The 251,099-nt window shown below is 42.0% G+C and overlaps 2 protein-coding genes across 4 annotated transcripts; one reads left to right on the top strand and one right to left on the bottom strand.

Annotated features, from left to right (window-relative positions):
• Window positions 1–107,617: 107,617 nt before the first annotated feature.
• Window positions 107,618–250,030, bottom strand: AKAP7 (A-kinase anchoring protein 7). 3 transcript variants are annotated; one of them, XM_060239409.1, is made up of 8 exons: window positions 249,166–250,030; window positions 236,311–236,448; window positions 230,196–230,335; window positions 223,677–223,813; window positions 202,189–202,349; window positions 184,327–184,439; window positions 172,099–172,246; window positions 107,618–109,877 (listed from the first exon to the last, which is right to left on the bottom strand). In XM_060239409.1, exons 1-8 carry the CDS (start codon window positions 249,413–249,415, stop codon window positions 109,672–109,674), a joined length of 1,293 nt encoding a protein of 430 aa, XP_060095392.1. In that variant the 5' UTR covers window positions 249,416–250,030; the 3' UTR covers window positions 107,618–109,671. The 3 variants fall into 3 exon arrangements, with proteins under 3 accessions (XP_060095392.1, XP_060095400.1, XP_060095410.1); XM_060239417.1 differs by having other exon boundaries at window positions 107,618–108,935; XM_060239427.1 differs by lacking the exon at window positions 236,311–236,448.
• Window positions 178,413–180,860, top strand: MSH5 (mutS homolog 5). The gene has a single exon (XM_060256897.1). It carries the CDS (start codon window positions 178,413–178,415, stop codon window positions 180,858–180,860), a length of 2,448 nt encoding a protein of 815 aa, XP_060112880.1.
• Window positions 250,031–251,099: the final 1,069 nt, after the last annotated feature.

The raw sequence follows: 251,099 nt of genomic DNA, 5'->3' as shown, positions 1-251,099 counted from the left end.
TGGACCTCTGCTCCATATGCTTATCCATTCCCCTCTTGAAGCTGTCTGTTTCTAGCTGCCACCACCTCCTGTGGCAGTGAATTCTACATGTTAATTACCCTTTGGGTGAAGAAGTACTTACTTTTATCAGTTCTAACCCAACTGCTCATCAATTTCATTGAATGCCCATGAGTTCTCGTATTGTGAGAAAGGGAGAAAAGTACTTCTTTCTCTACCTTCTCTATCCCATGCATAATCTTATAAACCTCTATCATGTAACCCCTTTGTCAACGTTTCTCCAAGCTAAAGAGCCCTAAGCATTTTAACCTTTCTTCATAGGAAAAGTGTTCCAACCCTTTAATCATTCTAGTTGCCCTTTTCTGCACCTTTCCCAGTGCTATAATATCTTTTTTAAGGTTCAGTGACCAGAAGGCAAACATTATAACAGTTCAATAAAAAATAACTGAAAACAGGGAGGAAGGCTGGTAACAGTTACCGAAGGTATGTCAATAAAAAAAAATGCCTTCATCCATTGGCAGAAAACAACAATAGAGGGAGACAGGTGAATCTCCCTGGGGAGGGAGTTCCAATATTTTGGAACCATGATCAAGAAAGTCCTTTCTCAGGTTGTGACCTGACTAGCTTCAGATGGAGGGGGCATCTAAACCAGGGCCTCCAAGGAGAATGGGTAGGTTCATACAGGAGAAGATGAACCTTAAGATATGCTGCCCCTAAGCCATATATGACTTTAAATGTTAATGCCACTGTAGATGGAATAAGAGTGGAGTGGAGTGATATGGTCCCTACAACTCACTCCAAAACTGGCTACAGCATTTTGTTCCAACTGTGGCTTTTAGACACTCTTTTAGAGCAGCCCCACATAGAGAGCACTGCAGTTATCTAATCTAGATGTTACTAGGGCATGCACCACAGATACAAATCTTTCCTGTCCAGGAAGAGGATTGTAGTACCACATCACACTACTGACTCATGTTCAGTGTATGGTCCACTAGGACCTCTAGATCCTTTTTGCACATGGTACTGCCAAGACAAGTCTCAGTCCTATAACTATGCGTTTGAGTTTTCCAATCTCTTGTAGGGACCGGATGATTTATTGTTGTTGTTATGCAGAACTTTACATTTATCCCTGTTAAAATCCATTTTATTTGTTATAGCCCAGTTTTCCAGCCCATCAAGATCATTCTGTATACTTTATCTTCTACTGTATTTGCAAGCCCTCCCAATTTAGTATCATCTGCAAATTGAATAAGCATTCGCTCTATTCCTTCATCTAAATCATTTATAAAGATCTTAAAACAGGTCCCAGGACAGATCCTTGAGGCATTCCATTTGTCATTGTTTTCCAAGAGGATGAGGAACCATTCACAAGCACTCTTTGGGTGCAATCCATCAACCAGTCACAGATCCACCTAACAGTAATAGTATTCAAACCACATTTTACCAACTTGTCAACAGGAATATTATGTGGAATAACTAGCCTCATAACAAGAGTACAGCAAGACATATACTGACATCAAAACAAGAATGAAACCATTCTATATAAAGACAGATGAATGGTCACTGCATGAGACCACTCTTGGCACAGCAATCCCGAAAACACCCTGCCCAATACACTGTAGCCTACCAAGTCTTGCAAAGCAAGATTCAAAACAAAGACCCAGCTGTGCACAGATAAATGAGCCTGCTGAATTGTAGCCATTTTCTGCTTCTTGCTAATAAATTTCTTTCCAGTGACAATTTACAGCAATCAAATAGGGAAATATTTAAATGTTCCTGAAAACTGATTCATAACATTGCCCTTTGGAAATAAGAAATAATTTGATGAGGAAATCCTGTGACAGGGCAACATATTAGGTCTGTGAGAAGGATTTTGTGTTGGTTGAGTTGCCATTATTTTCCAGGCAAGGTATTTAGCAATTGCATGTCCTGCATGTAGAAATGTTTTTAGTCTTTCAAGAAGATCCTAAGTAACAGTTATTAATATTGCAACATTCTCTCATGGACAGCAGAACCCTAATGCAATTGGGTACATTAAATTCCCCTGAATGGAATATAAATGTGGGGTATAAACAAATGAAAGTATATTGAGCTGATAAATTGGCTTCTTTTCATCCTTGTTTCTCAAACACCCGTCCCCCCCCCCCCTTTAGTCTTCTTACAATGTAGTTCTATGCCAAGTTACTCTGTTCTAATGACACTAATTTCAAAGGTTTTAGATTAGGGTAACTCTACATAAGTTTGAATTGCTTAACACCCAGCTGTCCAACTATAGAAAGGAACTCAGTATACTTTCCTTTGAAGTCTAACATTCAGTTCTCCTCACAGTCAAAACTTCCAAGAAGAAAACAGCTCTTTTTAGAACAGATATCAGTCTGAGCTATTAACTGGGCTGCTCAATTGGTTGGTGTAATGTCTAATTAAAAACCCAACACTTCCTATATAAATTTTTTAAGATTAAAATTTCTGCCCAATTGACCTAAAATACAAGTGACCAGGTGTATGAGAGAGACACACATCTGATTTAAATATGACAGCAATGCAAAGAACTCAGTGCCTCTCTTGAACTGTGCTGCAATCTGTGCAAACTAGCTCGTTAGTCCTTACCTGGCCTTCTGCAATTTGCTTCAGTTTATTAATTCAACAGGCAGAGTGGGAAGCTACCCACCCACCAAACTCTGTCACCTGTAATGGCTTCTAGTAGAGGAAAGAACCCGTTTCAGCTGCCAATTTACCTCAGCCTCTGCAAGTGTGGGTTTTTCTATTACTGCTTCAGAGCTCTAGAGTGCCCTGCTCATTGACTTATTTAGCTCCCTGTTCAATCAAAAAGTAGCCTCTGCCCTCTGTTTCTAGCATTACAAATATTTCTGGTCACATAAACCAGAAAATATGTATTTTTGTTTGAGAGAGACCATAAAATAACGTATGCATTAATTAGTACTTTGTTCTGAATCCTGAATTGGTTGGTCTTAAAGGCGCAACTTGACTCCTGCTTTGCTCAGCTGCTTCAGACCAATGCGGCTGCCCACTTGGATCTATAACCTACACAGATCAAGAGCACTTTGTAATGAATGTGTAATTCACCAGCAGTGTTCCCTCTAAGCTGAGTTAGTGTGATCTGTCTCACAGTTTTTTTAGCCTCTGGCTCACACGTTTTTGTCTTAGCTCAGGAAGAATGGTCAAGAGCAAACTAATTTATGCAGCAGCCAAATCCCTTGTTCACAACTTTAATGCCTTTAGTTCACAAAGTAGAATTTTTGCTCACAAGACTTGACAGCTTAGAGGGAGCATTGTTCCCCAGTAGTTATTACTTTCTTGATGTTCTAGTTCCTACTTTGGCACTTTCTGCTTTAATCTTAATTAGTAGTCATTTCAAGTCTTCGCTATTTTATGTCAGTGGTGTCATCTGCATATTTCGTATTGTTAATGTTCCTTCCACCAATTTTCACTCCACTTTCATCTAAATCTAATCCAATTTTCTTTAATGATATGTTCTACATATAGATTGAATTGATCGGGAGATTAAATACTTCCTTGTCTGACACCTTAGCCAACTGAAAACCATTCTGTTTCTCCATATTCTGTTTTAACAGAACTTTTCCAGAATACAGGTCATGCATCAAAGCAATCAGATGCTGTGGCACATGTGTACATTCATATACCCAGCCTTTTAAAAGAAAGTTGAACAATCCTTATTCAAGATATTGAGAGCTGACTCCTTTGGCCAGCCCAATGATTAAATAAAGAGCATGTTACCACCAGTTCCAAACAAGGCTTGTTGGTTTGTTTATACTACTTATTGTCTGCATTTCTTGCTGAGATTCAAAAGGAAATTACACGTTTTACACCAATGTCAAAATAACAACATGCAACCAACAGTGGCTAAAGCAGGGTTACAAATTAGAGAGCCATGCGCTAAGAACTATATAGTATCTACCAGGGGTGACCAAAATGCAGCTCAGGAGTCACATGGGGCTCTTTCATACATATTCTGTGGCTCTTGAAGCCCTCCACTCCACCCCATTGGCTGGCTTGAAGAAAGCATTTATCTCTTTAACTCACCTGTCCAAGCCACTATACAATTAAAATTAAAGTTGCTTTCCTTCAACCTCTCCCTCCTCCCTCCCTCCAAACATCTGACATTAATGTCTTGTGGCTCTCAGACATCTGAAATTTATTCAATGCAGCTCTTACATTAAGCAAATTTGGAAACCCCTGCTCTAGTCTCTCACATGGCCAACAAAAATGATGGCCAAAAAAATGTCTATTTCTCCCACCTACCCACCCCACACTTATTGATATGTTAAGGGCTATAAATCCCTGGGAGAGGGAACATTTCCTTGCCAAGCCTGTGCTGGAAAATACCTGGAGACTTTGGGGGTGGATCCAGGAGAGGGCGGAGTTTGGAGAGGGGAGGGTCCTCAGCATGATGCAATGCCTTAGAGCCCATCCTTCAAAGCAGCCATTTTCTCCAAGGGAACTGATCTCTGCCAGCTGGAGATCAGTTGTCAAAGTGGGAGATCTCCAGGCCCCTCGTGGAGGTTGGTGGCATCCCTAGCCAATATGGTCATTTCCCATAAATAAATTTAATTATAAAACTGGAAGCTGCTCTGTGTGTGTTTGTGTGCGTGGCCCGCGTGAATAAAACTTTCTTGGTCTTAAATCTGACACTTGACAGATACTTTCTAATTCAGGCAGCACAAAGTCCAAGTTGACCTCAGTCCATATGGGCCAGGGGTCCAGATGGGGACCGCTTTCTTCTGGGAGCTGTTGTTATGTGTACAATACAGGACTGACCCAGGTGGACAAAAATGTGCAGCCTTTGAGCCATCATCCGGCAGGCTTCTATTTAAGCAAACACAAGGGAAACACACACTGAGAGCAGTATTAGCAGTATTTGCAGATTTAGACCCTGGCATGATAACTTGTGTTCACAAAGGAGGAGGAAAACGATTTCAGCCCAGCCAGTTTAGGAGTGCCAAGGAAGATGCTTCTCTTTGTTTCCTAAGCCGACCTTTCCCGGAATCCCCACTGAGATTCATGCTCCACTCTCATAGGTGTAAACTACGAGGGGGCTCGGGGGCTTAAGCACCCCCCCCCCCGGATTTTCCCAGTGGGGCAACCAACACAGGACTTGGGGCTTCAAAGGCATGAATGGGGTGATAAAGGCTATGTGTGATTTTGCCTCGGAGCTGCAAAGTCCGTGTAATGACTTTACAACTTCAGCTTCTTAGAAATGCTAATTGAGCTAAAACAGACACAAATGAATTAGAGGGATGGTGTCAATATGCATATTAACCAGTGTTTGTAAACTCTAATTGGGTAAATCAATACACTGGCAGACCTGAGTCAAGGGGGTGAGGAGATCTGGTAACTTTCTTTCCTGGCATAGCTCTCGCAGCACACATGAGATACAGAGCTCTCTGAGATCTAGAAAAGTGACTTTTTTTTCATCCATCCAGACAATCTAGAGTGTTGAAGGACTTTTGATATCGTAAGGAAATTGAGATCCTCAAAAGTTTTCAATTGTATCTTTGGATTCTCTGGATTAATTACTAAAGTATTGATATCCAGCACATATCAATCCTTATAAATTTGGTGTCTGTTGGAAAAGAAAGCCTGGCTGGCTACACCCACTTTTAATGCACCAACAGTCAAACTCCAGGCTCTCTTTGGTGGATTCAACAAACTTGCTTGGTTCCAATTTACATTTGGGGGGAAAGTGATATTGAGTGTGGGTGGACATGAAGATCAGAGGCTTTTAAAAATTTCCTAATGGATTCAGGTGGAGTAGCTATGTTGGTCTGAAACAGCAGAACAAAATTTGAGGCCAGTGGCACCTTTAAGAATCAACCAAGTTTTATTCTGGGCATCAGCTTTTGTGTGCATGCACACTGTTTCATTTGGATTGCACACACACTTATTTTATCTGACATGAGCCTTTTTTTTTTGCTATTAATTATCTTATTTATTGTTTTGCTGCTGTTGGTTTTATGATGTGAGCCATCCTGAGCCCATTTTGTGGGTAGGGCAGGATATATTGAATACATGAAATTAAAGTTTGATTTCTGAGTATAAGTGAAAAATGAATGATTTAGGTATCCGTAACTGTAAACTGTAGCATATACTGAACCCAACATGTAGTTGGTGTCAGCCAGTTTGGTGCAGTAGTTAAGTGCGCGGACTCTTATGTGGGAAAACTGGGTTTGATTCCCCACTCCTCCACTTGCACCAGCTGGAATGGCCTTGGGTCAATCATCTCTTTTGTAGGAGTTGTCCTTGAAATGGCAGCTGCTGTAAGAGCTCTTTTAGCTCAACCTACCTCACAGGGTGTCTGTTGGGGGTGGGGAGGTAAAGGAGATTGTGAGCCATTCTGATTCAGAGTATAGGGCGGGATATAAATCCAATAATAATATCCCCCTCTTCATTCTCCTCCTTCTTCCTCCTCATCTCAATTTATATCCCATCCTACCCCCTAGCAAAAAAACCCCTTGCCACATGTCAGAGAAATATTTGTGTGTGTGTAACCCCAGAAACTCTAGTGTCTGAAAAAATATCAAAAAGTAAGAAGGTACTGTGAAGGGGGCTATAGACACCACTTCGTTAGGCTCCAACTCAGTTCTCACATTTGTCGACTGCTTTATTATCTGTAAGAGCCCTGTGACGCAGAGTGGTAAAGCTGCAGTACTGCAGTCTGAGTTCGATCCTGGCGGAAGCTGGGTTCAGGTAGCCAGCTCCAGGTTGACTCAGCCTTCCATCCTTCCGAGGTTGGTAAAATGAGTAGCCAGCTTGCTGGAGGGGGGAAGTGTAGATGACTGAGGAAGGCAATGGCAAACCACCCCGTAAAAACGTTGTGAAAGCAAAGTCACCTCAGAGTCGGAAATGACTGGTGCTTGCACAGGGGACTACCTTTACCTACCCTTACCTTATTATCTGTATACCAATTTACTGTGATTTACACATCTTACCCAATGTGTTATTTCAATCTCCTTTCTTACCTATATGTAATACTTACTTTATTCAACTAGTTAATGATTAGAGAAGAAATTGGGGGGGGGGGGAGAATAACACTGTATTGCTATGTTGCATACATATTGCTATAGTATTTGGGGTTTCTTTTGGCAGATAGGTATTTTGTGTCTTCTTCAAGCCTGTGATTCTTATATTCATTTAAGTGGATGCTGAACCAGATCCTTTTGAAAATTAATGGCCCCAGCAAGCCTATTTTTTTTTTCAAAATGACTACATTCTTAAAGACTTGGTCAAGCAGGTGTGTATTGACAATTGTTCACTACCTAGGCATAGGGTTGCCAATCCCCCAGTTTGGAGGGCCTCCCCGTGTTTCAGGGTCATCAGAAAACAAAGGGGGAAAGGGAAAATATTCCCCTAAAGCTTTTCTGCATTGCCTTTTACTGTCAAATTTGTGACCATTTGTTTGTCCTATGCACATGTTATGTATATTTTCAGATCTTAAAGTGACTATTCTAAAAGTGAATTTCAAAAACAGGACACAGCAAGAGACCTCTGAGATACCACTATAAGCACTGGCCAACTCCCACCTTTTTCTGGGTTTGGCCTGGCCCATGGGCATTGTTGGGGGGGGTGCTCCCTAAATTTATGGGAGGGAGCTTCTCCATAAATTCATAGGTAGTGATAATGGAGGCCCTCCCTGTAATGTCACTGGCTCTCTCCTATGATGTCACTGGATCAAATGTCTCTGACTGGGCCCCAGCCCCCCCTCCGGGAAACTGAAAAGTCTACACCCCTGAGTGCAACTTCTCACCTATACCCACCCACTTCTGCTGTTTCTGGAAGATGCTAGGAACAGTGTTTCAGAAAGCATTTGGGGTTTCAATTGGGGGAGACATGACATCCTGGGATGAGATTACACATCACAAACAGTGCCCGCTTCATATCACACTCCCAAACCTATTTATCTATTTTCTCTTAGTTTTAAATGAGAAGTGAGTGTCCATATGAATACAACAGACCACCAGGAGGCACCAGAACAGCAAAAAACATGTGTATATTTGTCCTATGGTAGAAAATGAGCAAATGCAAAACTTGAACGTACTTTTTTTATGAGACAAGACCACATTCCTTCATGATTTCCACATTTTGTATATTCCCTATAATGAATACCTAAATACTACAGTAGATTCTAGAAGCATCTATAATTCCTGTAGTGCTTGGTAGAGTGGAGTTCTGCTATACCCATTTGAATGCCTCATGTGCCATATTAATTCTTTGATAAGACAATATTCACAGCCAACTCCTCTGATTAATACTCCTGGTAGTCTGTCTAGTATTCATCAGGGTCCCCTTGTCTGGAAACATACAAGGCAGAAAACTATTATGAATGCTACTAGGGTTTTTTCCCTATTGCTCTACATATGTTATTTCTTCTCTAAGGCCATTGGGAAGTCTCCACACAGGATATGGTTAGGGTTGCCAAGTCCAATTTAAGAAATATCTGGAGACTTTGGGGGTGGAGCCAGGAGACTTTGGGGGTGGAGCCAGGAGACATTAGGGGTGGAGCCAAGATTAAGGCTGTGACAAGCATAATTGAACTCCAAAGGGAGTTCCGGCCATCACATTTAAAGTGACCACACACCTTTTCAATGTCTTCCTTCCTTCCATAGGAAATAATGAAGGATAGGGGCACCTTCTTTTGGGGCTCATAGAATTGGACCCCCTGGTCCAATCATTTTGAAACTTGGGGGATATTTTGGGGAGAGGCACTAGATGCTGTACTGAAAATTTGGTGCCTCTACCTCAAAAAACAGGCCCCCCCCCAGAGCCCCAGATACCCACGGATCAATTCTCCATTATTTTCCATGGGAATAAATCTCCATAGGGAAAAATAGTTCCCAGCAGACATTTCCCTCCCCTCCCCCCGCTTTCTGATGACCCTGAAGCAGGAAGAGGGCCTCCAAACTGGGGAAGTTGGATTTGTGCCATCACGAATGAAAGCGAAAGTGAATGATTGTAAAATGACTGGGGAAAAGATGAGGGCGGAACGCGTGATACTCGGGATGGGGGGAGGTCTGAACCAAACCTCAGTCAACACACAGTCTTCACAAAGTGCTTGTCACTGGTGCAATGAATGCCTTGAAATTATGAGGAAGGACCTTCTTCGTATCCTCAGCCAGCAACCATACCAGCTACCATTTCAGAAACTAATGTTTCTTATCTCCATCTGGAAATAATATTCCTGGAGGGATGCATTGCGTGCGCGCTCTCTCTCTCTTTCTCACACACACACAAGGAGCACAAGGTCAGTTCAGAGTGCAGGAAGACAAGAGGGGAGGAGTGAGCGAAGCTGCATGCAACTCCCTGATCTGGTGAAAGAGCCTTACCGTGCAAACAAGCTCCATGGGATGGGGTTGGTCACAAGAAGGGTTAACTTTTTAGGGGTATTCTAAAAGCGAATGTGTGCAACATACACCTGTTTGGAAACAAGCAGAAGTCCAGGTACAGCCGTGCATGTTTGCTATCCATTCACCGCCCTGAAAAACTGGCGGCTTCTGTGAGTGAATGAGACCCAACAGGCAGCACGCCAGCACTCCTTCACACTATGTTCTTTACAAGTTCACACGTTAGCTTGCAGGTGTTCATGTGCAGACAGTACACTATATTAAGGGGTAAAGGAATGATACTGCACGTGCATCTGTGAACCACAGCGCCACGATTAGAGGCATCGCCGTGTTTCTTCTCTGCATTTCTTTGCCCCGAGTTCCTACCCGTAGAGCTATTTGCTGAACACTTACAGGTACGACTAAGTTTACAACTAAATTAGATTTCCTGGAATATCCCCCTCCCCCCATGACGTGAACTTGTTCACTCTTCTCCTCCGGACTCCTGGCCTCGCTTCCAAGGGTTCCAGTCGTTTGAAACCCGCAGTGCTGTGTTTCAAGTGGTTCTTTTATGTTCCCAGGCAGCGGAGATTTTTCCCAGCGACACTAGCTCGTCGGAAGCCAAGTCTCCATTCACCCTGCAGGACTCCATGTTCCCCCCAGTCCCCCTCCAGATCTCTGGTGGGGGCCTTCCCTGCTCCCTCCCTCCCTCCCCAGCACCCTCCAAGGGAGAGGGAAGGTCAGAGGAGGCTGCACTGCTGGGAGAGGAGAGGCTCCCGGAGGCGCCAGGAAACAAAGGTCGGGCAGCCCAGGCAGGTGTCTGGCAAGCGCCCCCTCCTCTCCCCTTCCCGCTTCTCTCCTCGCGCGTCAGCAGCGCTGCCGCCTCCTCCCGCCTGGCCGCTCGGTGGTGGGCTTCCGAGTGGGGGGGGGAATGAGGCTCTGCGCTGCTCCCGCCACTGCGGGTTGGGGTTGGTGCGCTGCTCCCGCCGCTGCGGGTTGTAGCTCGGGCCGCAGCGGCAGCGATGGCGGCGGCGGGCAGTGGCTGCTGCCTGTGCCCGGGCCGGTGGCGCTGGTGGTGGTGGCGCTGGTGTTGCTGTGGCGGCGGCCGGGCGCTGTGAGGGGGAAGCGCCGCCCCTCCCCCCGCTTCCAGATTTTTGGAGAGCGGGGGAGGAGGCTGCAAATTCGGGGGTCCCCCACCAGGGTGGGGGGGGTTGGGAAGCCTAGATATGGTTGCTAGCTCCAGGTTGGGAAATACCTGGAGATTTTAGGGGGTGGAGCCTGGGGAGGATTTGGTTTAGGAAGGAGAGGGACCTCAGTCAGGGTATAATGCCATAGAGTCTGCCCTCCAAAGCAGCCATTTTCTCCAGGTAAAACTGATCAATGTTGCCTGGAGATCAACTGTAATAGTGGGACATCTCCCTGGCAATTCTAACACAGGGGAATGCTGACCATTTAACTTACAGGGAAATTCCCTAGTAGGCTACTGCCCTAGCGGCACCCTTGGTGGATAGAAGCAAAGCTAAACTCCTGCAATTCTGTCAGTGCCTTAGGGGTCACTTGGCTTGGACCTTTCATTGGCAATGGTAGTACCTCAGAGATAACTCAGCTTTATTTATTCCAGGGTTGTTTTCACTTCCCAGTCTACTCGTGAGTCCACACCTCATCAACAAAGAAATCGCAACAATAAAACAAGATTTCAAGTAGCTGTCATGATGCCTCCACCTGTTATCCCTGAACTGTGTGATAAATAGTCTTGTATGTGGCAACAAAAGTTGCTCCAGGATTCTTTCCACCAATGTTTCCCATACTTTCTCCTCTAAATTTCACAGGACACAAATATGGAGACCAGGTTAGTTTATTGCAAGGACAGATGGATAGAAAGATAGAATCTACCTTAGGCTGCTGGTCAGTTAGGCCCAGTGTGTTCTACTCTAACCAGCAGCAGTTCTTCAAGCCCTTGGGCAGACTTCTTCTCATCCTTGTTCTTCAGAGATCTTTTACATGATTATGTAGATAGACAGCTCATATGGCACTGAGAAAACTAAGTTAGGGTGCCTATATGGTTCAAATAACATTAAGTCACCCCTTGGAGGAACTTCATTCCCACTTGGGAGATCCCACATCTTTTTTTTTTTTAACATGGGCAGAAGTACCTTGAAACATGTATGCCAGTTCTTAATCATTCTTACTGTGCCACATATTTATGGGATGATTACTATTCCCTGTTTTAGAGAAAGGAGAAGGATTGCAAGAGGGGTTGGCATCCTTGTCCCTGTGATAAGTTCCCTGGTCTTGTGCCTAGCCTTTCATCCATTACACCATACAGGTTTCAGGCCCCCTCACAAAATAAGCTGTCCAGAGCCAAGGCCTGTACAGGTTCTGAGCACCCACTGAGCTTTCCCAAAGGCTTGTTTGTTCACGGCAGATAAATCTGAAACACTTTGTTCAGAATGTATTCTCAGTGAAGCTTGTGTTTAGTAGCTGGACAGAAAAAGAGGAAGTTGAAATTATTTGCTCATGCTGTGTTTCCTGGATACATAATTATTTTGACCTTGGTACATTGCAACTCAGTCCCATGTGACATAAAGGAACCAAAAAATACTTAAGTAACCATCGGAGCTGTGGCCTTTTCATACTACAATGGCTTAAAGACACTGAGGAATTAAAGTGCCTGAAAATGCAAGCCATCATAATATGGAAACAACAGTACACAAGGCTGTTTTGGACAGCAGGCTCAAGAATGACAGAGCTGCTTATGAAATGTTGCCATTCACAACTCTAGCTAGTTGCCAGTACTGCCATTTTCCCACAACATTCAGGGCAGTAATTCCAGAAGGGTCAATCTGTTGCAGAAAAAAACAAACAAGAGATTTTGTGGCACCTTAAGGGTTAACAATATTTAATTTCAGCATAAGCTTTTGTGGACCAGAGCTTGCTAGACATCAAGCTCTAGTGGGCACTCCCCCATCGCCACTCGGCTGGCCAGTGGAGGGGAGAGAATGATGGCTATTAACCAGTGTGTGTATATATATATATATATATATATATATATATATATATAAATTTGGCCACTGTGTGACACAGAGTGTTGGACTGGATGGGCCATTGGCCTGAAACAACATGGCTTCTCTTATGTTCTTATGATATGTTCTTATGATCATTGTTCACTGAATTCTGTCTGAATAAAGAGTCATTGGTTTTTATCATTTTAGGACTCTTGTTTATAAATGAATATGAAAAGTACAGCAAAATGCTGCTGATATCCTTCTGTGTGGATTAGATGGTAAAGTATATGACTCTTTCAAAACTTGCAGATAATTAATTGAATTGACAAGGTGAACTGGAATGAAGAGGGTGAAGACAGAAGTCATACAAAAAAACCCCAACAGAAATGAAAGTGTGTCTCTCAGAAGCCTTTTTCACATGTTACAGTATATTCACGTGCACACATACAAGCAGGATGTACATTTATTTGTAAGAAAAAGCCAATGTAGGTTCACTTTACCAATAAAATTATAAAGTATCAGTACCTAGATAAATGTGGGGTTTGTATCATGTTTCAGCTATACCTGCATTGACTGTAATGTGAGAATTACTTAATGCATGTACAAAGAACAATCAAATGAACATATATGAACATATGAAGTTGCCTTATACTGAATCAGACCCTCGGTCCATCAAAGTCAGTACTGTCCACTCAGACTGGCAGCGACTCTCCAGGGTCTCAAGCTGAGGTTTTTCACACCTCTTTGCCTGGACCCTTTTTTGGAGATGCCAGGGATTGAACCTGATACCCTCTGCTTCCCAAGCAGATGCTCTACCACTGAGCCACCGTCCCTCCCTATATGAACATATGAAGCTGCCTTATTTCAATGTATACTGTTGAATGATTGTACATGTGTCTATTGTAACTTGTGAACAAAGATAGAGTGAGATGGGTTTAGGACTGCCAGACCAGACAGGTTTGGGAGACAGAGACATGGTGAGCGCCAGTGTTGCATGTGCTGTGAAGTTACTTCCAGGAAAAAAATAGAAGTTACATAGGCATCACTCTAGGGGTTCCCAGTAACTTCTACAGTGAAGTGACATCACCTCTATGTTTCATCTGAAAGTGACATCATGCTGTAAGCAACACCAGATGTTTGGGTTTTGTTTTGTTTTTACTTTGCCCACAACCACATGAAGCAGTTGAGGGCAATGAAGGCTGCCAGCAGGAGGTTTCCTGCTCACAGAGTTCTGAAATGACAGGTGAACATACTCCTGGATGTTAGCTCAATTGAAAATCTTCCTACTATTCCAATCCAGTTCCCACCACTCAGGTGGAATGTCTGCCTTGTTGTTAAATTTTAAAATTTAAAGCAAACATAATATGGAAACCCGATTTAAAGGCACTAATTTTATCTGCTTTTCTGTTCATTCACCACATAATTATTTTTGTAAATGCATTTTTGAGTGCAAAACTGCTTTGAGGAAGATGAGTTTGTTTACCCAAAGTCACAGTGTTGGAAATTGATTGCAGCAAAATGTCAAGAATTATAGATCATTATGGATAGCACTAGAAAATGCTGTCTATACCTGAGAAAACAATCTTCCTGTAAAATTATAGCAAAACAAATAAATACATGAAAGCAAAATAGATGCTGAAGGTTGTTCTCTCATTACTTAAACTGCATGCATTTGGAAGCAAGTCTTTCTTTGCTAGCTCCTCTATAATCTCCCTTCTGCTTTGCCTTCTAGTCATGCAAATCCCTGTTCTTCTTTGCATCTCTCCTTACCAGCTGCCCACTCCCACATACGCAAAGCAATTTACAACCCTTATCTCATTCGCCACATAAAAGGAAAATCTTGTTCAAGTCAGTTCACCGATCGGACCTTGTTTTTATTATTTCTATAGTACCCTCAGTATGCTTTGCAGCCTTTTAAAAAACAAAATATTTAGTCTCTTTAAAAACAGACAGACTAGCAACTAAGAATTTTTTAAAATACCTTATTGTATTGCCTTATCTTACAACATTGCAGGCTACTGATAAATATAAGCCCTGGCAGCATAAGGCATCTTTGTAGCAAGGGCTGTTCCTCCTGTTAAGAAAACATTTTTAATAGAACAACATGGTGTTCAAAAGCTTTGATATACATTTTTATAAGTTTCTCTTGGGAATTAAATATATAGGTTGTCATAGCAATGGAAGAGTGGAATGTTGGGCCCAAAGTCCATTGTGAAGTAAAAGAGAATACATAGTATCACAGGGGAAAAGAAGGACTCCGTTCTGTCAGTAAGATTGTGGGAGGCCCTTTCCAGGCCAATTTTGGCCTTTGAGGGAGAGCTCATTGGGGCCAGTCCTGACTAGAGTTGCCAGCTCCAGGTTGGGAATTCCTGGAGATTTTATGCTGGAGTCTATGGAAGCCAGATGTTGAGGTGGGGAGAGGCCCCAGCTGAATATAATGCCATAGAGTCCACCCTCTAAAGCACTTATTTTCTCCAGGGGGAAAGAGCTGTTTCTAGAGTTCAGTTGTGATACCAGGAGATCTTCAGCCTCCACCTCGAGATTTTTTACCCCAGGCCTGGCAGCACCCTCTGGATGACTTGATGCCACCTGACTTAACTAGGCCTGGCTGCTTGCTCATGTTCAGCAGCAGCCTCCTTATGACAGCCACTGTGACATGGCAGTCAAGTATTTTAGAGTATTTCTGACACTCATGCAAGTCCAGTTCGTCCGTGGAACATTACTGTTGTGCAGTACACATTTTCAAGGAGTTGTGGGGAGTGGAAAATTGCATTTTTCCAATGAGAAATGACTGCTGGTAGAATACTCAACTTAGTGAGATTTCTCATTTCTCTGAAACAAGAGGTACCTTGATAAATGTCATCAGAATACTGCAAATTTGTTTGCTGTCCCCAGTCTCCTTTAAAACAAACAAACCTGGCTTTGGAAGCCATTGCTAAAGAAAAGTATTTCATTTAATGGGCAAGGGAAATGCTCTGCCAGCAAGCAGACCAAACATATTTTTTTGTGAATAGGTACTTCTATAAAGAAAAAAAAGTGACCTCATTATAATATACAGTGTTACAACCAGTTTAACACCTCTACTACAAGTAATGTAAACATGCAAGCTTGCTTAAAATTCAGTGTCAAAGGCCCACCCAAAAGAAAGTTAGGGCTGCACATGACTTTAATTGCCCTGGACAGTTCATGCTACATTCTGGTGAAAGCAGGCATTTGAATCTAGTCCAAGATACAGATGCACATGAGAGGGGAGGAGAGGGAGAGGTAACTAGGGGGTGAAGGGCATTCTATAAAAACCTCAATAAACCAGCATTTTGAAGAATATCTGGCATATTCACAAACAGTTACTTTCAGGAACATGGATCTTTCCTGAAAGATTCTTAATCTGTTGAAACTAGCTTCAGGTCAAAAACAGGGTAATGATAATTACAAGATGCTTTGACTAAACATATTGAGAAGTAGCAGTGTACAATATTGCACTTCTAAGTCATATGCTTTGGAACCCATCTCTGAGTCACACATTGGTTCATTCCCATCTCCTAATATCAAAAGAAAGCTTGATCCCTTTACTAGAGATTCAAGAATACACATTGCACTACAGAAATTGCCAAGTTCCTCCTCCGCTCTCCAGAATCACATGAGTCATACACAAAACTCCTTGCAATGGCTAACATAAAATCTTAAATATTTATCCTTTTTTGTATTTTTATGCGCATGTGTATGTGCGTGTGAGTTAGTGAGTGAGTGCACCTGGAAGTCATGGCACCCTCTGGTAACTGACCCCTACTGGGGGCCTGGAGGATATTCAGAGAGGTGGCTGAATAAAGCCTGCCTCTGCCCTCCTAACTTCTTGTGTTCTAAAAAGGTCTTCCATCCAAGTACTTGCCAGAGTTGGCCCTGCTTAGTTTCCAAGATCTGATGAGAATGAGCTTGCCTGAGCTATCCAGATCAGAGCAAATCTTAAATATTTTTAAAGGAGAAAAACAACAATTTGACCCAAAACTATGCCTTTGAGGATGCAAGTACACAGAGTGCACAGAGTCAGACTTGGATGCTGAGCCAGGGCTATTTTTGTAGCAGGAACTCCTTGGCATGAGGCCACACACTCCTGATGTAGCCAATCCTCCAAGAGCTTACAGAGCTCCTAGTACAGACCCTTCTGTAAGCTCCAGGAGGATTGGCTACATCAGGGGCGTGTGGCCTAATATGCAAAGGAGTTCCTGCTACAAAAAAAGCCCTGATGCTGACCTTAACTGTGATCAGTTTTAACTGCTGACCTTAATTGTGAGCAACTGTGAACAATTAAGCCTTTCAAAATGAAGACAGCAATCCCAGTAGTGCTCAGAAACAAATAAGCAGCCAGTGATTATTTTTTAGCACTGAATAGATATGTTCTCAATAAATTGTGCCAGTTATTTTGTACTGACTGAAGCTTCTGTATTTTGTACTGACTGAAGCTTCTGAACATGTCAAGAGGGCTGAAATAGTTCAGTCTGGAATGCAGACACAAAGTGGGATACCAGGCTGTGGCCAAATCCATGTTGTGCAAGGAAAGTACATAACTCAAAGTCAACATATCTGCAAACACAACTGTAGTACAAACTGAGAGCCAGTTTGGTGTGCAGGGGTGGCCAACGGTAGCTCTCCAGATGTTTTTTGCCTACAACCCCATGGCCAATGGCTGGGGCTGATGGGAGTTGTAGGCAAAAAACATCTGGAGAGATACCGTTGGCCACCCCTGGAGTGGTTAAATGTGTGGACTCTTATGTGGGAGAACTGGGTTTGATTCCCCTCTCTTTCACATGCACCTGCTGATGTGACCTTGAGTCAGTCACAACTTCTCACAGAGCTGTTCTGTTCAAGAGCAGTTCTGGGAGAGCTCTCTCAGCTCCACCTACATCATAGGGTGTCTGTTGTGGGAAGGGCTTCAAAAGGAGATTGTAAGCCACTCTGAGACTCCTTTGGGTATAAAGTGTGGGGCATAAATCCAATCTCTTCTATTCGCCCTGCATGCCTTTGATGTTTCAAAAGCTGGGAACAATTGTTTTTCCCAATAGAACTGCATCTTTTTTATTGTTTCATGCAACTCACTTCTTGAACCACTGGGGATATCCAGAAACAGCCTTTGCAAGATCAGTCTCCTTGTGAGGAAAGTGTACAATTGTACAAACCCTGTGAGTTTGTCTTTCAAGTAACCTCGGCCTGACTTTGCAACCTCCCTCCCCAAGCTGTTTTTTGTCAGCCACTTGCAAAAAAACCGCTTTGCTTTTGCTGGACAACCTTAACTGTTCCCACTGGTAGCATACATATCCCAGGAAGAACAATTATTTCAGCTGCTACCTTGGCATACAGCTGTGAGCATTTCACCATTCCACTTGGTGATGCCACAAGTAAGTGTGTGTGTTCTGCCACACTGTATACCACTCAAGGATACTAGCAACTTCACAGAAGGGGTTTTCCCACAGCAATAGTTAATGCAATGACTAAGAAAGGTGAGTATGTTGGTGAAGAATAACTCATAAGAAGCCCAGCTGCAGCTAAGCCAAAGTCTAAAAGCAAAACAGACCATGATATGGAAGGGAAGGATTCTGATGCAGCTGTATTTGCTGTACCTATCAATTATAGACCTTCTGTGTGGCATTTTCAAATATGCATATTGGCACTAGTAACTGCCACTTACAGAAAGCAGTGAAACAGTGTAGGCATTTGCCTTCTTCTAAGACCCATCATCAGAAGGTGGTAATTTTCTTTGTGCTGTAGGAAAATTGCTCACTTTATTGAACAGTTCCTAGAAATGAGGCAGGGAACAGCAGTGAGAGGCTTTCAGCACCTGCCCAGATTGTGTAAACATAGAGCTCCTTAACTACCATATAAAAACAGTAAAAACAGTAAAAACAACAGCAGAAATCATGTTAAGATGATTCCACCACTCTTGATGGGCAGTCATACAAAATCTGTGCACTCTGGTTTTCTGCTTTTCTGCCATGATTTTTGTTTTTTTAGAGACCAGCTCATCTAATACAGGGATGATCAGCTTCTGTATTTCAGGGGGGCACACTGTTTTCCAGTGTTCTGGAAGACAAGACAGAAGATAGATGTGTGTTTTTCTGCTCAAATTTGACCTCTTCACCAGCAGTCTGGTTCCATAATTAAACTGTAAGTATGTAACCGTAAGAACTTCACATTTAGGAACACCCATAGTAGTAATAATAATAATAATAATAATAATAATAATAATAATAATAATATTTTTTATTTGTATCCCGCCCTCCCCACCAGGGCAGGCTCAGGCGTATTACAAACAAGTACACGTTACATGCAAATTTCACATATATTTCCAAATAGATATAACATTAAAGTGTGGAAAATTTACTAGACCACAATTAAGACTTAGCCAGATGACCAAGGGGTAGGTAAAAAATTTTCATGGACAGATTTCAGCTTGCAAACCAACAACTGATTATCCGTGACCTTGTGGAATTGGTGATGCCAGATTTACATCACTCTTGATCATATGTCCTAAGTCTCCCATGATTCTCAGGATTGTTATAGGATTGCTGCCACTATGGAAGTATTATATAGATAAAGAAATGTTCAGAAAACCTGGATATTAATAAGAGTTTGCAAGCTTATTAAATGCTCTTGGTCTTGACCTGACATCTACCCGCCATAGCTCTGGTTATCTGTAACAGGGTTTTTGCATCCATTCATCATTATAGTACCTATGAAACGTGGGTGGAGATTCTATGACTGTGCCAACCATGAACATACATACATCTGAAAATTCAAGAAAACAAACATCAATGATATGAAACCAAATGCTGGTGGGCAGTTATATTCCATGCATGGCAGTGTGTTTTTTAAACAAATAATTAGGAATATGATTATCAGATCTTTCTGTTGTTTGTTTAGGCTATCTAAAGGGCTGTATAAAGAAAACTTACCAGGAATCAAAGCACCATGCAGGAAACTTCCACATGTGCATTGTGGCTTTTGAAGTTTCCCTTCCTGACAGACCTTCTGTGTGACCTCCTCTTCTTGATATCTCACAGCTATCTTCTACTCAGATTTCTTTTTCTAGCAGGTTTCATCTTGGGACACAGTATGAAATCAGAATAAAGCTTCTTTAAATCCAAAATGTCTGCAAAGCAGGTTTTTAAAATGACCATCAAGTACTGTGTTCCATGAATAAGCCTTTACGGCACCTAATTCAGGGAAAGACTGGGTGAAAAATGCTTTGAACTATTACAGAATACTCACTGAAAATCAGAGGCCCTACATCTTGTCTGCAATGAAATGTTAACAGAAATAATTGCCGGGTTTTCTGCAGATTATATATTGCATGGCTACTTGTTATTTTAGCAAGACTATTGTTCAGACTGTCTCATGAAATCTAGGATTGTTCACAGCATAGAACTCTATAACTCTTAAGTAGAACCCTCTAATCTCAAGAATATCATATCTAACTATATAACACAGAATATGGAGTTAGTTTTCTTGTTAGATGCCACTGTGATACTTAGTCTTCTGTATAAAACATCTGGATACACTGTCTGGAGGGTGTCTGAGAGAAGCACCATGATTTTCTTGTCCTCTCATTCCAAAGCAGGGGCTTTCTCCCCTCCCCCCGCCCCCGAGTAAGAACAATGCACAGAGTGAATAAATAATACATTTACGTTTGACCTAGAAACTGCTTTAATTTATTCTTCCAGACTTCTGGTACTGCTAAGGTTACACTCATCAAGCTCCAAAGTCTTGTATCTGTCTGTCTTCTAATTTAGATAATGCAGATGCAGTTGCTAAATGGAGAAGTGGGGTGGAGGCCTTTGTCATACAGTAAACGTTTTACTTTCCATCTACATACACACTATACATATTAATATAATATAATTATAATATAATATAATATAATATCTTTTCATTCCTTGTTTGTAGTTAATGCGTTGTCATTTTTTAAAAAGAACTGATCAAGTTGCTGGAGGGCATTTGTTTTACTCTTACCAGAACAGGCAACTTTTTCAATGCCAAGTGTATAATGGATGTCAGCACATTAGAAGTCAAGAGATCCAAAGGTCTGATGAAAGAAAAAGTCTTGCTGGTCTCTGGACTCAAATCTAGTTGAAAAATTAGAGGGTTGGTTGCCACATTTTCCTATTTTCTTGATCTATTTTACTGAAACATTGTAAGAGTGTCACTGACATAATTCCCACTTTGTTCTTAAAGAAAAGGGTTTAGGAAAAAGTATAAAACCCACAGGTAGATAATCACAAGAGACATTTTCACATACGTAATTTAGTTGCTGTGGCCATTTGTGGCTTCCTGCCAATGGGCTGGATCCAAAGCTTCCCTTATGCTACTGGTAGAGGCTTGTTCCAAAGAAAGAGCATTTGTCCGGTGGAAGGAGCCATCTGCCAGGGCTAGGGTTGCCAGCCTCCAGGTGGCACCTGGAGATCTCCTGCTATTACAATTGATCTCCAGATGACCAAGATCAGTTCCCCTGGAGAAAATGGATGCTTTGGAAGGTGGGCTGTATGGTATTATATTCTGCTGAGGTCCCTCCCCTCCCCAAAACCCACCCTTCCAGATCTTCAGGTATTTTCCAACCTAGAGCTGGCATTGCTAAGGGGAACACACCTCTTCCCACCAAACCAGACTCTTCATTCCAGTGGAAATATTTTTACATCATCCATCCTGAACAGAACAGAGTCCTTGAACCCAATGGCATGTTTACATACAATCAAATACACAGGCATGCAATTATCACAAATTATCAATTTTCACATTTTGACCTTTGTGAAAGGATTTTCAGAATAGAACATAAAAATATACAAAGTAGTCTGGAAAAGAATTACACATTGCAAATCAGCTCTTATATTGTAAATTTTTATTTTAAATAGTAGAGGGTGGGAGGTTAATTTGGAAGTACCGCACTCAAAGGCATTGCAGAAAATGTTCTAAGTGAAACCTGCTACAGTGTTTTATGGCAGGTCCATAAAGTGGCTTCCGCTCTGATGCTTCCTTCTCCATTTATCTATTTTTGGTGCATCTGCACAGATCAATCAAACTGCAGTGAATATTGCATATTGAGGGATTTATAACAGATGGCAGAATTTTAGTCAATGTGGACTTATATTCAGTGCAAGTTTAGGAACTACAGCTTAAAATGAAATTAGCATCAATTATATACAGATCCGAAGCTTGTGCTAGAAGAGTGCTTCAGGGGTCTATGAAAATGATTTTTTTAAAAATCTAACGGAAATCCATAGGAACAAAAAGGAGACATTCCATTCAACATTCTATTCTAAAATTATACTTAAATTAGATAGAAATGGCAAATAATAATAATAATAGACAAGGAATTCTGTGCTGCAGAAAAAGAGGTCAAGTTGAATAGCTGCTTCCTAGATTTTCATTACAAGTTATTATCTAGTAACATTCTTTGATAATGAATTTCCTCCTTTGGCTCTGGGTTTATATTTAAACCATGCCTTTGCTAGGTTAATTGAGCAGATAAAATTCTCAGCTGCACATAACTAAGAAGTCATAGCTGCAAAAAAACAACAACACCCCTTGAGAGGTGAGTCTATACATTTATATACCATAGGAGAATATGAGAACCTTCAGAACTGAAGTGTCACCACTCACTTTTTATTAAGGCAGGTATTTGGTAAGAGGTTGTAAGTAATTTTAAATTATTAATACATTGTTTCAAAATGCTTTGTTCTCTGAATGTTGGAGTGTGCCTTCTCTAAGCTAATTGCACAGTTAAAGAAATCAAAGGAAGTACCTGGAAATAAAAGTAACAATAGTTAATTAAAAATGTAATTAAAACAGATAATTAAAACAATTAAGCCAGAACCCATTTAAGTTGCCTCATGATTTTTTTTAAAAATCATTCTGTCTCACTGGAAGGCTCCAGTGGTAGGTGCCTGCCTTACCCCTTCTGGGAGGTAGTTCCCTAAGTCAGTCAGCAACAGACATGGCTCAAAACATATCCTTGAAAAGGATGGGATAGGGACCATTAGGAGACTTAGATGTGATTGAGAGAAGCAGCAGCTTACAAAACATACACAATAATTCAATTTAAACAGACAAATTGACCCCAAAATGCAATGCCCCAATAATCTGATTGGTGCACACACACCTGAGCTGGTCCTGGTTCTCATGGCCCAATTCATTCAGTCTGGCATCTCTGGCCAGTTACAAGACCTGTGACCTGTCATAATCTCCCCTGTTCAGTACAACAATCCATGAATCTCAAGCTTTCCTTATAGCAAAATGTAGCATTGTCTTCTGAGCTGGTGTGAAAGACAATGCATTTCTCTTTGCTTTGCATCTGATGTGGTGCTCTGTTGTTTGTACCAACTGCATTTGCTAACAGAAAAGGGATTTTAAGAGCTGTGGCTGGTCTTTGTCAAAGAACAGGGCAAACTATCTTTGAACCATATAAAAACTGGCAGAATATCACTAGTGGAAACAAAGAAACTCCAGAGTCAAAGACATCATATTCTAGAAATGTGTTTCCTTGTCAAAACAAAGCTCACAAATGTGCATTACCATTCTCAAACTCCAGAATGTTGTCATAATACAAACGTAGATTCATGTTGATTTAACATTTTTATTTTTTAAGAAGGTATTTGGAATCATTACAGATGAATGTATACTTGTGGCCTTTTACTCTATACAGATGTTTAGTTTATAAATTATGCAACCTACTTGGGAAAATGGTTTTCAGAACTGCAGTTTCAAACCATCCCCAGTTTAAAATAGAACAAAGGACCTTTAAAATAAATTTGGTACGTTAGGAAAGAAACTTGAATATGTGAAAAATATGTTCCTTTATCAGTATTGTGGTTCTAGACAGTTACTTACAGGAGGTGATAGGAGGGGTGCTGGGAATAATTACCACCAGCACCACAAAAAAAACCCCACGGTTTTATATGCTTTCTGAATTGAGCACACAACTCAAACACTCCCAGTTGCTAAAAGTGAGAAGTGCCATTCTCTTGTGGCACAGAAATCCATCTTTGTTGGAGCAGGACTAATGTCTTTTTGAAATGTGGTATATTAGCTTTAGGATTGCCATGTGTCCACTGGGGGCAGGAGATCTTCCATCTTCAGTAGGCCTTGCCTGCCAAGACTCCAGCAGCAGGATATTTTTAAATTGCTGTTGGCAATAACGTGATGTCACTTCCTGTGAAATCCAGAAGTGATGTCAGACCTCTCTAGGAAATCCTGGAAATGCTATGATTTTACATTGCTGATGGCTGCCCCATAGGGTTGCCAGTCTCCAGGTAGGGCCTGTTGATATTGCACTTTTCAAACTGATCTCCAGCTGGCAGAGATCAGCTCCCCAGGAGAAAATAACTGCTTTAAAGGACTGTATGGCATTGTAACATGCAGAGGCCCTTTCTCTTCCCAAACCCCACCCTCTCCTGGCTCCACCCCCAAAATCTCCAGGTATTTGTAGGGCCTGTAAAACAGAATTGTTCAAACTGGCTTTTAATTCCTAACGAGGAAGTGACCATTACAGCACCATCCCACAGCACTGATATCTGAACCCATCCCAGTATAAATATAGAGTGCCAAATAATATTTAACATCGCTAATACATGTAGCACTAAATACGAATCAATAATTCTGATGCCGACTTGGTTTTTAGTGATTGCAACTGTAAATGTAAGTGTAACTGCAAGTGTTTGAAACGACTTTTAATCATTTTATTGTATTTCTACTTTTAACTTTATTTTAACTGTTGTTAGCCACCCTGAGCCCATTAGGGGAGGGTGAGATATAAATATAATACATAAATAAATAAATACATTTTCCAACACAAACCTGGCTGTCCTACAGCCCCACCCCCATGATTGCATTGTTAGATATGACTATATTGCTGTGGAAAACAAAGACATGGATTCCTGAATGCATTTTTATGGACCTATACTTCAAACCTGTGTGCTTCAAGCTTGTATTTCAGCCCAGACTTGATTTCAGCAAGAAATAGAAAATTTCCACTGCTCCAGATCGTGGTGAACTTTGTTGCAATGTATACATAGCAGAATCAACACAGAAGGCTAAAGTAAATATGCAAAATTATTGCTCTGTCATGGGACTTGATGCCAAAACACTTTGGAAACTCGTCTAATAAAGACAAGAGAGAGGGAATGCTTAATAATGAGGATTAATTAGTTTTAAGTTTTAATTAGATACCCTGATAATGCTGTTAGATGAGAAGGGGTAAGAAAAGGAATAGACGAAGTTTAAACCCTTTAATTTGAATATATTGGGGAAGAAAGGGGGGGGAGGCATTGAGCCAAATGTCTTCTGGAAGGATCAATAATAGCAGTTATGATACCAGCCTTTCTCTTTCCAAAAGGGAGGGGGTTGTTCACAAAGCTGTCTGGAGGGCAAAGGTCACACCATGACTCATATTGAAACACACAGAGACCGCTTATTGAAACACACATACACAGGATTCATTACAAAAGTATATTTAACCATATAAAATTAAAGTTGGTTTAATCATACAAGGATGATTATTATCAAAATAAGGGGATTGTAGAGTGGTCTTTGAAACTGGGGATTGATCAGAAGTGATTAAAATGATTGGGAATAATGCCAGGTATTAAGAATGGGATTTTAAAGAGGGAATTTTTGGATTTAATACATGTCAATGATAGATTTTTAGGTATTAGCAAAGCATATATATTGTAACTGTGATCTCTTAGCTTAGCCAAACTGTCTCCATGTTGTAACTCAGGATATTGATAGCGGTCATTGACCCAAGCCTCTTTGCTATGCTAAATATTTAGGGCGGTAAGACAGGCGGCAGAAAGTCTCTGCTTAACATCCACAGGTGCTCTTTGAAGCCGGGCCGTTTGGCCTTCACAATAGGGGGGCATCCCTCTTAGCTGATAACGAAGGCTGGGAAAGAAACAACCGCTCGAAACCGTGTGAATCACTGTGACTTATTGTTTTATTATGCTTTGCTGTGGGCATAAAATGTAACCAACTGCCCAGAATCGCCATTACTGTTATTTCGTTTCTATAGTACTGAAGTTCTTCCAATAAAGATTCCTAGCTTGCTACAAGTATTGGACTCTGTTGAAGTTCATCCAAGTTCTGACATTTATATATATATATATATATATATATATATATATATCTACACACACACTTATAACATTGATTCACTATTTTCTGGTACTTAATCATGTTTTCTATCTCACATTGTTTGTTTAAGTCAGGAGAGGGATCTTAAGCTTCCAGCAGTATACGAGTGGCTCACTCATTAATGTAAAGTTGTATTTTTGGTAGATGAATGCGTTCTAGGCTTAGAAAGGGATAAGAGTGGTCATGTTCAAGATAGATTCCTTGATAGAAAATGCAGTCTTTTGACAATGGGTAGAGATGCCAAGAGGGAGATGGAGAAAGAGTTTGGAAATACCCTAGAAGTCAGGATGACATTTGCCATCTAGTTTTGACATGGAAGGGACTTTTGGCACAATGAGTAATGGATTCCAGAGCCAAAGAGTTGACCCCTCATTCCTGATTGGCTGAATGGGGTGAGAGGTGGATAAAAGGAAAGGATAGAAGACCAATAAATCAGGACAAGCCTGACCAGGTCTTGATTTTTCCACCTCATCCTTTGAAGGCATACATCAGGAGGCAGGTGAGATATCGGATGCTACCATGCTTTGCAATAAATAAAATAAATAAACCTTTGCTTAAGCTTTGATTTGCTAAAGACAATAGGCTAGACACTATGGGACATTAGACTTATAACCATGTATTCCTTGAAACTGTTTCATGAAAATTCCTGAATTGTAATTGGATTCTGATCTTAGAACTATGTATTAGCAAATACTTCTGAATAAATAGCCATGTATTTGAAGACTTCTGAGTCTGTTGTTTCTCTATCTCTAAGAGTGTTCCCAAAGGCTCAGTTAACGATTCCCTTCTTGCAAATTTGGGCTAAACTCTTAACCACAGAGGTTAACACCATGCCACATGGTCTCCTACTGGTTGCCTGGCTGGTTTTGGGAACCTTAATCAGATTGATTGAGAGGTGTGTACTGGTGCTGGACACTGGTGCTGGACCCAGGACAATGGCTTTGGAACAACTTGGAGATACATTAGGGAAACAAAGAATCAAAAGTAAAGCTGTAGGTTCTAGGAACTCCATTATTGTTCAAGCACTTAAGGACAGGAGTAGGCCTGGTGGCTACCCAAATCCTGCTTTTCAACTGTGAGCTGAAAGAGTAAAGGACCACACTCCTGATTTGGCACCTTGGACTCCAGCACCTATGAATAATTTCTGGTAGGCCTTTAGCCATCTTAGGTGTGTTCTTACAAGGAAACTTACAGTTCTATGTCTCTAGAGTATTGTCAAGGATGAAGATTCAGGCTCCTTGCTTTAAAGCTGCAAGCTGCTAGACTTAGGGTAATATTAGATATTAACAGCTCTATTGGAAAAGACAAAGACACACTCTCACAACAGTCTTCCTGGCTGCTCAGCTCACAATCATAGGGTTCTGTCTTTTCAGAAGGACACCAGTGCAAAAAAAAATAAATAAATCCAAGCAGAGATCTTTGGTGATTCAAATAACACTTGGTAGGGTTTATTCAAAGGAAATTAAAAATATATTGTTGAGAAAGACAACGCACATTATTCCATGTCTTTAGCATGAGTTTATATCCTAGTTTGAAATGCATAAATGATGTTTCAGTGAAATAATACATTTAGGTATACGAGTTTGTAAGGAACAATGGTCAATACAGAAGAGTCATATTAACCACCATGACATTATCATGGTTAAAGTGATGATGTAGGATCTGAGAGCTCCAGGTTCAAATCCCCACTCTACTATGAGAGCTTGCTTGGTGAACTTGGGTCAGTTACTCTCTCTCAGCCTTACCTATTTCAGAGGGTTGTTGTTAGGATAGAAGAATGGTAGAAAAAAGGAGGCTCCCTGAGTTTAACCAGAACTATAACAGTTGAAATGTCAGGGTGAAACTATACTATCAAAACATTTATTACAAGAAAAAAAATGGGTGATAGGAAAAACCTAGTGGACTCTACTTCTAAGTAAACTCTATTTCTAAACAATCTATGATGAAAAATATAAGTGTGCACACAGGCACTTTAGTATTCCAAAGTCTCTACCTTTTCATAGACTGCAATAAAAAAAAAAATAGTGCATGCAGGCACTTTAACATAACCTCTTTTTCCAAACAGTCTGCATAAAAATAAATCAAAGTGCACCCAGGCACTTTTAAAAGGTTAAGATTCTGCATGTGACTCATAAACCAAAATCATGAGCTGCAGGGTGGCAGTAGCAGCAGGCAGGGTCAGGGCCACCAGGCTGGCTATCGCTGGGCCTTGCTGCACGCTGAAGCACACAGTGGACACTAGGAGCCATCCTCTCAGGGCAGTTAGAGGGCTGGGTAGGCTGGGATGTTGCCACGGACTTCGTGTTGACTGACGGTGGCTCCAAAATCAAGGCGGCTGTCCAGCATCAGGGCCTAAAACACCTTCCTTGCATGGCCCACCTTCTCCACCTCGTGGTTAAGGACGCATTGGGCCAGACAAAAAGCCAGGATCGTCGGTATCTAGCCGCGACCCATGACTACCAACTTCTGCTCCAGAAGCGTTGGCACATCACGGGTCACTTCTCACGCAGCAATATGGACTCGTATCTGCTGCGTGAGAAACAGACACTGACAGGCGTGCCAGGGCATCACGTGATCAGTGACATCAGCACACGCTGGAACTCCACCTGTGTCATGCTGGAGCGCATGGTGGAGCAGAGAGCAGCTGGTTGTTAGACTGCAGGAAGGGCTGGTTGTTAGACTGCAGGAAGGGCTTGAGGTCCACTTTCAGACCTTCACCCAGGATAAGGTCTACATGATGGCGACCATGTTAGACCCGTGCCTTAAGGGCATGATAACTGAGCGGGCCAACGAGCTCGATCGCTGGCGAGACAAGCCCCTGAGAGCGGAGATGGGTGCTACGATGGTGAGGGACTATCTTTTGGAGCCCAACGATGGATGAGGGGTGTGAGGGTGCACTGCCAATCAATTTGTGAGTGAGTTTTTGGGCTGTCTTTGGACTCTAGTCTATGTTTATTGGGAGAGTGTTTTACAACCACCTTCCAAGCGGGCCAAGAGAGGATGCAGGCACAAGTAGGTGCTCACCTCATTCACTCTCAAAGTCTACATTCGGGGAGCCAAACAGAGGCAAGTTGACCTTCAGGAAGATCAACTGCTCAACTGTCAAGGGTTGCAGGTGACTGCGATGTGGGAAGACAATGTTGCCCATATGTGAAAAGACATGCTTGCTCTGCACACTCGTCGGTGGGCATGAAAGGAATGCCTTGGCCACGGAGGAGAGGGCCAGCCAGACCCCCCTCCTTCGTGACCCAGCATTGGTGGCAATGGGCCTTTTGGAGAGCCCAAAGACAGGGACCCCCTGGCCCAATCTTTTTGGGACTTGGGGGTTTTGTAGGAAAGAGTCCCCTGCAGGTTCCATGCACTTTTGGGGGTCTCCCTCAAACCCCCTGCCTCCCAGTAGCCTTTGATTATGCTCTATGTTGCCATTGATTTCAATGGCCCATAGGGTATAATGGTGGGATAGGAATGGGAACCCCTGGAATGGGAACCCCTGGACCAATCTTTTAGGGACTTGGGGGGGTTCGTAGGGGAGAGTCCCCTGCAGGTCCCCTGCAAATTTGGGGGCTTTCCCTCAAACTCCCTCCCCTCCAGGAGTCTTCCAATATATCCTATTTTGCCATTGATTTCAATGGCCCATAGGGTATAATGGGGCTGTATATTCGGAAATAGCCATATATCTCAAGTATATATGGCTATTCCAAATACCGGTATTCAGAAATATATGGTATTCTGAATATTTTGGCCCCACATATTTCCAAATCCGATTAATTCCGAATTTTTTTTCTTGCACACCCCTATTGTCAAACATGCTGTTCAGGGGCCGAATCAGGCCCCCGGAGGGTTCCAGTCAGGCCCCTGAGCAACTGGCTGTCATCTGCTTCCTTCTCCTTCTCTCTTGCCTCCTTCTGCATCACAGCTTGCTTTGCAAGGCTTGCTCAATCGCACAGCAAAGCTACTGAACCAAGCCTCTCTTCCTTCTATTGTCTGAGACTCTCCCCACCCCCCCAGACCCTGGGGAAGGAAGGAAAGAGCCAGAGCTTCCTTTGCCCAGTTCCCTGGATCCCATGGGAGAAATACAAAGAAAGCACCTTTAAGACCAACGTGCTAATGTTTTAAGCATGTTTAAAAAAAAAACAAAACCCATATTTGTGTTTGTGCTGTTTATAAAATTTATCTCTTTGCTACCTAATCTTAAATAGGTACACACATGGCCTGGCCTGACATGGCTTGGCCCAACCCGACATGGCCCAGCCCCTCAAGGTCTCATTTGTGTCAGATCTGGCCCTCATAACAAATGAGTCTGACACCCCTGCTCTAGTCCAACCCCTTGCAGGAAATTCACAAATACTTCCCGCACACACATGACAAGTGACCCCGATCCGTGCCCAGTCTTGCAAACAAAACAGCTCTGCAATAACATGGGATGGTAAGATAGTATGTATAGTGGGGTAAAGATTTTGTGTAAGAAAGACCAAAAAGTAGTTTTTGGCCACTGTGTGACACAGAGTGTTGGACTGGATGGGCTTCTCTTATGTTCTTAGGGGTGAGCATACTCTGCAGGCTCTCAGGTGCACTGCAAACTACTATAGTCAATTTTGAGGACTCGGTTTTTGATCAGAGAAAGTGCTTTGGTTTTGCCCATCTCAAAAATATCATCAATGGGCGTTCTTACTTTCATCAGTTTCTCATCTAGGGCTTTCATCCAAGTTGATCTGTAGTTATCCCAATTTAAAGCAGCTAACAAATCATCTTCAACAAAGAGCTGTTTTAATCTCAGTTTGAAGGCAAAAAGGCATGCTTTTGCTTTCAAGGATATCTGTCCAAATTCTGCCTATAATACAATGTTTGACAAACAGCATGGAATATTCAAAATTTTCCTTAAGAATTGGGCTAGTGGTTGGTTGATAACTAATCAAAGATAACTTTAATCCAAATAGCTGAACCATAAAGAATGAGGAGAACCACTTTCAAATTAAAGGCTTACAGCACTCCAGGAAGGTACTCCCTCCCATCAGGACTTCTGCCTCCATGACCGATTCTGCAGTAGCAGTCATTCCACCCTTGGGCTTCTGCTTTCCCCAGTTCAACTAATTGATTCACAACCACTTGCTGCACGGCTGCATTTTGACCCATGTCTCCCTCCAATGTCCTCCATGTCTTCCCGATCTTGTTTTTTAGAGATCAGGCAGAGGAAACTGGAGGGAGACGCGGGTCAAAATGTGGCCGCACAGCAACTGGTGGGGAATCAATCAGCTGAGCTGGGGAAAGCAGAAGCCTGAAGGCGGAGCAACTACTACTGAGGAATCAGTTCATGTTTCTGATGTGAGGCATAATGTAATGAACACTGATGAAAAGATCAAAGCTGAATCCATTTTGTGCCACTATCTGATTAAAGGCCTTTGGCTGAGGTGGGCGGGCGTCCTTATCTAGCTATACCATCTAACTGGCCTTCCAACTCTGACTGACTACCATCTGGACTGGAGGAAATTGGGTCGATATAGTTCGCATCTTTCGGACACCTAAATTAAGTATCTACTTTACCCACGCTGCCTTAACGTAAGTTAAATCTGAGCTATTGGCTCAACTGTCCTAAATTTTTAATGTTTTAATTGCTTAACTGTTTTACTGTTTATCTGTTGATGGTTTTGAACTGTTTAATATGCTGGAATCCACCCTGAGCCCTTAGGGGAAAGGGTGGAATAAAACTTCACATAAATAAATAAATAAATAAATAAATAAATAAATAAATAAATAAATAAATAAATAAATAAATAAATAAATAAATAAATAAATAAATAAATCTGTGATTTCTTTGACTCATTTGATATAGTAGCATCCTGCATAGTAATTCATGTTAACCCAGAATAAACTGAACAAGCTCCATCAGGAGGACTATAAAGAAGTCTGTCTGGTTCTGGCACTGAGCTGCAGCTTTAGCATGGCCCTGGACACCAGCCATGGACTTCCTGAGGCTTGACCAAACAGCACAGAACCTGCCCACCCTCAACTGCCACCAAGATCATGGTATGATGGGGAGGCAAGCAGGACTCACTTGGAGAAGTTGATGCTACTGGGAAATGGTGCAGAACCAGCCAGGCCCTGAGCATCGAGCAATAACTGGCTGGAGCAGTGCTAACTACAAATAGGACTAAAGACCCCTACTAGCCCAGGACTACACAGACCAGGGCTGGAGGCCAGTGGCTACCCCTCCTGGGTTGGCAGATACAGGTCAGGAAACTTTGGAGGATGGATTCTATGGCACTGTACACCCTAGGGTCCATCCCCCAAAGCATCCATTTTCTCCGGGAAGCTGTAATTCTGGGGGATACCCAAGTCCCATGTGGAGGCTGGCATCTCTAGCCCTCCCCATATAGTGATGACATACTGAATTGCTGGCTCAGGTGGGGACTGAACACCAGCATGCTGACATTGGCATGGAAGGGTGGGCATCCCACCATGCCCAAGGGGGGGGATGGCAACTGGATGGAGGGCATGGGGAGATGGACTGCCATGCTACACTCAGGAAGAGTGGGGAAAGAAGGGCCAGAGTTGATTGGAGGGCTTCCTGAAAAGAGATGAGATGAGGGACGGTGGCTCAGTGGTAGAGCATCTGCTTGGGAAGCAGAAGGTCCCAGGTTCAATCCCCGGCATCTCCAAAAAAGGGTCCAGGCAAATAGGTGTGAAAAACCTCAGCTTGAGATCCTGGAGAGCCGCTGCCAGTCTGAGAAGACAATACTGACTTTGATGGACCAAAGGTCTGATTCAGTATAAGGCAGCTTCATATATTCATATGTTCATATGTTTTAAAAGGGAGGCTCCAGGAACAGGCTGGGGAGGAAAGGCCACCCCAGGTGAAGTGCTGAGGGCTGAGCACAACCAGGAGGAGAGGAACAATGACATAACCTTCTTCCCTCTTGTAATGTACTGAGTTCCGAGACGATCAGCAGTCAACATTCTTTATTAGCGAGTACATCACAAAGACAACATGGTGGGGCCGGTTCCCCGATTATATACATTCACCCGGAAAAACCCACTTCCCCGTCCAGTCCAATCCTGACCGTTTAAAGTTCACGCCATAGATCTTCATAGGCAGTCAGGTAAGGCCATCCCTAGTCAGGTAATTCGTGGTTTTCCACAGTTCCCCTGATAGCGCTAGGTATGCTGTGTTGTAAATTCAGTTCCCTAAATGCAATACAAAACACTCCTCCCCCCGAGTCCAGCACACACAATCCCATAGGTATTCCGGTGGCCACTGATCCCGTTGAGACCATCGCGGCTCGGCTGGAGGTACCAGAACTTGCGAACTCATGCAGGGTGCCACCGGTTCCTCACGGGGCAGTGACGAAGGGGAATCCTCTCACAGTGAGCTTGGAGAGATTGGAGCCCCTTTGCTTCCCCCCATTGGGGAGGCCAAATCAGCTTCCATGAGAGGTTCAGGGATCGGAAGGTCTGAAGGGAGAGTAGCGGCAGTCCAAGGTGTCCCCACAACCTCCCCATCCCCCACATCCTCAATCTCTTCCGGTTCTTCTGGCAAGGTCTGGCAGCGCAACTGGTCTAAGTTTCTATGGAGGAGTTGGCCCCCCTTCATCAACACTTCATACGATCAAGAACCAGTGACCTGCGTCACTTGGCCTGGCAGCCACTCGGGGCCACTGGAGAAGTTCTTAGTGAAGACCGGATCTCCCAGAAAGAACCCCCTAGTGGCTTCCCAGGTCTCTGGGGAGTTACAGAGGTCCAGAGTCCAGTTGGGATGCAATCTGTCTAGCTGGGTGATTAGTCGCCAGCCCATAAGCAATTCCACTGGGCTGTGGCCGGTGATGGGGTTCGGGGTAGTCTGGTTCCTGAAAAGGAAGGCAGCCAGGCAGTGGTCCCAATCCCCGTGAACTATGTGACCCAGGGCCTCCTTGGTAGTGCAGACCATACACTCCACTTGGCCATTGCTGGCCGGGTGAAAGGGAGCAGACTGTATGTGCCAGATGAGGTACCTATTCAGGAACTCCTGGAAGGTAAACGCAGTATTGTTGTCCGTCACTACAGTCTCTGGGATCCTGTGTGTACAAAAGGTCCTCCGGAGGGCTCTAACTGTAGCCAGGGCGGAGGTGGAGGCTACGGGAATCACCTCCAGCCACTTTGTGTAGGCATCAACCAGGATGAAAAATATCTGACCCTGGTATGGCCCTGTGAAGTCTAAATGTAGCAAGGACCATGGTGTGTACTGAATCCTGAAAGTAAAATTTAACTGTTAGTCATATGTTCTGTCTAAGGAACCATTTTGCAAGTACTATTAAATATTCATTTTGGCACAGTTGCATGCTAGACACAAAGACTCAATGAATAGCTACACAGTAAAGGTGTTTTTCAAAAAGCAATGAAATGATTCCAGAGTATGTGTGATACCCAGTCCAGTGCTACTAAGATTTTTGGACCTTGCTCTCATTTCAGCATATTATCAATGCTTATTTTGAACTTGTAAGTCAAGCAAAATGGTAGCACAGATTTTTTAAAATTAGGTTTTTCTACTCCACTTTTCTCCCCAATGGAAACTCAAGATAGTTTACAACATTGGATTAATGTAACTCACTCTTCGTGGGCCTACCCTTGAAGCTGACCTGGAAACTCCAACTGGAACAGAATGCAACAGTGTGGGTCTTTACCTGGACACGGCATATAGTACATATCCATCCTGTGCTGCATAAGTTACATTTGCTTCCATATCAGATTCGAGTTCTTGGTATTGTCTTTTAAGGCCCTTAACGGTCAGGGACCTATATACCTTCAGGACCTTCCCTTGACCAGAGCCAGGTGGAACTCACTGTCAAACAACATCCGTGCCCTGCAGGATATTCTGCAGGGTGTGCAAGGCAGAGATGTTCTACTGAGCAAGTGGTTGAGGATAGCGATAGTCCTGTCTTGGCATTCACCTCCTGCCCTTCCCCCCCCCCCATGGAATAGTGGCACTGCTGGGGGTTTAGCACCATCTATTTGATGTTTTTATGGAATTATGTTATATACTACCTTGAGCCCGGTTCCACTGGGAAGGGTGGTTGATAAATGCAATAAATAAACATAACTCTCCAATTTGTAGCTAATACATTCTTTGTCACTATTAATAAAGTCAATATGAGGTCTCTAGTATCCCCAGGAACTGAATTTCCCCCCCATAGATTTAACAAAATAAGTGCTGGATCCCCAGGTACAGTATAACCAGTTATCATTTTAATTTGAGATAATATTTCCTTCCAAAATATCTTCATCTTTACACAAGTTCACTAACTGTGTAAGTTAGAGCTCCAATTTCCACATTGTTTCCAACATGCAGGAGATATGTACAAGTTTAACTGGTGTAAAATACCACCTGTATAGTATTTTTGTGGATTGTTACCGTATAGGGATGGATTTTGATATATGAACAGGTGATTCCATATTTTGTCCCATTGCAGGGCAGAAAGTTGCTTACCAAGGTCCTTGTGCCTGGCAATTTGGTATGAAGTTAAAGAAGGTTCTGTTTTAAATAGCAGTGCTTTATATAGCGTTGATATTAAGCCCTTATTTTTTTTTTTTTTAGAATTGAGACAGCATTCAAAGGTTGTAAGTGGTCTATTGAGTCCCTTCTTGACTTTAGGATTATTGATAAGATGTAATACTTGTAAATATACATACCATAGAAAACAAAAATCTTGTCACTTTGTCCTTCATACATCCATTTGTTGACACATCTATAAACCATGTTGTTAAGTTTAGAGCATGCCAGAGAGGAAAAGCTGAAGAAGAATTGTCTGGTAAAAAGAAACTTTGACTCTAGAAGCTCTGTAATGGTGAGGTTGGGGGAGCAATATGATCTCACTCGCTATTCCATATCCTAAAGGTGGCTTTGTGTTTGTCTGTGCCCTTTATAAAGTTTATCTCTCCACTAACTGACAGTACATTTTATGACACACATGGCCCGGCCGGACAAGGTCTCATTTATGTCAGATCAGGCCCTCAAGTGGGTTTGACATCCCTGGAATAAAAGATGGCTCTGTAATCCAAATCACCTATTGTGGCTGTAGGAAGGGAATAAAAGAAAGGAGAGGAAGTATGCAATACAGCTAGCAAATACACAGATTTCCATTACTCAAATATGCTGCTATTAGTTTTCATTTCTTCTTTTAAGGGTTCTGTGATATGAAGCTGTGATAAGCCACAAAAGTGTTCCTAGATAATGCACTTTCAGATAATACATTTTAGAAAATCAGTTGGTTCTAGATGTGTCTGGCAGAGAGTGTGAATAGTGATTCATTTTATTGTGTGCTCTTCAACCATATAACGAGACTCATAGTACAATGGGTTTAAACAGAATAAAGTTAAGAGCCCTGTGCCATCTCTAACACCAACAAAGGTTTAAACAGTTATGCTATTGCAAGTTTCATGGATAAATCATTTCTTTTGAGGGAGCCAAAAAGGTAAGATCGACAGTTGCCTGTGCCCAAGCACTCTCTGGCTTGACTCCAGCCTGGTGGAAAAGCCAGCCTGCCTATTGTTCTGCAGTACATATAAAATGGAATTCTTTTAAAGGCCAGTTTTATAAAGTGAATAAGCCCATAGCTAATGTCTGTAGAATTTAAGGCACAATGCAATTTCTAACTTACAATATGATTTCTGACATAAAATACTGTATATTTTATGCTGTGCATATTGCATTCTTCACTAACTTTGTAATCCAGCTTTATTGCACTTGATTGTATCTAATACAATGTTTCATTCTGTTTATAGCACAATGTCCTCTACTTTCGTGGGCCGATTGTATTATATTGTTGTTAATGTATTTTTTTAGTTGTAATCCACCATGTGTCTCAATGAGAAAGGCATACTATACATGGTAAATAAATACAATGGAAGTGTGAGATGAATCTCTTACAAAAGGTGCTCAAAAGAGATTGAAATCTATCTCATCCAAGCAAGCCTGGCTCCAGAGAGAGCTTTATCCAAGAAGGGAAACGTGGCTGCCACCTTCAAGGCAGTTAACACCTCATCTTTCCTTAATTAAGCATTACCCCCTAGATGCAGCTGGGAAACCTCCTCTGGCAAGATGTAGTAAACAAGGGAGGGCAGGTATAAATGTAGTAATCCATACCTTTCCCACATCCAAACATTCAAGTCTGGCATCTGATAATATTCTGATAACATTGTCCTGCATAAATAGTGACTTTCAAGTCACAGTGAATGTGAGCCATTTATCTGTGAAATGACCTTCAAAGAAATCAGGGCTGACATCAGAATTATTTGTGGGCCAAAAGATATTATACGATTTCCAATGTGTTGATATTTTATGTAGTTTGGCCCTTAGTTAACTAATAAAGGATGCTTCACAGCCACTATTGCCACAGTATAGGCACTAATGCTGCAGGGGTCCCCAATATGGTGCCCACTGACACATATGTGGTGCCCAGCAAGTGTTTTTAGGAAGTGGGTGGGGCTTGGTAGGGGTTCCCAATATGGTGCCCAGCAAGGCTTCTGATTGACTACTGGAGATTTGATTGGCTGTGTAGACTTTTTAAAATGTTGCTTTGGCAGTAGCTGCCACCACAGCACAAGGATCTTTACTGTGTTACTGGAGTTAAGCAGTGGCAATCATTTTGTGGCTGGCTCCAACATGCCATGTCAGAATTCCAAATGTGCCCACAGGCTCAAAAAGGTTGAGCCCCCTGCTCTAATCTGTTTTGATCATGCTTGTTCAAAGTTTCTCCCACCAATTTCATTTTCTACTGTATTTTCATTAACTCTACAGCAACTAAAAAGCAGGATAGGCTTTACTATCTGGGGGGGGGAGCCTAAAGTAGGGTGGCCATAATGTCTGAAGGCCAGCCAGGGACACCTTGGGGGGGGGAAGGTAGGGGTGTGTGCGCGCGAAGCGCGTGCGCCACCGGAAACAGGAAGTGACGTCACTTCCGGTGACATCACTTCCGCTGATGTCATGCCACCGCTGGAAACAGGAAGTGACATCACTTCCTGTGACATCATTTTTCCCCGCGCCACCTGCCGGAAACAGGAAGTTACATCACTTCCTGTGACATCATCCCCCCCCCTCGCCACCTGCCGGAAACAGGAAGTGACTTCACAGCACTTCCTGTGATGTCCCCAAAAATCCCCCAAATATCACCGCCGGAAAGAGTGTCACTAATAACACAGGTCGAGATGCAGGACAGGAACGCGGAAGTGACCGACAGGCTGCTTCAGCGTGCCGCTGTGCCAGCCCCCTGGGCCCCACAACGATGGGACTGATGCCACAGGGATGGGCTCGAAACACTCTATAACCCCTCAAAAGAACAGCAGTCTAGCTCGCTTCCCCCGAGCCCTGCCGCCATAAGCCTCAAGGGGCTCATTTTGCGGCATCTCCCGGCGGGAGGGTGGCACCCGCACGGGACACATATCAAATGAAAGAGGGGGCGCAGGGCTATCAGAAACAGCCGGCGGAGGGAGTCGGGAGACCACCCCACTGGGGGATCCACACCCCGAAAGTGATGAAGGTGGCGCAGATAGAGCCAACAGAGCCAACAGGACAAAATAAATAGGCTGCATTATGCAGCACAGTTGAGAAAGTGCCTTATCCCATATACTGATGAAGTAAATACAGGATCTGAGAACAAAATTGCGCCAGAAGACACAAACACAAAGCTCCCTTACACTGAATCAGTGCTTGGGTCCACCAAAGTCAGTATTGTCTAGTCCAGTCACAAACACAAAGCTCCCTTACACTGAATCAGTGCTTGGGTCCACCAAAATCAGCATTGTCTAGTCCAGTCACAAACACAAAGCTCCCTTACACTGAATCAGTGCTTGGGTCCACCAAAGTCAGTATTGTCTACTCCAGTCACAAACACAAAGCTCCCTTACACTGAATCAGTGCTTGGGTCCACCAAAGTCAGTATTGTCTACTCCAGGGGTGGCCAGAGGGAGGGAGGGAAGGAAGGAAGGAAGGAGGAAGGGAGGAAGGTGGGAGGGAGGGAAGGAGGGAAAGAAGGAAGGAAGGAAGAAAGGAAGGAAGGAGGGAGGAAGGAGGGAGGGAAGGAAGGGAGGAGGGAAGGAGGGAAGGAAGGAAGGAAGGAAGGAGGGAGGGAGGGAGGGAAGGAAGGAGGGAAGGAAGGGAGGAAGGGAGGGAGGGAAGGAAGGAAGAAAGGAAGGAAGGGAGGAGGGAGGGAGGGAAGGAAGGAAGGAAGGAAGGAGGGAAGGAAGGAAGGAAGGAAGGAAGGAAGGAAGGAAGGAAGGAAGGAAGGAAGGAAGGAAGGAAGGAAGGAAGGAAGGAAGGAAGGAAGGAAGGAAGGAAGGAGGGAGGGAGGGAGGGAAGGAAGGAAGGAAGGGAGGAGGGAGGGAAGGAAGGAAGGGAGGAGGGAGGGAGGGAGGGAAGGAAGGAAGGAAGGAAGGAAGGAAGGAAGGAAGGAAGGAAGGAAGGAAGGAAGGAAGGAAGGAAAGAGGGAGGAAGGAGGGAGGGAAGGAAGGAAGGAAGGCCGCCCCCTCCCGCCAGCCGCCCCTCCCCCGCTTTCGGCCCCCCCTGCTTACCTTGTTCCAGGGCGGGTGGCGGCCTCTCCTCCGGGCGGCTGGTGCTGCTGGCGGGGTTGGCGGCGGCTGCGGAGGCCGGGGAGGCGGCGGAGAGGCCGGCGCTGGTCTCTGGAGGCCCTCCAGGGACCAGCGCCGGCCTCTCCGCGGCCTCCGCTGGCCTCTGGAGGGCCTCCAGGGACCAGCGCCGGCCTCTCCACGGCCTTCGCTGGCCTCTGGAGGCCCTCCAGGGACCAGCGGCGGCCTCTCCGCGGCCTCCGCGGGCCTCTGGAGGCCCTCCAGGGACCAGCGGCGGCCTCTCCGCGGCCTCCGCGGGCCTCTGGAGGCCCTCCAGGGACCAGCGGCAGCCTCTCCGCGGCCTCCCCGGCCTCCGCCACCGCCGGCGGGCCCCACGCGTGGGCGGGGAAGGCGGCGAATGAGGGAGCCAGCGCAGGGACGCTGGCTCCCTCACTCCCCGCTTTCCCCACCCGCGCGCGGGGCCCGCCGGCTCCCCGCTGGCTATACCGGGACTTCCAATGGTCCCGGTATAGCCAGCCCGGGAGCCGGGAATTGGGGGCCAGAACCGGGAAAGTCCCGGGAGACCGGGACGGTCTGGCCACCCTAGCCTAAAGTGATTGCGTCAGCCACCACAGTCATCCCCAAATGCCTCAGAGGTGTCAACAGAGGTGCCCATATGACAGCTCCTCAATGACTGCCAGGAATTCATCCAAATCCATCAGCTTCCAGGTGCAGACAGCAAGAATTCCAAAGGAAAATGCAAAGAGAAAAGACAATTGACAGATTATTCTGCCATCAAGTTGCAACCAATTTATAGCAATCCCATAGGCCCGCTGAAGCAGCCTGTCACTAATAACACAGGTCGAGATGCAGGACAGGAACCCGGAAGTGACCGACAGGCTGCTTCGGTGGGCCGCTGCATTATGCAGCACAGTTGAGAAAGTGCCTTATCCCATATACTGATGAAGTATATACAGGATTTGAGAACAAAATTGTTTCCGGCGGTGATATCTGGGGGATTTTTGGGGACGTCACAGGAAGTGTTGTGAAGTCACTTCCTGTTTCCGGCAGTGGCATTTGGGGAAATGATATCACAGGAAGTGATGTCACTTCCCGTTTCCGGCAGGTGGCGTGGGGAAAATGATGTCACCGGAAGTGATGTCACTTCCTGTTTCCAGAGGCGCACACGCTTCGCGCGCACACACCCCTACCTTCCCCCCAAAAGGTGTTCCTGGCTGGCCTTCAGACATTATGGCCACCCTGCACAGACACCTTTCAATCACCACTTACTTCTATAGATCTGGGGTGGGACCCTGAAGAATGACATGCTAGCAACAAGCACCAAAAATAATTAGTATGGAAACCCTCCCTCCCACCAAAGCCAAAAATATGGACAAAATGAGGACAGTGATCTATCAAGGAGAAGGAATGAAAATGGGGAATTATCCTTGGTAAATAGGAACAGCTGGATTATATATCCTTTTCCTATTAGGAAAAGTAAGGTTTGTCAGTCCCTAGGTCCCAGTGGGAGATCCCCTGGTTTTGCAGGCTCCTTTCTGCTGCCAGCCAGCTGGCTGGTGGGGGAAAGCCCCGCCCCAACAGCCACCATGTGCCTTTAAACCTCAGCAGGCTTAGAAGATGCTTGCAACTGTTTGTGTTTTGGAATGTGTGTGTGCCTTTAAATTTCAGCAGCAGGAAAGCAGGTGGCAGGGTGAGCAAACAGAGTGTAAAGTTGTGAGAAGGGCAGAGAGCAGAGTGAAGTTGTGAGAAAGGCAGAGAGCAGAGTCCCTCTGTTTTGCATTCACTTCAGAAGTCATTTCTATACTAGAATGGATAGGAAAGAGCTAGAACCTGATTATGGGATGGAGGAAAACTCCACCCCCTAGGCTGCTCTCCTTTCCTGTTCCTGTCTGAAGAAACTGTTTGAAATACAGCAGATGGTTACATTCAGCAACTCCCATGAGCAAATTGCCCCAGTGGGATCACAAAAGTATGGGCTTACAAATTCTGTTTATTTTGGTTGCTTTGTGAGTGTGTGTGTGACCCTTAAAAAGCCATGCTTGGAAATGTTTCCAAAAATCTGACAAGGGAACTTGTAGGGGTATGACAAATTTCCCTTTCATTTAGTGGAAGTGGAGCTGCCAGGATAAACAAAAAAAGATGATGAGGAAATGAAGACTGTGTTAAGGGCAACTGCATAGCTGTATTTTTATTTATCTAAGGGATGGGAAAGTCTTCTGGCCAAGGCCAGTCTGCCACTAAGCAAAGTAGGCAATTGCCTAGGGCACCAGCCTTCTAGGGGCACCAAATTGGGTGCCCCCATATGACTTGGTGATGTTATCAGTACCGGGGGGGAGGGGCACCAGAAGTTAGCCTTGCCTAGAGTGGCACACAGTCTAGGGCCAGCCCTGCTCCTGGCTCTACCCCAAAGTCCCCAGATATTTCCTGAGTTGGACCTGGCAACGCTAGGAAAAACTTAAGAAGCTGTTGTTTTTCAGTTTGGATAACTAACCCTAAAGGAGAATTCTCTCTTAAAGGTTTGAGAAGGATGATCATCCTTACTTCCCACTTTCCCCTTTTAGCTGACACTCAGCTGCTTTTCCCATTCTATCCCTTCCTCTTATTTATTTTGGTTAAATTACAGTGTCCATACCCAGAAAGTGCCTTCTCTACGGGGGGAACTAACCACTTTACTATAAGATAAAGTAACAATAAGTTTTGGGAACCAGTCTGTCTTTGGTAATCAGTGTTGGACCTCATGATTAATACACATTACCATGCATATATCAAAACACAAAGAAGAAGAAAAAATGCTTTCTGGTAATGTTTTAGTCATCTACTGCTAGCCCAATCCATGTATGAACCAGTGACTTAGAACTAAAAGGCTTTGCAATCCATTAGTAATCCCATGAGCCATGTGGCTCTCTGGAGTGGTTCTGCTCAGAAAAGGCAGCAAAAGGTTTTTCAAGTTTTAATTCATAAAACATTAAAGAAACACATGAATTATTTACTTTTGTATATTTTTCATTTTTTTAAAAAAAGCTTTACAAGCAATGGTCTGGTTTTTGTTGCCACACCCATATTAAAATTGCTTGTGTCCAGGCAAATCCTGATCTCTCATTAAACTATACTTTAATGAGGAAATAACATGTTATCACAATAATCTATTTTACACTACTAGATCAGAGACAACAAGTCGAAGAGGCATTATTAAAAAAGTAAGTAACAGAAGAACCCCAATATCATGAATGGGGTGGTTTCAATTATTCTAAGAATGGATGGAAAAAACATATGGAAAATGTATGTCATCTACAATAAAGATTGCAGCATTGGCTTACACACAAAAAATGAAGTTATACTTTATACTTTAGATTTTCATCAAATTGAATAGATGGGAATCATCCAGATCACTGGGATATTCAACTAATGCAGCAGTGCCCCATATATTTATATGGAGGCAGAGGGTACAGATTTCAGCTGCCAGATTATTACTTTCAGATCACAGGGTTGTTGGTCAATGACACAGCTGTTCAAGGACTGGGGAGTCAATGGAAAACATTTCTCTCTATTCTAAAGGTTCATAGTTTGGGGGTGTGGCTGGATGCTGGCCTATGGTTGGAGGTTCAGGTCTTCCTTTTATCAGTTTGACTGATATGCCAGTTATGGCCATTCCTCAAAAAACATGATTAAGCCACAGTGATCCATGCTGTGATCTCATGTACGTTAGATTACTGTAATGTGCTTTATTCCTTTGAAAACTGTTCATAAACTTCAGGAAACTAGGAGGAATATACATGTGGTGCCTTCACAGGTGCATCCACAACCTTGATTTTATGACTATATGTATCACATACATACACACAACTTGGACCAATATTAAGAAAGTGGAGGAGATCATAAAGTCATTAAAATCAGTGTTATTGACTATAAAAAGCATGAAAAAGAGGCAAATTCAGAGAAAGCAACTTATAGTATGAGCAGTAGTCATATCCAGGGCTTTTTTTTTTTAGCAGGAACGCACAGGAACACAGTTCCGGCTGTCTTGGTGCCAGGGGGTTTGGCCTAATATGTAAATGAGTTCCCATTGGGGTTTTCTGAAAAAAGCCCTGGTGTGAAACAATGGTGACATCAAGGGGTGTGGCCTAATATGCAAATGAGTTCCTGCTGGGATTTTTCTATTTAAAAAGCCTGGGTCATATCCAACTATGATCTACCCATGGTTAGTACAATAGAGGCCAACCATGTAAGTCCATATGTTAAAGCACCCAAGGCAGAAGGGAAAGAGGAACAGAGAGAAAATGAGCTTGGAAGAGGATGTCTGATCAGAAGGAGGGCAAAAGGGGAACAGGGTTTCATGTTTAAAGCAGAAAAATTTTGGTTAATAGGAAGGAGGAGGAGGAAGATGGCTTCATCAAGGATGTGTGGTTGGGACAATAGGAGAGGAACCAGTGACACAGCAAGTTTACATGTACTTAGAAAACTTGGGAAGGATGTCTTGAGGGAAGGAAGCTTTTTGGAGTAGGGGACTGAGAGGAGACAAGAAGAGAGAAGGTCAAGGGCCAAAGCCCTATGGAAGGTAAACAGAGACCAAGAACAAGGAAGAAAGAAGAGGAGGAACTTAAATCATGCACACTCTGCCTAATTTGGCATTAGTGTTGCCAAGCTACAGAGGTGTCCTGGTGGAGAGCAGTACTGGGGTAATCCTAAGCAGTCATCCTAAGCAGGTCCAGTCAGAAGTAAGCCCCATAGTATTCAATAAAGTTTTTTTCCCCCCTGAGAAAACAGTTTTAGGATTGCAACCATAGGCTGTCAATTTGAAAACTTCTCTCTTTAACTCCTAAATGTACATTATTCATAGCTATGTAATGCTACAAGAAAAGTCAGAATGATCCCCTAGAGAGAGGTATGTTTATATGGGAGAAAAGTAGACCAAAGGAACTAATCATACACCATTTATTATGACCATTAGAATTCATTCATTAATATCATATAGATTACAACTACACTTGTACTGTTACCATAAAGTAATCAATATGCCAATTAAATCACAGAAGGGGTTTACTTATAATAATTGTACATCATACAATATTAGAATGTTCCAATATTCCTTGTAAATCTCAATGTTGTCCAAAAAATCTCAAAATTCAGATGAAGATCCTGGAATATATTATGTTTCAATAATAATATTCTGCCAATGGACTATATATATATCAATAACCACAGTTAAAATTAATTATTATTAATCTATAAATTCATATTTATCTTTACAGCATATTCAGCATTTAAAAAGACTGATCTGCATACAACTCTTATTGATTAGAAAATAGTTCAATTTGAGGGATGCCATATGAAGCACTATTATTATTTCAATATTTCTGTTTCTCTAAATAAAGTTATTGCCAAATATGAACTTATGAAGCTGCCTTATACTGAATCAGACCTTTGGTCAAATGCGCCTCATACTGCCATTTTAAATTCTTCTTCTTCTTCTTCTTCTTCTTCTTCTTCTTCTTCTTCTTCTTCTTCTTCATCATCATCATCATCATCATCAATCCACTCACCATATCACAATCTTCTACAGTTTGGTGTAGTGGTTAAGTACGTGGACTCTTATCTGGGAGAACCGGGTTTAATTCCCCACTCCTCCACTTGCACCTGCTGGAATGGTCTTGGGTTAGCCATAGCTCTGGCAGAGGTTGTCCTTGAAAGGGCAGCTGCTGTGAGAGCCCTCTCAGCTCCGTCCACCTCACAGGGTAAATGTTGTGGGGGGAGAAGATATAGGAGATTGTAAACTGCTCTGAGTCTCTGATTCAGAGAGAAGGGCGGGATATAAATCTGCAATTCTTCTTCTCACTGATCTGGAATCAATCTTAATGAAAACTAAGGACTTGGCATCTTAGCGTCCTACATCACTACAGACTTTTAACAATCTCTCTAAGCAGTCCCAGTTGTAGAGTCCGATGCTATTTAAAATAACAGTAGTGCTAATATCCTGAAGTATTTTACATCAAAAGAAACCTGGAGGAAAAATTTAGGCTACTAGGCAGGAGTCTCAAAGCCAGGACCTCCAAGGTAGCCTTCTCAGAAGTGCTACCTGTTCTACACACAGGGCAGAAGAGACAGGCACAAATTAGGAATCTCAATGCGTGGATGAGACAACAGTGTAGGAAGGAAGGGTTTAAGTTCGTTAGGCACTGGGATGCTTTTTGGAACAAGCAGAAGCTGTACAAAAGAAAGGGTCTCCACTTGGCCCAAGAGGGAACCAGACTACTGGCACTTAAAATCAAAAAGATGGCAGAACAGTTTTTAAACTGAATCTTGGGGGAAAGCAGACAGCCGATGAAATGTCTCTGGTTCGGGATGACTCATCTCAAAGAGATGACGGGTTAGCTGCTACTTTTCTACTGGGCAATGGAACAGGGTTGTCCACTGAGATGGTGACAAACAGTATCGACTGCCTGCCAAAGTCTCGAGGAAGCAGGAGGAAGGTTGCAGGTCTAACTTGCCTGGGAAATTATAGATGTTTATATACAAATGCTAGAAGTGTCCAAGGGAAAATCAGGGAGTTGGAATGCTTACTGTTGAGGGGAAATATAGACATTGTGGGTATTTCAGAAACTTGGTGGAATGAGGAAAATCAGTGGGACATGGTGATTCATGGATATAAATTATATTGGTAGGATAGGGAGGGAAGAGTTGGAAGTAAGGTGGCTCTGTATGTCAGAGAGGGTATACAGTCCAGTAAGATTAAGAAGATCAAAGAATTAGATTCGCTTTTAGAAATGCTTTGAGTTGAAATAGTGGGCCCAAAAGGAAGCTTAACTCTGAGAGTTTGTTATCGCCCACCGGACCAAAAGACAGAGAATGATTATAAAATGATGAAAGAATCATAGATAGCAGCTAGACGTAAAAACTGTGTCATAATAGGTGATTTTAACTATCCACGCATTGATTGGGTCAATATGTGTTCAGCTCGGGAGAAAGAGATTCAGTTTCTATGCACTCTCAATAACTGTGCTATGGAGCAGATAGCCATGGAACCTACCAGGGGAGAAGCAATCCTGGACTTGGTTCTAAGTAATGCCCTGGCCTGGTGAGAGAGGTAAAAGTGATTGTACCGCTTGGGAGCAGTGACCATAACGTTATTGATGTCACCATTTGTATAAATAGAGAGTTGCCCTAAAAGACCAACACAACCACTTTTAACCTTAAAAGGGGTAACTTCTCTGAGATGAGGAGGCATGTGAGGAGGAAACTGAAAGGAAAGGTAAATAGGGTCAAAACCCTTGGGGAACTTTGGAGGCTATTTAAAACTACGATCCTAGAAGGTCAGATAAAATATATACCGCAAGTCAATCATTATGCTTGGGATAGAGAAGGTAGAGAAATAAATACTTTTCTCCCTTTCTCACAATACGAGAACTCATGGACATTCAATGAAATTGCTGAGCAGTCAGGTTAGAACCGATAAAACAAAGTACTTTTTTACCCAAAGGGTGATTAACACATGGAATTCACTGCCACAGAAGGTGGTGGCAGCTACAGGCATAGCCTGTTTTAAGAGGGGATTGGATAAACATATGGAGCAGAGGTCCATTAGTGGCTATTAGCCATAGCGTAATGTTGGAACTCTGGGGCAAGTGATGCTCTGTATTCTTGGTGCTTGGTGGGGAGGGGCAACAGTGTGAGGACTTCTAGTCTCCTGGCCCACTGATGGACCTTCTGATGGCACCTGGGTTTTTTGGCCACTGTGTGACATAGGGTGTTTTCCCCACAGAGCTTACCGTGGAGCGAAGTCCCTCTTCACCGCGCAGCGTCTGCGCGGATTTCCCACCAACTGCTTCGCAGAACCAGGAAGTGCCGGACCTTTTGCGTCGCAAATGTAAACCGCTAAAAACCAGTTTACGTTAGCGACGCAAAAGCCACGGCTCTTCCTGGTTATGTGGAGCAGTTGGTGGGAAATCCGTGCAGACGCTGTGCGGTGAAGAGGGACGTCGCTCCGCTGTAAGCTCTGTGGGAAAACGCCCATAGAGTGTTGGACTGGATGGGCCATTGGCTTGATTCAAAATGGCTTCTCTTATGTTCATATATTCATCAAAATATATTCATAAAAATGAGAGGTCTAATGTCTGATTTAATCCTGCAAGACAATGTCCGCCAGGTCTAATAAAAATGAGTAGGAGGGCTAAGTGATGGCTGTTTGTCTAATATTTCCTGAAGAATTTTTTATGAAGTGACATCATTGGGCTGGGCCCATTACACATTTCTAGTGCATCTGTCACACAATGTGCCTGATTTGATGACATCATCCAGAAGTGACATCATCATGCCGGGTACATAGGACAGAGCTCTTTGGGGGTGGGGATCCCCCTGGTCGCTAGCTCTGCACCAGTGGGTTGTTAGTCCCAAAACCAGGGGAACCCCTGCCCCCAATGGGAGGCTGGGAAGCCTACCCTACTGTTCCTTTTTATCCCCACAAATCTCTATAAATCAGGTTGAGAGAAAATGACTGGCCCAGGATCACCCAGAGCATTCAGAGTTTGGTGGGGATTTGTCTGCCCTAATCTGGCACTAACTATTACAACACACTTTCTACCAGGATTAAAGTAGCTCCTCTTTCCACGCCTTTCTATGTTCATCTCCTGTACCCTCACCAGCCACTAAGATGGTATCATTCACACACAGGGTTGCAAACATGCTTGCAGATTTTCAAAGTCCACCCCAAAATCACTGAAAAGGATGGATGCTTTTTGCAGAGGACAAAAAATATTCACAAAACGCAATGCAAATCCATTTTGTTTCAGCCCCATCTTGACTAAAATTAATTGCCTGAAAATATGCATCTTTAAAGCAGCCATATTCTTGCTGAGTTTCAAAATTCTTGTTGAATAGCTATCTATTTTTGTACCAAGAGAAGTGTTATCTCCTTCAGCTGAAAGGAACTAATTCAATTTTTCTAGACAGCCATGAAATGCTTCAGCAGCTTTTATTATGAATAAGAAAAACCTGTGGGGAAAGGCTCTTTTTAAAGGGTGGGGGATGAACTTTAAAGAGGAGTAAAATCTGACAGCTTTTAAAGTTTAATTTCTAGCCATATAACCAGTGGAGTACAGAAAAAATATCTGTGCATATTTGTCTGCTTGCTTTCCTGCAAATGCATAGAGCCAACATTAAGAAGGCACCAACTTTTTTCCCCTCACATAAAGGAGGGGAAAGAAGAACTGATATGTATTGGATTCCATAACAGAAAAGAACACATGATGTGTCTAGGACCATGAGGAAACTGCCATGAGGAAAAGATAAACCTGGTTTTTGTATCAAATTTCTAGCCATATAACCAGTGGAGTACAGAAAAAATATCTGTGCATATTTGTCTGCTTGCTTTCCTGCAAATGCATAGAGCCAACATTAAGAAGGCACCAACTTTTTTCCCCTCACATAAAGGAGGGGAAAGAAGAACTGATATGTATTGGATTCCATAACAGAAAAGAACACATGATGTGTCTAGGACCATGAGGAAACTGCCATGAGGAAAAGATAAACCTGGTTTTTGTATCAAATTTTGCTGCATTAAGAGCAGAACTACATTCTCTGCTTCTTCTTTGTAGCATGCAAAAAGATCAGTGATGCTGTATTTTTGTTACATCATCTCATTTTGTATTTCCTTGCCTCTAGTTTTCAACATCAACAGCTAGCATCACAGGGGTAAACATTCAATTTGTTGTGCTGAAGACATAGAGTAAGTCACCCTTCCTTTTATGGAGAAGAACCTGACATAAAGCACCTCGTCATAAAACACCTTCACAGCTAAATGTTCACTCTTCTTCTCAGCCTATTGGTGGGGACCAGAAGAAAGCAAAAAGGGAGGATGCTCAGCTTCACCCCTTTGCCTCCTCTGTTCTTCTAAAAAAAGGACGGAGGTACACCAGCCATCAGTTCACCTTAAAAAAACCAAACCCAGGAGTCCACAGCATGCCTTAAGATCATAATGGCAATATTCCTATGGAAGCACAAACTGCAAAAAACTAGAAAGCATACAGATATTAGTGTGAACAGGAAGTGACATAAAAAGAATCTAATTGAAGAGTTACCATTGAAGGGGTTTTGCTTTTAGAGAAAAACCTTCTGTTCTGATCCTGGGACAGTATGGCAGACACCCAACTTGGATATACTGCTTCAGGTGACCAGCATGCTAATTTGGAGCACCATTCACCCATAAAGTCATTCAGCTGGATCCAAAGGTCATTTTTCACTGATGGTATAGGCATTTGTAGTAACAGAACAGAACTTTCTCACCTCCCATGGAAGCTCAGTGAGCTCCAGAAATGCAGCTCCTGAAGGAGAAAGGTGACTTTGGAATAGCATGGAGTAAAGTGGAAAATATGCCATGGAAAGTGAATTTGGTACCCCTGTCCCTCGACTGCTGACAAAAATGATTGTGAGGATTCATCCCCAGAAAATTTAATTATAATATGATGAGTGAGATGCATAATTGCCTTGGCTCAAGTCAGTTGGTCTGATTTACAACAGTCTCTGCATTAATGGCACTGTGATTCTTTTGGAGTGTTTGGTGTTATTGCTAGTGCTATTGAACATTTTCATACCACCCTACAACTATTGTCTCTCCAGACATACAAACACTTCAAAGTACCTTCAGTGTTTCACTGTGTTGTATAATCTTGTTTATATATCTTTCTCTCATTGCAGACAGCAAAGACTGTTGTTGAAGGACTCTTCGAGTACTAGGTAAGAATTAAGGTGAATCATCAACATGATGATCAAAGTAGGCTGGAAGACAATATGAATCAGAACGCGGCTAGCTAATGACAGTGTAATTCTTCACATTAACTGAAGCTGCTGCCTGAATAAGTGCCCTTTCAGGATGCACTATGGAGTTTGTTTATGCAGACTTCTAGCCGGATTAGAATATACAGTATGTCACAGAAGTGAGTACACCCCCTCACATTTTGTAAATATTTAAGTATATCTTTTCATGTGACAACACTGAAGAAATGACACTTGGCTACAATGTAAAGTAGTGAGTCTACAGCTTGTATAACAGTGTAAATGTGCTGTCCCCTCAGAATTACGCAACACACAGCCATTAATGTCTAAACTGCTGGCAACAAAAGTGAGTACACCCCTAAGTGATAATGTCCAAATGGGGCCCAAGTAGCCGTTTTCCTTTCCTGGTGTCATGTGACTCGTTAGTGGTACAAGGAATCAGGTGTGACGGGAGAGCAGCTTATCGCTCTCACTCCCTCATACTGGTCACTGGAAGTTCCACATGGCACCTCATGGCAATGAACTCTCTGAGGATCTGAAAAAACGAATTGTTGCTCTACATAAAGATGGCCTAGGCTATAAGAAGATTGCCAAGACCCTGAAACTGAGCTACAGCACGGTGGCCAAGACCATACAGCAGTTTAAAAGGACAGGTTCCACTCCGAACAGGCCTCACCATGGTCGACCAAAGAAGTTGAGTGCCCGTGCTCAGCATCATATCCAGAGGTTGGCTTTGGGAAACAGATGTATGAGTGCTGCCAGCATTGCTACAGAGGTTGAAGGGGTGGGGGGTCAGCCTGTCAGTGCTCAGACCATACGCCGCACGCTGCATCAAAATGGTCTGCAGGGCTGTCATCCCAGAAGGAAGCCTCTTCCAAAGATGCTGCACAAGAAAGCCCGCAAACTGTTTGCTGCAGACAAGCAGACTAAGGACATAGATTTCTGGAACCATGTCTTGTGGCCCAATGAGACCAAGATAAACTTATTTGGTTCAGATAGTGTCAAGCGTGTGTGACGGCAACCAGGTGAGGAGTACAAAGACAAGTGTGGCTTGCCTACAGTCAAGCATGGTGGTGGGAATGTCATGGTCTGGGGCTGCATGAGTGCTGCCGGCACTGGGGAGCTACAGTTCATTGAGGGAACCATGAATGCCAACATGTACTGTGACATACTGAAGCAGAGCGTGATCCCCTCCCTTCAGAGAAGAGGCTGCAAGGCAGTATTCCAACATGATAACGACCCCAAACACACCTCCAAAACGACCACTGCCTTGCTAAAGAAGCTGAGGGTAAAGGTGATGGACTGGCCAAGCATGTCTCCAGACCTAAACCCTATTGAGCATCTGTGGGGCATCCTGAAACGGAAGGTGGAGGTGCACAAGGTCTCTAACATCCACCAGCTATGTGACGTCGTCGTGGAGTAGTGGAAGAAGACTCCAGTGGCAACCTGTAAAGCTCTGGTGAACTCTATGCCCAAGAGTTTTATGGCAGTGCTGGAAAATAATGGTGGCCACACAAAATATTGACACTGGGCCCCATTTGGACATTATCACTTAGGGGTGTACTCACTTTTGTTGCCAGCAGTTTAGACATTAATGGGTGTGTGTTGGGTAATTTTGAGAGGAAAGCACATTTACACTGTTATACAAGCTGTAGACTCACTACTTTACATTGTAGCCAAGTGTCATTTCTTCAGTGTTGTCACATGAAAAGATACTTAAATATATGAGGGGGTGTACTTCTGTGACATACTGTATGTATATGGTGAAATAAAACTGAAATATTTGTAGTGTCTGGATACACTCCAGTGGGAGCTATTTCTGATAGTACAAAATTGTAAAATAAGAACATAAGAAGCCATGTTGGATCAGGCCAATGGCCCATCCAGTCCAAAACTCTGTGTCACACAGTGGCAAAAAAAAAAAAATGTTTATACACACACACACACACACACACACTGTGGCTAATAGCCACTGCTGGACCTCTGCTCCATATTTTTATCTAACCCCCTCTTGAAGCTGGCTATGCTTGTAGCTGCCACCACCTCCTGTGGCAGTGAATTCCACATGTTAATCACCCTTTGTTTGAAGAAGTACTTCCTTTTATTCATTTTAACCTGACTGCTCATAATGAAACAGTTTCTCAGAACTGATTTCACTATTGTGCCTTGACATATAAGAAATAGACAGAGCACCGTGTGAAGCAAACTGCCTCTGAAAGAGTAATGTCAGGGGCTCTAAAGTTTTATCTTAGATCTGGAAGTATGCATTACAGTTAACAGCAACTATATTCAGATCATTTGACATGGCATGCAGCTTGCAAATGACAGATGGTCAGAAGTGTACAAAGACAGATTCCCCTGTAATTCTTACCTACAAGAACTTTTCTTCAGAATTTTTGCATAAGCCAGTAAACACATAGTTTAAAAAAAAAAAACCTAAATCCATTAGCAGTAGGATTTTTTACATTCAGAATAATTGAATGTAATCAGGCTTAATTACATTCAGAATAATTGTCTAAATGCTGCACCCTATGCTATTCCAAAGTGAGTCATTAACAATTTCATCTGAGATTAATTTTTTTCTCTTCTGTTTGAAAACATTTTTTAAAAAACGCTTAACATCCAACAGGCATCCCATTTGTCCTCTGTCGACATCTATTTCCTGGCACACACTTCAATAATAGATAGGAAAGAGATTATCTCAGTTTAAAGCTCACTCTCAGCTGTCGAGTAACTGTACCTGATTGACCTTGCTGAAGGTGGATAACAATGCAAGATTATTCTTACAATTATATTGGATAATTGTGAGCTACATGTGACAAGGGGCTAGAGAGAAAACATTCTCCTTCTTTTATAACTCAAGGCGACCCAGTAAAGATAACTTGAGGTAAATTCCTGGCAGACAAAAGGACGTTCTTCCTTACACTGTGGATAATTAACTTATGGAATCTTCTGTCATAAGGTGTGATGTCCACTAATTTGGATGGCAATATGCAGCAACTCACACTTCGGCAGTGTTCACATTGCTCAACTGGAATGCTCACATGGGGATGGTCAACATGATTGGTACAATTCTTTTTCAGTAAACTACCTATAATCAAGCAAATTGCAATGGTAATATGAGCAACCGCCATATGGAGATGCTGTTTCTCATAAATGGTACCTTCATAAGAATTCTCCTGGGATATGAACCCTGCAGATCCCATGCACTCCTAAGGTGTTTGTCTGAACCAATCCATATCCATAGAGTGGAGCTTCAGAGGCAGTAAATATCTGACTACAAAGAGTTGGGGGCAAAGGAAGGTGAACATGTCCTTCATGGCTTCTTGTGAATTTCCAGAGACATCTGCCACTGTGGGAAACAGAATGCTGGATTACAATGGACCTTGGTCTGATTCAGCAAAGCAGGTAAGATAAACAGATGTCAAGCTTGGTATAGTGGTCAGAGTGTCAGACTAGGTTTCTGCTCTCAAGGTTATAATCTCCATTCCACCATGGAAGCTTTCTGGAAGACCTTAAATCCTCCCCCCGGCCTTGTTGTTTGGACTGTGAGGATAAAATGGAGGAGGGGAGAGTGATGAACACAGCTTTGTGGTGACCCAAAATGCCTATACTTGTATATACCTATAACTATGCTTAGCTGTGTGCTTTGCTGACATCAGTGCTGGAGCTGCATGAAGCAATTCCTAGCAACTTGTTTGTGTAACCCTAATAACCTTGAAATCATCAGAATACCCTGTGGCATTTCATATACTCATATACAACTCATGTGAGTCAATGCTGGGAAAAAACAACATGTCAGCACATGTCTTTGGAGATCTTGTATCACGCACGCACATATCCATCACAGGCTGTTCCCTTTTGCACTCCCTAAATCATGCACTGTCAGCATGTATTATAAATGCCAGCGTTATTCTGAAGCATAATGCTGTAGCAGTGGTGGGCCTTTTAAATGTCTTCTTGTATTAGAAAGATGCCACAAACTCTGTTCTTTTAGCAGACAGCTGCAAAGCTCGTTACTGGTGACTACATTTCACAATCCCCCTCCCACTAAGGTGGCCTTATTTCTATTTCTGGCATATTGGGTGAATTGAGAAATAGTGATCTCAGAAGGTAGCGGGAGTTGTAGCAGGAGTTGCCTAATGTGCCATATCCTTAGCAGGAAAAGGCAGGAAATCAATAACTGTCTTTTGATGCCCACCAATGTGTTTGACTGCTGTCACAGAAAATGGCCTGCCTGTATACTGCTCTGTCTCACACAGAGGGCTAGCAGCATCAAGTGTTGGCAAATATGTGTGAATGAATCATGTAACACCTTTCAACAGTATATTGACATATTGTGCTCAGGTTTACTGTTTTAGTCACTTGCCACAACAATGTTCAAAAGTGCAGAAGTGGGCTACACACTAACCAATCTATTCAAAACTAAAGCACATGAAATCTCCATTGCTCCATTTATAACAACCTGGCAGTGAACACTCAACATGCAGTTTTTCTAATGTAGGAGAAAATAAAGTCCTTGTGTGAATTATGTAAATGTTACTATGAGAGGAATTTAAGAACATCTCTCTCTCTCTTTTTGAAAGGTAGGCCAATGTTTGCTATTGGTGGCAGGGAGCATAAAGAGCCTTGTGACACATCAAAGCCCCACCCAATGGTGCTTCACCTTGTTCAGATAACTGTCCCAACCTGCTGCCCATCTCTATGTCCATACGTTTTTAAATGTTTATGGTTTTAATCAGGTTGCAAGATCTATGCAAACTCTGTAAAAAATATGTAGCTATAGAAAATAACATGAATAGATAGTCCTAGAAGATCTGTCTTCAGCTCTTGATTTATAATTTATGTCACTCCATTTATGCATCAGGGAGTTGATGTCTGTTGAGGAACTTCCCTTTCTTGTAACTGCCAACGAAACAGTGAGTTCTGCCAGCTCTATTGCTTAGCTAAAAGGCCATAAACAAACAGCTCTTCCTGTGACCCAGAAGGTAATGTTCCTTCTAAAGTTGTAAGAGGGAAAATTCCTTGTTTTTCTTCCTCCTATACTACATTAAGCTAAACATTTACCCCCCCCCCCATCCCCAGTCCATAGTTTTTTCCTCCTTAATAAAGAAAGTGATCTTGAGAGAACTCAGCAGCACAGCATGAGAAAGACTAACAGAGCAGAGCTGTTTCCCCATGAAGAGATGTTTCCCTGGGTGGAACACAGCATGCCCTCACTTTACTAGGGAGCCAACATGCCATCATGCTCTTTCTGAGCATGGCTTATGGGACTCCTATGTTTTTGTTCTAAGTTGGAATGAAGACAAACTTCCTTGCTCCATGTTAAAGGGAAAATGGCACTGGCTGCAGGCAAAGCCTCCATGTGAAAGCTCTAACTGCAGCTAATTCATAAAGGGGGCACAGCTTACCGCCACCATCAAAGTGGTGGTAATAAGTTCTGATATTCCTCCCCTTTTATGCCTTTTATAGAGTCTTTTGTCTCCATTGTTGGAGAGAGGGGAGATGGCTGGACTGCCTAGAAGATTTTAATCAGATCAGCACTTATGCAGCAATGAAATGAATAGGGAGGGAGGGGTGACACCACCATGAGTGGTGCAGAGACAGGGCAAGTGGATGCCACCCCCATGTGCCTCCATCCTGTTCACTGCTGCTGGCACAGCTAGGGCAGTTTTTCCTGTCACCTTGTGGAACCAGCCCAGCACAACATGTTTTGTGTGCACTGAGGCTTTTTCCATTATTCTATTAATAAACTATAACAACGTAAGTCATTCATAAAAGAAGTACCATGGTCTGAAGCCAAGCTTATCATGCCTAATGTAAAAATAAATAACAGATTCATGTGGTGACACCAGGATTGCCAGGTCTCTTGCTGGCAGCCCTCTCTTCCTGCTGCCACTCAGAGTGGCAGTGGGAGAAAAATAAGCAAAAACAATCCCTGTCGCTTCCAGGGGGAGAGGAGGAAATTTTTACCATAGAGTTTCTGACAATTCCTAGAGAAGTTTGATGTCCATCCATGTCCCTGTCCCGCCAAGTCTCCTGCTTGTTGCCAGGCTGAGCCCGGCAACACTATGTGAGGTGCTCATTCATGCACAAGTTCATAAGTTGAGACCCCAAACAGGGCTCTTTTATGGTCTAGGAAGATCTCTCCCCATATAGGGAGTACTTCCATACAAGGGAAAAATCCATTAAACAAGGGAGTTTCCAACAATGACTTGTGGATATGCCCAAATTCAGCTCCAACTTAAAAAAAATGAAAACAATTCCAATAATAATAAGAAAATGTTGAGTAATTCAATTTCTTACCAATTTGGAAGAAGCTACACCTGCTAAAATTCACTCTTCTATACTATTATTTAAATGCAAGATCCTTGTCCACATTTTTCTGCTCAATGCCTTGAAAAACTGAAAGTAGTTCTAAAACCATTCAGGTGACTCACAGGGTTCTCGCTAGGCTGCAGGCTTCTGCAGAGATGTCATTTTCTGTTGTTTGTGGGAAGCACTTCCTGCATACAGTGGAAGAGTACAGTCCCTCCCACCTCTCATTCACGTATCCTGAAAAGACCAGCAGGACAGCAAAGCAAGGCCACTCAGTGGTGGAGAGAATTACTCCAAAAGGCTGACTCATGACTTGTTCTTCACTATGATATACCTGCTGATGGTTGGCTTGTGTTTCCCATCCCTAGCTTTTTGGGCCTGCTGCCCACAATCTTGGCCTTGACATCAGTGAGGTCATAACTCTTCCATCTGGTCTTCCTGTCATATGACTTCCTGTCACATGTTTATGGGTCCATAGGTCCCCAATCTAGATTAGCCAATACTTAGTTTATGAGCAATGGTGTGACTCAGTTTTACATCTGTATTCATCTGAGAGATATCCCTGAATGTAAGACACAACTTTTAAAATGTTATATATAAAAAGAGTTTTCAAAATATTGATACTTCTCATTTGTGCCTGTCTCTTGAGCCCTGTATGTGGAACAGGTAGCACTTCTGAGAAGGCTACCTTGGAGGTCCTGGCCTTAAGTCTCCTGCCTAGCAGCCTAAATTTTTCCTCCAGGATCTCACAACTGCATTTCCCCACATCGTTGGTGCCAACATGCACCACGACCACTGGCTCCTCCCTAGCACTGGGCAATGGGGCTGCCATGTTCAGAGTGGGGCTCATCTAATACGTCCCCGAGAGTCTTCTCCGAGTGCCTAACTGACTGTCTCTGCTTCTCCAGGTCAGTCACCTCAGCCTCAAGGGTACGAATTCGTTCCCTTGGATCGAGCACACACCATTCATTATCTTTTTTGGTTATGGAGCAAGGAGTCATATATTAAAGAGATGCATTTTTTCCCATTCCCCAAAGCCACAACTCCATTCAAAGTAAGTTTATTAATATGCCAGATTTCTTGGAAATAGAAGCATGAGGCTGTCAAAGTAAAACTCCAGAATGCACATCATAAAAGAATGCAAGTAGCAGTACAAGAATTCTCTGATTATTTGAGTTGGCAGATCTATGGTTTTGATCAAACTGTGGCTGTATAATCTGCCAAAATCATTTTGTTGTTAACACAGTTGCTGAAGTCCCACTTTAGGACGGTCTTTGTAGTTAACACTAAAAATATGCTGCAGCCTTAGGCTACTGTTACTTCAGTTTGCATGTGGACAGCGTTGTAGAATACAAGAACTCCAGGCTTTCCCATTGCTGTATCTGAATACCTATTTAATTGGAGGGGTGCACATAGCAGCATAGCATTTCTCCTGGAGGAAATATTCCACCATCAGGCCTGCATGGTTAGGACATCAGTCAGAGTCCATGTGGCAACTTTGTTCGGCACAGCAGCACCTGTTGGTTGGCCTACACTTGCGTGCTGGCTTTCAGTGTAGCAATGCAGCCCTGAGGAACAGCCTTCCAGAAGAATTTGACCAATTCCGCAGTTGCTGTTGCTCCATCCTCGGGCTTCTGCATTCATCACATCAAGCGATTGATTCTCCACCAGTTGCTGCACAGCCTCATTTTGACCTGTGGCTCCCCCACAATTTTCCTTGCATCTATTTGATCTTGGTTTTTTGTGATGAAGTAGATGCAAGGGAAATTGGAAGAGCCACAGATCACAATGTGGCCATGAAGCAATTTGTGGGAATCGATCACTTGATCCAACAGAAACAGAAGTCCAAAAGTGGAGCAACTGTGATTGTGGAATCGGTCAATGTCTCTTTCATAAGAGCTGTGAGTAACTCCTCTGGCTTCCACATTCTGTTTGCTGTTAGGAGCAGGGGGTCTCTTATGGATACTATTTATAAGATTTCTGTTAGCTGTCATAATAGTTTGCCATTTTATATGGATTTTAGTCTGTTGCTCACTTTGGGTCCCAATTGCCTAGTTAGTGGCCCTCTACTGACTGAAGTCCCTAGTACTGACTGTTTATGTCTTGCCTTTTGTTGCCCAGTGGATGGTGGGTTGGTGGAAGAAATAAGCAGGAAGAGGGCCAGTAGCAACAGCCACTGCTATCCCGTGGCAGGGATAGACCTAGGGTTGCCAACTCTGTATTGGGAAATACCTGGATATTTGGGGGATGGAGCCTGAAGAGGGTAGGGTTTGGGGTGGGAAGGGACTTCAATAGGTATTGTTAGCCCTGGATCCCCTCTCCAACCATTATGGACTAAAATTCTCTGGCCTTTATGCCAGATTCACTATGGACCAGGGCTTTTTTTGTAGAAAAAGCCCAGCAGGAACTCATATACATATTTGGCCACACTCCCTGATGCCAAGCCAGATGGAACTGTGTTCCTGTGCGTTCCTGCTCAAAAACAGTCCTGCTATGGACATACAGTTTCAATTGACTATAATCATTAGGCTCCTATGCCAGACTCACTGTGGACATTCAGTTTTATGGACTACTAGGAATAAGGCCCATTTTGAAGAAAAATACAACGGGCTCTAGAAGGAGGCTCTGGGTGAGTGCCCCCCTTGCCGTCTTCCCACCCACCCAATTGAAGGCATTCACTCCCCCCATCTCAAGGGGTCCTGATCTCTGCCATCTGGAGAGTAACTGTAATTCTGAATGATCTCCAGCTGCCCCCTGGAGATTGGCAACAGTGATTACCCAGGGGGAAATGGCATTGTACCTGTCTGAGGTCCCACCCTTCCTCAAACCCCATCATCTCCAGGCCCCTTAAATCTCCAGGAATTTCCTAACTGGGAGTTGGAAACCCTATCTCCTTCCCTTTATCTGCCCCTCTGACTTCAGCTTTGCACTGCCTTCCCACTCCCTGCAGCCTCTACAGAAGCTGTCTTTCTCCACAGTTGGTGGAGGGGGAGGGACCAAGGCAGCTTACATCATTCTCCTCTCACAACCCCATGAGGCAGGTTAGGCTGGAAGTCTGTGACTGGTTCAAAATCACCCAGTCAGCTCCCACAGCAAGAACCTGGGTCTGGCAGGCCCCACTCTGAAGCCCGGACTCCTCTGCCCTCCTCAGACTCCATCACAGAACCTGGAACTGGCAGCCATAGTCAGGATTGGCCCCAATGAGTTCTGGCTCAAAGGCCTGTAGTGAGACCTTTCAGACCAACAGTCTCTTTGGTCAGTTGGCATAGGACACCATTTTCCCCCTTTCCAAAAGAGTTCTCAGCCAATCAAAAGAAGCCTTTCTCTGAGTTGTCTCCCGCCTTCTCCCTTCCCCAGTCATTCTAGGTTGGGGTTTCTTTCTGTGCTCTGTGAATCAGTGCGACAGGTGGCTCAGCCAATGGGAGAGCAAGGAGAGCCAATAACTACCAGAACTAAGGTTGGTCGCATTTCACTGAGAGAATCAGCTTTGCTGGCTAGCAATAGCCACTTAGGTGGGAGAGAGAGCAGGCTGAACCATTGGCATGCAAGTACTCTTGATTGATAGTTTGACAGGCCAAAGACTGATGCAGTGCAGTCCCACCCAGTCCCAATCAAAGAGGAAACTGGGATTTCCCGACATGAAACTGGCTTTATGTCTATAGATAAGCATTTAGCTCCTGTGCCAGCCTCACTACGGACATTTAATCTCTATGGATTGTACAGCAATTCTTCAAGCCAGGCTTCAGCAAGCTTCCTGCCTGTGCCTGTTATTGTATGAACTGCCTATGTCTGCTGCACTAGAGGACTCCAGACTGTTCTTCACAGACAAGCTGCTCAGCCCTGAAGAACAGCAACTGCATCCTTGTCAACAAGAAGACAGTACCAGAAGCAGCCCTGAGAGAAGCTATGTTCCTGGAATGTCCCCAAAAGATAACACTTTCTCTTGCAGACCGCCATGCAGAGGAGATGTCTCCACCACATATCACATTCCAGAGACCAGCCAATGCTTTGGAAATGTGGGTGTAAAGGCAAACAGTCAACAATAAGCTGCTGCAACATCTCTTCACCAAACAAAAGAATCCTTCCTGTCACCCATCAAGACAAGTTTCCTACACAATAGAGCAGGAGTGGCCAAACTATGGCTTGGGAGCCACATTTGGCTCTTTCACACATATTGTGTGGCTCTTGAAGCCCCCACCACAGCATTGGCTGGCTTTTATATTTATTTATACTTTGTATCAAGATATTGCCAAGGAGACATGATGAACTAAAACAAATAATAATCAACAGATTTCTTTAAGCATATTGTGCCCTACCCTTGCGAGTTTTTTTGTTTAAGACGAGTCTTTTACCAAGATAAGAACTACTTTTAATATTGGTTAATACTTGTAGTAATTTGTTGTGAACTTTAAATTAAAGAGAGAACAATGATCAACATTAGCATGTTTCATTTTAACACTTCTATAAGCTGTCATGCCGTGCTAGTCATGGCCAGGGACCTGCATATCTTAGGGACTGCCTTTCCCCACATGTTACCTGGAGAGCACTTTGGTCTGGGTCAAAAAACCTGCTATCAATCCCCAGCCCTAAAGAGGCCAGGCTCATGACAACTAGAGCTAGGGCCTTTTCTGTAGCAGCCCCACACTGGTGGAATGAGCTCCCGGAGGAGGTCAGGACCCTGTGGGTGTTTTCGCACTCACCTTCAGCCGGCGCCGCGACCCTCTTGACGACGGAGGATCTGTGCTGATTTCCCACACGAAGCGCTGGAGCAACCAGAAGAGCCGCCAATTTCCGGCGCGAAGCCCGCTCAAGCGTTTTCCTGCTTCCTGGCGATTTGCGTTTGAGCGGGCTTCGCGCCGGAAATTGGCGGCTCTTCTGGTTGCTCCAGCGCTTCGTGTGGGAAATCAGCACAGATCCTCCGTCGTCAAGAGGGTCGCGGCGCCGGCTGAAGGTGAGTGCGAAAACACCCTGTGAGAGCTCGTACACTTCTGCAGGGCCTGTAAGATGACACTCTTCCACCAGGCATTTGCAAGTTAGATCATTGGCTACTACAGTCTCCAAAAAATATCTGGATCACCTCTTGCAATCTGCTCCATATAGAACATCTGGACCATTAAGATCTGCTTTACGGAGAACACCTAGCTGGAATAGCAAGACAACACACTTAAGATCATAGCACCTGAAATGAAATCATATTGTGGGTTTTAATATTAGTTAACTATTAGATTAATTGGCAGGGATAGATTGGAGTAGAAGGGCGATTTTTGGTTTAGCAAGGGTGGAGAGGGTTAGTGAGCTAGGCAGCTGCGGGGGGGGGGGGCGGGGGGATGGTGAGCTGTGTTTTTTACAACTGGTCTGAGGCTGTGGCAGAGACCAGTAGGGGATGACCGGCCTGGGGATTCCAGTATTCCTGGGGAGGGGAAGATATGATGGTGGGAACAGACATAGATATAAGGGAAGGAGGCCGAGACATGGAGGCGCTCGGTCCCCTTCCAGTCTGTGTCTCTTCCCAACAGTGGCAGGTAGTGAGGCCAGGTTGAATTACTCGCCTCCATCATTGGTGTTATGCAATGCCAGGTCCATAAATAACAAGACCTCAGTCCTTTGGGATTTCCTGCTTGAGCAGGAAGTGGACCTGGCTTGCATGACTGAGACCTGGGTGTGAGACGGGGAGACTGTAGCTCTCTCCCAAATGGCTCCCCCAGGATACTCAGTCTTTCACCAATCACGGACAAGCGGGTGAGGGGGAGGGGTGGATCTATTCATACGAGAGGCTTACTCCTTCCAGGCTCTCTCGGCTCCACAAATCAACGGCATTGAATGTGCTGGTCTGGCGTGGAACGTTGAGGAAGGTTTGGCAATATGGCTGGTGTACCATCTGCCTAACACACCAGCTGGCGCCTTACCATCCCTGATGGAGGCCATAACAGACTGGACATTAAAGTACCCAAAGCTTTTGATCCTGGGTGACTTCAATGTCCATGCCAATGACACGACCTCCAGTCAGGCGACAAACCTAGTGTCATCCATGGCAACACTGGAACTCCCGATTTGTTGCAACGCCCACTCACCAGGCGGGGCACATGCTAGATTTGATTTTCGTGGCGGGAGTCTTAGTGGACCGTATTACTGCCACAGCAGTGCCATGGTTGGACCACTATGCCCTGAAGGCTCATGTGAATGTCTCACCCCAAGATGGTTTAGGCGGTGAGCATATTTTGGTTCACCCGCAGAATCTGATGGACCCTGAACGGTTCCAAATGGCTCTATGGGATCCCTGGCCCCCTGGCGACTCTCTGGATGACCTGGTTGGGTCATGGCATGGCCGGCTCTTCAGAGCCATCGATGAGATCGCACCTCGGCGTCCTTTGCACCCTCGCTCTAAGCTAGCACCGTGGTACATCCCAGAACTGCGGCAGATGAAACGAGGGCTCAGACGGTTTGAGAGGCAACGGCAACGTACTCGAGACAAAGCAACTAGAACATAGAGAGTTTATGAGGTCCTATGAGATTGCAATCGAAACCACAAAGAAAACTTACTTTGCGGCCAAGATTGCATCTGCAACTTCGTGCCCGGCTCAATTGTTTAGCACAATTTGGGCCCTTACAACACTGCCGCAACGCAGGCCAAATCTTAGGGAATTGGAGATTGGCTGTGAGGTTTTTGCAAACTTTTTTGCAGATAAGATCTCGTCGCTCCGCCACGACCTCCTCGCCACATTGGAAACCATATGTGAACTCGAGGCCCTGTGCCTGTCTTCTGGACCAGCTTTAGATCGCTTTGAAACACTCAGCCTGGAGGAAGTTGACAGAATCCTATCCACAGTGCGCCCAACAACCTGCAATCTGGACCCTTGCCCCTCCTGGCTACTTAAAGCTTGCCAGAGGGAGCTTAGATATCATAAATAGATCCCTCTCTGAAAGGCTTTTTCCAACACCTCTTAAAGAGGCTGTGGTCTGCCCTCTCTTGAAAAAACCTGCATTAGACCCGGCCGAACTGGCACACTACCGGCTGGTCTCGAATTTACCCTTTTTGGGTAAAATTATTGAGAGGGCCGTAGCACTACAGCGACAGAGTTTTCTGGATGACGCTTCCATCCTAGACCCCCACCAGTCCAGCTTCCGCCCAGGCCATGGGATGGAGACAGTACTGGTCGCCCTGGTGGATGACCTCAAGCAGCATCTGGACTGAGGCAGCACTGATGCTGTTAGACCTATCAGCTGCATTCGATACATTCGACCATCAGTTGCTGACCCACTGCCTTGCTGACACAGAGATTCAGGGGTTGGCCTTGCAATGGTTTTCCTCTTTCCTAGATGGACGGGGACAAAGGGTGGCGATTGGGGAAGAGTCGTCCTGGAGGCATGCACTTAATTGTAGGGTGCCTCAAGGGGCGGTGCTCTCCCCGATGTTGTTCAACATCTACATGTGCCCCCTTGCTCAGATTGCCCGGAGGTATGGGTTGGGCTGCCATCAGTACGCTGATGAACCCAGCTCTATCTGCTGATGGACGGACGGCCTGATTCTGTCCCAGAAAATCTGGACTTGGTGTTGCAAGCCGTGGCAGGATGGCTTAAGCTGAGTCGATTGAAGCTGAATCCAACAGAGACAGAGGTCCTTTGCCTGAGTTGCGGCGATCTGGGCATGGAAATCCCCTTACCAGCATTTGACGGCGCACAAGGTCAGAAGTTTGGGGGTACTGCTGGAGCCTCCTTGATAATGGAGGCCCAGATAGCAGCCACTTCTAAATCCGCATTTTTCCATCTTAGGCAGGTGACGCAGTTGGTCCCCTTCCTTGAGCGCAGCGACTTGGCAACGGTGACCCATGCAACGGTCACCTCGAGATTGGACTACTGTAATGCCCTCTACTTGGGGCTGCCCCTGTCTGGAATCCAGAAACTACAGCTAGTGCAGAACGCGGTGGCCAGGCTGCCATTGGGGCTTCCCAGGTGGGAGCACATACAGACAGAACTGCGGGAACTGCACTGGCTGCCAATAGTATACTCCAGTGGTTCCCAACCTTTTTGACACCAGGGACCGGCAGGGTGGGGGAAACGCAGAATGGGGGGAAATGCAGAATTTGTCCTCCCCCCCACGCCGTGCAGCCTCACTGCCCCCCCCCGCCTCGCCTCCTCTTCCTCCTCCTGCATCGCCTCCTTCTCCCTCCATGTTTATTATGTTAAGCCAGGGAAAGCGTCTTCCAGCTCTTTAAAATCTCTCACACACACACCCCGGCAGCAGCGGTGAGCGAGCTGCTAAACAAGCTGCATTGTCTTTGCCTCTGAAGGCAAAGGCAGCGCAGCTTGTTCAGCGGTCGCTCGGCGTTGCTGCCGGTTTCCCCTGCGAATCAGCTGCTGCCGCGGGGGAGGGAGGTGAACTTTTAAAGAGCCAGGAAGGCGCTTTCCCCGGCTTAACCTAATAAACACGGAGGGAAGAGGAGGCAATGTGGGAGGGGGAGGAGGTGGCACCAGGGGGGCTGGGATGCTGTGGGGCACCATGGGGACAGGCAGCTTGGCTGGCGGCCCAGTTGCTGATGGGCCACGGACCGGTACCGGTCCAGGGCCTGGTGGTTGGGGACCGCTGGTATACCGGATTCGCTACAAGGTGCTGGTTATCACCTTTAAAGCCCTATATGGATTTCAAAATCTATTAGCAATCCCTGGGCCGAGGGAAGCCAAACTAAAGACCACTAGAGAGAGAGCCTTCTCGATAGCAGCCCCCTACTGGTGTAACCTACTGCCAGAGGAGGTGAGGGCCATGCGGGACCTTGCCTAGTTCCGCAGGGCCTGCAAGACCACTCTCTTCCGGTTGGCTTTTAACTGATGCTGAGCCTGTACTGTAGGGAAATTGAAGAAATCCTGTCACCATTGAAATTATACAACATCAAAGAGGCTAGCACCAAATCATTTTTTGACTGTTTTAATTACTGAATGTGATATTTTATAATACTGTATGGATTTTAATTGTTTGTTGTGGTTTTATGCTGTGAGTCGCCTTGAGCCTGCCTCAGCAGGGAGGGCAGGATATAAATCAAATAAAGTATAAGTATAAATTTTAATTTTTATGTTTTCAATTGTTTATACTGTTTTAATGTTTTATTGTGTATTTATATTCATGCATATGCATGACTATGTGAGCCGCCCTGAGCCTGCCTCAGTGGGGAGGGCGAGATACAAATTGAATTAAATAAATAAATAAATAAAATTTCACTTCTCCAAGTTAAGTCAGCTGGCAGCTGGGATAATGCATTTAAAGTTGCTTTCTTTCCACCTCTGCCTCATTCCCCACCTATTTCCTTCCTTCCTTCGTCCCTCCCTCCCTTGTCTTGCAGCTCTCAAACATCTGACATTCCTATGAGGCTCTTACGTTAAGCAAGTTTGGCCACCCCTGCAATAGAGCATTGTTGAAGATGATTATCTGTCAACAGCCACATCCTGCCACATATCCCCCTTCCATTTTTTTGTCCAAGGTGTTACAATAGGAAACAATTTGGCTCTAGATTGACCACTCTGGTTTCTTTGTTTAGAATACGGTTTGCACTCCACAAACCATAATCACACATCAAATTCTTTTGTTTTCTCTCCTGGGAACCATCGCCGGGTAGGTCTTAACCATCACATGATCTTGCCTTGGGATATGAAATTGGCTATAAGAAGGCCAGCTTTTTGGCTAGCCAGATGTGTCTCTGATGGTACCCCTACATTGCTATTGGAGTCACCCCTAATTCCTGATCAGTATTGGGCCCATTATTGTGAGTGATGTCGGTTGTCTCTTGCTTTCTCCCTTCCCTTCCGTCTTCGTTGGTGGATCGTCCTACTTCCGTCATTGAGAGATAACAAATAACCCTGTTTGTCTTCCCTTATATGTCCCTATCAATTTCCCTTATTTTCCTACATTTGTGAGATTGCTGATAATTGTGTCTCTTGTATGCTTAAGTGATTTTTCTAATAAGAACCTATTTTTAGTATACAATTTTCATTATTTAAAAGGGCTCCATTGGAGGACTGACTCCTATATATACAGCTTATCTACCCCATCTTTGTCCACCTAATTCCCCTATACCTCTTCTGAGGGCAATTTGGCTAACAGTATAACAGAAGAGTCCACCTTTGACAGTGGCCATTTTCTCTACATGAACTGATCTCTGTCTCCTGGAGATCAGTTGTAATCACAGTAGATCTCCAGCCATCACCTGGAGGTTGCCAACCTTAGACTCCAGAGGGAAAAGGCTGGTATTGCTTCTTTTCCTTACCACGATCACCAGCACACCACTTGTTCACTTGACCAGTTGTGGCAGTTTGTAGAGTTCTTGGTACTTTTCATTAAATAGCCGATTGGCCTGTCTGTCCACTGTCTCTGCTCCCCCAGCCATGGTTAAGATGAGAAGCTCTGCTGTCCCACCTGCTAAAGAGGACCACTGATGCTATTTTGCCCCAAGTTTTTATAAACTTGGAATGAACACCCAAGCGCACCTAAACACTGTTGATTGGCTGAAAATTCCATAGATCAAATTTACTGTGTTACTGATTTCTGCTTCAGGTCAATGACCTCTTGGCAGAGCAATGACTGTGCCAGACTCATTTCTTGGTTTGCTGATGAATCTTATCTACATTATTACTTTCTATTCTTCTATTTTGCTGATTTCCACCTTCCTAAACTTCATCTTTGTCTCTTCTCCTCTCTCTCTGGTACCCTGCCATGATTTATCCCACTACCTCTATCATAATACAAAAACTTCTGTTACAGATAGATGAATACTAACAGTTACAAATAGATGAATCACTTGATACAAACCTAAAGGCTTCTGGCTTAGGGCTGAAAATGTCAATTCACAGAGAAAAATCCACATCATTCAGACTTTCCTGGCCATGGCGCTTGGTTTTAAATGAACGCTGACTGCACCCGCCTTCATGCTGTCTTCTGTTATTTGATGAACAGTAGACAACCAGTACAGTCATATATTCTTCTAAAGCTTAATAGGCACCCAATGGTCCCCCTGCGTCACAAAACAGAATGAAGTGCAATTGAATGGTTGGCAGTATGGTGCAAAAAGAAGGAGGAGGAGGGAGAATGGAAATAATGACTAAGTGCATTGGTTGAAGGGATGGAGGATCTGGGATCAGAGATGAAGTGAGGATTGTGAGGGCAGGGAATGTTTATGGATCAATGTGAGCACAAGCCTTTCTCCACAGGTTTTCTAGCCATTGTGGCTGATTTCCTTCCTTGCACCTTGGTCTCTGACCACACTCTTTGCATCACCTATGTAGCTTGTTATATTTCTAGTATGCAGGACTTGTAGGGCAAATAAGTTACAGACAGTTTGGTGCAGTGGTTAAGAGCAGCAGACTCTGATCTGGAGAATCAGGTTTGACTCCCCCAGTCCTCCACATGCAGCCAGCTAAGTAACCTTGAGTCAGTCACAGTTCTCTCAGAGCTCTCTCAGTCCCACCTACCTCACAGGGTGTCTGTGTGGGGAGAGGAAGGGAAGAAGATTGTAAACTGCTCTGAGACTCCAAGGGGGGGTATAAATCTAATCTCTTCCTCTACTTCTGTCCAAGTAAAATAAAAGATACTTTAAAAATATGACAACTGAAATAAGGAACATCCATTACTCACTATGGTAACTTTTAAAAAGCAAGGATATTCAAGAATAAGGAATATCTGCAACACTTCTGGCTTGGTATTTGGACTGTACAATAACCCAAGGGGGTATCATCACCTTTTGCATGCATACTTCCTTGGTCCCGGTCATGTTCCAACAAAAAGCTGAGTGCCATCTTGATCTTGAAACTGAGGAATTGCCAAAGAGGAAATGGGGAAGAAAAGGAAATCCATAAATTCCCATTTTGTTTTCACATTATCCTCTTAATTACAATTTAATATAGCTGGAATAAATACCTCTCAATTGCTTTTCTTACGCAAACTGATATGTGTTGAATGATATATTCTGAAGGTTAGAAGTTCTTATTGGTATTTAAAACACGATTTCAGTGCATTTGTATGGGATGCTGAGCATACATTCAAATCAGCATTCCATGTTTCAAAAGGTTTGGAAAATTTGATGAGGCAAAGTCTCATTTGATTGATCTCTTTATCATAGATATCATGTGTGGAAAGGAAGAAAAATCCCGTACTAAAGGGGTAGGGACTGAATGGTGCCTACAAGGTTCTGACTAAATAGAGGTGGGAAAGAGCATAGGCATTCCTGTCCATCGATACACTGTGTGTATTTGCTCCTAATAATTGTGCAGATCAAGTTCACACATTGAACTGTATATATGTAATTCTTGTTACAACATTACAACATAAGAACATAAGAACATAAGAGAAGCCATGTTGGATCAGGCCAACGGCCCATCCAGTCCAACACTCTGTGTCACACAGTGGCCCAAAAAAATTATATACACACATACACTGTGGCTAATAGCCACTGATGGACCTGTGCTCCATATTTTTATCTAAACCCCTCTTGAAGGTGGCTATACTTGTGGCCGCCACCACCTCCTGTGGCAGTGAATTCCACATGTTAATCACCCTTTGGGTGAAAAAGTACTTCCTTTTATCCGTTTTAACCTGTCTGCTCAGCAATTTCATCGAATGCCCACAAGTTCTTGTATTGTGAGAAAGGGAGAAAAGTACTTCTTTCTCTACTTTCTCCATCCCATGCATTATCTTGTAAACCTCTATCATATCACCCCGCAGTCAATGTTTCTCCAAGCTAAAGAGTCGCAAGCGTTTCAACCTTTCTTCATAGGGAAAGTGCTCCAGCCCTTTAATCATTCTAGTTGCCCTTCTCTGGACTTTCTCCAATGCTATAATATCCTTTTTGAGGTGCAGCGACCAGAACTGCACACAGTACTCCAAATGAGACCACACCATCAATTTATACAGGGTCAATATGATACTGGCTGATTTGTTTTCAATTCCCTTCCTAATAATTCCCAGCATGGCATTGGCCTTTTTTATTGCAAACGCACACAGTCTTGACATTTGCAGTGAGTTATCTACCACGACCCCAAGATCTCTCTCTTGGTCAGTCTCTGCCAGTTCACACCCCATCAACTTGTATTTGTAGCTGGGATTCTTGGCCCCAATGTGCATTACTTTGCACTTGGCCACATTGAACCGCATCTGCCACGTTGACACCCACTCACCCAGCCTCAATGGATCCCTTTGGAGTTCCTCACAATCCTCTCTGGTTCTCACCACCCTGAACAATTTAGTGTCATCCGCAAACTTAGCCACTTCACTGCTCACTCCCAACTCTAAATCATTTATGAACAAGTTAAAGAGCACGGGACCCAGTACCGAGCCCTGCGGAACCCCACTGCTTACCGTCCTCCACTGCGAAGACTGCCCATTTATACCACTCTCTGCTTCCTATTACTCAGCCAGTTTTTGATCCACAAGAGGACCTGTCCTTTTACTCCATGACTCTCAAGCTTTCTTAGGAGCCTTTGATGAGGAACTTTATCAAAAGCTTTCTGGAAGTCAAGGTAAACAACATCTATCGGGTCTCCTTTGTCCACATGTTTGTTCACCCCCTCAAAGAAATGTAACAGGTTAGTGAGGCAAGATCTTCCCTTGCAGAACCCATGCTGAGTCTTCCTCAATAACCCGTGTTCATCAATGTGCCTACTCATTCTGTCCTTGATAATGGTTTCTACCAACTTTCCCGGTATTGAAGTCAGACTGACTGGCCTGTAATTTCCCGGATCTCCTCTGGAACCTTTTTTAAAGATGGGGGTGACATTTGCTACCTTCCAGTCCTCAGGAACAGAGGCAGATTTCAATGAAAGATTACAGATTTTTGTTAGAAGATCCACAAGTTCAACTTTGAGTTCTTTCAGAACTCTCGGATGTATGCCATCTGGACCCGGTGACTTATTAGTTTTTAATTTTTCTATCAGTTGTAGGACCTCCTCTTTTGTCACCTCAATCTGACTCAGGTCTTTCAACACCCCTTCCAAAATTAGTGGTTCTGGGGCGGGCAAAAAGTTCTCATCTTCCACAGTGAAGATGGAGGCAAAAAATTCATTTAGCTTTTCAGCCATTTCCCTATCCTCCTTCAGTAATCCTTTTACCCCATGGTCATCCATGGGCCCCACTGCCTCCCTGGGTAGTTTCCTACTTCTAATATATTTGAAGAAAGTTTTATTGTTGGTCTTTATGTTTTTTGCAATATGCTCCTCATAGTCCCTTTTTGCCTGCCTGATCACAGTCTTGCATTTGATTTGCCACAGCCTGTGTTCCCTTTTACTAATCTCACTTGGACTGGTCTTCCACCGCTTAAAGGAGTCCTTCTTACCTTTTACAGCTTCCATTACTTTGTTTGTTAACCACGCAGGCCTTTTCTTATGCCTGTTTGTGCCTTTCCTAACTTGTGGTATGTATTTTATCTGAGCTTCTAGGATTATAGTTTTAAATAGCATCCCAGCTTCCCCAAGGGTTTTGACCGTATGTACCTTTCCTTTCAGTTTCCTCCTCACATGCCTCCTCATCTCAGTGTATTTACCCCTTTTAAAGTTAAACGTGGTTGTGGCGGTCTTTTTGGACAACTCCCTATTTATACAAACGGTGAAATCAATAACATTATGGCCACTGCTTCCAAGTGGCGCGATCACTTTTACATCTCTCACCAAGTCTTGGGCATTACTTAGGACCAAATCCAGGATCGCACCACCCCTGGTAGGTTCTGAGACCATCTGCTCCATAGCACAGTCATTGAGAGCATCAAGAAACTCAATCTCTTTCTCTCGACCAGAATACATATTGACCCAATCAATCTGCGGGTAGTTAAAATCACCTATTACGACAGTTTTTATGTTTAGCTGCTATCTTTAAGCCTTCCATCATATTATAATCGTCCTTTCTCTTTTGATTTGGTGGGCGATAACAAACTCCCATAGTTAAATTTCCTTTTGGGCCCTCTATTTCAACCCAAAGCATTTCTAAAAGTGAATCTAATTCTCTGACCTCAGTCTTACTGGACCGTATATCCTCTCTGACATACAGAGCCACCCCACCTCCAACCCTTCCCTCCCTATCCTTCCGATATAGCTTATATCCAGGAATCACCGTGTCCCACTGATTCTCCTCATTCCACCAAGTTTCTGAAATTCCCACGTCTATGTTTTCTCCCAACACTAAACATTCCAATTCACCAATTTTACTTCGAACACTTCTAGCATTTGCTTACAAACATCTATCATTTCCCAGGTGAGCTAGGCCCACCACCTTCCTCCTGCCGCCTCGAGACACTGGCAGACAGTCCATATTGTTTGTCACCTTCACAGTGGACAACTCTGGTCCGTTACCCGGTAGAAAAATAGCAGCTAACCCTTCATCTCTTTGAGACGAGTCCTCCCAAACCAGAGACATTTCATCTCCTGTCGGCTTTCCCCCAAGATTTAGTTTAAGAACTGCTCTGCCACCTTTTTGATTTTAAGCGCCAGCAGCCTGGTTCCATCCGGGGACAAGTGGAGACCGTCTCTTTTGTACAGCTCCCACTTGTTCCAGAAAGCATCCCAGTGCCTAACAAACTTAAACCCTTCCTCCTTACACCATCGTCTCATCCACACATTGAGACTTCTAATTTGTGCCTGTCTCTCCTGCCCTGCACGTGGAACAGGTAGCACTTCTGAGAAGGCTACCTTGGAGGTTCTGGCCTTAAGTCTCCAGCTTAGCAGCCTAAATTTTTCCTCCAGGACCTCACGACTGCATTTCCCCACATCGTTGGTGCCAACATGCACCACGACCACAGGCTCCTCCCCAGCACTGTCTATCAGTCTATCTACTACACGCGTAATGTCCGCTACCTTCGCACCAGGCAGGCAAGTCACCATACAGTCAGTACGCGGTTTCGCCACCCAGCTGTCTACTTGCCTAAGGATCGAATCACCAACTACCAAACTCCCCTTCTCCCCCTGCTCAGGGATGGTTCCTTGGCTCGAAAGGATTCCCGCTCACCAACCGAAGAAGAGGTCCCTTCTGAGGGTGCATTCCCCTTGTCCTCAGCACGGTGCCCTGTTCCCTCTCGACCCTCACGCTCTCTGACAGCAACGGGGCTGCTACGTTCAGAGCAGGGCTCATCTAATACGCCCCCGAGAGTCTTCCCCAGGTGCCTAACTGACCGTCTCTGCTTCTCCAGGGCAGTCACCTCGGCCTCAAGGGTACGAACTCGTTCCCTGAGGACCAGGAGCTCCTTGCATCGAGCACACACCCAAGACTTCTGTCCTTTGTGCAGATAGTCATACATGTGACACTCAGTGTAAAACACTGGAAAGCCCCCAACCCCCTGCTGGCATTCTATCTTCTATATATATATATATATATATATATATATATATATATATATTTTAAAATATACAGTCCTCTTTAAATGCTGTTTGTTTAAGTGGCTCCCCTTCTGGAGGGTCAACTTACCTTACCTTAACTTACCTTATTGGGAACTTACCTTATTTGGAGAACAAGGAAATCAGGGATCTGGGTTCCTGGTCCTTAGAGAGCCCCGAGCCGAAGAGGCACAGGCCAAGAGCCCTTTAGCTCTCGCCCTTCGGCTCACGCCAAAGGCTCGTGCCTTTGGCAAGGCGCAGCTTAAAATGCAAAGAGGGTGGAGCAGAGGCACTCCTCAGCAATCAGCAGCAATCACTCTCAATCTCTTTCACCCTTAGCCCAGTCAACCAAACAAAGAGCAGTCAACCAAACAAAGAGCAGTTTCCCAGCTATCACACCTCAGAATTTTAGGCAGCCCCACAAACCTCAGAATGAAGTCCTTCAAAACTCAGAAATTCTCAGCAATTTCTCCAGCTGTCTCAGCTATCAGAGCTGCTCTGATAGACAACATTGTCTAATGTGTGGTGAATTCCAAAGAAGGACAGACATGCCCTGTGACTGGGGTGGGCAGGCACAATTCCACTACTACCATACATGCAGGCTATCCATACAGTTTATCTCAATTATCCTTAAATAACCTTGAGGCTTTGTACCCTGGGAATTAAAAACAAAGCAAAATGGAAATGCGGTTCTATTTCCTCCTTAATGTATTTGCAATAACCTTTCTTCTTAATAATGCTTATGCTTTAGTGTAAAGTTAAGTCCTCAAAAAGAGCCCCTTGGTGCAGAGTGTTAAAGCTGCAGTACTGCAGTCCTAAACTCTGCTCATGACCTGAGTTTGATCCCTGATGGAAGCTGGGTTTTCAGGTAGTCAGCTCAAGGTTGACTCAGCCTTCCATCCTTCCAAGGTCGGTAAAATGAGTACCCAGCTTGCTGAGGGGAAAGTGTAGATGACTGGGGAAGGCAATAGCAAACCACCTCATAAAAAGTCTGTCATGAAAACGTTGTGAAAGCAATGTCACCCCAGAGTTGGAAACGACTGGTGCTTGCACAGGGGACCTTTCCTTTCCTTTCCCAAGCCCTCAATCTCAATCATAAATTATACAGATAATCAGAAACATTGACGTGAATGTATGGAATCGATTTTACTGTATATTTGTTTTTTAATATTCAATGTGGTTTTTAACTGTTGTTAGCTGCCCTGAGCCCGCTGGGGGAGGGCAGGATATAAATTTGATAAAATAAATAAATAAAGTTAGGGGGAGTAGAATGAAATAAATTTACACCTCACTCCTAAGACTTTTTACTGAGAATAACCCCAATTGATTTCATTTGAACTTGTTTGCAAGTAGATGTGTATAAGACTGCAACCCCAGTGTTGAGGCATTGTGGGATACGTTTGCAGTAAACACTGATTGTGAAGTCTCCACAGGTTGCCCTTCTTTATCTTTTATATTCCTTCCAAACAAGAGTTCTAATTTTCTGATCTCTAGCTCCTCTGATCTTCAAGAGCAGCCTGAATTCTATTTGCTGGCTTTATTATTATTCAATCTCTAGGCAACATGCTGTTTCCCCAGGAATTGAATATGGTGCAATTATCTACATATTTCCATCTCATTCTAGTTGATTATAGCAAGAGGGAAATTAGGTGCTTTTGTGTAGGAGGTTCATGGAAAAAATATTTTTGTACCACATAAAATTGGCTGCCTTGACCTAGGCCAATATAAGGAGATTGATTTCATGCTTCCTGCATTCGTATAACAGTACATCTGTATGTGGGTATCCAGGGTAACCTAATGGGGGTGGAGTGTCAAGTAGGAAATGGGAGCTGGAATGGGCCCTTTCCTACCCAGCCACTTCATATACTACAGGGCAAGGTTTATGGATGCACAATATTCTCATGTTGATGGAGAACAATCTGGCAGTGGAGGACACTGCATGTGGGTGTGGCTGGGAACGTGAGAAGATGAAGAAAAGCAAGTAGTGCTAAATGAGAGAATTGGCCTTGAATGATTAGTACTTGCATATTGGATTATTAGTACCTGCATCCAGGCAACCCCTAGTAAATTTTTAGTCACCAGAATGGCATGGGTAGAAGGGATGAAAGACTGAAGCCTCTCCTTCTGCCATGCTGGACTGCAGAACAAAATGGAAGCAGTAAGTCATTTCAAAGCTGAGTCCTTGGTCACACATCTGTTATAATTTTAATGATCACATCAGATGTCTCATGTAATGAGACACTAAGAGATGGAAATGTGGGGGGGGAGAGAAAGTAGATAGTAAGAACTTTCAAACCCATAATACTAGAACTCAGGGTCATCCAGTGATGGTGATGGGCAATGGGACAAACAAAATAAGTGCTTATTTACTTAATGAATAATTGCATTGTGGAATTCACAGCCAAATGAGGTAGTGATGGCCATGAGCACAGATGGCTTTAAGAGGGAATTAGAAAGGTTCAAGAAGGACAAGTACATTAATGACTACTAGTCTTGGTGACTTCACATTCAGAGGCATAAATACCAATGCAAAGTGGCAATATCAGGGCCCTCTGTGCTCTGTTTGCTGTTCCTTCAGAGCAACTGATTGGCCACTGTGTAAAATACAGTACTAGATATGAGAAACCATGGGTTCCTCTAGCAGATTATATTGCCTGGCTGCAGAATGGTTATAGTCCTTGCATTATTATTAGATACAATTTGTGCAGTATACAACAAAGAACTGAAATTCCCATCTGTAGTTGCCAGAATTAATTACGTCATTGTTTCTGAGTCAAATGTAATCAGAATTTTTTTAGTATTTCAGATAGGCCAATTGGAGTTAAGAGAAAAATAAATGATTTTCAAGAAATACTGAAAGGCCTGACGCCTTGTGAAACAAGAGCAAGCAAATGCTTTAACAATTAGGCCAGCAAGTACCATCTAGATGAAGCCTCTTTCCCTGGTGAATCATGATGTCTTGTAGTGCTTAATGAAAGAAGGGGCCATCAGCTAAGCTCTTGATCCCCATACTTAAAAATGTAGATACCTCAGAGGGATGTAAAGCATTTCTTTACTGAGATACTGGAACAGGACAACAATGACAAAAATAAAGCCAAAGAGATGGATCCAAAGATTGTTTTCTGCTGACTGACAGCACTTCCTCCAGTGGAAAAGAACTTTCCCACATCTTCCTTTCCACTGTAACCCACTGAGTCTTGAAATGCTGCTTCTGGGAAAGCATGGGAAAGGAAGAACTGGCAAAAACCACCATCCCCATTCCACTGAAGGGAGAACAGCATTTGGATTCAAACTGAATACTCTAGTTTTGTGAAACTCATTGAAGAATTCTATTAGGATAGATTTGCTTGACAGAATGAACAAAGTCAGGAAGGCATCTACCTTCCTGGCTTTCCACAAACTATGCAAACCTGAATTATTTAAGAGGGGTTTTTGCACATGAAATAGAGCTATACTATAATAAAATGTTTCAGAAAGCAGCTTTGGATTGTAGACCAGGGCTTTTCTTTTCTGGAAAAAGAGTGCTGGAATTATCAAGAGGGAAATGAAGGAGAATATAGTATAGTGGGTTCTTAGGCATTGAAGAGGCGAGGTAGTTGTGATAACAAGCTCTTTATCGAGTACAGCATGGTGGGTGGCTGCACTAATTGAACAGGGGAATGGGGCCCACAGGGCCAACTATATACAATACTGGGTTCCCGCGCTAGCACATTATTGGGTCCTATGACTGGAGCAGGGCAGTTGGGATTTGGATCCTCCTGCCCATTGTTCCTAAGACCCCAAGCTCAGTCTGTCAGGCTCCAATGAGCCAGGCAAGAACACCATTTGGTACACAGAGATTCATATACACAACAGAGAAACACTCTGGGCGTGTTTAAATTTTTAAACTTTTAAATTTTTTTTGAGAATTTTGTTCCCCCAAAGAGGTTCCAGAATGCCGTTTCACCGTGTTCCCCCAGGGGGGAAAATAACTATACCCCTGTGTATAGGTTATACCACCAGCTGCTGTAAGTTGGTTCCTACTGTGTAATCTTTGCACAGTTCAATGTGTCATGTTAATACTTATTCTTTACCCTGTTCTGCTTCACCTGTCTCAGATATTTGGTTGGTTCCAGATTTCTGCTGGTCAAATCCTATCTCATTGTCTACTGGATTCCCATCCACTTGATTGTATTGACTTACTGTGTAGTCTGCTTTGAGTTCCAGCAAGAAAGGCAGACTGTGTGTGTGTGGGGGGTGTGTGTCTTCTTTACTGAGCTTTATTCATGTCTTAATGTTACAATGCTGTGTACTGCCCTTCCTCCCTACCCACTCCAGCCAACAATGTGAAGCGAGGCTAGGGAAAACAGACAACATTTTGAGAATACCTCCCAGCCTTAGACAATGATGAAAACTGATTTAAAACAATCCTCAATAGAGTTACATCTTGCAAAGTCCATTGAGGCTTAGAAGGGTGTAATTGTTTAGGAAGCACAGTAACCTACAGAAAATTGCCCCCAGTTCTAACCTCATGCATGTCTCTCAAGATTTCTTTTATACCTTTCTTGTTCTGAAAAAAATTAACTACACACAGAATGTTATATCAGACATGAGACTGCCACTGGTATCTTAGTCACCTATAAAGTCATCCTTTATTTTCCAGTGAATGTGGGTGAGATCATATGTGTGTTTACAGGAACAGTCCCAGGGCTGGCTTGAGTATGCATATTGATTGCAACAGAAAAGTCCAAGCCTATGCTGCCAATCTATGCACAGGGAGCAATGTTGGACTTACCTCCCTCCCTCCCCCCTCTGGGTACTTAACCACTGTATACATCATTCTCAAGCCAGGATCTCCTGAGACTTACATTACGGGTATGCTAATGCTGTGTGCAGTGTTCATTGCTTTCCTATATGTGGCTCATCAACAGGGAAGAGCTTTGGGGTAACAGTGGCAGGCCAATGATGACTACATATGAACCAGACCTTAGATGGACTTTCTTTTTGGAATCCATTATCCCAAAGGCCTTGAGATGTGGATGTATAAATGAATTAATTTTGTTTTAGCAGGCTGAATAAAGTCACTGCATCATAAATTGGTCTCTTCCCCTTTCTTGTAATTCATTACATATAACTAAGAAACATGCTGAAGTCATGAAGACGGAAATCTCCAGCTTGCATTAGGGAGTGGATAGATAGGGACAAATCTATTTGAGACATTACTCACTGTATTCTTCAAAATGTGCTATAGTATTCTATCATGTACTTTGAGGGGCTGTAATCCCTGCCACATTTATTTATTTACTTCATTTATATTTATAAGTAACTCCTCCTGGGTTCTCAGTCCTTCTCCAATCACAGACATGCAGGCAGGGGGGAGGGGTGGCTCATAAGGGAGGCTTACTCCTTCCAGGCTCTCCCGTCTCCAGAGATCTCCGGCACTGAGTGTGTTGGCTTGAAGTGGGATGTTGGGAAGGGGTTGGCTACCTGGCTGGTGTACTGTCCACCTAATGCACTGACCAGTGCCTTACCATTCTTGATGGAGGCCCTAGCAGGCTGGGCACTGGAACACCCAAGGTTTTTGGTCCTGGATGATTTCAGTGTCCATGCTGATGATGCGAATTCCATTCAGGCAGCAGACCTAGCATTATTCATGGTGGCAGTAGGACTCTCCCAATATGTAACAACACCCACTCATCAGGCTGGACATATACTGGACTTGATCTTTTTGGTGGGGGTTTCAGTGGAATGGATTACTGCTGAGGCAGTGCAGTGGTCAGACCACTATGCTTTAAAGGCCTGTATGATGTTCCACTTCAACCCTGTTTAAGTGGTGAGCATATTTTAGCTCGCTTGCAGAGTCAAATGGACTTTATGTGGTTCCAGATGGTTCTGCGGGATCCATGGCCCCCTGGCCGCTCATTAGATGAGCTAGTGGAGTCTTGGTATGGTTGGCTCTCCACTGCCATTGATGAGATCGCTCCCTGGTGTCCTCTATGCCCCCATTCAAGGCTTGCACCATGGTATAATCCGGAGTTACAGCTGATGAAATGGATGACTAGAGAGGCAGTGGTGGTGTACTTGCGATAAAGCGACTAGAACATCCTATAGGTTGTTTATGAAGGCCTATGAGATGGCAGTCAAAACCGCAAAGAAGTTGTAAAAAAAAAAAACCCCTTCCTTCTCTTCTTAGGCTCATTTAGGCCATTTACATTCACTGAAATAATCTGCAGTCCTGTTTTGTTATTCATCCTATCAACGTTCTACTATTTTCTGTAGTTCTTTGATCTCTTTTAGTGTATTGTCTTGTTCTAACTCCTTCTCTTTTAGGCTTTGGAGTAGTTTCTTCATCTCTTCCAGGCCGGTCTGCTTCCTCCTCTCGATCTTCTCCTGTATCTGAACCCTGATTACTTGATGTTACGAAACTATCCCAAAAGTCTTCCATTTTTTCTAACGTCGTGATATTGTATCTTTTAGCCTGATAAGTAAAAAAAAATTCCCTCTGGGACCAACCACTTAAATTGTATTGAATGTTTTAATAACCAATTAGTCAACCTCTTGTATCCTAGCCTTCTTTGACGAATTGTCCAAGGTACGTCTTTCAAAACTTTAACGGTGTTACCTTCCCAAACCAGGCCTTCTTCTCTTGCTTTTTTTTTAATCCTCTCACAAGTCGCAACTCTGGCAAACTTTACTAAGATTTCTCTCGGAAGATTATGTCTTTTAGAGTAGGAGGAAGATATTCTTTTAACCCAATCAATCTCACTCTTTTCTCCCTCCAACAATTTCTCCTCCTCTGTATTTAATATTTCCAAGATTTTGTTCTCTAGATTCTCTCCCCTTGCTTCAGGGACATTCTGAAACCGTAGTACGTATGCCGCTTTTTCCATCTCCAGCCTTGCTACTTTATCTTCCAACTCTGCCAAACCAGTTTTATTTTCTCGTACCGTCACTATAGTGGTTTTGTTCTGGTCTTCTAATCTTTCAACTTTTGCTACAAGGCCATGCACTTGCTGCGTGTTCGCCAAAAGTTGCTTTTGGAAATCTTCCATTTTATCATTAGTTTTTTTTAATTTCTCCCATTAGTTCCATCTTCATCTCCGCCAGAGCTTCCTGGTTTTGCTTAAAACCTGCCACCATTATCGCCTGGAGTGTCATGGGTGCTGGGGACCCTGTAGAGGAAGTTGAGCCTGCAGCAGAAACTGTGCCCCTGCCACCTGCACCAGTGCCCCTGCCTCCTGCTGGAGAAGATCCCAGCCCCCCTGCCTCGCCCTCTCGGGTGGCGCGTGTGCGTGACCGCCTCCGTCAGGACCTCAGGGATCGGAGGAGGGCGGCACGCTCACAAGCAAGACGCTCCCTGAGCCCTGAGTTTTGAGAGGATTCTGGCCCTTCTAAGAGCAAGGATGCTTGAGTTGCAACAGGATCCTGGCTGCCTCTCTGAGCCAGCAATTAGCCCAAATGGGCAACAGCCAGCAGAGGGCTGTATAGCTGTAGGCTTTGGGAGGAGGCTTTGTGGAAGCAACTAGTCATCTACCTGACGTCCTAGCATCCACTTCGGCTTTTGACTTTGGACCTCCTGACCTTGGCTTGACTTCTGGACCCCCTGACTACGGCTTCTGAACCTCTGACCTACGATACCTGGACAACGATTTGGCTTTGGCACCTTGGACACTCTTGCTCACCGGTTACAGACCTTGGACTGCCCCTGGACTTCGCCTGGCCTGGCCCCAGCTCGTGACATGGAGTTTCTCTAAAGCGTCCTGGTTATCGATTGGTGGCATAGGTTTGGGACCTCCCGGTGAGGTGCCCTGGCTTAATTTTTTAATTTTAGTCTCCATCTGCCTCTCTTTTCTCTCTTTATCTCCCATACTTTTGGTAACTCTTATTACCACTTCAATATGGATTAGGCCCCCAAAGTTCCTATATTGTTTCTGCTTATCTCACTGGCTCCAGTCTAGCCCAGTTGATTCACAATATCAGTTATACTTCCAAACCTTGGTGACCCACACTGATGTCAATGTCTATACTTCAACTTTAAATACTGTTTCATTAAATCTTATCTTCCCACAAAGGTTTACCTTTTATACTTTATATTCTCTGGGATCCTTAAGGTATCAGTAAAGCAACCAATCAAAGGGAAAAAAAATCAATCAATCAATCAATTCCACATTAGCTCAGCAACATTAATTCAGCAACAATCAATACATCAATATTTCATCACATTAATATTTCATCATCTCATCATCTCAACATTCATTTACCATCATTAAGCTTGCCCTAAATTCATTATGTTTGATACAATCCATACAAATAGTACCAAGTACCGATTTTAAGCTCAAGCTCAGTTAATTAACTTCCCTTTCCTTTCTTCTTCTGCCTTCTGCCTTCTTTCTTCTGTCTTCTTTCTTCTACTTCCTTTCTTCTTTCTTCTTCTTCCCCTTCTTTTCCTCTCTTATTTAACAATTTACAGTCCGTACCAGTGAGGTCTCTACATATGGTCTCTGTCTCTTGTATCTCTTAAGTTCCCCTTTCTTCAAGAGAGAGCCAGCCGCAGAGTCCGCTGCTAAGAACCGTCTCTCTCTCTCTTGAATTAACTCTGTCCGCTTCCCAAGCCTCGAAATTTATAATCCAAAGAAAAAGAAGGAGGTCACAGTTTAACTTGCCAGCTTTAATTACTCACTCTTTCCGTCTTTGTCTGCACCACCATTCCGCTCCTTCCTCACTTCACTTCCGCATTCCAACTTTACCCCCTCTTTTCTCCCTTCTCTCTTCTCTTCTTCTCTTCTCTCTCACTACTTTCGTTTTCCTTCCACTTCTCCTCTCTTTTTATCAAACTATCAATTCTATTCAACAACTCTTCAACCACTTTCAAATAGCTTCCTGGTCACAAGTCCTTTTTGTTTAAAGCGCTCGCTCACCGCCATTTTCTACCATTCTGCTCCCCTCTCCGCCGGGCATCAGCCAGGTTTTCCCCGACCTCTCCCCTCAAGTCGTCCAGTGTCCCTGTTACTGTCCTCTCACCGTCGCCGCCACCGCCGCCCGCACGACTTAGCTCTGCCTCATCTCACCGCCGGCTCGTCTCGTAGCCTCTTTCTGCTCCCCGTCTCGGCCGCCGCCACCAGCCCCCGGGGCCTCAGATGCCTGGGACTCGGGTACCTGTCAGTCTGCTGCTCCGGCGCTGTCCAGTCGCTGCCACAACTAATCGATCCCGCTGTCCAGCCGCTGTCCAGCCGCCCGGGCAAATCGCTTCCCAGCCGTCCTCTCCGCCACTCCGTCGCCACGCCGCGCGCCGTTTCTTGCCTGTCCTTCGCGGCTCTCAGCTCGAGACGGAGGTTTCGGTATGTCAAGCTGTTTCTTTCCTTTTAATTTTTTTTTTGCTTCAGCTTCAATTTGGGCCAAAACATTGAAGTTTCTGTTTCCCCGCTGCCTCCTGCTCCGGAGGCCTAGTTAAGGTGCCGAAGCGTTGGAGAGCTCCAGGCGAGGGAAAGGTAGAGGTAGAAGGGTCGCCTTCGCTTCCCCCCTAGACCCTCAACCAGCTCCCCCAAGCTTCGAGGCGCCTATACAGACGCTTCTTAAGAGGCCCCTACAAAGAGGGACCTCTCTGGAGCTCTCGAATGCACAGTGCACGCCGGAGCTCGGCAATGCTCTGTGTGTCACCACGCCATCTTTCCGGAAGAGTTCATCCAGCCTGAAAAGCCTATAGCCTGAAATGACATTGGAATGAATTTAAACATGCTGCAAAACCTGACGTATGTTTGCATTCATGACATAACTGTGGCCATTGATTGCTTTGACACTGACAAATAAGAAAAAGGCACACACATACAGAAGACTGACTGTGGCTTTGATCCTGTGAACACTGAACGGAGGAGTTCATGGAACAGTCCTATTCCTCGTCTTCTTTCCTCCTATTGCCCCCCGCCCCCAGCTGCTCCTAAGGACTGACAGATCCTGGGGACAGAGCTGCATGCAGTGGATGGGAAAAGATTACTCTTGAGGGAGAAATTGCAGAAATTATCATCTACAAGTGTTCACAAGTGGAACAAGAGCTCTTACAATAATGGGCAGGGCAATTCCCACTAAGCCTTCCTTCTCTTTTCATTTTCCTGCACTGTATCCCACTGTTCCCCAGGATCTCCTGTCTCTCAAAAGCCTTATCTTTCAGGAGGGTTGAAAAGGAGAGAGAACTACCCCTTATGCCCCTTTCATCTAGGATTTCCAGGATCTCTATGCAAATATTTAACACTGACTTAATTAAATGTGAAAACTCAGTGGGAATTGAATTATGGCATGAAATAAATGATCCAAGAGTCACAGGTGTAGATGAGATTAAGCTCTCTACCAAAGGCCTCACCTTGAGGTTGGTAACCCTAAACAGTGCTGTTTATCCACCAACAAGTTAAGAGGTTGGGAACGATCTTAGACTTGGGTCAAATAGATCAGCACTATTTAGGGATATCAACCTCAAGGTGGAGCCTGGAGTTCTCGCATTATTATAACCAATCTCTAGACCACAGATGTCAGTTGCCCCCAAGGAAATAGCTAAACTCCCCCCTAAAATTCTTCCCTCCTCAGGCGACTCCCCCAAATCTCCAGGAATTTCCCAAGAGAGGGGTGGCAAGCAATCCTAACATAACTACACACTTGTATTCATCTGGACATTAATGGGAAAGTCAGCTGTTCATATCAAAGCTCCCCTCTATTGTGCCTAAATCCAGCAAAGAGACCTCTGCCATTTGACTTCCGTCTGCTCCCATTTATGGATCCATCAGAGGAGGTGTAGAACCTGTCATTTCTTCACCATGCCTAGATTCAGTTTAGAATCCCTAGAGAAATTTTGTACTTAATTTATACTACTGTGAGATGCTTTGGAAACTAGCTTTGTCTGAAAAGTGAAATAAAATATAGTGAATAAATAAAATGAAGGCATTAAGAGAAAAATATGGGGAAGAATGGTTTGTTCTAGATCTTTTGCTGGATTTGTGTATTTGCTTTAAAATCTGTATTTTATCATAAATAATGTGACCTCAATTTACATATTTGCCTTGTTTGAATATTTCAGATTTTATACATTTTTTTCCTTCTGGAATTATGTCATTTTGGGCCAGTTTGTAAGCACAGGTTCAATAAAGAATGTCTGGAAATATATGCCTTGTAAAGGGGAGTTGTATAGTGTCTGGTTCCAAAGGCTGTTGGGAAACATCTACTAAAAAATGCAACACTGAGTTTGAAAAAAAAGATTGAGCTTCTTTGTAGACAATAAAGTGAAGTACTTGAATCCTGAACTCAAGTTCCATGAGCTAATTATATTAGTTCAGCCTGCCCGAATGAAGTACTGCAACATTTTAACAGTAAGAACAAATGGTCAGGATCCTGTCCCCAGTGAATTACTGGAATGCTCTAAAAACAGTACAACAGTAATAGGAGCACCCTTTGCTCAAATTAGATGAGCTAAAAAGTGTGCAGATCTAACCCACCTGCTTGCATCAGGGTACCACATGGTAAAAATGAAATAGCTCAAGTCAGCTGGAAAAATAGCAGCATCCTTCTGATGTGCCAACTCTTCCATTGTGTAACTGGGCCCCATGGAAGCCACAATTTTGGCAACGCTGCTTGATTCTTGCTGGCAAGGCTCTCTCTTTCTGTGTTGCCAAGAAAACAGTTGATTTATGCCTACTGGATATTTTAATCTTGTTGCATCTCTATCTTCTATCTGTAATTTTCATGCTCATTTAAACTTTCAGCACATACTGCTAGAGTTTCTCAGTACCTGATGATAAATGCAGTAACAGTCAGAGTACTGGATGAGTATCTACCAGATATAGAACTTGTAAACATGCACCAAATTCCCTGTTCAGCTGTGAGTTCCAGCTGCTGCTGCTCTGGAAAGTGACAGCACATCTGTGGCCTGTGCCAACCCCAGGAGGACAGAGTGCTGAGGTCCACTGGTTGCCCATTAGTTTCTGGACCAAATCAACCCTAAAGATAATTTCACTCTTTTAAGTCTGTTGTCTTCAATTTTGCTTAGGGCTGTTCTGTAAATTACCCGACTCTGAGAAATACCTTCTTTTCCCATGTACCTCGCCCTTCAAGAGTTCAGGGAATCAAGTGTTATCAGGAACAAGATGTGTTTGTCATTGTTTTAGAATTTCTGTTCACAAGTAATTCACTAGGTGTGTACTTCCAAAATCATTAAAAGATCATTGGAAGCATTTTGTTTCAGTCAGACATTTGAGGACCCGGTTTGAGAAGTGGTAGCAGTCCTTCAGTGGATATTTTGTTTTATCAGGGTTGTTATTTTAAATTAGTTTTGACTTCATTTTGTTTTGGATGGTTGGGAGCCACTGTGATGGCTTGAGAAGTGGGAATGTGGGGTTTAAATGTTTTGGGAAATATTAATGTCCTAGGAAAAAAACCCTCACACTCCACAGGGCTGGCGTGTGGGAGTAGGCACATGGGAGTCGCCACAGGGGCAGGGGGGGACCCCCTCCCTGTCCCCACTCACGCTGACCCTTATGCTCCGAGTTGTCCTGCTCGGAGTGAAGAAAGGACGAAGCAGTGCCTGCCCGGCTTCCTCTGAAGCAGGAGAGGGCAGGGCAAGAGGCAGGCCAAGCTGTGCATTCTCGAAGAAAGAATGCACTGCTTGGCCCGTCCCTTGAAGAAATAATGTGTGGCTCGGCATGTCCCATGCCCAGCCCTCTCCCCCTTCAAAGGGAGCCGGGAAGAGGTCACCTCCTTCTTTCTTGCAAAGAAAGAAGGAGGCGGCCTCTTCCCAGCTCCCTTTGAAGGGGGAGAGGGCTGGGCATGGGGTGGGCTGAGCATTCATGCTTTGTGCATGCCCAGATGACATCACTTCCAGTGACGTCCTCAGGCTGCGCGCACATCATGCCTTGGATCAATCATAGCTCTCTCAGAGCTGTTCTGCTTAAGAGCAGTTTCTGTCAGAGCTCTCTCAACTCCACCTACTTCACTGGGTGTCTGTTGTGGGGAGGGGAAGGGAAAGGAAATTGTAAACTGCTCTATGACTCCTTTGGGTAGTGAAGGGTGGTGTATAAATCCAATCTTTTCTCTTCTCTTCTTCCTATCCATCACACCTTCATGTAATCTTTAAAACATACTTTGCTAGATTTCTGTATCCTATGTGCAGCAGGGATGAAGTCCTCAGTATGAAGATCACATGCATCTTTATTAGGCATACTGTTGTCCTCTTGGTGTCAACAGAGCCTGATGGAGTGTCAGGCCAGGGGTTACGGGTTCTGGTGCCCCAGGCACAACCCCGCACCCCCGCCTCCCCCAAGGAGTCTACTCATGCACACGAATCATGCGTGGCCTGATGATGTCACCAGAAGTGATGTCTCGGGGCATGCACAAAGTGTGAATGCTCAGCCCACCCCTTGCCCAGCCCTCTCCTGCTTCAGAGGGAGCCAGGAAGAGGACGCCTTCTTCTTTCTTCGCAGAGCTGACTGAGTACCAAGCTTGTTAGTGATAGAGTAAGGATGTAGTCTATAGTGTTATTATTTTTATCCCAGTGTCCCTATCCCTTTAGAAATAATATATATATATTTCAATACTAAAGATCTCTCAATTTCTTTTGTGATCCAGTAGTCCATTGAACTGTCTGAAAAAGTTTAAACAATTTTCCTCACAAAATTTCCCAACAAGTGGTAGCAGAGGATATTTTTCTATATTTTTAAAAATAGTTTTAAAGGGTTCTGGATCAAAAGAGAGGGCTCTAGAAGACAAGGGACATAGTAGCAATGAGAAGCCGCTAGTCAGAGCTTGAGTTTAAAACAACCAATTTTTTTCCTCTTTGAAAGTTTTGATTTTTTGTGAGTTTACTGCTCCTCTATGAGCTGGGAATCCAGAGTCTATTAAGTTCTGGAAACCCTGCTACTGGGTGCTGGTATCCAAGGAAACTGTCATGATTTTTGAAGTTTTTTGCCTATTTTTTTGTGGATTACATCGGAACCTGTTCTGCCACGTGCACACACCACTTCCTTTTTCTTTTCTTCTTTAGGCTGGAAAGGATTTTAATCTCATCTGTGCCTGTTTACAACCATGGATGACAGGGAAGAAGCAGCAGCTGCAAGCTCATCTGTAAATCCTGGTATCATGAGTAATATTGGGAACCCTACTGCAACAGTGGCACTTAGTATTCTGAATTATACCTATTGGTATTCATTTCTAAGTAAAAAACTTCAGATTTATGGGGTTGACGACAGATTAACAGAAGATTACCCAGCCCAAGTCCCTCAGAAATCTTTTTTTTAAGAAACTGAATGGCCTAGCAAAAGCATTAATAATAGAGTCAGTTACCCCATACAAAGTTCCAGATCTACACACATTTAAAACAGCCAAAGAGATGATTAATTGCTTGAAACAAAAGTATGAAAAAGTCCCACAAGTACAATTTATGCTCTAAAAGGTCAAATATTTGCATTTGAAATGAAAGAGTGTGAGCCTATGCTAGGGCAATTGAAAATGCTTCTGAAGCCAGTTAAAGGAACTTTTTAAAAGAAAGATGTGATACTTGTCTCAAAGCAAGGGGAACTGCTCCTAGCTATACTGGGAGGTCCGAGACACATAAATTTTTGGAAACTAGTTACAGTGATCTAGTAGGTCATCTTTTGCTCTCAAATGGACAAAATAGATACTTTGTAACCTTTACAGAAAACGTCAATGTACAACATTGTTTACATGCTTAAGAATAAGGATGAGACTCTTGATATATTCAAGTGCTATGTAGCTTAAGTTAAAAACAAATTTGGGTGTGCAGTGTGCACCAGAAAGTTTGTTAACTGATGGAGGCAATGAATATTGCAATGCTGAATTTAAAAGGTTTTTAGAAGCTGAACATAAAGTGACTGTTCCACACAGAACAGGTGTTCAGAGAGACTTAATCGTGTTTTGCAGGAAATGACCAGAGCTATGCTAATGTATTCTGAACTCCCTATGGACTGAAGATGTGAATACAGCAGTGTACCTGCACAATAGAATACCTTCAAAATCAACAGGTGTCATTCCATTTCAAGCTTGGTTTGGCAAGAGGCCTGGGTTTATTATCCTGTCAGTTTGGTGTAGTGGTTATGTGTGTGGACTCTTATCTGAGAGAACCGGGTTTGATTCCCCACTCCTTCACTTACAGCTGCTGGAATGGTCTTGGGTTAACCATAGCTATCACGGGAGTTGTCCTTGAAAGAGCAGCTGCTGTGAGAGCCCTCTCAGCCCCACCCACCTCACAGGTAATCTGTTGTGGGGGGGGGAAGATATAGGGGATTGTAAGCTGCTCTGAGTCTCTGATTTAGAGAGAAGGGCGGGGTATAAATCTGCAGTCTGTAGTCTTCTTCTTCCTATAGTGACCACCGGGAAACTAGCAGGTCTACTTTCTGAAGACACTACTAAGCCAGAAGGGGAAGCAGGAACCATACCTGAGGAGGCAGCAAAATCCACAGCAGAATCCTCACCCACTCTCAGACTTTCAGAAAGGAGCACTAAAGGGCAACTACCACAGAAATATGTATACTGTGAAACTGTGCAATCTGTAAAAGAACCTAAAACCTGGCAACAAGTGTGCAAGCTACCCACTGAAGAGAAACAGAAATGGCTTGAAGCAATGGAACAGGAAGTGCTATCTATTTATGAGAAAGGAGTATGGACTCTTACAAAGTCACCTGCAGACAGAAAACCTGTTGGATGCAAATGGGTATTCAAGATAAAGTACAAAGATGATGGGACTATAGAACTATACAAAGCAAGGCTGGTGGCCAAAGGATATTCACAAGGATTTGGAACTGAGTACTCGGAGACTTTTGCACCTGTTATCAATAATGCAACATTTAGAACAGTACTGAGTGTTGCGGCATCAAGAAATATGCTTGTAGAGAATCTGGATGTAAAGACAGTGTTCCTCAGTGGAAAACTGTCAGAAGAAATTTACATGGAACAACTTGAAGGTTTTCAAGTTCAAGGCAAGGAGAATTTTAGGTTCAACAGAGGACTATATGGCCTGAAACTGGCAGCAAAGGCCTGGTATGACAAAATTATTGGTCTCTTGGAGGAACAAGGATTTGAGCAAAGGAAGGCTGAACCTTGTTTGTATGCTAGACTTAAAGATGGACAATATTAATATGTATTGGTTTATGCTGACGATCTGATTGTGAGTTGTAGTAACAGAGAGGATATTAAAGACATCGTTGACAAACTAAACAAAGAAGTGGAAGTCAAGAGACTTGGCAATATCACACACTACCTAGTTGAAAGACTTGAGGATGAAACTTTTCATCTGTGCTAAAAGCGAAAGATGATGGACTTTGTGGAATCTGTTGGCATGAAGAACTGCAAAAAATCTATGATACCTCTTGAACCGGCATATCTAAAAACCAAATATGGTCAACCGCTCAAAGACACTGGAGAGTACAGAGAGGCAATAGGAAAACTCCTGTACCTGAGCAAAACTACTAGACCTGACATTACAGCTGCAGTCGGACTGTTGATCAGGAAAGTGAGCTCACCAAATCACCACAATTGGAGTGCTGTGAAGAAACTTGTCAGATACTTGAACAATGGAACTGAGACTAAGAATTGAACCATCTGAGAAACCAAAACCAATTGGATATATGGATGCTAACTATGGAGAACAGTCAAGTAAATTTAGATTAACCAGAGAATATCTGCTCTTTTATGGAAATTGACTAATAGACTGGACCTGTAGAAAACAGACTATAGTGGCACAATCTAAAGCAGAAGCTGAATGTGTTTCAGCAGCTAGTGCCTGCAGTGAACTAGAGTGGATTTTTCACATGTTGAAGGATTTTAAGATAAAAGAACCTATACCTGTTGTTATGTTTGAAGACAATCAAACATGTATTACTTTATGTAAAGGAGAGAACACAACAGCTAGAAGTTGATCTATTGGCATTAAATGTGAACTAGTGAGAGATCTACACCAGAAGGGGCTGATTGAAATAGAATACTATCATACAGAAGAAATGGTGGCTGATATTCTCACCAAGCCATTATTTCTTACAGGATTTAAATGTTTACGTGAAATGTTAAATTTGGTTAATGTAACTGAAACAGTGAACAATGAATAGTAATAATTGCTGAATGTATAATCAGACCTTAGTGAAATATACGGTATAGTTTTAATGTTAAGATTTTATGGTTTTTAAATGCTTTGACTTTTTAATTGTAATAATTTTGCACTTTGTTTATTGTTTTATCATTTGTTGTGAGCCGCCCTGAGCCATTTTATGGGAAGGGCGGGATATAAGTCATAGAATAATAAATAAATAAATAAATGCTTTGCACGTTAGACTTTGAGAAGGGGCAGTGGTGGGATTCAAATAAATTAACAACAGGTTCTATGTCCTAATGACCATTTTAACTATACCAAAAGATATACTGAAAGGTAGTTTAATAATTCACGCATTAAATACTGCAATAAGAACAGTAAAAGAGGTAAAGACAACTAAGCTGTTGTTAATTTATTTGAATCCCACCACTGGGCAGTATCCAAGGGTGCACCTTTCTGGGGATGATAGTTGGGCTTTTAATTTTTTTAAAAAATGTTTAACTTTAACAACAAGACAGTTATGCTTCTTGACAGTCTATGAAGACAACCAAGCTACCCCAGTGTGATTTTTTTTTATTTCTCACTGAGGAAAGTTGAGCACTGGAGTATAGGAAGCTGCCTGGTATTAAGACACTGAGCTCATCTGTCTAGCTCATTATGTGCATGTACAAATTGATATAAATCAAATAAAGTTGTGAGCAAAAATTCTACTTTGAGTTACTGGCATTAAAACTGTGAGCTACTGCACAAATTAGTTTGCTGTGGGGCCATCCTTCCTGAGCTAAGACAAAAATGTGTGAGCTGGAGGCTAAAAATTTGTGAGCTAACTCAGCTTAGAGGGAACACTGGTCCCAGCCCTTTGCTGCTTGATAGCAGGATTTTCAGTTCCAGAAGGGATGCTGTGAACACTGCACTTCTATGGAGAGTCACTCCAGCCTTATTAACTGTTCTGTTTCATGTCAGGCTGCAATCACACACACTAAATAATGCACTTTCAATTCACTCTCAATGCACTTTCCAACTGGATGTTTCCAGTTCACACAGTAATATCCCAGCTTCAAAGTGCATTGAAAGTGTGTTATTTAGTGTCCTGTGATCTCAGCCTCAGAGTGGTATTTGATTAAGTTTCTCTATCTCTTCACAATGGAAGCTGCTGTTATTCTTAGGGGCTTCTTTATACAAGATCAAAGCCACCTGATGCCATCTGTTTCCCAGCACTTCCTAAGGTGAAATGACTGTTCCAATAGGAGCAGGTTAATAACATTAAGATCACAGCCTGAAGTTAACTTTTCCCCTCCCATCTCCCGTTTTGGTAACAACATTCCAGTCTGACGAAGAGCTCTTAAGAGCATAAGTGTGCACAGTTTTGTGCCATACTGGTTGCACATAATAAAATTATATCATACGGCTTTTAAACATGCTCCCCCCCCCCCCCGCCCGTTGGACCAACACAGCTGATCTGGAACATATGCCTGAGATTGCACTGCTTCATTTCCTACTGTGTGTCCCCAAGCCCAGGACAGGGCTTGGGTCTAGGAAAAGAAGCATATTTTTTTTTGGCTCATTATTCTTGAACGGCTATCCTAGAGCCCTAGTGAGAAAGATGGACTAGAAATAACATTTTAAAAATCCCCATTCCTTTTGCTAAAAAAAGGGGGGGGGGGTGGAGGAAGCCTTGAAAGCCACCTTGAAGATCATTAGCTTGAAAAGGTGAAGTAAATAAATGCATTTTTGTGGATAGAGATAGCTGGTAGGTATAGAAGATAGATAGATGTTTGACAGATAAGAAAAAGTTAGAGAGTATCCCTGCCTGGGCAGATTTTTTTTTTTTTAATTTAAAAACTTTTGTCCTCTAGAGATCCTTTTTTTAACAAAAGTGGTAACTCGGAATTATGGAAATGATATACTATGGGAATGCGTGTGTCTGTGCACACACAAAAAAACCACAGGAAGGAAAAAGACAAAAATATTAACGTTGCTAACACCTCCCCCGACCAGCCCTCGCTGTCGCTGAACCAAAAACCGAGGCAGAGAAGCCCGCCAATTTCTTTCTCCCTCTCCCCTCACGCCAAACTGAGTGGCCATGGCGTATGCACAGATTCCAGAGGCGGGGAGCGTGTAGGTAGCGTGAGGCAGAGGCGGGATCAAGGGCTGCTTCCCCCCTCCCTTCCCTTTGGCTGCCTCTCAAACCAGGCGGCGCTTGCCGTTGGTGGGAGGGGAAGTGCTCTCTCTCACACACACACACACACACAAACTCTCCCTTCTATGTTTCTCAGGCGGGCAGGCGGGCGCGCGCCGTTGGGCCGAGTGCGCACGCAGGTGCATTCCCATTCCCTGCTCCTCTCTCTCTTCACTCCCTCCCTTTCTCTTCCCCTCTCCTGGCGAGGATTGGTCGCCCGCCCGGGTCTCTTTTGTCTTATCCGGGGCGAGCCATGCAGCGCGCCCGCCCACCTCGTTTTTTCCTTCTTTCCCCCCTCTTTTTCCTCTCACAGAACCTCGCGTGGGTCCATCCAGAGGGGGGCGGGGAAGGGACCCAGGAAGGCTGCGGTTCGCCCCGGGAGGGGACCATTAGCCTGGGAGGGGACCATTAGCCTAACAGACGCCCTACAGTCACCTCCCAAAATAGAAATTCAAGCTTGTCCTTTGCTGCTAAAATTATTTTGTTTGGTTCTACTCTATCGTAGTTTTTTCTGTACATTTCCAGGCCACACTCTGGCTTACTCCTAAACCAGACATGGCTGGCACTTGTACACTGAGAGATTCGGGAGTAAAAGATTATAAGGGATGTCTTCTACCCACTGTGTCATTTACAGGGTCACATAGGGTCCCTGATAATTCTTTCAATTCTTTCAGTGTTTGGGGATATAGAAAAACTTCAAATTTATATGACTGGCAACACCAACATAACTCTGACTTTGCTTTAAGATCAGTCCTTTTACCCTGACGCCTGGTTCTCACTTGAGTGGTAAATTTATTCATTTAGAACATTTGTTATCCACCTTTCTCCCTTGAGGCACTCAAGGTGGCTTGCAGTATAAATAAAACATTATAAAACATTATAAATAAAACGTAATAAAAACAACAATTATAAAACCCATAAACACACACGTGAAAAACTCCAGTTAGGACTTCCAATAACAGAAGCCAAATCAATCAAAATGCAGTCCTAAATAAATTTTTCTTCAACTACCTCCTGTCCTTGAGGGGACTAGGCTCATCTTCTGCTGGGAGGTTGTTCCAGAATTGTGGGGCTGCCATGGAAAGGCCCTCTCCCATGTATCCACCAAACAAGTGTCATTAATTGGTGGAACAGTCTTGAGGATGTCTCCCTGTGATCTTAATTCCCAGGTCGGAACATATGGGCATTCTTCAGATACCTCAGTCTCAAGTCATATAAGGTTTTAAAGGACAAAACCAACCAAAATCTTTTATCTGGATTCCATTACATTTGGTGTAATTTATTTTTTCACACACACAAAACCAAGAAGTTATATAATATTCCTTGTGACATTTAAAGAAATGTTTGGAAGGAATTGTTTTCTTGTGGATTGTCCAATTAAATTAACCATTACTGATAAACTGAAGTGGTAGACAGGTGAGGTTTTCCACCATGGTGAAAATCAGAGCAGTCAGAACCTAAGGGCTAGCAAAAAGTTCATGTCTTACTTATATTTTAAAAGTACTTTAATGTAGTAAACAGTGATCTACTTCTACCTATATTATCCTACTTGGGTCTTGAAGTGGATGGTGGGTTCTTCCTGTGGGAAGTGAGACATGTGGCTGCTTTTTGATTTGTTTGGGATGGTTTAATCAATATATTTAATTATTTTATATAGGTTTTTTATATTTAACTGGGCAAAGGGAAACGATATTAATAAACTAAACTTGACTTTAGTTACTTTGTGATCATTTGGGATGATCCTATCACTGCACAATTACAGTTGAACATGATCTTCAGGTAAATATTTTGCCCTCCAACCCAGCAGGTGAGGGAGTGGTGTGGAATGAGTATTTTTCTTCTGTACTGTTCATAAGACATACACTTTCCTCTCCATGGCAACCATCTTGTCATTAGACACAGACACCATCCCACACAAGTATTTACTAGAAATCAGAATGCCTTCATGAAAATTACTTTGGTAGCTAAGAACTGGTAGGAGGATATCAGTGAGCTTTCCTTCCTTCCTTCCTTCCTTCCTTCCTTCCTTCCTTCCTTCCTTCCTTCCTTCCTTCCTTCCTTCCTTCCTTCCTTCCTTCCTTCCTTCCTTCCTTCCTTCCTTCCTTCCTTCAAATCTCTTCTCTTCTTGGAGACTTCGTGCAGCAGAAAACAAAAGCCAATAGGGACCACAGCTATGTCAGGGGCTTGGTCTAGGAATCTCATTGCTATTGGGACATCTTGGAGCTCTATGCTGGTCGGAATGGAATAGGTATATTCATGCCAGCCTTGGGAATTAGCAAGTGACAGGAAGCCTCTGGGATGGCCAAACCACTTTAAAAGCATCTAGCCCAGGATTTTACGCCTTTGTCTAGTAGTCAGTGATCAGCTGGCCCAGATCTAGCCCTTACAGTCTCTAAAAGTTATTTGGGTAATGATGTACTCATACAGTATTGGTCTCTGCAGCCTTCATGGATCACTTGCTTGTCAATGTCTTAGGCCTGCTTCTCAAACATAAGAGAATGAGATGGTATTAAAGTGGCAGACCCGAAAATGGTGGAATGGACTGAGCTACTTCAGCCTGGAGGAAATGATTTCCAGTTTTGAATGTTAATTTGCATTAAAAGTGCTTAATAAAAACAGAAAATTTGCAAAGCCAGAGGAAAGATTTTTGTCTGCTGCTGATTTTACATTTGCAGGGAGTTTTTCAAATCTGAGAGCGTTTCACACCATGAACAACTGCACTCTGAGGTGTGCAGTTTGGGTTACCAGTCTCCAGGAGGGGCTGGAGTTCTCCCAGAATCACAGTTACTCTCCAGACTACTGTCATGAGCCCTGATGAGGAGGAGCTGGAAGGGTTAACAGACCTGGAAGAATTGCCAGCCAGTTCCTCAGCTGAACAAACAGCAGCTGGCCCATCAATCACTCTCCAGGCACCAGTGTCAGCTGTTGATGATCAATCTCCTCCAAGCTCCCCCCTCCCATCTCAAGAGTTCGAAGCAGGCTCCGGAAAGAACTTTCAGAGTGAAGACATGAAGCACGCTGATGCTTCAGCTCTCTCAGCCCTGAGTTCTAACAGAGTCACTGCCATCCAGGGAGCAGGCTGATTGAGGCTGCCATAAAGCTCCCACCCAGGACCTGGTAACCTTGTGGAAGCAACAACTCTATTCTCTGACTTGCATCCACGCTCATTCCTGAGCCTGACCTGCTTGATTTCCTTGGCGCCTTGACCTTTTGGCTTTTGGACATTGATTTCTGATTCTGGTTTGTGATTCTGCATTGGTGACTTGGCTCCTGCTTGACTTCCTGGACTTTGACCTTGGACTCGCTTTGGACTCCTGCCTGCCTGCACTCTGAGAACATGACAGATTGCTTCCACCCACACACTCACTCCACAAGATGGATAAGGAGGCAAGTGGAGGCTCCAGGCACCTAGCAGCCTTGCACACTTAGGTACAGCACCTCACTCAAATGGTGGCTCACCTGTAACAGCAGCCACTGTCATGCCCCACCCAAGTGCCCGGTGCTTCCCCCAGAGAAGTTTGCTGGGAAAGTGGAGGAGTTTCCTGCATTCCTGGCACAGTGCAAACTGTATACTGAATTACGTGCCAGAGACTTCCTCAATGACAAGACCAAGGTATGCTTCATTGTCAGCCTCTTAAAGGGGGAGGCAGCTAAATGGGCTACCTCCTTACTTATAGCCCCATCACCCCTGCTGACTGACCACCAGGGCTTCCTGGATCATATGGCAGTAGCTTTTGCTAACCCCCAACAAGCAGCCACCGCCAATTGGAAGATCTGGACCCTGAAGCAGTGTAGAAATTCGGTTTCCCAGTACTCCACTGAGTTCAAGCTTCTGGCCCAAGACCTGGCTTGGAATGAGGCTGCCCTCATGGACCAGTATACGGAGGAGCTTGATGACGAAGTCCTTGATGAGCTGGCACGAGTAGACCGACCGGCCACACTGCAAGGCCTAATCACGCTGTGTCTCGCATAGATGGCCGCATGGAAAGCCGCTGCCAAGCACACAGCAGCGTCCATCCCTCTCAGCTGCCTCGCCGCCCAGCGATGGTGCCAACCCTGATGCACACCAGCCCCAGGACTGACGACCCGAGTCTATGCAACTTGGGGTTGCACAGCTGCGGTTCACCTCTTAGGGAAAAGCATGATGTCGCTCACAGAATCTCTGCCTGTACTGTGGAAGGGTGAGGCACTTTTCCTTTGGCTGTCCCACCAAGCGTACCCAGCCCAGTACCGTGCCACTGCCGCCAGTAAAAGACCAGCCCCAAGTCTGAGTGGACCCCCTGACTTGGGGTACCTAGCCGGGTTCCCTGAACCCTACATTACTGACCAGGGCCTGTTTCTTGTACTGGTCACACTCGGCTTGCCAGACAGGCACTGGCTTGTTCGTCTACGCCATGGTCAACTCCAGGGCTGCTACTGCTTTGTCAACGTGGCCTTTGTGAAACATCAGATCCCGGTGCAGGACAAAGACACCCCAACCCTGGTCAAAGCCATTGATGGGTGCCTCCTCTGCTCCAGTCCGGTGACTCAGGAGACCCACCTGGTCATGCTCCAGATCCAACACCATCATGAGCAAGTACAATTTGATGTTGCTCATATGCCCTGCTTTCCCCTCATTCTGGGACTCTCCTGGCTTGTAAAGCACAACCGCCTCGTGGACTGGGCACAGGGAAAGCTGAGCTTCAAGGACCCTTGTCCTCACCAGGCCCGGTTGGCCACACTGGCCGCCGCCGCCCTGGCGGCTGGTCTTCTATTTCCCCCTGCCTACACAGACTTTGCCAATATCTTTGAGGAAAGGGGGGCCAACCAGCTCCCCCCGCACTGGCCTTATGACTGCACCATCAATTTGGTACCAAGGACATCCCTACCCATAGGGTGGCTCGACCCCATGTCCGACCCCATGTTCTCTTTGTCAAGAAGAAAGGCAGCAAGCTCCGGCTCTGCAATGACTACCGGGCCCTGAACAAAATCACCATCTGGGATTGCTAGCCTTTGCCACTGATCCCAGAACTACTGGATCGCCTTAAGGGGGCCCAGGTCTATACCAAACTGGACCTCTGGAGCATGTACAACTTGGTGTGGATCTGCACAGGGGACAAATGGAAGATGGCGTTCGGGTCCCGCTATGGCCAGTACGAGTATCTTATGATGCCTTTCAGCCTGACCAATGCCCCAGCTGCCTTTCAAAGGCTGATGAATGACATCTTCCGCTTGACCAATTTGTAATCATTTATTTAGATGACATTTTGATTTATTCCCAAAGCCCTGCCCAGCATGCAGGGCACGTCTGCCAGGTCCTGCAACGCCTGCATGAGCATGATCTCTATGCCAAGCTAGAGAAGTGTGCCTTCAACCTAACAGTGGTCGAGTTCCTTGGCTACATTGTCTCACCCCATGGGACTCGGATGGACCTGAACAAAGTCAAGGTGGTCCTGACCTGGCAGATGCTGCGGAACCGCAAGGATGTACAGCAGTTCCTTGGCTTTTCCAGTTATTACCGCCAGTTCATCCCTGCTGATGCCGACATAACCATGCCTCTGACCCAGTTCCTCCGGCCCAAAGAGCCATTTCACTGGACTCCAGAGGCAGACCATGCCTTCACCACCCTGAAAACCTGCTTCACCACCGAGCCGCTCCTGCGTTGCCCAGACCCGCAACTGCCGTTCACAGTAGAGACCGACGCCTCCAGCAAGGCCCTCGGTGTAGTGCTATCCCAGCAGGAGGACCCCTCCCAGCCACTACAACTCTGCGCATACTACTCGCGGCAGCTGATGCCCGCAGAGTGCAACTACACCATCTGGGAGTGGGAACTCCTGGCCATCAAGACCACCTTCAAGGTTTAGAGGCATCACCTTGAAGGGGCCTGCCACCCCATCCAGGTCCTGACTGACCACCAGAACCTGACCAACAGACTGCTCGACGCCTCACCCAGCGTCAGATCTGGTGGCCCCTCTTCTTTTCCTGGTTTGACTTCCGGATCACCTACACCCCACAGAACCAGAACCAGAAAGCGGACGTCCTCTCCCGAAAACCGAAGTACTCTGTGCCTCTCATGGAGGAGACCCCAACTGGGCTCATCATTGCAACCTCGGTCTTTGTTGCCACCGCAACTTGCCCAACCTTGGCTGCAGACATCCAGGCCAGCCAGGCCCAAGACCCCTGGAAGTGCAAAACTGACCCGCCAAGTTCTCCTCCATGGGCGCCTATACATGCCTCCAGGACCCCTCTGGGCTGACGTGCTCCTCTTGACCCATGACTCCCCTCCTGTGGGGCACTTCGGCCAACACAAGACCTTGCACCTGCTCACACAGAAGTTCTGGTGGCCTTGTGTCCATGTCGACGTTGCCCGCTATGTCGGTTCCTGTGAGGTCTGCCAGCAGGCCAAGGATGTACTGGCCAACCCTCCAGGGCTTTTGCATCCCCTACCCATGCCTGCAGGACCCTGGGACACTGTCTCCCTGAACTTTATCACTGAGCTCCCCAGGTCCAAGGGGCACACTTGCATCCTGGTGATGATGGACCTCTTCACCAAGATGGCTCACTTTGTTCCATGTCCCAAGCCACCCACGGCTCCTGAAACAGCCCAGCTCTACCTCCAGCACGTCTTTTGCCTGCATGGGCTCCCGGCACACTTGATCTCAGACCGAGGCCCCCAGTTCACCTCCTGATTCTGGCAAGCCCTGCAATCCAGTTTAGGCACCCAGGTACATTTGTCCTCAGTGTACCATCCCCAAATGGATGGGCAGACCGAACGCACCAATGCCACGCTGGAACAATACCTGTGTTGTTACACAAGCTACCAGCAGGATGACTGGGCCGCCATGGTACCCCTGGCTGAGTTTGCCTGTACATGCGTCCACGCAACAGACCCCATTTACAGCCACCTATGGGTACCACCCTTGCTTCTTCCCCGCAGTCCTGCCCCCCAGCAGTCCCTGCTGCTGATGCGGACCTGCAGGATCTCCGAGCTCTCCAGGACTTCCTCTGAGAGCAGCTCCAACAGGCTAAAGAGGCCTACAAGACCGCCGCCATCTGAAAGTGACAGGTGGGGCCCCCACTGAAGCCCAGGGACCATGTCTGTCTCTCCACCCGTTACCTGCGTTGGCCTGGCCGGTCTCGCAAGCTGGACCCTTGCTTCACGGGGCCTTACCTGATCACGGACCAAATCAACCCCGTTGCTTTCCGGCTACAGCTTCCGGCCACCCTCCGCATCCACCCGGTCTTCCACCGGTCCCTCCTTGTTCCTACTACACCACCGGATCCCATCTAACCACCGCCTCCAGCACTGCCTCCGCCTGTCCTAGTCGATGACGAGGAAGAACACGAGGTCCACCAGCTTCTGGACTCCCAAATCCACCACGGGGACCTCCAGTACCTTGTGGACCAGGAAGGCTATGGCCCCGAGGACCGTTCATGGAACCCACGGACAACCTACATGCCCGACCTCGTGCAGCAGTTCCACATGGCCTACTCTGACCGGCCTGGCCCGTCTGTGTGTGGGGGGGGGTCCTGTGGGGGGGATAGTGTCATGAGCCCTGACGAGGAGGAGCTGGAAAAGTTAACAGACCTGGAAGAATTGCCAGTCAGTTCCTCAGCTGAACAAACAGCAGCTGGCCCATCAGTCACTCTCCAGGCACCAGTGTCAGCTGTTGATGATCAATCTCCTCCAAGCTCCCTCCTCCCACCTCAAGAGTTCGAAGCAGGCTCCGGAAAGAACTTTCAGAGCGAAGACATGAGGCACGCCGAGGCTTCAGATCTCTCAGCCCTGAGTTCTAGCAGAGTCACTGCCACCCAGGGAGCAGGCTGACTGAGGCCCCCATATAGCTCCTACCCAGGATCTGGTAACCTTGTGGAAGCAACAAGTCTATTCTCTGGCTTCCATCCACACTCCTTCCTGATCCTGACCTGCTTGATTTCCTTGGCACCCAGACCTTTTGGCTTTTGGACATTGACTTCTGATTCTCATTTGTGATTCTGCATTGGTGACTTGGCTCCTGCTTGACTTCCTGGACTTTGAACTTGGAGTGGCTTTGGACTCCTGCCTGCCTGCACTCTGAGAAAGTGACAACTACAGAGATAAGTTGCCTTGGAGTAAAAAATGGCAATGTTGCATGGCATTACATTCATGCCAAACTCCCTCTGTCCCCCTTACTCCAGAGAGCCAGTTTGGTTTAGTGGGTAAGTGCACAGACTCCTATCTGGAAGAATTCGGTTTGATTCCCCACTCCACTTGCAGCTGCTGTGTGACCCTGGACCAGTAATAACTCTCTCAGAGCTGTTCCTCTCAAGAGTAGTTCTCTCTCAGCCCCACCTCCTTCACAGAGTGCTGTGGGGAAAGAAAGGGAAGGAGATTGTAAGCCACTCTGGGACTCCAAGTGAATGGCGGGGTATAAATCCAATCTCTTTTTTTTCTACTCCATCCTGATTTTAGTAGCTTGGCATTTTAAAACATGGAGGAGGTACCTGCCTGTTCCATGGAACATCTGTTTTGTTCTTTTGGTGGAACAGCACAGAACAGCCTAATGTAATTTGTGTGGCATTCAGATTAAATTATACTCCAAAAATTGACCAAGCATTGGGTATTCTGAGTTGGACATTCAGGGACAAGAGACATGAAATCCACTTAAAACAAGTAGAATATGCGACCCCTTGCCCAGATTGCCTGGAGGTTTGGGCTTGGGTGCCATCAATATGCTGATGACACCCAGCTCTATCTACTAATGGATGGCCAGCCTGACTCCGTCCCAGAAAACCTGGACCTAGCACTGCAAGCCGTGGCAGGTTGGCTCAGACTGAGCGGGCTGAAGTTGAATCCAACAAAGACAGAGGTCCTTTGCTTGGGTCGCGGTGCTCTGGGAAGGGAAATCCCCTTGCCGGTCTTTGACGGTGTGCTGCTGAAAGCAGCCTATAAGGTCAAGAGCTTGGGGGTTCTTCTGGAGCCTTCATTATCAATGGAGGCACAGATAGCGGCCGCTGCCAAGTCCGCGTTCTTTCATCTTCGACGGGCAAAGCAGTTGGCCCCCTTCCTGGAGCGCCGTGACCTAGCAATGGTGATCCATGCTACGGTCACCTCGAGACTGGATTACTGCAACGCCCTCTACATGGGGCTGCCCTTGTGCAAAACTCGGCAGCTGCAGCTGGTGCAGAATGCGGCGGCTAGGCTGTTGTTGGGGCTCCCAAGGTGGGAGCACATACAGCCGGGGCTGCGTGGGCTGCACTGGCTGCCAGTGGCATACCGAGTTCGCTACAAAGTGCTGGTTATCACCTTTAAAGCCCTATATGGCCGAGGACCTACCTACCTGAGGGACCGTCTCTCCCCATATGAGCCCCAGAGAGCGCTGAGGTCAGCTGGAAAAAACCAACTGAATGTCCCTGGGCCAAGGGAGGCCAGATTGAAGGCCACCAGGGATCGGGCCTTCTCTGTCGCAGCTCCACTGCTGTGGAATCAACTCCCTGAGGAGGTGCGGGCCCTACGATGCTTAGATCAATTCCGTAGGGCCTGTAAGACCCACCTTTTCAAGATGGCCTTCAACTAATGACAAAGCTAGGAAATGCTGCTGAAAATGCTTTTAGTTACTGAATTCCACTGAAGATCTAATGTTTATAACGCCACATTGTTAAATGTTAATTTTAATAATCTATAATTTTGTTTTAACCATGTTTTTATAAGTATAATTGATGTACAGTGTATTTTATGTTGTGAGCTGCCCTGAGCCTGCTTCGGCGGGGAGGGCAGGATAGAAATAAAAAATTATTATTATTATTATTATTCTAGAAAGGAGGATCAGTAAGGGAAAACCAAATGAAACAAGAAACTATATGTTGGGTGAAGTGGTCCATTCTGAGAAGGACCAGTTCATGGATTCTGCATATTGGAATGAATTTGTGCACATGGGTGCCACACAATGGCTTGAAATTGACAGCTGGAGGTATGAAAGATTGTGAATGGGTTCATTTTGCTTTGCGATTTCATTTGCCTATGATAAAATAGGACAGACAAATCTCCCTCCAGAGGGAATTCCAGATATGTAAAAAGCTTTTCGTTTGAAAAAGTAGATGTCTGGTATGATATGTGTATTTGCAAATAATGTATAGCTAGTTTCCCCTCAAACTTGGAATTAAGCAACACATGTGTTTCTTGTCTTGCAATGACCAGGGAAATAGTAATTTTTTAAAAGAATGCTGATAAGTCTAATCGGTTGTTATCTCTCCTTGCTGAGCTCACTGTCAGACAAAAGATGTGACCCACCTCCTTCCTTTCTTCTCTCTCATCAAGAGACCCTACAGGTCAGGTTTATAGCATGCTGAGTATTGAAATGAGTAAATATTAATTACAGTATGCCAATCTGGCCAGACAGGAAATTACAGCTAGCAACAGGTTTCTGAAGGTATCTGCATTTATGTTCCTTGATAGCTGGGACAGTTTTTCTATACAGGACAAATTTGTATAATGTCATAACTGAATTGCAGTGTAAGCACTCTCTCTCACACACACACAGGTTTAGAAGGAAAAAACATAAAAGTTCTGGACTGTATCACTCAGACTTTAAAAAATACTCTCTTAACTTAAATGCTAAAATGCCAGCGAAGTATTTCTCTGATTAGATAGCTTTCCATATACATGGATTTTTAAATGGGGCAGAAATTCCAGTATGCAATTTTCATCCACCAAAGGAAATTGTGCTGTCTGGGAAGAACCAATTCATGATTCTGCATATTTGAATGAGCTTGTGCACATGCTCAATCACTCACATTCTGACTCTAGAGGTACCACACAATGGCCTGAGATTGACAGCTGAAGCATGAGAGGTTGTGAATGGATTCATTTTGCGTTGTGATTTCATTTGTCTATTTTTTGTTCCTCTTGAACAGATTCAAGGAATGTGTGATAGTATTTTTCTAGCACTGAAGTAGTGTATGCATCAGTATGATTTTTTTTTAAATCCAAACCTTTATATTAAAAATGTTTAATAGCTGCTACCAACAATAAAATATTTTAGTCAGGAAAACAGATGGCAGAGACTTTGGTCACAAGAAGAGATGAAAGAATACTATGAGAACAATATTGTGGTTCATTATTTTGTAACATTTTTTCATGTCTCCAGCTTCCTTTTAGTGTCCCCCCCCCCTCCACAGAGTACTAATTATTGTTTGGATGTGAATGCACTTTTTAACCTCTCCAGGATTAGTTTCCGTTCAGTACAAATGTTCTCATTAAGAAGACATATAACATGAGGAGAATATAAATGAGGAAATTTGTGCAAGTTACTTTTTTCCTCTATCGATCAAACAGTGAAGAAAAATCTGCTACTATGTTTATCCTTGATTGTCTCTAGAGTTTAAAGCCTTAGCTTTTACTGCAAGCAGTGGATGACTTAAGGGTGTTTTTTGTGAGAAGCCTAGTCCAAAAGGAGAATATTATAATATTTCATGAAATGTTAGCATCTGTATGTTAGCAATGCTTGTTGGTAAGCAAAGGACAGTCTGTTGTGAAGTGGACGTCATTAAAGGATCCAGTATCACTGAAGTACAGAAATATACCTCTTTAAAAAGTAGATAACCCATCACCTTAGCTAGTATTGTTGTAACTGCTGCCTCTGTTCCTGGCACTCATATATGTGTAGTTATGTGTGTTAAGATGTGCCAACCTGCATCCAACTTATGGCGACCCTATAAATTAATGGCCTCCAGAATCTCCTATCATTAACAGCCTTATTTGGGACTTGCAAATTGAGGGCTGTGGCTTTCTTTACTGAATCAATCCATCTCATGTTGTCTTCCTCTTTTCATGCTGCATTATAGCATTATTAGGGATGGACACACACGAATGTTTATGATTATTTTGGTGAGTTTGTGGTTCACAAACTGATGTTTGTGGCAGATCAACCAGCATGAACGTTCAAGCAGTTTGTGGAGGTTAGTGAATGGATACATTCCCAGATTGTCTCAGCTCAAACAAAATGTTTACTAAACTTCAAAACAACAGGGGAGAGTGGAATTCTCCAGCTCTGGAAACACTCTTGTCAGATTCAAACTAGTCCTGTCAATTTCAAGAGGTCCCCATCACTTTGCCTGCATTCCTTTGTGTTATCTTTCTATTTTCTTGCACAGAGTTTGTAAAACCTCCTACTTCGGATTTGTTGTGACTCTGTGCTTTGAGACCAGTCCTTTTAAGCTTGCAGTGCCAGTGACACTAGATTCTACTGGGCATTGTAACTTGCACATAGTACTTGTTGTGACAGCCTTGCAAAATACTGCCCCGCCCACACACACTTGAATTTCTTGTGACATTATGCTTTGAGATAAATCCTTTCAAACTTGCAGTGCCATTCTGGGCACTCTGTACACTGAAATAGTTGTGTTGGGCTTGAAAAAATGCCCCCTCTTCAGTTTGTACTGCAGGAATTCTCTGGTTCGACATTAGTCCTCCTTTACTTGCATTGCCACAGTGGCACTGGGTTCTTGTGGGCATTCTGTACACTGAAATGATTGTTCAGGGATTGCAGCCCCTCTTGATTAGATCATGATTTTGTAGTTCACTTCAGTCCTGTTGAGTTGGCATTGCCACAATGGCACTGGGTTCTGCTGGGCCCTACTACATTGCACTGGTTTTGCTGGGCTTGCATCCCCTTGCCTGTAGAATGATTCTGTGCTTCACATTAGTCCTGCTGAATTGGCATGGCCACAATGGCACTGGGTTCTGCTGGGCATTAGTGCAGTGCACTGGTTCTACTGGGTTTACAAACCCCTTCCTTACTTGGAGTGTGTGTCACGGGCCAGCCAGCTGTCACCTCCTCCTCCTTGGAGGAATCTGAATAATTGGACTCCACATAGACATAATCCCCACCTGAGCAGATGTATCCAGTAGCAGCTTTAACAGGGAAGCAGCAGGATGCCCAGACCCCTGTATCCTGCACTGCTCCCAATCCTTGGAAGTGGACCCCTGGACTCTTGACCCTCCTACCTGGCCCTTGGACTGGACCTTTGGATATCCGACTCTGGACCAGTTTGTAGACTTTGCTCTTGTGTATTTCTCTACTTGTTGTCATTGTATTTGTATATCCTGGAAATCCTGGGTTGAGCAGTAGTGCCAATCTTTGCTCTGAATGCAACAATGTGATTCTGTGCTGGACAGCAGTCCTGTTGAACTGGCATTGCCACAACAGCACTAGATTCTGCTAGGCACTCTTGGATTGCACTGGCACTCTGTGTACATGGTGCTGGTTCTGCTGGGCTTGTAAAAATGCCCACCACCATCTTCAGTTTCTACTGGATTGATTCTCAGGCTTCACCTTAGTCCTCTTGAGTTTGCACTATCACATGTGAGTTCCTCCGCAGCACCACCCTCTGTTGCGTCCCATTGATCAGAGTAGCACCGTGATGAGGATCAGCCCGATCAGCTTCAAGATGGCCAGCATCTGAACATTCTTTGAAGAGAGTGCTGAAGGAAGTTTCTCCCCTCTCCTTTCCGGCGTGCTCCTCGGATCGTGCGGGGGGCAAGCAGAGCATGACGGAAGAGAAGGGAGGGGGTGGCGGCAGTGGTGGTGGGGAGAGGCAAATTTAGGCATTTGTCTTGGGCACTGGGGGGGAAGCCCAATTCCCCCCCTTCCCAGCACCCTAGGCAACTGCCTAGTTTGACTAATGGGCAAGCTGGCCCTGGGTGTATGCCATCAGGGAATTGTATCCAGTAGCAGCTTTAACAGGGAAGCAGCAGGATGCCCAGACCCCTGTATCCTGCACTGCTCCCAATCCTTGGAAGTGGACCCCTGGACTCTTGACCCTCCTACCTGGCCCTTGTTGAGTTTAGCAATTCCTATATACTTTTGTAATCCAAAGACCTCACTGCTTCTCCAGATGGTTCCCTGCTCTGGATCTGTTTTTTTAAAAATGTTCGTCTTGATGCTTCTAACAATCCACTCTTAAAAATATTATTTTGCATATCTAATTATTTACTTTTTTTGCTAGAGCGGTCCCTCCTGTTCAATTCACTGAGGCAGATCTTCTTCTTTTAAAAATAAACCTTTACTTTTTATAGCTTTCTTAACCTTCATTAGTAACCATACATTCTTTTTAGACTTGGCAGTGCCTTTCCTAACCTGTGGAATGCATTCTGTTTGGGCTTCAATTAGAATACTTTTAAATAGCTTCCAAGCATCCTGTAGAAATTTGACTTTCTTGTGTTTCCTCTTCAGCTTTCTTTTTACTGTTCCCCTCATTTTTGTAAAGCTCCCTTTTTTTGAAATGCAGTATTGCACTGGGACTTTCCATTGATCCCAATGCTGAACTTAATAGCATTTGAGTCACTGTTCCCAATTGGCATAAACAACCTCTACAAATCCTTGGAATATACTGTCTATAGAAAGAAGTTACCTGTTTTTATCTTTTGCATTTTTAGTATATGTAGAATATAAACACTATAACTGCCATGTCATAGAACATTGCTGTATTATGATCCACTATGGGAAAATGGGGGCACCAAGGTTGGGGATGGGGGGGCGGGGAGAGGGATTATAGTTAGGTCTGTAGCTAGCATGAGAAAGCTGGTATTTGTTCTGGTGTATAGTGGTTTCTCAAGGCCACATAGCTGGAAATAAAGAGTTCATTATTTGTGCCTGTGTTTAGATTTGGTTATGCTTGTCACTTAGAAAACCAGTACAATCAAAGTATGCTTTACTTTGGCAACCAGTCTCTTTGTCTTGGCACCTCACTTTGGTGTTATGCCAAACTGTAAGTAGCAAAGTTGCCAATTCTTGCATAGATTTTGGGATTCCAATCGCTATTTTTTCTTCAGCTCCTAGCTGTTGAATATTACTAGGTATTGAATATTGGTGCATAATGGAAAAAAAGAAATATAGTGGTCATTTGTGTGTCAATAGGTACTGTGGGTGAAGGGGAATCATTCCTTCTGCTTTAAGATGCAGGGATTTTCCCTTCCTGAGATGACTTTGCATAATTACATTTTTCCGTAGATCCTACTCTAATATGGTTGCCATTTGTTATGCTTGAGGTTGGCTGCAGCTGCACCCTGACAGATTCTCATTTGCTTCTGTCTGTAGTCACTCTTAAAGGCAGACTTGTGAGTACAAAGAAGTTAGTCTTAGCATTAGCATTTTAGTACAATATCTGAAGTAGAATATTATGAACACAGAAATCCTGGAAAGTACCAGAGATGACCACAAACCGGTGTCAAAGTGGATTAGGGCTAAAGAGATATGGAACATTTTGTCTTGGGTAGTGTATTCTTGTTACCCTGGCATTGAGCAATGGTGACTTCCCAATGCAGGCTAAGACTTGCTCACGATTTGACCCATGGCACATCTCAGTGACGTCACTGGAGTGAATAGATATCAGAACTCCCACAAAGTTTAAGTCACAGGGAAGGCAATGGCAAACCACCCCGTAAAAAATCTGCTGTGAAAACATAAAAGCAACGTCACCCCAGATTCGGAAATGACTGGCGCTTGCACAGGGGACTACCTTTACCTTTTTTATGGTCTGTGTATGCAGAGTTTTTGGGCCTCAACATGTGATGTCCAAATGTAGGTAAATCCATATTTTAATGGTATCCATTAGTTCCAAAAGGGGGGGGGGGCAGCATCTTGAAAATACTTCTTTTCTCTACAGTTTCTTCTATGCAGACTAGTATATATGTCTACCTTTGTTAGATCTGGGATTTCTCAAACGTCCTGAAATGATGGATTGATGCTGCAGTATTGTATGCCTCTAGAAAACTTCAGATGACTGATAGGTATGGACAAGTTAGACATCAATAACTTTTTGGGGGGGAAATCAAGCTTGCTCCTCTAAGAAATGATCAGGTAAGGTTCATTCTGTTTTGTGATTTCACAAGAACCACTGAGAAATTAGAAACATTCTAGTTTGCATGTAAACAGCAGCAGAAATAATATTTTAGCATCTGTACATACAATTTTAACTTCTGGTTAAAAAAAGAAAACATTGCCAAATCAAAACCACAGCTTATATACAGTGTAATACAAAACATTGGCTGTACAGTTTAACATTAATTCACAGGTTAATCTTCCTGAAATTGTCACTTTGCAGCTATTGAAGCGGTTTGTTAAAGAATCAGGAATTCAAACCAAAAGACATGTAGACACAGGAGGCATGATCCAACCACAGTTAAGAACTCTAAAATCTTACTGATTTCAGTACAAAAGTCATGAAAGAGAACTCACATACCTCTTGGAATCTGTGGGGCTTGTTCAACATGAATATCTGCATGTTTACTCAAAGTAAGACCCTTGAGTTCAGTGAGGCTTATTTCTAGGGACTGGGGCCTGACAATGATTTTATTGGGCTTAGATTGGAGTATGCATAGCAGTGCACAGAACTGCTTAACTCTGACAGGATTTTACTACTTTATTCAGGCCTCTGAGGTGCTGATTAAGAGGATCTGATATCTGCAAACTGCACATTATCAATAAACAACCTGAATATTCTTCCTAGAGGATTATATGATAAACTGAGGTGTGGTGGTATGGGAAGGAATTCCAGGGTTAACTCAGGAAGACCGGTCCATCCAAAATAAGAGAATACTCAATTCTGTTCCAAAAGTAGCACTTCCTGCAATTCTTAGATTGCACTGAAGTACTGAATCAGAAGGTTTCTCTACAGATGTGTCCTTAGACTTCCTCTGACAGCAGTAAGCATATGAGATAGCATTTAACTATGCAATGCTGAGTAATTATACTGGATTTCCATACGAATTGCACAATTTTTTAAAACTAGAGAGCCATTTCTATACATGGTTACTGAATGCTTAAAAACTGAGTTCCCCTCTTGTTGCAAACACATCAAATTATTATTATTAAATTCTGTGAAATGGATGCATTTTGGAAGCATGTATTTGTATGTCCTGTAATGGTCCCCCCCCCCTTTCAAATAGTTTCACATAGACCTCTCCCCAAGTAAACAAGACATATTTGAAAAAGAAATGTTCTTTGTCTAAAAATGAATTTATCAGGTTCCACATTCCAACACTTTTAGTTAAGAGACAAGAGATGCAACTCCAGTGTTTTTCACAGGTGCTGGCATTGTAAGTCCTTTTACAAGCAGTTCCTTGTATATTTTCATCCGTATCTCTGGGCTCGACAAAAGCGCCTTTATCTGATTCAGTTTGGATAACAGAGCCAACAGTTCTTTGTGCAAAGCTTCCTTTACTACATCAGCTTCATGGCTTTTTCCTAAAAGAAAAAGGTGGTATAATTTTGCATACAATTAATTGTTGTCTCAAATATTAATGGAATCAAAGTATCAAAAAGATGCCATCTTTTGAGAAACACATAGTTTTGTCCATATGTGCTTCTTATATAAAATATGTTTAGTCAAAAATATATAATTTGCGTATGCAAGTTATTTAAACATGAAACATAATGATAGGGTATCATGAACATTTCCCATTTTGTAATAGTAGCAATGACTGATATTAGTAACCACACTTCTGTGCAGTGTTTCTTTTTCCAGTGTAACAAAAATGTCTTCATTTCCAATACACTTCAAGTAAACAGTTATATTCTGCAATTCTGTGCAACAAAATAAATGGCATCATTTTCAGTTTGGCTAGCCCATCTTCTTTGGAGATTTGTTTTCATCACACAAGCTCTGTTCTCTTCAAATGCAATGAAGAGATTTTCTGCAGCTGAGACTGACTGAAGTGGGCCTCTTTGTTGATCAGGCCTGTTCATCCCTCCCTCCCTCTCTGTCATGTCTTTCTTTCCAGGATTCAGTAGTGTTTTTATTCTTAGCAGCATTGATATCCAAGTCATGAAGCTCTGCAAGATAGAATCTCCGATTCAGAAGAGGTGTCTAGTACCAGACAATAACAAACTCAAGTTCGCCATGGCAGTTCAGCAGAGCTGACCTACAGGGCAAAGACATGGATATTTGTGGTAGAATTCTGCCTCTTGGCTCCCAAAGTACTCATTCACTATTGTCGTTCTCACTTTCCTTGCTATTGCCAATGGCTGCCTCCTCAGTTTTCACTGGGATTTCGCAATCAGTCTGCCTATTTTTGTTTTGAGTTTCTTCTAGATACTGCTGCACCGCCTTGAGGACTGCATTCTCCACCAGTCTTTTGCTGAGGCTCAGTAACTCCGCATCATCTGGCTCTGCCCCTCTCTTTTCACCTACACACCACAACAGACAAAAATCAGTAAACCAGTACACGTGGGGAAAGAGCACTCAATACACACCTATTAGGAATAATTTTTCAGTCCTCCTTACCCACCTAGTCTTGAAAAGCAAGCTCATCTCAGGCCATCTGGGCACTGGCTTCAGTTTCCCAGCAGGTTGCTTAAGGGCAGCCAGGAGGTGGATCCTCAGCTATTTCATAAGCATGCTTTCTGGCTCTGTTGCTCATCTGTTTGCCTGGCCCCCAAACTGAGCTTTCTCCCTGCTCAATCTATATAGCACCTTAAACTGTACATCTTGGGTCCAAGGGAATAATCTGGGAGCATCCAATGCTGTAGCATTGCTAAAGCTCAGTGTAGGTGGGCCAGAAGGCTGAATGGGAGATCACTGTGCATAAGAACCATGGATAAAAATAAGAATTATACTTAAACACTATAAATCTTAACCAGCAGCCTTTTTTTTTTTACTTCATAGACTAGTTACATTTGCTCACTTTACTTGTACTGTATATTAAGGTCTCGAATATCCCTCCTTAACTGATATTCATATTCATCTCATATTAAATTGTAATCTACTTTGTGAATCAATTACTTACATAAGAATACATAAAACACCATATTAGCAGCGTAAATGTTTATTTTTCTTTTAAGCTGTAGTGCATAAATTAAAAAACCTACAAGTCTACTGAGCATAATGAATTTGTACTATGTAACTCTGTCCTTGTATCATCTCTGACTTTAAAGGAAAAGCTTCTGGTTTGTTTTTGTTTACTGAACTAAGAGTATGCCCAGACCATGCAATATATAGGCATACAGGGGCCTTGACTGCCTGTTGAAAGCTTGGACTTAGAAAGACAGAGGGAGGGAAGGGAGGAAGAGAACAATATTTGCTACCTTTGCAAAATGATGCTACAGAAGACTGAAGTGTGGAACAATCGCACTTTGCTTGATACTGTGTTGCTCTTACTATAACCAAATCTGGTGTTCCCTGGACATGTTTCTTTCTATGCACTCACTCACAGTGCACTACCCATAGTGAAGGCTGTGGAGTAGGAAGCTCATTTGGCCATTCAACCAAATGTAGCCTTTTGGTCTACACAATTAGCCAAATGTGAAGAGGGGGGGGCAGGGCAAGTGTTAACCCTCTTTTCCCACAGCTAGAAGGAAGTTAATCATGCATTCCTTACCTAACAGGTTTCATGCTTTATCTCTTGCCAAGGCAGCAAAATCACTCTTTGCCCTCCCCTCCCACTTGCCACTACACCAAGATCATGCCTCTTTTTGCCTCGCATAGGATTGTAAGCAGACTCTTACTCCAAAGCAGCTTTAACTAACAAGCCACTGTTGCTCTTAAGGAGGCCTCGCTGAAGGCTGAGGGACTCAGTTGGCTTGAAGCACCGATCATCCATCACCTCTGCAGTGGGGGTACTCTGTCTCATGTGGCTCCATGCCCTGCTCCATCTTCCCTCCTCTTCCTACCCCCTGTAGATGGATAGCAAGTTTAACACCTTAAACAACTAGTGTAGGAAATGGATCTGAACAATAAACAAGTCGTCATGTGTGAGCAACCCTGCTACTGCACTCCTCAGTACCAGTTTGCTACAAAAGAAACATTTAGTCTATAAAAATAAAATATGAACCAGGGATGAAAAATATAGGATACAACTACACAAGCCATACAACTATAATTACTGATGAGGTGTCGCCACATGTTTTTATTGTGGCAGAGTAAACCACAGCAGCAGTAATCAGATCAAAACATTCAGAGTTTGGCTATAATGTGTCTTCATTGTTCTAAAATTCTGCTAAACACAAAAGCATAGAACCCTAAATGTTGAGATGCTTTCTTTCAGTAGTTAATATTATATAAAAAGCAACACGACACTTTTTAGGTAGCCATATCTGTGGAGATGCAAATTGCCTTGGTTTCAGCATACTTATTTTGAATTATTCAAAAACTAGGATTACTAGCTTGTTTGTTTAACAGATTCTTAGTGTGTCACAGATGGCATACAAATGTAGACAAAGAGAAAATTAACAGTAAGCAAATAATATTTTTAAAGCTATATGTTTTTCTACATATACCCAAAGCTCTCATATTTAAAGTGTAATGCAAAAACCCTAAGGGGAGATCTGACACCAAGCCAGAATATTTTTTACGTCTGTTCATTCAGCTTTCAAAAGCTCAAGGGACACTATTAAGAACTGATAGTCCATCAGCTTCCCAACAGCAGAGTCTATAAGACTATCTCATTATGGTAAAATGATGTGCATCCTGGTATGTGTGATACAACAGATTTGTAGAGTTATCAATAAGAAACAAAAGGCAGATTTAGCTTATATTCTGATGAAGAGCACTGATGCTGAAATATTACTGTGACTCATCTTGGAGCAATAAGAAATCAGGTTGTTTCATGAAACAGTCAACTTTCAAAAGTCAGCTTAATTTATCATTGGTCTCTCTCTCCTGTGTGTTTCTTTAACAGTAGACTTGCAACAGAGAATGTTGTGTGATTTGTGCTTGTGTATAGGGGAAGAAATTTGTACAGTTTAATCCTGTACCTCTAGGTTTTGTTGCAGTAAAATATATCACAGAATCCTTATATCTAATGGCCAAGTGTTGCCCCCCCATCACCCATGGACGTTAAAAATCCATACAACAGGGCCAGTCATAACTGCAGGTTAGGAGTTTGCAAAAAAATCTGATTGGTTAGAAACATTAAATGGTAGTATAGAAAATCTTTGTAACAATGAAGCAATGTCTACACATATGCAGAATTTTTGTTTTAAAGCAGAATTCAAGTACTAAACTGGGTTGTGGAAGAAACCTAAAATAGTGCCCAAGACGGGAGCAGTGACAAACTCCATTGTTGGGGAAATTAGAGCAGCAAAAAAAAAAAAAGGGGGGGGGGAGTTGGTCTCTGGGACAAAATAGTGAAACTCTCTACAGTTTTTTGTGACCAGTTTGCTAGGCATTTTGCAGATAAATTTACCAACATACAAGTCAACTTGGACTCCACATTAGTAATAGTTACACTAAATGTTCTTGAGATTTCTACTTCATATGGATAATTTTTAGTTCACTTGTCCTGGGAATGTGGATAGGATACTTGGAGAGATTAAGTTGATCAGTTAATTTGATAAATCAAACAGTGCAAAATATTAATCATTCGCTACAGAAATGCACAATGCTTGCATAGGCATCCTTTGCTGAAGAGCTCAACACAATATGAGGAAGTAGGTGCAATACAACTCCAACATTGGAATGAATTACACTACAATACACTGGAAATAGGAAGATAATAATAAAGCCTGATTTCTGGTCCTTGGCTTGCAAGCTTAAACAGAACAAGTAGCTCCAATGACAGAGGACTTTCTCTTTTAAGCTTGCAATATTATCATAAATGGGGTACCAAGCAAATGAGCCTATGCTCTTCAGGTGCTCTGAATCGTAAATGAGTATGCCTCTTTTAGCAATTAAGAATATAAAAGCAGTCTTGGATGAACTGCTCCATTTGTAGAAGCAGAGGGGCTGTAGCTTAGTGGTAGGGCATCTGTATGGCATGCAGAAGGACCCAGGTTCAATCCCAGGCATCTCCAGTTAAAAGGAAAGGGTGGGGGAGAGGTAAAAGACTTCTACCGGAAACCTTGGAGAGCCACTGCTTGTCTGAGTAGATACTGATCTGAATGGACCAAGAATATGATTCAGTATAAGGCAGCTTCATGTTTGTGTTCATGTGCTCAGCTGTTTGTTCAAGTGCACTAAAACATAGAGTAACTACTAACAAATAAAAAGACAGGTTGCTTACCTTTAACTGTAGATCTTCGAGTGGTCATCTGTGCATTCACACTCATGGGATATAGCGCCTGAGGCCGATCCCCCAAATCGGTACCTAAAAAGCCCGGGATTTTTCACACTCAGCACCAGTGGGTATGCGCAGGCGTCCCAGTATGCAGGCTCCCTGGAGCCAGCGCGATGATCCCGCCAGTTCCTTCTTGACTGCTGGAAGCCCCTAACATAGAGAGACCGTCAGCAGTGGGGAAGGAGGGCGGGTAGTGTGAATGCACAGATGACCACTCGAAGATCTACAGTTACAGATAAGCAACCTGTCTATCTTCTTCGTGGTCTCTGTGCTTCACATTCACAGGAGATTAACAAGCAAGACATACCTGGAGGCGGGAAGATGGTCAACCAGAAGAAACAGCACCGCAGCTCCCAGACGAGTCCTCTGCTGAGCATGCACATCCAGAGCGTAGTGCTTCATTAAAGTATGCGGAGAGGACCAGGTGGCAGCCTTGCACATGTCCATCAGGGAAACGCCTTTCAGGAATGCCACCAACGTTGCCATTGCTCTAGTAGAGTGTCCACGAATGGGCCCAGGTAATGGCTTCTTGGCCAACAAGTAGCACAGTTTAATAGTCTCAGTGAGCCACTTGAAAAGCCGCTGAGATGAGATTCTGAAGCCCAGCTTAGGAGCAGCATAAGAAACAAAAAGATGCTGGTCCTTACGAAAACTCTTGGAGCAACTCAAGTAAAACAATAGGGCATGCTTAACGTCCAAAGCATGCCACCTACGCTCCTCGTCCGAGGAAGGTGTAGGATAAGATGTGGGCAACCAAACTTCTAACTTAAGGTGAAACTGAGAAACCACCTTGGGAAGAAAAGAAATATCAGGCGCTAATGACACTCCAGACTCCTGAAAAACTAGATATGGGTAGTCACAATGCATAGCCGTGAGCTCCCCTGCACGGCATGCCAATGTGATTGCTACCAAAAAAGCAGTCTTCCAAGATAGAAGCTGTAAAGAACATGTGGCCATTGGCTCGAAGGGATGCCGAGTCAACCTGTCCAAAACTAAAGTCAAATCCCAAAACTGTGGGGGTGACCTCGATGGAGGATGCAACCTGAGCAGACCCTTCAAAAACCTCTTAGAATGAGGGTGTGCAAAAACTGAATGCCCCTCAACTGACTCATGGAACGCAGATATTGCTGCCAAATAAATTTTAACCGATGAAAAGGCAAGGCCAGCATCCACCAGAGATAGCAAAAATTCAAAAATCACCGATAGTCCCACCCGTTGGGGTGAGCCTGCAGGATCAACTAAAAACTGAAGAAACTTCCGCCACTTCCTGTCATAGGGAGCACGGGTAGACAACTTCCTACTGTTTAGGAAGACGTGTTGGACTCTGCTGGAGAACTCACAGGGTTGATGAAGCACGCTGTCAGCTTCAGGTGAGGCACGTTGTGATGGAATACATGACCGTCCTGAGCAGACAGACGGTCCGGTTCCACCGGAAACTGGTAGAAGACCCCCCTCGCCAGTTGAAGCAAGATCGGGAACCAGTTCTGCCGAGGCCACCACAGTGTCACTAGGATGCAACATGGCCTCTCTGTTGCAATTTTGTTGACAACTCTTGCCAGCAGTGGCAGAGATGGAAACAGATACAGGAACTGACCTTCCCATGGGAACAACAGACCATCTCCCAACAACTCTGGATCCATGCCCCCTCTGGAACAAAACAGAGGACACTTCCGTTTCCTGGCTGTGGCAAACAAATCCACCTGAGGGTACCCCCAGAGCTGAAACACAGGTTGAAGGAAGCACCACTGTATCTCCCACTTGTGCGGGGATGCTGCACCCCTTCTCAATGAGTCTGCCTGCAGATTGAGCACCCCTGGGAGGTGCACAGCCTTCATGTAGATGTCGTGCTCCAGGCACTCTGACCACAGTTCCAGTGCTAGCACACAGAGCTGTCAAGAAACTGTCCCGTCCTGCCTGTTGATATAACACAGGGCAGTAGTATTGTCTGTTAACAGGGCAACAACCTTCCCTGCCACCATGGGGCGGAAAGACTGAAGGGCAAAATGAACTGCCAGCAGTTCCAGGTAATTTATATGACAGTGAGTCAATTGAGAAGGCCAAGGGCCCCACACACACTGAGAGTCCATGTGAGCCCCCCATCCCCACAAAGATGCATCTGTGGTGATCGTCACTGTTGTCGCAGGTAGGTGGAAAGGAGCTCCCTGACAAATGTTGTCCCTGGATTTCCACCAGTTCAGGGTACTGAGAGTCAAAGGTGGGATTATGAACCTCTTGCGAGGTGAGTCCCGTAAAGGACGAAATTGCCTGAGAAACCACAACTGAAGGCCTCTCATCCTCAATTTCGCAAACAATAGCACGCTTGTAGTCGCCACCATCAGCCCCAGCATCCGCTGCAGCTGTTGCGCCATGTCTCATTTCCGATTCTGTAAAAGAATGACAAGATTAATGATGTCCGTCGCTCTCTGCTGAGGCAGAAAGGCTCGGTGAAGATTTGTGTCCAGCAAAGCCCCTATGAACTGAACTGTCTGTGATGGAGTAAGATGAGATTTCTCCATGTTGACCTGCAGACCTAAGGTGTGAAGAAGATGAAGAGCGGTGGTAATATGGCTGGACAGACTTTCTTTCAACTCCGCCACAAGGAGCCAATTGTCGATGTATGGAAAGACGACTATCCCTTGAAGCCGGAGATGTGCGGCCACAACACTCATCATCTTGGTGAATACCCGAGGTGCAGTGGACAGACCGAATGAAAGGGCTTTGAACTGGAAGTGGTGGGAACCTACTGCAAACCGAAGGAAATGCCTGTACGCAGGATGGATGCTGACGTGGAAGTAGGCATCTTTGAGATCTAGCGTTGCCATCCAATCCCCTTGATTGATGAGGGGAAGAATTGTCTGCAATGTGGACATTCTGAATTTTTGGTACACAATAAACTTGTTCAGATTCTGAAGGTCCATGATTGGTCTCAATCCCCCATCCCGTTTGGGAACCAGGAAATAACGGGAGAAGAAACCTCCTATTCTGGCCTCTACTGGGACCCGTTCTATGGCTTGTTTCTGTAGGAGGTTGCTCACTTCCGCCAGCAGAGGTGGGGAAGGGGGTGTAGTGATTATCACAAATTGATTTGGAACCTGAGCAAAGTCCATTTTGTAGCCTTCTGCAATGATGGAAAGAGCCCCCCTGTCTGTAGAGATGGACTCCCATGCTGGAAGAAATGGACGAAGGTGGATGGTTGAAGACATGGGGGTGGTGACGCATGCTACCAGAAAGTCAAAGGCCCCACTTTTGTAGGCGAACACCCTTAGACTTGCCAGTGGTCTGAGCTGAAGCGTAACGGTATCTGTTGTTTCCTCTGTATGGAGACCTACTCTCAGGTTGGGAAGAGCGAGGTCTCCACTGTTGTTCTGGGGAGAATTTTTGGTATGGCTTCTTGGACCAGGGTTTATGCCACTGTTTCGGTTTAGCAGCCCTAGAAGATGCCGGGACACCCAGGTTCCTCGAAGTCTTTATGCTCTTATCCATCTCCTGGACAGCGTTGTCAGTGGTAGAACTGAAGAGACCTTCGCCTTCGAAGGGCAGATCTTCAACAAAGGCCCTGGTGTCCTGCTGAAGAGCTGTCGATTGGAGCCAGGAGTGGCGGTGAAGGCAGACAGAAGATGTGATGGTCTTTGCTGACACATCTACCATCTGCTTTGCTGCAGCCAGTTGTTGCTTGGCTACAGCAAAGCCTTCCCTCTGCAGCTTCTTAGCAGCAGACCTCTTCTCCTCAGGGAAGACAGGAAGCGGGTGAGTTGCTCCCACACTGAGTATTGGTATCTAGCCATGCACGCAGCATAGTTAGATACCTTTACCCTCAACGCTCCAGCGGAGTAAAATTTTCTCCCCATGTTATCCAGCTTCTTTCCCTCCTTGTCCGGTGGGGAGGAGTGAGTTTTGCGAGTCCTTGGATGAAGATGATACAACCACTGAATTTGGCTTAGGGTGGGTGAACAAGAATTCGGCACCAGCCTCTTGGACCCTATACATATGGTCTAGTCTCCTGGAAGATACAGGTGTAGAAGCTGGCTTCGCCCAGGGCTTCTTCACTGCCTGTAAGATGACCTTCGTGTAACAGGCAAGGCAACCGCCATCGACGTGTCCCATTGCATTGGAGAAGGCCACTGACGCTGATCCCACGGTGGAAGCAGCGGGAAACAGCAAACCATGGTGGTTGGTTCCAGCTTTCTCCGACCCCTCACCTGATCAAGCGGTGCCGACGGCTCGATCGGTACCAACGCTTTGACCTCTGAGATCGAGCTACTGTCACTCCGATGACGCGATCCCGATGAGTGGAAACGTTGGGTCAGGTCGATCTCGTGCTCTGATGCTGACAAATGCAACTGCTGCGAAGCACTGCCTCTCGATACCGAAGGGCTCCAATGCAGGGACGCCAAGATCTTCCTAGGTTGGGCAGCCTTTGTTGATGCCAAAGCGTCCTGAGAAGGGGAAGGAGTGCGGGACGATCTTTTCTTCTGCTTCTCCTTAGATTTCGCCTTCTTCAGTAGGGATGATCAGGTCCCCGAGTCATCGTGACGCTTCTCTGCCGGAGTGTCCACTGACTCTTCAGAGGGCCGTTTAGTGGATCGACCCTGCTCGACTGGCATACTGGCCTGAATCGGTGATGTATCAACCGATGTGACCGTTGGAGCGATGGACTCCCCCATCGGTACCGATGGGCCCGATGCCATCTTTGACAAAGTGCCAATTCCATGAGAGTAGCTGAAAGTCTCGCCGTATGATTCTTCTGAGTCTGCTTAGAAAAGCTCAGGCAATGTAGACAGCAATCAACACAGTGTCCCTCGCCTAAACACAGGAGACAGAGGGAGTGACCGTCAGGAGGTGCGATCTTTTTTCCACAGGAATGGCACCTCTTAAAAAAACCTCAACGCCTTTCCATAGATGCCCGAAAAAACCCACACAGAGAAATTCTGAGGGGAAAAAAGGGGGGAAAACAAGGCCCGAAGGGCAAAGTCCAACAATTTTTTTTAAACAACACTAACTATCTTAACAACTAACTAACTAACTACACTAAGAAAACAACAAATGGGCTATATACAACTAGGAGAAATAATCCAAAGATTACCAACTGGGGAAGAGAAAGGAGATCCTCTCAGCACAGCGATCAGAAAGGAACCAGCGGGATCCTCGCGCTGGCCCCGGTGAGCATGCGTACTGGGACGCCTGCGCCATGCCCGCTGGTGCCGAGCATGAAAAAATCCCGGGCTTTTTAGGTACCAATTCGGGGATCGATGCAGGCGCTCTATCCCATGAGTGTGAAGCACAGAGACCATGAAGATGATCAGGGGGCTTATACTATTGCCAGAATCTAATAAGCACCCAAACAGAATGAGGGAATTCAAGGACAATGAAGAGAGCATGATGAAGTAGTGTAACAAAACATGTGACTGTAACAAACTCTTAATTTTTGCTTCTTGAATTCAACACGGTACAAAACATTATTCATATTAAAATTTTTGTTTAATTAATGTTTATCCCTTAGTCAGAGTGACATAGTAATAGCTGCCATTTACAAAAAAAAAAGAGTGATTGCCAATCCTTCTGTACTTAACCACTCCCACTACACCTTCCCTTGTCTTCTCACACCCAGTGTTCCTGTTGGTCTACTGCCATTTTGCTCACAGAAGTCCTTTGCAGATCAGCCACTGAATCACAATGGAACCACTATCTTGAGAGGCAGTGCATTTCCAAATGCCAGATTCTAGCAACAAATAAGGACAGGTTTCTTACCTGTAACTGGTGATCTTCGAGTGGTCATCTGTGCAATCACACATATGGGTAATCCGCAGGATCGGCCCTGACCTCGGAGAATTAAAAGCAATCTTGAGCGTTAGGTGTGGTGCTCCTCCCACTCGTCCTGGGGAGGAGGCATCGTCTGCGCATGCCTGGGCGAGGGGGAGGAGCTAGCCACTCAGTTTCTTCCCGCCGCCGAGAAGGTGGAAGTTAAGGATGAGTATCCAGCAGCGGGGAAGGCTGGGTGGGTTTGTGTGATTGCACAGATGACCACTCGAAGATCACCAGTTACAGGTAAGAAACCTGTCCATCTTCTTCGTGGTCTCTGTGCATTCACACATATGGGTGATTAGCGAGCTATTCCCTCAGGAGGAGGGGGCTGGATCTACCAACATATTAGTAGTAAGAAGGGAGAATAAGAGAGTGGTACTCACGATCAGTCAGTCGAAGATGGAGCGGAGCACAGCTTGTCCGAAGGACGAGTCACGCCGTGCACGAACGTCAAGGGCGTAGTGTGAGGCGAATGTAGACGAGGAGGACCACACCGCAGCAGCGCAGATGTCCTCCAGTGGAATGCCTTTCAGGAAGGCTGATGAGGTAGCAACGGCTCTGGTGGAGTGAGCTCGTATGTGCTCTGGGATAGGCTGTTTTGCTAGTTGGTAACACAACTCAATGGCGGCGACAAGCCATTTTGAGAGTCTTTGGGTCGATATTTTATTGCCCATATTATGAGTTGCGTACGTGACAAAGAGTCTGGAGTCCTTACGGAATGGTCGCGTTCTGTCTATGTAGAATGCAAGGGCTCTACGGGCATCTAAGTTGTGTAGAGCCCATTGCCCTGCGTCAGCAGGGTGCTGGAAGAAGGCCAGTATAATTGAAGGTTTTCCTAAGTGGAATGGTGAAACGACTTTCGGTAGAAAGGTGGGGTCGGGGCGGAGGACCACTCTGTCGCTATGAAAGATAGTGTACAGTGGGTCTGCCCTGAATGCACAGATATCACTGGCCCTTTTGCCTGTGGTGAGTGCTGTGAGTAGTGCCGTCTTCCAGGATAGAAGCTGGAGGGGAAGGAGGCCATAGGTTCAAAGGGTGGCTTCATGAGTTGACTTAGGACGAGAGAGAGACTCCAGGTCGGCAAGAGTTGTCGGACTGGGGGGTGTAGGCGGATGAAACCCTTGAGGAAGGCCTTGGTGGCATGGTGAGAGAAAACCGTCGTTCCATCCAAGCGAGGGTGGAAGGCGGAGATGGCTGCCAGATGGACCTTCAGGGATGAGTAGGATAGTCCGGTCTTGGAGAGTTCCAGTGTGTAGGACAAGATTTGGGAGATGGTAGCTTGATTAGGGTCAAAGTTTTGTTGTGAGGCGTAGTGGGAGAAGCGCTTCCACTTAAGTGAGTAGGATTTTCTGGTGGAGGGCTTCCTGGAGTTTACTAGGACCTGGCGGACTTCGGGAGGGAAATCTAGAAACTGATTTTCCAGGACGTCAGTTTGAGTGACGCTGGGTTGTGATGTAGGACCCTGCCCTGTTGTTGGGACAGGAGATCCTGTACCTGCGGGAGTTGAATGAATGTGTTGTCGGATAGCAGCAGGAGGGTGGTGAACCAGGGTTGACGTGGCCACCATGGGGTTATTAGGATGCAATTGGTGCGGTCTGCTTGTATTTTCTGCAGGACTCTGGTGATGAGCGGAATTGGGGGGAAGAGATAGTGGAGGGGTCCCCTCCAGGACTGTAGGAAGGCATCTCCCCGGGAGAGTTGAGACGGGGGTCCTCTCATGTAGAAGTGGGTGCACTGGGCATTCGATGGGGATGCAAACACATCTATTTTCGGGGTACCGAAGACCTTGAAAACTTGTCGTATGTATTGTCTGTTGATGGCCCACTCGTGATTGTTGGTAGAGTGGCGGCTTAGGGCATCTGCCTGGACATTCTCGCTTCCTGGTAGGTGGACAGCAGTGAGAAAGATGCCCTGGCTGATGCTCCAGTGCCAGAGTGCTAGGGCTCTTTTGCATAGTCTGGTGGAAGCAGTGCCCCCTTGCCTGTTGATATAAAAGACCGTGGCGATGTTGTCTGAGGTGACCTGGACATGGTGGTTTTGCAGGGATGGTAGGAAGGATCTTAGAGCCTTGTGGACTGCAAGAAGTTCCAGGCAGTTGATGTGGAGGGAGCTTTCGTAGTCCGACCATTGTCCCTGAACTGTGAGGGTCCCCAAGTGGGCTCCCCATCCCCACTTGGAGGCGTCTGTGGTGACGATCATGGAGGGAGGTGGCTGTTTGAATGGCATTCCCGTGCGGAGGTGGCGCTCTATCGTCCACCATCTCAGGGATGGGATGATGTGCGACGGGAGGTTCAGCATTGTGGACTGGTGCTGCCTGTGAGGGCGAAAAGTCCTGGTGAACCACAGTTGAAGGGGTCGCATGTGGAGCTTTGCGAAGCATAGGACCGCAGTAGTAGCTGCCATCAGACCTAGCATTCTTTGGTAAATTAGTGCTGGTTGGGAGCGGTGAGCGATGATGGTGTTTGCTAGAGACTGGATGCCCAGAACTCTGTCCCGTGGTAGGGAAGCTGTCTGAGAGGTTGTGGAGATGTTTGCTCCTATGAACTGGATTGTTTGCGTAGGCGTTAGTTTGGACTTTGACATGTTGACTTGAAGGCCGAGTGTGGCCAAGAGGGAAAGGGGAGCGGAGACGTCCAGTTGGAGTTGTTCTTTTGAGTGAGCGACGATCAGCCAGTCGTCTATGTACGGGTAGATAGATATCTTTTGTTGGCGCAGTGTTGCTGCCACCACTGCCATACATTTGGTGAAGACTCTTGGTGCCGTTGAGAGACCGAATGGGAGGGAACGGAATTGGAAGTGTTGATCCCCGATGGCGAATCTGAGGAATCTTCTGTGATGTTGGTTGATGGTAATGTGGAAGTAGGCATCCTGTAGATCTATGGATGCCATCCAGGCTTGTTCTGGAATGAGTGGCAGGATTGACTGAAGGGTAATCATGCGGAATTTCTTGTAGGTGATATGGAGATTGAGCTTGCGGAGATCGAGGATGGGGCGGAGTCCTCCATCTCTTTTTGGCACCAGAAAGTAGCGGGAGTAGAACCCGGTACGGTGGTACTGTGGTGGTACCCGTTCTATCGCACCCTTCTCCAGTAAAGTTGTGATTTCTGATTGGAGAGGTGTGGACGGTGGTGTGGTGAGGAATCTGTGACGTTTTGGGGTGGACTTGAATTCTATCATGTAACCCCTTTGTATAATGGCCAGGACCCATGAGTCCGATGTTATGGCCTCCCAGGTGGGGTAGAACGGCTGTAGTCGGGTTGGTGATTGGAGGTTTGGCTGATGGTAAGTATCTGGACGTCCGGGGGCAGGGTGGTCAAAGGGAGGGTTTGGTGGTGGGGTTAGTTTTCTTGGATGTTTGAGGGCGTGCCCTCTGCTGAAAGGGCTGTTTAGCATGGGGCGGTTTGTGTCTCCATGCGTCTTGTAGTCTTGGGGATCTGGAGGTCTTGTAATAGCTAGGTCTCCGGCTCCTTTGCTTGTTGAGTTGGGATTGGTGTTGAGTGACCCCTAATCTCTTTGCTCTCTTCCTGCTGTCGTCTACAGATGTAAGGATGTCGTCCGTGGTGGCGTTGAAGAGGCCTAGACCATCGAAAGGTAGGTCCTCAATTTTGTATTTAATGTCTGGCTGGAGAGACGAGGATCTGAGCCATGCGTGTCTGCGTAGGGCAATGGCCGAGGCGAGGGTCCTGGACGAGCACTGAGCAGCGTGGCGTGCAGTGTTGATCTGTTGCTTGCTGACTCTAGCCAGTTCTTGTAGGGCATTGGCCGCTGACTTCTGTGTCGACTCCGGTAGGGAAGGAACCAGTGAGTTGACGTAGCTCGTTAGGTTGTATGCATAGGCCGAGAAGTAGGCCATATAATTGTGTATTTTGGTCGTTGCCGTGGTGAGGGAGTAAATCTTCCTGCCGATGGTGTCGAGTTTCTTGCCTTCCCTCTCCGGGGGCACTGGGTGTCTGGTCTGCTTTGACTTTGAGGAAGAATGCACAATCATCGAGTTCGGCGCCGGGTGGCTGAACAGGAACTTCGAATCGGGTGCATGGATCTTGTAGAGGGCTTCGACCCTCTTGGATGTTGGGGGTACCGAGGCCGGCTTATCCCATGCTTCCTTGAGGGTTTCGAGGTGAACGGGAAGCATGGGGAAAGACGAGCTTGAGGGGAGGTCTGCGTTCACTAAATCGTAGACCACGTCGGAGACTCTGGGGGCGTCGGTATTTAGCTTGATGTTCAGGGAGTTCGCCATATTCGCAAGGAGGTCGAGATAAGATTTAGGACCTTCTGAGGGTGATAGCTCGGCAGGTTTGCTTATATCGGACGCCGGAGAGTGTAAGCCCGATGCGGAGGATTGTGCGGAGTCGGAGTGTTCCGCTTCGGAGTCGTCGTCGGTTTCTAGAGAGGGTTCAACAGGTTCTGTAGGCTGCTGTTGTTTGGTGGCAGGTGTAGACTTGGCCGGTGAGGTTGGTTTCGGTTCGGGTTCGTGCCGGGTAGGCTCTTCACGGTACCGAGCAGGCTCTTCACGGTACCGAGCAGGCTCTTCACGGTACCGAGCAGGCTCTTCACGGTACCGATGGTCTTCATAGGTGGAATGGCGTCTATGCGGAGACGGATCACGGTATCGAGTCCGGTCGGTTTTGTAGCTGCGGTCCCTATAGTAGGGGGACTCGTGGTGGTAGGAGTGATTCCTCGGGTCCGAATGTCGTAATTGTCGAAGGAGGGAGATCTTTGGCGTCTCCGTCGGTCCCGCGGGGATGGTGATCTGGACCTCGACGGGGAGTAGTATTGGTATCTCTCTCTGCGATAGCTGCGGGATCGTTGTCGACTACGAGATCTAGGCGTACGTTGGCGCGGTAGTATGTCCCTCGGGGTCGAGGGTTCCCTGATTAGAGACTGAGCTGCCAGTGGTTGAAGGGGAACTTCTCGGAAGGCACGAGCGTCTAGAGTCTTGGAGTGTTGGCTTCTGATGGATATAGGTGAGTCCGCCTCGAGTATTTGTTCGGGTGGAGAGTTGGGTACCGAGGGGGACCTGGAGGAGATACGCACTATCTCTAGTGGTGTGATGGCTGGCGTCGACGTCGGCTTCGAAGCTGGCGTCCTCGGGATCGTGGAATCCGTGGTCGGGTTCGAAGCCGCAAGATTTGTTGTCGGGTCCGACGACTTGTGTCCGGTTTTGGCCTTTTTCGGGGTCTTGGCGCCGGTGGAATTGGATCGGTGGCGCTTTTTGGGATCTTCGGACTTCTTGGTGTGCTTGCCAGGAATCTGAGCCACCGAAGCTGCCGGCTGCGCCACTCCCACGAAAGATGGGGAAGATGGCGGAGGTTGTTGTGCCGCGTGGGGCATTGGTCGAAGGGAAGACTCCATAAGATGGCTTCTGAGCCTCGTGGCGCGGTTTTTGCGAGCTTGTTTGCCAAACTGGCTGCAATGCACGCAGGTATCTGTGCGATGTGCCTCTCCTAGGCAGAAAAGGCACAGGGAATGCCCGTCCGACGAAGGGATTTTTGCGGAGCAGCGAGTGCAACGTTTGAAAGTTACTTTTTCTCTTCGTTCCATCCGCCCGGGGGGGGGGGGGGGCTCGAAAGGTAGTAAGAAAGTCTCTCTCTTTTTTTTTTATACGATACCAGAAGACGTAGGAGAAGGTGAAGGTGAAGAAGAAGCGCTGGAGATAGATTGCAGTTGAAGAAACGAGAGACTCAGCAAGGTAGGTATGATCCGGTCGGCGGTAAAGAAGAAACTGAGTGGCTAGCTCCTCCCCCTCGCCCAGGCATGCGCAGACGATGCCTCCTCCCCAGGACGAGTGGGAGGAGCACCAGACCTAACGCTCAAGATTGCTTTTAATTCTCCGAGGTCAGGGCCGATCCTGCGGATTACCCATATGTGTGAATGCACAGAGACCACGAAGAAGATCAGGAGAGGGTTATTGCCTTCATGCTTCCCAGGGACATTTGGATGGCTATTGCTAGTAGAGACAAGTGACTTGCCCAGGACAAAAAACTAAGAACAAGGAGCACTAAAATGCCAGCCCACAGCTTCTCTCTCTCACACACAATATGTCAGTTTTATGAAAGGAAAATTAGTGAAGCTGAGAAATAAGAAAATTGCCTGAGACCATTAAAAAAAAAATACCTGGCAGAGTCAAAGGTTCAGCCTCAACCCCTACCTAAATTCAGTTAATTTCCCCTCAGTTTAAATCCCACTAAAATCCTCCAGATTAATTACCAGTTAAGATATTCCCCCAAAATAAATTCCACTTCAATTATTTTAGTTCCAGTTACTTATTTTCCCTTCATTCTCCAAAGGAAAAAAAGTCCAATTTTTCATGTACCTGCAGCCAGACTTTCCTCCTCGGCAGCCTCTTTCTTTACTACCAGCTTAAATAGATACAACTCTGAGAAAAGGTATTTACTATGAACAGCTGCTGTCCAGTCAGCAGCACTTCACAAGTGTCCTGATAGCCACCTCTCTGCATCCTCCATCACCTTTCTTACACAGTACTGCAGCACAGATGCCCATTCAGGCTGTACCTATAAACACAGGTGGGGGGCAAACTCTATGGATTAATTATTTTACTCCAGCACCTAACCAACACACAGGTGCTCCTCAACATATAATCATCATCATCATCATCTTTTATTTATAATATGCCTGGTTGTACATATGCAGATTGATTTTACGGGATCTTTTTGTTGTTTTTCATCTGCTCATGCATTGTTTTGCTCTGCAATCTGACTGCCATAGGCCTCATATATGAAATTACCATTCTCACTTCAGGCTGAATTGTCAAAACTTCTCTTTTATTAGTTTCAAAATGTATTTCCTAAGCATTATTTTCAATGTTTGTTTTTAATGATGGAAATGTACAGCCTTCAGATATGTGCAGCTCTCCTGCAGGAAGACCACAAAATATATCCATATTTACAACAAGTACATCCATATGATGTGGACCTTGGAAATCTTAATAGTATAATTTAATAATGATCTTCTATAATTAGAATTGACACAAACAAAAAGAGCCAACAGATCTCTTTAATGACAAAATGGACAGAAACTCAAACCACATGCTTCCTTCTCAGTGATTACTACTGATACTGCTGCACACACAACACTTAAGAATCATATGAAGTGGGAAATCTGGATTTTTAAAACTAGCTCCAATCCTGTATCAACCATATGATGCATCATCATCTGTTCATAATAAACAAAGCCTTTCTGTGCAGAGAGGCATACTTTTTGCATTGGTGGAATGTTTTTGAGTCTCTGTCACGTCATCATCAAACAGATGTGTTGGCTCTTTTCCTTTGTGTCATTGTAATTATATTATAGAAGATCATTACTGAATAAAGATCAATAACAAAACTACCACTTTCCAGATTAAGCAATGCTGGCCTCTCCAGTAATATATTTTTAAAAAATTATCTGCCTGTATATTGTGCACTTCCCTTTTCTAGTACTCCAGGATCACACTGCTCATAGGACTCAGGAGTAGCAGATGTCAGGGCATGGCCTTCTTGCAGGTAACTGTGGCACTGTAGCACAAGATGTCCAGGCAAAGTTGCCGAAAGCCAAGTTTGCAGGTGTTCAAAAATGTCTGTAAGTTCCTATTCTATCAGTACCTTTTCTATCATGTTGCCATTTCTGTCCCTGAATTAATCTGCTTCTTTTTATTACATTGCTGATGATTGCCAATTTACAGAACAAGCAGCATTTAAAGATAACTCATTGCTAAAGAAACAAATCTTGCTGAAAGCATGCAGACTAGCTCACAACTTGTACTCTTTTTCTGTCCCATCCAACCAGTACTTTCAGATCTTCTCTAAAATTCTTCCAGTTTGTCACTTGAAGTATTTACAGACATACACCTTATTTCCCAGCTGCCACTTCCCAGGAGCAAACTCATCAGACTTTGCTAACTGGAGCACTTTCTCTTCTGCTGTACATGTGGAATGCTTTTTGACTAGCAACATTTAATCTAATTAGCCTTTTTAAAGTATTATTTCATACTACAGACTAACTTTTGTACTTCTTTGTCCCACAGCATTTAAAAATATTTCTATTGATATCTGTCTTTATATCTTTGCAGGGAGTGAGAATTACAATGCCAGGGATTTCAATGAAAAGCAATACATCTATGATAAATATGTTTTAGACACCTGAATGTTGTCTGGTGTTTCATAAGTAGCGGGGCTAAAGTAAAGGAGGAGGAGGAGGAGAAGGAGATTGGATCTATACCCCACCTTTCTCTCAGAGTCTCAGAGAAGTTTACAATCTTCTTTCTCTTCCACTTCCCACAACAAACACCCTGTGAAGTAGGTGGGGCTGAGAAAACTCTGACAGAAACTGCTCTTGAGAGGAACAGCTGAGAGAACTGTGACTGACCCAAGGTCACCCAGCTGGCTGCATGTGGAGGAATGGGGGAATCAAACCTGATTCTCCAGATCAGTGTCCATGTACTTAACCATTACACCAAAGCGGCTCCCAAACTGAGTCTATTTGATTCATGGAGATGACTTCCCAGTCATGAACTGGGACATGTATTTGCAAAAGCTTGCTGCACTTTGAACTCATAATCAGCATCTAGAGGGTACATTCAATGGTCACATGCTGATGGAATGGCATCTAGGCATCAGCTTTCCCCTGATCACAACTGTCACAGCTGACAACAATCTGTGCTTCCAGAACTTTTAATATTATTCTTATTGACACATCCAAGAATCAATTTATCCATTAGACACAGTAGGAACCATAAATATTGGTGCCAAGACTAAGAAATCAAATATGATTTATTGGCCAGACTCTTATAGTTTGTAATGATATTATACAATTGCTGAATCTTTCAGAAACAGAGCCAGCATGAATCTAGGTCATGGGTGGGCAAACTTGCTTAATGTAAGAACCACATAGAATAAACATCAGATGTTTGAGGGCCGCAAGACATGAACAAATATTACACATGTCTTTATTAAAACTCTTAATACTTTTTTTGCACAAAAAGATAAAATACATATGTTTGTACTTTAAAACACAACCGTGCTAGAAAAAGACTTCTTAGAAAACAAAAACTGGGAATAACAGTCCCCATAAAACCAGATTAGGGGATATTTAAGGATTATTATTATTTTGCACTAGCGGGAGAAGGAAACACACATGTGCCATATAAATCACTGACCACTGTTTGCTTCATTACGCATCTCTTTTTGCCTTGACACCAAGGTTAGTAAATACAGCTCCAGAAAAAGCTATGAAATTAAGGGGGAACCTTGCAACGCCGTCTTTAATTCCATCCCTCCTTCCAGAGGCTTCCTCAGCTCTTGTGTTCTCTTTCCCTACTCTAAGTCTTCAGGCAACCTCTGTGGTGGAGGAGACCTTGCAGGGCTGCCAATTTCCCCTTTCTTTCTCAATTGACACACAGCAGAAATAGTCACCCAGCTATGGGTCAGCACTCAGAGGCTGACTGAGATCCCAATAATAAGTATGCTTACTCTCAAGCAGGGGTGGAATACTAGTAGGAGCTTCTTTGCATATTAGGCCACACTGCTCCGATGTAGCCAGTCTTCCAAGACCTTACAAAAAAGAGCCTTGTAAGCACTTTAAGGATTGGCTGCATCAGAGGGTGTGGCCTAATATGCAAAGGAGCTCCTGCTAGAATTCCACCCCTGTTTGAGAGTAAGCCTGCATTAAGTTCCTCCTTGACTTCTGAGAGTCACACAATATGTGTGAAAGAGCTGCACGGATATTTGGTTTTGTAAGCCACTTTGAGTTCTCTGGAAAAGCAGGATAAAATATTTTAAATAAATAAATGTGTGTAGTGGTGTTAGCTGAGATGAAGAACTAGTAACATATAAGGTATGGGAAATGTACATTTCGGTGCCTTAGCATACACAGTATATAAAAAGAAAAGAGAAAGAAAGAAAAAAGAGTTTATAAGTATTCCTACATATGAATAGAACAGCAGAGGAATACTTGACCACTACTACACATAAAACCTCAAATTACAAAATATTATAGGCATATGAAGGGGGAAGAATTGGTGCTAACCTATTTGCGGATGTTATTAAACAGGTGTCCATCTGCATCCCACAATAGCAGTAACTGGAAAAATGCTAGAAGTGGTCACATTAGACTATTATAGCAAAAACATCTTGTGGCACCATAACAACTGACACATTTATCATGGACAAGAGTCAACTCTTGTTGAAATTTGCAAGCTGAGGAAAGACTGCAATTTTCCAGCAGCAAGATAATGAGGTTAGAGTGCTATATAATAATCTTCAGGTGGAAACTCTATGTATCCTGCACAACTTGGAAATAATGGAGGGAAAATGCACTAAAAGTCTGGAAAGGGCATTTTAAAGATATTGACAGACAGACAGACAGAGGATATTCTCAGTTGATGTCATCTGGGCCAAAGGAAGCTAACATATAATAATAATTTAAGGCTGATTATGTATACAGACTGGAGTTGTCCTTGTTTCAAAATTTATGATGGGCTATAGAATTAGTCACAAATTAAGTTTTAGTAGTAACTGGTATTTATAGCAAGATAAGAGGTATAGTTCCTACTAAATAAGAACAGCTGAAGAGTATGCATCAAGGAAGAAATAAAAATGCAATAGCAATAATTTTGATCTAGTAATAATTAACTTGTATCTCTCTGAAAGCTAGGATACAAACTGTAAAGCCATAATAAAATTGTAGCTGTGCTGGCACAGTTGCTCAAGGCTACGGTTTTCTAATTCGTAATTGTAGAGTCTCATCCAGGTTTTAAGCGTAGCCTTTTAAAGTTTGTTTTTATTTGTGTGTGCCAGCAGTTTCTTGTTGCCATTCCTGCCAGCTGATGAATACTGCCTTTATGCCAAAAGAAATTGATGTCTTCTACATAGCTATTGATCAGGCTGCTAAAGGATTGACTGAGACTTGCTAGCTACAGGTACCAAGTTTTTGTGCGACCTACTTCTTCCATTGTCTTGTGGGTAGAGATCCCACTTAAGGTCTCTTTATTAACCCCACTACATATGATATTGACAGACTGGCAGTGCCATCGCAAGTAGAGTGGCACCCTTCTAAGGCCACTGACTTCAATGGACTAAGAAGGATGCAACACTGTTTGGGATTACACTGTCAGTTTCCTTTTAACCTCTTGCTTGTGTCTGGAGTGCTTTACAACAAATGGAGTTCATTTATGTTGCAGTTCTAAGCAGAGTTATACTAAGTTAACTAAAATCAATAGACTTAAAATGGTTTAACAGTGCTTAGGACTCCACTGTCAGTTAGGTTTTCTACCATTTAAGGAAATTCTTTGCTCTGTTTTGGCAGTTTGTTCAGTAACTTCCCTAGCGTCCAAATTAACATGATAGGTTTGGGTACAAGTTGGTTTCCCAACCGCAGTATATGCAGCCAGACAGCAGCTGCAGCAACTTATTTCCCAGACTTCGCAGGGCCCAATTTGGATGGGGGCCATGGCTTGAGGTGGGGAGGGGGAAAGGCTTTCAGCCTCTACCATCAGCACCATTTCCTGACCTGGAGTGGTCCTGTATGGGCATTATTTTTCCAGCTGGGGGGCTGCATTTGTAGTTTTTAATGGATCTCCAGCCCTACTCATATCCAAACATATTGTGTAGGCTGGACTGAAGCCATTTTGAGTCAGTACCAAACTCTAGACTAAACACTTCAGCAGGTAATGCATCAGCTGAATTATAGCCTTACAGTGGCTTTCCTCCTTCCTCGAGGGTTGGGGACAAAGGGTGGCGATTGGAGGAGAGTTGTCCCAGAGGCGCTTACTTAATTGTGGGGTGCCTCAGGGGGCAGTTCTCTCTCTGATGTTGTTTAACATCTTCATGCGCCCCCTTGCCCAGATTGCCCAAAGGTACGGACTGGGCTGTCACCAGTATGCTGATGACACCCAGCTCTATCTATTGATGGATGGCCAGACTGGCGACGCCCCTGTAAATCTAGACCGGGCGCTGCAAGCCGTGGCAGGGTGGATCAAGTCGAGTGGGCTGAAGTTGAATCCAGCAGAGACAGAGGTCCTTTGTGTGGGTTGCGGCGGGTCAGGGGAGGAGATCTCCCTACCAGCCTTTGACGGTGTGTCGCTGATACCAGTGCACAGGGTCAAGAGCTTGGGAGTGCTACTGGAGCCTTCCTTGACAATGGAGGCACAGATAGCAGCCACTGCTAAAGCCGCCTTCTTCCATCTTCTGAGGGTGAAGCAGCTGGCCCCCTTTCTGGAATGCGGCGACCTAGCAACAGTGATCTATGCAACGGTCACCTCGAGGTTGGACTACTGTAATGCCCTCTACATGGGGCTGCCCCTGTACCGAACTCAGAAACTGCAGCTAGTGCAGAATGCGGCGGCCAGGCTGTTAGTGGGAGTACCTCGGTGGGAACACATGCAGCCTAGGTTGCGGGAGCTGCACTGGCTGCCAATTGTGTTCCGAGTTCATTACAAGGTGCTGGTTATTACTTTTAAAGCCCTATATGGCCGAGGACCTGCCTACCTTAGGGACCGCCTCTCTCCATATATCCCCCAGAGAGCACTGAGATCTAGCTCCCCAAATCTTCTAAAAATCCCTGGACCAAGGGAGGCCAAACTGAAAACAACACGAAAGCAGGCCTTCTCAATAATGGCTCCCCATTGGTGTGAATCAACTACCAGTGGAGGTTCAAGCCCTGCGGGACTATAATCAGTTCCGCAAAGCCTGTAAAACTGTCCTTTTTCAAATGTCCTACAAGATGGAATCCTGAAGTGACACCTAGCCATCTGATATATACTGTCTTGTACTATAGCACCTTTAACTGTTGTGGTTTTAATTAATTTATTTGAATGTATTTTATTGTATAATGTATTTATCGTAATCATGGCACATGCCATGTCTGTGAGCCGCCCTGAGCCTGCCTTGGCAGGGAGGGCGGGATATAAATAAAAGTTATTATTATTATTATTATAGTCCTAAGCAGAGTTATACCTAACACAATGGCCTTAGAAAGGTGTCGCTCTGCTTAGGACAGCGCTATTAACATTTAAGTGTAGCATGTAGTGCAATTAAGTCTCCCTAAACCCTAGAGAAATTTTTTAAATCCTGGAGGAGAAAATATGGCTTGTTGGGAATGATTTTCCAATAATTTATTCTCCCCCCTCCCCAAATTCCTCTCAAATCCTCAGTCTGTTAGGAAATTATTTTCTAAATGAAGAACTATGTGAGCATTTCACTGTACTTTTGTTCCTATGGTGGTGTGGTTTCATAAATAATAAACAAGCGTAATAAACAAGTAATAAATAAACTGTATTTATTAAAGAGACTGATCTTTCATGCTATCTGTTTTCAACCTCACTGTTTAGTTTCGTGGTGCAAAAAGATGAGGGCTTTTTCTTGTACAGTGGAGTAGAACAAAGAATTTCAGCAGGCAGGCTTGCCATACATAGATAAGGAAAACCTGTTCATGTTGAAATGACTTTTATACACCTGCTCTCCATATCTGGCCACTGATCACAACTTTAATTTCCACCTCTAGGTCACAGCTGAGTTTTAGCTCTCTCCTGGTCTGATCTTGATCTTCTAGTACACTGGTGTTCAAATAATGCCTGCAGCAATAAATTTGACAGATACAGAGTTGCAAACAGCCTTGGAAAGTAATGTTCCTACAAAGGGCACTGGGAGTTCTTCCTTGATTTTAGTAAACAAAGAGGTAAGCTAAGAAAAGAAGCAAAGCTAATTCTCCTCTTCTGTCTTAACCACCTCTTGTTTTCTTTCTTTCTTTTTTGGTCTTTTGAATGCTATGATAACGAGAAGTAATGAAGAGAATCTTGAGGGTACAACAGCTGGGAAACTTTCTATGTATCTCATTTATTTCACACATGCGCGCACACACACACACACACACACAAAGAGCTTGCATACAATGGCCTTGTGATCCTGCATAAAATAAGTCAGGCATAGACTAACCATGCTTTAAAAAGAATTCTATGTACTGAAAAAGTTAGAGCAAGTGGCTTTTCTTGCAGAAGTTTTCTTTTCACTCTGTTTTATCAAGCCATTCTAGCAAAAACAACATTTTGGTCATTATTCTCGTGTCAATTTTTCACCTTTAGCCAGACAAAACCCTTTCTAACATCACAGGAAATGCTGTATGGTTGGCAGCTTCCTAAATCTCTGCCCCCTCCCTTGAAAAGCTTTCAGAGTAAGTATAAGAAAATAAAAGCTGTTTTTCTGGATGAGACAAAAGTCCACAAGTGGTACAATTGGGCACTCAGTCTCCAAACTGGCCTGAAAAGTCTTTCTAAGAGCATGCCATGATGAAGATAACCATGACCTGTTGTTTAGTCCTCTTCTATATCTGTAACTTAGAAATAATCAAAGTAAACCATCACAGACTGCTACCAGAGTGTAGTCTAATTGCAACTGCTGTGGGTCACAGTTGCCACTTTGAAGGAGGCTCTCATGTACCTCTCTTCTTAGATGAAGTGAGTGCTTTGAGGGGCAGGACCTTATTTGTTCATCTGTGGAATTCCCCCCCCCCCCCCCCCCGCTAATAGTTACCTAGTCCTTTCTCTCATCAGTTTTTGGCAACAGGTGATGAGCATCATGTTTTCTCAAGCATGTGGGCATTAATATTGGGGGAGAGGAGTTGTCCTTTCAAACTGTGAAATTCTGCTTCAGAATGTTCAGGTGTCATTGTTACCTAGTGCTTTTAGCTGCTGATTTTGTATTCTATTGTTTTTACTTCTTCTCTTAATTGTTGTTATAGTGTTACATTGTGATGTTATGCTTTTTTATCTTTTGTAAGCCATCTTGAGAGTTTGCTATAAGGTGGTATGTAAACATTTAAACCAATAAAACAAAGTACCTCTGAATACAAAAGATCTACAATTTGTTTTCATGTCTCTTGGTTATTGACAAACATACCCTTTTAAAAGTTCATCTAAGCTATTATACCATCTGTTGACAATGTAAGATAATTATTTTACATTACATGAAGAAAGATTTCCTTTTGTCTACATGGAATTTACTACTAATGAATTTCATTAGGTAAGCCCAAAATCTTGCTTTTTAAAGTTAGGATTTTACTCAGTTCAGTTTTTTCAGAGCATTTATAATTTTACACAGTTCTATAATGCTCTTTTTCCTTGATTCATTTTTCTAAACTAAAACAGTTCAGTATCTTAAGCATTTATCTGAAGGAAGATCACCTGCCCTTAGTTTTTCCTTTTTTAATACCTTGCCCTGCTTGACAAAATCATTTTTGAGAACAGGATGGATAGTAATGCAGAGTCAATGAGTTTAGAAGGGCATAACTCTGCTCAGGACAGCACTTCAAGTGTGTTGTCGTATTTGCTTTTCAGCTTCTTGCCCACTAATTTCTAAATCTGAATTTGTTTTTTCAGAACTGCAGCTCAGTAGAATGATTTCTCACTGAAGTTTCTACTGCAATTCTAAATTGTCTGCTCTGGATAGTTATTATGGCCAATTTAGAGTCCATTAGTATGTACTTGAAACTGAGAAAGTTTTGTTCCAATGTGCATCACCTTTTGCATACATATCAGCCGAATATAATCTCTAATTATGTTGCCTAATCATTCATTTTAAAGAAATCCTTTAAGAAGTACTTCAGGGTGTGCTTGGGATTTTTTTTCACCTTGAATAATAAAATATCGTATGAAAATTTTCCTGTATTACTGTTTACTCTATGAATCTTTTACACTGCATTAGACTCAGTGTAGATTGGGAAAAATGAACTGTTATGCTTCTTCAAATTGTATCATCTTCTTCCCATGTCTCCATTTCCCATTTACACAATAAAGATTTACACAATGAAGAGATAACCATGTTTATTTCCAGTTTTAGTTTGACAGCATTGGCAAAGGAATAAAAAGCCCAATCTGCCACTTTTCATAAGGGTACCCAATTCCATTGGGAAAATACAATACCTAAAAGGTGGATGGTTCAATCCTACAGAGTTGTGTCCTCCTAAACTCAAATGTTCTAATTATTATTTGTAAACCTCTGTGAGTCAAGAGGAGGGGAGGGGTACAAATATTTTAATAAATAAGTTAATTGAACTGATAAGCTTCCTGAAGTCATTTTCAAGATGTCACTTTCTGTTCAGGAATAAAAACAATGCTCTGGAATCTTACAAATACATATAACAGGTTGTTGCACACCAGCCTCATTTGCCTACACTACACTCTTCCCTATGATGCTGTACTACACGGCCATGTTTCAGTATTAAATCTGAGTCCAGCAGCATTTTTAAGACCAACGAAGTTTAATGTTGGTATGGAATACTGCACTTTTTAAAAGCTTAGAAGTGCTGGACAAACAGCTGAAGAACTGTGACGGGAAAATTCTTCACAGAAACAGAGAGCCTTGAGAGACAGGCTGCTCCAACCAATTTGATTGGTCAGCATTAGCTGAGTGGAGAGAGACTTTAGAGCTGAATTGCTGAGGAGATAGTCAGTCTGATCTCAGCCCTAGCTGAGAAGAGTCAAGTACTAACAGGACTGTAGCCAGAAAATCTTGGATGGAAGGACCCAAGTGATAAAAGTTCGGGTGAGGGGGCTGCCAAAGGAGGGGAGGAGGAGGGGCCATCGCAAGAAAAACTCAGATGTTAATAGGAGCCACTGTGGACACCCACCTCCAGCCGGCTCCCCTGCTGCTCCTTCTTGTCTCTTGCCTTGAAAACCCAATGGGGGGGGGGGGTCCTCTGCGACTTGACAGCCCTCTTCACCCTCCCCCTTCATTTCTCCGTCTTTGAGTCATAAAATATCCTTCCCTGCTGTTCATTTCTCAGTATCGATTTTTGCCCTGCAAACATTAAGGACTGCATATATTGCCCTTATTCTTTTAAAGCACTGCAATCAGAACGAAGGCCCTCAGCCTTCCTTAGCTAAGCCATTTTAAATCAGTTAAAAAGCCGGGGAGGGGGGAAGACACCCCTGCAGCCAAGCCTTCCCTGCGAGGGCAGCCCCCTTGCCATCTCTGCAGAAGAAGAGCCCCCAATTTCTGGCATGGCTCTTCCAGGTGGGATTTCCCAGGCTCATCTAGCAAGGGGGGGAGGGGCTCAAATGGCCCCCTTTTTGCCATGAGGTGCGAATCCTTGCAGCTGGCATGACTGCATTAAAGCTTGCCCTTTTATGCCCAGAGGGCGAGGTGGATCTGGGGAGGCAGGAACATGCAGAATGGGGGGGAAGGAGGCCCTTGCAGCATCCCTGCTGCCACCAGGTAGCTTGGCCAGGGCTGAGCCGGGCATGCCACCAGCCATCGAGGGTTCTGGAGCCCACCCCCCCAGCACTGCATGCCGCCAAACCCAGCCAGGCGCACCTCCTCCTCCGCACCTGTGCCGCCATGCCTGTCCAAGCCCGCAATTTGAGGAAGGGAGGGAAGGCAGAGGCGAGGGGCTGCTGCAGCTGGCAAGCAGAGGAAGGGGCGCTGTGAGGGAAAGGCCTTGCCACTGCTGCAGGCAGAGGGATGGCCCAGCTCGACAGAAAGGAGAGGGCTTGCCTTGGCGGGACTGTGCACCTGTGTCGCCCTCAGGGGGGGGCGCTTCCAGAACCCTTTCCTGCGGGTCCGGGAGGCCCTCCAATGGAGGAGGGAAGGGGGGTCTTGCCCAACCAAGAGGCCACAGAACATTAAGGGGGCGTTGAATGGAGAGGCTGTACTCCCCCCCCCCCCGCCATGACTAAGTGTCTGAGTACTGACAGTTTTGGAATTCAGCTCTGACTGAGATCAGTTTAATACCAACAAGAAAACTTTGGAAAATTGGTAAGGATGAGTGGGTAGTTAAGACATTTGGGTCAAGGAAAGGGGATAGATCTTCTAATGAGAGTATTTCCCTACCCAGTCAAACAGGGAGTGAACTCTGAAGAGTGCAGAGATCCCTGGTCTGGTCTGGTTAGAAACTGCCTTTGGAGATCTTAAGAGTCAGTTAAAAACTCAAGACAAGTACTGGTGTTTCAAGAGATTTTGTTAATTTATATTATTTATATTGAGATACCTCAGAAATATTATTCAACATACAGGGGAAAGATCAGATGAAATCAGGAGTAAAATTTCTGAGATAACTCAATATAAATATCTGCACAAGTCTGTACATACAGAGTCTAGTTCTTGTGTTTTATGTTATATTACTATGTTTCAAGTTAATTTTACCCCTAATTTCACGACCTTTCCCCTCTATGCTGAATAAAATATTTTGTTAATTTGGAATATAAAAACTTCTTGAGTGCCATTTAAGTAGTACAAGTTAAAGGGAGCTTCCATTCCTTCCCACAGGTTCCTGGGCTTAGCAAACATCCCAAACATTATACTATGACAGAGTGGGAAAGCCACAGCTTCAGGAAAGAAGAGCAGACAACTAGGACAGTTCAGTTACTTAAAAGGAAGAAACATGGAGAGAAAATCTTGCCTCTGAGGGAGGAAAGCGGACAGGGGCATCATAGTTGGGTATAAACATTTGTGCGCATGCACACTTCTTCAGATATTGTTATTGACTTTACAGTGTAATCTGCTTTGAGTCTCAGTGAGAACGGTGGACTGTAATAAAAATGCAGCACTCAGCTATGCAGCACTCAACTGAGTCTGCCAGTCTCTCCTCTCTTTCTTACAGCACTGAGACAGGCAGAGAATGAAGCTGCTAACCCTTCATTTCTGCAGCTGGAGAAAAGCAAGAAGGTAGATGGGCAGTTCTGTTTCCATATAGTTGAAGTGCTGAGAGAGAAAACGGAGAAGAACGCACAAGAGAATCAAACTGAACCTGAACCACTGAATTAGAGAGCCTAACAGAATATAGCATTATTCTTATGAGAACTGATGTTTCCTCGATCCGCAAAGACCTTTGTTTGCATACATAAGAGACTGGATGTTCTAGCCATTCTTTACTTTTTGTTCCCTTGCCACTATCCAACCACAGGTTTGTTTGACTGGCAACTGGGATATGGCTTTCATCATCTGGATGCCACCCTATGATTTCTTGTAGTTTTAAGCATGCATCTTACTTCCTTCAAAATAAAGGGTTTGTTATTTTTGGAATCATCAAAGGGCCACTAAGTGGCATTAATAATAACGTTGGGTGGGTGGGTTTGAATGGAATCCTACAATGCTGAATGCTGATTTTGGATTTTTTTTTAAAACTGAGCTTGTCTGTGCCAACATTTAAGTAAACAATCATGTGTAGGCTCACAAGTGTGAAATGTGCATCCTTATTTATGCTGAATTTTGTACAGTATCTTCCTGCTCTCAACACACATAGAAGCCAGAACATAAAACGGGCACACAGTACCTTCCTTTGGCATCCTTTGTGCAAGTGCAGGGGACCAAAAAGACTGATCATTTATAAACCTAATCTATTTATTTATTAAAACATTTGTAGTCCTTTTTTCCTCTTGGGTCAACATCCCCCGCTAAAACAAGAATAAAATTAAAAGTTCCAAATTTCCCCACCTTAAGAGATGCCTGCCATTCAACTACCACCACCCCTGCTTGACAGCCCTGGCAAAAAGGCAAGCCCTGCAGCAACTCTTGAATATCATCAAGCATATTTAATTAAATATCATCAGTGAGATATCAATGATATTTCACCTCTTCAGGGAGCGCATTCCACAGAGCTGGAGCTATGATGGAAGTTTGAGCTCTAGTGGATTCCAGACAGCCATTTTAATGAGGGGGTAGCTAACAGATGTCTGATTACCGTAGCTGGCATACAGTGGCATATGGAAGGAGACAATATATGTAGGTCACAGGTTGTGAAGGGCCTTAAAGGTCATAACCAGCACCTTAAATTGAACTCAGGAACTGACTGGCAGCCAATGAAGTGGTTTCAAAATGGACATCATATGTTCCCTGCTGCTAGCCCCTGGCAATCAGGCTGCAGCATTCTTGACTACTTGTAGTTTCTAGGTTGTTTTCAAGGGCACCTACCCAGAGCACACTGCAGTAATCCAACTGTGAGGTTACTGAAACATGGATCAGCAAGGCCGGATCATCTGAGTCTAGGTAATGAGAAAGCAGGGCAAGATGGGCAGCCATGTTAGTCTGTCTGTAGCAGCAGAAAAGAGCAAAAGTCCAGCAGCACCTTAAAGATGAACAAAATTTGTAGAAGGTTTGAGTGTTTATGAAGAAATGAGCCAGTGACTCAAGAAAGCTCATACCGTGCCACAAATTTTGTTAGCCTTTAAGATGCTACTGGACTTTTGCTCTTTTCTACTGACAAAGTTGGAGAATCATATGCAGTTAATAAAAGGCGTTCCTGGCTATCATGCCAGCCTTGTTTCAAGCAACAAAGTAGAGTCCGTGAGCACCTCGAGGCCTTAACCTGTTCTGAAAAAGCTAGTGTTGCTCTATTTAGGACACGTAAATACAATCTGTGGTTGAAATATACTAGCAAGAGAACAGAACAGAAAAAGGAACAAAGAGAGGAGAGACAACATGAAGATGGGCTTGCACAGACATGACACTCACAGGTATCTCTACATTTACACAAGGATAATGTTGTATCTGCTTAGCTCCTGAACAGGAATATTTTAAAAAATCAGGTTCAGATTTTTTAAAAAAGTTTTGGTTAAACAGACTGCACACATCTACTTACTCGCCAACAACTAGAGTGAATCATATGTACCAAAACTAATATTGGAGAGTAGTTTTATACATTTTGGATTTTCCTGAACTTTTATTGCCCTCTTCTTTAGGTCTGGGTCCTGGAAGGAGACCTACTGTTTTAAAGCTTCAATCCCCTCTAGGCATACTGTGAAAGGATGAAAAAGGAGGTGGCAGAGGACAGAATTTCTGTATACTGCTGAGTGCCTGTCATGCTGTACTCATTCTCTATAGCTTTCAAAGCTGCTGTTAAAAACAATTCTTTAGGGAAAAATGTACATAGATTTTTATTTTAAAAGTGAAACATCTTACAGATAGCCTGCATTCATTGCAGTGAGGCCTGTCAGGTCACAAGTAGCCTAGAGGAAGATAGTTTCCTACCTCCAGGTGCTGAAAGGCATATCTGTGACCCTCTGTGGTGTCACCAAGAATGGCAGATCCTGGCACAGCCTTCAGGACCTCACTTTTTGGGGCCTTGACAGGCCTCAGTCCTTAGAGGGAAAGGGATTCTGATCTTCCTCTTCTCACTGCTGTCCTCTCTATGCAGCTAGGCACAGGGACAGCAACGAAAGGCCTTCCTGACCCTGAGTTCCTGGCCTTTATGCAGGGCCAGCCCTACCACTAGACAAACTAGGTGATTGCCTATAGTGCTTGCATTCTGGGACTGCTGAATTGGGTGCCCCCCCATGTGACTCAGTGACATTATCAGTGCAGGGTCAGGGCACCAGAAATTAGCCTTGCCTAGGGTGTCAGACAGCCTGGGGCTGGCCCTGCCTGTACAAAGCAGGCTACACCCACCCCCCTCACCTATCCCTGCAGGATTATCCCACAGGAAGTAAAGAGGGCATGGATGCTAGTTGAGTGTAGTCTTATATAGCAAAAAAAAGGAAAATTAAAAGAAAATTATATGAAATTGTATGTTGAGTGTGGTCTTTATTATAATCAGTCCTGCCTGCCAGCTCTGGTTCCTTCCTCTTCTGGTGAGTTTGACCCACCCAGCTGAGTCAGCTTGATGCCAGGACCAGGGTTCCCTAGGCCCTTCCTGCCACCTTTAAGTGGGTTGTGCTGTGCAGGAAGTTATGCTTGCTTCCATCTTCTGCATGCTTTGTGTTTGTCCACTCTCCTGGTCATCTCTTGGAATTGCGCAAGGTGCAGAGGAGCTCTGGTGACTGGTGGAAGAGGTCAGGGATGCTGGTGTCACTTGTTTTGTGCCCTAGATTCTCAATATGTTTGACGTGAGAGGATATCTGGACATCCTGGGGTTGGTAGTATGTGTGCAAATGATGTAAAAGCTTTTAAAACATACATTTTTAAAAATTCAGCAGTCCCTCACATACTACCTAACCCTGATATCCTCCCACTAGTATGTTTGAACAACTTGCAAGAACGACTTTAACACTACTACAACTGCATTCTTATGAGTTCGTCACTCGGCTACGTACACCAGGAAACTGGTAAGCAAAATGACTAGAAAATTAGAGTGCACCTTTAGTTAAAACTCTTAATGAGCAAGAATGTCTAGAAGCTCTTCTCACACATGTACATGAACTTGTATTTTGATTCTAAAAGTATGAGATGTTATATACTTTTCACACTGACATAAAATGTTTTCTCTGACTTTTACTGCGTATATATTTGAATGAATCCTTCCAAACTAAGAATTCTGTATTTAAAAACAGCAAAAATGTCATGCCCTGAAGTTGCTGAGCTTTGGAAATACTATATTCTATATAATCATTTCGCATGTTGTATTTTTAGTGAATGCATGTTACAGACCATCTACATTAGTGACTGATAAATTTCAGTATTTGAAGAACCTGTAAGCCTTTTGTTGAAAGACATGTCAGGATAAGTAGTGCCAAAGGGAGCAGATTTCAGGGGTGCCTTTAAACTTAGTTTATTACTAGATATTAAATCTTCGTTTGCGAAGTCAAGCCGAGAGAGATTACTAGATATACTAAGTTTATTACTAGATATTACATGGGGGGATACTATTTTGGCTTCCTGTCTCAGGCACTATGTCTTCAGCTATTAAGTTACAGGTCTACATTGTGGTAAAAATAGTGAAGAGGTTTCACTGGCCAGAGCACCTACAGTTTATAGGTGACTAAAAACACATATGCGTCCACTTCACATGTAGTTTTAGCAGGGACTTTAACAAATGCATTCATTAAAATGGCCATACACTAAGACCCCTTTCAGACAGCGTTTGTAATCCATTTTGGTAACCAGTTGCTAAGAGATTTTTTTTGTATCATTTCAGACACAACTGTTTTAGCAACCAGCTGCTAATAGATTTTATTTACCTTTTCATACAAAGCTGCATATGTCCCGTTAGGAAGCATGGTTGAGCCGTTCTTGAGGTAACTGCTGTTTCACCTCTTCGTGCTTCTGAATTGCAGTTAGCATGCTGCTTAAAATGTCTGCACTACTTCCAATAGCACCACACTTCCCTCTGTCCTTTTTTATTGTGTGATCTTCCTTGAACTTCAGTGCTACAGTAGCAGCATTAAGATACACTGAGAAGTGCTATATTGGTCTAGTGCTATAGCACTCAACTTAGAATGTTCAAAAAAAGTTGAGGAAGATCACTGGGCAAAGAAGGGGGGGGGGGGAGTGCAGTGCTGTTTAAAATGGCCAAATCACTTCAGAGATGGCTCATTAATGGAATGAAATCCACTGTATGAAAAACCCCCATCCCTGTCTCACTTTACTTGGAATTGGACCAACAATGGATAATTCCTGGATTAGAATGGTAGTATGAACGAGGCCTAAGCGACAGAATAAAAGTTAAAATTAACTGGTTAGAGAAGTAGTTCAGGACTGACTTGCTCCTAAACTAAACATTTAAGTGGCATTTTGTCATCAATCAGGAATGGCATGCTCCTAATGATAACAATAATGCAGAGAGCATTTAGCCAGCAAAATCCGGAAGGCTGGTGCATGCATCTGGTAGGAGAAGAGGTTCAGAACTGGCTTGCTCCTAAACTAAACATTTAAGTGGCACTGAGAGCATTTTGCCATCAATCAGGAATGGCTTGTTTCTAATAATAATAATTCAGAGAGCAATTGCCAGCAAAAATCCAGAAGGTTTTTGTATCTGATTAGAGAAGAAGTTCAGGACTGGCTTGCTCCTAATACAAATATGAACACTTAAGTAGTACTGAAAGGTAAGTTGTTAATAACAATCAATAATAATTTTTAAAACCATTCATTTAAAAATTTAAGAATTATTCACGCCCATTTAGCTTTGTGGTGTATCTTTTTACATCATGGTTTATTCCAGGATGAGAGATTTTGAAGAAAATAAAGACGTTGCAGAGAGCATTAAAACTTAATTGTCACAAGAGGCTGATAATCTTGAAGGAAATAGGAATACTCCTGAGGAAGTTTTTTTTTTTTTTAAATGAGCCTATATCTGGGTGCTCACTGGATGGACCTTTCTTGTAATATTGTAAAAATGTACTTCTTTATAATGTATACAAAACTTATATGACTTTTAAAAATGTTTTACTAAACACTGTTAGCCAGTATATCAGTGTTTGTTTTTTGTATTGCCCACAAAAAAGTAAGCAGGAAGAGGCTTCTGGCTGTTCCCTTAATGCAAAGCACGTTGACTGTTTTATACAGTTCTGTCTGCCAGTTCTTATCTGGTCTTTTCTGTACTTTTCCCTGAACCAGCTATCAAGTGCAAATTCCAGGCTTCCCTTTTTGATGAATGATCCCTATTGACTGACAATGAGGTACCACCTGAGCTCCAAATGAGGCGGTAAACCTGTGTCCTGATTGTACTACTACAGGCTGTAGATGGAGTGCCTTCTACACATAGTATTTCCCTGTGTATAGAAAACTAAATGTCAATGAGAAAAGTTGTAGCATAGACTTCTCTCACACATGAGAGTTTTCTATAAGCAAGGTTTCTGTGTGCATTCAATTATATTAACCTCAACAGACATCTGCAGTCTGAAGTGGTAAAGCCCAGACTTGAGTTTACCACTGCACTGACATCAAGTGCACCTAGAACCATGAAATCTTGCTTCCTGTCATCTTTGCTCTTTTTATGAGCTTATTTTGTTTCCTGTCTTGACATAACTTACATTTACCACAAGACTTCCTTCCCTGTGTATCCTCTCACAGTGGAAAAAACAAAATAAAAACCTACAGCTCTCTCCCTCTGTGTGTGTGTGTGTCATCAAGTCACAGCTGACTTACAGTGATTCTGTGGGGTTTTCAAGGCAAGAGATTAACAGAGATGGGTTGCCATCACCTGCCTCTGTGTCACGACCCCAGTATTCCTTGGAGGTTTCATTCAAGGACTAGGCAGGGCCAACCCTGCTTAGCTTCTGACAAGATCAGGCTAGCTTTGACTATCCATGTGAGGGCAACTGTCTAACACACAGTTGTCTAAATACTGTTCCCATTATTACTCATGCTGTACGAAGTTCTTCATATGCTGCATAGTAATTTTTGATGGGAATAAGGAGAGTTTAACTGCATCTCTGGCTACTTTTGAAATCAATGAACCTGAGCCCAGTAGGGGAAGGTGGGATATAAATATAATAAATAAAATAAAGGCTGGAAATTATATTTCTTGTCACAAAATGAAGAATATTATGCTTATTGCTGGTTCTGCCTATTGTATAACTTACAGAAGTGATGTGTGGTAGAAAAAAAAAACACATAGCAATATCTTTTGAAATGAAAGTATTACATTGGCATGACCACACCACCACCCAGCTTTCAAGGCAACTGCCTTCCTAGAGAGGTACATATCATCCATGACTAAGCCTTTGCCTTCCATATGATGATCTGATAACAGCTTATTAAACTGCTGTTCTCTAGGCCAGTATCTCCTCATTAGCCAAGTATGACCTGAGCCTTGATTGGTTATTCTAATTGTTCTGAGTTTTCTGACAGCTGATTTACTTGTACAATGAAGAATCTGCATTGGAAACCCTTTCAGTCCTTCAGTCATGGCCTTCTCACCCTTCTTCAGTCATGGCCTTCTCACCCTGATTTCAAGATCTTGCCAGTCCAGCTAACCTAGGCTTGAATATGCTTGGGCTAAGAACCCACCCTCTATTCTTTCCTACATTCCTCCCCACTAGTTCCTTCCCTGCTTTAACTGGGTACTCTTACTCCTGTTGGAAGACTACAGCTGGTGTAGTTGTTCCACCATTAAACTTTCTGGCCACTTTCTTGAATCCTTTCCTGCCCCATCCTCCCTATGAACGAATACTGCAAAAAGTGTTCCTGCTTCAGTTCCTTACAAGTATACTGTTTAGATCACATGGTGAAAAGATAAAAGTTTGAAAGGCAGATTTCTGCTCTCTTTCTTTTCCTTCATTGAGCTAAAAGTAGTTTAGGATTACAGACAGAGAGGCTGAAGTGGATACTTTGGAGGCTGCCAAAATTAACTATGTTTACTAATTGTTTCTGATCAGCTAAATGATTGCAGCTAATTTTATCTATACATTGACAGCTTTCTGACATATCTAAGATTAGAAAATACAAATCAGATGCAAAAGAAGTGAATTTCTAGGTCTAAATATACAAACCATCATATGAACCTCATTAAAACTAATTTGGAAACAATATGACAGGCATCTGGCTTGATTTTCTGACAGCAAGGCTGAAAAGGTTTCAGATTGTAAAAAGTCTAATGTAAATATTTCATTGTGTGGACAAGGTTGGGGCAAACATCACACTAAAGCATATAATTTGTTTAAGGTTCCAGCATTCTAGTGAAATCAATTCAACTGTGTTCACGCAAGAAACCCCTCTCTTTGATATAACTTATTTGCTTAAATTTGAATTAGATGGGAAAAAAATATCTAACAGTTTTTCCAGAAAGGGAATACTATTTCTGGAGTTGCTAGGAAAGTAGCACATTGCCATGTATTATGATAAAATATTAGTGACTGCTTTTCTCATCCTTGAAATACAAATGCAAAATCCTTAGGTATTCAGACCTCCATGACTGCTGCTGACTGCTAGTAAGCAGTGTCTCCCATGGATGTCAGACTCTAACATGAAAATGCTGCCCAATCCCCATACCGCCCATCTTATAAGTTAAAAAAAAAACCCCATCAGCACCCTGTTGTGCTGGTAGACTGCTACCTTTAATCATCTATGGTAGCAGAAATAATAACCTTCCATAATTCAGAGAGAAAATCAGTCAACAAATACAGTTTATCTCAGTTTACCGAGACATCTAATATAGTAAAAATGCATGTATATGTAAGCAAACACACCATTTAAGTTCCACTGACCCACACTCAGTATCTAATTCTAAAAGAAAAAAAAGCCCCAAAGAAATAAATCTTTCCTCTCCCAGCTGTAAACGGCACTCTAAAACAGCTGAATCCAGGCTTCAGAAAGACTCTACCACTGCACAAAAGCAGCCAGACTTACTGATTTTCTCCTCCTCTCTGGTGAAAGGATAGCAGCAGAGCTGGCCCATGGCATCTACTGCTTTATTTTCTTCCTCGTTCTCTCAGTGAACACACCAAACTGCAAACTGGAGATTGGTCTAGAATCTGAAGGGAAACTGTTCATTCTACTCAAAGAGAGGCAGAGAAAGAGGCACACTCACAGGAGAGGGAAAGAGAAAGAGAGCAAGCAAGCTGCCTTGCTGCGATGAACGAACTGAACAGGCTCCACCTCCTTATCCTCATGTAAATGCTTTAGCATTGGTAGTTGAAAGAAAGGGAAAGTCACTTTTATTATGGGAACTAGGTAGCAGTAACACAGTTTCCCAAATATATTTCTCACATTTGATGGTGCACTGTCACCATGCAACACAGTTGAATAACTAGTTTAAAGTGTTTCTAGGAATTTGGATTGCCAACTCTGGATTGGTAAATTCCTAGAGATCTGGGGGTGTAGTCAGGGGATGGTGGGGTATAATACCATACAGTCCACCCTGCAAAGGGAAACTGATCTCTGTCATCTGGATATCAGTTGTAATGCCAAGAGATCTCCAGGCCTCACCTGGAGATTGGCAACTTTAGCACAAATATTAGGGTTGGAAAAAGTGTTATAGGTAGAGGACATCAAATGATCACTGCATCTCTGTGCTACATCACTATGCCCTAGTTCAGAGGTATCAAACATGCAGTTCAGGGGCTGAAACTGGCCCCTGGAGGGCTTCTATCAGGCCCCTGAACAACTGGCTGTCATCTGCTTTCCTTCTCCCTCTCTCTTGCTTCCTTCAGCATCACAGCTTGCTTTGCAAGGCTTGCTCAATTGCATAGGAGCTACAGAGCAAAACCTCTATTTTCTCCATTGGCTGAGTCTCCTCCCTTGGGGAGGAAGGGGGGAGGAATAATTTGCTTTGCTGGGCTCTCTTAATTGCACAGCAGAACTACTGAGCCAAACCTCTCTTCCTTCTATTGGCTGAGGCTCTTCCCCCTCCTGGTCCCGTGGGGAAGAAAGGAAAGAGCCAGAGCTTTCTTTGCCCAGTTTCCTGGATCCCATGGGAGAAATACAATGAAAGCATCTTTAAGACCAATGAGTGCTAGCATTTTCAGCATGTTTTTTTAAATATATATATATATTTGTTTGTCTGTATTCTTTATAAAATTTATATCCTACCTAATCTTAAATAGGTACACACATGGCCCAGTCCAACATGGGTCGGCCAAACCCAACATGGCCTGGCCCTACAAGGTCTCATTTATGTCAGATCTGGCCCTCATAACAAATGAGTTCAACGCCCCTGCCCTAGCTGCTACACCCCTACATATCTCTTAGCTTTAGTTAACATATAATTCTGTATTTCATAGTTTTTCTTTGTCAGAGAAAGCATAATATCCTGTTAGACTGGCAATCACCAACTGGATTCCTTATAGACATTCTGTAGTTAATTACAAGAAAAAAATAACTGCAAGCAAGAAAAGTCCCTGTTAAATAGTGTATGGGTACAATGGTGACATAAACTGAACAGTTAATGCTAAAAGGTGGAAAGGATGTCTGTGGGCTAAGCTGTTCAATCTTCATGCAAGACCGGATGACTTAAATTTAAAACATTCAGTGTAGACAGGCTTGAAGAACCTTTGCTGGAAAAAATGGAAAGTAGTATATTCTACTACCTTCCAAGTGCAAACTGTGATTCTATGATCCATTTCATGCAGTCAGCAATTCCTCTATGATGGCCAGTGGGATGTGCAAGGCCATGCTCATGATCTGATCACGGAGCAGCCCTGATCCATTCATTCACTCATTTATAATTCTTCTATACTACTTTCCCAAACCTACCTCAAAGCAATTTGCAAACAAACAAAAATACAATTGAAACAAACCACAATGAACAATATCAAAGCAAGAACTTAACAATAACCAATAAACACCCTACTCAGGCAAACGCCTTTTGAAAAAGAAAGATCTTGCAGCCTTACTTGAAAATTGATAAAGGGACTGATTTTCTAATATCTTTAGGGAACAGTTTGGGAAACAGTAAAAATCTGCTTTCTATTTTTAATAATTACACTGGGTCAAAGTCATAGTTTTCAAGGCACCTTACTAGGGCTTTTTTTGAGCAGGAATGCACAGGAACACAATTCCAGATGGCCTGGCCAGGGCTCCAGCTCAAAAATGGTATCTGGCAGAGGGAAGGCACTAGGCAGCCATGTGCTCCCAGACCACGTGATCCATCCTCTCTGCTGCCTCCAGCCTCCAAAGGGCTTGTGAAGAGAGCAAGAGACACAGAGCTGCCCATACGCGCCCCCTCCCAGGAGAAGCTGAGCCTTTGCAATGGCAGCCAAAAATTGTTTTGTTTTTACATTGCCTGTGCTGCAGTCAATACTTCTCCTTTTGGTTTTTTTTTTAAATACTTCTCCCAATGTTTTAAATGGATAAGGTTTTCATGCAACCATAGATGTCCTTCCAGGTTTGCAGAAATATTTCTCATCTTTTTACATGGCCATGCTCTGTGAATTTATCAGTCTGCATCTAGGGCCATATTCAGAATTACATATACAATGCATGATCCATCTTGAGTCCCAGTGAGAAAGTCAAACTACAAATAAAGTAAGAGTAAAGTAATGATATGTTGGGACTGCATCTCCCAGTATGATTTGTGAAAACTCAGGAACACAAGCTAACTTAGTAATATCAACTAAAATGAACACCAAATGTTAATACTTCTTAAAAACATGTTATTTATAAATGACTAATTGGTTTGCTTATGAAAGAATTGGTTGTGGAGCAATATGCAGAGATGAGAGGTCCGTGTTTGGGGTGGGGGGCAAAACAAGGTCTCTCATTGGGCTGTGAGAGAACACACATCCATGAAATGTAGCTAATGGCACTGTAATGCTGTGTCAATATGTGAAAAGTAACCTACTGACCATGAGACATCACTTCTGGTAGGTGTGGCCTAATATGCAAATTAGTTCCTGCTGGGCTTTTTTTTACAAAAAAGCCATACACCTTACAAAACAGCTAACCAAGTCAACAAAGATAAAATGATACAAATAAAATATCAACTAAAACCTTAAAACCACTGTAGTGTTAATATACTGGAAACCACTGAAGCTATCATGTCTTTATGAACCTCCACCTGGGCCTAAGCAGATTGTTCTCGTAATCCTATACTTGGAAATAAGTTTCATTCTTCTCACAGAAACTCCATAAACGTTCAGAGCCTTGAACATGCTAATTTCCCACTCCTTCCTTTTTCCATTAGCTGACCTGGTAACATAGAAATACCAGGCTCCAGGTGAGATCTGGGATTCCTGGTCTTCAGATCAATGGTCTATCAGTTCCCCCAGATAAAATGGATGCTTTGGAGGATGGTATTGTATCCCACTGTGGTCCCTGTTCTCTCCAGGCTCCATCTCCAAATCTTCAGCAGTTTCTCAACCTGGAGCTGGTAACCCTACACCTCCCCCCCACTGCCCAGAGAGGACCTGGTAATCTTAGTTCCATGTTCTGCTCATGTATCCTCACACCAACCCCCCTTTAATCTTTTTTTTTTTTTGCACACCTGGGAAGTGTCCCAAGTAAGCACAGATAGCAACCTTGTCTGTGGGTAGCTTTATGTTTCTTGTTTCATAAATGGCATGGGAATAGCCATAGAAATGGTATATAGGCAATGGCACACACACACATACATATATACATAGTATTTTCTCATTTGATCTTTTAAAAACAGTGCCATTAAGTATCAACACATAAAAGCAGGGGATTATGTTTTATTATTTAATTTATCAAAATAATGTGAGCAGAACACAATGTCTTGGTAATACTGATGGCTGTTCCATTATCATTGTGCTGCCAAACTAGGGACAGAAATCAGATGGTGTCTTCATGGAAATACTGGTGTTGTCTTTTTTAAAAATAGAACACTGGGAAGAAAACAGCAGTCTCCTAAATTACCTGATATGACAAGATTGACTGTAAAACTGTAGCAGGCACGTTAACAGATTAATCTCCATTTTGTAACAAAGCATGTCTTATCTAAGTAGAAACTGTCAGCCTGTCTAATCACGAGTAAGGGGAAAACACATGACCCATATTCTAAAGTACAAATGAATTAAACATGACTGCTTAACACAGATCTAGAGGGCATAAGTAAAAACCAGTCATTAAATCACGAGAGAATATTTCTGGCAGTAACTAGTTTCATTCATCCTTTTCAGGGCATCCAAGGAGCACATGTGCACCTATTAATATACAAAGCAAGCTGCCTAGGGGGGGAAAAGTGCTAATAATGCATTTATATATGTGCTACTGTAACTGTCTAATGAAAAGCAATGAATCCAAATATGATGCTGAAAACAGTAGATCTTTGCTTTGAGCATGTATAACCATGACATCAAATTGATTTCAGTGGGACAGTCAAACATCTGGTTTAAGTTGATGGGAATTCACTAGGCTAGGCATAGTTATTGCTTGTCTGTGCCCATATTATTAGCTGGTATAATTATAGTGTAGCACCTAAGACTATGAGCTGAGCTTAGAAGTCTCCAATTCAAATTTCTCTTTAAGCCCAGAACTTAGCGAAGCCATTTTTCTCAGGCTAACCAGCTTCCCCCTGTAACATAAAGGCCTGCCTTCCAGGATGTATTTTATCATGTATGCTTGAATTGTTAGTCACCTTGGAGGCCCTTGTGAGGGCAGAAAAGTGGGGCCCAGCCCCAAGAATTTTGTTCTCTTACTTCTATTTCCTCAGTGCCCCCATTCCCAAGACATTGTCTGTGAAGTCTTGCGAGCAATCTAAAGCAGCGATTCTTATTCCACTAAGTACACAACATCCCCTTAAGTACACATGAATGCCCCCACAAGGTGCTAGTATAACATCCAGATAAGGCATCCAGATAAGGCAACTTTATGTCAATATTTATAATATAATCATATGATACACACATCTCAAGCATATATGCAGTGAGACTCTTGTGCCTGATGACCATCAGCTAACTATTTAATGAAGGCAGGGTTATTTTCTTAGTGCCACTTTCTTAGGGACCTTGAAGAGAAATCTAAGATCTGGGATTTTATCCTCAGGGTAGGGTGAGCAGCAGAAATAATTCTCTTCCACTGACTGTCAGAAGTCATTGCAAGTGGGAAGAAAGAGCCAGCTAAAACCTCAAATGCCCCCCATTTACTCTAAAAGTTCTAAACGTCCCCCAAGATTTGTAGATTGCCTGTAAGAGTCTATATGGCCTACAGAAAAAATCATTTAAATACAATATAGATGGTGATTATTATTCATGGCCTAGCCATTTTTCTGTATCTTTATCTGACACTGTTAGTAATATTCTAGTTTTGTCCAGATATTTGTAATGCCATATCTTGTTTCATAAATAATAAATATTTCTCTTAGGTAATGCATAAATAACCCTCCTGAAGGAGGAATTATTAATATAAAGACCAAATTCAGATACTGTCATTAACTCATTAAACACTGTTATGAAGTTAAAAACTGGTGGCATATTTTTTATTAAAGACAATATAGTATTGCCAAGGGAGACCAAACTGTGGCTCAGGAGCCACATGTGGTTCTTTCCCACATATTGTGTGGCTCTTGAAGCCCCCCTCCCCACCCCATCAGCCAGCTTTTAAAAGGCATTTGTATCTTTAAATCCCATCACCTAGCCAAGCCATCTGGCAGCCTGGAGAATGCATTTAAGGTTGCTTTCTTTTCCACCACTCCCTCCCCATCTATTTGCCTCTCTCCTTCCCTTCCGGCTCTCAAACATCTGACATTCAGGTCTTGTGACTCTCAAATATCTGACATTTATTCTATATGGCTCTTACATTAAGCAAGTTTGGCCACCCCTATTGTCTATTCCTATAGCTGAAAGATGAATGGTTGCAATATCCATCCATCTGCTGTAAAAAGCAAGATCATGACCTTACAAACATTATGCTAAGATAAGACAGGAGGCCAGCACCTAATATTTTAAAGCATTTTTCCGGTTGTCCGCATGCATGTTTAAATGTCTTTTGAGAAACCATTGGTTCTGTGCTTCATTTTTTTTCTGTTCTTAAATCTTCAAGCACCTCCTGCTTAGGATGTAAAATATTGCCTTTGGGAAGACCACTGAAAAGAAAAATATACTTATGAAGATTCATAACTCGGGGCACCATGCTCACTGCCACAGGAAGTGGTGGCAGTTATAAGCATAGACAGCTTCAAGGGAGATTAGACAAACATATGGAGCAGAGGTCCATCAGTGGCTATTAACCATGAGGTATAGATGGAATGCTATGTTAGTGACAATAATGCTGTATTCTTGGTGCTTGTGTGGCAACAGTGGGAGGGTTTCTGGAGTTCTGGCCCTGCTGATGGGAGTTCCTGATGGCACCTGGATTTTGGTCATTGTGTGACACAGAGTGTTGGATCGGATGGACCACCGGCCTGATCCAGCATGGCTTCTCTTATGTTCTCACATGACAAGCCAAATCCTGAAGGCCTCATTGCTGTTTATCAAGTTATGGATATCAGGTGGAACTGATGCCATCCATGTTCATAACCATTCATTCCCTAGGCTGAATTTTTGTGATTGCAGGATTTGTGCAGATCTTAATGCTGGATGTCAGGACTTTAGTCTGGATAGACCTGCATCAGCCATATCTTTGTGAATGGGCAACTCTGTTTTAAATGATCTTACTATATTCAAGAAGAAGAGCATCTTGTCTTTAGAGATTTGGGCGTGATGTGGCGCAGTGTAGATAGCCAACAGGTCACAGTGGGTTTAATAATCTGTTGATGGTTCTCATGGTTGGATAGAGTTGGACACCAAGTTTGTGGAAATGGGGGCTGTTGAGCACCATACAGTACTATACCTCAACCACAAAGCTAAGCATCTAAGAGTTGTAGCCAATCTACATTAAGATCATACCACATAATTTTTGGAGAATGTTGCTTTGTGTGTGTATTTGTGCTGCTAAATTGGTAAAATGGTGTTTATAGCTCAGTATCATGTCTAGGGTAATGCCAAGCTACTTAGGTGTATGGCTGTGTGTAAGTTGGGTGCCGTTAAGGTAGATGTTCAGTTCACGGTTGGCAAGACTGTTATTGGGATGGAAACAGGAGTATTCTGTTTTTCCTGGGCTTGGGATAAGCTGGCATTTACAGTAGTAGTCAGCCAAAATTTTGAAGTCCATTGTGAGTATTTCCTCAGTCCTTTCAGTTGATTTGTGTCTTGCTGCAATCACCATATTATTGGCAAAGTAAACTTCCTGGATATTGTCTTAGAAATGTCAGAGATGTATAGATTGAAAAGAACTGGAGCGAGAACCAAGCTCTGGAGTAAACCGTTATTCAGTTTCTTCTGTTTGCTGAATGACTGACCCATAATTACTTGGAAAGTACTATTGCACAGCATGTTATTTAAGAGTTGAAATAATGTTCTGCAAAGGAAAACTTGTAAAAACTTAAACATCAAACCATCCTTCCAGACGGTTATAAGCAGCAGTCAGATCAACAAAAACTGCTGATCTCTTTCTGATACCCTGTTAAGCTAAGAACCTGGTCTTCATAGCTATGACAAGGTCTAAATTCTGCCTGCTGTACAGTGTAAATAGTTGTTGCAAGTAGGAGTGTGCATGGAAAAAAAATTTGTTAAAAATCAGTTTGGGGTTGATTAAACAAAAAAGAAATCATTATTCCCTTGGAAAGCCGAATCTCATATTAGGTAAAGGGAAAAAACCTGAAAAAAAATTGGTATTCCCAGTTTTTTTCGGCTTCATTATACTCTATGGGTCATTTTAGTCAATGACAAAATCCCTCAGAGTACATTCCATGGGCTGGGAGGGCGGGGAGGAGGTTTGAACGAGAAGCACCAAATTTGCTGGGTACCTGCTGGAGCCTCTCTCCAAAAGAACTCCCATGTTTCAAAAAGATTGGACCAGGGGGTCCAATCCTATGGGCACCCAAAGAGGGTGCCCCTATCCCAATTGAAATCAATAACTGTAAAAACTCCATTGGTTTCAATTGCGGGGGAAAAAATGACTAAGGTCAAATAAGAGAATCTCTTACCTAAAAACAGTTTGTTTTTTTTCCAGTCAGCAGCAGAACCAGTGCATGTGCCCAGCAGAGGCAATGCTACTATGGCATTGCCAAAAAAAAAAGGACAAAGATCAAATTGGGTAGGAGGGATTTCCTGTGGAACCATTGTTGCCAATCTCCAGGTGAGGGCTGGTGTGCTCTCCAGGTGGCAGAGATCAGCTTCCCTGGAGAAAACAGCTGCTTAAATTAGGGTTGCCAGCCTCCAGGTGGGGCCTGGAGATCTCCTGCTTTTAAGATCTTATCTGGCCTACTTCTGGGGAACTGCTAAAGCTCTATGCCAACAATGTTACTCTATTTTTAAAAGCCTACTAATAGCCCTAACTAAGTTGTAAAAATTCAGAAGCACCCACTGACCAACTGACCGCTGACCTCAGACCAACCAGCTTGCCCCTGAAAAACAACCTCCTGGAAGTCAAAACTATGCCCCCCAACAAAGCAATTAAACTTTTTTTAAAAATGCCTAGGCAAGGGCAGCCTTCCCCCCAACCCAAAGTAGCCCCCCCTTAACAGCCCTCCCTTTAACCCACTAGACAAATTTAAAAAGACCTAACAGGAAAAAGACCTAACAGGAAAATCCAACCTCAAGGTTGGATTACTGTAATGCCCTCTACATGGGGCTGCCTCTGTGCCGAACCCGGAAGCGGCAGCTGGTGCAGAACGCGGCGGCTAGGCTGTTATTAGGGCTCCCGAAATGGGAGCACATACAGCCGGGGCTACGCGGACTGCACTGGCTGCCAGTTGTATACCGGGTTCGCTACAAAGTGCTGGTTATTACCTTTAAAGCCCTATATGGTCGAGGATCTGCCTACCTGAAGGACCATCTCTCCCCATATGAACCTCAGAGAGCACTGAGGTCAGTGGGGAAGAATCAACTGACTATCCCCGGGCAAAATGAAAGAAAATTAAAGAAGGAGGCAAAATTAAAGAATACTCATACACGGGCCTTCTCCATTGCAGCTCCACACCTATGGAACCAGCTCCCGGAAGAAGTGCGGGTCCTGCGGAGCCTTGAACAGTTCCGCAGGGCCTGCAAGACCTTCCTCTTTAGGATGGCCTTTATCTGACTGAATGATTGATGGACTCGTCTTAAGTGATTCCGCCATCATACATACTTGCATCTAATAGAATAGCACCAGAAATGCTAATTTTAAATTGGAATGTTTTAAGTTGAATGTTGATTTTAAAATTTGTTATATAACTTATTGTTCAGATTCATTATGTTGTTAGCCGCCCTGAGCCTGCTTCGGTGGGGAGGGCGGGATATAAATAAAATGTTATTATTATTATTTTTAAGCATTGCCAGGCAAACCAGGAGATGTCTTCTGCCTGCAGCCAGAGACAGGACAGGAGTCAGGGGTATTCCTTCAGAAATGTTCAAGGAATTCAGCAGCAGAGTAATGCTCTCTGGCCATGAACAGAAGATTTTCAAATTGTGAAAAATCCCCCGTGACTGGCATGCACTTCTTTGGCCCTAATTGGCCAGATTGTCCATCTCTCCCTCCCTACCCCCCTTCCTGCTGGCTGCTAGGCGCTACAAAGGAAAGCAATTTAACTGCACTGTATAATTAAAGGAAACACAAAGGCATGATAAATTAGATAAATTACATACTAGCCTTGTTTTTAGCTATTGGCTTATTACAGAAGTCCATTCCTTTGCTAATCCATTCCTGAGTATGTGTGAAATTATAAATATTAACCATTCTAGAGCATTTATTCTTATTTGCAGTAAAATAAAACTTGCTGCAACAAATCCCTCCTCTCCCCCCATTGCCCTGATTGAGTTCACACTGATAAAACAGTTGTTAAATTGATAGCTGAGTGACTGAGGAACACACTGAGAATCTTCACCTCTTAATGGGTTCTAATTGTAGAGACAAAAGAAGATGAAAGATTCCCCTGAAGTATGCAAGGAAGGAGTATACTTCTCCCCTTCCCCCTGCAATCCTCCTGATTCCCAAAGAAAAAAAAAGCCGATTTTTTTTTCTTTTTCTCTGGTAAGCTTATTTTTGATCTCTGGTAAGCTTATTTTGGAGAATCTGACTCAGCTTTATAAAAGCCTAAAATTACCGAAAAGGACATTTTTAGTTTTTCCCACATTTTATCTTTACTGAATGCACACCCTAGTTGCAAGTGAACTCACTAACAGTTTAATGAATTAGTGTTTAATAAGTATCAGTTTTTTTTTAAAAAGTCACATATTTTGGCTGGCCTTTTTACATCTCAAATCGTCACACAGCAACTTTAGAATAATAAAAAAAAGTGGAATCCAGTGAAGTTTTCAAGATTCTCTCTCTCTCTCTCACCCCCCCCCCCCCCGCACACACACAGGGGTATCACCCCTCTTTCTCTGTCAGCTCTATTTGATGTACAGAAATAAGCTTAAAACTTCCAAGGTTCACAATTTTTGGAACTCAAATCATCTAGGTTTTTCTGCACAACACAAAAATTCTAGCATAAAATTTCCCTGGCTAATATTGCATTTCATTGATATATGGTGTACTGGGTGTGTGCGTGTGTTTAATTAAAATATTTACAAAACAGGGCCACAATGCTTTCAGAACCCAAAACTGATATTCTAAGGACAATTTCTTACAGGGAAATGTGTTTTAAGTCGTTAAAATAATTTATATAAGTACATTATCTAAAACAAACTACCTTCAAAGGGAGCTTTATCTTAGTCCTTTGTAACAAGATAGTCTCACATCCACACACCATTTCAAATCTCTTTCAGGTTTTAACTTATATATGCTAGCATATTTTAGCAGTTTAGTATAGCTGTCATTTCTTTGCCCTCTGAAGTAACCTTGTTAATCCCTCCATCACACACTTTTTCTCTTTTTCCATTTAAATTAAAACCAGGCAGGAGGGGAAAGGAACATCTTAACAGGAAAGTGCATAGAAATGAGTCATACATCTTTTTAGTGAATTCTTTAAACCCACTGTTCCTATCATGCATATACATGGTATGTCAATAAGAGATCTTCAAACTGGGCATTAGATTGTTAAAAAATAAGACTCTATGGTCCCACTTAAAACACTGTTAATAGCTGGTAAATTACCTAGGTACAATCCACATATTGCTGAATTCAATAACATTTGGTCTGAATTATTATGGACTGTACTTTCCCTGCCTTTCCCAAAGATGCCTAGTGTGACAGGCAATTAAACAGATTGTTTTGATGATTATACTCTGTGGTATGTGAAAACGCAGAAATGAAACAATTTAAATATAAATATTTATGGTAGGCTTTTAATTTTTTATTATGAAGAAATCCTAGCTCTTTGTGCTTCAGTTTGTGACACAATACTGCATCTTTTCAAATTCAAATAGTGATATTATGGATTACACAATAGCATGTGAAACACATTTGCACTAAGGCTTAGCAGCAATTGCTAAACTTCACAACTGCTAGAATTTTGATGAAGAAAAATATTTCCAGCTCTCTCAGGAGAAAGTGTTTTTTGCTTAAATTTTAAAGAATCAATAGCTTACTTGGTTTGGAGCCTGTGAAGTGATGTATTTTTCCTTGGAGGTTTGAACTGAGTAAAATCTTCACCTTTAATTTTAAGGACTTCTCTCTCTTGGGAGAAAACAGGCAGGGGTGGGGAGCCAATTCAATTGCTTTCTAGCCTCACCTCAGTCATCCTTTTAGAAATGCTAATATGTCTAGCAAAAGGTAATGAGATGGCCAAGCCTCCCCTCACCACCAACTAGACAGGTGGTATCTATTGGGGGAGGGAATCCTGAAAACTTAAAGAAAAGCTTTTTTGACCTGGCCTGACTTGGTCAGTGGGAGGAGAAAGAGATGACAAAACTCCCGTAAGGAGGGGGATTTCTTTTGTGCTCATTCCATCTAGGCAGACAGAACTCTTACCTGGGGTATGTAGGAGGTGGCCATCACTATGTGCTGGCCCATACATCTGAGCAGTGGCTTCAGGGTAATGGAGATCCTTTAGAAGTTTAGAAGAACTTTGACATTTTAAGTTAAATAGTCTGCCTTAGGTTGACATCTGATAGGGCACGTATAGAGGGAGAGACAAAGGAATTACCCCTTTCTTTTGAATCCCTTGCTCAATCTTGTGCCATGCTGAGATAATGCGTGTGAACATTTTCTTTTTAATAAATACTCTATAACTTTTATAATTACCTCCATCGCTCCTGGTCATGTTATTTTAAAAAGCACTGGAAGGAGGGGGAGGAACAGTCAGTTGGTAAATGGCTATTCCTCCAATGCTACACAAGGAAGTAAACTTTCCCCATGATAACCGGACACTGGATAGTGGGAGACAGAGGTGATGTCTTGGAGCTGACAAAGGAAGCTGGTGCTCCTAGCCCTCCCAGTGGGCAATTTCTACCAAGGTTAGGTTGTAGCAATGGTTGATCCAAGAAAAAGAAAAGCCCTTCCATATGGGAGGAAAACATTGGAGGCATGGTGAAATAGGCCTGCAGGTCAGAGCAGGACTTTTCTGCCACACAGCCCACAGTATTTTTCTGCCAACATTTTTTTTCATTTGACAGCAGAAGATGGAAGACAACATAAATGGAAGAGTTTTGCATGGGAGGGAAACACTGCCGTTAGCTGACAAATTGTATACGATCCATCATGTAGAGGAAATTCTACTTCTTTTAGCCTATCCATGGCAAAGCTTCATGATAGAGTAGGGATTTGAACTTGGGTATCACCTAATTGTCTGACACTAACCACTATACTAAGCTGGCTTTCAGAGTTATCTTGGGGGAAGATTTTTTTTTTTTAATATTCATACTTTGGAACCTTGCATATTGCTGTGACTCACTGAATTAATGCCAATTTCACTGAAAACTCATGAATCTATATTGAACCCAGTGGGGTTTAAGTGAACTGAACACAAGCTTTTTGTCCTTTAACCATGATGAGCTAGTCCTAAAAATATTTTATCTTTCCTAAGCTTTGAAGATAAAAAAGACTTAGATATAATAAGCTAGCTAAAGAAATGTTTTTCCTGCTGCCTTCTAGATACTGCTGGCTAGAGATGATATCTAACTTATGGTATTAAGGCAAAAAACATAGAGATAGCAATGTCATTTCTGAAGTACTGACCTGCACAACTGAGTGTCTTATTTTAGAATACCTCAGAGGCTTCTGACAGCCAGCAGAGCAGAATCTCTGTGTAATCGTGCATATTTTCTACAATCTCTGGAGAATCTGGATAGTCATCAGACGTTAAACAAAATAAAGATACGCTGGTATTTCAACAGAAAAGAAAAATGTATGCCCTATATCTCTTTTCCACTTGCTTTAGAACCTCTGATTAATTCACATCTAAGGAAATACTAGAAATGCTATATATGTTGGTTTGAATGATGTGAAATCTACTTAGACAGTAAGTTTGGTGTAGTGGTTTAGTAGACAGACTCTTATCTGAGAGAACTGGGTTTGATTCCCCACTCTTCCACATGTACCTGCTGGAGTGACCTTGGGTCAGACATAACTGTCAGAGGCCATTGTGGAAAGGTCAGCTTCTGTCAGAGCTCTCAGCATCTCCTACCTCACAGGGTGTCTGTTGTGGGGAGAAGGGAAAGGAGATTGTAAGCCACTCTTCCTTTGGGTAGTGAAGGGTGAGGTATAAATCCAATCTCTTCTTCTTATCAACATGATTTGTACTGTCTTTAAGAATATAACAAGACTTCTGCTGGATTTGAGATCAAATCCAGCATCCTGGCCCACACAATTATGAACCAAATGCCCACACAATTACAAATGGGGCTCAGAAGAGACAACAAATGGGGCTCAGAAGCCCAGGCCTTCCACTGATGTTGCTCCTTAGGTTTACTGCCTTTGAATATGGTTTCCTTTAGTAACTATGGCCAGTAGCCACTGATGTATGTATGTATGTAAACCCTTTTTAAAGCCATTTGCCAGGGTCCCCAATCTTTTTGAGCCTGCAAACACATTTTTTAAAAATCTGCATTGCCAGTCAAATCTCCAGTGGCTCATCAGGAGCCTCCCTGAGGAAAAGCTCCACTTGGTTCCACCCACTTTTTAAACACTTGGCAGGCACTAGGAAAAGTATTGGCAGGCACCATGGCAAACCATGGGCACCACGCTGGGGATCCCTGCATTATGATCATGGCCTTCACTATGACACCAGGCATTCTACAATTTAATTATTCACTGAGTAAAGACTTCCTTTTGTCCATTAACACTATTGGGTGCCCCCAAGTTCTAGTAGCAATTTAACTCCATTACAAGAGCTGTTAATTTAGTCCCACTCTTTTCCCCCATATTATCACATTACTTTTAAGCTTATGCAGGAGACTTTGGTGATCTAAGCTATATTGTCTCCATTCCACTGCCATATATCTGGCAATGGCTGGCACTAAGGCACAATACCACTTGCCAACCGCTCTAGGAATATTTAAAAAATTGATACATGGTGTTTGACATATTCAACTACACTTGTTATTGCAGACAATAAATAATGAGCTAAGAAGAGCAAATGAACAAGATTGGCTGAGTCTATTTTCCTCTGCTCACAGATAGTTAAGGCCTGGGAATGCCCAGAAGTGTAAGCTGAAGAACACTTGCCTTTGGCTCTTGGGGAGAAAGCATAAAAATAAATTAGTGATACATTAAACAAATTGAACTATTTTGACATGGTCAAATTAGAGCAAATAAGTTCCAAAACTATCCATACCCATATACAGCCATGTAATAGAGCTTCTCTTGAAGCATGAATCTCAGGTCTATCTATTTCTATTGAAACCAATAAACTGCCCCCTCTTCTATGGAGTAGGGTGTTACAATGATCCACCTGCCAAGGCCATTTTATATATGTACATCATGATATTCTTGTATACATACATAATTATATTCTTGTGTAGAATTCTTACAATACAGTGTTCAGTGAAAAGCTTCACCTCAGAAAGCAAGTACTTAGACAAATAGCTTTAACAGCCACTTTTGTCAAATCATGCCTTACATTCAGTTATGCTACTTTTCTATTTAAATAATATGGCAAAAGTGACATTGATCTCAGCCCACATACCCTAATAGCCATCCCTTAAAAATGCTGAATGACAGCTGTGAATTAGGGAGAACTGGAGATAAATCTTACTGCATACCTTGGAGTACCTGCAACACCCTTTCCATGCAGCCCCCCAAAGAAACTGGTCTCATGGTATGGGAAAGCTGACAGCTGCACCAAACACCTGTTATCTGAGACACCCTGCTTGTCTACCTTTCAGTGTGAATACCAATAACCCATTACAAGGAAGAGGAGTTAAACATAAAACAAATATGTTTAGAGCTAAAAATAATAGCTGAACCACTGCAAATATTATCTTTACACCTATCTCCCTGAGTCATCTAAATAATTAAATTTCTAATTACAGTGTGTAAAATAAATATTGTTGTCTCATCTTGGATCTGCTTTAGATTGTATACACAATTCACTTTATAGATACTAGGGAGGTGTTTTTGGCAAAAAGTTACATTTGTCCTCAACATGTTCATGAAATATAGCAACTAAGGACAAAGGAACCTGTTTTAAAGGACACCATATGCTGTCCTGTGAAAAATACAGTAAATCAAGATTTGTAACTTAATTTTATGACTATTTGTAACAGTAATAATGACATGCTCCATTTTGAAACCCCAGGCTCTTTCTTTATGGCCCTGGCTTTCTTTAGTTTCAGTGACCAAATGGTGCATTTGAAAACACATTTAAGTGATATGACCTTAAACCACTTTCTCTGAAAAGCATGGAAATTGTAACACCCTTCAACTTTCCAGTGCCCTTCTAGTCGTTTCATTCTAGAATACCCTTGATTCCCACCATCATTGTTTTTTCTGTCAGACATATAATGGCTGATAATGCTGAAATTGAAGTATAAAAGGTATAAATGAAATAATGAACAAGTCAAAAGACTTTTAAAAAACTGAAACAACAACAGTCTTCTGATAATATTTCCTATAAACTATGGAAGGCTTCACCTACCAGGGATAACAGCATCGTTTTGGGGCAAGAGTTCTAGGGACCTGACCCAGATCCACTTTCTTAAAAATAATTATAAGGGACCCTTTTCCCCCACACTGTGAGAATCTAACACACCACTTATGTAGTCAGGCTTGAGACAGTTAGGGTACTTCACAGTGTGCCTATTTCTCAATCAATGGATTTTGGCCTATTGCCTGAGTAACAAGTACAGAATCTGTGTGGGTTTTTTAATGTATAAAAATGAGTGTTGAACTATAGGACATGTGAACGTACCTTCAGAAAAGCACAGTTCCCTAAATTAGAAGTCTGAAACCTTCATTTTAATATAATTTCCCCTCTGACAAAGCTAGAAGCAGTGGTGTTATTATACAATTACAAGTATAATACTGCAATACTTATGAGGGATTTACCCTTTCACTGCTGCTATCAGGCCTGAAGTGGACATTTCTACAAGGAATTAACCAGCTTGGCAAAATTTCCACAAGAAAAGACAAACCACCTACTGCTTCAACTGGTGTTGCTGAAGAAACAACAAGACCAAAGCCAAAAAAACTTTCTAACCTGCAAGCTGCTAATCATAGCAACAAGAACTCCTCCAACAATATGTGCATGTGGGTTGGACCAGATGACCCCGAAAGACTCTTTTAACAACATACCATTACACAAAGCAGGAGTCAACTTTTAAGACCAACCAAGTTTTATTCAGAATGTAAGCTTTTGTGTGCTCTCTAAGCACACTTCATCAGACGAAGCGATCAGGTACTGTGGGCTGAAATACATGCAGTTTGTTGATTAAGAGGGCAAACTGACTGTGATCACATGGTGAAACAGTGTGGCTTGGTCATTTGGTCTGGATAGCCATAAAAGGTAATAAAGTTTCCTGCCAGTTGGTGTTTCTGCAAATCTAGGTAAATCACAAAAGGACATGTATTTCCTAGTTGTAGTCCACCTAGTTTACTTATCAACATCAATCTATACATTATAAACATCATTCTGGTCTGCCATTAGAAAACTAGAATACATAAAATGAAAAAGAATACATAAAATGTATTCTTGTTTTCTATTGGCAGAGTAGAATGTTTATAATGTATAGATTGATGTTGATAAGTAAATTAGGAAGACTACAACTAGGAAATTGTGATTTACGTAGATATGAAGAAACACCAACTGGCAGGAAACTTTATTACCTTTTATGGCTGTCTAGACCAAATGGCCAAGCCACACTGTTTCACCATTTGATCACAGCCAGTTTGCCCTCTTAATCAACAAACTGCATGTATTTCAGCCCACAATACCTGATCTCCTCGTCCGATTAAGTGTGCTTAGAAAGCACACGAAAACTTACGTTCTGAATAAAACTTGGTTGGTCTTAAAGGTGCACCTTGACTCCTGCTTTGTTCAACTGCTTCAGACCAACATGGCTGCCCACTTGGATCTATACCATTACACAATCACTGGAGAACAGCTACCATCACTCCAACCCCACTGATGAATAAGATATTAACCAACTGCCATCAAAACAATGCTACAAAAGAGATTCCACATGACCTCTCCAGATGGTTACTATGGCACACTGGACTTCTACATCAAATGCTTTCACTGTAGTATCCAAACTGATGTAATCAACAAACACCATTGTGGAGAACAAAATTTCAATCATGCTGAAAGGAAGGCCATAGACAGTCTCAGGAACAATCCAGATATTATAATTAAAGAGACAGACAACGGTGGAGCTGTTGTCATCATGAATAGATCAGACTACATCCAGGAAACTCAATGACAACTCTGAAATATTGCTTTTTACAAACAATTGTACTCAGATCCATCACAGGAATGTGAAAAAAGAACTAAACAAGATTATAAAGGAATTACCCCTGCATATTCAAGAAAAAATCCTTTCAGACACACAAGAAGAACCTCGCCCAGGTACCTTTTATTTTCTACCCAAAATACATAAACCAAGTATCCAATTTGAACATGGGCGCTGGTACCAGAGCTTGCAATAAACCCAGATGCCAACTTTACTGCCACATATATCCAGACAACACAATCACTGGACCTAACAACATCAACTACACCATCTCAGGTTCATACACTTGCTCATCTTCTAACATTTTATATATTAAATGTCATTAAATGTCAACAATGTCCTTTGGTTCTCTGCACAGGGCAAATAGGACTAACCATATGCCAAAAGATAAATGAACACAAATATGACAATAAGAATCACAAAATTGAGAAATCTGTAGGAAAACATTTCAACCTCCCAGGATATTCAGTGGAGGACCTCAAAGTAGCAGTTTTGTTGCAAAGGAATTTCAGAAACAGACTAGAATGGGAGATTGTTGAATTACAAGTTATTACAACACTCAGAACAATGGAACCCCTGGGGCTTAATAGAGACATTGGGTTATTATCCCATTATGCATGCCAAATTACACAATTCTCGCATGTGTTAGCTCTTATTATCTGTATGCTAATTTGCTGTTATTCACAGGTTTTACCAACTGCTTTAATCTAATCTTAATTATAGTTATCACTGGGGTGGAATTCTATCCTTTGCATATTAGACCACACCCCCTGATGTAGCCAATCCTCCAAGAGCTTACAAGGCTCTTTTTTGTAAGCTCTTGGAGGATTGGCTACATCAGGGGTGTGCGGCCTAATATGTAAAGGAGCGCCTGCTAGAATTCCACTCCTACTTATCACTCAGTTAATTATGCATCTTGACTCCAATCAGCCGTTCCTGGCAACTAACATCACCCTCCCACCTACCTTCTCTCTACTTATATGCAATGGTTGGTGAAGTCTGTTTCAATGTATCTGAAGAAGTGTGCATGCACACAAAGTTTATACCCAGAATTAAAATGTGTTGGTCTTAAAGGTGTCACTGGACTCAAACTGTTTATGTACTCTTGCACTTCAGCACTTTGTTTCTTGTGAAGTGTGAAACAGATTAAAAATCTCCTTTTTGGGTGTTTCTCTATTTGAATTAATTTTCTTCACTAATATAGGTTCTAAAGGGCTGTCAAAGCAAACCTATATCTTAATTATATCATTTTTCAACCATTTTAATAATGTTTCAAACTCCTTACTATAGCCCCCTCCCATATGGTTTTCATCCATACAGAGCCATAATCCCAGCACAGCCATTTCGAATAATCAGAAAGGTGGTTTTCCCTTTTTCACCAGTGGAAATATAGGCTGAATCTAACCCACTATGAATTGTTTCATGAGTAAAAAAATTGTGAATGGTTAAGTGTCAAGGTTGTGTACAAGGAAAACATTACAATGCATATTGAAGTGCAGAAACATTCTTCATCTGTTGCTGTTTGTGGCACAAAGTAACATGGCATAAAACCAATATATAGTCCAAAAACCAATCAAATATGTGGGCTACAATAGATATACAGGTGCCTGTGATAAGTAGTTATCAGAAGACCGCAACTGACAGGCTGTTCAGGAAAGTGAATTTGCCACACTTGTCTCAAACAGAACATCACTGTAGCAACTGCATTCCAAGTGCATGTAGAACTGTATATGTTTCAGATGTTTTAATGATTTTACTCTGATTTTATTGCAGTGATTTAATTCCATGTTGTTTTAACTGTTGTTAGTCGTCCTGAGCCCGTCGGGGGGGCGGGGGGCGGGATATAAATAAAATAAAAATAAATAAATAAATGTTGGAATATGATTTCATATCTACCAAAACTTTGTGCTACACTTTGTAATTCACAGATCATTAGTACTGCAGCACTTAAATTTTAACATATTTTGTTCTGGTGGTATCAACTGACATTACGTGATAGAAGAAAACATAATTTGGCTCCCATGTTTGTTTAAAATATTATGTGATGTCAACCCAGAGTTGGAAATGACTGGTACTCGCACAGGGGACTACCTTTTAATGTATTTAGTCCTCATCTTAAAAACAAAACAACTTATATTAAATAATTCATGACAAACAGCTACTAATGACCAAAATTATCTTTCATATTAAAAGTGCTATAAGGAATCAGGTTGCTGGAGTCTGGCAATTATATACTTGCATTACAAAAGCTTTGCCCGGATTATTTTTATCGGTTGACGTGTTGAACAACCACTCTGACTCTCTACTCAGCTAACATAAAGCAACACAAAGAGATGCTGTCCCATTCTTTTCATGAGATTAGAAAGCCAGTGAAGTGTACTGGTTAGTGTGCTAGACTAGTACCTGGAACACCCAGGTTCAAATTCTTACTCTTCCATGGAAGTTTGCTGGGTGATCTTGGGCCAGTCACACTGTCAGCCTAATCTATTCCACCACATAGTTGTGAAGATAAAATGGAGGAAGAGAATGATGTAAGCTGCTTTGGGTTTTCACTGGGGAGAAAGCTGGGGTATTTATGAAGTAAAATAAAATAAGAAAAGGCAGGCAGAAAAGCAAAAGCAGCTGTCTCCTGTTCCAGCCTTGAACATTTTTTCAGCTGCTATATTTTGTGTCACTATGAAACAGTAATCACAGGCTTATGTATACATACTTGGCTAAGTAATTCAGTGAGACTTATGGTGTTGTTAGTTCCTACAAAAGCCTATGCTGGTGCTTAAGCTAACTGCTCTTAGCAGTTTGGTTAATCAGCAGTATTTTGCATGTAAATAAAACTAAGCAAACATAGTGTTATCCTTCAATTATGGTACCTTAAATAGGGTCATCTGACAAGTTATACAATACATACAGAATTGCTCACTCTTTTACTCACTCTATTAGTAAAATTAACCATAGAATAACTTATCACTATACTATTTACCATTATACTTGCAACTTCTCACTTTAAAAAAAGTTACAGTTTTATGTACAAAGTGAAAAACTGAGGAAAAGTGTGAGGCTCATTCTGAGCCATGGGAATGATGCCAGCAGCACAAACTTCTTAGATGCCATCAAGCATTCTAACTAGTTAGTTCTCATTTTCATATTTGACACTCCTCACATTCTGGGCCTTATAGTCAAGTGTTACTTAATATTTTGCATGTTTTAGGTAAATTGTTGAAAAAGTGGAATTATGGTTCCCATACAGCCTTTTAACCCCTACAGATTATCGGCTTTTGGAGGCTGTTTCCCAAAGATCGTAATCTGGATGAAAGTCTTCAGTTCAACTGTTAATCTTTTTCTTGAGATGGAATTCTTACACTGCAATTCTAATCAGACTTACACTTTTTTTCTGTGAATCTATTTAGGATTGCACTGTTAACATGCAGCAAGAAGCTTCTGGTTGCAATGTTTCATTGACTATTTTCAAAGACTGTTTTCAAATTTTATGAATTTAAAAAAGAAAACTTCAGCTTAATAGAAATGCTGCCTATGATACAAACTGGTATTGTTGCCATTCCTGCATATAAAAATGTTAACCAATGGAAGTTTTTCAGGTTCTCTGCATAGTGTTTATGTCTTTCAAGGCAACTGTACCTTAGAAAGCGCACAGGGAACATTTTTCCTTTGCTACAAAAACCCTGACACTTTTTGATATCCACTTACCTTTAATTTTGTATTATATTTATATGAAATATCCAGTACTTATACTAGGATCAAAACGAGAGAGATGTTTAAAATCCTAAACTAAATATCAACATTCCAACTGAATATGATTAAAACAGTAATTTGTTTAGGCTCCAGTTTTAAAGCTGCTGATACAGACATTGCATCTGAAGCTCCCAATCACATGAGCTCTTAACAAACTGACTGCCACAGTATGAATTGTGAACTCCACAATTTAATTACTCAAAGAGTATTTGCCTTTGAACATATTTCTCAACATGTCATTGTGTATCCCCAAGTCCCAGGGAAAAGAAGCTCCCTCGATCTCCTTTCTACACCCCATGCATAATTTTAGAAACTTCTATCATGTCTCTCCTTGGCCTAAATTCTCACAGAGTTGACTTCGAAAAGTGTGGTACTGACATCAAGGAAGCTTTTTTCCCCCACAGTGATTTTAACAGAGATTATGTGCAGATCTTCTGCAGTAGCCATGTTGAATTGAGCAGTGGTTCCTTTTGCTCAAAGTCAATTTGAAGATTTGAACTTCATGTCTAGTGTGAATGCATTTGGTTAATTTGCTTCTCTCATTTTTCCCCCTAATTAACTCTTTTCTTCATCATTACGCTGATAAAAAATATATAATGCTAAACAATGAACAGTTGTTGTTTTTTGTGGAACAAACTCTCCCAATTTAGAAAATAACAAGAATAACAGAAGCCTATTTATTTATTTGCTCTCAGAGCTGTGTGGACTATTGCAGAAGCCCATGAAAGGATTATGCATGGGAATACAGAACTCTGGAAGATGTTCATGTGTCCCAGACCACAAATGAAAAGGGTTACCCTTTGACAAAGAGGCAGTCACTAGGAACTTTGCATCCAAGCAAGGGCCTTCTGTCAGGCTCTAGTGTGTATTACATCTAGAAGGAATCAATCACCTGAGGATGACTCTGAGAAAGAAGCCATAGCAGATGACCCTGCTGAATCTCAAGAACCAAAGGCATGTCCTTTATCCTATGCTTTGGCTCATCTTATTTCCAGAGCTCTTGGAAGAAAGACTCTGACAAGCCTGAGTAAAAAGTTTCTTTGGCGGGGGGGAAAGGTGCCCAAGTCCAACTAGGATAAACCTCTTTGGTACTCCATGAACAGATGGAGCTGTAGGGTCAACTGTAAAAGTTGTCAGTTGTTGTCCAGACTTTGCTACCTAAACTCTTCTTTCTGACCAGATCTGTGTATCCTTGCATCAGCCCATGCCACACAGCTAGACAGCTCCACTGCTATTTTAGCAACTCCCAATTTTTGCCTGACAAACACTTATACCTCAGTAGTACTCTAAAACAGAACTCTGAGCTTCACAGAGTATCGGTGGGGAAAGGATAAAGATCCAGATTTAAAAGAATTATTGCCATTGGGTTTTACCAACCTTGCCATTTTTGGTTGCTAGGAAATTATAATGAAGTTAGGAATAAGGCTTGTTGAAGAGAAAAATACAACAGGCTCTAGAAAGAGGCTCTGGGCAAGTGTCCCCCCCCTTGCTGTCTTCCCGCCTACCCAGGTGAAGGCATTCACTCCACCCCACACACACCTGAAGGGGAGCTGATTTCTGCCATCTGGAGAGCAGCTGTAATTCTGAGTAATCTCCAGCTCTCACCTGGAGATTGGCAACAGTGTCCCCCAGGAAGAAATGCTGGTTTGGGGGCTGCAGTGTATGGCATCATACCTGTCTGAGGTTCCAACCCTCCTCAAACTCCATCCTTTCCAGGCTCCATCCCTTAAATCTCCAAGAATATTCTAACCTGGATTTGGTAACCCTATCTCCTTTCTATTATCTGCCCTCTGACTTCAGTTTTCTATCAGCTCCCCCCTCCCTGCAACCTCCACCTAGGAAAAGGACAGTCTTTCTCCACAGTGTGTGTGGGGGGGGGAGGACTAAAGCAGCTTACATCTTTCTCCTCTCCCCCCTTTGATCTGAACAACAACCCTGCAAGGCAGGTTAGGCTGAAAGTCTGTGAGTAGTCCAAAATCACCCAGTCAGCTTCCACAGCAAGGGTCTGGTAAACTCCTATGCTCTCCTCAAACTCCGCCACAAAATCCGCAGTAATTTCCCACCAACCTGGAACTGGCATCCCTAGTCAGGACTGGACTCAATGAGGTCTCCCTCAGAGGCCTTTAGCGATAGATTTTAGACCAACATTCCCCTTGTGATAACGTTGTTGGTCTTAAGTACAGGACTTCAATCTGTCTCTTGCTTTCCCTCCCTCCCTCTCTCTGTTGGTCTGGTGGTACAGGACACCATTCCCCCACCACCACCAGTCTCTGTCTGCATACCTTCCAGAGGAGGATAGGGAGGAGTTCTCAGCAATCAAGGGAGTCCTTAGCCAATCAAAAGAAAGCTTTCCCTCCTCCTCTCTCCCTCCCTCAGCCAATCATGAGAAGGCTTTCTCCATGGCTCTCTCCCTCCTCCCTCAGTCAGTTGAGGGAAGGCTTTCTTTCTCTCCTCTGCAAAGCAGAGCGACAGGTGGTTTAGTCAGTGGAAGAGCAGGGAGTGCCATAAACTGCCAGAACCAAGGTTGGTTGATCGACAGAAGCAGCTTGGCTGGACAGCATCATCCACTTGAGCAAGAGAGAGAAGTGGAGTCAACCATTGAGTTCTCTCTCAAAAGTCAAAATAGGCACTTGAAAGAGCCTTCCCCACTGGCTTTTACTGAAAGAACCAAGCTTGGTTGCTTTTTACTAAGTGAAGCAAGTTTAGTTGTGTAGCAGCAGCCACTGCCTAATAGTTTCCAGAGAGGGCCAATCCTTGTCTGTCCTGGGGCCAGCAGTGGGTGGGGGAGAGCAGAGTCCGCCAATGCGACGCAAGAGCAGTTGATCGATGGTTTGATGGGCCAAAGGTTGATACCAGTTTCACCAGTCCCAACCAATCAAGTTGCTCGGTTTTGCCAAGACAAAAGGGGAATTATATATAAAAGATGCAAAATATGAACTAGCTATGGATATCAATATTAAAAACTATCTTTAAGATTTTTTCCTCCACACCTGGCACAGCAGGGAGGGTTGTAGGCATATTCTGCTTGGTAGCATTTCCTTCAGTCTTACTATATCTAATTAATCTAATACAGGGGCTGCCACTTCAATCTGCAATTAAAGTAGTAGTAGAAAAGTGCACCTTTAAGACCAACTAAGTTTTAAAGGTACACTTGTCTACTGCTTCGTTCTATTGCTTCAGACCAACATGGCTGCCTATTGGGAAACAATGAGGGAACAGGCCTTCTCTACAATGGCTCCCCAATGGTGGAATCAACTATCAGAGGAGGTGTGAGCCCTGCGAGACCTAAATCAATTTTGCAGGGCTTGCAAAACCGTCCTCTTTCAACTTGCTTTTAAGATGGAACCCGGGAAATGACATCCTATGCATATATCGAACTGTAGCACTTTAATCTATAATTTATAATATTTTAATGTGTATTTAACTTAACTGATGAATGTAATGTAATTATATTTTAACTGCCTTTTATAGTAATGATTGTATCTTATTGTAATCATGGTATACCATGTTCTGTGAGCCGCCCTGAGGGAGGGCGGGATATAAGAATAAATTTATTATTATTATTATTATCATCATCATCTGCAATTAAAGTGCTATTATTAATCAACAAATCAAACTGATTAAAACTTACAGTGCTTGTAATTATAAATTCAAACATTGGCTACTGTTTTCCATTTAGTTTAACTTTTTTTAAAAGTCTAAAGATCGGATAATGGGCCTTGTTATGTGAACAATTTTCAAAGCCTAGCCCAGAGGCCTCATTTTTGAAGGCTGAATTCTTGGGATACTATTTGTGTGTAAAATGCATGAAGAAACCAGCTAACACCCTTTGCTCCATGCTAAAGAAAAGTGTAGGAAAATGAGCATGTGAAGGTTACAAAATACTTCCTATTTCAATCAAATGTAAGAAATATATCATACTTACCTACAGTAATAGAGGATTCACAGTGATAATAGCCATTAGGTTGCTTTTTTTTAATAATTGAACAAAGATCCAGACGATTTAGGAGTTCATCTCCAAAATAATGGCTCTTGAATTTCTCGTACAAAGCTGGGTCAATTCTTTTCACTCCCTTCAAATATCAAAAGAAAAACGCAGAGTCAAAGTAATTATTATTAATAGTAGTAATAATTCCAGGAGTAAAGCACTTGCACTGTGCATCAAAATGTATTGATTTTAATGTTTCTTCTGAATGTTTCAACAAAGTGACATTTTAAAATAAAACTGCTTGATCGTTTGGCTAACTCCACTTTTTGCAGCACTTAAACAGCATTGTCATAACCCTTTCTTCTGTGGTATCTGTTGATAATAGTACAGCAGATCTGGGAATGAAAGCCTGTTAAAAACCATGAATTGCTTTCATGGATGCCTACCAGTATACTGCAATCATACACTGCCCACAACAGTGCAAATTCATGTATTATAAACAGCAGTCAGACAAGCAGAACTATTCAACATTGCTATGATAAAATGTTCCTCATTTTCTCTGTTAATGGCATCTATTATGTTATAGTATATGTGAAGAGTAGTGCCAATATCTATTTTTGAATAATAAAAGCAACTGAAAGAATAAAACATCAAGCCTAGCATTCATCAAGCCTAGTACTGTGTGCAGTTCTGGTCGCCGCACCTCAAAAAGGATATTATAGCATTGGAGAAAGTTCAGAAAAGGGCAACTAAAATGATTAAAGGGCTGGAACACCTTCCCTATGAAGAAAGGTTGAAACGCTTAGGGCTCTTTAGCTTGGAGAAACGTCGACTGAGGGGTGACATGATAGAAGTTTACAAGATAATGCATGGGATGGAGAAAGTAGAGAAAGAAGTACTTTTCTCCCTTTCTCACAATACAAGAACTCGTGGGCATTCGATGAAATTGCTGAGCAGACAGGTTAAAACGGATAAAAGGAAGTACTTCTTCACCCAAAGGGTGATTAACATGTGGAATTCACTACCACAGGAGGTGGTGGCGTCCACAAGCATAGCCACCTTCAAGAAGGGGTTAGATAAAAATATGGAGCAGAGGTCCATCAGTGGCTATTAGCCACAGTGTGTGTGTGTGTGTGTGTGTGTGTGTGTGTGTGTGTGTGTGTGTATGTATATATATATATATATATATATATATATATATATATATATATATATATATATATATTTGGCCGCTGTGTGACACAGAATGTTGGACTGGATGGGCCATTGGCCTGATCTAACATGGCTTCTCTTATGTTCTTATGTTTCTTATGTTCATAATCTAAAGAATTCTTGGCCCAATAATTACTTTTATGCTTTATAGACTAACAATTTAACATGTATTTTCCCTCAAATTTTAGGTATATATAAAGATAAATTTTGTTTGATCATTTAATATAAAAGGTAACAACACAGGTGCTATTATCAGTTCCTTTAAAGTCTCATTATGGCCCCTGTTAATCAGCTGTAGGAGATAAATCACACTTTAAAAAAAAATCAGACATTTATTTACTTTGAGGAAATTTAATGGGATACTAGTGTAAGACTTAAGCAATGATCACAGAATGTGCTCATAAAACTTGTAAGACCAGGTTTCATAATTGTCCAAGGTTTTATTTTTTTAATTATTGAAATAGCACTGACATCTAGTGGTTAATCACATGAACTATATATGCTCTTTTTTGTTTTAGAATACACTTGATGTTCATACAGAGGACAAAATAAAGTACAAATAATACCAGCAAAGTACCCTGTCACATAGTGAGTCATTAAGAAAAATATATACCATGATGATTATTCTACAATTTCATGTGACACATCTAATCAACAGAAGGTGGCTGCTTATTTGTGAAAGCATCGCAAGCCTTTTTGAACCTGAAAGGATTATATGATTGTTTTCAGGATGTATCTCTGGAGCCCAAACCTTGACTCTTCTCTTTGACAAACTGGTTTTGCGTTCACAGGGAGCTTTCAACATTCAATCCCACCCCCCACCGTTATCTGAAATGGTACTACCCAGCAACAGTCCTCATGAGGAGGTTCTGCTTTGGCCTGAGAAGCACTTACTCAGGCAATTTTTGTCTGCCTGGGAGAGAGGCAGGGATGTTTTGTGGAAGAACAGATGGGAACCTGCTTCACTCTTCACATCAATGAAGTGGTCCTTTAATCTGTTTAAAGGATGTTGTTATATCCCTGTGTTATTCTAGACAAATTAACCAAGAAGATTGACCTTGAAAAGGTTTTTAATTTAAGACTAACAATCCATATCCATTACATTAATTAACTGGTGATTAAATCAAAGTATGTACAAGACATTCTAAACAATTCCTTAGATCTGTCAGATTCTATATCTACCTCTAGTGTGGCCTGCTAATAAATCTCTTTCCCAGGAAGAACACTAAGGAGCTGCCTAGGAAAAATGGAACCTAGTACTTCAGGCCCAGCTCAGTGTGATCTGGAGAATGTGGAAACTGAAAGAAAACTGAAAGAAAAAAAGACTACAGTATTCAATTTGATTAGAACATGAAGACAAAATATTGTTTGTGGAGAAAGAATTACACATTGCATAGACTGGGAAGGAGAAAATGAAAAACGCTGTCACTATGTGAGGGTTTAAATAACACAGAAGGGAGGACCAATCAAGAAGTAAATTATGAAACAAGATTTGAGGAGAAAGAATAGATCAGTGAAACAGCAGCATTCCTGCATTGCCAAGTAGAAGAGCTAAATTGTTGCTACTTTTAAAAAACCTAGTGCTTAAAGCAAGTCAGCATGATATAGCAGTGTTCCCTAGACACTCAGAAACCAGAGTCAAATAGAGATAATGCCTTTTTAAAAACTCAGTTGTTTTAGAACATTTGGGTTAGAAGCCCTGTGATTGGCAGAACCATGGTAAAATTAATGCTTTAGGTTTAGGTTTTAGAAGTGTTCAGAGACTTGAAAACTGAAGGGAAATTAACTTGCATGAGAAAGATCTGAAGTAAATTTGAGATGTATTAAATAATTCTTTATAGTACCAGTTGGAGAATAGCAAGGAGTCATAGGTGGGGATGTGGGAAGAAGAGAGAAGCTAATGTGAAATTTCCCCTACCTCAACTCTGCCACTCCAGAGTATTAAAAATATTATGAGCTTGAGCAGGCCAGTAAATGAGCACACTCAATCCTCATCATGCTGTTTTGGGAATGGCGTGAAGGTGATCTCTTCTTTAATTTACAAAATAATATTTTTCTGCATTCCCCAAAAGTTCCCTGAATATGCAGAAGCCTTTGCTTGTCTGCTGGTAGCCTTGTTTTGCTGTCCTACTAAGAGGCACAATTATAATAACATTCAGTGCCAGGGGAGAAAAAATCGGGGCCAGTGATGAGTCACAAGTAGAGTAATTCCTCCATAACCCAAATATTTCCTTTTAGAATACCATAAGTTGTTTCTCTCTCTCAGCTTGGCTTCGCGAACGAAGATTTAAGAAGGGTGCAATAGTCCACGTTTGCTGCAGGCTCGCTGGTGGCTGACAAGACCAATGTGGGACAGGCAGGTCCGGCCACAGCGGCTGCAGGGAAAAGTCTGATTTAGGGTTGGTCCTGTAGCAGTGCGATTCTTCCGCAATCTCCTTTTGTCCTCAAGACCAGCTATGCGTGTGTTCGGTCTTGAGTAACTCTATTCCCCCATATTCTTATATTTCTTTCCTCCTTTAACCAATTCTGAACTGTTCTTAACATTCTAATGGAAATAAGTTATTGAGCGGTTTCCGAAAATCTTTTCTACTTTTAATGGACCAAGCAACAGTTTTCTGCACAACTGGGGTCCTCCAAGTATGCAAAACACTGACTTTGTATTTAGGTGGGGCCTTTAGCTGCTTTCATGTTAAGGCACTTGATCGTTAAGTGTACAATTAAAGAGAACTTGTCAATAACATCTGTTCTTAAAACTTAGCAAAAATACAATATTTAAAAAGGTGCTTGTAGAAGCTGACATTCCCCACGTTCGGATCTCCCAAAAAGCACTGCTCTGAATCAGAGGACCATTGAGAAAAAAAAAGATGTGCAGCGCAGTGGGAATGAGGAATTGGATTAAATCAACTCCCTCCCTTCCTCACCAGTTGAGTCTCTTCTCCCAGCAGAAGCAGAGCTGACAGACAAGTGAATAGATTTCTTGATTCCCCTACCACACAATATACCCCCTTGTGCCATAAGGCCTTAATCTAATCCCTGGCCTCATGGTTTTGGAGGGAAGACTGTTGGGGGTGGGGGGTGGATGTAGGAAGGCTAAATTGTGGGAAGATCCTCTTCTGCAACTGACCATGTATCTTTTTATTCTAATGTGACTAGTAATAATCATGCATTTGGATCCTGCATTTGCTTTCTGTTAAGTGATAAGCCTTCCCCAGTCGGAGGAAGTTTTCTTACTTAGTACAAGGAAGTCATAAGATTCAGTCCTGATTTGAATAAGTTTATGGACACAACTACAAAGCATTAATAAATTTAAAATAAGATATTGTAGACAATGACTACTCTAAAGAAACCCAACAGTTAAATCTAATGCAACAGCAAAGTTCTCATTTTAGTTTTCTGCCCTACTTTATAACATATAGCCAGGTATATTCTGTTTAATTCAGTACTAGAGAACAGGGCAATAAAATAAGTTCAATAAAAGTATCCCATTCTCAGTCAGGAATGATTCACACAAATTGGGGGATATAAAAACTGGATTAACTATTTTCCCTGTAGCACTGGTCTTTGACTTTCTTATAGATGACTGGTTTTTCACACAGAAAACATCACAGATGTAATAGTAGCTTGAGTTCCACCTATGTTATTCTTATCAACTTGTCTTTTTTGTTTCCTGTCATAGGGAGGTTCTGTGGTAGCCTGTCCCAGAGCTTCATCAGTGCTGCCTCCAATGCTCTGACATAGGTTTTCAGTGGATGTGAGATGTTCCTCATCCTTGCTCATATTTAGGAAGGCATGTAAAACTATATTATTTCAAACGTCTTGCTGTTAATTTTATTACCACGCCATGGCTGTTTGATTTAAATGAACATGTTTTATCATAGTGGAGCAATGTGCTTTATGGTTTGTGCTTTTATTAATCTCCATGCTGTAGTGTATTTTATACACCAGGCTGGGCCCACCAGTTGAGTAAAGGTAGTTCATAAACATTTTAAATAAACATTACCTAAAATTTCTACTATGTGGTCTCATATCAATATCCAACTCAATGTCCCACAGATTTAAAGTAATTTCTGAAGCTGTTTTTTAAAAAGCCGCTTTCGTTACCTTTAAGGATAATACAGATGGTGATATTAGCAATACAGAATCTGATCCTATCCCCTTGCTATAAATCTGATCCTATCTCCTTGCTCACTTCAAACAGTGACCATTGTTCAGAATTATGGTCTTAAACTGAAAAGTTCAGGTAAGGATCTGTCAATTAGTATCATCTTCAGAGAAGACCCATTTCATTTCTGTGAATATTAGTTTCCTTCTTGATTTTATACTACAATTGCCCTTCTGATTCTTTGCCATTTTCTCAAATTGTTCAAAATTATTTTTATTGGCTTGGGCAGCTGATCTCCATGCTGTAGGTTGCAAAGAAGAAAGACTAATATTCTGAGGCATCAGTGCTTATCACTCACTACTCCCATCACATACATACATACAAAATTGCTCTCTACACAACTATATACACACCATTCCCTTTTTGATACAATCTTATCTCTCACACACATGAAATATACAAAGAAAGCATGGAATGCTGAAAAAAGTTAATTGTGTAATTAAGTTAATTTTGTAATTTTTATATAAGAGGTGTTTTTGTGATACTAACAAAACTATGAGCAAAACTGATCAGTATGAGAAAAATTCTGTATTAGAAGGCATGAAAAGGTTCCCCTATAGGCTTGAAAATCTCAGCTGTCTTAAAACAAGACAAGTTCTAGCTGAAGTAGACTTGCTTCCAAAATCTGAAATCTTGCCTTAGTATTATTAAAGATAACCAGATATACTCAGTTCCTGTTACAAACAAGCTATCTACATATTTTCCCATTCAAACAATTGGGAATCTGAGCAGCAAGCTAAGGAAGATGAGAAGAAAATCCATGTAGTAATACAATTCTACTACAATTCATAGAATGGATGGATGTCTAATGAAATGACATTGATGTGGAGAGAAAGTGACTGGTTCAGAAGAGGGCAATTATGTGTAAGTAAAGAGTATCACAGAAGCACTAACAAAATATTCTTGTTCACACAGCCATACAACCATTGTCAAAAAAATGAGTGCCGGAGGTACAGTTGCCACCCGTTGCCAGCTACCACCCATGCCTCTCTCTGAATATGAAGATGAACAAGGGCAGTCTGAGATCTACATGTGTGTACTGTGGTTTGCTGGAGATCTGGGAATTACTTATTATGATACTGGAGACTGCTCAATCTACTTGATGTCTGACACACCAGACAATGAAGACCTTCAACTCCTTCACAAAGTAATTGATGAACTACTTCCTCAATGCATATTAAGTAGCGCTAAGCAAGATTATACCTTAGCCAAATTCTTAAACAATATAAGTGCCATGGAGGGAAACAAACAGGAAGGAGGAAAACCAAAGGTTGTCTTCTATCCAAATACGGATTTTGGTTTAGAAGTAAGCAAGCAAAGGATTCTGTCTAAGCAATTCCCCTTCATTCCCTCTCACATGACAGCAGCTGAGAAAATCCTCTATTTGACCTCCATTATACCTTTTGAGAGCCCACTTGTCATACGAGCATTAGGAGGACTGTTAAAGTTTCTTGACAGGAGAAGGGTTGGAGTTGAACTGGAAGACAGCAGGATTGGAGTTCCCATTCTGGCATTTAAAAAATTTGTATTGACAGATACTTTACATGTGGATCAAGACACTTACAGTGTGCTGCAGATATTTAAAAGTGAAGTCCATCCATCTGTATATAAGCATGCTAGTGGGAAAAAAGAAGGACTCAGTTTATACGGAATTCTGAACCACTGTAGATGCAAGTGGGGAGAAAAGCTGATGAGGCTCTGGCTGATGAGGCCCACCCGCAATATGACAGAGCTGAACAAACGTCTTGATGTAATCCAATTCTTCTTGTTAGCTCAGAATCATGAAACAGTTCTAACCTTACAAGAGTGTCTCAAAAATGTAAAAAATATACCTATGATTCTTAGAAGAATGGCTCTGTCTAATACAAAGGTAAGTGACTGGCAGGCACTGTATAAAACTGTTTATAGTGCCATATGCCTCAGAGATACGTGTCGCTTCTTGCCCAGCACCATTGAACTCTTCCAGACTATTTCTCAGGTCTTCACTGATGATCTGCACTACATTGCCAGTCTGATCAGCAAAGTGGTGGATTTTGAAGCTAGCATCTCAGAAAATCACTTCACTGTCAGACCAAATGTGGATCCTGTCATTGATGAAAAGAAACGGAAGCTAATGGGCCTCTCAGACTTCCTCACAGACGTAGCCCGAAAAGAACTGCAGGACCTAGATAATCAGATTCCATCCTGCAGTGTTATTTATATTCCTTTGATAGGATTCTTGCTCTCCATTCCACAACTGCCCACAATGGTGAATAAGAGTGACTTTGAGATTGAGGGTCTAGATTTCATGTTCTTATCAGAGGAAAAGTTGCACTACAGAAGTGCCAGGACCAAAGAACTGGACAGCATGCTTGGTGACCTGCATTGTGAAATAAGGGATCAGGAAACACTACTCATGTACCAGCTACAGACTAAGATACTAGAAAAGTCCACTGTTCTTAACAATGTGATTGAATACATAGCACAGCTGGATGTGCTCCTGTCTCTGACAGTGATGGCTCGAGAGAATGGATATACCCGACCCCGCTTTTCTCACTCTCAGATCATCCGTATTAAAGATGGAAGGCATCCACTTATGGAGTTGTGTGCAAAAACTTTTGTTCCCAATTCAGTGGACAGCAGTGAAACCTCTGGCCGGATAAAGATCATCACTGGGCCCAATTCATCTGGAAAGAGTATATATTTAAAACAGGTAGGCCTCATCACATTTATGGCTCTGATTGGCAGCTATGTCCCTGCTGCTGAGGCTGAGATAGGGGCAGTGGATGGAATTTACACAAGGATACATAGTAGAGAGTCAGTATCTCTTGGACTGTCCACTTTCATGATTGATCTTAACCAAATAGCCAAGGCCGTGAACAATGCCACTGAAAGATCCTTGGTGCTCATTGATGAATTTGGCAAAGGTACAAACACAGTGGATGGCCTCTCCCTTCTAGCTGCTGTGCTAAGGTACTGGATTGGACAAACAACCGAGTGCCCACACATTTTTGTTGCCACTAATTTCCACAGCTTGATACAACTGAGGCTTCTGCCAGAAACTTCCAATGTGCAATACTTGACCATGGACACCCACCAAGATGGAGATGAGCTTGTATTTTTCTATCAGATCAAAGAAGGTGTCTCCACTGTCAGCCATGCAGCCAATATTGCAGCTTTGGCTGGCATGCCTCCAAAAGTGATTGCCCGAGGAGTAGAAGTATCAGAGCTGCTTCGCAATGGAAAGCCTATTGGACGTCCTGACCACTCTTCTAAAGAGAAACAGTTGGAAAGCTGTAAATCTCTAGTGGACAAATTCCTTTCCCTAGATCTGGATGACCCCCAACTGGATTTAAAGGAGTTTATGAATCAAGACGTGTTGCTATCTGCATCCTTCATTCTTTAACTTTTAGGAAGATAATGCAGGTACTGAACTGCTGCATAGAAAGAGAAAAGTTTGTGTTTAGCTAGTTATCACATTCAAAATAAATACTTCTCTGCTTTCAGGTGAATTCTTCTATACATGCCAGACTTATATTCACTATGTGTATATTTAAAGCACAAACAGTTAAGTAGTATAAAAAAGTGATTCTTTTCCTGTCTCTTTTGCTACATAGCTGTCTATAATAAGATATTTTATCACATAACTGGAGTATTCCAAAGAACCTAACTCTTCCTTCCTTTAAATCATTTAGTTTGTTTATTTGCCTTAGTTCTACCATTAGATGTTTGTACTTCTGGGAGATTTACGTAGGGAGGCCAGGTTTTAAAAAGTAAAATAAAAAGTTTTTTAAAAGTAAAATAAAAGAAGCAAATGCCGATTGTTGCCATAGCAGACCCTTGGCAGATTGTATGCACAGTGTGCTTTTTGTGCACATGCCATGAGCCTGAATTCTACTGAACTGCATCACCTACTGTTTAATGTTACTGTTTATTATTTGTACATCTCCCAAAACTGATTCCCTCAGTAAAAGTTCTAGATTTACATTTTTTAAGTCAGTACATATTTCTTAAGTGATGTGAAATTCTCAAATGATTAAAAATATTTAGATATTGTTTATTGAAAACCCTACCTTCAGATGCACTAAATGAAACTGTAACACATGAAGGGATTAATTATGTTGCCATTGTTTTCAAAACATTTGTTATGTAAAATGACAAACATGAAGAATAAAATAAAATCATATATGTGAGTTTGTTCTGGTGCAAATACTGAATTTTCATGCAATTGCAACTGAATACTTGCTACCAATGAAACAAGAGTCTTGTATAGGACATATGGACCTGTTTCTTCTTCCATGGACTTCTAAACAATAATGGACAGAGGTAAAACCAGGATTCTTCAAGTAGGAACAGAAGAATCTTAAACTGTTATCTTTAGTAAAATAACTTGACTTAGGACGGCATTGCTCTTCTCTTAGATGTTTCTTTTGAGAGGTTTATGAGGAAAGGTATCATACACATGCAAATAAACATTTCTGTGAAATCATTTGACTAGCTTTGGCATATTTATATTCATTTTGTGCAGAAACAAGATTTCACATTTATCTACAAGTCCAGTTTGAGTCCCCCAGGAAGAACTGTCACAGTTAGATGGAAGCAACTGGAAACTAAGCACCCAAAGCTCCCCATTCTGATCAGGACTGTGGCATAGAGCAGGGATTTCCCCCTCCCACTGTTCTTCTAACCTGAAACAGCCAGATGGCATTATTTGCTTGGGGGGGAGGTGGACTCCACATGTGGTGAAACCTACAAATAAAGCCATGCTCCTGATCTTAATTGGGCCCTTGGTGTGCTTAGTTTCCAGCAGTGGCTTTGTGGTGACAATAGCAGAGTTGTGCTGGGGGAAACCCATACCCGACTGACTCATGGAAAATCTTAATTTCAAGTTTGGCACTTAAAAGGATATTCTACGATGGATCTCTACACTGTATATAGAAACCAATTAGTTTTTGAGGGGTCACTGAAAAATTAAAGCGTGTAGTAGACTGGGACCACAAAATTTCCTCAAGAGAAATTTTAACAAGTTATACTGCAATGGTTTCTCTCTTCCTTACCTCTTTTGTCTCTAGGTTGGCAGTTGAAGAGGTCCAAGAAACACACCTCAGGTGAAGGGAAGTCTAGTTGATCAAGTTTGGCTTGTGTGTATGTGTGTTATGTGCCATCAAGTCAATTCCAACTCATGGTGATTCTATGAATTAATGTCCTCCACAACGTCCTAACAGCCTTGCTCAGATCTTGCAGATTTAGCACTGTGGTTTTCTTGATTGAATCAATCCATCCCATGTTGAGCCTTCCTTCTTTTCCTGTTGCCTTCAACTTTTCCTAGCATTATTGTCTTTTCCAGTGACTCTTGTCTTCTCATGTGACTGTTGTCTTCTCATGTGTACAATAACCTCAGTTGGGTCATTTTAGTTTCTAGGAAGAGTTCAGGGTTGATTTGATTTAGAACCCACTGATTTGTCTTTTTGGTGGTCCACTGTATCCATAAAACTCTCCTCCAAAAACATGTTTCAAAGGAATCAACTTTCTTCCTGCTAGCTTTCTGCATTGTCCAACTTTCACACCCATGCATAATAACAGGGAATATTATGGCATGAATTAACTTGATCTTGGTTGCCAGCATCATACATTTACACTTAAGGATCTTTTCTGGCTCCTTCATGGCTGCCTTTCCCAGTCTCAATCTCCTGATTTCTTAGTTGCAGTCTCCCTTTGATTGATGATGGAGCCAAGAAACAGAATATCTTTAACAATTTTAATTTCCTCATAATCAACCACAATGTTGTGTAAATCACCAGTAGTCATTACTTCCCCCCCCCCTTTGGGGGGGTATTTTGTATACTTGTGTGTGTGCACGTGTTTGCACCTAGTAGTCATGTCAACCTCTGGTTACTGACCTCTACTGGAGGCTTGAAGGATATTCAGAGAGGTGGTTGAATGGAGCCTGCCCCCGTCCTCTTGACTGGGTATTTAAAAAACAGTCTCCCATCTAAGTAGTAACCACAGTTAACCCTGCTGAGCTTCTGAGATCTGATGAGATTGGGCTTGCCTGGGCTATCCAGGCCAGGGCCTTACTTTTGTTTTCTTGATGTTCAGCTTCAATCATGCTTTGTCACTGTCCGCTTCAACCTTCAGCAGTAGTTATATATTCATTATTTTCAGCCAGTAACATGGTGTCATCTGTAAATCTCAAATTGTTAATGTTCCTGCCACCAATTTTCACTACACCATCACCTAAATCTAATCCAGCTTTCCTGATAATGTTCCGCATACAGTTTGAAGGGACAGGGAGATAAAATACATCCTTGTCTAATAGCTTGCCAAATGCCAACCATTCTGTTTCTCCATATTCTGTCCTAACCATAACTTCTTGTCTAGAGTACAGGTTGTACATCAAAACATTAAGATGCTGTGTACATTCATTTCCTTTAAAACCAACCACAGCTTTTCATGAACCACAATGTCAAAATCTTTCCTGTAATCTATGAAGCACAAGCTGATTTTCTTCTGAAATTCTATTATATGCACTAGTTAAGTCTCGTATGTTTCCTAAGATTTGGTTTAGTGAACTCCATTTCCTTATTCTTACCCTTACTTTTTTATTATTGATATACAATATGCTTTCTGTTCCCCAGAGTAAACAAATAAAAAGTCTCAAGAAATAAATCAAAACAAAACACAAAACAGCAAAACACAAACATAAAACTTCTTTGTAGTACGTATGTGTTTATTGCATCTGGCCATCGCAAAAGATAAAACCTAGTATTACCATGTAGAGTTATCCAACTATAGAAAGAGGACAAGTGAGGCATTTTCCTTTGTTTTTTATTCCCCTTATATAGCTATTGTGGAAGATGAAGTGACCATACCTGTTTTCGAAGTTTCGGAGATTTTGACAGCTTCATGAAGGTCAAGTGAGGCTTAAGAGCTTTGTCATCTCCTGTGAGGACGCCCTTTTCTTTAAATATCTTCTTCACAATCTCTAGTGAAAGACAGATAAAGAGACTCAAAGATGCCCAATACTGTGCAAACTAAAAATGTTCCCAAATATGAAAGACATATTTTCCATGAAGGGAAAGGGGGGAGAACCAACAGGAATTATTCTTTTTTGGTTCTCATCAAAATTACATTAAACCATAAAATATCTTACTGCAGTTAACCTAACACACAAAGTACATAAAATTCACAATGGGGCAGGTTCATCTTGCTATACCAATAAATGTTACAGTCTCATCCTACCAACGTTGTTCTATAGTGGCTGAAATAGACCGTCATAAGTGAACTGTCTTGCTACATGTCAGACTTTGTGTCTGTCCAAGTTTGGTCCACATAAGACAAAATGTTTTAGCCAAATATGCTTCTAGGAACTGTTATGCTGACCCATACTAATGCACCTGTGCATTTTATCTTGCTCCCCTTGCTCTTGTCCCTGATCTGGCCTACTATATGCACATGCAAGTAAACATCCTCCTCCCCCAACCACGCTTACTGTTGGTGAAAAAAACCCCTTTGCAGAGTCAGGAAAAAACCATTCCTTACTCAGAACAAGTTGACAGTCAGTTCTAGTATTCTCTTTTCAGGTCTTTCACCAGAGAGCAACAGTCAAGAGATTTTGTGGGGAAGAGCCCTATATTCAAGCCTTTTGGCTACTGCTACAGGTTCTTAGAGGAGAATGACATACTGAGCCCATCCCTGAAATACCCTATCAGTATTCCCCTGTAGGGGAGTACAGAGCACTTTCCAGCATTCATTCTCAGTTAATGCGGGGCAATAATTAGGATCTATGAGACTGACCATTACCTAGTGCAGAGATCCCCAACTTTTTTGAGTCTGCAGGAAGCTTTGGAATTCTGTCACAATGTGGATGCGCAGTTATGAAAAGAACCACTGACTATGACCACTAGATGTCACTCATGTATCTTAAAAGCATAAAATAATTTATTCTGTACAAAAATCCAATTTCTGTCTTGTTTGGTTTGTCATCAGAACCAAAATGGTATTACAATAATCCAATGTAAGAAAGAAGAAAGCACAATAAGATGCACAATGTCTAACGTCCAACTTGATGTACACTTATGAGAAAGAGTGGACTTATATAGTCTTGAAAATCCATAGGAAATAGGACACATTCTCTGGCTGAAAAGTGCTGTGTTTTGAGTAGCTCTTTTTCATGACCATGACTGAATGAACTGGTTCCTACATGAACACATTGCTGAGATCAGGTCCCATCATTAGCCTATGGGTTTGAAAAAGAGCTACTCGAAAAAAGCACTTCTCATCTTTCTTAGCGTCCACTCTTTCTTATAAGTGCGTGTCAAGTTTGACATTAGAAATTGTGATACTATAATAATAGTAATAATAAATTTTATTTGTATCCCGCCCTCCCCACCTAGGCAGGCACAGGGCGGCTAACAGCATTCCATAAGACATACAATAATAGATAAAACCTTAAATTTAACAATATAAAACTTTACATTTAACAACATTAAAAACCAGTTAATACAATTAAAATAACTTGGTCTGACAGTGCCGATGGTGTTTGACGCTAGTTCTGTCAGTTTATACAATCTATACAGTTTACACAGCGGTATAGTCTTTGATTAGAACCGCGTTAGCGGATCCTTACTATTGGAATTTGGGACTGTATCTTATTGTGCTTTCTTCTTTCTTACATTGGATTACTGTAATACCATTTTGGTTCTGACAACAAACCAAACAAGACAGAAATTGGATTTTTGTGCAGAATAAATTATTTTATGCTTTTAAGATACATGAGTGACATCTAGTGGTCAGAGTCAGTGGTTCTTTTCATAACTGTGCCTACGCCCTGGCTTCCTCCTTTTTTCTTGCTGTTACATTGTGGATGCAACCAGAAAATGGCTGTCACAAAACAGGTGCTGTAGGAGGTGGAGCAAGCCACAAAATGGCTGGCACAGCTTATGTTCAGTCACACAGAGAAGATTCTTGTGCTGAGATGGCAGCTGCTGCTAAAGCAATGTTTTGTTTTTTTAAAAAAAACTTCCTAAAAACACTTGGTAGACACCAGGAAAGGAGCTGATGGGCACCATAGCACCCACAAACACCATGTTGAGAACCTCTGACCTAGTGATATCCTAAAATATGCACCACCATCATATGTAATAAACTGGCACTCTGTGTCAAATATACTGAGGTTCCATGGCAGTATATCACCATAGGCTCCCAAGGTACAACCCTTGACAAGTACTGACTTGGGAAATGACCAACTGCTTTTAGAATAACGTTTTTTTATTTAAAAAAAAATCCCATTGGTACAAAGAAAATAGAGCTAACCATATTGACATTTCAGAATAAATATGTGTTTGCTTTCCTTTTACAGCCTAGGGGAGTAATAATAATGACAAAGCTCACACAATTGTTTTCAGTTAAAGAGCTTCTGCATTTAAGATAATGGGCTACATGCATACTTCATTAACCTCCATGGAGGCACAACAGAGATAAATTTGGCTGGCAATATTAAAAATTAATTTCAAATAAATGTTTGCAGTATCTCAAAAATAACTTGAAAAGAAATCAGCATTTATATTAGTTGTTATTTATTATATTATATATAATAAATGTCAATAGTATAAATGAGATGCATCATTTACATTTATTTACTAGTAATTTTAGTTACAGTAAAAACAGGTCTTCTTGGGCCTTTCAGGATACACCAGCCTGTTTCAATGGCACAATATCATGTGTTCATTGCAGTGCCTTGCTTGCAGGGCCTAGCTATCTCACAGATATTTCTAAAAATAGATAATGGGAGATATCCATTCCTACACTGAAGCAGGTAGATTGTAGCAAAGTAAAATTCACAAAATGGCAGGTGTTCCTGTAGGAAATGTCTGGCTGGTTTTCACAGCAAAACTGTACCACCATGAAAAATAGTTTGTAGGTTTCAAAGGTAAGAATATTAATTTTATTTAAGAGAGAACAGAAAGCAAAGTTATCAATTCACTTTTCTTTAGTAACACTTTCACTCAAGCAGTGCTATCCAGGTTTATCGATATCAATCATTACAATGATTTGTGCTTCAGTGTTTTCTCACAATACATCCTTGACAATATTGCTAGCTGTAGAAGCCTCCTAACAGTGGTAGCTTTCCTGTTGCTGAAAAGGTGATTTTAGCCTTTGGATAACTTTTAAGTTCATTTAAACTACTTGGATATCTAAATAATGGCTAACTAAATTTATGTGTTCTGGGAGCTACTATGTTTTCCTGACACTACTCCAAGCTTGGGAATCATCCATACCCCCTCTTTGTTTATAGATGGCCTAATATGTAGTGCTAATTTGTTTAAAATAATGCAGAAAGTATGAGGAATGTTCTTCATGAAACATCCCTTTCAAGAGGCAACTTTGCAAACGATCTTTCAAATACAAAACAACTATACGTTAATAACACTTAGCAGGGACACTAGTGATCAGATAATGCTGCATCAGAAGCCTAAATCCATTACGTATCCCACCAATCAGTCAGTTATTCTGTTGTAAAATATGATGGGCATGTGAATGTCTTTATTTTGTTATATTCCTAGTTCATTTTTTTCTTTCCAGTGGAAATTCAAAATGGATAACAAAGTTAAAAACCACAAAACACATTATCTTCTCCATTTGCTTAAATTATTTAAAAACCACAAAACACATATTGAAATCAACAGACAGAAGTCTTCCTCAAAATCCTACGATTACAATGTATCACAAAATTAAATTATATATTAGGAAATATGTAAGGCTCTCATAGATCTATGCAAGACAAGAATTTCTGAATGGAACCACTGTTACTGAGATGACCCTGTTCTTTGCGCTAACAGTTTTATTTAATTGGTAGATTCTATCTGGACTCAAACTTTTCCAGTAAACCTTGGGAGTCAAAACAGCGCATATGCCCACAAGTCAATTTTCTTTTGTTTGCACTTCACGCCTAGTAACCATGAAAAACAAATCAAAACTGTTCAAGAGTAATAACAGGACAGAAGGATCAAGAAATAATTCTATTTCCGATCAATTCTATACAGAGGCCACATGCTGAGAGGTAAAAAGCCATTTCAGTTGGATTGAAAAACACATAATCAATGACTGTTAAAATCACTAAGGATGTTCATTTCCTTGTATATCTGTTTACTCAGGAACAATGTCAGTTAGCATTCACCAATAAATTCAAATTGAAAAAACAATATATAAGCTGTCAAAAACTCCCATTTTACATGAATCTCTGCTATTTCTGGATCCCCCCCCCCCCAATTTTGTCACCATTATCAAATCCTTTAAAGCCTCGATACACCAGATAAGCTCATGCACAGTTGTACTGAAGTTTGACAGAAAGGAGAATTAGATTTGAGTGTCATTTGTATACTGGAGACAACTCATCCCAGATCCGTGGATGATCTCTCCCAGAGGTTTCATGAAGATGTTAAAGCATAGGAAATAAGATAGAATCTTTCAGGATTCTGTGGGCCAGAATTTAAATGCCATCAGGAATCAATTTGTTTCTTAGAATTAAGCCAACAGACTGCATAACGTAAGTTTATGTTTTAAATAGTAATACTTCAGTATTAATTGTAATAATAGTGATATTCCTTACTACTGTACACCCATAATTAATGCTATATAAGCATTGAGTCATTTAACAGAATAACTATATTGTAAGTTTCAATGGAAACCTTTCACCCTTAACACTTCAACTTTCTATAACCTTTCTTAATACCAATCACCACTATTAGAATTTTGCTGCTAAACCTGCTTTCATTCATTTTAATTATTAATCTTCTGGCCAGACACATTTTTGGTCACTCTTCTCCCAGCAGAATGTAAACCTGCAGAACCCATTTACTCAATGACATGTCTCATTATAGTCATGAATATATTTAATATTCCATCTGTTGTGTAAAAACGCACTGAAGTATGCATGCTCATAATATCATAAAATACATAATAGGAAAGATTCCTGAGTTGCTCCATTTCTACTCTGTTTTATTAATACAAAATGCCAGCCTCAAAGAACATATATATCTCTAGATGAAAGAAAAAAAATAGCAGCTTGAAGTTGAGACATCATTTAAACCCAAGTGGAAATATTCTGCTAATTTTTTATTTGGCATTGTGATAAATATATTTCCGCTTTTGAAACATGCCGACATGGTGAAATCAATGGAAATTTGATAACTTTGTAATAATTCTAGAACTAAAATAGCGTAAATCAAATCCAAAGAAGAAAGTTATGAAATATATTTACTGAAAGTAGCATCACTGTCAAGCTACACAAGCTGCCAAACTGCTGTGTATTTCAGAGCTCTCTGTGTGTGTACGTGATTCAGATGTAACATGGCTTGATGCTCAGGACAGAGTTCATGCCATCCTTCTTTCTTCCTATCCCTCCTTCATGCAGATGCTTGAACTCAATTAAAGATTTCAGATTTTGTCTAAATCATAATTTCCCATTATACCAGAACTAGAAAACTTTTGAGAATGCAAAACATTTTTCCTTGTTATTTTATTTATTTACGTTATATTTATATCTCGCCCATTCCATACAGACTCAAGGCGACTAACAGCATAAAATAGACAGTAAACAAATATTAAAACAATAAAACAATCACATAAACAATAAAACAATCAGTTTTAAAACAAAATTCATACCGCACCTTTCTGCTCTCATAATGGCTACCAAGACAGCTAACAAATTAGAAATACACATAATAAAATCATATTAAAACAATTAAAACCAACAAAAACACACTGTTAAAACAAAGCAATATATATAAATATAAACATAAATATAAATATAAACAGAACAATTAAAACACAGAGAAGTAAGGAGAGATCACTGAAGGAATGCCAACCCAAACAAAAAAGTCTTTACTCACTGATGGAAGATGGCAACAGAAGGGGACAGATGAGTCTCCCTCAGGGACAGAGTTTTGTTCCCATGATTAAGACCACCCTCTCGCAGGTTGCCACCTGCCTAATTTCAGAAAGCAAGAAACCCCGAAGCAAGGCATTGGAAGATGACCACAGTGATTTGGTAGGTTCATAATGGCGTGGGCAATCCTTCAGGTATGTTGGTTCCAAACTAATGTAGCGCTTTAAAGTTCAATACCAGCACCTTGAATTGTGCCTAGAAACAAACTGGAGCTAGTACAGATAAGCCAAGACTGGAGTGATATGGTCCTTATGACCTACTTCAGACAGTATCCTGGCTGCAACATTCTGCTCCAAATACCTCTTGAGGGTAGCCCCACATAAAACCCATTGCAGATATTGAATCTATATATAACCAGGGCATGTACCACAGTGGCCAGTACTTTTCTGTCCAGAAAAGACCATGGTTAGCTAACTAGTTGAAGCTGGAAAAAGGTACACTTGGCCAGAACTGCTACCTATTTATTCAGCAGTAGGACTGAGTCCAAAAGCATCCACAAACGTCAAGGAGTGCAACCCAGCCAGAATGAGCAACACAATAAATTCCAGGTCAGACTCAGTGGCCACCAGTGGCACTTCTATCTTGTCAGGACTAAACTTCTGCTTATCAGCTCACCTCCATTCTAAAACTCCCTCCAGACACTGTTTCTGGGTTTCTACAGCCTTCCTGAGATCACCCAGAACCATGAGATAGAGCTAAGTGTCATCCATATATTGATAACAACCCAGCCTAAATCTCCAAATGACCTCACACTGCAGTTTTGTGTAGATGTTAAAGAGCACAAGGAACAAGGTGCAGTCTTGCAGGACTCCAGAGGCCAACGGGCTGAGCAGCAGTTCCCCAGCACCACCTTCTGAAGCCTACCCTCCAGATAGGACCAGAACCATTGCAAAATGGTGCCCCCCCAATCTCAGCTTAGAAAAGCAGTCCAAAGGCTACCATGATCAATGAAATCAAAAGCCACTGAGAGATCCAGGAGAATCAACAGAGCTGCACTCCCTTAGGCCATCTCCCAGTGCATGTCATCCACCAGTGTGACCAATGGTGTTTCATTCCCATAACTATACCTAAAACCAGAGGATTTAAACAATTTGCCTTATCCAGGCTGCAAAACAGTTGTTCCAGAGAACTCAAGAGGAAACCTGGAAAAGATGTTTTAAATTGTCCAACCACCACCTATTAATCACCTTACTCAAGAATGGAACATTTGAGACCGGTGTATAATGATTAGAGATCTGGGTTCAGAGTGAGCTTCTTCAGTAATGGGCATACCCCTAACCTGTTATCACCCCCTCTTCTTAAGGTGGCATTAACTACTTTTCAGATCCAGTAAGCCAGCCCTGCATGACAAATTTAATTTGCTAGGAAAGGCAAGGGTCATAAAGCAGATGGTAGGCATCAAATTTTCAAGATTCCTGTTACTCTCCAGCCCTTCCAGTGAGGCTGCAAAACAGAGTTCTTCCAGAGGGGGGAAACTCTACTGATTGGGCCATAAATTGTTTTGAGTCTTGTTTTATTAAATTATTCTGTACTTTCTGAAATTGTTGTTATCTACCTTGGATCCTGTGATGCCTAGGAGAAATAAATACATTTTGTGTTGTGCTATCAGTTTACATAACGAAGCTTATATGCAATAAATCATTTTAGTAAAACTCTCACCATTCTGAATTCAGTTAATGAGTTATTTGCTTCCAGGCATTCTGTACTTGCCGTAACAATGAACTACTAAAAGAAACAAAATGTTCACAAAAGTTGAAGAAAACCAGTGGTACAATGGCCTTTTCTAATAAGTTCATTTAATTCAAACTGGCACCTCCCAAAATGCCACATAATCTCATCTGACACTGATCTTGTTGTCTTGTGTTGATCTATGCCAGAAAGTGATCCAAACTGATTAATAAGAACATAAGAAAGACTTACTTCTTCTGAACACTTCTTGTTCTGCATTAATTACATTACATCCAGTTGATAATGACAAAATTCTAAATGTACTCAACTTATCTACTTTGTGTAGTAATTAAAGAGATTTCTTAAATACCATAGCCCCTGAATCTGAACTTTTACTTCTATGTGAACCAGTTCAGAGGCCTGCAGCCAAGAATTATGCACAGACTGCTCTAGAAAACCCAGATGCTGACAGTGCCATGTAGAATACTGCATTAGATTGTTGTCTAATTAAATTTGTTCATTAGATTCAAAGAGTCTGCTGGCTAGCTTTAAGATTTGCAATTTCCTGCCACTGTTTCTGTTTTATGTTGTGTTGTTCTTTCTCCAGAGTCCTTTGGAAAACAGGCAAACCTAAAACTCATCTTACAAAGCAGAAGGATTAATTTGAAGTTTATAGCATTATTTGGCACAATCTTAGGTTAGAATCAGAGAGTGTCTGGCTATACCACATTCCCCCTCTTTCCCCAGCAATGCTGAACAGAAAATATGTGGCACACTCACAAGCGGTGACAAATGAATTGTAGCAGAGGTAGGAAAACTCTCAATCACATCACAGCATCATAATCACCATTCAAAGGATGTTACATAAAAAAGAGAATGAAGGAGATAAATGGAGAAAGAGAAAAAAGAAGAATGCTGAGCAAAAGTGGAGAAAAAGCAGGGAAGAAAATATACAGTGAAAACAATGAAGGTTACCTGCACCGAAGAAGACAAGTAGAGTGGGCTCCCTATTGTAGGCTAAGGTTATAGGTAAATTCTGAGCAGAGGGCCAGTGAGGTAAAGGATGTCTCGCCAAAGATTAAAGGTAAAGGATGTCTCGCCAATTAAAAAATTGAAGACTCTATAAAGAAATCACCAGGGGTAAATTAATGCTAATAAGTTATTAATAAAGCAAGAGTCAAGTTGCACCTTTAAGACCAACAAAGTTTTATTCAGAATGTAAGCTTTTGTGTGCTCTAAGCACACTTAATCGACACACAGTATAGAATGGCAAGCAGTCCTAAATATAGAGAAAGTGGGCAGTGAATTAGTATGCAGAGTCATGGAAATGTTTTTAGCAGATTAAAAGTATTAACTGGGCTGAAACAACAACTGAAGGGTAATATAAAGCAAATTGATGTCCATGTACTAAACCCATTAAGTATCCTGGGTGTGAAGTACAATAAATGAGAGTCTGTTGTAATGTTTTTGTTGTTCAGTCTCTGGGTTAAGAAATTCTCTTTTAGAATAGTGTATCAGAATAATGTTCTTTGTACTTACATACTCAAATAGGGATGCTGGCTGTTTATCTCATTACACATACCAACCCATCTTCCGCTATATTTTAATATATTCTTTTTTCTAATGGCAAGCTAGAATTACGTTTATATGTGTTACACATTTAAATCAAACCTCTGAGAAACCTATGACCTCATTTTAACCCATTCCATACTACTGTCTGATGAAGTGTGCTTAGAGCCCACGAAAGTGTACATTCTGAATAAAACTTTGTTGATCTTAAAGGTACAACTTGACTCTTGCTTTATCCTACTGCTTCAGACCAATACAGCTGCCCACCTGGATCTATCTAATAAGCTATTAAGTTATGAAAAAAGGAACTCCTAAAAAAAGAATTTTTATAAGAGGCTGCTTTGCATTGTGCAAAAGGAAAAAAAAATACTGGAGGAGTAAATGAATGTTCCTAAGTTGGAACAGCAGGATCCTTTATTGTTTCAATGCTAGAAATAGCTGGACAGAGCATGCCCAAGAAAACAAACCTGAAAACTCCTCAAAAGAAAAGCTTCAGCCATAAAAGGGGGCTGTGTTAATATTGTAAGTTATGTGCTTTATTACAAGGCCTTCCAAGTAGCTTCCAACTTAATGGATTATGTTTTCTTCCACTCCAAACCACATACGAAGCTTGGTGAAGATAAATGTATATGTTAAGTTAGAAGCCTCCACTTTGGTTTCTTCTGTCTTACAGCTAGGGATAAGTCTCAACTACTGCTTAGCCTCCTGTATCTACACAGCTGACAGCAAGCAGCAGTTCTATCACAACAGTCATTCTTCCCAGGGAATGAGTAGCATGGTTACCAAACCACCTTACTGCATAGGATCCATAACTGACTGACATAACTCATTTGCACTCTCCAATTGTTAGGACAGTTTTTCAAACAGGGTTCCATGGACCCCTTGGGTTCTACAAGGACCCCTCCAGATTCCACTTCTTCCAATTATTAATTACTACAAGAATTTGCCTTTGAGCTGTACAAAAATTAATAAATTATTTATAATCAGTTTACTTTCTTGGGCTGTTTGGCAAGGGGAGCAGAGTCAAGAGTTCTGCAGGATATCACAACATGTTGCAGGGGCTCCTCAACCACTCCCCCCCAGTCATCAGGAACTTTTTTCAGTTTGTATCTTTTATTGTTTGTTGTTCTTTTATTACTTGTCTTGGGCAGATTCTGGAAAGGCAGGGTACAAATAACCCAAAGAAATAAGACAAACAGGACTCAACAAAGGCCAGTTATATCACATTTTGTACCCACCTATGAATGTGTTCTGAACAAAAATACAAAAACATTCATAGTGCCAAATTATAAACAACATTCCTAAACAGTTCAAAAAACATGTTCAAAAAAAGTTCAAAAAAGCATTACAAGCTCAAGTGAACATGAACCAGGAGAACTACTGGTTGAAACCAGAGATATTTTCAAGGAAGAATGTGTAGACTACTCCTGTAGCCAAAAGAAATGAAAAGCCTTGATGGGTGACTGATGAAACTGTTCTAATTGCTAAAAAAAGAGGAGAGGAAAAAGAAAAAGGTGATAGAAACAGAATCAAAAGTCTAAATGCAACAGCTCAGGTGTACAGTCAGTAACCAGCGTAAAGAAATAGAAAAGAAAAAAAAAGAAAAAGAGATCTGTTCCACAAGATCAAAGAAATCAAAGGGAAATTTAAAGCACAGGTAGGCATGCTGAAAGATCAACATGGAAATATATTAACTGAGTAGGACAACATAAGAAAAGATGGGAGCAATACACTGAAGAACTATAGTAATGAGAAGAAAGAATCATAGATTCCTTCCAAGAAGAAATTTTCAAAGAAGAACCTACAGTTTTAGAAAGTGAAGCAAAAGCTGCATGGAAAGCAACTGGGAGGAACAAATCATCAAGATGAGATATCAGTAGAGCTATTCCAAACCAGGAATCCATCAAAATCTTAATTAGAAGATGCCAACAAATATAGACAACAAAATAATGGCCCACAGACTGAAAATGCTCAATCTACATTCCAATTTTTTTAAAAAGGAGACATCAAAGATGGCAGCAGTTATCGGAACCAAAGCATTAATTTCTCACATGAATAAAGTGATGCTCACATCTTACATCAGAATAAGAAATGCCAGACATTCAAGATGGATTCAAAAAAGGAAGAGGCACTAGAGATCATACTGCAAATTTATGTTGATTACTGGAGCATAGGAGAGAATTTCAGAAGAAAATCAGTTCGTGTTTTATGGATTACAGCAAAGCTTTTCACTTGTGTGGGTTATGAAAAGCTATGGTTGGTTTTAAAAGAAACGATCTCTGATTCTTTGGGTGCACAACATATACTCTGGACAAGAGACTACTGTTAAGACAGACTATGGAGAAATTGAAAGGTTTCCATCCGACAATTTGACATAATTGTCAAACAATTATGTATTTTATCTCCCTGTCTCTTCAATCTATATGCAGAACATGGTGTTAGGAAAACTGGATTAGATTTATATGAAGGGAGAGTGAAATCAGAGGAAGGAACATTAACAATTTGAGATATGCAGGCAGCACCCTGTTACTGGCAGAAAAACAGCTGAAGACCTGAAATGACTCCTGCTGAAGGTTAAACAGAAAGTGCCAAAGCAGGATTGCAGATTAACATCAAGAAGACAACTTTAAGGCTGATGATGAAGAAACTGAAATTGTTAAAAAAATTTCTATTCCTTGGTTCCATCATCAAGCAAAAGGGAGACTGCAACCAAGAAATCAGAAGGAGATTGAGATTGAGAAGGGCAGCCATGAAGGAGCTAGAAAAGATCCTTAAGTGTAAAGACGTGTAAGATTACTTACGCCATAGTATTCCCCATTACTATGTATGGATGTGGAAGCTGTGCAATGAAAAAAGCTGACAGGAAGAAAATTGATTACTTTGAAACATGGTGTTGTGGGAGAGTTTTATTGATACCATGGACTGTAAGCAATTAGGTTCTAGATCAAATCAGTCTGAATTCTCCCTAGAAGCTAAAATGAATCAAACTGAAGCTATTGTACTTTGGCCACATCATGAGAAAGCAAGACTCACTGGAAAAGGCAATAATGTTAGAAAAATTGAAGGCACCGGGGGGAGGATCACCCTTCACACACACACAACAAAAATGTAAGTGTGATTTGGCTCATTCAACAGCCAGCAATGCTGTGCCCATCCAAACAGGAAAAAATCACTGTAGGAGTCTACCATTCTTCTGCTTATCCTGATCCAACTACTACGTACTGGAAGATGACTAACAATGAAATCCTAAAAATACTTTCCTGATAATAAGCTCCATCAACTAACCTACACAGGATTCTGAGTAGACCTGTCTAGGATTAGACTTTTAACAACACATCTGTCTTCCCAATATTTCAAAGAAATTAATAAAACTTCTATCACGCAACAATCAGTAAAGAAATATGACATGTACATTAAATTTCTGCTCAAATGTGCTAGTAAAGTTGCTATCACCTACAGGCTTTGAAGAATAAAACTAGAATGAAAGAAGTGTGTGTGTGTGTGTGTGTGTGTGTGTGAGAGAGAGAATGACCATTACAGAAGCCACAAACTGACAATATTTTTACCAAAGACTGAACTGCAGTATTTCTTCTGTTTCCAGAAAGTCTTACCAAAAAACAATGCAGTCAGTGGATAGAGGGTTGAAGGTCCAGGTTCAAATCCTTGCTGGGCCATGGAATTTCCTAGGTGACCTCAGGACAATCTCTTTCCCTCTCCCCAACCTACCTCACAGCATTGTTTTGAAGACAAGAGTAGAGACTGTGCATGTGTCCCTGAGTTTCTTGTGATAAAACTGAGGAAGAATGAGCTAAAAATAAACAATATTTTAAGAGCCTGGTGTTTTCAACCATCTTCTAATTCCTGCCAGGAGAAAAATGGACTCTTCAATTGTCACAGGGCTAGGAAAGAGATAAATGGAAATCCTTGTGTGCTATATTGAGCTAAGCAAAAGATAACTGAGATAGCAATGGCCTTTGCAACTTGGAAAAAAGCACTAATATGAGTCACACAATGTTCAGGCATGGTATGATTCCACATTCCTCGGAGGACAAAAGATCATTCACTGCCTCTAAAAATGTCTAAGGAAACCTTTCCAAAAAATGGCTGGAATTCGGTGGATAGTTTAAAGGACAATGACAAACCATAGACATTTATTCAGCACTGAGATCTTTTTGTTAAACCTCTTTCAAGAAATGATGCATTGAAGGTTTTCTGCTCTTGGTTTTATTCTGGCCCATTTCTTCAAACTAGATCTAAATTTGGAATCCCAGACATATGGGGCATGCCCAGCACAGAACCCAATTGTAAATTTCACTGCAGTGGAAGCAGAGCACTGGATTGGAATCCTTCACTCTCATCACTGTTGCTCTTGCAAATTCACACAGGATGCATTTAGGTATCACATCTGATGTCACAACTTAAGCCTGATTAGGCTTCGTTTATTTATATACACACCTCATTCCGCCTTTCCCTTCTTGCACAGACTACAATGAAGGGTTCTTTATTTAAAACTAACTCCAGCTAGTTAGTTTGCAAGTAGGCTTGCAGCTAAACCAGAGTTGATTCCCCCTCAACAGCCTAGGATTTTAAACCTGGATTAAAAACCGGTTAGGAATCCTAGCTTGCAGGAAAACTACTTCTGGTTAAGCTGTGTGCCCATTTTAGTACACTGTAAATAGTTAAAGTTTAATACTTAACAGAGTCACATCCTTCTAAGTACACTGAAAATCAATGGGTGTATAAGGATGAAACTTTGCTTTGGACTACACTGTTGGTTTCTAAAAGAGATTTCTTTATCATACTTTGGGTGAGAAAAGTTGGAAGAAGAAGGAGCAAGGTGCAAATATGAGCCTGGCAACAGACAAGGGTGGTACACATTAATGCTCGACATCAGCTTGATTTGTAATCTGAATGTAGCCTCAGGAGAACCCCACAAAATGCTTTGGGGAAAGGGAAGAGAGGGAAATGAGGATACATACTTGTCCAGGTCAGGAAATATAAGTGCAAAGGAGTTTTCCTCTTCATTCTGACCACAGCTTGTCCAGCCAGCCCCCACTCATTTTGCACAGGATGCAGCTTTAGCTACTGTGGTGTGAGCTTATTTCATACAGTTACAAAGGGCCAGAGAGCTGCTTTCCAACATTTTAGCTGAATTCATTTTGAAAAGGCATTTACTGATCTTTAGCACTTCTGTACATATTAAAATAAAAACATGTTTAACGTTTGTTAAAACACTGGGTGTGGCTAATTTAAGTAAGAACAACTTTATGACAAACAGTCAACTCTTCTGCTGCATTCAAGAAAAGCAGGTGTTCTGACCAGAATTACTCTCATTATAAAAACTTATTTTATAACAATATAATACTGTCTACAGTTTCATGTTCATAGGATCACTTTAGTTTAATCAATCACAAGTTATTTGGATAGTCTTCATTACTATGCCAAAGCTACTGCATGAACAGAATCAGACCGCTCTAGGATTGAGCTTAATGAAACACTCAAGTGCAGAGAAAACAATATATTTTGTAGTTTCTGTTTAGTAATTGCTTAAGTATGATTTATATGGACCATCAAAATGCAGCAATTTGACTCTCTATAGCAACTCATAATATATTACTAGCATGCCCGCTCTAAATGGAACTATGTGGCATAGTCTGATGGCATTAAAATTGTAATGAATGCATGAACAGGGTCAGTGATCAGAATAACTCAAACATGAAGATCAGAGCTCTAATAAACATAATCATTCAGGAGAATGAGAGTTACCAGATCAGAAATTCTCTGCAGCAGAGATTAACAATGCCAGCATAAACCCATTAAATTCAACAGGCTTAGTACGATATGGTTCTGTTTAGGACTGCACTTTAAGTCTACCAAGCAGCTTGGAGGTAATTAAGCAAAAAGATCCAAACCCCTGATAGGTTTTTTTCATTGTCAATCAGAATTATAGGTACACATCAGAACTGAACACATTTATTTTTAGAGCATAAAATTCCCCATCCAGAGAAGAGGGCCACTTCCCTTATTTTTGCATAAATAATGTTTCAAGGCAAGCATCCTAACCAGAAAGAGGCAAATCCGAAGCATTCTCTCATGCAGCTAGGCAACAGACTTCTTCCTCCAAAAGCAGCAAATTCTACAACATTGAGGGTAATTTCACAATATAATCATGCCTAGCAAGTTACCTACCCACTTGAAAGGTGGCAAAATCACAGCCCTTGATCATGCAGAGAAGTGATAAGGAGCTTGTGACATGGATAAGTACAGGGGGTTCTCCAGATCACTAAATAGCATTACACCCCCTTTAAGCTCACTGACTTCAATAAAGGGTGTAACTCTGTTTAGGATTGCACTAATGTGCTTCTCAAAGTACGGTTACAGTTCTCCCACTGTACGTTGTGTGCATACGGTTTCAGATAAAGTAAATTAGGGCTTTAAAGGTTTGTCAGCTTAAATATAGGTTTGTATATGATCTAGATCACATACTTTTAAATGGATTCTTCTGGCCAGGGGTGTCAAATATGCGGTCTGGGGGCCGAATCAGGCCCCTGGAGGGCTCCTACCAGGCCCCCAAGCAACTGGCTGTTGTCTGCGTCACTCTCCCTCTCTCTTGCTTCCTTCACAGCTTGTTTTGCTAGACTTACTCAACTGCACAGGAGTACAGAGCAAAACCTCTACTTTCTCCGTTGGCTGAGGCTCCTCCCTTAGGGAGGAAGGGGGATGAAGAGCTTGCTTTGCCAGGCTTTCACAATCGTACAGCAGAGCTACTGAGCCAAGCCTCTCTTCTTTCTATTGGCTGAGGTTCCTCCTCATCCCCTGGGGAGGGATGGAAACAGGCAGAGCTTCCTTTGCCCAGTTTCTTCGATCGCAGGGGGAGATACAAAGAAAACACCTTTAAGACCAACAAGTGTTAATGTTTTAAGCATGTTTTGGTTTAAGCTTTTTAAAAAAAATCTTTAACTGAGTTTGTGTCCTTTGTAAAGTTTATATCTCTACTACCTGGCATTACAATTTATAACACACATGGCCCGGCACGATAAGGTCTCATTTATGTCGGATCCAGCCCTCATAACAAATGAGTTCAACAACCCTGCCTCTGGCCATACCAGCTGAACGTTGTGAAAACTGTCTACCTTCTCCACAGATTCACTGGGGAGTATACGTTGGAGGGAAAATTTTAATGAAATACCGTATGTAAGAAATCCTGCCATACATACAGAAAGCTGTAACAGCCAGTAGCAGTCTAAAAAGAACCAAGATACTCAAATATTTGTATTTCTTGGTTACAAGACTATACTGAGATTCAATTGTGTTGCAGTAGGCTACCAACAGTGTAATCCTTATGCTCCAGTATGAGCAGACGGGGAGGGGGGGCCTCTTGTGATGGGAGAGGAGTATAATGTGAATCCTATGGTTGTTGGCATAATGTGATGCCAGCAAAAAAGGCAGCAAGTTAAAACATTTCCATCTGACTAAGTAGAGAGCCTCAGATGACTCTTCACCATCTCTTTCACACAGGAAAATGGCTTATATCATCAGACCATGGGTTAATCTACTTCAGTCTTCCCTGTTCTCATGGTATAGGCTCTCCAGAAGCTGAATGGCACCCTTACATTGATAACTTTAATTGTCCCTTATCTGTCTGGTCCCTTACCACTTCTTTTAAAGATTATTCTGCTTGCACTGACTCAACAAACAATTCACGTGCCATGTTATACCCATTGTTGTCTGGGCTTCTCAGAATCCCAGAGAGACTAAAGGCCAGGGGAATGGGCTCTTATCTTTCTATATGTATGGCAGGATTTCTTACATATCTTTAACCCCTGAGCTACAGAGTCAGCTGGGTGTCATAATTGGAATGCCACTCCTTTCTTCTCAGTTCAGCTCTTGCGTCACTCCAATGAAAGAGTTGCTTGTAGGTCACTGCTGGTAATGTTTGGGCTACTGGGGATTTCATTTCTGGGTTTGAAGTAAATCCTGGAGTTTTTAGCTGCAGGGACATGGAGGCCTCAGATAATATAACTGATATCGTTCCTGTATGCTGCATGTGGAAAGCAATTTTATGGATCATTATATCCCTAGCCCTCCAATTTAGACTGGTACCTTTCCTGTCTGGATTCTCTAGAAGTGTTGCTGCACAATGTCACAATTGGAGGAGTTGCCAGGGTTTCTTCTGGGAGCAACTGTTGGAGTCACAATGCTACTCTTTTGTTTGTTCCTATGTTATGGGTAATTCTGAAGTTCACAACTATAATACTGTGGAAACAAATTCTGGGTGCTGCTACTGGCATCCAGTGCCATAAAACTAACCTTTCTAGTTGTAATCTTAAATGTACTTGTCAGGAAGCAAGGCCCATTGAACTCATGCTTCTGATTCAACATGTGCAAACTGGATTGCTGGAGATTGCTCTAAATAGTACAACTTGGGGGGGGGTGCAATTTACAGAGTTTACTGTTTCTATAAAGGCACAATAATACTTCAGCACCAGAAATGTCACATATGTCAGATTTGCTTTCTAGACACTTTTTAGTGATATTAAAATGTTACCTGCAATCTTTTCAAGTATTGCTTCATGATCACTCTCTGCCAACTTCACAAATCCAACTTGATTTCTAAAGTGATCGATTCCTTGAAATGATAAATCCAGGGGCTTCTCTTGTAGGAATTCTTCTATTAGATCTTTACTTTCCAAGAAAGCACCAACTGCTCTATCAGACAGGAAACACACACATATCAGAAATGACACAGAAGTCCTATTTTATATGGTAATTATTCTTGCCATCCCATTGTCAAACCTCTTTCCTTGAAAATCTGATCTCATGGCTGTTGTTTTAGAAACATCTATGACTATGTGTAACAGAAAAGTGGCTGTCCTCATATCAATCATGAAGACATGCAAGTAAGGATAAGAATATAATATTCAGACGTAAGTCCCAGTGAGTTCAGTGGTATTTACTGCCCAGTAGGTGTGTTTAGGATTGCTGTATTAAAGTTAACTTTGGCTGGACAATGCTCTTAGTACCCTTGAAACAGAATTCTTTCTTCCCCCATGTAACCACGATTATGATTAAAGAATTATTGACTTTGTCACTAGATGGCAGTAACTACCTGGAAAGCAGGCATCTTCAAAGAGCTGTACATTTACTTCATCTGCAAGATTTTAGAGTGTTAGAAGTCTCTGAATTAGATCCCACAAAACTCTAGCAGAAATGGATTTTCCTACTTCCCATTATCACATCTACATCTGCTGAGGAGCCTTTTATAATTTACCACAGAATACTGAGCATGCAGATAACTGTGTGGGGGACAAGTCCCAGGGTACACATTCAGTTCATATTCCTGGGCACTGGCCAGGGTTTTTAGGCCTTGCCATCATCTCAAGCAAACATGTGCGTCCACTGGGCAACACATACAATACTGTCGTGCCTTCACATTGGAAGGACAACAACAACAGAAAACAGTCTTTCAGTAAAATTTAACGGCCATTACTGATGTTCTTGCTGAGGAACTTTTGATAAGCTTCTCAAGAAACTCAGGGTCTTCCTCAGCACAGTTTGAAAACCACTGCTTTAAAAGACTGGTTTTCAGATTTTAAAGGCATAATTTTAACCCTCTGTAAAGGTTTGATTTTAATCGACTGCAAGCATTCACCCTCATACCAGGCACCATGGCACCGGGACTGTGAATTTCAACTATCAGAAGATCAGTGGATGCAAATCTGGTTTTCTCCCTCTTATATATCTCCTTCCTTGCAAATACAGGCTCAATGTCTCAAACTGCCTTCTAGATGGTATATGACTCCCAAAAGGCTGCACAGCATCTCAATAAAGCACTCTCCATATTGCTGGAAAGCATCTGGATTAGAAGCCAATTACCTTGATTCCTGGTGGCACTGTAAAGTCATACAAGATTTTTGGCGACTAGTGTTAGCACACATTAAGACAGTTACAGGTTACAACATTCCTCCAAAGCCAGAACTGATTTTACTAGACTTACGGGTAGATTTTCCTAGTCCAAACCTAAGCAAAGCTCTGATTTCTACACTCCTAGTAGCTGCAAAACTGGTGATTGCTTTTCATTGGAAATGTCCTGGTCTCTTCCAAATAAAATCCTGGTATGCAAAAACCTGGGAAATCTATGCAATTGATAAAATCTCTGACTATGTCACCCCTACAGATAATTCTAATCCCTCGAATAATCTACTATATAAATGTCTTCCCTTTCTTGAAGACTCTTACAATCAGCACTGTATGGCTAGCTCATGTATTCCTAGTCAGTTTTATGACATTATTAACTACATATGAAATATGATATGGCGACTGTAATAGTTTAAATATTATTTGCATTGCGTTTTTTCTTAATGGTCATTGAGAAGTTCTGTTTGGTTAAAACAATTTTATTTGTAACATATGCAAACAATGCTCTTTCTTGCATCATTAATAACTTTTTAAAAAATCTATCCCATATATTACTTTCTAACCACCCCTCCCCCTGTTACTTGACCCCCGCCGGTGTTATATACTTAAAATACTAATATTTAAAGGTACCCTTAACTAATAAAAAACAAAGATTAATATTCTTCTTCCTTCTAAGACTTAATCATTATCAAAAATTGTCCAATGTCCTTTTCCACTCTTTTTTTACATATCTTCTGAACTTTCTGCACTCCTTCTTAAAAACTTCTAAGTCATAGTCTCTTAAAAATCTTGTTAATTTGTCCATTTCACTCCATGTCATAACTTTTACAATCCAATCCCATTTCTCTGATATTTTTTCTTGCTTCCATAACTGCGCATACAATGTCCTAGCAGCTGAAAGCAAGTACCAAATTATAGTTCTATCTTCTTTTGGAAATTTTTCCATTTGTAATCCCAACAGAAAAGTCTCTGCAACTTTCTTAAATTCATATCCCAAGATCCTAGAAATTTCTTGTTGAATCATCTGCCAATACTTTTTTGCTCTTTCACAAGTCCACCACATATGACAGAAAGAACCTTTCTTGTTTTTTACATTTCCAACATCTGTTTGGCATCTTATTGTTCATCTCGGATAACTTTTTAGGAGTCACATACCATCTATACATCATTTTAAAACAGTCCTCTTTAATACTATGACACGTCGAAAGCTTCATAGAATTCTTCCACAAATATGCCCAAGTTTCCATCTGTATTTCTTTATTTACATTAATTGCACACTTAATCATTTGAGATTTCACTACATCTTCCGTAGACCCTTTTAAAAGTAATTTATATAATTTTGAAATTAATTTTTCATTATCTCCAAACAGAACTTTTTCCATTTGTTTGTTCTTTTCTTATTCCTTCAGTTTTAATATCATTTTCCACCAATCTCTTTATTTGTTGCATTTGGAACCAATCATTTTTATTATTCAACTCTTCAGCAGTTTTCAATTCTATTTTGCCACTTTGTATTTTTAATAATTGATTGTATGACAACCACTTTTCTTCACCCGTCTCAGCTGTTATTTTTATTACTTCTGCTGGCACTATTCATAATGGCTTTCTCTCATCTCCATATTTTTTATACTTCATCTATGTATTTAACAAATTGTTATATAATGGTGAGAAAAAAAAAAACATCCATCTTCCTTTTTCCATAATACATATAAGCGTGCCAGCCAAATTTATTTCCATGACCTTCCAACGCTAAGAGTTTTTTATTTAACAGCATCACCCATTCTTTTATCCACACTAAATAAACTGCTTCATAATATAATTTTAAATCTGGTAATTGGAATCCTCCTCTCTCTTTTGCATCTGTTAAAATTTTCATTTTAATCCTTGGTTTCTTCCCAGCCCACACAAACTCTGAAATTTTTCTTTGCCATCTATTAAATTTTTTACTGTCTTTTACTATCGGAATAGTGTGAAACAAATACATTATTCTTGGCAGAATATTCATTTTAATTGCAGCTATTCTGCCCAGCGATGACAAATTAAGTTTATTCCATTTTATCATATCTTCATCCATTTTACGTCATACCTTCTCGTAATTGTTTTTAAACAAATCAATATTCTTCATTGTTATCTCCACACCCAAATATTTTACCTAAGAGGTCACTTCACAACCCGTTAGCTTCTGCAATTCCTTTTGTTTATTTACTTGCATATTTTTACATAAAAGTTTTGATTTTTCTTTATTAATATAAAGTCCCGCCAATTCTCCATATTCTTGTATTTTAGCTAACAAAGATGTTACTTGTATGGGATTTTCATTTATAAACATTATATCATCTGCAAATGCTCTATATTTATAAGTAAATACTTTTACTTTTAATCCTTCTATTTCTTTGTCTTCTTGGATTTGCATCAGTAAGATTTCAAGAGTCATTATAAACAACAGTGGGGAAAGCGGACAGCCTTGTCTTGTACCTTTGCTAATTATCATATCTTCTGTAAGATCTGCATTTATACATAGCCTTGCACGTTGTTCAGTATATATTGCTTTTATCATCCTTATAAAGTTTTCCCCCAATTCCATTTTCTCCATTACTGCAAACATAAAGTCCCAGTTTAAATTATCAAATGCTTTCTCTGCAGCCACAAAGAATAATGCTACTTCCTTTTCTGGATGTCTTTCATAACATTCTACAATATTTACAACAGTTCTAATATTGTCTTTTATTTGCCTTTTGGGGACAAACCCCGCTTGATCCTACTTTATAAAATTTATCAAATATTGTTTAAGCCGTTCTGCCAATATTCTTGTATATATTTTATAATCATTATTTAATAGTGAGATTGGTCTATAATTTTTTACATTTGTGACATCTCTATCTTCTTTGGGAATCAACGAAATAACAGCTTCCTTCCATGTATTTGGTATTTTCCCTTTTGTTCTTATCATGTTCATCAATTTTTGAAGTTTCGGTATTAATTCCTCTTTGAAGGTTTTAAAAAATTTAGCTGTATATCCATCTGGCCCAGGTGCCTTTCCATTTTTCATTGCACTAATCGCTGCTTCAATTTCTATTTTTTTCAATTGGATCATTCAAAACTTTTTTCATATTTTCTGTTAAGGGTGCTATTTTAATATTTTGTAAATACGCTTTCATCTTTTCTTTCTTTATTTTAACACCCTTAAATAATTTGACATAGTACTTAAAGAATTCTTTTTATTCCTTCTTGATCTACCATCTCTCTTCCATCAGCCACAATTTTATTAATAATTTTGCTTTCTCTCTTTTTTTTCAGTTGCCAGGCCAAATATTTTCCAGGTTTATTTGCTCCCTTGAAAGATTTCTGCTGTAATCTTTTCAGATTCCATTCCAGTTCTTTATTTAACAAATGTCTCATTTGTGTTTGTAATATTGTAATCTCCCTCATAATTTTCTTTTTCCCTGGTCTTTTTCTCAGTTCCCCTTCTTTTTTCTTTATTTCATTTTAAATGTCCAGCGTCTGTTTTTTCTTTTGCCCTCTTGTTTTTATTATTCAATGTAATCAATATTCATCTCATTACTGCTTTATAAGCATCCCACACCATCTGAAATTCTATATCTTCTTTATCATTTATTTGGAAGAAAACTTTAGTTTCATTTTCTAGAGATGTCACTATTTCTTTATTCTGTAGTAAATCTTCATTTAATCTCCATCTTCTTGACTTTTTTAGACAATTTTGTAATCCACATTATTGGGTTATGATCAGCCCCTATTTTAGGTAAAATCTCTATTTTCTTTGTTATAAGGCCTAAATCCTTAGTGCCCCACAACATGTCAATTCTGGAAAAAGTATTATATCTTGCTGAAAAAAAGGTATAGTCCCGTACTTCAGGTTTAAATTTTCTCTATATATCTCCCAGGTTTTCTTGTTTGACCAATTCAAAAAAAGACTTTGGCAATTCTCCTTCCTTATTATTTTCCCCCCAGACCTATCCAGTGTATTCTGAATTGTTCCATTGAAGTCCCCCATTATCAAAACTTGATCATATGTCACTTCATCAAATTGTTGTATAATGTCTTTAAAAAAAACATCCTTTGCTCCATTTGGTGCATACAGTCCTAATAACACTTTTTTTTGCATTTAATATTATTTCTACTGCTACAAATCTTCCATTTTTATCTTTAAACACTAATTTCGGATCCAATTCTTGTTTAATATAAAAAATCACTCCCCTTTTCTTCTGTTCAGCCAATGAATGAAATTCTAGTCCCAATTGTTTATTCCATAAAAAATTGTAATCCTTTTGTTTGATATGTACTTCTTGTAGGCAAACTATATTACAATTTTGCTTTTTAATCCAATGAAACGTTGCCTTTCTTTTTTGTGGTGAATTTAGTCCATTTACATTCCAAGATAACAATTTGTAATCCATCATGGTGCAAATTCTTTATGTTCTTCATAGAATCTACTCAGTTCCTGTGTGTTTGTAATTGTAATCCTTTTTCCTTGAAGTTCAAAGCTCAAACCTTCAGGTATTATCCATCTATACCCCATTTCATTGTCCCGTAATTTTTCTGTCAATTATATGCTCTTCTGTCATTTATCACTTGTCTTGGCAACTCCTTCATAATTCTTACTCTGCTGCCTCCCACTATCAATGTCTTTTCAAAGTTTTTATTCATGATCTTTCCCACCATTTCTTTTGTCATATATCTTATAACCACATCTCTTGGTAGATTATTTTTTTCGGCATGACGTGAGTTCACTCTATACATATAGTCATACATACTTCTAGTCCATTCAGGATCTTCCTCCAGAAATTCTGCAATTATTTTTATTATATATTCTTTTAAGTCAGTTTCTTCATCCTCAGGTACTCCTCTCAGACGTATCTAGGTCTCCATCAATTTACAGTCATGAATTGCCACTTTTTCTTGTATTTTTAACAAGGTGGAATCATGTACTTTCACTCTCCCTTCTACCTCCTGCACTTTCTTTGATGTTACCACAGTTTCATTCCTGAGATCCTCTATATCTTTTTTTAGCTCTTCAATATCTTTTCTAATTTCTTTTTTGGAAGCAGTTATCATCTCCTTCATCCCTTTCATTATCCTGACTTTCCACTGCCTCTAATTGGTCCTTCATTTTTTCCAATGAAGCAGTCCTCGCACGGGTTTGCTTGTGGTCTGACATGTAAAAACACCAAAAATTTTGACCTCACCAAATTAAATTTCAACTATCAGGTTTAAAAGAATGAAACTTGCTTTCTTCAATTAGCCTAATTTCGCCATCCTCAGAGCCTCCTGGGCTCAGATATTAATTTTTAAAGTTTTTATTTTTCCCAAAATGGCGGTCGCGACTTTCTGCCTCACTTTAATTTTTTTTTCTTTTTTTCTCTAAGGACTTCTGAAATAGTTATTACCAAAAATGTCCAATAGCATTTACCTTATAATCTTCACCTCTGTCGGTTCCACCAATTTTTAATGTCCTGAACACTTTAAAAATTTTATTTAAACTTTAGCCTCCCAGCAATGGCCGCCGATGTTTTTCTATGATATTATAGTCCTAAATATTATAGTATGCTGGCTGCTTCGTTGATTTCCCTTTTTCATCCAATACTTCCTGCTTTACTTGCCACCAAATCCTGTTTTCGCTGGTAGAGAGATCTCACGATACTTGACGTATTTCCTGTGGTGGCTGTGAGAGCTGCAATTCTATGACGATGGGGCTTTTTCTCAAAAACCGGAAGTAGACCAAACAATAAATTCCTTTCCACTTTTAAGCATTGCCCTTTAAATTTACAAAGTCCAAATTTCGCCCCTTCTCCCCTTCTTTTTCCAAGCTTTCAATATTTCAATTTCCCACCTTCTGATTTTATTTTGTTTAACTTTAATTAGTCCCAGAATGAAAGATAGCAATCAGTACCTTTTCTGTAGTTATCCAGATCAACACCAGTCTTGTGTAGCTTTAGATGTTTAGTAGTAACAAAGAAGGTTAGGTTAGGATCCTGTCGAGCTTATGTCAAATAAATGACTCTGGAAACTTCTGCATGAAAATGCAACTCGTCTCCGGAGCCCCCTCAAAGGAGCGCCCCCCAGGACTCCCTTTTAACCAAGGTAAATCTCAAAGTTTCCTGTGCATATCTTGGACTAATGTCTGTCTGAGAAAAATAGGCAGTAGGCATTAGATTGCCTTCCACTACCCCGAACAGAAGTTCCAGCCTGCTCCCCTTCTGAGAAGCAGTTCAGCTTGGCATTTTCCAACCCCAGAAGTCGAGTCATTGAGAAGTTCTTAATGTCTACTTATATGCTTAATTGGTCTTGTTTCTGTACAGCTCTATGTCTGTAATCTGCTTTTTTAACTCAATGCTGCACTTGCTGACACAGTTACTGTTTTCCCTTAATTTCAAATAAAAGTTAAATTAAAAAAAATAAAAAATACTGGTTTTGTTTAATCAAATGTTTTGCTGGCATGACGACAGGAGGAAAGAAATAGAAGACTCAAGATATATACATGCTCACTGTTGTGCTTTTCTATACAATGACTCTCAATTACTGCACATTTTGGGATTACATGGGAAATAAAACACCAACATTGACCCAAGTCAGTATGTGGAGATAGCCAGTAGTATACTTAACAACATTTCATGCTATTATGGCAGCACTTCCTTCAGCCACTGGAATTAGAGGAATTGCCACTGGCTGTATCTCAGCTTCTGCTGGCCTCCATGGGGACATTGGGGGGGGGGGGTATCGGAGGAGAAACTATCTAGTTTACTTGTGAAAAGGAGCCCAAAAAACAAAAGTTGGGGGACGAAAGTTGTGAGAAGTTGGTATATAATCCTTCCAGGGCAGAATGCAGGCAATTCCTTGAAAACATCAGGGTTGTGATTTCCAACAGACTAAATCAAACTTCTTAAAACGTTTCTGACATTTCATAAGAACATAAGAACATGAGAGAAGCCATGTTGGATCAGGCCAATGGCCCATCCAGTCCAACACTCCGTGTCACACAGTGGCAAAAAAAATTATATATATACACACACTGTGGCTAATAGCCACTGATGGACCTGTGCTCCATATTTTTATCTAAACCCCTCTTGAAGGTGGCTATACTTGTGGCCGCCACCACCTCCTGTGGCAGTGAATTCCACATGTTAATCACCCTTTGGGTGAAGAAGTACTTCCTTTTATCGGTTTTAACCTGTCTGCTCAGCAATTTCATCGAATGCCCACGAGTTCTTGTATTGTGAGAAAGGGAGAAAAGTACTTCTTTCTCTACTGATCATAAAAGAAAAAAGACACATAAGAACAGTTTACTAGAATGTGCTATGCTATAGGCATGTGTTCAGGAGAGAGAAAACTTCTTTGCTTTGTGTTTTACCTTTTGAGAGGAAAACACTTTTGCCCTCCACTCACATTCTGTTGCGGTACTCTCATTCAACTTGTCTTTTTCATCAGGAAACTTCTATTTATAACTGTACTGTACATTTAAACTATCCAGAGACCCTCTTCTATAATTGTTTCTGTTATAGAACAAAGCAGTAGACAAGTTCACCTTTAAGACCAACTAAGTTTTATTCAGAATGTAAGCTTTCGTATGCTCTTAAGCAGACTTCATCAGACAAATGGGAATGGAAGCAGCAAATCTTAATATAAGTGGGCAGTGTGGAATCATGGGAATGTTTTTAGCATATTAAAAGAATCACAAATAGGGATCTGTGCTTGTTAGGAGAAAAAAGTGCTGAAGAAACACTAGAGGGTGATAAAAAGCAGACTGCAGTCGTAGGGGTGCCATAAATCTAAGTAACATCCTGGTTTTGTTAGTTTAAATAGAGGGCATGGTTACTCAAGATTATAACATCCATATAGTTTGCCATAGGATGGGTTGGTATATGCAATAAGACAAATATCCCCCATTTGAGTATGTCAATAAAAAAACCCCAAATATTCTGATACACTGTTCTAAAAGAGAAATAATATAAGTTAGCCCTTAGAAAAACAGGGTGCATTACAGTATAGTGGAAGGTGGGTTAGTATATGTAATGAGACAAACAGCCCACATCCCTCATTTGAGCATGTTAACACAAAAAAATATTATTCTGATACACTGTTCTAAAAGAGAAATACATTGGAATACTGTGGATGCACAGCTATACTCAGTGAGAGTTGGTTTAGTATATGTAATGAGATAAAAAAAACCAATATCCCTGTTTAGTCCTGGGGAGGTGTTTGTTCCAAATTTCATGATAATTTGTAAATCAGCAGTTTCTCTCTCTATTCTGTTCTTGAAGTTCCTTTGCAGTAAAACAGCTACTTTGAGGTCACCCAATAAATGTTCAAGAAGGTTAAAGTGTTCTCCAACAGGTTTCTCAGTTCTGTAATTCCTGATGTCAGATTTGTGTCCATTTATCCTTTGGCGTAGGGTTTGTCCTGTTTGCCCTATGTAGAGGGGCATTGTTGGCATTAAATCCAGTTCAGTGTACTCAAGCAATTCTTCCCAGTAATTTCAATTTTAAGCTTAACAAAAAAAGAGAGGCCGTGACTCTAAATTCCTATTATGATTAAAGCAGCAATACATAAATAAAATTATCAGAAGATCCACTGCTGAGGATAAATCAAAAACCCTGGGCCATAAGAGCATGTTGGTTGTGTGTCTATATTCTGTAAATTCTATTTTCTATATTCTGTAAACCCTGGGCCATAAGAGCATGTTGGTTGTGTGTCTATATTCTGTAAATTTCATTGAGAAATTGGGACACTAACTAACTAGCTGTAGAAAATATTTGTCTTATGAAAATGTAGCAAGTTAAGGCTCTAAAACCTGCACAGCAATTTGGCAGCAGGGTACAAAGGTAGCCGATACCGTAAGATTTTTAGATAATCTTTTATTGAGACCTGGAGAGATAGTGAAGCCATATAAACATATGACACTAAGGAATCTATCACTTCCATGCTTTCTCTAAAATGCTACCACTTAACATGGCAAATATTCCAATATGGCAGCTAATCAGACAGAAAGTACGTATTTAAAATTATATTTTTACTCAGTACAAACTAAATGGTATTGGGAAGTAGACACAGCATGCCTTAGGAATAGCTGGAAAGGAATTTGATCATAAATTCAATAAAACAGAGACATACACAGTGGTATTATTTTTGGTGACTGGGATTATTTCCTATGAAGATCTTGTATGGACCATTTCAATAGCAAATTTATTTTTATTTTTTTATTGCTAGCTTTTAAGCATCCATGATAGTATTATATGTAGATTAAGATTAGTAGCATGTTTCTATATGGCTAGAGCTCTACACTGCAGCGATAACACGTACAAGCACCAACCCCATCAGGTGTCATGAATGTATTCCTGTTTCCAGCTTCATTAAGGTCACTGCTGTTGGCACAGGAAGTACTCAGGCAAACTAGGTAGGGAAGACTTCCAGATACTGATGCCCAGTGAAATGGACACACGTTATTTTGCTCATTAAGTAAAGATTCCATAATTTTTATGCCATAGATTTAAAGATGGTTGCTGTTCACTTTTCCAAAGGAGAGCAATACATGATTTTGCTGCATATAGCAACATAGTTATCCTTTCATAAGTAGCTCTGGATACTATATAATTAGGTCATATTCAAAAACAATATTTCTGGCTTTAATTCCAGTAAATATCCAGTAATTTCTTTTATGTTTTGAAGAATTATTTTCCAAAATTGTTTTATTACCGTGCATTCCATCCAGCAATGTATATATGTGCCAATCTTACTGCATTTCCTCCAACATTGTGGTGAGAGCGTTTTTGTTATATACGATAACTACTGGGGGGTGGTGTACCAAAACGTTATAATTTTTAGAGTCTGCTGTCTAAGTTCTAATATGGGAGTGGTTGAAGCATAACTATTCCAGATTTTGTCCCAAGTCTCAATTGTAAGATTAAAACTACATAACGTTTGCCATTTTTGTTGGTATGATAAACTTTTAGTTTCTATATTAACTAAAAGGGCTTGATATATCTAAGAGAGTATTCCTCTAGAAACACCTGATTCTAGCTGTAAATTTTTTTCAAACAATGTTAATGGGTTTTTTATCATTTCTATTAACTTAATAGACTCCTGGAGATGCTTAAGTTGATAATATTCTAACCAAGTGATTTGGAAGGATAGCTTTGTTTCTAACGATGTTTTATCTATAAATTTTCTGTTCTTAACTAAATTTTCTGTTCTTAACTAAATCATTAAGGGTGTCAACTCCACACTGATGCCATTTTTGATATTGTTGCTGAAGTTTTGCAGGTTTGACCAATAAAGGAAGTGAATCTTGATGGGTTGGGAAGTAATTTGTGCCTCATGTTATCCCAAACATCAAAGATAGATTTTTAAAAAGGCTCCTGTCTTATTTGAGCTGGTCTTTCAGAAGCTTTTTGCCATAACACATCTTGAATATGAGAAGGTGTTGAGAAGACTGAATACATATGTACCCAATCAGGTATGTTTTCTCTTAACATTATAACTATTTTGTTCAGTTGGGTAGCCTTATAATAATTAAACAGAGATGGGTATTGCATGCCTCCTTTTATAATTCTTCTACATAATACATTAAATCTTATTCTATGTCTTTTATTGACCCACATAAAGTCATTTAAAGTAGACTGCCAACATTGAAAATATTTTCTAAGAACCAACAGTGGTAACGTTCTAAATAAAAATATAAATTTTGGCAGGAGAGCCAGTTTGGTGTAGTGGTTAAGTGTGCGGACTCTTATCTGGGAGAACCGGGTTTGATTCCCCACTCCTCCATTTGCAGCTGCTGGAATGGCCTCGGGTCAGCCATAGCTCTGGCAGAGGTTGTCCTTGAAAGGGCAGCTGCTGTGAGAGCCCTCTCCAGCCCCACCCACCTCACAGGGTGTCTGTTGTGGGGGAGGAAGATAAAGGAGATTGTGAGCCGTTCTGAGACTCTTCGGAGTGGAGGGCAGGATATAAATCCAATATCTTCTTCTTCTATCTTCTTATTAAATGGTATCTTTCATACCAAGAAAATAAAGATTTATCCCATTTCTGTAACTGAAGTTTTAGCTCCTTCTGCCAATTTAAATAATTTAAATTAAACAAATTATTAATATCCGCTGAAATCTTAAAAGTCCTGAATATGTTATTTGATTTGGAGACCAATGATAAGATGAAAAACTTTTTATTTCTGTTTGCTGGTTTTGAGATAAATTTAATGGCATTATTTTTTATTTTGATTGGTTTACCCTTAATCCTGAAATTTCTCCAAATTGTTGTAGGACCGAATGAAGCGCTTGTATTGATTTTATTGGAAATGTAAATAGTAAGCTTATATTCTGTTTTACCTACTGATATGCCTTTGATTAAGTTAGATTTTCTAATTTGTGATGCTAATGGTTCAATAGATAATGCAAATAATAAGGGTGATAACGGGCACCCCTGTCTAGTGCCTCTTTCCAATATTAAATTATTAGAAAATTGCAAGTTGATTTTTATTGTCGCAGATGGAGAGTCATACATAGCATTCACTGCTGTCATAAATTTTTTTCCAAAATTCATTTTAGTTAAAAGTGTCTTAAGGTAGTCTATTTCTAGAGAATCAAATGCTTTAGCTATATCTAATGAAATTAAAACTGTTGATAATTTTTTTTGTTTAGATATATTAATGAGATTAAATAATCTATGTGTATTATCTGTAAGATCTCGCCCCTTGATAAATCCAACTTGATCAGGAAGTATGTAATTTTGAATAATTTTAGCTAATCTTCTTGCTAATGTTGCTGTAAAAATTTTAAAGTCCATGTTTAATAATGAAATAGGTCTATAAGATGATGGAAGTGTTATATCTTTTTCTGGTTTTGGAATTACTGTTACTATTGCTTGTTTCCAAGATGGTGGAAGGGCACCTTCTCACAAAATATTATTACATGCTTTCACTAATGGATCAATTAACTCTGTTGCAAATGATTTATAAAAACCTGCTGAAAATCCATCCGGTTCTGGAGCTTTGTTGAGTTTAACGGCACAAATTGTTTCAAAAATTTCTTGTTTAATAAATAATTTATCCAATTGATCTCTATGCTTTTGTGAAATAACTAATGGTGTGTGTTCCTGGAAGTATTTATTCATAGCGGCTTGAGATGGTTTAATAGTAGTATATAATTCTTTATAATAATCATGAAAAATTTGACAAATATGTTCAGTTTTAGTTACTATTTTACCAATTTGTTTTGGATTCTATTTATATGCCTATTTAAACGAAGCTGTTTTGCTCTTTTTGCCAAATTCTTTAATAATTTCGGGGAATTACGACAATGTTCTTGTTTAAGGGTTAATAAATCTTTTTTAATAATCTCACTATCTAATAATTGTAGTTCCCTTCTTTTAGCAAGTAGTTGTTTATAAACAGTTTTACTGCAGGCCTGCTTATGTTTGGTTTCTAGTAATTGAATATTTTCAGTTAAATCATTCCTTAACTTCTTTTTCTGTTTATTATATAGGCAGAGTATGATATTATGTGGCCCCGTAGGACCGCTTTTAAAGCATCCCAAATATATATTGGAGAGCTCTCTTCTTGTGTATTTTCCTTGAGCTAATTTTTGATATGTTTAATTAATTGTTCCTGAAATAATTGACTTGATAATAAATTTGTATTAAATGACCATTCTTGTTTCACTTTCGTTTTGCCTTCTAAATTTAAGTTTGTTTCAACCCATGCATGATCCCTTCATAACTTATATCCTATTTGGGAAGACACCATTTGTTGTACTAAGCCTACAGAAATAAGAACATAATCTATACGCATGTGCACCAAGTGACGCATGGAAAAAAAGGTAAAGTCCTTCTCTTTAGGATGAAAAAACCTCCACGAGTCTATTAAGTTATATTTTTCAAACGATGAGGTCAATTGGGTGTTATTATTATGTTTTGGCTTCCGTTTTCCACTCAAATATGTTCTATCAAACCAGTAATTAGCAATTAAGTTAAGATCACCACCCAAAATTCATTCACCTTCTTTAAATTTTTCTAGTACTTTAAAAGTTTCATTTAAAAAAGCATATCTGTTCTGAATTGGGAGCATATATTACTCCTAAAGTCATTTTCTGATTTTCAAGTACACCTTTTATAAATAAATAACGGCCTCTAGGATCTTCAAAGTATCTTGAAATTGAAATCGAACATTTTTAGATAGTAGTATAGCAACACCTCTGGACTTACGATGATCCACAAGCCTGTATTTGAGTATTAAACCATTTAGTTTTAAAGATTAATTTGCCTTTGTCTTTCAAATGGGCTTCCTGTAAGAAAAGAATATCCAGATGCAAAGATAATAAATTAGAATAAGCATGCTTTCATTTAACACAATTATTCAAACCCTACATTCAGAGAATATACTTTCAAATGGTGAGACATAATAAATCAACTCAAGATAAATACTTCTTCACAAGTTATAACACTATTTAAGATGAACACAAAAAATCAAAATACCTAATTTAAACTACTAACTTCCTATTCTAACAATAACCTATCTATTTCTATTCTAACACTAATCTATCTAATCCTAAAGTTGTATTTATGAACAAATGTAATACTATATATATATCTTATCTAAACCTACACTAATATTATCTTAATATCTATTAAGCTAATTATCGTTATATAATAACCCTAATCAACCAATCTAAACTACCCTATGGCTCCTAAAAATAGGAGAGTGAACCCAATGTCACTACCAATCCTGGGTACAATATAAATTGGGGGGAAAGGATTGTTTTCTTTTTAACCTAGTTTGTAACTTCTCTCCCAAACCACCTATCAAAAACTAATAATAATAATAATGATGATGATGATGATAATAAAAAAACCATATAGAATACATTCTTCCATTTTTTTATACCAATTTTTAGTCAGTCCCTCATGATTCAATTTGTCCAGGAGTAGCAAGTACGGGATTTTACTAGTTTTTGTCTTTGGTGGAGTAGATTGTTGAAACAACTTTCTCTTAGTATTCTTCTTTGTCAAACCAGTCAGTTCTTTTAGGCCTATTTTTTAAGCAAATTAAGTCCTGTTTCTATATCTTGTGCTTGAAGTCTGTTGCCATTATACACTATTTGTAGAGTAGCTGGTCCAACCCATCTGTATTTCTGTTGGGCCTTTTGTAGCTGCTGAGTCACTGGTTTAAGTTCTTGTCGTTTGGAAATAGCCTCTGGGGGCAGATCTGGATATATTTCAATTTTTGTCTCTTTATATTGAAACGAGTCCCGTTTTCGTGCCTCAAATAGTACTTTAGTTTTGACTCTAAAATCAAGAAATGACAGTACAATGTCTCTAGGACCTTTTCTTCTGGGATTAGATGGACATCCAAGTCTATATGCTTTAGTTATGATGGGTACAACATCATCCTCTAGATGGAGTTGTTTTGCAAGCCAAGCAGCCATAAAGGATTGCAGATCATTCATTCCAGGTTGATCCTCCAAAAATCCTCTCAGTTTAAGGTTATTCTGTCGCTGGTCCATTTCCAAAGTAAGTAATTTTGATGCCATAGTTTCAGAGTCTTTTTGCATTGTAAAAGTTTTTTCTTGCAGTACTTCAGCTAAATTTTTTGCTGTGTCAGCAATTATCTTAACTTCAGATAAAGAAGCAGATAGTTCCTGCAACTGATTTTGCAAAGGTTCCAGCAGCGTTTTTATTTGTAACACTAGGTTGTATTCAACTTGTTTAATCAGCCTTTGTTACTGCTGCCTCATCTACAGGAACATCCATTGAACCGGCGGCCATTTTAAAGCATTAGAAGTCCCGCTTTCCACCCTCTCTCTCTGCCACGATTTAGTAAAATAAAAGCTTACCGCTTGGTTTTTGGACGTGGTTTTGACTGCCTTGGGTACCGAGGGTCTTTTTTTGGTTGTTTTTCCCATAAAATATCAAACACATTTGCTTTATAGAGTATTTTCTGGTGGTTTAGGGAAGAGCTCGCTTTTCAGGCGTCCATTCCCATCGATGCGACGCCCCGCCCCCCCCCACTAGTTTTAATGATAATATGTATGTTTGTTTTTATTATTTTATTGTTGTATTGGTTTTACCCTGCAAGCTGCCTCAAGAAGAAACACATAAATTCTCTAAATAAATATATCCTTGGGATTGGCTCTTCCCTCTTCCACGTGGAAATTTGTATCTGAGGCAAATATGCTGCAGCAGTAACATACCAAACTAGTTTCAACATAGTCATTTGAAAGGGAGCAAGACTGCATACATATTTCAAGTCTTATTTTTATATTTTTGGATGCTGCAGTTAGCTCAAGACTTCAAAACCTAAATAAAGAACAAAACGGCCAGCTGACTTACAGTCTAGCATCTAAGCAACACAACAGACAGCAGCTGTATCTTAAAGATATTCTTCACAACCATCAGGGTTAATAATTTACTTATTTTTAATTAATGAAGGCTGAAACTTCCTATCCATCCAACCTGGAATATGTAGGTTCCACTTAGCTTGTCATAAACACAGGACATCAAGGCCACAGAAGTGCTGCATATTTTATCGTTTAAGCATTTCAAAATAACATGCGAGGAAAATGTATTATCTCATTCTAGATATCACAACTAGGAACAGATTTTTGCTATCAAGGAGAAAAAGCAAAAACTTTGAGGGCATATAAGGCACATTTTAAGAGAGCTTATGAAACAAAATATGACATTTAATGACTAGTCAGTGCACTTGTCATAAAGGAGGAAATTCATTCCCTTGATCATTATTAATTTAAAGCAACCCAAATGTCTAATTCTGGAGGCAATCAGCAAAACCCTTCCCCTGGCATGCTCAGTGGCTGTTAATTCAAGGCTTTAAGAACCACAGCCAAATTTACAGAAAGCCAAATAAATGGAAATACTTTAGCTTTTAGCATGTTTATGTTGAAAGGGTCAGATACATCTTCATTACATCCATCCTTGTCCATTTCTCTTCCATGATCTAGTTTCACTAAATTACAAAGGCATTAGCGCCAACACTGAGAGTCAGAGCAACTTAAGGGCAAGCTGTACTTTGCTGAAAGCAAATTTGTCAAAAGCAATTTCAGTCTTCTCCCTTGCGTCAAAGCACACACTGCTATAAGCCAAAAGTGGAGGTGGTGTACAAAAGGTGCATGCGTACAGTTCAGCAGTTCACTCATCATATTTATAAGCCAAACCTTATGCATGTTTACATAAAAGTAACTCATGCTAAGGTCAATGAGTCTTACTCCAATATGTATGCACAGGAGGGCAGACCTCATGTATTAAAAATTCTCTTTGATTAACAACCACTAGCCACATTCAGATTCGGGGTGTGTGTTCAGTATAAACTGAACCAAGTAAATACTACTTACCGATATAAGTGAGCCCAAGAAATCGATTTTTCCCCTGCTTTTATGTGGATCAGCCATACTATCAGCCAGCCACAGCCAAGGCAGCACAGAGCCTTCAGCTCCATGTTGCCCAGCTGATCTCTTGAAGCTCCACGTTACAAGAGAGAATTAGCTGAGGAGCATGAAGCTGACAGCTTTTTGCAGCTCAGCTGGGACTCTGCAAGGAATGGAAAGGGGGAAAGGCATTTACAGCCCTCCATGCCTTTTGCAAGCAGTGAGTTCCAAGTCTTTTTGAAGTAGCAAGTTCACCCAAAAGGCTGCTGGGTGAACTTGCTGTTTGGACTCACAGTGCAGCTTGGAGAAGGCTAAATCCCTTTACATGCCTTTCCCCCCCATGCCTTGCATGTCTTTACACGCCTTTTCCCCTCCATGCTTTCAAAAAGTCCTAGCTGAGGCTCCAAGTGATAATCAATTTAGGTGGCAGCTCCAAGCTTCCTCATCCGGGGCTGGTTTCTCTTTGCAGACATTTGAAACTGAGCTGCAAAGAGAAGACAGTCTAAGATCTGCCAGGGAGGCAGGAGCCAGCTCTGCACCACCTCAACTAACCCTCTTTTGCAGGATCAATGGAGGCTGCGCACAGCTGATAGCTCTGCGACTCCTCAGCTGGGACTTTTGCAAGGCATGGAGGAAAAAAGGTATTCAAAGCCGTCAAATACCATTTTTCCTCCATGCCTTTTGAAAGCAGCTAATTCTGTGCCTTTTCAAAGCAGTGGGTTCACCCAGAAGGCTTCTAGATGAATTCACTGCTATAGACTTGTGATGTGGCTTGGAGAAGGCATTTAAAGGTACCTGTCTTTCTTCCTCCTTTGGAAACAATGGGGCACCTTCTTCTTGGACCCACAGAGTTGAACTCCCTGGTCCAATCTTTTTGAAACTTGGAGGAGGGGGGTTTGAGGAGAGGCACCAGCAGCTATGCTGCAAACTGGATGCCTCTACCTCAAAAACAGCCTCCCCTAGAGCCTCAAATATCCCTGAATCAATTCTCCATTATAGCCTATGGGGAATGGTCCCCATTATAATGGAATGGAATTTGTGAATATCGGAAAATACCGATATCTTTCAGGTTCAATATACCTGAATCTGAAAAAAGTCATTTTTTTTTCTCTTTCACATCCCTAATTCAAATGACAGGCTCTATTGGTATGTACATTATGGTGATGGTAATTTTAAAAGAGATCAACGCTCTGTTAGATGTTTCAACAGTATATGACAGTACTACCACCAGTAACAGTTTTTATAAAACGGTCAAACCACCATCATCTTGTTGTTGTTGTTGTCACCAAGTCAAGCTGACTTCTGGCAACCCCTAGTGGTGCTTGAAGGCAAGGGATGTTCAGAGGTGGCTTGCTATTGCCTGCTTCTGTACCTTGGCCCTGTTATTCCTTGGAAGTCTCCCATCCAAATACTAGCCAGGGCCGGCCCTCCTTAACTTCTGAGATCTGATGAGATTGGTCTTGGCTGGGCTATCCAGGTCAAAACAAGCTGCCTGCAACATCTTCTATAGTATCCAATATGATCTGGAAACTATTCTGAATCATTTAGGATGTATACGGTATTTACTGCTTCTTAGTTTTAAGATTTTATTTTAACTTTTGTCTTGATGTAATCTCTTATACTGAACAAATTAAGACAATTGTCCATCCTAATATAGTTTAGATCAGGGGTGGCCAATGGTAGCTCTCCAGATGTTTTTTGCCTACAAGAGATTTACTCCATCAGCCCCAGCCATTGGCCATGCTGGCTGGGGCTGATGGGAGTTGTAGGCAACAAACATCTGGAGAGCTACTGTTGGCCACCCTTGGTATAGATTTTATCTTCTGTGTTGAAGCTTTTAAATTCTTGGGTTTTTACTTGGTCTGCCATCGTAAATAAACTGACTGACTGGCCTCTCATCTTGTAAACAGAGGGCCTCACTTAGACATGAGGCAGCACTACCTCTACCCTTTGCCTGGCGTGGCATTTTGGACAAATATTAACAACATTTTTATATTGGTATCCATGTACTGCTGCTTCTGCCAATGGAGGATAACTCTTCATGCATCTAATAAAATTGGTTCTAATGCCTGGGTTCCAAGCTGGTGTTCTAATGTCTATTTCTCTCATGCACTATTTCAAACCCTTACCCCACCTCCTCTTCACCTCTCTGTGAACTGCTAATTATTTCACTGGAAGAGATTTACTCCTATCAACATGATCTAGAATCGGATCTGATAGATTTACTCCTATCAACATGATCTGGAAACTATTCTGAATCATTTAGGATGTATATGGTATTTTTCAAGGAAAACTGCTGTGTTATCACTTTTACATTACTTATACTGTGCTATCACTTGTACATTGACACTCCCTAAAAGCAGATGTTCCATCTCCACAAACCTTCACATCTTGGTGTTATGAGGGGAATGTTAAGGACTCCTCCTTGATGCTCTAATGCCTTCCCTGCCCCTGTTGAGTTGATCTGGTGGCATTTCTGTTAACCACAATGTTCTCATTGTTAAGACTTTTATAAGCCAAATAAGGACTTTGGCTAAGGCTTCTTCCAGATGGAGCTTTTGTTCTGGTTTGGTGACCAAACTGGAGTCAGCAAAATGCCCTCTGGCATGGAGAGAATGGTGGACACCAGGCCTCAGATTCAGCAGGAGCTCACAGGAGCACAGCTCCTGAGCCTTTCTGAGGGTTCCCCCTCTTCCTCCCCACCTGCCTTATCCACTGAATAGTAGGTGCAACTGCATAGCAATCCCTGGTTTAGGAAAGCGGGCAGCCACTAGGGGCTTTGCCATGCTAAGCAGCCCTCATTAACCCCTGGAGAAGCCTTCACCACCCTTTCTCCACTTATGTGATTTTGAGCGACGGGTGGCTTGCTGGCCTTTTGACTGCGGGGGGGGGGGGGGGAACGGCCCAAGAGAGCCCCAGGTGAGCGAGGCCTGCTTGGGCTGGCTAGAACTCTAGCCAGCCCAAGCAGGTCTTGCTCGCCCAGGGCTCTCCTTTTTTGCATCAGGTTGCTTTTGGCCGGGGAGGGGGGGGAGGGGGAGGCATGTGCTAATGAGTTATGCCAATGAACTCCACCACCTATTTTTCTATAAAACAACCCCTAGTGGACACAAAGATGACTGAGGAAAGCATGGTGAAAACCCTATGTTTTGTAATGACTGGACAACAGGGAAGTATAGCTTTGTGGAAGCAACCAATAACAGACTCTACTTTTGATAGAGGACCAGAGAGACATAAAGACTTTACTATTCAAGCAGTGTTTTAGGTTTTTTATTATCTGCTCTACAGTGAAGCTGAAGTTGCACTGTCGGTTGGTCTCAGCTGACACACTGCTCTCATTGCACAAGACACAACAAGTAGTTCATAAACAACCACCTACAGAGCAACCTATGGCACCACCAATTCCTTCCAGACAACCAGCCAGGAAAAAAATTCACAAATGTTAGCTAATTTTCTTCTTTGAGGTCACAAACTATCAACCATAAGGATGTGGGGGCAGGAAGACTAGCAAAAATGTGGGGAGAGGGGTGGACGGTGGACTTATTTGCAAAGCTAACTATTCCAAAACCTTACCAGTAGTGTGATGAGAGTACTTACTCCCATCTAGCATGCAACACTTCTAACAGAAGTCAATAATACCACTGATGATATATTCAAAGCCAAGGTGTTTCTTCTCCAAAGTTCCACAAAAAATTAAGTGATTTTAAAACATCGTATGATTTCAAAGTGAAAGGCTTACTTGTCAACTGCTTCTTCGCTGGACAAATACACCACTAAGAGAGTGACATGCAAAGAGCCATATCGAACCATCGCTTTGGAAAGCCTGCAATCCTTTTTTATTATTGTATCCTGAAGAGCTTTAATATCACCCATGATCTGGAAAAGAACAGGGAAGGGGGAATTTTTAAAAAATTACTGCAATGCACAACAAAAGAAAGAAAATACAAGAGCATGTTTCATTTGTTGTAAGTCCTACTGAAGTATAAGGAAGTTGGGCAACAATGCAATGCAAGTTCTTGCACAAATTCCATTTTATTTCAAACATGACTTCCCATTGGACTGAATTTCCTTTCAGACTTGTTCAAATGCACAAGCATGTTATCATTTCTCTGATGAAGTTTTTAGACTGCTTCAGTAAACATGAAATCACTGGGAATTAATGAGTAATTAGTGTATAAAGGGACATCTTGTGCAGTCATAGCTCAATAATGGCTCATTCCCAGAAGCATGTCAAATGCATGCCATTCTTGCCTGGTAATATGCTTTCACAAACATTAGCCTACAAATGAAGTTAATGCAAAGGGCATGAAAATAAGTAATCTTGGCCATGTTGATTAATATTCCCTTATAAATAAAAAATCATAGTAGCAAATACTAAAGGAAGAGAATCTTCACTGGAGAAAATGAATGATTGTTATCCCTCTTGTAGAAAAATTTTTTACTAAGAAATATGTTCTGTGTCAGTCTAAGTGGCATAAATTGTTTGAAGAAACAGGTCTACATTTTAAGAACCTAACAGACAGCAAAGTTTGTTTTATTGGCATTTTCAAAACAAAAGCAATACAGGAGTTATCCCATAAACCAGGGTAAATAAATGTAAAAATATTCATCAGAACCAAAGAAGTTACATATTGTAATCTTCAACTCAAGAGCCACCAATGGTAGCTTAGATATAATAAAGAACGACAGTCCTTGTTGAATACAAATTTGAATTTAACTATGTTTTATGCCACAGAAACATAAAGAATGCAAAGAGTTTGAGTTCTTGGTGTGTTAATACCTGAACCATGAAATTTTCAGACAGGCTAACAAACACTGTTGCATAAAAAATTCACAGTAACTCCATCAAGGCTCTGATCAGGAAAAAAATGGAAATAGAACAGTCCCAATGAGAGGAAAATATTTATTTGTTATAACATGTTATAAAGGAAAAATCCTCAAGAAACACAGAAGGGAGGAGGGAATGCAGAGAGAAGAGTAGTACGCTGGGTTATATAACATATTGGTCTGACCTGGATACAGGAGTTACTTCTTTCAGAGCAGAGAGAGAAAAATAGCAAATGCTGTGCTCTTCCCAGAGCAAAAGGAAGCATTTTCAGCCAATGCTGTTTGAGCGACTGTATTTTTCATACAGATATAGTCAATTGGTCTTTTATACATGTGCTAGTTAAAGCATAATTATCGACACTCAGTTATTTAACAGAGAGTTACTAGTTTTCATACTTTGGGGCATCATGCAGGGTTGACAACTCAGACTTGAGAAAATACCTGGAGATTTAGGAGGTGGAGTCTGAGGGGTTTGGGGAGGGGAGGAACCTCATTGGTAATGTAATGCCATAGTGGTCACCTTCCAAAGTAGCCTTCCAAAGTAGCCATGTAGCAGAACAAATCTCTGATGCCTGGAGATCAGCTGTAAGTCTGTGAGTTCTCCAGGTCCCACCAATCCTAGGAATCAGTTCTATCAGCCCTATTTGCCAACACTTCCAACATTTCCCTGATTAATCAATACATTACTTTTTCCTATCAAACTGGCAGGCCTCCATACAGATGATGAAGCAACAAAAACAAGCCACTGACCAAAAAGGAGGCGGCGTATACTTATTTGGGAGATTCCCCAGAGATGCAGAAGAATGTGACCTTATAAATTAAATAAAGGAAATGGGAAAACAAAACCATTTAAATCCCCTTTGGGGGACTGAATATACTTCTCAAGGAACGGAACTCTGAAAGCAGCTAAGGGTCTAACCAGCCAACATGCTGGGAGTTCTGTGTCAAGAGAGCCTAGTGCTTTTAAAAAGTTGCTTACCGGCATCTGCAGGCCTGATTTGGACAAGGACCAAAAGGAGCAGGGGAATAAAGCTTCCCCTCCATAATCTAAAATGGTCCCGGGATGCACTATTTGCCCTCCTTTTACAACTTTTACCAATGGTGTGAATATCAGCACCCAAGTAAAAAAGGTAAAAGTAGTCCCCTGTGCAGTCATTTCCGACTCTGGGGTGACAAATCTGTCAGTGGCTACTAGCCATGGTAACTGAGGGCCCTGAATCCCAGAGCCAGGAAGCAACATCAGGGGAAAGTCTCTATGCCTGCTGTTGGCCATCCAGAGGAACTGGTCGGCCACTGTGTGAGACAGGATCCTGGACTAGATGGATCAATGGTCTAATCCAGCAAGGCTTTTCTTATTGTTTGTGGGTAACAAACATTTTCTTATGTTTGCCTATCTCAACCTTCAAGCTGCCCTCTTTATAACAGGTTGTGATTTTAAAACCTTTTAGTTAATAACATATAACTCAAAAATGGAGAAAGAAAAACTTTCCCTAGTGTTTCAACCTAGTACTTCAAGATCTGAGAAATTACAGTGCTAAATAAAATATCCTGCTAATTAAAAATTAGGGACAAGTCTATACAGAGAAATGTTTCCCTTTCCTTTTGTATATAGCTCAATATGTGTACTTTAAACACCAAAGCAATGCAGACTTTCTTTAGAATGTAATTTATTGATTAAAACTGACTAAATTAAATAATGACAGTTGCTTTAATTGCTTTCTTTTCTTACTTCTATCAGTCTTACATAAACTGCACATTTGCTTGGCCCCTTCTGTTTGTAATGTTTCAAGCCATTTGTTAAAATGTTATTTCTGAGCAGGGGTGGAATTCTAGCAGAAGTCCCTTTGCATATTTGGCCACACACCCCTGATGTAGCCAATCCTCCAAGAGCTTACAAAAAAGAGCCATGTAAGCTCTTGGAGGATTGGCGACATCAGGGGTGTGTGGCCAAATATGCAAAGGAGCTCCTGCTAGAATTCCACCCCTGCTTGTGAGGAACCTGTAGTTAAACATATTTTAAAAATTGATTGGTTTTATCCACAGAATTTATCAGAAAGAAAGTGGGCATCTTCAAAGGCCCCAGGGCATAAACTGCACTGGCATTTAGAAAAAAGACCACAGGCCATTTTTTCCCTTAAAGAAACAAACATTAAAACCCCGACAGAACTATAAACTTTGCAAGCAGAGCTATGCCTCTTGTATATTTAAATTCACGTACAGCTGCTGATTACATACAGACCTCCATTTCTCTTCCATTTGTCTTTAAAAATACAAATGAATACTTGATCATTTCAGTTTTTTACAGAAACCAGGTTGAAATGACATTAGAATAACTTAGTTCACATATTTTAATTACATTATATATAAATACATGCACCCAACATCTATTAAAAATATTCAGGGAATTATACAAAAAAAAAACCCCTGGAAAACCTCTCTAAAAGTTCTGCACAGACCAAACAAAAAACCCGATCTTTTAAAAGTCAGTTGAAACTGAGACTTGCTTTATGGTAAAACTACAGAAGATACCTGGCACGCTTTCTATGAAGGTATTCCTGAGCATAGAAGGTATCAGTAAGAAACCCTCCTGCCCACCCTCTGAGCAATCTTAGTTCCATAAATGAGGAAACACAAAGGAATGTTTTGTCTGGGATCAGAGAAATAGTCTGCTTTATATTAGTGAGATCACTGGTCCATCCAACTCAATGTTGTCTGCTTTGACTGGCAGCTACCCTCTAGTCTCTCAGGCAGAAAAGGTCTTCCCCAAAACCTGCTGCTTGTGATCCTTTGTTTGGAAATGCTAAAGACTGACACTGGGGACCTTGTGTATGTAGGGCAGATACTCTACCATGGAGCCACAGCATTTCCTCTTAATTATATATGACAGATGCATAATAGACAAAGTGTATTGGCTGTAGGAGATTGTTGGCCTTTTTAGCTATAACACACAGCTGAGATTCTTAAAGCTGGGGGTTGTGAGTTACAATTCCTGATATTGTGAGATGACAATATGCACATGCACATTAATGTAACTTATTTATTTGCTCAGTTTTCTACTGTGGCCTTACTAAATAAATCTAATCATTGCATAAACATAATTTTCATGAGGTCTGCTTTGTTAAGGCTATTAAATTTAGCTTCATTTTTCTAGCCACCGGAAAATGCTTCCTTTTTAATTGTACTCAGCCATTTTGGCTCTGAAGAAACAAAGCAAGAAAATTGCTACATGGAAAATTAAACTATAGCATCACTGCAAATGCAATCAACTATAGCTAATGTATTATTATTATGATGAATGTTGTTTAAAGGAGAAATTTCCTAAAGTACATTTAGTAAATCAAATCTTATTCAATTTATTTGTCAGACATTACAATCAAAAGAAATAATTTAATACACTTCAGAAATCAAATTCTATTTGATATCTATACAAGAAAGTTATAGAAAATTGAGAAATATTGTTAAAAGAACATAAAGCAAAATCCAAAGTATCTTCTAATGCAGATATGCAGGGCTGCTGAGAGGGAGGGACTGGGGATGGGGTGGAGACAAAATTTGAGGAGCCCAAGTCAGCTAGAGGGCCCCTGAAGCCAGTGTTCTGTAGCATTCATAGAATGCATTTTAAAAATGTTTTTTTTCCTAATGTAGTTCTGACTGCAACCACTAGAGGCACAAGGAAGGCAGAGGACAGCACTCAGTGTCTTTTAGCAGAGTTTACTAGGAGGCTGAGGGAAATCATTTGGTGATCAGATCCTGCTAAACCCATAGGCAAGCTACCACTGGAGCAAGGCAAGACCAGCCAGGATGAGCTACAGTCCTTGCCAGGATGCAGACTTCTAACAAGGTCATTATCTACATCAACCTATGGTTTGCTTGTTTTCCTTTAGTTCCATCCAGCTCCTGCACAGCCAAATTCTGTAAAGGAGCAGCCCTGTTAGTGTATAATAGCAAAATAAAACCCCCAAAGTTCTGTTGTCTTTTCCTACATTTCTCTCTTTTCCAGATTTTTCTCCTTCTCCATTTTGCTTTCTTCCTTTCATGATCTGACACTCATTTATCCCTATTTCTAATTTTTCTCCTCTCCTCCATTTTATTCTTAAAACAACCCTGTGAAGTTAAGCCGAGACAGAGCCAAGGTCACCCAGAAAGCTTCCATGTCAGAGTGAAGACTTGGTTTCCCAGATCCTAGTCTGACAATTTAACATGTAGTTTAGCTTTTCTGCAAATAACATGTGTGCGGGGGGTGGGTCTGGAGATAGTCTGGGCCAAGATATTCCAATTCCTTTCATTTTTTACTCTGGAACATCATGAAGCTGACGGCCAATTTGACTTCCAGAGTTGGAACATGGTGAGTTAAGACGCTTCTCACAAAGAGGAGTGGACCAGAGCCTCTGTTCTGGGTAGAGAAGGCGACCTCAACACCTGCTGCCTACTTTTTTCAGTGAGAGAAAAGGCTAAGATGTGCTCAGGAAAATTCTGAGGGGTTACTTTGGCTTATGAGGAGTCCCAGTGGGGTTCCTTACAGGCTCCTTATTATTATAGATGCATGGAAACAGCTAGCTAAGTGATTTGTTTTATTATGATATTGATTTGAAGCATGGTCATATGGGGGGGGGGGGGCAAGGTGGCTGTTGGCAGTCTTGCACACATGTGGAAGGCAAGGACCATGCATATGCACTGAAGTTTTTAATTCTTTTTCTTCAAACAGGAACTCTCACACAATACCCAGGGAGCTACTTCTAATTATTGGCAGGTTGGCAGAAACAGTTTCCATTATGACACAGAAGACGTTTAAAAAAACAAAAAGTTGAGGTGGTCAAGACCTTTCCCAACCCCCTCTTCCCACCAGTGGAGAGTTTTATGTGCTCTCAGGATTCATATATGAATGGCTCCCTTCCTGCACGCTCAACACTCTGTGCACAGGGAAGTAACTGAATTGTCCCCATAATTAAACTCTGTGGCTGCAGATGCCCATGTATGCACTGATCAGGACTTGTCACATATGGGCCGTTGTTTTACAAGAAAAAAATTACTGTAGTGTAACTTAAATATGAATACAAATTTAGGAAAGACCATCCATGATAGCAGAACAGTACAGTCCACATTTCAAATATCATGTTTCTAAGCACATGATTTCTCAATTACCTTTGTTCCTTCCCTTAAAAGCCTTCCCATTTCATAGAAGAGAAAGGACTTAACATGACTGAGCAGAAGCAGAAAGACTATGCTGGGTCGATTATTGTTTGCCCCAAATCCTTCTCTTCCTGTTAAAGTAATCTTGGATATTTTTTGCAATTAAAATTGGGAAAACATTTCTAAACATTCTTAAATCAACAGAGTTCCTATAAAAATAGCAAAAATTATTGAGTTAATGGCTAAACTTTGATTTTATTGCACTCAAGGCATTTTCCCCAGGTTAAAAAAAACCTTTCACCTTTGGATTTGTAATTGGAAGAGAGATGAAATAATTTGGTCGATCTTGTTTTTTCTTTTTTTTCTTTATTAGATTCTCTCCTTCATTCTCCATTCCTGTAGTTCTTTTTCTCTTAACATTTGATTTAGCTGAATCGTTGCCTGGGTGAAAAAGAAAAGACACACTGACCAGTTTTATACTATATTTATACCCTTAAATGACTGTTCCCCATGCAGCTGATGGAAGCAGCAAACCACCCACACACAAGGAAGGGGTATCTACCTACTCGGGATTTCCCACATGCAGAAATGATGACTTTTTAAATTAACCTGAAGGCAAAACCGATTGCCCTATGAGAACTGAATACGGTTCAGGAGCAGAGGATATTAACAGCAGCTGGGTCATTTAAAGAAAATGGTGGGGGGAATAAAGAGAAATCTGACTGGTCAAGAGCTTATAGAAAGTTAGAGAAAGATCTTGGTAGATGGACTGGGACTCTCCTGAAACTCTTACAGGGGAAACATCTTGTATTCCACAGCAAATAACCAGTTCTTAACATTAACATTGGACATATTAACTCAATTTTAATTGTCTTTTATTATACCTTATGCCTTACTTATTATGATTATGATCTTATCACCTCCCACCTCGCTAACACTGGTTTTCCTCCTTCCTCTGAGGTCAGGAACAGAGGGTGGTGATTGGTGACATGATCTCCCAACAGTACCCACTAGAATGTGGAGTGCCACAGGCAGCACTCTTGTCACCCATGTTGTTTAACATCTACATGCAATCTTTCTATGTATCTTATGTTATGCCATTAAAGGTCTGAAATTGAAACTGACATCTACATGCTCCCCCTTGCCCAGATAGTACGGAGGCATGAGTTGGGGTGCCATCAATATGTCGATGACATCCAGCTCTATCTGTTGATGGATGGCCCTGGAAAATCTAGGCAGTATGCTGGAGGCTGTGATGGATGGTTACAACAGAGCTGGCTGAAACTGTATCTCATCATGTGTCTGGTCCGAGGTGGGATGGATATGGGAATAAGGCTCCTGACCTTTGGTGGGGCACTACTGTCACTGGCACCAAAGGTACAGAACCCTGGGGTGATTCTGGATGCCTCACTTTCCATGGTGACCCAGATCACTGTGGTGGCCAGGTCTGCCTTTTACTATCTTCAGCAGCTGAAACAACTGATTCCCTACCTTTCCATTCAGGACCTGGCCACAGTGATCCATGCAATGGTCACTTCCAGATTGGATTACTGCAATTCGCTCTATGCAAACTTGCCCTAGAATCTGACCCAGAAACTTCAGCTAGTGCAGAATGTGGCGGAGTGCCTGCTTGCTGCAGTGTCTATATTTTATTTATTTATCTTATGGAATTTTTATCCCACCCATCCCACGAAGGCACAGTCAGGGTGGGTTACAACAGAAATAAAATACAATATATACAAGAAACAAAATACAAGAATATAAAAATTCCTCAATATAAAACAGCGTATGTAACAATATAGAACACCAAGGTGGCGATAACTTCTTAGCCTGCTCAATGATATTTAAGATCTAATTCAGTTCAATTCACATCATCCATGAGCAGGTAAAAAGAGAGCTGGGCTAATAATGGTAGGAGGGGCCTATCTATGAAGTGTTTGTATGCAGTATGCAGGTGCTGTACCATCTGCACTGGCTACCAACTGAGAACTGGATCTGGTGGTTCAAGGTTTTGGTTTTGACCTTCAAAGCCCTGAACGACCCGGGTCAGCATATCTGCAAGACTACTTCTTCCCATATACCCCTGGAGAGCTTTTCGCTCTAGGATCAACATCTGCTGGTAATCCCCGACCTGAAAGACATCCACCTAGCCTCAGCCCGGGCCAGGGCATTTTCTCTCCTGGCCTCTATGTGATGGAACAAGCTCCCACTAGAGATCTGGACTGTTGCAGTTCTGCAGGGCCTGTAAGACAGAGTTGTTCCACCAGGCCTTTGACTGAGGTGGTGGGCATTCATCAATATCTGGCCTCCCTGCTGCAATAGTCCTGTTGCAAATGACTTGCTGAATTGTCATCTGTCTATGCCAACTGAGGAATACAATGGGAGAGTAGTTAAAATTGGATGCTGCCATCTGTAGAATTAAAGCCTGTTTTTAGACCGTTATTTTATTCTACGTATTACCGTAATTTTAACTTGTATACTTGTCACCTGCCCTGAGTCCTTGAGGGAAGAACAGGTTATAAATCAAGAATATAAATATAAATAAATACTATTTTTTCCATATATTCATACTAGCTCAGAATTAGTGGCAATTCTCCCTACCCCCTCACATACATCCAGTTCTACATGATATATAGATCATACTCTGCAGGACTACTTTTCAGGTCCTAAGGAACTTTTAAAAATTCATGTTTAAAAAAATCTAAGGTTTACAACACTGTGTGCCCTAGATTAACTTTTTAAAGAAATTCTGATAAAGGAGACAACCAGAGCTTTTTTTGTAACAGGAACTCCTTTGCATATTGGGCCACACATTGCTGATGTAGCTAATCCTCCAAGCTTACAGTACGCCCTGCAATAAGAGCCCTGTAAATTCTTGGAGGATTGTCTACATCATGGGTGTGTGGCCCAATATGCAAAGGAATTCCTGCTACAAAAAAAAGCCCTAGGGCCAACAGCTGTAAATGTTAAACTAATTTTTTCTGTGACAAACAATAAGAGCACTCTTGGTATCAACTAATAATTGGCACCAATGTCTGTCACAACCAGCCAATCTTCCTCCATTCTAGTTCTGGCTAAAACCCAGTAAATTCTTATAATGCTTAGGTGCCATGTGACACTGAATAGCTTCCTATTTCCCCCTTTTGAGAATTTTCTTAGTGAGCTCCCCAAGCAATGGAACCCAGTGCTTTTATGAAAAAGTATTTTCTTGCCTATCTTGCAATATACGTTCTGCAGCCTGCATTATAGGATTGCTACACTGATCATGACAATTGGTTGCACAAAAGGTAAACGTTAGACATTCACAGAATTTTACAGAAGTAACCAGACTCTTTACCTTCTGGCGCTCAATGTCTAACATCCTGTTTTTGATCTGTTGGAATGCAGCAGTAAACGTAAGCATGGACAGTGATTCTATACACAGGCCCATCACTTTAATTTTATTCTCTATGTATGCTGACCAATTTGACACATTGGACTCAGAAAGCATTTGATATATAAAGCTCCCAGGTTCAAAACTATAGTGTAGGCATAGCCAGAATTTGAATGTCATAAGCCATGCACTGGTTTCCATTAAGGACTGGCCAGTTTCTAAGCAGATAACTGCATATGAAACACATTTTGGCATGTTCAGGAATTTGGATTGGGCACATTCAATAGCACAGACTTAAACCGGATTGGAATGTCGTACAGTAGGGTTTACCAAACTTTCTTCCCCCGCGGCCCGGTTATTTTTACACTTCTCCTTTGTGGCCCACTAAAATTTGGGGTTGGAACCAGCAGACTTTGGGGGTGGAGACAGAAAATGATGTACAAACATGCTTAAAACTCTTGCAGTATTTTGTTTCTAAAAGGTAGGAGAATAGTGGGATTTTGCAATGCAATTTTTAAAATAAAACAAAGAAAAAGCACAAGGATCACACAGCAGAAAAATAAAAATATAAAATGCTCTCAGTCTGGGAAAACATGAAATGGCAGGCAGGCAGGAAGGAGAGAGGGGGAAAGAATGACAGAGAGAGACAGGCAGACAGAAAGAAAAGACAGGGGAAAATACTGACTGACAGAAAGAGAGAAAAAGAGAGAGAGAAGGAAGGAAGATAGGGGAAAAGACTGAAAGGGAGGGAGGGAGGGAAGGAGGGAAGGAGGGAGGGAGGGAGGGAGGGAGGGAGGGAGGGAGGGAGGAAGGAAGGAAGGAAGGAAGGAAGGAAGGAAGGAAGGAAGGAAGGAAGGAAGGAAGGAAGGAAGGAAGGAAGGAAGGAAGGAAGGAAGACAGACTGACAAAAAGAGAGGGGGGAGTGGAAAATAAAGTGAACAAGGTTGCCTTCCGGCGCCCTTCTGGACATTGTAATTAACCTGGGATGGGGAAGGGAGGGAGGAGGAGGAGGCGGGAGGGCAAACTAGCCGTTTGCCTTCCCCCCTCCCCCCATGCCATGCCGAGTTTGCCCCCGCCTCCTCCCTCCCTTCCCCACCCCAGGTCTATTACAATGTCTCGAAGGGAGCTGCTCAGAGCTTTGTGAAGGCCTCACCCCCATCACCTGATCGTCAGGGAAAATGGAGCTCACTCAGCCCCGGCAGGCCAGTGGCAGCAGGAACCAACCCCATCCCAAAAGGGCTCCACCACTGCAGCAGGTAGAGCCAAGCCCCATCGCCAGCCCCTCCCTCCCCTGCAGGATCAGAGGGACACCGTGAGGAGGCTTGGGCCGCTTCAGCAAGGCCAGCCTGATTGGAAGTTATTTGAACAGCATGCTGAAGGAAGTGAGGGAGGGGTGAAACTCCTCCTCCTCCAGCCTGCTCTTCAAACAACGTCGAATCAGGTCAGGCCCTGTCGAAGCAGGTAGGGCCTCTGAGCCTCCTCTGATTGCGCAGGTGGGGAGGGGGGTGGAGCATGGCATGGCGCTGGGGAAAGGAAGGGAGGGGATGGGCCCTGGCAGGCGAGCCGAGCCTTGTCATGCTGGGGGTGGTGGTGATGGAGCAGCGTGTTGTGGCGCTGCGAGGGCAGGTGGTGGCAGCAGCAGAGGGGTGGTGTCAGAGAGCAGGGAGTTGTGGACTGGTTGCAAACAGGCCACGGACTGGTACCGGTCCGCAACCCGGGGTTTGGGAACCCCTGCTGTACAGTAATTGTGGGGTCGCTTTGGTCTTAAAAATTCTTATAGCAGCTGGCACAAATTGGTTGCCTCTGTTATAGAAGAAATGTGTTATAGCTGAAGCACTGGTGTTAGCTATCTTTGCTGCATACTTGCAGTGGGTGGACCATGTCACATTATATTGGAAGTAAATGCCTAAATATTTGTAGTATTTGACCTGTTCTATCTCTTTACCATCAATGACCCACTTATAACATCTCCACTTTTTCGAGGATTTGAACTCTGAGATCTGAACTTTGAGATTCCTCTCAGCACAGGGAAGATAGTTAATGCATATTACTGTCATTCACAGTTATACTGCTCTTGCTTTAAATACTGACCATTACTGCTTTTCTTGCTCATATAAACACATGAAGCTGCCCTACAGTGAGTCATACCATTGGTCTGTCCATGTCAGCATCACCTACCATGACTGGCAGTGGCTCTTCAGAGTCTCACAGGGAAGTCCTTTCACATCATCTACTACCTATTCTTTTTTTATCTGGAGACTGAACCTGAGACCTTGTGAACACAAAACAAATAACTATACCGCTAAGCCACAGCTCCTCTCCATTTGGGAGACATTTCCCCACCTGCTTGCCCAAGCTGCTGGTTCATACTGTCCTGTGATAAGACTCCGATGCAGTTCCATCATGTTGATGACCATCTGACAGCATAGAAACCACTTTTTGCATTATCTGCTCACCACAGTACTCCTACTTCCCTCACTAGCTTCCCTCTGCAGTCTGAGTAAAACTGACACTACTTGTCAATTTCAACCATAGTCTGTGGATTTTTTCCTCTTTTGACGATGCACCCACCAGGTGGGCATTTCTTCTGCTGCGATTTTTCCCCTTTTGAAGATGCACCCACCAGGTGGGCATTTCTTCTGCTGTGACACAAAACACATAGGCAGGATGTAAAAAAGCTGCGGGGTATAATAGCAACAGGTTAGGGATGGATTTAATGGTGAGTGTGACCATGGCCAAAAGCTGTTTAAATGGCAAATGTGAAATCATTATAAAAATCCTAGTCTGTGTGCTGAACTACCAGAAGTCATTCTGTAATTATCTATTATTTTGGATTATATTATCTTTACTGGGGTTGTGGCTTTATTCCTTAGGTCCATCTCTGGACCACTCTTCATAGAATTATAGAGTTGGAAGGGATCTCCAGGATCATCTAGTTCAACCCCCTGTACAATACAGGAAACTCACAAACAGCTTATTTACTTCTCCGATGGAATCCAAACCAGAAGGAACTTGACAGCTCCTGTTTGAGATCTACACTTACCGCCCAATTCAGTCTCAATATCTGCTCTGGCAAACGGCATTTCCATCATCAAACTATGTATAGAATCATCAAGATTGCACAACTCCTTTTTTTGTTTCTTCCTTTGCTTTTTCTTCCGCTCCATCCTATGCCATCCATCTGGAATACATTTAGAACAATGAATTAGGTCTTAGATTTCAGGGCTGATGAAATCATCACCTATAAAATGCCGTTCCAGACTCACAGCTCGCCTACAAGGCAATTCTTCAAGCACAACAGCAGAAAGTTGCACAAAGCAATTGTTTGTTCCTCCAGGCTGCAGTTTTACATTGTATTTTTAGCTTTCAATGTATTTCGTTCAACAGCCACTTCACTGTACTTTGGTTTCCCATTTGAAAAACAGGAATAATGCTGACCTCACCATTTGACAGGGGATCTTATTTCTGGAGTTTAGAGTAATGCAGCCTATGCTCTGATTTTCAAAGCTCTGCACAAGTGCAGCCTCCACCCCAATTGCTCTATGCACAAGAAGAACCAACTTAGAAAGCCAAATGGAGATAGGGTTTTTGAATTAATTTGGGAGCCCTCTGAGTAATGTGACTGTAATCAAAAGTAACTTCTTTAAAAATTATGTCAATTATCAGATAATTTCTAAATTGTAACATTCAGAAAATAAATGGACTGCTTGAACCAGGGGTGGCCTAACTGTTGCTCAGGAGTCACATGTGGCTCTTTCACACATATTGTGTCGCTCTAGAAGCCCTCGCCGCCCCATCTGCCAGTTTGGAGAAAGCATTTCTCTCTTTAAATCACTTGGCCAAGCCAAGCCAGCTGGCAGCTTGGAGAATGCATTTAAAGTTAAAATTGCTTTCTTTCCACTTTTCCCTCCCTCCCTGACAATCATGTCTTGCAGCTCTCAAACATCTGACTTTATTCCATGTGGCTCTTACATTAAGCAAGTTTGTCCACCCCTAGCTTGAACATTCCACAGATAAAACCTTACTAGATTAACAAACTGTAAGGTATTCTGAAGTTTTTCAGCAAACTGTAAAAGAAAGTTATTGGTCAAAAAGGAGCAATCCTAAGCAAGTCTACCAAGTCCCATGTTATTCAGTAGGGCTTACTTTCAGAAAAGTACCCTGAGAATCACAGCTGAAATAACGGCAGCTATATTTTTAGCATATTTGCCAGAATTGTTTGGTTCAGAAAGTCTATACCAGTACAGTTGTGAAGAATTTCCTTTTTACATTGAAAAATTTAAAGAATTTTTAAATGGCAGTTCTTTTAAGATCATTAAAGAAAACTAATTAGCTTTTAAAAACTAATCCTGAAAATTGGCAGTTTCTGAAGTATTTGCTTCTATTGCATTTCTCAAGGCTTCATCTATCAGTGACCTGGCACAAATTGGTATTTAGCTTTTTTAGTAAGTATTTTTAAAAATCAGATTTATTTCCCACTTTCAAGTTTTGTATTCATAGCAGGAAATCCAGGCAACAAGAGAATAAAAGGATCAGCACTGCTAATTATCTGTAGAATTAATTTTACTTCAGCTTTATGGATTAATTTGAGAACTAATTACACATCAGAGTTATCTGTCATGTTACACCTAAAATGAATTGTGCAGTTTGGGGGGGGGGGGGGGTTAAAGGAAAGGGGGAAAAAAATACCCTTCAGTACTTTCAAAAGCATATTATTGTTAACATAAGCCACCAACTAAATCTCATGGGGAAAAGCTCAAGCCAATTACATTTGTGTACCTGAAGAAGGCTCATACCAAACTTTCAGCATATAAGAAAATATCTCATTACTACTAAATGACAGATTTTAAGATTTCCACTGGCAAGTAAAGGTATTCCAAATCTAACCCAAGGGGGTAGGGGAATTTGACAACATATATGCAAAGAAACCACTGACAATAAATGCAGTGCAAAAAAACACTTGTTTCAGATTGTAAGTACTTCTATAATATTTCTTAGATACCTCAGCTCTAGTGTTAAGGGAGATAAGTAAGTCACCTGATTAAGTGCAAACTGGCAAAGGAACAACAAGGTACTTGTCATTTGATCCTGGAGACTGTGCAGAAACTATTACAGTTAAGTGATTGAAAAGAAATGTGGGATTTATGTTATTATCACTGAGCATTACATTAACGCTAGTTTCCCTGATCCTGCCCTTCATGAGACAGTGGGAGAACTGCATCTGCAGGACCACCACACCACACATACAAGTCTCATGGGATCCTTTAGCAAACAGCGGGGAGGAAAAAAACCCAGATCTAGCTGTCTGCCCTTGTTGTTAGAAAACCTGCACAGATTTCTGCTTATGGCACTTGTACATGCTGAAACAATCCTAACTAATCTGGATCCAGTCACAGACCATCCATATCTGAATATCCACAGAATGGGAACAGCATCAGGCATAATGTTCCACGCATGCAAAATAGCTGTGCAAAACCCTCTCCCATTTCTTGCACGTAAGAGAATCACTTAACACCTAATTCTTTCAAAATGCACACATAAAAATGTAAAGTTCAAATGCAAACAAATTTTCAAACACACATGTCGCATAGGTACACTTGCTGAAGAGTGTCACAGCTCTCTACGCAGGCCCATCGGTAGACCTAGTCATCTTCTCCTTACACCTTGCTGGCGCATCATCAATTTTAGGGGCCATTAACTTTATTACCACCTGCGTGAATATAAAACCCCCATCACTCTCGCAATACAACACCCCACTATTTGTATGATCCGTATTAATCACTGCAGTACTACTACTTCTAGCCCTGCCAGTACTTGCAGCCGGAATCACAATACTCTTAACAGACCGGAATCTGAATACCACCTTCTTCGATCCTGCAGGAGGAGGAGATCCAGTACTATATCAGCATCTATTTTGATTCTTTGGCCACCCAGAAGTGTATATTCTCATTCTTCCCGGCTTCGGCATAGTATCACACATTATTACTTACTATGCAGGGAAAAAAGAGCCCTTTGGCTATATAGGAATAGTCTGAGCCATGGTTTCAATCGGCTTCTTAGGTTTTATTGTTTGAGCACACCACATATTCACTGTGAGCATACCCTCACTGTCAAACCCAAGCTGGTTCAGCATAATGTGTGAAATTGCTGGGCACTAGGAACAAAAGGCAATTGTTGAGTGACCACCCTGTGATTTATATCCAGGGTGTATCTCAGGATTATTTTTTTAAAAACTATTTATAAACTGATGACAAAATAGCCCTGTTCCCTGATGGAAATAAAGTAAATACCCTGCTTGTGCCACAAAATAAACATAACACATTAATTCATCAACATCCAAAGAACCAGGCAAATAGTGAACATAATGGTTTGCAGTAACAAGTGAAGCAGGGATTATCTCAAGGGAAATTATCCAGCAGATGAGATAAACAAGTGAGTCATAGTGTTGGGCTTGGCTGCAGGTTACCAAATCCATGTGCAATGTTTCGTAGATCAGAAAAAAGCGACTTCAGTATGTAATTTGTTTTATTCACTGGCCTATAATTTGAAGCCATTCAAATTCATTCCATTATGGTTTTGGTACATTAATGGTTTAACTCTAAGCACTATTCCTAGCAGAAAGCCACAAGGAATTAAAGAAAAATTATTTCTGCACACAATGCATAGAATTAATTTCTACTTCTAAAAATTGCTTCCTAGTTATTTACCCTTTCCTTTAGAATTAGATTAGGTCAGAGAATTAGATTCCCTTCTAGAAAAGCATTGGGTCGAAATAGAGGGCCCAAAAGAAAATTTAACTATGGGAGTTTATCGTCCACCAAATCAAAAGATAGAGGATGATCACCACAGAAAAGAACAACAACATTTCATTGGATTAAAAAACAAAAATGTAATAAGAAAATGTCGGATAGATGTTGGAAATGTAAAAAACATGAAGGTTCTTTTTTTCACATGTGGTGGACTTGTGAAAAAGCGAAAGAATTCTGGATGATGATACAACAAGAAATCTCCAAAATTTGGGGTTATGACTTTAAAAAAACTGCAGAGACTTTCTTGCTTGGATTACAATTAGAAAAATTTCCAAAGGAAGACAGGACATTAATTTGGTACTTGCTCTCAGCTGCTGGGACATTGTATGCGCAGCTGTGGAAACAAGAAAAAATACCAGAGAAATGGGACTGTATTATGAAAGTTTTATCGTGGAGTGAGATGGACAAATTAACTAGAACTCTGACTATGATCTAGATATATTCAATAAGGAGTGGAAGAAATTTAAAGGATATATGGAGAAAGAGTGGAATGTAAAAAGACATTGGACAATTTTTTAGTACTGATGAGGGGAAAAAAATATATTGAACTTTGATTAGTTAGTGGTACCTTTAGAATTGAACTTAAATATATAACTTTGGGGAAGTCAAACATGGGAGGGAGGGGGGACTGAAATATCATATGGGTTAGTACAGAAAATTTATAATTAAGTTTTGTAACCATATGTTATCAATAAATTGTTAAAACACAAAAGATAGAGGATGATTATAATATGATGGAAGGATTAAAGATAGTGGCTAAACGTAAAAACTGTGTTGTAATAGGTGATTTTAACTACCTGCAGATTGATTGGGTCAATATGTGTTCAGGTCAAGAGAAAGAGATTGAGTTTCTAGATGCTCTCAATGACTGTGCTATGCAGCAGATGGTCACAGAACCTACCAGGGGTCGGGCGATCCTGGATTTGGTCCTAAGTAATGCACAAAACTTGGTGAGAGATGTAAAAGTGATCACACCGCTTGGGAGCAGTGACCATAATGTTATTCATTTCACCATTTGTATAAATAGGGAGTTGCCCCAAAAGACCAACACAACCATGTTTAACTTTAAAAGGGGTAAATTCTCTGAGATGAGGAGGCATGTGAAGAGGAAACTGAAAGGAAAGGTAAATACAGTCAAAACCCTTGGGGAAGCTTGGAGGCTATTTAAAACTACAGTCCTAGAAGCTTAGATAAAATATATACTATAAGTTAGGAAAGGCAAAAACAGGTATAAGAAAAGGCCTGCATGGTTAACAAACAAAGTAATGGAAGCTGTAAAAGGTAAGAAGGACTCCTTTATGCGGTGGAAAGCTAGTCCAAGTGAGATTAATAAAAGGGAACACAGGCTGTGGCAAATCAAATGCAAGACTGTGATCAGGCAGGCAAAAAGGGACTATGAGGAGCATATTGCAAAGAACATAAAGACCAACAATAAACATTTCTTCAAATATATTAGAAGCAGAAAACCAGCCAGGGAGGCAGTGGGGCTATTGGATGACCAAGGGGTCAAAGGATTACTGAAGGAGGATAGGGAAATGGCTGAGAAGCTGAATGTATTTTTTGCCTCCGTCTTCACTGTGGAAGATGAGAAGTGTCTGCCTGCTCCAGAACCACTAATTTTGGAAGGGGTGTTGAAAGACCTGAGTCAGATTGAGGTGACAAGAGAGGAGGTCCTACAACTGATTGACGAATTAAAAACTAATAAGTTACCAGGTCCGGATGGCATATATCCAAGGGTTCTGAAAGAATTCAAAGGTGAACTTCTGGATCTCCTGACAAAAATATGTAATCTTTCATTGAAATCTGCCTCCGTTCCTGAAGGTAATACTGGAAGGTATTTTTCTATCCCGCCCTCTCCGCAAGTGGACTCAGGGCGGCTAACAACATACGTTTTTACAATTTAACCAATAAAAACTACAATTTAAAAATATTTAAAACACTTAAACATTAAAACATTCCATTGCATTTTTGGTGCTGTATCACTATGATATAATTTAACGTAAATGTAAATGTAAATGGTGATCATGGTACTCTGTAATGGTGTAGAGTGGCAGTTCTCTCCCAAATTAGGTTAGATCTCAAAGGCCTGTCGAAGGTAGCAAATGTCACCCCCATCTTTAAAAAGGGTTCCAGAGGAGATCCGGGAAACTACAGGCCAGTTAGTCTGACTTCAATACCGGGAAAGTTGGTAGAAACCATTATCAAGGACAGAATGAGTAGACACATTGATGAACACGAGTTATTGGGAAAGACTCAGCATGGGTTCTGTAAGGGAAGATCTTGCCTCACTAACCTGTTACAGTTTTTTGAGGGGGTGAACAAACATGTGGACCAAGGGGACCCAATAGATGTTGTTTACCTTGACTTCCAGAAAGCTTTTGATTAAGTTCCTCATCAAAGGCTCTTTAGAAAGCTTGAGAGTCATGGAGTAAAAGGACAGGTCCTCTTGTGGATCAAAAACTGGCTAATTAATAGGAAGCAGAGAGTGAGTATAAATGGGCAGTCTTTGCAGTGGAGGACGGTAAGCAGTGGGGTGCCGCAGGGCTCAGTACTGGGTCCCATGCTCTTTAACTTGTTCATTAATGATTTGGAGTTGGGAGTAAGCAGTGAAGTGGCCAAGTCGGCAGATGACACTAAATTGTTCAGGGTGGTGAGAATCAGAGGGGATTGTAAGGCACTCCAAAGGGATCTGTTGAGGCTGGGTGAGTGGGCGTCAACGTGGCAGATGAGGTTCAATGGCCAAGTGCAAAGTAATGCACATTGGGGCCAAGAATCCCAGCTACAAATACAAGTTGACGGGCTATAAACTGGCAGAGACTGACCAAGAGAGAGATCTTGGGGTTGTGGTAGATAACTCACTGAAAATATCAAGACAGTGTGCGACTGCAATAAAAAAGGCCAACGCCATGCTGGGAGTTATTAGGAAGGAAATTGAAAACAAATCAGCCAGTATCATAATGCCCCTATATAAATCAATGGTGCGGTCTCATTTGGAATACTGTGTACAATTCTGGTCACCGCATCTCAAAAAGGATATTATAGCACTGGAAAAAGTACAGAAAAGGGCAACTAGAATGATTAAAGGGTTGGAACACTTTCCTTATGAAGAAAGGTTAAAACACTTGGGGTTCTTTAGCTTGGAGAAACATCGACTGCAGGATGACATGATAGAGGTTTACAAGATTATGCATGGGATGGAGAAAGTAGAGAAAGAAGTACTTTTCTCCATTTCTCACAATGCAAAAAGTCATGGGCATTCAATGAAATTGCTGAGCAGACAGGTTAAAACGGATAAAAGGAAGTACTTCTTCACCCAAAGGGTGATTAACATGTGGAATTAACTGCCACAGGAGGTGGTGGCGGCTGCAAGCATAGCCAGCTTTAAGAAGGGATTGGATAAAAATATGGAGCAGAAGTCCATCAGTGGCTATTAACCGAAGTATGTATGTGTGTGTGTGTGTATACACACACACATATATTGGCCACTGTGTGACACAAAGTGTTGGACTGGATGGGCCATTGGCCTGATCCAACATGGCTTCTCTTATGTTCTTACCCTTCTCACAATTAAGGGTATGTTTTGAGTTGGACTGTGTGGAAACTAGGGTATACTTTGTGTTATATGCAGTGACTCTGAATTAATGACCTCCAAAAAATCCTATTGTTAACAGCCTTTCTTGGGTCTCGCTGAGGGTCTTGGTTTACTTGACTGAGTCAATTCATCTCATGTTGGGTCTTCCTCTTTTTCTGCTGCCTTCTACTATTATTGTCTTTTCTGGTGACTCTTGTCTTTTCATAATGTGATCAAAATAGTAGCCTCAGTTTGATCTTTTTTAACTTCTAAGAAGAGTTCAGGCTTGATCTGATTTAGAGTCCACTGATTTGTCTTTTTGGCAGTCCATGGTATCTATAAAACTCTCCTCCAACACCACGTTTCAAAGGAACCAACTTTCTTCCCACCATCTTTCATCACTATCCAACTTTCACACCTGTACATCGTAATGGGCAGGGCTTTTTTGAGCACGAACGCAGTTCCAATTGGCTTGGTGGCAGGGGGTGTGGCCTAATATGCAAATGAGTTCCTGCTGGGCTTTTCCCACAAAAAAAGCCCCTTGTGAAACAATGGTGATGTCAGGGGATGTGGTTTAATATGCAAATGAGTTCCTGTTGGTCTTTTACTACCAAAAAGCTCTGATAATGGGGAATACTACATTATCTTGTCCTTGATCACCAACACCACTTCCTTACACTTAAGGATCTTTTCTAGCTCCTTCGTGGCTGTCTTTCCCGGCCTCAACTGCCTTCTCATTTCTTGGATGCAGTCTCCCTTTTGGTTAATAATGGAGACAAAGAATAGAAAATCTATACTTTAAGGTTATGTTTTTACCACCATTAGTACTATTTAACATCAACAAAATAAAAGCAATTAATCATAGACAATATTTATATATGTTTATACAATTCTAGATATCAAACATCAAACAGTGGAAACATGATTTATTTCTAAATACACTTGAGCCAAACGCAGAAATGTGTATTGGCTTTGCCAGCAAGCTCAGCTTTCAGGTAATATTGTGTAGTATTTCCAAAGGAAACTGCTAGAAAGAACCAGAGCAGCTGACTCCATGACTACAATTACACTAGCCTCACAAACTTTAGTAGTGTAGCTTTGTACACTACCCCACTAGGACTCTACTTAGTAGTAACTTCAGCAGTAGAGTTCTGCTGTTCTGTACTGTCTGCATTGCAAGTATAGTGGGGAGTAAATCAGTTCTGCTCATTTTGGTGTAGCCATATATACCAACATGACATACATCACTGCTCAATTAGGTTCCAGATGGACAAAAGGAAATACTTATTTCCACAGATTGTGATTAAAATGTGAAATTTGCTGCCAGAAAAATACAACTTTAAAAAGAGGATTAGTTTGGTCCATGAAGAATAGGTCTCAGTGGCTACTAGCCATGGTGACTGAGGGAAGCATCCACATTCAGGGGCAGTCAACCTCTGAATCTCAGTTCCAGGAGGCAACATCAGGGGAAGGCCCTGTTGTTGGCCCTCCAGGGGAACTGGTTGGTCAGCCACTGTGTGAGACAGGATGCTAGACTAAATGGACCACTGGTCTGATCCTGCAGGGGTTTTCTTATGTTCTCAACTACTGCAGTTTGAGATGGCAGATGCAAATATAACCCACATTTGCAGCCTACTTTTCTAAATTAAATAGCTTTAAAATATTTTGTTACTGAGGCAGTTGTTGGCAGTTTCTGAACAGCAGGCAACTATAACAGCCAGCTAAATAGAAACAGCATTGTCTGAAGAGCCTTAATGTGAAGAAAAGGAAAATTCAACTCCCACAAATAATTCATGGACAAAAGCTCATCTCAGAAAGAACAAAGGTTGAAAGCATTTTCTCCAGGGAGAGGGGGGAGCTATTTCACCAAAGGAAGGAAAAGTCAGTAACTCATAGTTTGAGCCACTGTGGTATGATGGCCAGAGTGATGGAGAAAAAAAACCACAGAATTAACTGGAAAAGATTGCCTTATCCTAGCATACTTCACAGGGTTGTATGATGATACAATGGGAGAACTATCATTTTGAGTATACTGGAAAAAGGACACCCAAATGTGAAAAATTATTATTTATGTAAAATTAAACTACCAGAAATTAGGTTACCTGAACACTGAAGTGCCATTTTAAATGTAGAGTAGAATACAGCAGCCTGGAAGGGCCTTTACTAATTTTTCCATGCCAATTACGTATATATAACTGAAGGGTAATGGTTTTCTTTCTTACCAAAGGTCATTGTAGCATGAACTGAATTCAGCACATTTTGTCAATCCATGTTTAGTACAGCTTCTCATCTCAACCATTGTTCCACAGCACTTCTGCCTGGAATAATGCGTTAAGGGATGGAACATATATGTTTTTAATATATCATAATAAATAAAAATAAATTTAATACTCCTTTTTCTATTCTATAAGAATGTGTAAGGTGGCAAAAACAGATTGTAAATCCAGTGGACGGCACTATGTCATGTCTGAGTTCTGCACTTCATCTACCAAATCACTCATGCCAAACAATGTGAAACATTATCAAAGATTTCAGGTTTTCACGGCTGGTAACATCATTAGGGTTTGTAGAATCTTTTGGGCTCAAGTGCCGTGTTCTACTGGAGAAAGTTTTCCTTCCAGATGTTTCGTTCTCAGTTGCAGAGAACATCCTCAGTGGCGTTGCAGCCGGAGCAGGCGCTCTGACCTTCTTGGCTGCTGTGCATTGAGTGGGGCCAGGGCTGCTGGAGAGCTGCTATTTCTAGGCTGGAGGGGGTGTGATGAAAGGGCAATTGGTTTGTGGATGTGCCCATTGTTTGGTGGGGCTTCCTGGAAGGGTAGTGATAAGGAAACTGGCTGTTGAATGTGACCATTGTTCTGTGTTAATTGCTGGGAGGGTTGGAAGGGGTGTGAAGATAAGGAAGATGGTTGTTGACTGTGCTGATTGTTCTGTGGAATTTGCTGGTTGTTCTGAGACTTTCTGCAATTTATAGTCTGTAGGGTGTTTTGCAGAGCTGGGTACCAAGATTGGTGGATGACAATGCCTTCTTCCTTTCTGTTAAAATTGTGCTGGTGTTTGTAAATCTCAATAGCTTCTCTGTTCAGGCGAGTATGATAATGTGAGACCGTAGAAAGGACTTCAGTTCTTTCAAAGTGGATGACGTGGTCTCCTTCTTGAAGTGCATGTTCAGCTACAGCTGATTTTTCTGGCTGAAACAAGCGACAGTGTCTCGTGTGTTCGGTGAGACAGGTGTTGATACTGCGTTGGGTAGTGCCAATGTAGACTGCACCACAGGAGCAGGGTATTTTGTAGACTCCAGGGGTTGAAAGTGAATCTCTCATATCTTTGGCCGAGTGCAGCATGTGGCGGATCTGTTGTGTGGACTTGAAGACTGTGTCAACATTGTGGTGTTTGAGAATTTTGCCAATGCGGTCGGTGACAGATTTTATGTAGGGCAGGAAGGCTGTACCCACATTTGTGTGTGGCTCGGGATTTGGTGTGGATGGTCTCTTGAGATGGAGGGCTCTTCTAATTTCTTGTTGGGAGTCTACAAAATACCCTGCCCTTTCATCACACCCCCTCCAGCCTAGAAATAGCAGCTCTCCAGCAGCCCTGGCCCCACTCAATGCACAGCAGCCAAGAAGGTCAAAGCGCCTGCTCCGGCTGCACCGCCACTGAGGATGTTCTCCGCAGCTGAGAACGAAACATCTGGAAGCAAAACTTTCTCCAGTAGAACACAGCAATTGAGCCCAAAAGATTCTACAAACCCTAATGTGAAACATTGCTAAGAATATAAGAAGTCCCAGTGGTGCATCATCCTGTGTCATACAGTGGCCAACCAGTTGCCAAGGAGGGTCAACAAACAGGAGATAGAGGCAAGGCCTTCTGCTGCTAGTGCTGGTATTCAGAAGTTTACTACCTATGGAAGTAGAGCTTTAGCCACCATGACACTTAGCCACTGATGGACCCATCCTCCACATTATCTGTCTAATCTCCCTTTAAAGTCACCTGTGCTTTCACTACATCCACTAACAGCAATTTCCACAACTTAATTACTTGCTGACTTAAGTACTTCCTTTTGTTTGTCCTGAATCTCCTGCCCAACAACTACAATTAGTGCTAGGTTGTACAACTCGCTGTTTTCCATATCAAAGTGATCTGTTTATATCCAGTATAATATAGAAAATGTGTGTGTGTGTGTGTAGAAAAGACAGATGTATTCTATCTGTCTAGTACTGCTCTTACAGCTATCATCTTGAGCACGGTAAAAACCTTACTTAATATAAATCTAAGTGCATTATTTTTTAACATGCATGCACGTTTTACCAAGAATGGCAAGACCCACTGTACTGTAGTGGCTAGTACCAGACTAGAAAGAGTCAGTTTCCAGTCTTACCAAGGGATTATCTACACATTGTGTTTTCACAGATTGTGTTGGGTTCCCCATTCTGATACTCATACCTTTGCTGCAATTCAAGGGGTCAGCACACGAAGACAAAGGGCTTTGCCCTTTATCTTCCTGATCTAATATGGCCTGGGGAAGCACTGCTGCCCTTAGCAGTACACATGCAACTCCCAATGTGGCAATCAGACACCCAGTGCCTACTTCCGGTAGAGAAAAATGGCATGAAGGAATTAAAATCCTTTCTCCTAAAATGCCATGGCCCCACTCCAAATCAGACTCCTGTGCTATTGAGAACTGAGTTACTTGCCACACTTAATTCGGTAGTCCTCAAGGTTCCACATGACATTTTGCTATTGCACCTCACTGCGTTGTTGAGAATAAAATGGAGAAACAAGGTTTGTTATCTTCAGCTCCTAGAAATAAATGGGATAAATGCAGGCCTTGAATTCAGCAGGAGCTCACAGGAGCACAGCTCCTGAACCTTTCTGAGGGTTCCCCCTCCTCCTCCCCACCTACCTTGTCCAATGAATAGTAAGTGCAGCTGCATAACAATCCCTGGATTAGAAGAGCAGGCAGCCAGCCAGCTTTGCCACACCCCCAGCAGCCTTCATTAACTCTTGGAGAAACCCATGCCAGCCTTTTTTATGTGATTTTGATGGCGGATGGCTTCCTGACCTTTTGACTGTGGTGGTGGGGGGGAGGGGAGGACAAGGAGAGCCCCAGGTGAGTGAGGCCTGCTTGGGCTGGCTGGATCTCCAGGGCTCTCCTTTTTTGTGTCGGGTTGTTTTTGGCTGGGGGGGGGGGGGTGGCATACGCCAATGAGTTATCCTAATGAGCTCTACCACCTATTTTTCTACAAAACGACCCCTGGCTAAATGCATTACATAACCAGAAACAGTTTAGCTATGGAACGTTATGCATGGCGGCAGGAACCACCGCTAAAACAGGCGAGAGAGAAATGTTTATCCTCAAGGAAAATTTGTATCCCACCCAATCACTTCTTAGAATTAAGTTCCAACACAGCTGGACCAAAATTGAAGCTTTCACCCCCTCCCCTCGTGGCTACTGGACGCTCCTCCCCATTTCCGGCGCGAGAGACAATGATGACGGTCAGAGTTTTTGCCTTCTGCTCACCGGTCTGTTGCTGTAACTGGCTGGTCTCGGAAGAAAGTCCTCCGCTTCCTCCAGGTTCTTGCCCGGCTGCCGCCGCCTTCTCTCCCAACCGCTGGGAGTCCATCGCGGGGTTAGCGGACTCTTGCACTGCCATGGTGGCCCTTACGCCGCCCAGTCCGCACGCCGCCAAGGAGCGAAGGGCGATCCTGCGAGTAGGCGCCGCAGCTGTGCCGGAGAGGAAGCGGAGAGTTCGGAACAACCGGAGTACCATGGCCCAGCGACCTCTGTATCCAAGACAGAAGTCGGAGGCTACGGGGAGGCAGAGGGGTCAAAGAAAACTGACGAACACTCGACAGAAAGATAACGCACGCTCTGAGAAAGCAGAGTGGGAAAACTACGAGTCCCAGCATGCCACGCAGCGAAGGCCGCTCGTGATAAGCGCTGGGGTGGGAGACTTCGATTCCTGGGCTGCGGTTTTACTCGGAGAGCCATAGATTTGGTCATAAATCCAGTTCAACAGGACTGGAGAATCGGCGCCCGCAGTTTGTAGGCAACGCTGGCTACAGGAGACCAGATGCATTCGTTTTGTTAACCCGTTAACGCCCACAATGTGAGACTGCTCGCTTTTTGCATCTGCAGGTCTGATTGGCGTGGGCTTCTCTGGGAAAACAAGCAGAGGCACAATTATCCTGCCTAAAAACACTGACCCCCTCCTTCCCTTTGGCGTCGCGATGGAGAGCCAAGCTGACAGTTTTCTCCGCATAAATGTCTAAGGATTCCCTCTTCAGCTGTTGGGTTTAAATTTATTATATTATATCCCATATTTCTTCCATAATTCACCCAAATGTACCTGGGTGGTTTCCAACCTTATTTGGAACCTACTAAAAGCACCGTACAAGTCACCACAGCTGTTGCGTTTGTAGCAGCAAACACCAAGTGTGAAGAACAGACATGTCCCTAGAGACTCCTAGATGGCTTCAGGGAGTTCTAGTCCAGGCAGCAAACCTGTGTCTGAGTTGTACCACTTCACACAGGTGCAACTACAGTTCCATTCCCAAAAGAGAATCCATGTGTGTAGACTAAGTAGAACCTTTGCGCTTGGCCCCTAGTTTTCCGTCTGGGTGGAATATCTTGTATGGCTGAGCATTAGCTGAAGAAACAATCTTAAGAGTACTTGCTTGGGAGTAAGCAAGATAAACCCAAAGTACAGTGGCACCTTCAAGACTAGCAGCTATTTCAATGTGAGCTCTTGAAATAAATGTTGTTAGTCTTTAAAATGTCCTTGGACATTCATCTTATTTTGCTGTAATAGACTAACACTGCTGCCCCTTTGTGATCATGCCGAAAGTAAGCTATAATATAGTGGGTTCTATGCATGGCAGAGTCTCGAAGTAAGTGATAACAAGCTCTTTAATAGGAATCACATAGTAAAAGTACAAGACTGAGGATGGGGCCTACCGGCCCAACTTATATACATCTCTGGATTCCCGCACTAACACATCATTGGGTCATTCAAACCGGTGGGGGCTTGTGATTGGTCTAGGGCTGCAGGGATTTGGATCCTGCAGCCCCTTGTTCCCAAGCTCAGTCCGCCTGGCTCCAATGAGTCCGGCGGGAATATCCAAAGTCTTCTCTTGAGTCCACATACATAACATCCCTCCCCCCTTAGTTCACAAGCCCTAATGAACTTAGTTTTTAAGGTAAGCGGGCTTGCAGTGCCTTCAGATCGACCGCCTGACCCCGGGAGCTGGCGGCGACGCGGTTTCTGTGCCAGGCGTTCCTGGCAGAGGTCCTGGTGCTGAGGGGGATTCTGTCGGCTGGACGGGGTCCTCCGTGGTCTCTGGCGCTGAGGGTGGTCCCGTCTGTTCTGCTGGTGCTGGCACTGGTGTAGCTGCAGGCTCTTCCACTTCCTCCAGCTCAGGGGTTGTTTCACCTAGATCAGGCACCGGGGTGGT

This window comes from Heteronotia binoei, chromosome 1, assembly GCF_032191835.1.
Source record: "Heteronotia binoei isolate CCM8104 ecotype False Entrance Well chromosome 1, APGP_CSIRO_Hbin_v1, whole genome shotgun sequence".
NCBI lineage: Eukaryota > Metazoa > Chordata > Lepidosauria > Squamata > Gekkonidae > Heteronotia > Heteronotia binoei.
This window is presented reverse-complemented; position numbering and strand designations above follow the sequence as displayed.

What these genes read in the sequence shown, in the direction of transcription:
- MSH5 (XM_060256897.1), top strand. Translation starts at nt 178,413, where the DNA reads ATGAGTGCCGGAGGTACAGTTGCCACCCGTTGCCAGCTACCACCCATG.
- AKAP7 (XM_060239409.1), bottom strand. Translation starts at nt 249,415, where the DNA reads ATGGTACTCCGGTTGTTCCGAACTCTCCGCTTCCTCTCCGGCACAGCT. An exon ending in CCAGTTACAGCAACAGACCG is followed by an intron (nt 236,449 to 249,165) that starts GTGAGCAGAAGG and finishes AATGTATTCCAG; the next exon opens with ATGGATGGCATAGGATGGAG. An exon ending in AGCGAAGAAGCAGTTGACAA is followed by an intron (nt 202,350 to 223,676) that starts GTAAGCCTTTCA and finishes CCTGTCTGATAG; the next exon opens with AGCAGTTGGTGCTTTCTTGG.